Source organism: Castor canadensis, chromosome 1 (assembly GCF_047511655.1).
Source record: "Castor canadensis chromosome 1, mCasCan1.hap1v2, whole genome shotgun sequence".
In the NCBI taxonomy this organism is placed as follows: Eukaryota; Metazoa; Chordata; class Mammalia; order Rodentia; family Castoridae; genus Castor; species Castor canadensis.
Genome location: NC_133386.1, coordinates 1694891 through 1981563, shown reverse-complemented (window position 1 = coordinate 1981563; position 286673 = coordinate 1694891). Strand labels below are relative to the sequence as shown.

Below are 286673 nucleotides of genomic sequence, written 5' to 3'. Positions count from 1 at the left end.
CTGCGTGAAGGGAGGACACTGCTGTCCTAGGGCAGGGCCGGTGTGACCAGAGCCAACCTCTAACCAGCGGACAACGGAAAGCGTTTGCTTCACGACTGATGAATTTTCATCCTTTGCTCTGGAATCGAGGGGCTCCAAACTGCCACAACCACCTCAGCTTTCTGTCTTTTGTTCAAATCACAAATGCACTGTGTTTTGCTTGAATAGCCTGTGGCTAAAAGCCATCCATCCCTGCTGTCCTGTTTCCCAGTGGCCATGACGGTGAGACTCCCTCCACCCAGGTGGGTGAGCAGCTACTCTGGTGCCACCGGAGGACAAGTGCGCCCTCGCTTACCAGCTCACTCTCCTGGAGGTGCTTTGACATAGTCCACAGTCCTGCTGTGACTCTGGATTCCAGGGGAGGCTGCTTAGCCTGTATGACAGGAGAAACTGGAGGTTAGCTTGTTATTTCAGGAGCAAATTACGTAAGAGACTCAGGTTTGCTATTTGGCGTATCAGATGGATCCATCTGGGCTCAGTCGGTGATTTTAGCCCTTGTAGTAACAGGACTTCAGGAAGGACCCGTGCACCCCTCTGTCCAAACTCAGGAAGCACAGAACTGGTCCAAAACACGACAGATACGAGCCACAAACAAGCCAGAGTTCATTCTGGACATGTAATCTGAGCCCCATTGATGGGTCAAGATCTTGGGGCACGAAGATAATGCTGACTGTCTTGCTTCCTCCTTCCTTTTCTCTCTTCCTCCCTCCTATTGAGGATGCTGGGATGGGGGGAAAAGGGAAGCAGGGCCAGGAGGGTCAGTGGGCAGCAGCCAACCTGGGTCCAAGAAATGGGCTTGCTGCTTTGTCCTTAGTTCACCATGCTGGTACTAAAGAGTCTGGAGGATCTGAGTGGAGAACAAGGAGTGGACGGACCTAAGAGTTCTTCCTGCTGACTGAGGAATCCTGGGCTCCCTCTGCCCTCCCTGGCCTCCTACTCCTGCTGTATTGACCAACCTTTGCCTCCCTTCCCTCCCAGACGGTCGACCACCATATTGCCAGCTGACTAAGCGCTATGCTGACCCGGCAGCCCCAAAGCGGACTGTGTATCCACCCTCAGGAGCCTTGCAAAATGCAGGTGCCCAGGTCCCCCCGCTACAGTTCACACTGGCGTGCAGCCAGTTGCGCACAGGGACCCCATGATGGTGCTAACCCTCCAGCCAGGTGCTAAGCTCTCAGTTTTATCTCTTCTGCCCCACAAGTTTTATTGCTAAGTAAAGAATTAAGCTTCCCCTTTAAACAGTGATCAAGAACAAATGCACGATCCAAACTCACGTTAAGAATTAACCAAAGGAGAAAGCTGAGCGCCTGTGGCCGGGCTCTGGGCTGGGCGTCCGCAGTCCCAGGGAAACCTCCCACCCCCAATTATGGCGTTCAGCTAAACACGCCAGCCTGTTTCATCAGGGTTTCAGGGAGAGCGTGAATCACAAAGCTCACGACTTAGAACAGACCTCAGAAATTAAGACGCATCCTGACGCAGGCATGTTGTTAGGACAAATTCTGGGTCAGCAGCGGGCGGGGCTGGGAGAGCATTCGGGCCAGCTCCCAGTGTCCATGGGCAGTGGCCTCACTGGGCTCCACTCGTGGGCACTGCCCGGGGTGCGGGGCGGGAGGGAAGGTGGTGGAACTGGTCCTTCTGCTTCTGCAGACACAAGGGCTGGGAGGACCAGAAGGAACTACACAGGGCTCCACAGCACTTGCATTTCCAACCGCCAAAGTTCCAAGGATGAGCTCCTTGAACTTCTGTGTTCGTGGTTCAAAAAAACACGGAATTTTTAACAAGTTTTTTGCAACTTTGGAGCAAAACTCTGGCAGGTGCTCGGAAGTCTTTTTCCCTTTGAAAAGTGTAATGAAAATACTACAGATGATCACAAGTTTCTGCAGGGAGTTAGCCTATCAAGTGGAGGAGGAGGAGTGTGGCACCTGCCACCCGTTAGCTGTGTGGCTTTGGACCAAGCAACTTAACCTTCCTGTGTTTCGGTATTCCTATAAAATGTGAGCACAGTGGACCCTACCTTAGAGAGTTGCTTGGAAAACTAAATTTGTTAGTGCATGCAATAATCCATCGATACCAACAGAAACCCCAATCATCAACCTAGAGCCATCAAACATTAGTCGGTAATTCTCTTGCTGTATTCTCTCCCTCCATCTCCCTCACTGGGGCCGGGAGGGGGGCTGTATGCGAACACTGTGGACCTCATCAGAGCAGACAGCCGACTTGTGAGGACGAGAACCGGGTTGCATTTGTCCTGCTAGTGTAACGTTCAAAGTACCTCAGAGACAAGAAGAAATGGACTCAGCTGACAGGTGAGCTTTATATGGAAAATGATGGTCAAAAAAGAGCCAAGCCTCAGGACCCTCTGAACCTGGGGCTCCATTGCAGAGCTGTAGGGGCAATGATGGCCCCATGGGTGAAGGGGTCCCTTCCAGACCCTATCTCAGACTATCAGAATTCCGAGTCATTGAGAGTAAAAGGGGACACTGCCAACATGTCCTTCAAAAAGGACAGGAAAAGCCCTGGTTTTGTAGGGCTGCATCCCCAGGCCTTAGGGGCCAAGGAGACAAAGAGCTGACAGGGGCCCCGATGCCTGCTGGCCATTTGTCCCCTGCTTTGAGGTCTCAGGAGAAGCAGCACTGTTGGAATGTTAAGTGGCACTGGACGATCATAAATCTTAGTGTCTGCAGCCTCCGATGAACCCCACAGCCTGCCACTTCTCTCCGCCCGGCCAGGTCTGCCTGGGGCCTCTCCGAGAGGTGCAGCCTGAGCACAAGGCTGCCTGGGTGACCGTCTCTGGGACCGAGAGATCAAGCAAGCTTATCAAACACCGATCAAGCCGAGAGTCCCCACAACTTACCTTCATCGTCACTCTAAGTTGACGGACTCCTTCTCAGACTTGGCCTTGTGCAGAGCTATTGCTCAATGCAGGAGGTCACTGTCCTTACATTGGACGTCAGGGTTGCCATTCCCCCGGGACTAGGATGAGACCTACACTAGCCTGAAGAAGGCCAGAGGGGAAGGGGGGACATTATGGTAAATCCAAAGATTGGCACTTGCTCCTGTATGTCCTTGGGTGCTCCACCTTCTCCTGGGGAAAATTCCAGTCACTAACACAGTCCCTGAATCCCCTAATAGAGAGGTGAGACTCTCAGGGATCCCCTAAGTTATTCATTCATTTGTTCATTCATTCACTCAACAAATACATGTTGAATCAATTGACTCAGGGCCAAGGCTGTGATGAGTAACCCCAGAACCTCCCCTCGGCAGAATATCATTTAGGGGAGACAGGCAGGTTAATTACCAACCATTACGCCAGCTGCCTCCTGTGAAATAGACACGGTAGTAATTGTGCAGACACTGAGCTATGGAGGCTGGGGCTGTGGTTACCATGATTGGCAGCTTCGGGAGGCGCTGGCACTGGCGCTGGGCTTCCAGGATGCTTCACGGAGAGGAGAGAAGCGTGACCAATCACAGCTGTGACTTCATCTCTAGCTTTCTGTTTAGCTAGGCAATGCTTCACACTGCTCAAATAGCAAGATGAAATCAAAACATTTATTCAGCCAGGTGCCGGAGGCTCACGCCTATAATCCTAGCTACTCAGGAGGCAGGGATCAGGAGGATCGTGGTTTGAAGTCAACCTTAGGAAAACACTTTCGGGAAATTCTATCTTGAAAATACCCATCACTAAAAAAGGACTAATGGAGTGGTTCCAGCAGTTGAGTGCCTCCTAGCAAGCATGAGTCTGTGAGTTCAAACCCCAGTACTGCAAAAAAAAAAAAAAAAAAAAGATTTATATAATAAGAAATCTCAGCCAGCATCAGTGGCTCACACCTGTAATCCTAGCTACTTGGGAGATAGCAAAATGGACTGGAGGTGTGGTTCAAGCGGTGGAGTGCCTGCTTTGCAAGTGGGAAACCCTGAGTTCAAATGCTAGTCCCACCAAAAAAAAAAAGTCTCATTTCCACTGAGCTCATCTGAGCAATCCGCTCACTGCCCTTGTAATTAACCATTTGTACGTGGTCTGTGTTTACACTTCTGTTTCTTCACGTAGATGCAGGCAGATGATAACATGCTTTTGTATCCCTCTCTTCACACACAGTTCTGTGTTTACTTTTCCCTTAATGTCATATTCTGAAAATCTTTCTCTCTCTGTATGTAGAGATCTTTCCCATTCTTTCTTTTTTGGTGGGACTGGAATTTGAACTCAGGGCTTCACGCTTGCCATGCAGGCATCACACTTACAGTCTATCTTGCTATGGTTACTTTGGAGATGGGGTCTCTTAAACTATTTATCCAGACTGGCCTTGAACCATGATGCTCCTGATCTCAGCCTCCCAAGTAGCTAGGATTATAGGACTGAACCACCAGTGTGCCCTGCTTCCTTTTCTCTTGTGATAGCTACATTTGCTTCAAGCATCCAGATGAATAATCCAGATGGGTCATTCTTAATATTTTGCTGTTGCAAACTATGAACGGCACTGTGCATTTGTCATTTTGCACGTGCTTTGATGTGTCTATCCGTCAGATCAATAGGAGTGGGGCTGTGGGTTCAGACAGTTCCACGTTCCCTCCCTAGGAGTCACGCCACCTGTCTCTCCGCAGGCGGTGGTGAAAGCACTGTTTCTGTAGCGTCCCCAGCCTCTCTGTCGCACGCCTGTCTTGTAGGTGAGTGGCCACTGTCTCCCTTCGGTTATTTCATGATGACTAACTGCTTGAACTCCCACTCTTAGAAGAAAGATCGTGAGGTCTTTCGTTTGATGCCGCCTAAATGCCCGACATCATCAGCTTTAGGGAGTCTTGTGAGGCCAGGCACTTGGGTTTGGGGCCTTTCCTTTCCGATGAAGCTGAACCTGAATGGATAGGAGGAACCACCATGAGCACAGGGAGGTGACACTTACCATCTCTGAGGTCAAATGTGCCCAGCACATTTTCTCCCAGTGTATAGTTGGTGTCTTCACTTCTTGTACGCTTTTTTAGGATAAGCAGGATTCCTATTTTCTAACACAGTCACAAGGACGCTAAGTACCTATAGCTTTCAGAAGCAACAGGGTGCACAGCCAGGTGGAAGCATATGACTGGGGGGGGTCTCCCAGCCATGGCTGGGGCCCTGGGACCTTTCTCCTCTGCAGACGGGGCTCCTGGGGCACTGGGGAGGCACCAGGAGGCCCATTTACTCAACACTTGTGTAGCTCGAAACCTCGGACCTCTCTGCTCACCAGCCCACCTTCATCCAGCCAGGGTGCAGGAGGGGCCCGAGGCTGAAACTGAGAGTGACATCAGTTGCCCAGAGTTGGAAATTAGTATATGCTTTCAATGGCTCAAAAGGAAGTAGATGGAAACCGGAAGTGGGCATTCAGCCCAGCCACAGAGGCTCCTCTGCTCCTCCTTAGATGCTATTGACTGCAGATTTCTGTTCTCCTGTAGCCATCCATTGCCACGTATTAGCCTCTGAGGTGACCACGTGGATGGGGTGTAAAGAACCAAGGCTGTGGATGTCATCCCTGGGTGAGTTCTGGCTTCATCACATCCGACAACCACAGCCCGCACTTGTAAACCCAGCCCGGTTGTGCGAGCCCACGAGGGGAAAAGGAACTACACGCCTGCAATTTTCAAACCAACCACAAGAGCCAGGGCAGGAGATCACAGGACGTCCTGCCATCTCCACGGCCTCTCTCAGTGACTCTTCTGGATGCTTGTCTGGGGCTAATCCCTCCTCGCCTGGAACATAGGCACGAAACACCCGCAGAATAAAAACCACTCAGATTGAGTGTGGGGGGGTGGGGGGCATGGCCAAACACCCACCTCACAGAGTCACCCAGCTGCAAACAGGAGACAGGTGTGTGAGGGGTGAAGGTTCTCTTGGGATCAAGAGGAGTTTGTGCTCATTGTCCAAGAGGGGAAGAATCACAGCACTTTTGCATTGAGTCAGGAGGACCCAAGGCAGAGGGAACACGAGGATGAGGTGAGGATGTGGAAAGTCCTGCCCGAGGGGGAAGGGCACACGGCGCGAGGGTCTGGCCTTCCACAGGAGTGAGAACTCCCAAATGCGGGGCCCCAGCAGGGTCAAATGACAGGTTCAGAATAGGGACCTCCACAGTGCCGGTGGGCACGCATACGTGGTGTGAGGTGACAAGGTGTGAGCAGACGCCAGTCAGGCCAGGTAGGGAGGGAACAGAACAAGGGCAGCGGACTGGGGGCTGGCAGTGAAGACACTGCAACACGCACGCTGTGTTTCTTGTTTACAGCGCCGACTATTGCTTGCAATTTCGTGATTCGTTCTCATTTTGAAGTGCCACAAAGTCAGGAAAAGCTTCAGTGGTGGTAGCCCATCCCTGTGCTTCAGATGGGCTCACCCCAAGTCCACACAGTGTCATTGACCTCAGAGATCCCAGCAGAGACGCTGTGTGCTCCAGGAGCCTCTCCTGTCCACCCTCTCCTTGCTGCCACCCCTCCACCCCATCTCTACCCCACAACCACCCATCCTGACTACAGCTAGGCTGATCCCTCGGGTTTCAGTGGGTGCCCAGTTTCTCTTCCAGAAGCTTCTATACCCTTGTCAGGAGAGTTCACCAGATCTAGAATTGAGGAAAACAACTGGGGTTGGGTCTAAGGGAAGAGGAGAGTAAAGAGTCACGTTGCAGGCTGGGGATGGAGCTCAGTGGTTGAGTGCTTGCCTAGCATGCACAAGGCCCTGGGTTCGATCCCCAGCACTGAAAAAATAAAGAGAGCCAGGTTGAAATCGCGCACTGCTACCTGTAGCCCCGTTCTGGAAACTTCCATGGCTGTGCTGCTAAACCCACAACCAACTGCCTGGCGAGCATGAGATCACACCATGCTGAACAGAAAGACAGACATTTAGAGGAACGACCTACTCATTCCCTGGAATAAGGAGGCAACAGGGCTAGAATTGCACACTTACGTACCTAGGTGTCTCGTGACTTTTTCCTGGGTGAATGAGTGACAGAGCGCGGAGAAAGCCACGTGAGAAGATGCTGGCCACGCCACCCAGAGACTCGGGATGTGTGCACATGTGAGCCAAAGTCGCCCCCAGAGGGAAAAGCAGCTGGAGTGTTTCTTAAAGACTTCATTCACCCTCCGCCAAGACCACAGCACTCCACAAGGCTTCCTGTCAGCCTTGACGCGCCAAGGTCAAAGGTGAGGAAGTATTTTTGAAGCTATGAAAAATTTTGGCTCCATTGCTGGCTTTTGAAGGCTCTGTCCAGAGCCCATGTGATCTGCACTCTGAATGGGAGCGCACACAAGAGTGGGAGTTTGGCTACTTGGTTGATAACAAGAACAGTGACAATCCTAGACGCACAGTAGACGCTGTTCCCAGCATTCCTGCCTCGTTAGTGTTAACTCCTTTAATCCTCACCACAGCCCTGGCTTTACTCACATGTTCACATCAGACACCGAGGCAGCCCGGCCGTGGAGCTCTCCAGGGCCTCCTCTCATCTCCCTGTTATCCTGTCTCTCTTAAGCCAGAGCACTAGGTTATAGCTAGCCACTTCACATCCCTCCATCCTTCTCTCTCTCCTCTCTCCCTCCCTTCACCCCCTCCATTTACCCACCCCTCTCTTCTTTTCTCCCTCTCTCCCTCCATCCACCCATCCATCCATCCATCTACCCATCCACCCACCCCTTCTTCTCTCCCTCCCCTCAGCCATATTGATCTAATACCAACTAGTCTTATGTATTACTAGTTGGGCAACAGTCCAAACAAGATGGTAGCAAAAGGAAGGAAGAAGACACGCACTGTTGGAGGTGTCTTTGTGTGGATTGGACTATTCGCACAGGGACAACATGAGCCTCAAGGCTGAGATCCAGTCTGCACCCTCCAGCTGCCCAGAAGAGCCCTTCCGAGATGGCTTTGTGTTGGCCTTGTGGCTGCCCCTCTGCTGGCCCCACCCTTACACTCCTGCCTGTCATGTCCACTCCTCCCCACAACCTTGCACGCCCAGGAAAGCCTTCTCATTGCTTCCCCTTTCTCAAATTTTGCCTTAGTTCTGGACAACAGTGCATTTTTTCCAAAGTAAATTTGGTTTACGGAAGGAAAGTAATTGGATTTTCTGTGACACATTATCCAGACCAGAGTAACATAAGGGGTTGATTGTGCTGATTAGGGCAATTATAACCAAACACACCCTGTCTTCCACAAGCTCGACCACACACTTTACAGCAGGTGAAACTCACTCTGGGACAGGCTCTGTAAATACAGTGACAAGCTGGGAGCTCTCTCATTCATGTTTTCATCAGTGTAAAATCAAATGTCAGCACACAAGCCACTGCCAGGAGCCCACTGCCAGGAGACTGTGAATGCCAGGCATAATGGAGCCATTGTGTCCCATCTGGTGCAAAAGAAAGGACAGCAACTTTGATCAATAAATAATATGCGCAGTGGTGGGACTTTCCAACACAGCCATATAAACACCACCACAGGTTCAGCGACACAAGGCGACATCCACCTTGCATTTCTTTCTATTGCTCTCAATCTACCTTAAGCTTCTGTATAGCCGCTACCCACAAGAACTTAGTTGGAGGCCAAAATAGGACTGAAAGAAATAAAACGGCATCTTGGTTTTCCTTCAGATTGAAAAGCAAAGACACTACTTAAGTCCTCCTCCTCCCTTTAGGTCCGTAATGGTTTCCTGGACTCATAGCTAATATTAAAGGCTGTGTTAGCAATTGGTGGTACCCACTGATGCCTGCTCTCTGTGGCTCTTGGAAGATTGGCCTCCCTGCCTCTTGTCAGGGGCGTCCCCCTGTGGCAGCATCTGTGCAGAACATGAATCACCCTGGGGAGACCCTTCCACATTCTCTTGTTCTTCCTCTGGTCACTGACTTTGGCGGTCCTCATACCAGATGAAGACAAAGCAAAGCGGGAACTCAGAGGTGACCCTCAGTGGACGTGTGGAATCAGAAGGAACTAAGTTAGTGAGGTTGACTGCACATCAGACTGCCGATCCCGACAAGAGTGCACACTGTGCGGCAGACCCTTTCCTAAATCTTCATCTGCATGAACTCCTTTAGCTCCAGGACACCTGTTGAGGTTGAGTCCCCCACGTTCCCATTTGACTTCATGCCACTTGCACTCATCAGCTTTCTAGCAATGTGACAAAATACCTGAGGCAGACAACTTCAAAGGAAGAAAGGTTTATTTTGGCTCACTTTTGGAGGTTTCAGCATTGCCTTTGGGCCTGTGGAGCACCGCATGTCATGGTGGGAGCACAAGACAGAGGAAATAGACCATCTCGTAGGAACCAGAAGGGAAAGAAAGAGACAGGAAGAGCGTGACACCCCACTATCCCCCAGTGACCTAATTTCCTTCTACTAGCCCCATACTGAGTGTTCTACCAGTACGACCTACACCAAAAGTGTCACAGGCTGATAACCAAGCTTTGAGAGATACTTGAACTTACAGCAACACTTTGTCATTTTTTTAAGTCAGATTCCACTTTTGTGGCCTTAAATACTGTTTTATGTGCACAATCATATAAAACAAATAACTTTACTATTGCAAATAACTTTGCAACAGCAAATAACTTCTCCAGAGTAGTGGGATAACAAGATTGAAAAAGGCAGAAATCACACTTCCCCACCAATAAATAGGGAGCAGGCAAATCATACTCATTTCCACAGTCAAAAATGGCACAGGAACCGTGTGGGGTCATAGCTGACTGGATTTCATGAGGTCAGTTTCGGCCATCGGTTGCCGAATGTGGAGAGAGTGGCTCTTCCCTGCCATCCCAATCCTGTCAGGTTAGGGTAGCGAGGGTCCCGCCAAGACCCCACAATAAGGAGATAAGGGAAGGCAGGCGCAGAAGCCCAGCCTGCTGGCCAGAGCACCTCTGCTTCCTGGGCTCAGAGACTGGACTTCCAGCTCCAAGCTTATTTGAAGGCACAGCCCATGGCTTTTCAACTGCTGTGAAATCAGCCCACCCTCAGGAGCCGGGAAGAGTGGTTTGGATTCCAGTTTTCCTCTTCTGAGCTGCACGGCCTTGGGGAAGAAGACTAACTTCCTATCACTTTCCTTGTTTTTAAAAGATGAAAGGGTTTTACAGTCGTAAAAGACACCAGAGTCTGTTTTCCTTGTTTTTAAAATGAGCAATCTGAGAACACTGGTGCCACCTGGCAAGGCTGTGAGCGGCTCCAGCCCTCTGTGAAAGGGAAGGGGTGGGTGCGGTAGGTAGGTGCCATGAGTGTCCCCAGTGACTGCCCTTCTGGAAGAGGCCGTGCCTGGACGAAGGAAGCAAACACAAGGCGACTGGAAGCAAACTGGCTGGCTGTAACTTGTAAATTCTGGTCCGTTTCTTCCTCAGCTTCCCACAGATCACTGGAAAAGCAGGTTGCCCGTCTGCTATGATGGGAATCCTGGCAGAACTCCTGCCTGGTGCTTTGCTCGGTCCCAGTGGATTCTGACTCCTATATTAGTTACTTCAAAGGAACTCATGTGCAGCCATCTTCAAAGGATCTTCTGGCCTGGATATTTGAATTAGTCATAAAATCCGTCTCTGAGAGAAGACCACATATTCTGGGTTCTTCCCCCAGCCCCAGGCTTTAAGGCACTGCTCAGCACTCAGGACCAAAGACCACATTTTAAAACGTAGCTTGGCCTCAGTGAAGAAGAATAATTTGTGCACAAAAACTGAGCCGACCTGAATGGAATTTTCTATCAGTTCTCATTAGCACTCCAGCAAGGAATCTGGGTTCTTCAGGGAGAAGCATGAATTTCAACAGTGAAAGCCGGCTTGTTCTGGGTACAGGTGCTCTCTATGTCTGCTTTCCTTCCCTTCTGAGATCAGCAGGCTAAAGCAGGTTCTTTGTCACCGCGAGGACCAGTGCTTGCATCTGACTGCGCTTTCTTCTCATCCAGGGCTGATGGCTGTGTGCTCTGAGCACAGCTCTGAGGTCAACTAGAGCCAGCCGAAGCTGGAGGACAGTCACAGCCTGAGGCAGCTGGGAATCCTTTCCCGTGTGACTCCCGGTGGTGATGGCACCTGCCTCTGCTCACCAAGTGGAGGGTGAGTCCTCATGTCTGGGCCCGTGCAGGTGGCAAGCGCCCTGGGTGCTGGGCACCAGCAGCCTGGGCTGAAATAGACTGACTTCACAGATTTACTCATTTAGCTGTCTTTCTTTTTTTCCTCAGGTTAAATTATGGCTCTCTAATTAGCACATGGATGCATTCAAAACAATGCTGAGGGAAATTTTTGCTGTGCTGTTTCTGTGAGATGGCCATATTTTTTGAGAGATACTCTCTCTTGATACTTACCCCCTCTATGATTCTCTGTGTGGTACACCAAGGTTTTATGTAGTTTTGTACAGGGACCAAGTTTTAGCTGAATAAACAGAATGAATGACTGAACTCAGACTAGAAAAATACAAGATTAGGCTCATTTTTTAACACACATATGGATTGAAACAAGGAAATTTGTCAGGTATGGGGTGCCCACTGTGCTGTGTTCCTAACTGTATTTGAGATTTCTTTTCTCAGTTTCAATGGAACATCTTACCACCCCCGCTATTGTTTTTACCTGACCCCCCCGCCACACACACTCAGGGAGCTTCGGGTCACGCTTCACCAAGACTAATGTGGAGTGCCTGGTGACAACCTGGAAGACAGGAGGGAAAAGAAGGAAGGAAGATGAGGCTTCATTGTGGCTACAGCGGCAGAGGTCAGCCTGAGATGTGATGAAGGTGCCAAGGGCCGTCCTACACGGACAGGCCTGGATCAGCATTTACCAGACACCAGGCAGGACTTCAATAGCAGCTGGTTGAAAAGGAAGAAACCAAAGAGAGGAGGCAGGCCCCGAGGACAGGGGTCACAGGCCCTTCAGTGCTTTGAAACATGGGTTCGACTCCTCTCCTTCCCACTCCCATTCCACCCAGTGGGGAAACGAATAGGAACCCAGCAAAACCTTTGCGAGGACGGCTTGGAGCCACTCCGCGGGGAGCGAGACCAAAGGAGACCCCAGCTGAGGGAGAGGCAGGGGCACCTGCGTCCTGCTCACCAGGAGTGCATGTCATGCGTGCCTCCCCAGGAGACAGGAGCTGTCACCTATCACACTGAGTCAGGACCCCAGAGCTAGAGAGTAACCCCAGGTGGAAACAGAGCTCCTGTGTTGGGAGGACCGAGAGGGTCTGCAGGGTGCTCACGGGTCCACGTGGCAGGACCTGATGAAGGACCTTCCTTTACCTAATGTGCACGTGGGAAGGCTTTCCACACTTGTCCTGCAGACTTGTTATGTTCTTGTGTGGCCAAAGCGTGGCCCCTCATAGAGCCCACCCCTTTGTTTTGTTTTTCTCAGTTTCAGCCTTCGCCTCCAGGTGGTGGAATCACAGCCGTGACTGCAGAGCCACGTGCACTCTGCCTGCCACCGCTCCTCCACTGTTGCTCATGGCACCAGCGGGCCCCTTGTCAGGCCTCTTTTGTCCCCCACTTTCTCTCAACCTAGATTCCTGTTCTGAGGCATTCTGGAGACCACTCCTCCTCCTCTTGACCCTGTCCCCAAGTCTCATTGCATCGTGGCTCTTCCCATCGATTGCCTCCAGCCCAGCTTGGTGTGGCTGTCATGGGACACCTGAGCCACTCAGTGTGGCTGTCACGGAATGCCTGGAGCTGGGCACTTTATTTGAAAGGGATTATTTCGCTCACAGTTCTGGAGCTTCAAGGTCATGGTGCTGGCATTTGTCGGCTCTGGAGGATGGATGGTGGGAGTGCGTGCGAGAGAGGCCCCGTGGAAAGACAGGAAACCAGAGGCAGGAGGGGCCTTGCTCATTCTTTACAACTACTGAGCCGTTCTCAACCGAACCAGTTTATTCTTGCAGGACCCAATTCACTCAGACAGACCTGTATGGATCCATTGCAGATGGTGGAGACCCCATAACCTAATGATCTCCCACAGGCCCACCCCTTCTTAAAGATCCCACCACCTCAACGTCACCATTGGGTTCCAACCTTTGGGCACAGGCGCTTTGGGGGGCACACACTCAAACCATATCCAGGCCATGGCAGCAACCCTTACAGGGGCCCAACCGTCTTTCCAGCACTTCTAATGTGTCACCCATGACCCCAAACCCAAGCCTGAGCTGGTGTCCTAGGCCTTCCCAGCACTGCTCTTCTTATCCACCACCACCACAGAAAGACTCTTGCTGCCCTGTGTGTCCTCTGTGCCCCTCCTTCTCACCACCTTTGCTAGGTGAATCCACCCTCCCAGCCCCCACCCCAACCCAGCAGGGGAAATTTTGCTCTGTCCCTAATTCCTAAACTCCTGACCACCACTGAGCTCACAGTCACCTTCACCTCAAGGCCTCAAACATCTCCTCCTCCTCATAATTCCAGCACCAGTGGTGGCCCTGTTGCAAATCTGACTCAGCCGCACTGGCATGAAGTTTGCCCAGGAAGGTGAAGACAGCCCCATAAATCTTCTCCGGCTGGAAGTCCGGGTCCTGCCAGGTCAGGCACCTGGTGCCATGGCAGGAGTCAAAGCAGATCACAGCACAGTACAGCAAGTCATGCAGAAATCGATGCATCTTTTAAAGTTGCTAGAAACCTTCCATAATTATTACATAGCACACATTTATGCAGATATATATGAATTACAGCACAGGGTATTTACCTAGTCATTCTAATAATTTTTTGGCAGGACTGGTGTTTGAACTTAGGGCCTCAGACTTGCTAGGCAAGCTCCCTACCACTCGCTTTTAGTTTATCTTTCAGATAGGGTCTTGCACTTTTGCCCAGAGCCAGCCTCAAGTGGACATCCTCCTGCTTGTGCTTGCCAACTAGTTGAGATTATGGGGATAGTCTCATCATACCTGGCTTGTTTTTGAGTTAGGGTCTCATTGGCTTTCGCCTGGATCCTTCTGTGTTGTGATCCTTCTACCTCTGCCTCCCGAGTAGTCGAGTTCACAGGTATGAGTCACCGCACCCAGCCCAATCATTCTAATAGCTTTCAGATCAATAGACAGCTAGAGATTTGGGGCATGACTTGCTTGACACTTGCTTGACAGCCATTTCTAGAAGATGTGCTTGAGTCAGCCACAATTTGACCTTGATACTTGTGCCTCACTGCATAGACATTGGGTAGCTTCGGTCTGAACAGGGAATATCTGGTAATTTTATCAATACTATTCGTGGTGCAGGTTGGAGGCATGAAACCTGCCTAGTATGCACAAGGCCGTAAGTTCAAACCCCAGTAATGCCAAAAAAAAAAAGACACTAATCAGAGTGCAGGCTCACACCTGTAATCCTTGCTACTCAAGAGGCAGAGATCAGGAGGTTCGTTCATGAGACCCTCTCTCAAAAAAACCCATCACAGAAAAGGGCTGGTGCAGGCCCTGAGTTCAAACCCCACTACTACAACATATATATATATATATATATATATATATATATATAATTCATGGTGCAGAACACTGTGTGCCCAAGACAACTTTTTAAACCTCACTTTTGATTAAAAAGATCCCAGTCCAGGCCAGTTGGTGTCCCAGGCACCATCTTTATTGTGGTATCATTAACAGACCATAAACTTAGCTTCATAAAGCATACAATTCAGTGGTACTCAGCATATTCATGGAGTTTTGCATCACCCCCGCCTAACATTTTGGTACCCCAAGAGAAACCCCACACTCACTAGCACCGCTTTCCGTCCTCCCAGCTCCGGCCTCTACTCTGCTCTCCGTCCCTATGGCTCTGCCTGTTCGGGTTTGCCCAGGCACCCGAGGTGTGGCCATTTGTGTCTGTTTTCTTGCACCAAGTGTGTTTTCAAGGCTTGCCCAAGTGGTAGCATGTCTGCCTTCAGTCTTTTTCTTAGATAGACTTTAGTATTTGGAGCAGTCTTAGGTTCACTAGGAAACGCTCTAAGATTTCCCACATACTCCCTGCCCCCCCAAATACAGCCACCCCACTACCCCCATCCCCACCAGATCGCTGCTGTTGTCAGAACTGAGGGTGCCACATGGCCACAGCACTGCCACCAGAGCCCGTCGTCCACGTGTGGACTCACATGTGGCATTGGTGCCCCGTGGTTTTGGTAAACGGGTAATGACATGCATCTACACAGTAATGTCACTGTCCTCAAAGTCCTCAGTGCCCTGCCAGCTACAGGTGACATTGTTGCCTAATCGAAGAGCAAGGAGTTGGCTGTGGCCATCTCTGGACTTCGGTCCAGAGCCCTGCCCGTGCTGGTGTTCTGTGGCAGTGAGCAGCCACTCTGTGCTTTGACGGACCTTCCCTGCTCTGCCTCCTCGGGTCCAGGTCTAGAATGTTCTAGAAAGTCTCCGGCAGAACGCTCCGGCTGGGCTACTGCAGTCACCCTTACCTATTAGACCCAAATTCTCCAGCAAACTGTCTTCACGATGCGATGAGGATTGGGGGGGAGAACACGCGGAGCCCCGCGGGCCTGGGCTGCCATGGATCATGGATGTCAGCTGAGGCCAGGGCACCAGGTCCCCGGGAGCCCGTGTGGCCATTCCCCCGCTCTGTCCCATGAGAGGACTCAGGCCACGGGACCCTCCCCGGATCCCTGCCTGCCTGCTTGAGCATCAACCTGGCGATTTTACACCTGAATGTCTGATAAAAATAAAAAGAAAGAAATACTCGTTTCATTCGCTTTTTAAAATAAATGTTTAGTTTCTCTTCTTCCCTCTGACATTTCCACGAGGACGGTTCCCCAGCATCCGCACAGAGGGCCGTGCTGCCCACTCCTTACTGGCCAGTCCTGCGTGGGATGGGTGAGCAAGGTGGTTGTTTCCACGGCTGGGGTGTCCTCAGGCACATGGGATCCAAACCACACGTTCCTTTTCTCACTTAAGGAGTTCCCAAGTTGCCCCCAAATGGAGGCCGGCCAGTTCTGCTTGTGGTGGAGGGGGGAGGCCTGCTGAGAGAGGCCCGCTTCTGCACTGGGAGGTCTCTGCCTAGGATGGGGGCAATGTGTAAGTAGAGGCTGGCTGGGGGCCATGAGAGACGGAGGGTCCCCCAGAAGAAGGCCCTGAGACTAGAGCTGAGGCCTCCACTCGACCAGCACTCACCACCAGGACACCAGCCAGATCCACCGGCTGTACAACTGGCACCAGGACCACCGCGTGCAAGACAGACAGACCCGGGCTGCACAGCGCTGAGCCAGGAGGAGGAAGGATGAGAGCAGCTGCCGCTCCCACAGCAGAGCCCAAGGGCCTGTGGCCACAGTGCTGGGAGCACAGGAGGGGAGGCCAGTGCTGGGGACCTGAAATGCAGTTTACAGTCAAGAATTTCCCAGTTCATAACCCAAAAGAGGTGCAAGCTAATTCTGCCACCTCCTGCTCCTCCTCACTTCGTCGTCTGCGCGTTACTTTTATGTCACAGATCTGGAAGATGTGTGCAGTGAGCAGTATGAGTGCAATCCCAGGGAGGCCAATGTCTAACTCAGTGGCTTTCCCATCTCATAAGCCAGTCCAGCCCCAGCCATGGCCACCGACCTAAATCCTGTGGCCAGGGAAGCTCTTCCCGGCTTTGCTACTTTACATCCAGATCGGCAAAGCCAGGCTTTACAGACCAAAAACGTACCAGGAAACTTGCCTGAACAATCCTTCATCTCAGATGGGCAAGTAACATAAGTGACGCGTGAGGGATGACATTCTTTTGTCCTCTGCTTATTTAGGGTGAGAACCATGCTTATATCGACAGGGCCGTACAGGCTGTGTGACTGTCCCCACTTTTATTAAAAACATGCGAAATTCCTGAGCATCACAGCGCAGCTCTGAATAGGGCCGAGGCTCTTAGGGCACTCAGTCTTTTCAAATGTCCTTTGGCCTCTGACTCCCAGCCCTGTGCAGATGCTAACTCAGGGTCATTATCATTGATGAGGAGACAGCTGGAGTCAACGGCATAGAATCATTTTCTCCTTTGGCAACATTCCATTCCACTCCTCTCTACTGTCCCCGTCCACACTGTGACCTCAGTAAGCCTAGGACCTGGGGGCTGCTCCCCACTCACACTCCTGTGAGTGGCAGCCTGGCCCGACTCTCTTCCTACTTTTCACACCCACCCCACCTGCCCCACCCGTTCCAGTGTCTTCTCCCTCCCTAAGTTGTGTCGGGACTCAGGGCCTTGGCTTAGGAATGGATGAAGGCCAGTAATCACTGACCACACCACATCTCTAGCTCTCAAACCCAATGTTTGAATGCTTGCTAGACAGGTGTTCTACTCTTGAGCCACTCTGCTGGCCCCTTGTTGTGTTGGGTATTTTCCAGAGAGGGGCTCTTGAACTATTTGCCTAGGGCTGGCTTTGAACCGTGATGCTCCCGATCTCTGCCTCCAGAATAGCTGCCACCAGCGCTCAGCTGTAAGATTTAATCGGGTCTCCTCAACAACATTGTAGTCACAGCTCTGCGTCCCCCAAGGAACTTGGAATAACACTGGGGCCTGTAGCCAAGTCCTTCAGAAAGAGCTGTGGCTTGACTCAGCCTCTCTCCAAACCTTGGGCAGGTTGCGGAAGTAAATGTCTGATAGAGTGCAGTGGGACTTGTTTGTTTGTTGGTTGGTTGGTGGAACTGGGGTTTGAAGTGAGGGCTACACATTTGCAAAGCAGACGCTCTATGGTTTGAACCACACCTCCAGTCCAGAGTACAGGGCTTTGATTGGATTCTGTCTTAGTCTGGCCACTGTACAAAATTACTGAGACTGGGTAATTTATAGACAACAGAAGTGGATTTGGAGGCTGGGAGTCCAAGACCAAGTCAGCACTGGTGTCTGCTGGGGCTGCTTTCTGCTTCCAAGATGGCGCCTTGTTGCTGGTTCTCCACAGGGGACAGTGCTGCATCATACAGAGCAAGAGCTGGAAGGAACAGACCCCTAACCTTCTATGAGGTGCCCTCATGACTCAGTCACCCCCCAGCCCCCCTTGATATTATCACATTTGGTGACCAAGTTTCATCATATGAGTTTGGGGGACATGTTTGGACCACAGCAGATGCAAGTGAATGGACAATTTGAAACATAAAACTTGCCACAGTTTTAGTCACAAGAGGTCAGCCTCCTCCCTGTGCTGACCTCAGCTTCAACCCAGAGTGACTCCCTTCCCTGAGAGCCCCACACTGTCCTCCCCTCTGCTGGTGTCACTAACTCTTGCCAGGTCCTTTTGTTAAATCCCACACCCAGCATGCCTGACTTCTGTCTCTGCCACCTTGGCATCTCATCCTCCATTGAGCCCTCACTTCTCCACCTCTCAGCTTGATGTCATTGTCTCCGGGAAGCCCTCCTGGCCTCTGCAGATCTGTGTGGGGCTTTCCTCTGCTCCTCCAAGGCAGCCCATAGCACCTTGTTTTTGTCCCCGCTGGTCTGCGAATGCCTAAGGACGAGGTGTCTGTTTTGCGTGGCTACTACCTAACGTCAGGCCTCGTTCGTGGTGGACCTGGGGCCACGCATGGAGTAGACAGATGAATGGAGGGTTGGCAGAAGAGACCCTCAGCTCTAAGTTATCCCTCCCTGTTTCCTGTGGCTGTGGGACCCGGTGGACCTGAACAGAAATGCGGGGAAGCAAAGCCCTGGACCATGAAATACACGAACTCCACCAGGTCTTCATCAGTGACCTCGGGCATTTATGGCCAAGTAATCACTCACCAACGAGATGGGGCCAGGAAGCCCCTTTCCCACAAGCACAAAGGGAGCCAGCCAGGGGTCAGGACACGGGAAGGCCTGAGTCACCCTTAAAGTCCACCCCTTCCCCCACCTTCCACGTCACTCAGACTTTGCCTCAGCACTCACAGCACAAGCCAACCATCTATGCAACAAGGGGACACTGGGGACCTAGGCCACTCTCCAAGGCCCACTGCTGACCAGGCCACGGGCTGTGCACCTCTGTCACGGTTGTACCATCAGAGTGCTCAAAGCGAGTGTCGGAAGGCAAACACCCTGCTCACCTGTTTTGTGTAAAAATGAGTGGCCCAAATGCTTAGGGAGGTCAAACAAAAGCCCTCTGACGCCCGGGGGTGGGTGAGGGTTTGAAGGTGGAATTTCCTTCTCAACCTGCTCCACGTGTGTTTGGATGCTCACGTACGTCACGGGTCACGTAGTCATGAGTCACGGGTCTTTCCTCTCTCCGCCTGCTGTCTCACAGGTGAGGCAAAGGCCACCGTGGCGGTTTCCAGAGCCCCCCGATTCTGGGGAAGAACATTCAGAAGCGGAAGAGCCAAGTCACCCACAGCCAAAGTCAGCGGCCTGCGAAGCCCACGATTGGGCTATCTCAAGACTTACGCTCACTTATGCAGACAAGTGATAGAACAGATATGCAGATAAAACGCAGGGGGCTCCCCACGGACCCCAGGTAGGCAGTACACGCGCCAGGAGTCTCTTTCAGGATCCCCGAACTCATTCAGGGCCAGCACTCTCTCTGGTTAGAGAGGAGAGGTCCTGGTCACGACTGGAAGAGAGCGAGCAGGAACAGGCACTGTGACATCGTGCTCAGAAATGGGGCCACCAAGTCCTCATCCTGTGCTAGGGAAGCTCCTCAGCCAGACGAGCGCAGCAGACCTGTGGCTCATACCGCAAATAGCTCAGCACCTGCGTGGCGCGGGAACTCATTAGCGAGTAAGTAAATCAGGGAACAGCGGGGCCTTCGGACCCGCCGGCTTGATCAGGCTGCAGACCCCCACGGAAGAAGAGTTTCTCTCGCAACCCACCCCAATATAGAAACCTACAAAAATGGAAGCTTGCAGCTCGGGTCTGTGAGCAGTCCCGGGCCCATACCTTACCTAACTGATTTACTCCTCCCCGGGAGGTGCCGCTCTTCCCGCTCAGGACATGTGACAACAGGTGAGTAACCAGGCTAAGGCCAAAAGACCCCCGAGGGCAGGGCTGAGGGGTCACAGTCTGCCTGCCCACCGGCCGTGCATGGTCGCGTTTCTCGCTCTTAACCTGGGCCAGGCCCGATGGTCTGCCCTGAGCAGTCGCAGAGACGGCACCGATGCTAAGGCAGCAGATCTCCGCTGAGCCGAGCTGTGGCCTCCCGTGCCTTTTCGATCTGTCTTCTGAGGCGTCTGCCGGCCTCGCACCTACGTGAGAATCCATCACTGTTCGTCTTTGTGACTCGGTTGTGTTAGGATGCTCCCAGACGCAGAATCTATGGAAGGTAACAGGACATACAGAGAAAGAGACAGACACAGAGACAGACAGGAGAGAGATTTATTTAGAGGGACTGGCTGGTATGACCGTGGGACTGGCGGGTCTGGAATCCACAGGACAGGTCAGCAACGCAGGATTCAGGTGATAACTGATGTTTTGATCTTGAGTCCTTCTTTCAGGAACCTGAGCTCCGCTGAACATGCCTTCAGCTGATTGGATGAGGTCCACCACAACATCACTGGCCAACTTGACATGAAATTAATGATGGATGGCAATTGCAAACTTTGTGGGTTTTTTTTTTTTTTTTTTGAGGTACTGGGTTTTGAACTCAGGGCCTACACCTTGAGCCACTCTACCAGCCCTTTTTTGTGATGGGTTTTTTGAGATAGGGTCTCATGAACTACTTGCGGCGGGGCTGGGGGCTGGATTCAAACCATAATCCTCCTGATCTCTGCCTCCTGAGTAGCTGGGATTACGGGTGTGAGCCACCAGTGCCCAGCAAAATACGTTCATATATACATGTTCAACTTTTTTTTTTTTTTTTGACAACATTGGGGTTTGAACTCAGGACTTCATACTTGCTAAGCAGGCGCTCTACCACTTGAGCCACTCCAGCCCATGTTTTGTGTTGGTTTTTATTTTTGAGGTTATTTTTGAGGGGCTCACAAACTGCTTGCCCAGGCTGGCTTTGAACCTGATCTCCGCGTAGCTGGGATTACGGAAGTGAGCCACTGATACCCGGCTTAGAAGTGATAATTTCTTTTTTTTTTTTCTTTTAATGAATTGATTTAATTTTACTTTTATGTTTTCATTGTGCTGCGGGTACGGGGAGGCATTTACAAAGCTTCTCACCATATATCAATACATCATAGAAGTGATAATCCCTTAAAGGCTGATTGCAACCTAGACTCTGAAATCTCGTGGATGAGATTAAAATTCACAGCCTGCCTTGCACTCTGGGGTCATTTTGATTCACTGGATTACGCAGAGCTTCCAAACACGGCACGTTTCATGCAATATTAGCGAGTCACGTTTGTTGATGTCTCCACAGATCTCTGGCAGTCTTTAAGCATTGAGAGACTGGAGGCCCTTGGCGGTGAATACACAATTTTCCAAAAGTCTTTCACACGAAATCCCAGGCCAAGAAACACCACCACTCCATTCCTTGAAGCGCAGCGCGGCCTCTCTCCACTCGTTTTCTGGATGACCACGGAGACACCACTAGTTCTGTCCGGTGAGACTGGTGGCCCCGCGCTCGGCAGGGGGACTGATGGCTCACTTCCATGTCGTCCCGCGGAGGCCGGGAGAGGCGTGGAGGCTCCTTGGCGGAAATGCCACGAGCGCAGTGACTTTACCGGCGCCCGTGGAGATCAGAGGCCCCTGTGAGGCGGACAGGCGCACGCGGGCAGCTGGACTGACATTTACCGCGGTCGTGGTTTCAAGTTCAGCTCGTGTTCGAGAGAGCATTTTTAGGCAAATCTTTCTGGTTTTGCAGAAACCAGAAAGTATGCAACCGTGCTCTAAGACGGTGCTGGTGCTACGAAGGTGACACTGAGTACAGCGACGTGCAGATTTTTTAAAAAATCTAATTACTTTTTATCTCAAAGAGTTTCAGTCCACAGCTGAAATGACCTCCTTGAGGATTAGATTTTTAAAAAAAAGGATTATTTCAAAACTCGTGGCCGCCCTTCCTCCAATCCCAAGTCGCCCGAGGCCTGGCTCACCACAGAGACCTTATGTTTTCAAAACGCGTTTGCGTGCGTCCCCCTCTCTGTGCCTGCACTCCACAGCTGTGTCACTGCGGCCACCCAGGCCTGCCCGGGCTCCTCCAGGGACAGGCCACTGCAGCTCCACGTGGAGCGCACACAGCCCACCAGGAAGAACGCAGCTTCACTGGTGACCACGCGGAGGTCAGGTCTGCTTGACCTGTGAGGCATCGGATGTAAATGCTGGCGTAAGGGGCTACTTACGTGACCTTTTGAGGGAGAGAGACACTGTTTTTTAGACACATCAAAGCGAAGGCAGAAACCGTAAGTAGAGCCGGGGGTGGTGTTCGGGGGTAAAGCACTTGCCCAGCAAACGCTGGGGTTTCATCCTCAGCAGTGTGGGGGGAGAAAGAAAACACAAGTAAAACTAACAAATTTTACACCTGAAATTGTGAGGCCTTCCAGATGTTGAAATCTCAGTGAAGAATTGAAAAAAAAAAAAAAAACCACTGCATTTGAAAAACAAAGCATGGCCAGGTACTTGTAGCTCATGCTATAATTCTAGCTACAAGGGAGGCTGAGATCGGGAGGATCCAGGGTGGAGGCCAGGACAGGCAAATAGTTCGAGATCCCATGTCCAAAATAACCAGAGCTAAATGGACTGGAGGTGCAACTCCAGCCACATAGTGCCTGCTTAGCAAGTGCGAAACCCTGAGTTCAAACCCCAAAGCGTAAATATTTCTAACACATCTGATTTACAAAATAGTCACATAGACAATAACTGCCATGATGAAACGGGAAGGAGCATTTATTGAATAAAATTTCCTCATTAGAAATAAAATTTAAGGGCTGGAAAAGTGGCTCAAATGCCTGGCAAGTGTGAGACTCTGAGTTCAAACCCCAGTGCCACCAAAAAAAAAAAAAGAAGAAAGAAAATTTAAAATACATAAAATATACTCAACCTGTCTAGAATTCAAGGAAACACACATCCAAAACGTGGGAAGCCAGTTTCATCAATGGGCAACTGTATTTGTGAATTTATTATTAGTTTAGATAAAGGCCTTTTCCACCGGGGTCTGAAAAATGAGACCCTCTCAGGCACAGGTGGAGGGAATGCAAGTCCACAACCTCCTAGAAGCGGTTTATCAGTATTTGACAAGAAACTTACAGATGTCAAGAGCTACACGCTATTTATTCCACTTCTGTGAGTGTAAGGAAGTCATGGCAAACGTGAGAAATTTTGGATGTGAGGATATCTGTTGTATTATTGGTGACCGTGAGAAACTGGGTCCTGAAGTTTCGGAACAGACAGGAGAGTTACGTCAGGTCGTTTCCTCGTGTCCTCTAACACGATTGTAAACTTGGAAATCTTTTTTGACCTTGGAAAACATTTATGCCATGTTAGGGGTTAAAAATCAGGATACGGACATTGCAAATAATCGTGGTGTCACCGGGAGTGCGCGTCGAGGTCACTGTGTGTCTGGGTTAAGTTTCACTCACTTGATGTTAGTGCATCCAACGAGAGCCACCATGACAGCCTCAACCCAGTGCTACTGCACAGAACAACGGTGAGACGAAAGCCACGGTGTATTAACTGTCTCGCTCTAGAGACTGGAATTGACTGACAATTTTGTTTGGGTTTAAAACATTTCTTTTCCAAATTCTCAATAGTAAACAGTCACTACATTTGCCATTTGAACATGGGATTGTTCTTAACATGTAAAATAAAATCTTGGATCTAGGATGACAAATAGCATCATTTTGCTTAATTTTAGACTTCATTTCTTACACTGAATTTGCCTTAGATTGACTTTTCTAATACCCACGCACAGAAACATTTTGACAGCACACTCAGATCAAACGATTGCTTGTGTTTTTATTGGTGCTTCGTATCATCTTTCATAGATTAAAAAACTCCAACTGAAAATTCTAAGTTAAATTCAATATTCAACGATTTCCTCATTAACACTGTCACTTTTTAACTCAGGAGCCATATCTCTTGCTGAGAAAAACTTTTGAAAGGCAATTCACTACTTCTTCAATTCTTCTCTTGTAGTTGTAATTCAAGATGGTGAGATGAGTTAGTTGTATGGAAAATGTTGACAGAGTCCACTTCAAGAATGCTGAAAATCCAGTATACTTGTTAATGACATAGAGCCATTTTTATCAAAAGGCACTCATCGCTTACCACCAAGCAAATGCAATCAGTTAGAAATAATTCACGTTCTCCTTCTACAAAGTCCAGCTCATCCTTCAGACCCGGATGGAGCGTGGTGCGCCCATGGAAACCTCCCTACCCCACCCGCCGCAGCTCCTTTGCCCTCCTTCCCTCCCTGCCCTCCCTCTGCTCCTCTGCTCTGCTGTCCTCTTGCTTCTCAGCTGAGCCCCTCAACTAGAGGTCCAGGGCGCCCTGTAGCAGATCCCTTTCAAAGCTCAGTGCAGAGTTGGTGCCCAGAAACTCATGGTTCAAATTCCTGGCACTTACTGTATTGTGAACTGGGAAACTTATAAACCCAGGATTTGCCTTGAGGACAGTCTCTTATGGCTTATGTTTAAATGCTGGAAGGACACACAGGGCCATTGTTCTGGATCCACATCAGCCAGCACACTGCCCGCCCCCCCCCCCACCATGGAGCGCGGCGTGCACCCTGGGCAATTCTGAGTTGGATGGATGCACGTTTGTCATTGCTAACGCTTCTGCTGCTGGTTGCTGGTGAGCGCGGGTCCCCTGCGTGTTTTCCGCTCTGCCTCTCTGAGCATGCAGCCTGGCTGCTCCCTCCTCACATCCTCTTCTGTCACAGCATCTCAAGCCCGCTTGCCGGCCCCTCCACGCAGCATTCTCCCTGCTCTCTGTTGGGATCTGCGTGGTACCGTAGTCTTCCTGATGTCAACAACCTCGTGTCTTCAACACACAGCAAAAACAAGACGGAGCTGGAGAACTGGTGCGTGCTTGGCCTTTTCTGCGTGCAGTTAGGATAGTTGTATTTCTCTGCAAGCACAAGCTCTTTCCTGCGTGATCTTCTGCTCCTGGTCCCAGCATCCCTGAAGGGAGGATGTCTCCACTCACCTGTGGCCCCTTCCAGAGTGGCAGGTGCACAGGGGTGGTCCACAGGTATTTGTTGACCGTCTAACGAAGGGGGTCACTCAGGCAGAATTTGACAAAATTCTATTCAATTTTTTTCTTTTTGCATGCAATTTAATTTTACCTTATTAGAACCAGTTTTGCATTTAAGCCCCTAAACAACAAGCTTGGGATGAGAAAATCAGTATTAAAAAATAAGAGGACACCCTGCTAGGACCTTTGTCATCTGCTCTGCCATTAATCCTCCAGTCATCCTGAGGAGGAACCAGGCCCCAGGGAAGGTACTGGGCCAAGGTAACGGGTGGCTGGCTGGCCACAGCAGCATGAGCGACAAAGACCCTCCAGCAGATTTTTTATCTTTTAATTTTTATCTTTAGATGTTTTACCTTTCCTTTTTGATTTTCTACAACTTATAAATTTGAAGAAAACTTGTGTTCTGTACTGGTGGGGTGTGCCTTTGACAAGTGTGAGACGAGGTCTTTGTAGCCCAGGCTGGCTCCTGCCTCAGCCTCCAGGTGCCAGGATTGCAGGCGTGCACCACCACATCTGACTGCAGAAGAGCTTTTGTTCTCCTGCAGGAAATGCACACGCTGAGTCCTGGAGCCCCCAGCCACTGAGGCTCACCCCAGGAGAGAGGTGACCGTCGTCTGGTCCAGCCATGGGGCACCAAAGCAGCTCCCACTTCAGCAGAGCTGACTGTCCTGTGTGTGTCCCCAGGAAGAGACCATTCCCACACGCATTCAGATTTTTACTCTGTGAGAATTCAGCGGCAATGTAGGAGAAGCTGGCCTAATTCTCAGGGAGGTTAAAACAAAAAAAGCCCCAGAACGGCCAGCAGGAGAAAGCACTGGCTCTAGATCAGAAGGCCCAGGTTGGAGTCCGTGCAGTTCTCGGTGCATAGCACAATGTCCTTAACATCGTGTGCAGGTGCGTGGGCTTTGGGGACACGGCTCCGCCCTCTTACACTGCTGTCACAGCTACAAAATGAAAAGGATTCAGCCAAACAACCGCCTCCATTATAACAATGTCTTGATTTAAGAGACCTATTGCTCCAAGTTTTCTATTTGCATCCACAATTAAAGCAAATATATTCAAGCCTCATTAGTTTAGAGTAATGGGAGCACTTCCCATCTAATTCATCAAAAATCTGAATAGCAAAAGCTTGAGAGAAATGCAACCATTGTTAAAATTTAGTAAATAGTATGAGGATGTAAGTGAATAAAAGAAAATGAGGTATAGAAAGACATTCTGTGTAGCTCCTCTGTGCTGTTTGGTTTGCTTTTTTTTTGTAGGGCCTCAGACTTACTGGGCAGGGACTCTACTACTGGAGCCACTCCCCCAGCCTTTCTTTGCGTGGGGCATTTCTGAGATAGGGTCTCAAGAAGTATTTGCCTGGGCTGGCTTTGAACCACGATCCTCCTACTCATCTCTGCTTCTCAAGTTGCTGGGATTACAGGCGTGACCCACAGGCACCCAGCTTGCCATTTGTTTGTTATGTGTTATTCTTATCTGAATAGGAATTATGACTCTGAAGGTAGGGGGTATGCACTGTAGGACTTGTGAGAAAGTTGTTGAAAATTTCAGGGGTAATTTAGAAGGTTTGTGAGAATCAACTAAAGTCAGGATTTTTTTTTTTTCTTTGTCAATGGAGGTAATGTCTATCACGGTGTAGGTGCCAGCTAACCTCCCCAAATTGCTTCCTACTTGTTTGTGAACCGTTGCTTGACCTTGCAAGGTTCTTGAGTCAAACAAAGGGCTGTTTATTACCAGATGTCCTAATCTCACACTGCTTGCTTAAAGATGGATATTGCCCAAAAGAATTTTCTTGTTCTCCCTGCTTCAAGGTTCCCCCTTACCCCACGCGCCCCCTTTTCTGAATAACCAATTGCAAAGATTGTGAACCCAAACCCGTCCATCAGGGTGAGGAACAGAGAGATAAGAACTGAGCTGACTCCACTCTCAGTGTGTGCTGCCCAGCGGACTCTGGCCTGCGGCTGCACCCTTCTGCAGAAGTATAACTTTTCTTTTTGCCTTGCTGAGTGACTCCGCGTGTTTCTGTGGTCACTGTTTGGAAATGGTATTTCTAACAGTTTCTACTCAATAGTTGCTATGGACTGAATTGTGTCCCCTCCCCTGTCACCCTAACCCCGAGTGTGATTTTATTTGGAGACAGGGCCTCTAAGAAGGTAATTGAGGCTGTGAGCTCACAAGCAGGGCCCCAGTTCCGTAGGATTAGTGTCCTCAGAAGAGACACCAGAAAGCTCGGTGTCATCCACGATGCTCAGAGAAGAGGTTCTGTCCTGCCTAGTTTTCTCTTTCTTTTGGCAGTACTGGGGCTTGAACTCAGGGCCTCACACTGCTTGGCAGGCATGCTACCACTTGAATTATTCTACCAGCCCTGTTAGTTTTCTTGTCACTGTGACAAAATTCCTACAGAAGCGACTTAAGGATTAAGGATTTACTTTGCTCAAGTTTTAGAGGTTCCAGCAGAGCAGCTCACTTACGGTGGCCAGGAAGAAGGGAGAGAGAATGCCTGCGTTCTGGGGGGTCTTTGCCATTCTCCACTTTTGTTCCATCCGGGCCCCCAGCCTATGGAGTGGTGTGCCCACATCTGGTGAGGGTGTCCCCACCTTTGGTTGCTCCTCTCTGGAAACCCTTCACAGACACACCTGGGGGGCTTTACTAATCTCCTACGTGCTTCCCAATCCAATCAAGTTGACAATCAAGACTGACCATCAGACCCCTCCATCCCCTCCCCCACTCCCCCCACTGCCCCACCATCTCCCATCTCACCTCTCTCACTCAAGACTCAGGCCCCCACCTTGCTCCAGGCATGTGCCTAAGACTAGTGAACTCATCAACCTATGTGAGAGAACGAAAGACCCCTCCCCAAATCCCACCTGCTCTTCGAGGGCCTCCATCTCTCCTGCAGCACCATCACAGTTAGGGACACATTCCAGTGAACGAATGAGGGGATGAAGGTCTCGGGAACCTCTCACTCCTTTAGAAGGTTGAGACGAATACTGAAGGAGGCCCTTTTCTCAAACACAGACCCTCACTGCCTATGACAACAGCCCCGGAATGGAGGTCACCAACATACAGGACAGTGAGGCCAATGGGCGATTTCTGATACCACGCTAGATTAGATGACAGTGTGCCCCACTCCTCACCAGACCACACGGCAAGATGACCACTGGAGTTCAGGTCTGCTGTCTTACCTGCTGTTTCTGGCACCTTCCCAAAGCGATGGCTGAGGTGAGTTGAAGGGGACAGTCCTGCAGGGAAGGGCCCCAGGGGAGGGACAGTCCTGCAGGGCAGGACACTGGGGTGCTGGGTGTGAATCCTGACTCTCCTGTCCACGTGGGGTCACATGCCTCAGGGTTCACTTGGCAAACTGAATCTTCCCGGTCTTCCCTGAACACATCCTTCCTTTTTCTTCACTTCCAAGCAAGCACAAGGTATTGGCTTTAGTGCATTTTATGACACAGATCAGAAAAATATATAGTTAAAATGTAACTCAAAGGGCATTTGTATAAAGTACAAAAATCAGTCAAAGCCAGGCTCTGCCTCAGAGGCCAGTGTTTCTGAGGCCTGCTTTCTGAGCCCAGAGCCTGGAAACACTTAGCAGGCTTTGTTTGTTGTTGTTGTTGTTTTTTGGTGGTACTTGTGTTTGAACTCAGGACTTTGTGCTTGAAAGACAGGGGCTCTATCACTTGAGCCACACCCCCAGCCCTCTTTGCATTGGTGGTGGTTTGTTTTTTTTAAAAAAAACGGTTCCTTACTTGATGTGTATTTTTTTTTTTTTTTTTTTTTTGCAGTTCTAGGACTTGAACTCAGAGACTACACCTTGAGCCACTCCACCAGCCCTTTTTTGGTGATGGGTTTTTTTGAGGTAGGCTTCCAACCTTGATCATCCTGATCTCTGCCTCCTGAGTAGGTAGAATTATAGCCGTGAGTGACCAGTGCCCAACTGTGTTGGTTATTTTTGAGATAGGGTCTCTCTTTCTTCCCTGGCCTCCTGGACCTCAGTCCTCCCATTTGTGCTTCCTGCATAGCTGGGACGGTAGGAGTGCACCACAGTAGCTATTGGTTGAGCGACGGCGTCTTGGGAACTTCTGCCCCAGCTGGCCTTCAGTGGCAACCCTCCCTACCTCCACCTCCCAGGAACTAGGATTGCAGGCTTGAGCCACTGTGCCCGGGTGTTCTGGTTCTTGATCTGGCTCTGACTGTGAGGGTGGATACAATTTGTAAAAATCCATTGAGCTGAGACTTTAAGGTTGCTTTTCTGTATGTGTGCTATCTTTCCATAAAAAGGGAAAATTAAAAAAAATAATACTAATAACCAAGAAGGCTGGGTTGAAAAAGTAAGAAAACTCTTCTGGTTTTACCTCTGCGGCATTCTTGGGCCCGTGGGCATCACGTCCTCTCTGGCTGCAGGGTGGGCAGGCAGGAAGAGTGCAGTGCTCAGGCTACATTTCACAGACCAGCGACAGGCAAAGGACATTAAGACACAGTTCTACAGTGCCAGGGTGGCAAAGCCGGTGTGTTGCTTGATCCATAGCCTTTTTGGCAGCCCCATATAAGATGGCTCCAAGCCATGCGGGGTGGCAGCCGGCCACTCACATCCTGCTGGGCCCTGGGACCCCCGCATGTCCGCTCAGGTCCTGGGGCAGACCGGCACTGCTTGGGGCAGCTGGCTGTCAGGGCCGGGGCCAGAGCCAATGTGTCACTTCGATGCTTTCCTTTAATCCTTTGGAAATGGGCATTTCAAGGAGTTGTTAAAGGTCACCAAAGTCCCAGCCTGGTTAGTATTTGGGTGATTTCTGCCTCCGATTGAGCTGTTCTTTGGAGGGAGGGGACAAAGTTCATCTGTGACTCCCTAAGGAAGTGTTCTTCATTGTCACGCTGTGCTCCAGGGGCTGGGCACAGGTCTGGTGGGCGCTCAGATAGAGCTCGTGTGGGAGTGAAGAATGACCTTCCTTCTCCTTCTCCTCCTCCTCCTGATGCCCAGGTCGTGAGGACACACAGAGGTGGGACACCAAGCATGAGTCATTCCTCTCTAACCTGTTGGAAACTATCAACACAGACAGACAGAACTTTAAACCAAAAAAAAGGTATCTTAGCAACCAGGCCACAGAGATCGCGCCAAACTCAGGGAATGGAGCTGGAGTGGCACGCGTGAGGAGTATTTGCTCCCCTTTACAGGACTTCGTAACTCTGGGTTGGCACGTGGGGACAAGCTGCAGCAACCGGATGTCAAATGCTGAGGCAGACGTGGGAGGGCTGAGTGGATCCGTGTTTCAGTTCATGGTTTTCTGACTGGCCGGAATATTTTAAAGAAAGGAAATCAGCAAATCAGTTTTTTTAAAATCTCTTACTTATTGCTATGGTTTGAATATGTCACCCCAAAATTCATATGTTGAAAAATTAATCTGCGGGTTCACACGGTGACTGATTTTGGAGGTGGGGCCTTTGGAAGGTAATTGGGGTTACTGAGATCACAGGGCTGGGACCACATGCTGGTGTCAGTGGCTTTGTTGGCAGATGGAGAGACAGAGCTGGCCTGCGCTCATGCCCTCATCCTGTGATGTCCTCTGTACTGTCACACGGCACAAAGACCCTCACCCGACGTCAGCACCTTGACACTGGGCTTCCCCGCTGATGGTACGGAGAGGATTGATGCATTTTCATTGTAAGTTACCCAGTCTACATATGCTGCTGTGTTATGACAACAAAAAGCAGACTAAGACACCAACACAGCTTAAAGCCCAGGACTTTAACACTTCAGGACTTACCTCTTTCACGTGTGATGGACACATCACGTTTTGCACGGGTTGGGGCTAACCTCCTAACAAATGGTTTGTGGTCCAGCCTTGCTAGACTTCCTTTGCTTCTCGTTGTGGAAATATGCCAGGCCTGCTGCCTTGTTGGTGTCACTTGCTTTTGCTCATCCGTGGCCCTGGTTCCCAGAGCTCTGGAATACCGGAGAAAACCGAGGAAACGAACATAGCGGTGACTTTGAACCCCAGCCCGACTATGATTCTAGAACAGGCCATGACTCAGACCTGCCTGTCTACATACCATAATACTGTGCTCCATTGCCTCAGCTGAAGTCACTGTTAATAAGAACATATCCAAATCCTCCTCACGTTCGGTGTCTCAGAAGGGCAGGGGAGCAGTGCTATCGAGGCTGATCCCGGTTCCAGAATACCCAGTGGGTGCTCATCCATCGCCAGCTCCCTGGGTTTTCCCCAGCTCACTTTGCAGAGCCCGGTTCTGAGACCCTGGGGGAACCGCCCAGGTCACCCTGCCCAGAGTAGCTCAGCCACTAAGGTACTTCAAAAACTGATTTTCAAAAACTCCCACATTTATATGTCCATCCAAAATCCCTTCAGACTATTCCAGGTGGTCATTCCCTGTCATCCTTTGTCACTGCATCCTTTTTATTTTCTCCGTGGCACATATTACTACCACATTGTATGAACTACAAAGTAACTGTAGATGATGTTTATATCTATTTTTATATGATTTGTATCTCCATCCTTACACGGACTGTAGTTTGGCCTCTGTCACGCACACCCTGCTGACTCACAGTCACCTGTTAAGCAAACATGACAGCCACACAGGAACCAGCAGAGGAACACCTTCTTCTGTTCAGCCCCTGGAGCACGTCTTCTTGTTCTGCTGAGCCCTGTGTCACCACAACCTCTGCAGGCTCCTAGGAAACTGCAGGTTCCTGTTTGGCTTCCTAGGAAACCTGTCCTGCAGGTGCAAAAGCCCCACAGGGTGACCTGGGAGCCTTCAGATACATGGGGCTGGCCTTCTTTCCTCCCACACTAGGAGACGCTTGCAGGAAGGGTGTTATGTAACAGCTCGGGTGGGCTGAGGGGTGGGAAGGAAATGTGCCATTTCACCTAGATGATGTCCTTCAGGCGGGCCCCTCATACATCTTAAAATTTATTTTTTGGCTGCACGGGGGTTTGAACTCAGGGCCTCACACTTGCTAGGCAGGTGCTCTACCACTTGAGCCACTCCTCCCCCCATACATCTTCAGTATTTTCTACAATGCTTACCGTCTGCTCATATACTCATTCAACTATTTATCGTCCTGCACGGATTCACCAGAATCACAGAGTTAGATAGTTCATTACCAAATACCAGTGTAACAATTTCCAGAGTTGACGTCAAGGTGGATGACAGGAACACAGATAGATGGATAGATGGATGGATGGATAGATACGCATAAATATATCTAGACATGTCTAGTACACATGTCTGTATACCTCACAGACAGTAGATGGTAGATGATACATAAATATAGATAAGATGATATAAATTGATTAAGATAGATAGTAAATGGTAGATAATAGATAAGTATAGCTAGATTATAGAGATCAATAGATAATAGATGATAGGCAGATAGAAGGAGATGGACAGATGGATGGGTGGGTAGATAAACAGATGATAGATAGACAGACAGAGAAAAATCACCTGGACTAAGCAGAGCCCCAGCCCATGAAGGAGCTCCTGTGGTGGTGGTGGGCCGATATATGTTTATGCATAGAAATTTCTGAGGGTGAAGAGGAATGAAGTGGAAAGAGGGAAGGAGAGAAAGGACGGGACACAGAGGCCAGAGCAACCTTCTTATGTCTACTTCCTAAGCAGGCAACTGTGTGGATAGCTGAGCTGAAAACTTCCGTGGCCTCCCCAAGAGGAGAGAAAACACACAGGCTCAGACGGCAGCTGTGGTTTTCTCCTGGAATTATTACACTGAGACTGTTCCTCATCCAGAAGGACACCAGCTGCTGGAGAACTCCTCATGCTGCACCTGGTGGCTGCGCGGTGGGTGCGTCTGTGGCCTTCTCTGGGCTCTGTCTGGTGACTAAATGCCTGCACCGTGCAGTGCTTCTGCAGGTGCTGGCCTGGCCAGGTGGCACGTGCCCAGTGCCTCTTGCTTAGGGGTCTGATGTGCCCCGTCTGCCACGCCTGGTCCATTGCTCTGTGAATCACTCCTTCCAAGCAGAACTGAGCCACTCCGGGTCTGAGCTGGTGCCTGCCTCTCCTCGGAACCCGGCCGAGCACCATCTGGGCACTGGCAGCCATCCCCTGGCTGGCTCTGGCCTCACAGCTGAGCACAATGGGAAGGTGCAACGGATTTCCAGGCACTGATGGTCACCGCAGGGAGCTCCCCGCCATACGTTCTCATTCTCACAATAATTGAGCAATTCCAAGCTGGGCAGGCATGAGCCCAGACAGCAGGGAGGGGACACCCTTTGCCCCACCTCTCAGGACTCCATCTAACTGAGCCCTGCCACGCCTGCTGAATTGAGGCTGCACCATCCAGCTTTCTTCCTGGGCCTCAGTGGCAAAGAGTGGCGATGGCCTCCAGGAGAGTCCTCCTAGATCAGCTGAGGACACTTTTATTAGCATGCATCATTCTGAAATGCAGAGATTATTTTTGTAAAGTCAGGTGGGAGATGACCCACAAAAAGGATGGGACATCCAGTTATGGCGGTGCATGCCTGTAATCCTAGCTACTTGGGAGGCAGAAGAAGGAGGATTTTGGGCCAAGAATGGCCCAGGCAAAGGCAGGAGAACCAATTTAGAAGACAAACTACAAACCAAAAGGCCTGGGCTGTGGTAAAGCGTTGCCTAGCAAGTGCAAGGTCCTGGGTGGGGCAGGTGAACATTCCTTCCTTCCCTTCCCCTCTTAGTTGTCCCCCTCCTCCTCCCTTCCCTCCCCCCCGCCCCGTCTGGTGGTCCTCCCGTCCCCCTTGCAATACTGAGCAGCATGAGGGTGGTAGTGAAACTCATGGGGCAGCCGGAGGCAGCTGCGGCTCCTCTGGCAGGCTTTTACCATGCCATCAGCTCCAATTCTGGAAAACATCTTTGCAGGGTTTGAGAAAATCTTAGGCACTTCGTTAGTTAAGAAATATCAGTTGTGGCCATTGTCAGCACCACCCAGGCAACGGGGAGGGGGGGGGCAAGGGGGGGAAGCTAAGAAGTTGGGGGAAGCAGGGAGGGGCAAAGGTACAGAGCAATTGCTTCTCTCCAGCTCCCTCCATGTCACTCCCCTGAATCCCCACGTACAATGCAGTCACCACCGCTGCCCCAAGGTGAGGAGCTGCAGGGCACGGCATTGGGTTTTGTATCGGGCCCCAGGCACTGTGTCCATTCTGCTTAGGACCCCTCTGATGGCCCGAGGTCACTGGTGGCTCCTCAGTGACACTCCTCAGGAGGGGCGATGCTCCTGATTTGTGACTACTTCGAGAGCTTTCCCGCTGCCCTCATCCAAGGCCTGGGATGCCGTTACCAAGGAAACCAGCAGAGCACAGATGCTTTGGAGACAGGCATTCCAGTCAGCAAGGTGTGAGGCTCAGACTCTGGCCGGAGGTGGGGTGACCGTCCTCGGGTCTGGACACAGTCAGCACCGAGGGCAAACGTTCAGGAGGCAGAGGCCTGGGGTCGCGGGCCGGAGAGTCAGGTTCACACCCAACTCCTCTTGTTACGGGAAAACCCAACCGTGGCCCGAAACAGTCGTGCATGGGAGTGTGACGCTTGTTATGCAATCCAGACTGGAGACTTTGGATTGAGCCATCCTGGAAAATTCTGGAAATTACTGCAGGACACGAACCTTGACTGGAATTCCAGAGATGGCTCTTCACTTCTCCGGTGACCGCAGGGCAGTGGTGACACAAGCGGTGAGGGCGTTTTGGCGTACGCAGTTTGGACCTCCCCGAGAACGTGTCACTCAGGTGGCGCGGGCTATTGCCACCGTCTGAAGAAGTGGCAGTGAAGGACATATCGACCGCCCTGGCAGAGAGCGAGTGAGGGAGTCTGAATTGAACCAGCCGTGAGAGTAAAATGTGAACCCCGCTTCAAAACTGCGTTGGAAAAGAGTGTAGAGTGGCTTGTCAGTAATTTTTGTATTATGTTTGCGTTGGAACGATGAGATTTTGGATACATGGCGTTAAATATAGAATTAAAACTAATTTCACCTTTTTTTTTTTTTTTTTTTTTACTTTTTTAAGGTAGCCAAAAGAAAAGTTGAAATCGCACACGCGATACCGTTTCTGGTCTTGTGGTTTCAGTCAGATTGTTTACTCAGCGTCATGTTAAAACAAAAACTGCCTTTCTGAAGGTAGGTAATAAACGGTTGTGTTTGTGGTCTTTGGTTTGTTTTTTGTTTTTGAGGAAGGGTCTCACTGTATAGCATAGGTTGCCCTATAGCTCAAGGTCCTCCACCGCAGTCTCCCAAGTGCTGGGATTACAGGCACGTACCACCATGCTCAGAAAACGTTAAAATGGAATTAAATTGCTATTGTTCATTTGGCCGCAGAATAGGAGGCTGGGGGCTGGCTTTAATGACTTCTAAGCTGTATTGTTCTGTGACAGTAAACTTGGTGAAAAGATCCTAGAACATTCCTCACCAACAAGTCAAAGGGCATTCAGAGTCTTGTAAAGCAGAGACTAGTTAGCTCTGTGTCCTCATTGTGTCCCAGAGGACCCCAACCTCATGCAAGGCCTGAGTTTTAGAGTCAGTCTGTCCACTGGGCCAGCTGAGAGCTTTGCAGGCTTGGGCTGGTCACTCAAGCTCTCTGTGCATGGATTTTCCATTTGTAAGGTCCTTCACCAACAATATCAAAGGGTGTGACACAGGGTGGAGAGGTAGGAACACAGCTTGTGAAAGGCAAAGTGCTCAGAGCCTGGGCTCTTCCTCCTCTCAACAGAGCGCGACAGGAATGCGGGCTGACTAATACATAAAACCAGATTGTCAATTAATAAAGGCAGAAAGGTTCTGAGGCTAAGTGAAATGTCCATAATTATCTCAAAGTGAACAAGCCGAGGCCGATCTCGTGAGGGCGGCCGTGTCACCTTCTGTGACATGGGGCCGTTCGTTGGTCTGTGTCAAGTCCTGACTTCGGTTGCTGCTGGGGCACAATTATTTACTGTTTGCCTTTCACTTGTCCAAATGGTCAGCAGGCAAACGTGCTAACAAGGGAGTCGCTCGAGTTAATACAGAGGTTATTTTTTCATCTTTGGAATGAGTGACACCAAGTTCTCCCTTCCTGGTGACTCAGTATGGAACAGGTAAAAGGAGGCCAGCTTTCTGGATTCCAGGCCCACGTCCTGCCAGACCGGCCATCTCAGGGCTGAGAGCGAAGTATCTCGCTAAAGGCTGTGAAGGGAGAGAAGCAAAGCAGGCGCCATCCTTGGAAATCTCACCTTCTGGCCCAGGAAATGCCTGCCAGGAAGGCCAGCACAGGGAGTGAAGTCAGAGAGAAGGAAAACAGGACGGGTCACTCTGAGGACACTAGGGAGGGAAGAATTTCTCACCATACCAGCCTCCCCTGGCCCAGACTCTGGGGGTCAGGCGGGCTGGGCTCCACGGTGTCACTTTTTAAGCCTCCCAGCGCGCAGAGGAAAATGAAAAGGTGAAACCACAGAGATGAGTGTATCTGCCTTAAAGCGGAGAAGTCGTGTTCTAACAGGCCGAACGGCAATGGCAGTTCTGTCCCGTCCTGACCTCCTCTTCTCCGACCAGCCCCCACCTCAACACCCATGGCCACTGACCCTCCTCTCCTCTGACTGCACCCCCTTCATTGGCCCTCGGCTCTCACCAAGGCACCTTCAAAGTCTCCAGATGTCTGCTTTCTCCACTCTGCTTGCTTCTTTCTCCTCCCTCCGCCACCACACTTCTGGACAAGTACCCATTTCCTCCTACTTCCCCCCTTGCCCTTTGCCCTTTTAAAGGCTGACTATTGACGTCCCACTCCCCCAGCAGAGAAACAAAATCTACCCAAACTGACTCCAGGGAGAAATGGCCTTGCTGAAGTCACTCAGCCTCCCAGTGGGACAGGGCGGGGAAAGGGAGCCCTGTTCTGTCTCCACCTCTGACTTTCTTCCACGCAGACACAGCAGCCGCCTCAGCCACGCTGGATTTCTGTGTCCTTACTTGTGCTTAAATGCTACCTCCACCCGCGGCCACAGCTGGGAGCCCCATCCTGGTCTCTTCAAATTTGGTCTCCACATCTAACCGTCAAGCAAGTCTGAAGCAATAGGGTGCCCCGAAAGGGTTAAGTGTGGAGCTTCTCTGAGGGGTTATTTACACAGGTGTGGCAGGTCAAGGGATTTCAAAAGAAGGGCAAATGTCATTTGACTCCAGTCCCTTGAAATCTCCAAATCTATAGAGACAGAAATTAGGCTGTGACCCTCCAGGGGCTCAGGCACTGAGGAAATGGAAGTGACTGCTGATGGGTAGGGCTTCTTTTTAGGGTGATGAAAATGTTCTAAAATCGACTGTGGTGGTGGAGGTACAACTCTGCAAATGTGCCAGAAACCATCCACAGCACACTTTGATGGTGAAGTGTGTGACTTATGAATTAAATCTCTGTTATGCAGTATTTTTAAGAGCGCACCCAGAAACTGGTATGAATGGGAAATGGCAAGCTGTTACCATCTGCAGGCCTGAGGGTGCAAGGGGAAGGTCCCCAGAGCCAGAGAGGAGTGAAGCCACTGGCAGACCTTGGAAAGTTAGGGCGCAAGCAGAGAAAAGACGGGGCTCTCTTCTTTTGCCTTCATGCCCAGCCTGGGCTTCCTGATGCTCAAAACCTGGGAACAGAGGCCAGCCTGCTGGGCACATGCCAGTTAGGGAAGGCCAGAGGAGGGCAACCAGGCCTCTCCCTTTTGGAATACTGCCATCTACCACGTGCCTTGTCCCTCTCTCTGCTGTGACCACCTCAGAGGGGCTCCTCCTTAGCTCTTGCTCCCAGCCCCACTAAGCCTTGGATCCAGCCTCTCGACAGCACTGTGTCCCTCCCTGGGTGCTGCAGGGCTGCAGGGGGTCCTGGAGCTGGAGCACAGCGTCTGCAGGGTCAGTTGCCCACCCCCACTGGGTGTTCCTGAGGGGAAATGCTGCTCAGGATAGCCAGAGTTTTTAACGCAAACTGATTAAAAATAGCAACAGAACAAAGGGCAGGCCAAGCCAAGTGTGCCTACAGCTGCTCAGGTGAAGGTGCCAGGTTGAGGACAGGAGCAGGGGGTCATCAGGCTGACGTCCAGTATGGCATAGCTCATCCTCTTGGGATAAGCACCCCAGGGGCAAGTCAGTACCAGGCGAAGGTGAAGAGGACCCCAAACCATGTGACACAGCTTTTGATTGCTGACCTGTGTTTCTGTAGGTTCTAGCAAGAGTGCGGAGAGCTTGGTCCCAAATACTTGACTTTCTCCTTTTTTCTTTTTTTTCCTCAAAGTTGGTGCTAGTCACCTCTTGTTGAACTTTGGGAATGTGTACTTGGGTGGCAGATATGCATCTGGTTTGTCCTTAAGTCTTTCCATATCCCCAGAGGGCTTTGCTATAACCCCAGTGTAAATCTATCCCTCGCTGTTCAAATGTCCCAGCCTGGCTTCCTCAGACCTGAGCCCCCGAGAGGTCTGGCCTGCCTCCTCTGTGCCTCTCCCACACTTGCTGGTCCTCAGCAACTTGCCTACTTCCTGCTTCCTGCTAAAGAGAGAACTAGTCAAGGTGAGGATAGGTGCTTCATGAACACCCTTCGCCAGCGCCTGCTGCACCCAGGTAGAGGTGCGGGGTATAGGACGGGGTGGTGACCAAGCCCCTGCAAGCCCTGAGGTGTCTGCATGGTTTGCAGTGAACCTCTCAAGGTGAAGGCCCTGAGTTCAAAATACTTCAAAAAAGAAAAGGAGGGTCTTCCTTCTTCCAACACTAAAATGAAAACCATGCCAGTGTTTTCAATTCATCATTAGCTTTTTTTGTTTTTCAGGTTCTGGTTGGTACTTGGTACAGTCTGTAACAAACAAACAGGCAGATGAAAGGAAACCCCTTCCCCACAGTTTTCTTTTAGTTGGAACATTGAGATTCTTCCACATGATGACTGAAACTTTCTCTCTTGGCTGGGTCACCTGAGTACCTGGCACCTGTTACAAATCACATGCCTTGAACAGCACAGCATACGTTTGTAAGAAAATAGATGGCACTGAAGTGACCTTCACTCAGTGATCTACCTTACCGTGTTTTCTTATGGCAGCTTACAGGGAAGGGAATGGGAGAGTGGATCCTGAATCAGTAGTGCAAAGAAAGACCAGTAGCCTTTCTCGCCAAGACAGTGGCCAAGCCACACAGCCGTGACGCTGTGTCGGTGGTCGTGTGTCCTTGTCAATACTGAGTTCTGTGTGAAGATCGCCGTCTACTGCAGTCTTCTGCGGTCTTCTCGTCTGTTGTCCTTTTTGGTAAAGGACAGATTCCTCCAGCTCTTGTGCCCTTCCTCTCCTGCTGGGCTTCTGCCAAATGTGAAGGTCATCCACCAACGTGGGACACTGGTCACCCATGGCAAGGCACCCTCCGTGCAAGGGTTCACAGTGCTGACCGATCCTCACCAGGGCTTCTTGTGAGAGTTGCACAGGGGGAGAGAAACAGCTCGTCTTTGTCAGGTCATCTTGTTAGTACTTCTGCTGAAGGAGTGCATCCAAACGGCCGGTTCTGCTGGCTGTTTAGTTTTGTGGAAAATGCCTGCATAAGGCGTTCCTGGGGACTCTTCTCCCGGGAGCTGTGCCCTTGAGAGCGATCTCAGTTTGCTGCGGACCGATGGTCTGTTGTAGTCCGTGACAAATTTCCCAGCCTGTACCACAGTCCCTGTGTCTTTCCCCAGCTCTGATGCTTGTGCGTTGCTGGACAGTCACAGCAGGAGCGGAGGACCTGCTGTTGCAGAAGAACTGGGCTTTAACTTGCTGGTGCTCCTCCTCGCCAGCGGGAGAGGCTTGAGGCTCCACCAGCCCTATGCCCTGTTTTTTGTGAAGAGGTTTTTTGAGACTGGGTCTCACGAGCTATTGTCCAGGCTGGCTTCAAACCACGATCCTCCTGACCTCTGCCCCCTGAGTAGGTAGGATTACAGGCCTGAGCCACCAGCGCCTGGCAGGAAGACAGTTTTGAGGGACCACCATTTACCTAGGAGCCATTCTCAAAGTTGCTCTGGAAGCTGGGTGCAGGGCTCCGAGGCTTTGCCCACTTGCAAGCCCGTGGGTCATCCTGCCGCAGGGCTGTGAGGCTGGACACAGTCTCCCAGCTCAGAGACAAAGAGCTGACTTCCTGCTCCCAACACAGCGCGGCTGAGTTTCATGTTTGCTGCAGTTCCCCTCACTCACCAAGTCCCATGGGGGTGACACACTGTCCTGAGGCTGCTGCACATTTGGTGGTTTGTGTCACAGCTGTGTGCAAGCTCAGAAACCCCAGCCCTTTATGATGGACTGCAAGCAAACCTGACCTTTGCCCCAGAGGGAGGGGTCTGTGTATCCCAAGGCTTGCATCACCAGCCTTGGACAGACAGGCTGTGACAAAAGCTGTCGCTCTCCTGCCCCACGGGAATTCACTCCCAAATGTGGGCAGTTACTCTACTCAGCACAGATCAGTAAACAGTCAGCCCACTCGGGGTCAGAAAGTCTGGTAATCTGAAGAATGAGAATGCAAGTCTAAGTGGGTCTGACCCCACAGCTCATCCCTCGGTACCGTGGCGTGGAGCAGCACCAGACGTGACTAAGCCATCAGGGGATAAGATGCATTATTACCACAACTCGGGAATTTACCCTGCTTGCACCTTGGGGATTTAGAAAATTTCCACGCCAGATCTGTTCTCTTTCACCCTGTGATGGGCTTAATGGTCTGCCTTTTAATCCTGCACTTTCGTGTGCAGAACAGCCACAGGGAAACAAGGCAGAGGGAGATTCAGCGCGTCTGCTCTGGGCATGCTTGGCTCCAAGTACCTGGTCACCATTTTGGAATGCAGGGACCACCACCTGCTCAGACTCGGACACTTGCAATGCGAGGTGTGTGTCACTTGAACACTCAGGGAGGACTTAGTTCTTCTAAAGCCAATGTTACATTCATAAATTTTGATAACTTGGTAATCCAATTTGAAGATAATTTCGGATTCTGAGCAAATTTTTAGGTCACTGGTTTGTGTGCATTTCTGTAGGGATTTCTTAGCAGGAAGCACTTTTCTTTGAAAAAAATTATACTTAAACCTAGAGATTACACTTTATGTCTAGACATGGAAAATAATTTTACACAATTAAAGTGTATGGTTTGATTCTCAATGTTGATTATTTACTTCTAAAATATTTATGCCGTATGTATTCATTAAAAAAAAATAGGAGGGAGCAAAATTGCTAAAACGAAATGGCTAAAAAAAGAATCAGGAAGAAACAGTAACCACATCTTTACGACAACCAACCACCTCAAGAAGCTGGAAACCACCACAGGAAACCACTCTGCCCAAGCCTGCGGCGCTCCCCGGGTTGCCCTCTGGCTGCACGTGGGGCGGAGCTTCTCTGCAGCTTTGTTGGGGTGAAGTTAATGCTTAATAAACAGGGCGTACTTAGACTGGGTGGGGCAGTGGTTCACACTTGTAATCTCAGCACTTGGGAGGCAGAGGCAGGAAGATCAGGGGTTCGAGGCCGGCCTGGGCTGCATAGTGAGACCCTGTTTCGAGCGTGTGTATTTTGAGGGCACACTGTGCTGAGTTTCAGCCTGTGTGTGCACCTGAGAAGACAGGAGATAACTATGATAATCTCTTGGTCCTTGCAGAGCCCCTTCCCCTCCCCTAGAACCATGCTTCGAAAATATTTTCTTACAGGCAGAAGCAGAATCTTGGTAGGCCACAGAAACTCAGACATAAACATTTCCAAATTAAAGCTTTTTAGATTAGCTGGAAAGTTACATTATAAATTCATAAAGAAGAGCAAGATACGCAACACTCTGTTTTTCGTTTGTTTACTTGTTTTTTGAAATAGGGTCTTGTTTCGTAGACCAGGCTGGCCTCAGAGTTTTGGTCCTCCTGCCTCATCCTTCCAACTGCTGGGACTACAGGTATGCACTACCACACCCAGGTTATAATCCATTTTTAACTCAGGTTTTGCAGCGTAATAATTGCACCACACAAAATATCTTATTTTGTAAAGTCTGTTTAATAACTTAGGAACAATTTTCATTGACCAAGCATGGCTTTTCCTGCAACCTGATTTTTTTGCTTTCAGCAAAAGGAACTAAGGTGAGAATGCTTATGTAGGTCAGTACACAGAAAAGGACAGCTAAGTCTAATACCATCTGTACTCTGAAGCAGAATACTTAGTTGGGCTTTGGTCCCGCTGTAGAATGGGCACACTAATTTTATTTTCATTGTAAACAAAGTTGCTCTGTAACATGGATGAGCCTCGGAAACACGCTGAGAAAGAGGCCCTTATAAAAGACCGTCTATTTTTTGATTCCGTTATTTGAAACTTCCAGAATGGGCCTAAAAGTAGAAACAGAAAGTCAATTCCTGGTTTCCTGGCTGGGGCCTTGAGGAAAATGGACAATGACTGCTATGGGCACAAGTCTCCTTTTTGGAGTGAAGAGAATTTTCTGCAATGAGATAGCAGCGATGGGTGCACAATTCTGTGAATATGTTAAAAACCACTCGATTACACACCTTCACAGGTACATTTTACGGTAAATGAAGTATATCTCAGTAAAGCTACTAGGAAAAAAGCAGTTGAACTTCCTGAAATAAATACTAATGAACTCGTATCACTCAGTGGTTTGAGCCTCTTTGTATTCTTAGACACTCACACTTCCATTATTTCACAGCCCCCTTAGAAAACTAATGCTAGTAAATATTGACTTTGTTTTCTTTCTCTCTCTCTCTCTCCTGCTGGGGATTGAGCCCAGGGCCTTACATATGCCAGGCAAGTGATCTACCAATGAGCTACACCCCTAGCCCTTGGTTTTTTTGAGACAGGATCTTGCTACGTTGATCAGACAGGTTTTGAACCAACAATGTAGCCCAGACTGGCCTTGAACTCTCAATCCTCCTGCCTCTGCCTTGCCTCCCAAGTGCTGGCTCTTTGAAAAGACGAATGAATTTGATAAATCTCAAGGTGTGAACAGTCAATATAAGGGTGAAAAGAGACACAATGCGGACCCCACACTGGAAGTTATAGATGACATCATGCCCGAACTAGAAATGAAATTTTATCCAAAATTTCATCATTTTGTCATAGTTGGGCACAGTCTCAGAAAAGTGCAACTTGCCAGTATGGACCCAAGGAGGAAGAGAAATCTGTAGAGTTCTATAGCCAGTCAAGGAATTACTTCTGTACCTAAAGCTCTCCCACCTCACCACACAGAACTATCGAGGCCCGAGTAAATTTCATACGGGTTTACCAGGGCGTGGAGAAGGTCAGAGAACACACAAGGGGACTCCTCCTAACAATATTTATGACACCAGCATAACTTTGACATCACAGTCGAGAAAGAAAAATAACAAGCCACGCTTCCTTGTGCATATGGATGCAAATTTCGTAAGTACTAGTGAATCAAAACTAGCAACGGTCACAGAGTGGGGCTCCTTCCTGGGAGCAGCTCACTAACACTGTAAAAAGAGGAAAAGGTTATAGGCATGTGGTTGATAAAGAGAGAATTTAAATCCACTTTTGATTTTTAAGAAACCTCTTAGCAAGCTGGGAGTGAAGTAGCACTTCATTATCGTGACAAAGTATTTTTAGAAAGGTAGGAACAGAATGACTACCATTATTATGGCATATTTAAAAAATTTAAAACTGAAATGTTGAAGCTTTTCTCTCTGAAATCAGAGAGTAGCAAAAACGCTTTGTTATCACTACATTCGCTCAGTATTAAACGGGCAGTCCCACCCCATGAAGTAAAGACACAGCTTGGCCGAGGCAAGAAAGCTGTCACTATTTGCAGGTAACACGATGGTATCCTTCTGAAACAAAAGTATTAGCATTAAGAAGCGAATATATTTTAACAACATTGCTAGACACAAGGTGACTATTAAAAACTCAATTGTATTTCTATCTACTAGTAAGAGGTAAAAAGTGAAATATTAACACAGACATTGCTTATAAGAGCAGAAAACATCAGCTATTAGGGAACAAATCTAAAAAACATACAAGGATGACCCAGAGAAAACGACGACATCACTGAAGAAATTTTAAGACAACCTCAAGTGGATCTGCCATGCTCACGACTGAAATCTATCTATTGTATAGATGTAGATTCTCCCCAAACTGATCTAGGAACGTGAGGCCATCCCAGTGCAAACCAGAGCAGGTGTCCTGTGTGTAGAATGTGACCTGGAACTGAACACTTTCTTGGGGTTCGTTATCATTGTCCTCCAAGAAACCAGGAGAACTCTGATGTTCTTTTCAGTTTGAACAAAGCAAGTTAATAGTGAAATCGAGTCTTACAAATTGGACACTTCTACTTCTGTAATTTGGTACCTGTTTATTAACTGATATCTTACATTTAGGCTTTAAAATTAAATTAATATTTTTCATGTCTCATTTTAATTTACTTTTTTTAACCATTAAGAAAATCTAGCCAGGTATGGTGGGGCATGCCTGTAATTCCAGTCCCTTGGGAGGCAAGAGGCAGGGGGATTGCAAGCACATAGTCTCATCCAGGCTCAAAAAGAAGTAAAAAGCATTCTTAGTTCATGACACATCCAAAGCTGAGAGGCAGGGCGTAGTTTGTCGACCTCTGGCTTGGAATGCTACGCTACCCGGTGCTCGCCTTTAATCCCCAGTCTGGGTGACATCAGACAAGGTGCTGCTTGGAAGAATGATGTAGAAATTACAAAACCAGAAGTGTTTACAATGGAGCTTTTAAAAGATGGAACTCACTCTGCTTTGTTACTCCTCACAATGTCCTCCTCAACAGAAACCAAATTATTAAACTAAAAATACTAATATTTTGGCAGTAGTTTTGAACAAGCATCTCTTCATGAATTCAGTATATTTAAATGAGCAGTTTTTAGGGCTGGGGTCATGGCACAAGTGATAGAGCACCTGCCTAGCAAGGGCAAAGCCCTGAGTTCAAACCCCAGTACTATCAAAACCAAAAAAAGTTCTAGTTAACAATTCACTTACTAATAACTGAGTATATGGCTGTTGCATATTCTGCCATGTATACTCTTGGCCGTGGCCCTTTTCTAAAATTCTGCCTTTTGGCCTATTGACAGTTTATTTAGACATCGAAACTCAAACTGCAGTCTTGCCTTCTTTATTTGATAACTGTATGAGAAATTCACAGTCAGAAAATATTCTCCAAATAATAAATCTTAATACTGAGTGGAAATTTAATAACCCTTAATATTGAGGGTTATTTTCTGGAGTCCCAATGCAAAGTTAATTCTGGAATCATATAAAATTCTCTTATAACTAGTTGCTGGGATTATTAACGTTTTAAAAGATGCTAATGATAGCTTGCATTTCTCCTAGGAATTACCACCACAAGTTACTGAAATACATAACTCCAAATACCATTAAAATGTATTTCTGACCTCGCTGAGGTTTTACACTAGCCTGGTGAAAAAGCCATTGTCCCCTTGATACATAATTACTTTAAAGAATTTTGAGTCCAAACAAAAATTGGCTTCTTCTAGCCGAATATGAGTCAGTCTACAAAGAACATGTATTTATTCATTCCATCCTTGATATTAACCAAAATCTCTGGGAAACAAACTAAAAGCCTTGACATCAAAACTTTTCATACATTCTTAAATAGCTAGATGTTTGGGGCAAGATAATTGGAGACATATTTAAATAGCTTTTCAATTTTTCATTCTATTATTTTTAGCTTTTCTTATAATTGAGTTAAAATTGATTTTTCTTAGCTACATTCAATTGAAATTTTACTTAAAAAGTTTCAATATGCAATAATTCAATCAAGTGACATAGTTATGTTTTGCCAAGTTAACTGTCTTAAAAATAAACAGGTACCTGTGCTTTACTCCAAGAGATTATACTTTGGTGAAAATATTAGAGCAGAGCTATTTGCTTGTGCAGTCTTATAACTGTCTTCACAAATTACAAGAAAAATGGTTCTCTGAACTCTCACTACATTTCAAACGCATCAGTTTTGAAGAGTTTATTGCAGTGAGTGCTACTTACGTACTGTTGTGGTATTGTCATTTCCCCACAATGATACAGGCATGACATCAACTATTTAGAGAAGAGACCCGAGTTTCAGAAAGGCGCTTGGCTGTGACCACTGGCAGTTTGGCGACGTCAGGTCTGCGTGGCTCTAAGCCCATGTCAGTTCCATCACGCTGGGTGTGCCGGCCACACAGCAAAGAGACAGTGTTCTGGGGCTGCACAGGAGAGGCTCCCCGCGGCCATGGCAGAGAGGACTTGAGCAGTGTCCTAAGGCAATGCAGTGAGTCCAGACAGGCAAAGTTGTCCTGCCAAATTTCAGCGGTTTACCACAGGGGTAATTTCTCCTAACCTGTAAGGTGCAACTCCCACTCGGGCCCACTGACCCTCAGGAAAGCTGCCCTGTGGACCTGGCTGAGCACAGGCTGCTGGAAGCAGTGGCACCTCCACCCCTCCACTGCAGCAAGGAAAGATTTGCAGCAGAAGTGACAAGCTGGTTCTGCACCAGCTCAAGGACCAAAACAAGTCATGTGGCCATGCCTACTTCACAGGGTGGAAGGGTGGAAGGTGAAATTCCCAGGCTCAGCAGAGGAAAACCAAAGTCAGTAGACAAAACTGATGTCCAGCTCGGGTCAGGATTTCATCTGGTGGATAGAAGGGGGCTTCCAGGAGCAGGGAAGAGTAAATGCATAGTTGGGGGAGGGAAAGAAGTAGGGGTACGCCTGTAAGAGGGTGAGAGGAAAACTATAGGGAATGGGATATTATGCTGAAGGCAAAGTGGGCTGCATTGGCTCTGATGCTGGGACTTCCGGAGTGTGAACATGGTGGGGTACGATCAGAGTGGGGCTGGGAAGACTGGAGGGGTCTGTCATGGGGACAGAGAGCACACCTGTGCGCAGGTCCAGGGACAGGAAGAGGAAGTGTGCTGGAATCAGGTGAGCAGAGAGTGGCCAAAAGAGGAAGGATGGTCAGGGAAGACACCAGTGTCAGACAGAAGCCCTAAGTCAAGCATCCAGAGGAGAGCCTGCAGGCGGTGGCTCAGAGGTGGCAGCTTGCAGATACAGCTGAGGAAGGGCGTGACAGCAAGCTTGGGGAACTAGCAGGGTGGGGAGAAGTGGATGGGATGGGTGAGCACCAGCTTCCTCCTGTGTGGAGCATACAGTTTAATAACTAACTGCTTAAGTAAGCACCGAAGTCATTACAGACAACATATTGCAATAAAAGCAATTACAAGGTGTGCAAGCCCCTTCCTCCCCCCAAATGAGACAAAAGCCATCCCATGCCTCGAGGCCCTCAGACTGCAGAAGTCTGCTGTCACATTCTGAGTAAATGAAGTGCTAATGCAGTGCCTTTTCATAATTAAAATTAAAATGCACAGAAGTGAAAACGGAACGTTCTCCACATACCCAAGCGTGAACACTTCTGTACCGTTTTCCTCGTATTGCACTCTGCTTTGCACCCACAATGAGCCCTGCCTTGTAAACGGCAACCCGTGTGGAGGGCGCGCGGCTGTGCTTTCATCGCACTTGACCCCAGGGCTGCTCAGTCAGAGGGCGGTGGAGGAGGTGCGAGGCAGTCGCTCTTTGCTTCTCCACGAGAGCGTTGGGACCCTACAAGTGTCAGAGGTGACACAGACCCTGGGGTCGGGCTTTTCATGTGGTGCTCCCTTCTCTAAGCACACGCAGGGCAGGGGGGGCTATGCCACTCATTGACAGAGTGGAAATGGTCTCACCCAGGACGGAGGGGATGCTGGACACTGGGAAAACCATACAGTCTCGAGGTCAAGTGGGACCTGAAGGCTGCCCTTAGCCAGTGATTCTCAAACCTAAGTCAGCTTCACCTGGGAGATTTAAAATACACAGGTGTTGGCCTCGCCCTGGTATTCTGAGTCTCTGTCTGGAATTGGGTCAAAGGAACACATGCATAGGTTTAAATCTTCTGACTTTTGAGCAATAACTTGATATTTGATGATTTTAAAGCACTGTTCATCTTTAGAGTATGATAACATTAGGAATATATATAATGAAATAAGTGTGTATATAAGCATGTTTATATACACACTTATTTCATTTTATTTTTTGAGACAGGGTCCTGCTATGTAGCCCAGGCTGGCTTCAAACTGGCAATCCTACTGACTCAAATTCCCAAGTGCTGGGATTACAGATGTGGGCCACCAGGCCTGCTTGCCAGTTCTTTATCTTATAATTTCTTATCCCTTTTTGTGGATGTCATTCTTTCATATGTTTCTGGAGATTTCTAAACATTTATTCCAAGGCTCTTTTCAGAATGTTCTATTTTTCCACCTGAAGTGAATTCATCACTAGGTCTGAAGGTTGTTGATTAGGATGGTCTTCTGGCATTTGAAATTCATGTGCACTGGAGGCTCTCTGTCTCTCTGCAGGAGTGTGACCAGACCATGCCCCACTGTCATGGCTGGAGGAATCAGACATGCTAACCAGCTAGCCAGCACAGCTCCTGCTCAGAAGGCTGCACCAGAGTCTTCTCTTCTCTTGGGACCCTGCTTCATGTAAGTTACAGGGCAGGGTGCACTGAGCAGAGGCTTTCTCCTCTCCCCAGGAGCACTTCTAGCCCCCATCACCCAACAGCATCCCAGCTCCCTGCAGGATCTACCTGCTCTGAGTCCCAGAGCCCATCATGGCTCCGCCACCACTGTGTATGTCCTTCCAGACACTGGTCCTCAGCGATGTCCAGGCTGTCTCAGGCACCCTACACTTCCACATTTTCTCTTTATTCTGCAACTACCATTGGCGTGCACTGACAGCAGGTATGTGTGTGGCAAGAGTGCTTCAGAGCACATTGTCTTATCAGAAGGCCTTCAGCCACGCTTTTTCACTTCTCTTGGAATCACTGCAAATGCCACCCACACTCTTAAAATGTTTAAGCTACACTGTGTTTCCCAAAGCAAGCAAAACTCAGTTTGTTGGTATTTTTGATTTCTGGAGGGACTGGTGGATAAGAAGAACTCTATCTTGGATATTCCACTTTTGGGTTTTCATGGACAAGGCAGTTCTCAACACTTAAGTTATTTTTGTTTCTCTTATTTTTGCTGCTGGGAGAGCATTTCAAAATTATACTTTCGTTTGCTATGTGATTTTTACTTTTAAAGTTGGTGTTTGCATTTTAAAATATTAGTCTTCTAGGAAAATTATATATATCCTACAAACTAGCACATATAAATATTAGATGAACATATGTATGTAATTTTCCACTAGGAGAGGGCACAAGACATAGAGAACAATCATTGACATTCTGTGCTCTTGTTCTTAGATGCATTAACTTCCTGATCTTTCCCCTAGATTCTGATCGCGATGGTCTTCTACCATTGGAAATTCACATGCACGGAAGTTGTTGGCACTTTCTGCTCTGCGGGCCTGGGAAGCCTGGGTAGGAATCTGGCTTGTTGCATCAGGGAGCTGGTGTCGTGCCTCCTCTGCGCCCTTTGCCTTTGTTCCACCAGTAACAGGTAGGAGGTAGTCACAAGAAACTTGCATAGTCGATCAAGACCTCTATTTTAGGAATGAAGCAAGCACACGTCTTTCTTTTCTGGCCTACCACTGTTTGGGACTCTATCTTTTATTAAGAGAAAAAGTGGAAGACTGGACGGCAAGGGCCCAAGCTGCTAGTCTCTGCCCTCGTAACGCTCACAGTCCCTGTGGTTGATGCTGACTTGGAGAGCAGCCAGGGCCCCTACAACACGAGCCTTCAGTCTGGTCAGAGTACATTAGACATCAGCCATGCAGTGATCTTGCTCAAGGGTCAAGAATCAAGGTAGGTCCCAACATCAAGGGGCCTAAACTAGTAAGAAAAAAGGCACATGCAACATTTCAAGTCAAGCAGACATGGTGTCTTGCAAGCCCAGCACTTGGGAGGTTGAGGCAGAGGGATTGTGAGTTTGAGGCCAGCCTGACCTACATATAGCGAGATCATGCCTCAAAAAAACCAAGGACTGGAGTATGGCTCAGTGAGCGAGTACTTGCTTGCACAAGGCAAAAACAACAGCACCATAAAAAGAAGAAGACAAAAACAAACACCAAGTCAAAGCCAAATTCAAGGTAGGAGCTAAAATCAAAGTGTAGTTATGAGAGATGGAGCTTTGGGGAGGCGACTTCAAGACAAGACAGTACAGTTTGGCCATTTGCCAGGTGGGACACAGCTGCTGAGGAAACACAGCACAAGAGAGGGAGTGGTGTTAGTAGGGGAAGGAGGCAGGGAGGATGAAGGAGGGCCACTCCTGGAAAGAAGCAACAGGAGGTATGACCAGAAAAGAAGAACAGAGGCTCAATGCCAAAGAGTCACATAAATTCTCACAGTCACTAATGATTTCAGGATATAAGTGACCCATATTTTTACTTAGCCTGCCATGTGACACCAAATGAGGACAACAGAAAGCAACTGTAAGATACTAAAAGACAAGGGACAATGGGTACAAGGTGCAATTCGCCTTCTAACACTGCCCACAAAAGGGCTTATATTCTGCATTCAGTGAAGATAACTCACTCGTGCATTTAAGATTGAACCTTTTACTTTTCCTCAGCACTGTCTTAGGTTACAAAGTGCTAGCCAACTCATTTAAGCACACACATCTTTCTGGGGTGGTAAGATTAATTTTTATTTAAAAAAAGTAGTATTAATTCCTACTTTAAAAGCATTTTAGATCACTACTTTCCTCTATGAAAAGATGCTTTCGGAAATTCTATTAGGCAACTCCAAAATTGACTGCAGAGCAGGACCATGGGACGAGAAAGAGAGTGCTTCTCCACTGCTCAAGTAAAGCAGTGCGGACTTCGGAAACTGAGTCTCCCTCTGATTTTCTTCATTAACTTGGATGTCATAGGCTGCGTGCAAGGTGATCTACCTTACAGAGGCCACTGTTTGTATCTTTAGTATATCCTTTTACCTTACTTTTTGTTCAAAGACCATCTCTGAATTGATGTATCTACTAAAAGGACTTGTAAGATGATGTAATTGTAAAAAATACTCCAAAATTTCATTAAAAACACAGCATTGGTGACTAGAAAAGTAAGTGACTTATTGGTGATGAAATATAATTGTGTGCCACTTGTTTTTCTTAGATGTTGTCACCTTTTTCCTGGTACTTCCTATTTTCTAGAGCCTGTGCAAATTGAGGCAGGAAAAGGCTTAGTACATTTGATTGCTCTTAGAAACTAGTTCCAGAATACTGTATTTCACAAAAACATTGAAAACATCAAAGTTTAACCAGAAAATTTTAAAGTATGGCTACTTAGTTGTTCTGGCATATTTATTCCCACTACCCTAGGGCTGGTTGGAGTTCTTACTTTTTAAATAGTGTAATTAAAACCAATACTTTCTGTTTTTTGGTGGGACTGGGGTTTGAACTTAGGGCTTCCCATTTACAAAACCAGGCATGCAACAACTTTAGCCACACCTCCAGTCTCTAAAAATAATACTTTTAAGTGGGAAACACCAAGAGTTCAGTATAGAGCGGAAACTTAAGTTGTAAAAACTAACTTACAGATTGTAAAGTTACTTCAGCCTCGCTCAGCCCTTTGTTTGGCTTCAATTCAGTCTTATCTTGAATTTCAGATTCTCCCTAGGATGGGGTTAATAAAGCCCACAAGAACTTCTTTTCCTATCTTTATTTCATATCACACAGGCCATATGTTCAGATCATAACAAGAGTTGAGGTGACACATGTCCAACGATGGCATGAACAACTAATTATCATATTTATTTGCTTATTTTTTTGTGGCACTGGGGCTTGAACTCACTCCAACAGTCTTTTTTTGTGATTTTTTTTTTTTTGAGATAGGATCTCATGAACTATTTGCCCAGGCTGGCTTCGAACTGCAATCCTTCTGATCTCTGCCTCCCGAGTAGCCAGATTACAGGTGTGAGCCACCAGCGCTTGGCTTAACTATCACATTTATGAAACAAAAAAGAACCAAAACAAAAAGGGACACGATTTTATTTCTATACAGTATTTCTTAGCATTTAAATATGATTCTTAAATGTGTAAGAATTCAGCACACTGAGAGAATGGATAGAATGTCTTTTTATTCTTTTTCTTTTTTTTTTGAGACAAGGTGTTCCTATGTAGCTCAGGTTGACCTCAAACTCTCAACTTCCTGCTTCAGTGTCTGAGTGCTTAGATTACAGATATGTTCCACCAAACCCAGCTGCATACTTTTATTCTTATATGTGATACCAAAATTAACATATGGCCAAAATGTTATCATCTGGGTGTTCTGAACAATGAATATTAGTGGAAAAAAAGGTCAGCTGGAACATTTTCATGGCTAACTACACACTACTTCTGAAAGTGTTCGTGATGTCACATCACAAAGTATTCTGTGGATTTCACATGTTTTTAAGCCTTTACCCATAAGCTAATGTTGGTTGGAACCTACTATGAGTTGTACTTTGGGTATTGTATACCACTAATACATAATATGAATGGGGAATAGTGAATAAGAAAAACAATAGTAATTAGTACACTGATTTAGACTCTTTCTTTCTTTCTTTCTTTTTGAGATAGGTCTCCTTATGTAGCACAAGCTGCACTGGAACTCTGTATGTAGACCCGGCTGGTCTTGAACTTGTGATCCTCCTGCCTCAGATTCCTGAGTGCTGGGATTACTGGTGTACATCAGCATACCTGCTTGATTTACAGTCTTTCATGATTCCTGCATACTATGGTTGGCAATCTACAAATGCCATATATATATGCACACACACATATGTACATGGATACATATATATATATATATATTTTTGCAGTACTGGGGTTTGAACTCAGGGTCTCATGATTGCTAGCCAGGTGCTCTATTACTTGAGCCACTCCATCAGTCCTTTTTTGTGTTGGGTATTTTTTGAGATAGGGTCTCACTTTTGTTGTTCAGGCTGGTCTTGAACTGTGATTCTCCTGATGTCTGTCTCCCATGTGGCTAGGATTACAGGCATGAGCCACAGGAGCCTGGCTATACTTTTTAATCATAAAAATAACAAGGCAGAAAGCCCACACTTACTTTCTGACTGTACTGAATCTTCTCTTTAGCAATGCAGCACTACGGGCGTCAGCATCTAATTGCTAGCTTTGCAAATTAATTCTTTACTCTAAGTGCCACATCACTGAACTGTTGGTTATCAGGAATAAAGCTCTTCCTGCTGCAATTAGTCTACTGTGGCTGATGGCCCTCATGGCCTGTGGGGAGCCTAGGGAGGGTCCTGAGCAGCACTGACACTGGGCTGCTCACAATAAAAGCTGAGCCCATAAAGAAGCACAAAGGAACAGAGTGCTAGGACACGAAGATGCCATTTAAGCACATATGGTTTCCTGCAAGTCACCACACTAACTGTGAGACGGAACACTAGGGATCTATTGAAGAATTCAGCCCTCCTGGCATGGGTTCAACGCCAGGCTGGCTGCTGAAAAGCATCCTTATGCAGCACTGTGCTAGGGCAGCAGCAGAGAAACTGAAGACAAAGCCAGCTCAGGGGACAGCAGGGGACAGCAGGCTCTTCCTTCCCACAAAAGAAGAAACCCAACTGGTGGAGCGAAAAACATCTCCACAATGGAAAAGGAAAGGCAGTGACAAAAACAAAGAGGGGTGACAAACCCTGCTCACTGCGCTCACCCCTCACTTTTGGCATTTCAGAAGGAATACTTTTTCTTACATCGCCCTGCAGGTAAAGCCGGAAAGCAACTTTACCTGAATGAGAAGCTCACGTTACCTGGATGAACGAGGGGAATTTACCTGTCGGAATTTGTTCTCCAGCTCAAGTCCATGCTACTCTTGGGCGAGAGGGGACAGTTAAAGAGAAGACACTCAATGAAACAAACATTCGTAAAATCAACAAAACTTGCAATCAATTTTAGCTTTCTGGATCCCAGGATGAAAAACCATGCTGTGGCATTTCTGGGTCCTAAAAGGGGCATAGGGAATCTCTGATCCCCGCTCCCCTCTGCTGTTCATTATTTTAACTTTGTAGCCGGTTATCTCTGCTGGGTCGCTACAATTTATCTAGGGAAAATGGGATTTCTGCGGCGAGGCATGCACACAAAGGGAGCTGGCATCCGCCGTCATCTCATGCTCGGGAGATGCGGGCCACGCGCGCGGGGGATGCGCAGGCCGGGCGCGGAGGGCAGCGCTCGGCGCCCAAGGACTTCGTAAACATTTTCCTTGTCACACGCTCAAGCACAACCATCTTTCTTCCTCTGAAGAAGCCGCTCGGGAAGGTCTGCTCCGAGCTGACCCCACCGAAAACGAATCCCTCCGGAACGGATGGCCAGTGGTCAGGGGCGCGCGGTGAGGACGCGGGGATGCGCGCCCCTGAGCCCCACCGCACCCGGCGCCGCGGCCGACAGCACCTGGCGGCGGGCAGCCCGCGGGCTCCCGGACCTTGGCACCGGGTCTTCACCCGCGGCCGCCCACACCCACCTGTCGGAACGCAGCACCGCCCGGCGGATCCAGCACAGCCGGTCGGGACCCGGCGCCGCCCCTGGCCCGGCACCGCCCGTCAGAATCCAGCACCTCCCGTGAGCACCGGGGGTGTCGGTCCAGCCCCCGCGCTCGCCGGAACGCAGCTCCGCGCGCCGGGATCCCGCGCCGCGGGTCGGAACCCCGGGCTGGCGACCCGGCACCGCCCCCGCCCCCGCCCCGCCCCCCGGCGGCGCAGCAGCACCTAGCGGAGCGGCGCGGAGGTGCGAGCGGGGGCGCGCACGGCGGAGGTGCGGCGGCGCGCGGCGGCGGCGCGCACGGCGGGCGCGCACGGCGGCGGGCGGGGCGGCGGCGCTCGGCGCACCGGCCGCGGCTGAGGCGGGCTGAGGCGGCGCGGGCCGGACGCGGGCCGAGCCCAGCGGAGGACGTGCGGCGGCGGCGAGGCGGCGAAGGCGGCCTGCGGTGCTCGGGCCCGGCCGGCGGCCGCGGGGAGGAGCGCGGTCGCCACCATGTCGGCGGGCGGCCGCGACGAGGAGCGGCGGAAGCTGGCCGACATCATCCACCACTGGAACGCCAACCGGCTGGACCTGTTCGAGATCAGCCAGCCGACCGAGGTGAGCGCCGCCGCCGCCGGGGGGCGGGAGGGGGAGGGGAGGCGGCCGGGGTCGGCGCGGGGCGGGGCGGGGCGCGGGGTGCGGGGTCCCGGCGCCGGCCGCCCCTCCCCCCGCCGGGCTCTGCCCCGCAGCCCCGGGCGCGGACCCGCCCTCCCTCGCGGGCCCGGGTCCCTGCTCCCCGCGCCCCGCCCCATGCGCCCTTCGCGGGCAGCCTCCGCCCGCCGCGCCCCCAGCCCGTTTGTCCAGGGCCCCTGTCCTCCTGTCCTTTGCGCCCCGCCCGGCGGGTGGGGTCTCGGGGTGCGGGGGCGTCGGGCCGCCCTGGGGCCTGCGCAGCTAGTGGGTCACCTGTGCTTCGGGGGCGCCCACCTGGCAGCGCTGCTGAACCCTAAGACCCCACCTGTGCCCCGGCAACCCCCTCTGTGTTTCCTGGCCTCACCTGGCTACCCGCCTTACCTGGGGACCCCCCCCACCTGGCCACCCACCTGTGTCCCCAGACCTCACCTGGCCGCCCACCTGTGTCCCCGGACTTCACCTGGCCGCCCACCTGTGTCCCCAGACCTCACGTGGCCGCCCACCTGTGTCCCCGCCCCCGGCCGCCCTCCGCGCCGTGTGGGTCCGCCAGGTGCGGGTCTCGAGGGGCAGCTCGCCGCCGGAGCTCACCGGGTCGACGGGGCCGGACGTTTGGTCCTGACCGCAGCCTGTTTCTCTGATGGCGTTGTCTGATTGTCGGGGACGTGGACCGCGGCCACTCGTTGGCACGTGACCGGCCGGTGCTCGCCGCGGTTGTCTGGGGCGCAGGTTGCCCACTGCGCGCGTGGAGTCCGCACTGGACCGGCGCCCGGGCCCAGCCGGAGGGAGCCGGGCGGAGCGGGGAGGTGGCGGCCGCCTGGGCCTCCGGGAGAGGAGGAAGTCCCTCTTGGTCCTGGCTGGTGCAGTGGCCCTTGTTTATGACAAAGCCGAGAGAGAGTTCTAAAAGGTTTTGCAAAAATGTCTGCGCCCAGGCCCCCAGGGTAGAAGAGATTGTGCAGGAGAAGCAGGAGGTGACCAGCGGGAAGACCCCGCAGTCTTCATGACAGCTCGTGCCTGGAGAGTGGTTCCCTAAGTTTTATCTGTGCAAAGTTCAGTAGCACGACCTGACACTTTACCCCTTAAGGAAATTATTTTAGTAGTATCTAGTTTTGATTTGTTGTAAGAAGCGATTCAAAGTTAACACTATTTGCTAAAATGTCAGCTTTTAGGCTCCAAAACATACTTGGCAGATTTGAACATTCTCATGAAGTTTAATCTTTTTTATTATGAAATTTCAGTTTATATTGTGGAGTGTAGTAGACTTTCACCTGTTTTGGCTTGTTGGTTTTGCCTGTGGTGAGAAGGCTGTCTCCCTTCTGTCTTCACTTACCGTTGACCACACTTCCCAGGGCCGAGCTGTTCCGCTCAATCCTTGCTTCAGCGGTGATAGAAACTTTTTCGGTTCAGGTTGCCCCTTTGAGCACCGATGTTAAGTTGCTCCTTGGTAATGGCTTCGGGAGTTAGCATCTAGTAAGCAAATGTACTGCTGCGTAGTTAGGCTTTCATTCATAGACTTCTAGTAATACGTTGTCTTTCAGAATAATGAGCTCACTTTTCTTCTTACAGCAGGGTAAGAAAATTTGGATGTAAAATGTTATCTTGGTACATGGTCATTTTGGTTTTTTTGGTTGGATGGATGTATTTCTGTTGTTTGAGAGATTTCCCAAATCTGGTTGAGAAAAGGAGTCTTCAGTTTAGTAACAGAGAATTCGACTCATTCCTTGGTCTTTAAAAAAAAAAATCTCAAGTCAGAAACATTATACGTAATTGATTTAATTGAATTCTATAAGCATCCAGGTAAAAGTTTCTCTCTTGTCTTAGAGATATGAATAGTTAATGCAGTAAAATTAGCCTGTCATTTGGAAAGCTACTTTTTTCAGTTATTCTGCAGGTGAAAAGTTGTTTGTATACAAAGCTAAGATCTAAGAACTTTCAAAAAAAATTATACATTTCATTCTAGTTTTTCTTCATCGTACATTTGAACATTTCTGTTTTTTAGCTGTGACTTCAGAATTGCATTTGAAAACCTTTCATAATGAAATGAATCGTTTTTCCAAATGTCCTTATGGTATTTTTTCTTAGCTTTATTACACTTCCTATTTTGTTTTCTGGAGAACCCTTGTATGCTATTAAAAATTTTCTGGTCTTAGAAGTTAAACTTTACATTTAACATATTGTAACTTTTACTGTGTTGCTTGCAAACATCATAATTCTCTAAGCCCCTACTTTAAGGCCTAAGCTTGGTGTGATTTTTTAAAAAAAACCATCTAATTGTTTTTTCTCCTTTTGGCCATTGCAAATTAAACTTCTTAGCTTTACTACAAGAACATAGCATTATATTAGTCCTTATATGATGTTCCTTAAATGCTGAACAAATTTACCACAGACGTTGGTTTTTAAAAGTAAAACTTAAGCCTTGTATGTATTTACTGGTAACCTTTTTTGTGTGAATATGAGAGTATAGTAAGCCTTTTCCTTTGTTTGCCTTTGGTGCAGTGTTTAGTGTCCATTATCAAATTAAAAATCCATTAATCACCTGTTACTGGTGATTTGAGGCTGGTTTGATAACCACTGATAATTTTGTAGTTTCTAGAGTGTTTAAAAATCCTCCTGGTCAAGTTTTCCTTTTCCTTAGTCTTCACATTTATGTGTGAAAGGAGGGCTTCCAAAGAACAAGTGTCAGTGAGGCGTTTCCAACCTTTTCTTCATGTGGATGCTAGATTCTTTTGGAACTAGTTTGTAAAATAAGAGTTGATCTAAACTTAGTGTTGACTTTTTTTTTATCCAGGAGATTGATGTTAAACTGAATTAATACTTTGATTACTATGGAAAACTATATTACATAAAAGGTCTCAAAGCTTTGTAGTACTCTCTTTTTCTTATTTTTAATGTTGACTTTATTTCCTTAGGGATTCCTAATTGTTTAGGATGTCAGAGTGCTGCTAATCTTTCCTTTCCAGTACCTCTTCAGAAGAGGGCTCTGTGGTCACCTACAGTTCTCTCTGTTGATTTTAACTTACCATGACTTGTCATGGTAGCCATTGGTTTGCCTCCCTCCCTTATTACACAAAGGCAAGAATTTAAAGTTTTGCTCCTGAAAAATTATTCTGCCTGTCACATGCTAGGTGCTCAGTAAACATTTTGTAGAAACAAAAGTGAGTGAGACAAACCATGGGATATATGCTTTTTAACGATTTACTCTTAGGATAATAAAGATTTATGTTTTCATGTTTTGTTCTTCGTTTTGCATAAAGGTTATACTTAAGTGCAAAAACTATGCTAGATAACTGACCATTTAGCTCTGTGAGATAGTTTTAAAAGTAGTTTATTTCTTACTGAGTTCATTGCCTCCTTTTTACCCAAATGGAAAAAATAGTGCAGAATTTGTGTGGACACCTACATATGTTTTACTGTGGGTTTCATTTTAATATTTTATTGATCTTGAGATGTAATGTGGTGATTCATATTACTCAGAGATGTGTGTAAAAAATAACCTCTGGTTTGTCAGCAGAGGTGGAACAGGAAGGCATGGGACATCTTCGGTGGAGAGGTAATGATTACAGAACTTATTGTAGCTGAATCTGTATTTTGGATTGACATTTAGCTTGTAAGGATGCTTTATCATGCAGCCTAACTATTTTGAAACTGTTTTTGAAAACAGCAGTTGCATTTTTAAGCATTGGTACTGCTGAAAATCATTTTCTGATGACTAATGTGTAATGAAATAGGTGGTTGCCTTAGATGTGTTTTAGTATTCATAGGCCTCTCTGCTCTCTCTTTTTTCCTCTTGCTATGTAGCAGGCTGGCCTTGAGCCTACCTGTCTGCCTTCACCTCTCCCATGCTGACGTTACAAGCATGCACCTGTAATGTCAGCTAATGTTGTTGAACCTCAGTAGTGGTTCTAACCTTTTAAAATATTTATTTCCTGTAGTAAGTGGATCAAGTTTTATGCTTGTGTGGGTGTGTTCCTGTGAGTGTGCGGTATGGCTCTTGTCTGACATTGTTTAGATATCTCAAGTTGAAACAGCATCTAGATCACTTTGAATTTGTTCTCCTTCTGCCAATGAAGAGTCATTTTATTTTATGCAGTTTGTTGATCTAATGGAATATAAATGTTATAACCATAGATGTGATAGAAATTGGTTGCTTGTGATTAAATAGCTGTAATAGAATATCAGTAGACATGGTCTTTCATGATCTTGAGATGTAATGTGGTGATTCATATTACTCAGAGATGTGTGTAAAAAATAACCTCTGGTTTGTCAGCAGAGGTGGAACAGGAAGGCATGGGACATCTTCGGTGGAGAGGTAATGATTACAGAACTTATTGTCAGGGTATGCCACCAAACTGGTGGGAGTCCTAAGTTTATAGTTATTTCATTAAGGATTTAACTCAACAGCTGTAGTGTATAAAGCATCATTCCTAGGCATTGGTTATTATTTTGGTGGCATGGGTTAATTTGTTTTAAACAGTTTTGCCACACTTGACTTGTATGATGTCAGAAAATACTGATATTAATGAGAACAATTATTTTGATATGAATTTTTCTTTTTTGTGGTAGTGGGGTTTGAACTCAGGGCCTCATGCTTGCTAGGCAGGCGATATACCACTTGAGCCACTGTGCCAGCCCTATTTTATGTTGGATAATTTCGAGATAGGGTCTTGTAAACTGTTGGCCCAGGCTGGCCTCAACTGCAATCCTCCTGATTTCTGCCTCCTGAGTAGTTAGTACCTAGGATAGCATTTTTTGTCCCTTTAAAAAAAAAATACTAAATAAAATGGGTATTTGAGTAGCCCTTGCTGATCATAAAATTAAACTGACTCATTAATTGGTAATTGTTGCCACATTCGGTAGACTCTTGGTTTTTGTTCAGAATTTTCTTTTTTGGTGCTGGGGTAAGTTTGCTATTTGTGTTAGTTTCCTGGCTGGTCTTATGTAGAATCTGCCCATTCATGTTGAAGATGCCTAGGACAGGCGTCTAATACATTTGTTTGACCTGCATCCACATTTTTTTTTTCATTTTTCTTTTATTATTCATATGTGCATACAAGGCTTGGTTCATTTCTCCCCCCTGCCCCCACCCCCTCCCTTACCACCCACTCCACCCCCTCCCGCTCCCCCCCCTCAATACCCAGCAGAAACTATTTTGCCCTTATCTCTAATTTTGTTGTAGAGAGAGTATAAGCAATAATAGGAAGGAATAAGGGGTTTTGCTGGTTGAGATAAGGATAGCTATACAGGGCATTGACTCACATTGATTTCCTGTGCGTGGGTGTTACCTTCTAGGTTAATTCTTTTTGATCTAACCTTTTCTCTAGTTCCTGGTCCCCTTTTCCTATTGGCCTCAGTTGCTTTAAGGTATCTGCTTTAGTTTCTCTGCATTAAGGGCAACAAATGCTAGCTAGTTTTTTAGGTGTCTTACCTATCCTCACCCCTCCCTTGTGTGCTAAAGCTTTTATCATGTGCTCATAGTCCAATCCCCTTGTTGTGTTTGCCCTTGATCTAATGTCCACATATGAGGGAGAACATACGATTTTTGGTCTTTTGAGCCAGGCTAACCTCACTCAGAATGATGTTCCCCAATTCCATCCATTTACCAGCGAATGATAACATTTCGTTCTTCTTCATGGCTGCATAGAATTCCATTGTGTATAGATACCACATTTTCTTAATCCATTCGTCAGTGCTGGGGCATCTTGGCTGTTTCCATAACTTGGCTATTGTGAATAGTGCCACAATAAACATGGATGTGCAGGTGCCTCTGGAGTAACCTGTGTCACAGTCTTTTGGGTATATCCCCAAGAGTGGTATTGCTGGATCAAATGGTAGATCGATGTCCAGCTTTTTAAGTAGCCTCCAAATTTTTTTCCAGAGTGGTTGTACTAGTCTACATTCCCACCAACAGTGTAAGAGGGTTCCTTTTTCCCCGCATCCTCGCCAACACCTGTTGTTGGTGGTGTTGCTGATGATGGCTATTCTAACAGGGGTGAGGTGGAATCTTAGTGTGGTTTTAATCTGCATCCACATTTGTAAGGTAGATTCTAAGCTGCATCCATGAATTCTGTATCTTTGCTAGTTTCAGACCTGTCAGTGCTGATTAGCATTGACATTCTGATAAGGCCTGAAAATCACTGCTGGAGCTTCCAACTCCCCTGTGTGAGTTAATATTGGGTGTGTCATGTTGTCAAAGGGGGACCACCTTTAATCATGAGCAGACTTTTCCTGTGGTCTTTAGTTTAGGCTGAGCACCCTAGTCTGAAAATGGAAAACCCAAAATGCTCCAAAATCCAAAACATCCTGCATGTGGCAGCACATGCACAATTCACACCTGCCCTCGCGTCACAGGTTGTGATCAAAATTCGGCACAGTAAAATAGTGTATAAGATAACCTGTAGGTGTGTATATGAGATATATAAACATAGATGAATTTGATGCTTAAACTAGGTCCATCCCCACGCCACTATTACCTGTGTGTAAATATTACAAAATCTGGGAAAATCCAAACTTCTGAACTACTTCTAGTCCCAAGCATTTAGGAGTTCATAACTGGGTTAAAGCAGGGTAAGAGGTTGTAAGGGGCATGCATTTGCAGATCTCAAGTTGTTCTGGTTAGATTTTATTCTAGAAACAATAGAAACATAAAAATCCATGCACATTTTGACATTGAGTAAATTTAAATCACCTTGTACTTTAGAGAATGAATGAGAGTGAATGTACTTCAGAAGGTGAAAATAAGTACACAAGAGAGTTGTTCATTTATAAAGCAGGAGATAATTTCCTCAATATAAGTTGATTTCAAAAGTTGAAGAATATGAAGTTGCATACATACAAGTTTACACATACGTGTCAGCCACGAAATTATTTAGAGGAGCTGAAATTGAGTAATTTACTATGGCTGGAAAATAGCCAAAATTTCCATGCTTTTATTTGCAAGACATGTAATATTAAAGAAAATTGTATGGCTTACAGAAAATAGGTGAAATTTTGTTGTACTTGATTACAGTTTAGGTTGAATAAGCTCAATATTTGTAAATATCACTGCATTACAGTTAGAGGGAGCATTGGGAACACTGTCAGTGAAGCAGCAGGACAGTAGGCATGGCCTGGATTGCTTCCATTGGCACTCAGTACTTTCAGGATGGTCTTAACTTGAACCATATTTCAGTTTCTGCACTTCCAAACCTCCTGAAGTTAGCTAGCTGACCGTAGGCACACAGGACCAGACCATTTCCAGAGAGTTCAGACATTTCTTACTGTTTTAAAATCCAGCTTCCTTTTTGATCAGGTGGCATCAGACTGCAAGGATGGATTCCAGCTGAGTCTAGCTCTATGGTAAAGCCAGCGCAAAGGGATGTGCCTCACCTCCTAGAACTCTTTCTCAGAGTATCTATCTCTGGTTTTCAGAGTAGATGAGTTTGACCCAGGAGAAAATGCTCACATGTTATTTTTATTTGTAGTGTTTTAGTGGTTAGGAATGGTCCAGTTGGCTTGTTTTGTCAAAATTGCTGCTCATGGTTTCATACATGTTATGTTAAATTGGCCAGTGCTGCCTTTTGCAGTCTTACTGTCACTCCTTCTGGAGAGCAGTCCTGCTCTTTCCATGCTGTTCAGAACACACTGGGACCAATTGCTCTTTCTGTTTCCTGATTTTTTTTCCAGAGCCAACAAAAATTTTGTCTTAACAGTACTGTTTTGTGCTACTGTTACCAGCTTTGTATTGAAACTGGAGACTGCAGGTTTTTTGCCCCTTTTGCTTTGACGCTGGTTCCATATGTTTGCTAGAGAAAATTAAAGGGGAGTAGAATAGGTTCACTGCTGGACAGCTTCACATATCTAGAACCCATCCCATTTTAGAATTCAGTAACCTTATACAAACTTGTTCAGTCTACTGTCTATAAGATGAGGAGGCTGTCATTCAAATAAGTTGATTTTAGGTGGACATTGATAGTATTACCTGAGTACATTTTGAATACTCTAGACTCCTAGAACAATTCTTGTGTAACAGGATTCTGTTATAAAGAATGTTTGTTCTGTATGACATACTGTGATGGTAGATGAGCTTCTATAAGTTTTTAGGTACATTCCTTTACACTTTTACATTAATTATCTTGTTGGCAAAAACTTGGAGTTTTTATTTTTAAGAGTCATTGTTAACCATAATAAAAATCAGTTATAACAAGGGTTCTAGCTTGAACCTACTCTGCTACTAATTCTCCTTTGGAAGAGTTTCTTAAAGACTTTCATATTCTGCTATACTGCAACTATTTGTCTGACTTGTACTTTGAGCAAATGGTTTACTCATGCGTGATCATGTTCTGTCATGCATTGATCATTTGGAGAATGTTGGTTCCCTGAGTGACAGAGATAACCAAATTTTGGCAGTTTTCTCCAATGGTACCAGCCTGTTAACATTGTTAGTAGCCCCACATATCTCAGTAGGAAAATTGTCAAGAATAGGAAAGCTCAACGATGGTGGATATATGTTTTAAAACAAAGCCCAAATTTTGTGGTGAACATTGCTGTCATGGGCAGCAACTGGAGGTACAAGCTTGCTCTGTTTGTTTTTTGAGAAAATGTCTGCTCAGTATCCAGGTATGCGCATCCATGGTTTGTCAGCTATTGTTTTAAGTGAAAATGGTCCTCTGTGAAGAAAAGGGATTAACTCAATTCATAAGTTAGCTACTTGCTCAAGTTCTTTCTCTTGAGCTGTCCTACACTCTTTGGTATGCAACATAAGTGGAATTGGGGTGTGTGTGTGTCTCATTTTGGCTGTAGACTACTGAACAAACATGAACCCAAGTCAAGGGTCAATAAATTCAATCATTTATTTTCTGTTTTACCATGGACATTCTTAAGTGAAAGTAGCCTGGTTTACTTATTTGTGTATTTTTGGATGGTGCTGCCTTGGTTTGTGCTAGACTGCTATCAGTTTCACTCATTGTTATTTTTGATTATCCCACACAATGAGAAGCTGAAAAAGTGTCTTATTACTATGAAAACAGGTTTTTTTTCCTCGCAGATGATCTGGGATCTGGGGACTATAATTTGTAAGCTGATGCCCTAGAATGTTTAGTGCTGGGCTGTAAAAATTTTGGTTTGGGCTGATTTTTCAAAAATATAAATGTCTTTTCATGATATTTTCAAGTAGAGCTATCAACAGATAAACAGATACTTGATATTTAAAATATGGACATTGAGCTTATTATGGAAGAATAGATTTCAACATATATTAACTTTAGGTATTAAATATTTATTTTCTGTATTGTAAAATATTTTAGTTTTTACTTAATGCTAAAGTGCAAGCAGTCACATTTTTGTTATTGAAGAATAGGGGTCACAACGTAATTACAGTGATGACCATCAGATTTTATCATTTTATTTACTCGGGATGTGATCTAAGCCACTTCCACTTGTGGGTTTTCTACTTCTGCTCCTAGATGAGCAGAGACCAGTGATGTCTAATGTATTCCAAGTAAGGTTGCCAAGTTTGTTTAATGTGGTTACATCTGACACTTATCTGTCCTTGTTTCCCTCTTCCAAGTTAGGCCGACCATTGCTGTGTAAAGATGTCTTTATTTTCCTATTGTTTTTAGTTTTATTTTTCCTTAGCTTGTGCCTTGAGAGACAAGCACAGACAGTATTTATATTCTACATCCAGTTATGCACATTTGGAACTTTAATACTGCAAAATAATATGTGAGTTTGTGTTTCATATTAGCCACATTTGAGATTAACATACTTGTATTCACTAGCACCTTGCAAGGTATCTTGGGTTATGAGTTCATGGTGTGGTGTAAGTTCACTTTGATTACTCGGCTGGCCATTTTATTATTATTATGGACAGCAATACTAAACTGTTTTGGTGGTGCATGTTGTTAACTGTTCATGGAACCGTGCTTATTAGTAAACACACTGCCTTACTCTACAAGGGTGATAAATTGCAGACAAAGGATCTTCGTCTGTGAATTTGTAACAGTCCTCTGTAGATCAGCTGTGTCCTCAGACCCAGCAGGGAAGCTGCCGGGAGTACCATGGACAGTGATTCGCTGTGGAAGTTTGAAAACGTGGTTTTAATTCATGCTTGGCATAGGTGGCCTTGTTGAGTTCATGGCACAGTTAATGTGAGCCTTATGCCAAACTTGCTGATTTCGGTTTAAAAGAATAATTTTACCACCTTTATGAAATTGTTTTTGGGACTATCAAGGATGTTAATTTAAGAGTAGTAAACTAGGAAGAACATACCAATATTTATGATACATTTTGTGTGTGATTGTTAAAGTATATTTTTTAAAATGTGGTTGGATGTGGAGGGGTTAGTGCATTTCCTTCATGGTCGTAAGGTTATATATTTCAGAAATACTTGTTTCTCATTTTTCTGTTGTAAAGATGTGCCTGTTTTAGATCATGTGGAAAACACTTCTGCAAACAAAGGTAACAAGTTACCAGCATTCTACCATCCCAAGAAGTTCCTCATTCCCTTTTAGGCTCTTGCATGATTTTATCTTATTTTTTGGGAAAAAAAGGTGTGTGTATTTGTATCTGGATAATTGTTTGCATTTTTAGGCAGCACTGAATCATGCTTCTTTAAAAAAAAATTTCTCCAGTATCAGAAAATGCATGTTGGTTTTTTTTGGCTTAAGATTTTTTATTAGCATATATCAATCGTACAGAGGGGTTCATTGTGATATTTCTGTACATGCTTATATTGCACTTGGATCACATCATCTCTGCTGAATATTTCTTAACCAGCCACGTCTCTGTCAGAACTCCAGTTATGACCGTATCCTCAGTTTATTATGGTAAGAATTGTGCCTTTCGCTTAGTGAGTGCCTGCTGTCTCCTGACGCTGGTGTATGGGTGACTTCTTTCAGCTCTCTAGCAGTCCTGAGGGTGAGTACTTGTGCTGTTCTAGGTTTTGGATGAAGAGTCTGAGGCCCAGAGGGGTTAACCATCTTGTACAGTTAGCCATGCAGCAGATTCGAACCTAGGCAGTGTGACTCTAGAATCTTCTGTTAACTACTGTATTTGTAAAACACAATGAAAGCATTTCAAAGTTTTGTGGAAAGATAATTTTATAAAAACAGTAATTTAGATCTTCATTTTCAGGAAGAACTGTGTGATATAATAAGACATATGTTTATTTACATATATATGTATATGTACGTTTTGTGAATGTATACATGATTGTATTGGTTTTTATCTTGACTTCTAAAGCCCTATTATAATCTTGTCTTTAAGATAGATTATTCTGTGTTTTGCAGTCCTGGTGGTACAAGCTATATTTTATTTTCTAACTACAGACAGACTGTGGTGCTACCCAAAATTTGAGTATGAGTGAAGAGTGTGAGGAAAGTCTTGGTGGCTCCAGTGAAGGCTTTCCTGTGCTGTTAGGAAAGAAAAAGGCTAGACCCTTTTCAGACAGCATTGGCTGGGATGTTGAGTATTGTGAGTTCTGGAGTCTGCCATGGTTTCTCGTTAGTCCTTCCCATTTTTTTCTTGCGGTGTAGGAGGGAGAGTTACGGAGGTTTGAACTTGGAGCCTGGTGCTTGCTAGGCAGGCACTCTCTCATGTAAGCCACATTCCCAGCCCTTTACTATGCTTCCTCTGTGCAGTTGTCCTTCCTGAGGGAAGCCCTAGCCTTGCCTGGTCCAGGCTGAAAATTAAACAACAAACAAAACTTGTTTGTTGGTTAGGCGCTGGTAGCTCATGCCTGTGATCCTAGCTACTCAGGAGGCAGAAACCAGGAGGATCATGGTTTGAAAGCTGCCCAGGGTAAATAATTTGAGAGACCCTATCTTGAAAAACCCATCACAAAAAGGGGCAGGTGGAGTGGCTCAAGGTATAGGCCTTGAGGTTCAAGCCCCCATACCAAAACAAAACAAAACACCTTGTTTGTTCTGTGACTCTTAGCGATCCCAGATCTTCTCTCTACTAAGGCTCATCTAATTTAATTGCAGGAAGTTATAGTTATATATTGAGTAGCAATTTTTGTCCAGGTAACATTTGAGTTTTAGCAGATTCTTTTATATATCATTCCTTGATTATGACTAGCAGGTCCTTAATATGTATTGAACAAGTACACGTGCTATTCCCAAATGAGAAGGGGGACTTTGAAACACACGGACAAGTTTGTGGGGGGACGACTACAGAACCTTCTTAAATCCTGCAGACTCAGTTCTCTGGTGATGAGCCTTTGATTTTTTCTGCATATAAGAAATAGTAAAGCTTGGTGAGTAGCCCTGGAGGAACACTTTTAGGTGGGAATCTAAGATTCCTTGTCTCTCCTTGCCCGTGGAGATCCATTCAAGACTCCCAGTGGATGCCTGAAAGTAGAGGTAGTACTGAAGGTTATGTACACTGTCTTCATCCCTCTGTGTGTACCCACACACCAGCAACAATGCAATGAACAATTGTGCAACACACTGTAATGAATCTTATTATTAACTGAGATAAGGGTTGCTAGAACACAAGCACTGCAATACCATGATAGTCCATCTGATAACTAAGTGATCAAGAGGTGAGCAACATACAGTGTGGATCCACAAGACCTAGGCATGCCTCACATCCTGGGCAGCACTCAGAAGAGAATGCCATTGAAATTTATCAATTGTTTATTTCTGGATTCTTCCATTTGATATTTTTGGACTGCAGTTACTGAAGGTAACTGAAATAGTATCACAGCTGCTCAGGAGATCGTGAGAATGTGGTTCAAGGCCAGCCCAGCAAAAAGTTAGCAAGACCCCCATCAACAAAATGAGCCAGGCAAAGTGGTGCATGCCTGTAATCCCAGCTACACGGAGGCATAAGTAGGAGGATTTCAATCTGAGGAGGCGCTAGGCACAATGTGTGAGACCCTGTTTAAAAAAAAAAATAAGCAAGAGGGCTGGCGGAATGGCTCAAGTGGTAGAGCACTTGCCTAGCAAGGCCTTGAGTTCAAATCATAGTACTGCCAGAGAAAGAATAAATGGCAGAAATTGAAACCACAGTTAAGGGGGGAACTTCTGTATACTTTTCTTCTATGAATCAAGGACTCTGCATATTTAATGTTCAGAATAATATTTTCTCATGCCTAATTTTGTGATGAGAACAAACCAAGTTTGCTCACTTAAACTAGGGTTGTAATAGGATGCTTAAGTGTGTATAACTTTATATCTATGGCTTTAACGTAGCAGTTGTGTCCAGATTCTGTGGCCTGGCCTGTGTTCTTGAGTGAAGTATAATTAACTTTAAAAAGTTATCTTTTCTGTGAAGTGGTATCTGAAGAAGCAGCACTACTTTTTATAAGTTGTGCAGCTTTTGAGCAGTGGTTGCTGGTGCGTCAGGATGTTAGCATTTTATCACGGGCTGAATAGCACAAGAAGGTTGTTTCTGTTGCTTTCTGTGGTTTGTTTCTTTTGCGATAGTTCAGCCTTGCTAAAATTATGAACGTTTGCCTTGACTTGCGGGGATTTATCTTAGGCTAAGGCAGTATTTATTCATTCAGACCAGGCCTCACTGAGAGCCGCTTGGAGGCTGGCTTACAGAAGTGAAAGCATGGCATAGCTAGCCTGTGGTCTCAAGGAAGGAGGTGACAGGTAGACCCACTATGCCTTGAAGGGATGCTAGCTGGCAGGACTGTTCTGGCGCTCCCTCTCAGACATGTGACTGTCTCTGTTCTAGTTACATGTTCACTCATTTGGAGGCCTCCTACAGTGTGTGGGTCACTGTACTAACATTGAGCATGTGATACTTAATTGACATATGATCACGTTTTCAAATACCTTGAATTTTAGTGTGGGAGATAAATTGAAATAAAAATGGCAAAACCGTGAAAAGTGTTTTGGTGGTGGAGACAAGGGATATGTTTACAGACTGGAGTCTTTAGATGAGAAGGGATGGTTCCTGAGGATCAGGTAGAAGGGATTCCTGCTCAAAATGTGCTCGTTTTCTACCTGCTGTATGTGCGCTGTCAGTACCCTATGCAGAGTGAGCTAGAGGACCACTTAAGCAGATTCCAGTGTGATGGGACACAGGCTGACCAACAGTGGGCACTGGGAGGAGCCTGAGGCGACACACCTTTCCTGGATGTGGCAGGTCAGCCAAGTTCAGCTGAGTTTGGTTTAGAAGATGGTGTCTATTCTGAATCTAAAGACTTTGTAGGAAATAGCTGGGTGAAGGGGAAGGGCAAAGAGCAACATGGGTAAAAATACTCAGAGTGACACATGCTTGTGAAGGTGCAGGCACACTTGCTCATATTTTCTCACTCTCCTGCCTCCCTGTCGGAGATGTTCAAGGACTTGTCCTGCCTGCGTCAGGTTTGCCTGACTCTGACAGATGCTGTTTGGGGAGAAGTTTCGCCTTTTGTCTCTGCCACGATTGCCATGTCTCCATCTTGGCTCCAGAGGCCCACAGAGTGAAATGTTGTTGTGAGAAGAAGTACTACTGTATTGCTGTAAGCTGTAAGGTCTTGGGTCATTTGTTTTCACAGTGTAACTTGGTGACTAGAAATTTAGTGTGGGTGTCTGTGTGAGGCCATGCATACTAGTTGATTGGAGCCGAGGAGCCAGGCACCAGCTATGACAGGAGTGTAAACTGGAGCCTTCCAGATGAAAGAACATGAGGAGGTTTGCAGCTAAGCAAACCTGGCAGTAGTCCTTAGAGTAGAGGCAGGAGACCTGGACTCCCGTAGCTGTGTCAGTGAGGCAAGGGCCTGAACAAAGGCAGTGTGGAAGAGAAAATGAAAGTGAAGGGGGTAAATTCAGACTCTGAGAGTGATGGGGAGATTGCTTGGGAGACAGGAAGGTAATCCAGGGAAACCCCAGTTTTCTCCTTTGCTACCTGGAGAGGAGGGGTGGTGGTGCTGTTAACCAGAAGAAAAAGCACAGGTCATCAGTTATGTCTGGGTGGAGGAGAGAGAGTTCTGCCTGAGATAGAGCAAATTTGAGGTGCTTGTACGTTCCCACAAGCCCCATAGTCAGGCAGTCAGGATGAATGGAGTGGGGATTCAGGGCTGTTGTGGCGGGGAGGTAGTCAAGGAACAGGTGAGACTGCAGGAGAGAGGGTGTTGAGACGGGACTAGCACAGAAAGCTCCAGAACACCATATGCTGGGGGGCTCGCCAGGCATCCCAGAGGGAGTGGCCTCAGGAGTTGAGGAGAGGTGTGGAGGTGCCATGCTCCAGCAGTGGAGGCGAGCGTCCCTGTCAGTAAGCTTCCTGTGCCATGCTCCTGCTTCAGAGCTAGTCACATTGCTTTGAAGTTCTACTGTCTTGCTTTCAAGTTTCTTCAGCAGCACCCCCTCCCCCCAAAGTGCCCCTTTCTAGCATCCTTAAATCCTGCTTCTTGATGTCTGTGGCATCTGTTATACATCAATTGTCATGTTTCAGTTTAAGTTACCAGTTTTAACTCTGTTTTATTGTTTCAAGAGCAGTCTCACCAGTCAGTGCCTTTCCTTTTATCATTATGGTGGTACTGGAGTTTGAATTCAGGACTTCTCACTGGCTATAGGCAGATGCTCTAATGCTCAAGCTACATCCCCCAGTCCTTATTTACTATTTTCAAGGACTTAGCTCCGACTGGCTTTGAACCTGTAGTCCTCATGCCTCAGTCCTCCCACTCCAGTGCTGGGATTATAGCTGTGTTCCACCATGTCTGCTTACCCTTTGTTTTTGAGATTTGATTGCTCTGGGCTTTGCTGCCATCCTTCATTCCTTTATCCCCTCCTGCCCTCTTTCCCTTCTACTCCACTCATCTTTCATCTTTTTTCTGTTAAAAGGAATTTGGGGTTTTTGTTTGTTTTTCTTTCTGTCACTGGACCTCTGTATGTCACCACAGTGGCTTCGAACCCATGATCCTAATGTCATGGTCCTGATGTCTCTGCCTCCCAAGTGTTAGGATTGCAGGTGTGTACCACTTCACCTAGATGTTTTGGTTTTTTTGGTTGTAAAAAATTCTTTGCTAAATTTTGTAACTGCTATGGTATTTTGTCTCATTTATTCAATGAATAATTATAGTCTGACCTTTTAAAAGAAGAATGCCTTTTCCATCTGTTGCCAACTCATTTGACTCCTGCCTTTGTTGCTTCCCTGTCTCACCACTCAAATTGAGCAGCTTGAGTTGAGAGCCAGCTTGGCCTTCTCAATTGCCAAAACCAGTTGTCCACTGTGGACATGCTTTCTTCCTACCACCTCCTTTTCTAGAGCATCTCTGTTTAGAGGCTTTTTCCATCTCCACAGTGGACTCTGTTCTCCTGTCTCCTGGTGGTGTGTTGTAATCTGGACTCTTGTCCTTTGCTCATTCTTCTAATAATAATGGCCCATAGTTAACTGTTCAGTTAACATCGTGCTAATATTCTGGGGTCTGTTAGAGGGGCTCGCTGGAGGGTCTGAGTGCTGTTGGTTGCTTTCTGCCATGTCATTGTCCTTCTCTTCCTTCTGACTTCCTCCTGGGTTTCAGAAACTTGACTTCATGTCACTGTGTCCCTGTCTTACTGCCGTCATCACAGAATCTGGACTAAATGTTTTCTGGACCACACAGTCTGAGTGGAAGCTTGCCTGTCCTAAGATCCAAGATGGATTTTGAATCAGCCTGCCGAGAATATTCTCAGAAAGTTCCCCCACACATGCTTTTCTCATCTGCACCATCTACAAATAATGGTTAGAAAAGTAAGATTCAATCCAAACCAGTTTTGATTTGGAGAGAGTTGGGATGTGTAGTAACATAGGAGAGGAAAGGAAAAGACAGGGCAGTCTGGGCATCCTGCTAGGTGTAAAGTGCCTTAGATTAGCCCACGTAAAAGCACCACGGCCACCTCACCATGAACCCAATCTGTTTTTGTGCTCCCAGTCCTGTACTCAGATGTAATGTTGATTTCTCAGGACTGCAGGCTGTATCCTTGTAGCAATTCTTACTTCTTCCTGTAGTTTGGTAAGACAGAGGTGCTGTAAGAGAAATCTACTTAAAATCAAGACTGTGGCAGTTTTATTTATGCAATGGGTACAAAGTACAAGAAAGCTAGCCATTGTTTTCCCTAAGACTGAAGAATCCTAAATACCTTGTCATGCACCTATAGGGGATTGTACTAACTTGAGCTGTGTGGGGACAGGGGCCAGCTGTGTGTTCTTCCGTTATATGTTTCTGGGGCTTCAGAGGAGGACATTCTGCATGCCATAGGTAACTCACAGTGTGTACGTTAGAGATTAGTGGATGTTGACCACACACAAACTAAGTAGGATACATCTGAGGCCTTTACCCTAGTCATCTGGGCTTGTGTAGATTTCCTTAGAAAATTGGGCAGTTTTGTAGAGATGTGTGGCTTGCTGCAAGTAGCATAGTGCATCCTTAGACATGTGAGCTGCTCTGGGCATTTCTAACACACCTGGTTCTGTTAGCCTCTTACTGTGTGGCCAGCTGGAGGCTGTGGAAGAGTGATGCAGGCTTTCTCAGGGGAGTAGTCACTGACTTGTTCTTTTTCTGAAAAGAAGGCTAAAGGCAGGTTTTATGAAAGTGCTATGGGAACCTGCATTTACTGAGATTTATGTAAATTGAAATTAGTCTATGATTTTTGAGTGCAGTCCATAGAGTAAAACTGGAAAGTCTCCTTTTCCTGCCCAGTGCTGGCTGCCCAGAGTCGCCTCTATAAAAATTGTTAGAATCCATCTTTCCCAGGCATAGTCTATATAGTCACAAGTAAACATATATTTGCATCTTATTCTCAAATGGGATCATAGGATATATGCCTTTCTGCAGCATGTTTTATATTATTCCATATGCAATAAAGAAGTGTGTATGTCTGTAATTCTCTTCTTAATACCTGCATAGTATTTCATGTACTAGTCATTTCCTGAACTGTTCACAAACATTTTGACCATTTCTAGGATACACTGTTTCACTAATGTTGCTGTGATATCTTTGCATGCATACCTTTCTGTATTTGTATGAATATTTCCATAAAATACATGCGGTAGAAGTAGGTTTGTGTGTGTGTGTGTGTGTGTGTCAGGAGATGGGGGAGGGTGGTTGGACCCAGGGCCTTGTTCTTGCTAGGCAAGCATTCTACCACTGGAGTCATGCTCCTAGTCCTTTTCTTTTTAGTTTGTTTTCAGATTGTTTGGTTTGGTCTTGAACTGTAAACCTCTTACCTCAGCCTCCTGAGTAGCTAGGATTATAGGCATGTGCCACCATGTCTGACTCCAGAGGTAGATTTTGGGTCAACAGATTGTTCCTATTTATTATAAACAGCTGTTCCACTCTGGACTCCCATTGTGTGGGCATGCCCCTTTTCTCAGCAATAGACATTCTGAATTAAGCTTTTTTAGTTTGGCAAATTAAAAACAACGTATCATTCTTTTTAAAAACTCACAGTTCCTTGATCCTTGTTGAGTTGACCATCATTTCACCACTATTTCTTGCCATCTGCATTGCTTTCTATGTGAACTGCCTGATTTTCTGTCAGATTTATTCTATTTTGTGAACATTTTTTTTATAAAATCTGTGATGTCATGTGTTTATAAATACTTTTTCCTAGTTGCTAATTTTATAGTATGTTTGCCATTAAGTGATTTTTTTTTTCTGCTTCACTCATTTCCTTAAAATGGAACTAAAAAGATGGAACACTTTTCTTTTTTTCTTTGTGGTACAAGAGTTTGAACTCAGGACTTGTGCTTGCTAGGCAGATACTCTACCACTTGGGCCACACTCCAGCCCTTTTTTGCCTTAGTTACTTTTTAGATAGGGTCTTGTGTTTTTGCCTGGGGACCAGTTTCTACCTCTGCCTCCCTGTGGCTGGAATTATAGAAGAACACCAGCACACCCAGCTTATTCTTTGAGATAGATTTTCAGTAACTTTTTGCCTGGGCTGGTCTCCAAATGTGATCTTCCTAGCTCTTCCTTCCAGTAGCTGGGATTCCAGGTGTGGCCACTGCACCCAGGGTGAGCATGCTTTCTTGTGCATGTAGTTATTTTGATCTTCTTTTTGAACTGCCAGTTAATATAGTTTGCCCATGTTTTTGGTGAGCTGTCTTCCTAATTAATTATCTATCTTGAGCACTAATCTTTTGTACTTAGTTATTTTGCAGATGTTTTTATTTGCTTTGTTGTTGCTGCTATTTATTTATTTATTTATTTATTTATTTTGGTGGTACTGGGGTTCGAACTCAGGGCCTCATGCTTTCTCAGCAGGCACTCTACTACTTGAGCCACTCTGCCAGCCCTTTTGCTGCTCTTTAGATGTGAAGGTTTTAAACACCTCTGGACTTTATCAGTGTTTTATATTGTTTTTGCTTTCCCCTCTTGTTTGTTGAATATTCCCTGTTTTGCTCTGAAAGCCTTACAGTTGAGTTCTTTGTGTTTAGTAACAAATCCATCTGGAATCTCTGTGATGTAGTAGGCTGCCCCTCCCCTGCTACTGGAGAGTCACTTTTTCTTCCTTTGCTTCCTTTGCAAGGCTGTGTTTGTTTTTACACACCCAGGTGTGTATTGAACATTTATCTTGCAGTCTCTAGCATGTACTGGAATGATTGCTTAGTGCTCAGTCTGTTAAGTCACAGGATTGGGTGTTACAGCCATACTTTTGCACAGCAGGATAAGAGGCAGTGAGTTTTTATTTCAGAGCTGCCCAAGTGGGAATTCTGGCCCACTGGTATGAACTGTTAAGTTACTTGATCTTTATGTGAAACAGGAACAGGAATTCTGTCTACCTTGTAGGACCGTTGTCAAGATTGAAGTAAGTAACACATAAAAGCCATAACACAACATTTGGTATAAGGTAGGCACCTGACAGATGGTAGGTATTCTGATTATTTGCGATGTATTATCATTAACTCATTTTGTTTTGCTTGGTTTGTCCTAGTAGAACATCTTTCTTGTGTGTCTCAGGATGGCAGTTCACATCTGTGTGTTGGGGAAGGGAATATGTTTAGGTTTGGTGTTATATATTTTAGATTGACTCTGTATTTCATATCTTAAAATGAGAAAAAATCTTGTTTTTTTTTTGTTTTTATTTTCTGTGTATTTATATCACAAATCTCTTCTTCAAAAGTATCCTTAAATGAGATTCCATGGCTAATGGGGTGTTGTGTCCTGGAACATCACGTTGATGTTTCTGTCTTTGAGCTTCTGCCATGTATTTCCCAAGACCTTGTTGTAGTTTCTCCTTTTCTTGACCTGTAGTAGTGCTGATCTGGTATGTCTTTGTGGAGTGGGATAGTTTCAGGAGCAGGAGCAACACTCATTTCAGTGTGGACTGTCTCCATGCACTGAATGCCATCAGTTCTTTGCACAGTGCTTTTTTCAAGTCATGTCAAGAAAACTCCTCACTTGAACCATGAGCTATTTTTATTGGTCTCACTTTGCCCCTAGGTAGAGGCTCTGTGTTCCTTTTGTAAATAACAGCTGTTAAAAATCCTCAGCAACTTGACCTCCTTTCCAGAGTCCCTGTGCTGACTTATGCAATGTACTTTTTGTTTTCCTGTTGCCTTGTTGTACCAAGTGACATTCCAGTCTCCTATAGTCATTGGTAATGCAAAAGGTGAAACTAGAAGGCCAACAGGAAAACTGGAGGTGTTGGGTAGTGCAAGACACCCAGTTGTGCTTGGGGAGCAATCTTGATACTAGGGAGAGAATCAGGTACTTAGGATAAAGCAGCTGGGTTTGCTTGCTTGTGAAATTCCAATAGGAAGTAGTAACATTGGTGTTATGTGCTGTAGTGCACAGTTACTTTGTTTCTCATGACTCTTTATACCTTCTTCCCAACGGGTACCTCATGAGAAAGGCCTTAAGAGAGTACTGAGGCAGCTGCCTGAATTTTAACGTTTGTTTGCTAGTTGCAGAACTTTAACGTGAGGTTTGAAAATGTTTTTAATTTAGATAAGTGGCCTGAAGATTCTTTTCTTTCTTTCTTTTTTTTTTTTGTGGCACTGGGTTTTGAACTCAGAGCTTCATACTTGCAAAGCAGGCCCTCTACTGCTTGAGCCACACTTTGTAGTCGATTTTTTTTTCTTAATCAAAATAGGTTGAGTGTTATGAATTCAATTTTTAGTGTATGAAAAAGGTATAGCTGGGAGAGATTTTGTGATTGTGGGAAATTTCCAAAGTTCAAGCATTTACTTTGCTTTGATATGAAAGTGTCTGTAATCCAGGTCAATGATAGCCTAGTAGTGTTTGTGTATTGCTCTTCTCACTCACATTTAGGAACTTCCTATTAGTATTTCACGTGCATGAGGAGCAGTCTTCGTGCAGGTTATAAAAAGGGGTTTTCTTCTTTTCACTCCTTGGACTTCCTTTTGGATATTACAGTACTGAACCTGAGTTCAGGAACATGATTGTTTTCATGTCTTTCAATAGACAGTCATGTCAGGCTTTTATACGTTAATTTGGGTGAATTCAGTTAACTTATTTAGGCTCTTAGAGACCATATTTCAGTAATAGGATTATAAATGTATGTAGTGCCATTTTATTTTTTTCTACAAAGCTTAGTGTTTCTTTCATTTTCCATATACGTACAGATCTTTAATATAAAGTCATTTTTTGCTTTTGTATTGTGTTAGAGATGGGATTACACCCCTCATACTGATTCTCAAGTGTGACCACTAGAGAATTTGTAGTAAAGAAGTGACATTTATTAAGTGCCTTACTTTGTGGCAGACAGCTTTATGTATTGTAAATCACTCAGTAACCACAAGACCGCATGCAGTGGTTTTTGGGTTATTGGCCTTTTTCTTCAAATTTTAGGAACCCTTTATTAAAGATAGTATATTTCTCTGATGTAAGTTAGAAATGTTTTTTTTTTTAATAGTGAAATGATTTTAATTTCTCCACTGTTCTGCTATTTGCATCAACACTGCTTTCTCCAGGACCATTCAAGTCACCCAGAGACACAGTTAAGGAGTAAGCTGAGCAACCACATCCGTCTGCGTAGAAGCCTTGAAATACAAGCGTAATACGGGGAACACAGAGACATAAATACAAGGAATGTAGAGCAGTAGGGATGGTCTTGACAGAAAAATTGCCTTCTCAGATCACTCCAGATACCAAGGGAAATGTCCATTTATTAAGAAGCTTAGAGCATAGGGACAACAAAGGGTATTCTGGAACACCTTCCTAGGAAAAGAAGGAGGTGCTGAGTGACACAGGATGGCCCACTGGTGACTCAGGCATCCGTATTTTAAATGATAGATGAGTGGGTTCTTTTTACTGGCAAAGAAATCACACAGGAAAAATGGGTGGGGAGACGGAGGCTCTGAAATGTTCATGTTTTATAATATACACAAACGTGTTTATTCCTTTGCATGTATCAAGCATCACACAAAATAAAACAGTTAAAACTAGGAGAAAAAGGCTAGGCATGATGGTGCATGTCTATATTCTCGGCTACTTGGGGACAGAGGCAGGAAGATTATGAGTTTGAGGCCAGGCTAAAAGTTAGTGAGACCCTATCTCAAATGCAAAATACGAACAAAAGAGCTAGGGCGTTGCTCAAGTAGTGGAGTACTCTCGAGCCCCTGGGTTCAATCCCCAGTACCTTAAAAAACAAAAAAAGGAGAAAAAGCAAACAAGAAACCCAAAGCAATTCTAATATGTTCTGGGACTGGACGTGCATGTGGCTCAAGTAGTAGAGTGCCTGCTTTGTAAGCTTGAAGTCCTGAGTTCAAACCCCAGGCCCACCAAAATAAATAAATAAATAAATAAAATAAAAATAATATGGTCAAGATAGCAGACTAGAAGAGTTTGCCGTCTGGCTATGTCTTCTCCTCCCCAGGCAACCCCAGAAGTTCACAGTTCTTCAAGGCAAGACAATGAAGTCCAGGCTTCTCTGGTTCACCATAGGACAAGACCTGTGTCACTCAGCAGAGAGATCTTCAGCACCACTTTCATTCACTCCTGCTCCTTCTATCTTCCTTGAGTTCACTCTGAACTTTTTAGGTCTCCTTCCAATATATCAGTTATCTCCTTGCTCCCCTCCCACACCCTGCTTTGATTTCAACCACAGCCTCCTACACAGTGACATTCATCTTCTTAGAGTATCTTGTTGGCTCAACAGTCTGCTTTTTTTCCCAGTGCATTTCTTTTTTGCTTGTTTATGTGGCATAGAATTTTATGTCTTCAGATTTCTTATGATATTCAGTAATGGCTAGGTACTCTCTCCCTGTTCCCAGTTTTGACGGGGCTCCTCTGTGTTTTCTTGCACAGTCTCTTTTTTTCTTCTTCTTCTTCTTTTTTTTTTTGTCTCTTTACTTTGGACTTTACCTGGAGGCTCAGGGGACTGTGAGAACTCAGTGTCACCTGTGCTAGTTTGTGTCTCAGCATCACTGGTGAAGAAGACTCTTTGACAGTTGGTGTGAGGCACCTCCTAAAGGTCTGTTTCTAGAATCTTTCTTATATGTAAACCTAGGGGTTTTTGTAAAATTACAATATTATATGTTTTTTTCAACATCTGGCCTCTATATTTATAGCACTTCTTTTCCTGGATTGCCCTCAATTTCTTGCCCATTTATTTTCCCCATAGTAAATAAAGCCCTTTAAATTCCAGGAAAAAAAACTTGCACAGTTTATTATTTTAATATTTTCTTAAATTTACAAATTAAATCAAAGCAAAGATTTTGTGAATATCGTAAGAGAATCTTATTCTGAAAAAAGCTTTTTAATGATGTTCAGTGTAATTTGATCTCCTCTGTGCTTCTGTGCCCTTGATAACTGATTTCATGTTGACATTGAGGACAGTTGATGCAGTTTGCTCAAGGTAGCTATTCCTATTTAAGCATTTAAAGTGACATGGAAGTCACAAATTATAAGTTCATGAAAATGAACAAGTATGATACATTGTTTTTCATGTTCTCAATCTGTAGACCATCAGTGATCTAGTTAACTGGACAGATTTCCTGTTGAAGTGAGCCAGGTTGTCTCCTTCCAGGAACACTAAATAATTGATACTGGGAAAGGTTTTATTTTTTAAAATAGTGTAACAAAATATATGATGTCACAGAACTAGGTTATAAGTCTGGTCACTTAAAACCTAGTTATGCTGTCTTCCAGACTCTAGGAGAGTAGGTTATGGTTTTACAGCTATGATCAGTTTCTTTCAGAGCTGTAGTAGCATTTGGAATTCCAGATTCAGTTGTCAAACTACACCAAATAATACTATTAAGATTATTTTATTTAAATCCCTATCTGAGGCCTTCTTGGCTTTTAAGCATTTGTGGAATCTTACAAGCCTGTTTGCTTGGGGTGTTTCTTTACTTTTTTTTTTTTTTTTTGTGGTACTGGGGTTTGAACTCAGGGCCTACACTTTGAGCCACTCCACTGACCCTTTTTGTGAAGGGTTTTTTCAAGTTAGGGTCTCACAAACTATTGCCTTGGCTGGCTTTAAACCGCAATCCCCTGATCTTTTCTTCCTGGGTAGCTAGGATTGTAGGTGTGAGCCACTGGCACCCAGCTGTCTCCTTTTCTGAGAAGTAATAAGTCATAGTAGAAGTGTAACTGAAAGGCTTCGAACTAGGAAAGTTAAATAGTCTTTCATTATTCATGTGCACATCCTCTTAGGTGATATGAAGTTGGTGATTACTTATTACTTGATTTACCTATACTTTAGAAATTGAGTAATCCACCCCATTGCTGTTGTAGAGAGGCCATCTTTGAACAGAGAAGTGAATCCTAATGGAGGATTTCCTGTTTGCTGTGCATCCTGCGTCATTCAATCTTCACAGTGACTAGGATGGGTGTGCTGTCCCATTTTCACAGAAGAGTTACTGAGGCTGAACCCCGACTAGTGCTAACAGAAAAACACATAGCTGATTTGTGAAAAAGGAGTCTTAATGTCTTGCATGTGACATTTAGTCAGTAAAATATGAGGCAAATTTGGATACAAAGAATGTATGAGCTTTTGTGTCTATTTTATACAGTTGTGTATGCATTTATTTTCACTTGATGGCATATATTTATATACTTTTATGTATTGTAAAGTGTGAATTTCCAAGAAGCTGTTTATTTATCATACAGTAAACATTTTGAGAGCAGTGCATAACTTGGTTATCCTAATTGTAAAAAGCTGAGCTTAAGACTATTTTATAGAAATGTTCAGTATAATTATGGTAAGACTAAAGAGTTCTTAGCTTTGAAGGCTGTGATTGGTACCATTAATAGGGACCAACTTGGCTTACTAAATACAGGAATGAGAGAGACAGACAAGTCACTGGCATTTGTTGATTTTTTGACTAAAATTAGTTTTAATAGCTGTCTGCAAAGCGTTGTATTGGATATCAAGGGACGATCTAGAATAGAGAAAAAAAGGAGTTTCCTTGCCTTAGAAAAGCTCTGTTGTACTGTGTGCGACTATAAAGAAAGAAAACTTGTGACTGCTGAGCATTGAACTGTGCTGGGTAGCATGCTAGTTGCTGCATATCTTGTATTTAATCATCTAAACATCTTATTTACGTATTGATTGATTGATGGATTGAGACAGTGTTTCACTGAATAGCTTAGGCTGGCCTCTAACTCACTATATAGCCTAGACTGGCCTCAAACTTGTGATCCTCCTGTCTCAGCTTCCTGAAGCTGGGATTTCAGGTGTGTGCCACCACACCCAGCCATGTTTGTTTTTTTAATAACCAAGGATATTCCAGTTCACATGGTTGTTAAATAACTAGTCAAAGATGCAGGTGATAGGTTGATATTTATCATTTGGGTTTCTTTTGTTCAGCCAACCTCCAGGTGGACAGGCATTGTGGGCCAGCAGTAGATAAGGAATGGAGGGTGAGCCTAGCCTGGGGTTCCACTTAGTATGCATCCCAGTATTTGAATGCCACTTCTGTCTAGGTAGGTGATGGTTGCAGGTTTCTAACCTCTGGACCGAAGATTTCTTTCTCCCATTCATAATACATTTCTTCTCAAATACCTGTTTGTACCTCTTGTAAGGTCAAAGAAGACCACTTAGTGTGGCACCCCATTTAGTGCCTGTCTGTGGAAGCAGAGGTAGCAGTACTGGATGTCTGAGTTCAGGTCCTGGTAGCTTATGCTGGCTGGGGCTTAGCCCTGTTCCAGCAAGACGTGGGCCAGTGTACCTAACCCTCTGGGCCCGCCTTTCTTTTTTCCCCACTTAGTGGTGATGATGATAGTACATAGCTCTTAGTTTGAGGAATTAAATGCAAAACTACTGACATGTAGTAAACCTTTACTCTCTGTTAATATTGCTTGTTTGTTTGGTCACTACAAACCCAATTTTCAGGTTCTGAGACATGATTTTATCAGTCTTCTCAGGTTTGATTACATTCTGTGGACTTATTCTCACCAGCCAAATGTATGATTGGCTACATAATTGAGCAGAATATTAATGTTAATTTTTTGAGTGAATATTCTTGTTATAGATTTATTTAGTTATTCCTTGTATGATGTGAAACTAAATTGCTAACACTTATGTAGTGCTAAATGAAATCAAATCAAAGATAGTTTTTATAGGATTTTGTTTAATCCTATAGGATTAGGACCTGGAGAATATTTGTTACATTGCAAACATCAATAGGAATTTCAGCACTGCTTTTAGGTGGGAATGCTGTAGTGAGGCAACACCTGTACCGTTGGACTTCCTTTATAGCATTTTATGTAAGCTTACCAGCTGAACCACATAAGAGAGATTGATATTTGTAGTTTCTTTTTTGCTATAAGGGTGGTAACCTATATGAATGGATTACCTTGAGGATGGATAAGTGGATTGTCTTTATCTTGTATATGATTCTTTTTAAATGTTAGAGGGCATTCCCTCCCACTCTTACCAGCCACAGGTGATAAATGTCTGGGTCCCTGCCCTTCCCTTCCTTCTTCTCTTTCCTCTCCTCTCTTTCATTCATTAATATCTGGTGCTTTGGGGTTAATTGCTGGCAACTCTCAGAGAAATTGGTGCTCTTATCCTTTGCTGTTCTCAGGCACATATGGCCTGTTTTATTCTTGACATCAGGTCAACGCTCAATGAGCCCAATAAGGCTCTGGGCTACAGATGTGCCTCACAGTCTCACTTTTTGTTTTAATTTCATGTGGTCTATATAATTATTTACTCCATTCTAATGTCTACTATTTTTCTTCAAACAAATACTTCTTAGATTATAAAAATCTGTGAATAAAAGATTGATGGGTTGGGGAAAAGTAGAGAAAGGCTTAAATGTGACAGGCTTTGGGTACTGAGTGAGAATTTGACTTGTAAGAGAAGGGAAACCTACCATAAACCTTAAAGCCAGGGAGAGATGCAGTTTGGCTTAGTTTTAGCAAGGTCTTAGTCTAACTGTGGATGAGTTTTGAGAAGTAGATGAGGAGACCACCTTGAGTCGCTCTTTGGAATCTTGTTGGGAGTAGGGCTTCTTCCTGTGCTCAGTGAAATGATGCCATGGGGCCTGCCATGGTTGCATGAGCTTCAGCCTTCCTTATGCATTGAGCCATGTGGAGCAATCACCTTGGGCTGGAATTCACCTTTGCTTTTCTCTAGAAGTAAGATTTTGAGACATGACTTAACTGCACTCATTGAGGGTGAACAGTTCATATTGAAAATTAGTCAAGTTGCATTCTATAAAAAGTTAAGAGTTTTCATTTATTTACATTTTTGTGGTAGGGTTGGAGCTAACATTTCCCTCTTGTTCTCAAAAAAGGAGTCTGAAGCTCAGAGCCGGGTGGGCTTTGGGCAGTGCAGGCCTGGGCTTTGGAAGCCAGTCATTTAATTCTGAGTCTGCTGTATACCTGCTTGAGCAGGTATGGCTTCATGACTTCATGATTTCAGTGACCAGATATTGAAGTAGGAATGTATTCCCTCCCACTGGCTGGGGGGCTGGAGGTTGAACCCAGGGCCTTGGCACATAAGGCAAGCATTCTCCTGCTGAGTTGTAGCACCAGCCCTGGGTCTTGAAAAGAAGGATTTAGTAATAGTATCTACCGAATTCCACAGTTAGAGACATTAGAAACAGTGCCTGCCATAGTGTGCCTGGCACTTGCTGAGAACTCAGTAAATGTTAGCTGTTGTGAAATCAGGTACCTAACAGTCATTGTTTTATGAGTGAGAGGTGAGGCAAAGAGAAATTGTAAACAACTTGTCCAAAATCACATAATTACGCTTGAAGAGTAAAAACCTATCTCTTAATTTCTGCTTTTCAGATGTTTATCACAAAGAAACATTTTTTTAAAAAGTGAAGAATAGTCTTTTTCATTTACTGTTGTTATAAAAAAGTAAATCTCTTCAGAGTGTGTTTTTCCATAAAGTGTATCATTTTTGTTTTCTTTTAGGATCTGGAGTTCCATGGAGTGATGAGATTTTATTTTCAAGATAAAGCTGCTGGAAACTTTGCAACAAAGTGTATTCGGGTCTCAAGTACTGCAACCACTCAAGACGTGATTGAGACACTGGCAGAGAAGTTCCGGCCTGACATGCGCATGCTGTCCTCTCCCAAGTACTCCCTCTACGAAGTGCATGTCAGCGGAGGTTAGTGCACACACAGGCTGGCGGGTGCGGCCTGACTTGGGGCGCGCAGGCCGTTCAGGGCTGTTGATGAGGGCATAGGTTTGCTGCTCATCACCCTCTTATTCTCTCCTGATGTACAAATGGTTGACAGGCTGCCAGAACTTCTCTCGTCTGGGAAGTGTTCTTGCGAGTTGTTGCACATTACAGTTATCGGAAGTTAGAATGGTATATTCGTCTTGCACATGCTTATGTCTTCAGAATAAGTAGCTGGACATTCCATAATTAAGATTACCCAATAGACCCAGGTTGCATCCATCAGTGGTAAGGTGCACTACCTGCCTTTGGAGCTGTCATCTTAGGAACAGATGATGAAGGTGTGATGAATGACTATGACCTAGTTGAACACTGTGCAGATGGCAGTCATTGACCTTGCTGTCATGTTTCTGCACTCTGAAACAGTACATTTCTATTTTATTGTTGTTTAGGAGCAAGTAGGGCATCTCAAGGCCAGTCTGTTTAGTGATTTCTCATTGTTTTAGCATTGGCAAGTTCAAAAAGCACCTTATATAGTTACATCAAATGATAACTCAAGTTAGACTGATTAGAAATGTAGAAATTTATTCATTTTTTGTAGGTGCTTTGGAAATGTTGACTAAGCTGTGGGCAAAATACAAATTACATTTAGTACAAAAGTAAAGGATTACATATGGCACAACACACCAATTTGAACGCCTCTAAAATTTATGTCGCAAATCTTTTTTTTATTTTTATGGCAGTAGGGGTTGAACTCCGGGCCTCGCAATTGCTAGGCAGGCACTCTCTTAGTAGAGCTATGCTTTCAGCCCTTTTTGCTCTGGTTATTTTGGAGATAGGGTCTTGCTTTTGGCCTAGCCTGGATCGCAGTCCTCCTGTTTTGGGCTTCCCATCCTTGTGGAATGACAGTCATGAACCACTGTGTCCAGCTTTTGGTCGAGATTGAGTCTTGCTAACTTTTTGCCTGGGCTGGCCCAGAACTGCAGTCCTCCTGATCGCAGCCTCCCAATAGCCAGGATTATAGGCAAATGTTAAGTAAATGTTCTTGACTTTAACCATATAGCTTTCTTTGTACATTGGAAACTAAAATGTTTGTAATATATGGAATTTTCAGGTGTTACAAACTCTTTTTTCTCGGGGTATATAAAGCAGACCATGTTTGTTTATTATTTTTTAAGGCTATGAGGATATTTTCTGCATAAATAATGCCCAAGCTAATTTTGACTATATAGGCCATTCTCAATCTTGAGTATTTCTTGACATTGTGTTTTCTTTTACCTCTCACCTCATTGCTTTTTCTCTGTGCCATTCAGGTAGTTGAATGCCAATAAGGAAAGTCTTTGGAGTAATACAATGTAAGGTTGGAATATGATATCTAAAAATTAAGTAATTTTTATTTTTTTAAAGAACTTGTTTCCTTTAAACTTTGTTCACTAGATTTGTTTTTAATTAAAAGGGAACAATTCTTTGTAAAGGGTAGGCAGAATAAAGCTGGTTAAAGAAAAGGAGGTAGAGTCTGTCCTGTGCCCCTTTTGTACAGGACAGTGATGTCTCCACCTGGGGCTCAGGCACAGGGAGGACCAAGCAAGATAGTCGCTCACGTTCTTTGAGGTGGCTTCACCGAGCCTGGGCATCTTAGTTTTTTTAATTATTAATTAGTTAATTAATTACTTTATTGTTTTGCTGGGGATTAGTTAGTAAGTACTTAAGAGCTAACAATTTGGTAGACATTTGAAAAAATAGTACATAAAATGAAAGGATAGCCACGCTTTTCATTTCATTCTTGACCATAATTGCTCTTGTTGGGGGATTATAACTCCCAGACCGGCCCAGCTCCTTGGGCCCAGGGCCTTCTCTTCTAATCTGCATTGGTTTTTTAGATTCATGTTCATGACAGTGACATGTGGTCCTGATAGAGGGGTTGCTGCACAATCTGCTGTGACCTAGCGCCACTTGGATCCAGGCAGGGGTTCCCATGTGTCTGGCAGGTATACCTGTTCCCCTTGAACATTTCAGTGCTCTTCAGAGGCCCATGGTCACTGGGTACCTTGGTGTGTGCCTGCCCATTACGTAGGCTCTACCCTTGCTTCAACCATGAGGGAAACTCCACTTTTATTCTTTTTATATATAGGATTCCTCTTAGGAATTCAAGTGGAATCATAAAAGATTATGCTACTGAAAAAAGAAAAACAAAACAAAAAAACCCCTATGAAGCCACTAAGGCAGAGTCTTATTGGAACTGCAGCAGGCCCAGAAAACCTGGGGTTTTGTGCAGTGGTTGTCATACTGCTCAGGAAGAGCCCCCTTTGTCTTGTTTTACTTTTATGATTTATTCTTTATTAGCTTCCTGAAAGTTGTACTATGGCATCATGAAGGATTTTGATTCTAGTACAAACTTTGTGAGAAAGACAACTTTGTAATTTGGGTTACGGAAGGAATTCAGATTTACTGAGTCTGATTTTTCTTGGTGGTCCTGGGGTTTCTGAACTAGGGCACGCAGTGTGCAGTACCTTCCGGTGTCGATGGGTGTGGCTGATGGTGTGCTGTCTGTTTGGGAGGGCTGGATGCTAGGGAGCTAGGTGGTAGAATAGGGAAATGGTTTTTGTCCATGGTTGGTTCCTCACATCAGCACGTGTTTTCTTTTTTACTTGTGCCTGAGGATGCTGGGCCTTGTGTTATTGATATGCAGGTTTGAGGCACCTCTGTACAGGTGCTTTTGAAGTAGGCATTCCTGAACAATCTCATTCTGCCAAATGTATGCTAGAAGGTACTGACTTTAGAGAAAGGATTTGGACAGGTCACTCAAAGCCTGTTTGAAAGCTGGGCATGATTGTGCCTACCTGTAATTCTAGCACTTTGGAAGCAGAGGCAGTAGGATTGCGAGTTACAGGCCAGTCTGGGCTACATACTGAGACCCTAAAAGACAAACAAATGAAAATCCTCTTGAGTTTGTAATAGTGACTTGAACAAAAGTGAAAAGTAACAGCACAGGGAGTGGATCTCTCCCTAGGATGAGGAGGGTTCCTGGGTATATAGTCTCAGAGATGGAGCTAGCAATAAATGTCCAAATAATTAAAACTGATGTAAAGTTCTGAACTTTATATAGTTAGTGCCTGGCATGGGTACATGGTAGAAAACACACACTAGCAACAGTGCCCAATTAAAGCCAATCTAACATTATGGATAATGCATTCCAGTCTGCCAGCAGATAATTGAGAGGTTAAAGTACTTTATGTCTCCAAAACTAAGTGTATATCAAAGGCTGGTTATTGCACTAATGCTATGAGATAACCACGGCTCACTCTTTTCCCATTTCATGTTTTGAAGAAGAAAGAAGATTGGACATGGACGAGAAGCCTCTGGTTGTGCAGCTGAACTGGAATAAGGATGACCGGGAGGGGAGGTTCGTGCTGAAGAACGAGAACGACGCCATTCCTGCTAAGGTGGGGAGCCCTCACTCAGCTCTGACCCTCGGCCATGTCTGGTGGAAATGAACTGGAGGTGGCACTTGATATTTTGTCACAGTAGCTGTTCGTCCTTTTTGCTTCCATTCCTAGAAAAGAATTTAAAAGTAGCTTGTTTCTCCCTCTTTTATCCTTTTACCTGATAACCTCAGGTGTTAGGTCATCAATTTCAGCTCCTATCAATTATAAGCATTATCAGAATTGTTCCAATAATCAAAAGAGAAAAGGAAACACATAACGTATCTATATATGACCTTTTAGATGCAACTTCGTAAAGGTATTCTTAAAACCTTTTCATAGCTGGGTGCAGTGGCTCACGCCTATAATCCTGGCTATTTGGGAGGCAGAGAGGGGAGAACTGAAGTTTGGCAAAGTTGGTAAGACCCCATCTGAACAAAGAAACTTGGCATACGTGCCTGTAGTCCCAGCTATGTGGTGGGCAATAGGTAGGTCAATCATATCCAGGCTGGCCCCAGGCAAAAACATGAGACCCTATCCAAAAAAGAAAACTAAAAAAGCAAAAAGGGCTATAGGCATGGGTCAAGTGGTAGCAAGCAAGAGGCCCTGAGTTCAAGCTGAGCCAAGCTGAGCACCAGCGCTTCCCCCCACCAAAAGAAAACCTGCAAGCTTCTCATATCATATATGAGGATTGGGAGTCACTCAGTTTTCTTAGAGTCTCTAGATGATGCAACAGAAAGATTCTAAAACTTTCTCGGTGTGGGATGTCAGGAATTCCTGGGAGTTTTGTGTTGAATGTTATGAAGTGTTGGTATAATCTGAAAGTAACTGTAACTCTGTTAAATCAAGTGGCAAATTACGCAAGAATTCAGTGGTAACAAGTGGTAAGTAAATGCAAAGGTTGAGAGCATTTTGAGAGTTTACTGTATTTAATTTTTTCCTCAAAAAAAGATTGTGCAAAGACTTATCCACATACTGTAGCAGAACATTTTCATTTTGTCAGACATCAGTGTTGCACATTGAAGCTGGATGTCTGTACAGATGTGTTTGTGCGTGACCTTCTCACTACTGTGCACTAGTGACTGCCGTATGTGCAGCACACATGCATCAGATAAGAGTGACTTTCTGTTGTCTTGCTGTCCATGTGTTAACTCATTTCTGCACCATGACTTCAGCTGGTGCTGTTCCATTCTACGCACTTGCTGAGGACCACAGCTTCACTGGCACCAACAAACTCTTCTTGGGAGCAGCCATATACCATGAGTGCCTGTGAATGAAAGAGTGGGAGTGTCAGTGTCTTTTCGTCCTTACAAAGTAGAGGGCTGTTTCCTTCCCAATGTAATAACGTCTCTTTAATATATTTTAATCCCTTACCCGTTAGGTTTCTATATAAAAACAGTGTGACTATCATCTGTTAGTAGGCCATGTTTGTAGGTTGAAATATAAATTAAGAATAAGCAACAAATAAGTTCTGGAAGAGAAGTTAGACATTTTTGCAGAACCACAGTAGGCGAGAACTTTGATCCGTAAAAGCTACCTTGTTCTGACGATTCTTCAGCGCCTCCTTTTGAAGTAGCTGGTTCAGACTCCTTGCCCTCATACTTTCATTAGGTTCCTTTTCCTGACATTACTTTATGGTAACTTATTTGGAGCTTTATTTCTCAAAAATCAAGTTTCATAATTCCTACCCCAGTTTTTTTACTGGCTTTGGGATTTTTTGTTGTTGTTGCTGTTCGTTTGTTTTCTTGTTAGTTTTGAATTGAGGCAATATTTTAAATATGATGAAATGTGTAGAACTTGAGTATACAGCTTACTTGGTTTTGGTAAATACATACATTCACTCTAGGTCCAGTCAAGGTGAAGAACCTTCGCACCACCCCAGACACCTCCCTGTTCCCATACCTTTAATTTTGGTTGTGGTTTGTGAGCCACAGGGCAGCCAAACTAAAGGCAGCCTTGTGTGATGCATGGGTAGTGGTCAGCATCGTGATAATGTTACTTTTATCAGAAGGCTCAAAGTAATGGACCTGAAAAGCAGGAAAAAGAAGGCGTTATCCAGAACTTCAAGAGAACTCTCTCGAAGAAAGAAAAGAAGGAGAAAAAGAAGAAAGAAAAAGAGGCTTTGAGACAGGCATCTGATAAGGAGGATAGACCCTCCCAAGGGGATGACAAGTAAGTTAGTTTTAAAAAAGTTCTTATTGCTTTGTACTCCAAGCCACATGTTTTTAATGCAGCAGACTTTTAAAATTGCCAGGTAAATTATGGCAAGGATGGGTATCAGTTGAGAAGTTTATTGAGTAAGTTTGTGGTCCTTCCATGTTGAGGGGAGGGTAAGGGGTCTTACCTTAGCGAGGCCTGTTACTGTGAGTATCTGGCTGTGAACATGGGAAGACTCTGCTATCTTTCCTGCTAATCTTAGGTAAACCCTGGTTAGCATTATAGTTTCCTTACATAGGCTGCTGTGGCTGGTGGTCTCTCCTGTCTTGAGCAGGTCTTCTCATCTCACTTGTATGGTGTATGATGTTGATCCTAGAGGCAGCAGGGGTTGCTTATATACCTCACATTACACCCATTGCCTGGCTAGACTTTGGCAGGGCCAGGGAACAAAGCAGACTTCGCTTCTCAAGTTCAGAGGCACCACATACTTCCCGCTTGCCTTACTCTGTCTCACTAGCCCCATTGTATATGTTCTTTACCTGTCCAGGGTATTTGAGCTTCTCACCTGAAAGCCAAGGGAATAAAGGGACTTCTTGAGTTTTCCTTGCATTAGGAAAGAGACATTAGGTAACCTAACCTTAAACCTTACCATGAGCTTTCCAGTTTCTTTTGTGTCCCTGCAGTTGTCAGTAGTTTAGTTATTAGCTCCTCAGTGGTCACCATACAGTTACGAAGGCATAGAGAAGGCAGCTTGCCATTGCCTTCATCATAGTCTGTATAGTACTTCTCTGTTGGTGAAAGTCAGAACATACAGATTCAACAAAGCTGGTAAAGAATATCCAGTTTTCACATGAACCCAAAGAGAACAGTAATGTAATTGTTTTTATTTGCTGTACTAATGTATTTACTTCCTGTGCTTACATAGAGATTCTAAACAAATACAGTCACAGTCTTTTTAACTGGAAGTTTCCACATGGTACTTTCTAACTAAGATGTACTGCTAGACAGTGGGTCTAGTGCTTTTATGTCCTCTGAACCCATTGGCAGAACACTCCAGCCTGAGAGACCTCTCATTTCCTTAAACTCTTGCAGCTCCAGGGTGTTCAGGACAGCATATCACCTCTAGTGTGTAATATTCTTCATCATCTAGATTACTTTGTATTAATAAAGCACCATCTTTCCTGGGTGTTGACACTATTTACATTCTTCTAGTGCCATGGTCTTCAGGGCTCCCCCTCCATCGTAAAATTGATTTGTGGTTTTCCCTCTTTTATTGAGGATATTGACCACATGTAAGCAGTGTTAACTTTAGAGTGGAATCTGAGCCCATTTGGGTTAGATCTTAACCTAGGCAGTGGTGCCCGTGCAGTTGCTGAGGTGTGGTATTGCGTAGGCTGCATTGAATGTGGTTGTACAAGAGAAAAAAATTGCATGTGTAAGTCGCCCATATATGGAAAGCATCAAGGAAATGAGAGTTTAAAATTAATGGCTTGTGTTTGTTCTTTTGTCAATTTAGCTCATTTAATGATACATTTTTTTGATTTAGACAATGAGCTACTTAAAGTGAATTAAATTGTTCAGCTAGATTGATTTAAGTTTGACCTTAAATTATATTTATGATTAAATTATATGTTTATATTTACTAAAATTTACACAAGTGTTGTTATCAGGTTTTACATCAAACCTTGATGTTGGGGTTTTGCTATTATTCTGTACAGTTGATCCCGTCACAGAAAATTCTGAGCAATTTCCTCTTAAAAGTTTAAGAAAGAGAATGTTGGCGAATCTTCTAGGTGATAAAACATCATGCTATTTCGTTAGTTTAGGTTCTTCGAGGTTTACCATAATTTTTATGAGATTCTTAGGTATTTCTTGTGTTGGAATGTTTGTGGTACAAAGTCACTCATTGGCTCTGTTTTAGGGTAATACTGGTGGAAATTACTGAAATGCATGATCTACATTTTTTAGCTTTATTATTGAGTACACAATAATAAAGTCGTATAAACTCACCATAAAGTTTTAATTACAGATTACTGCTTAGTTGAGTGTAGTTTGTATTAAGAGAAAGGATATTTTTTAATCTCATGGTAAGTTGCACATGGCAAATAGTATATAACAGATTTATTAGGGGTTATAGATACAGCCAAATGACACCTGCTATTTCGATTGTGCGATTTTGTATTTCTAATAGGAAAAAAAGCTTAAAGTATCATTGGTGTTTTTTTCTCCTTACAGCGAGAATTCTCGACTGGCTGCTGAGGTTTACAAAGACATGCCTGAAACCAGCTTTACTCGAACAATTTCTAATCCTGAGGTGGTTATGAAACGACGGAGGCAACAGAAACTGGAGAAGAGAATGCAGGAGTTTCGGAGCTCAGATGGGAGGCCGGATTCAGGTACAGACTGGACTGTTTTGCTCCATTTACAAATGCCGTAAGGAACTTGAATTATTTCTGATACCCGTGCATGATGCCTTTCTTACCTAACGCAGTGTGTGAGACAGTACACAAATGTGTATCTTACAAAGAAGACATCTGTTCACATACAGATAGGCTCAGTTACGTATATTCCACCAGCACAGCTTTTTGTTTTAATCTGGAAAATTTCAAATATGTATTTTATATGTATATATGAAATGAATCCCCATGTACCTATCACAGAGCTATGATAAGTAACAATTCAAGGTTCTTTTCTAATCCAGTAGATATCACCTTTTTGTTCCCTAAATGCTATTTTGGGAATAGCAAAGTTTGCAGTTATAAACTTCTCCTTGTTTCATGTATAAATGTTTTGGTGTGTTTACCTGAAGGGTGAGGAATTTAAAAAAAAAAGGAGCTATACCCCCATTGCCGTTATCACACATAAAAGAATTGACAGTAATTCCTTACACCATCAAGTACTTAGTTATTGTTTAAATTTTTCGGATTATCTCTGATAATTCTCTTATTTGAGTTGGGATTAATTTATGTTTTAAGCCGTTCATTCTAAAACTTCCTTTTCTCTTATTTTACTCTTTGTTTTGTTGGCTGATTTGTTTTAAGAACCTAAGACATTTGTCTCACAAGTTTGGCTTATGAATTTCCTTTGGCTCTATTTGCCATTTTTTTCTTCTGTTTTCTTGATTGGATACAGACACAGATGTTGCTACAGATGTAGATATAGGTATGGGTAGAGATGGAGATGTGTACAGGCCAACAGTGCTTACTTCACTATCCTCTACAGGTGACTGTGATTGTTAACTTTTTAATGAACTCATAGGTGTAAAACGCTCCAGTGTGTACAGTCCACTGGATTCTTTTGTGATTCTTGCAGCACCTGGAGCCCAGGCGTCTTCCAGCTGACTCCTAAATCTTGAGTAATCCCAGTGGTCTTGGGTGGCTTTCCTACGTGGCTGGACATCCTCTCACCTGCATATGTCCTGCCCAGGATGGGAGATCGCCACTTCTATAAGGACTTCTTGTTCCTTTAAACCATTGTGATATTAGAGAATCTGGGTGTCTTTTACAACAACGTTCTTGCTTCCTAACAGTGTTAATGTAATTATTTGCCTTTCTCTGTAATACATAAATACAGTGTCAATAAAAAATAAAACTGTTAGCAATATGATACAGAAAACATCTTTTTTTTTTAATACGGAACACTTCACGAATTTGCATGCCTTCCTTGCGCAGGGGCCATGCTAATCTTCTCTGTATGGTTCCAATTTTAGTATATGTGCTGCTGAAGCGAACACCTGAGAACATGTTAAAGTTTTTGTGAAATTGTGTGTGTGGGTGGGGGGGAGGGGGCTGTATCCTACTAAGTTGAATTGCTGTGTTTCAAATCTCATAATTCCTTTTTATGTGGCTGTATTCCCATATTGATTTACAGTCAAGTTTATTTATTTTGCTCTCAGAAATTTGCTCCTTTAACATTTAGATTTAATAGTTTCAAAGTTACATCTACAAAGTAAGGTAGATTTAGGGAATTCCAGCTTTCGTTCTTAAAAATGGGGGTGTGCTGCATACTTTTCCCACCTTGCTTTTCCACTTTCTGGCACATCCTGGATTTGCTGTGTATATCCGAGTGAAATGATGGAGATTATAAAGAGAGTTGAAAAAGTTGGCTTACTATGGTTCTCACCTGTAATAGCACTCTCGAATAATACTCTCTAGTGTAATAGCACTCGGGAGGCTGAGGTAGTAGGATCATGAGTTTGAGGGCACCTTATTTCAAAACAAAACAAAATGGACAAAAACAAAAGAAAAAACAAAAATTAGGAGAGCAAGGGGTTTCTGGGTTCCATAATTTATTCTGTCCTCTGTCAAGGATTTGAAACTATTTAGAAGTATATGCACAATAAAAAAGAAAAAAGCAAAGTTAAGAGAGGCAGGGAAAGTACAAAGAAAAAGGAAGAAAGGTAGCAAAATTTATAAAGGACAAGAGAAACACTCAAATATGTGTATATGCTAAGCACATGCAAGACCTGAAGGCTGTGTACACCTTAGGGAAGAGTCTGCCACTGTCACCAACATGAGCTTTTGAAGATGAGCCTGGGCTCTCTTGAGGGCCCTAGGGAGAGAACTGAAGGATGTAGAAGAGGTAGAGTGTCAGGACCTGTGGCAGACTGGACTTTACTAAAGACAAAGTTGGGTAAATGTTGAGGGACTGTAGAGCAAGCCAATGTTTGACGGGTTGTGTCATAGGAAGTGCTGACAGGATACGAGTTGTCTTTAGGCTGGTGGCTCAGTGAACAGACCAGAGTCCTGCTCAGTAGTGTTGTGTGGAGGTGGAGGTTGGGAGAGATGTGCATGGCTAGGAGGCCGCATAGTGTCATGTTCATGGATGAGAATCACTGGGTATTTACAGGCAACACACAAAGCTAGGAGAAGACCGTTATTAAGAGGTGTCAGTCAGCGAAGAACACAAAGTGTCAGGAGGAGAAATAACAGACTATCAAAGCAGAGCTCGTTTGTTCCAGTCGTGCTTGAGGACAGAGCATTGTTCTATGTCAGGAAACTCTTGAGGAACTAAATGTTGTTTGCAAAGTAGCTGTTTAACGGTATTACGTTTTTTGTATGTTTGTTTTAATAAATTATTCAGAAAAACGTACCCTGGATACAGCCTCTGAAGCTGTCTACACATAGTTGGCTAAGCTGTTAGGTTGATTCTTTGGGGTAGGCTAGAGACACTTCTCTGTGACTGACACCCACCCACCCAAGTTCTCATGATGTGACTCACATGTCCTCTTCAATTTTGTCTGAGAAGTTGGCCGGGTGCCCTACTCAGAGAGGGCTTGGCTCCTGGACTTAGAAAGCCTTTTTAACTCAACTATATTCAGTCTGTGATGTCTTCAAAGTGTAGCTGACCCAGAGATATCCTGTCTATCTCAATTAATGGATTGGTGGCACAGATATCTTACTGTCATTTTTTTTCTCACTGAGAACTTCATTAACAGACCCGTAAGCACTGTTGAAGAGTCAGTCTTTCCTCTGACATAGTGTTGTAGTGTGCAGAGTCCTAGGAATAGTGGGATTCTGTGGAATGAAGAAGAACATGATGTTGGGAGGTGCTGTTGGAATCTGCTGCGCAAACTGAGCCTTGGGTTGTTCATCTTCAGGATGGGTGGCAGTGAGGCACCTGTCAGTCCATAACAAGGTATTAGAACTGTTAGCTCTGCTTTCTCCCCTTGCCTGTCAACTGGGAGGGTACCATGGCTTACACTTACAAACTAGAAATCTTTTAAATTAGACTGTACCTGCTTAGTGCTTTCTTGTGTCAGAGGCCTTAATACTCACTGCAGTAAAACCAAATCATTGTTTTAGGAAGATGTTGTAAGACATTCCAACAGGTAGTAATTTCATTCATATGTCCTTTAAAATGAGTGCTGTTCAAAATGCACTTATCTGTAGGAACCTGCTGACTTTCTGTAGTGACTCCTATAAACTCTGCCCTTGGTTTGCAGACCAGTCTCTCATGCTCTGTGGTCTGTACTTGGGTCATAAAGATCTTTCTGGGCAGTTAGCAGATGGACAGTTTTTAAATAAAATGAGCTGTCTGGCAGTTTGTGTTTTTGTGCAGACATTTGCTCAGGCTTCTGCTTCTTGATTGTCCAGTGGGAAGCATGCAGATGTTGCCCTGGTGCAGACTTCCATGTGTACATGTACCTGTGTGCAGTGCCTGTGTGCAGTGCCTGTGTGCAGTACCTGTGTGCAGTACCTGTGTGCAGACTTCCATGTGTACATGTACCTGTGTGCAGCTTACCCTGTTGTTCACGTGTCTTTCTTGTGAATGACTTCAACTCTGACTCTGGAAGCAGTGCGGTGTGGGGAGGGTGTGTGCTTGATGTGGTGAGTAGCCTGTTTTACAGCAGCCTCACTCTTGATGTAGCCCCTCATGCAGCCAACGCTGAGTTCCTCTTTGTAAAGTGATGCATTTAGCCCTCCTTCCACACATGCTCACAGACAGGAGGTGCACACATATTTGCACACACTCTCCATGTCTGTCTCTAATTCACATGGAGCTTAAGGCTTTCCAGTGGCTCCCAAGTCAGTGGCCATGGTCCAGGAAGTCCTGTGTGATCTGGCCTCAGCTGGTCTCTGACTGTATTTCCTTCTTTTCTTCTCACTGGCCACACTGACCAGTGGATGAGTCAGTGGTCTTAGACCTGGTGGTCCCCACTCAGAATGCTGTCCAGTTTGGTCATTCAGGTCTTAGCTGCAGTGTTGATTCTTCTGAGGTCTTGGTCAGACACCTGAGTTGCATCATTTTCTTTCTCTCTGTCATCCCTAGCGGTTTTCACAGCATGAATCATTATCTTATGTTGTTTCCTTGTTAGTCCCCCCTGCATCTGCCTCCCAATCAGAACCTGAGCCATTGTAAAGTTAGTTGTTCAGTGTGAGTTTAGCCATGGTAGAGATGTGTCGGAAGCCTCGCTCACTGGCCTGGCCAGCAGGTCCACATCCTCCCACTAGGCTTGGCTAGTGGATTTCTTAAGAGACCAGGATGATTTTACTGTGAACTCAGCTACCAATTGCATTTGTGGCACTTATTAAAAAAAGAGAATATGGTAAATACCCAGTAGCCAGAATAACTGTGTTGGAATGAAAAGAACCAGGGAGCTGTGGAAATTCAGTACTTTCTTCAAGAGAGCACAAATCTTTTGATACAGTTCACAGTCGAGAAAAATGAGAGCTTTGGAAGTCGGAGTGTTGCCTCAGCTTGTGCTGGAGTGGGGGATGCAGTGCTCTAACTTCCTCCCTCAGTGCTCTCCCATGTACAGTTAGGTTGTAGGGCTGCTTGATCTTGGACCATAAGTAGAAAGCAGATTATGACACCCAAAGTGAAGTAATGTGGCATGTGTAGATTGCTACTAAAAAGAAGCATACAGACAATAGAGAAAACCTCAGAAATGTTTCCTCCTCAAAATGTGTCTGCAGCGATACATGACATTCTACTTTGTAGTATGTAGAAGTAAAAGCACAGCCCCAAATCCCTCATAAGAAATCATTAAATTTTTTTATTATCATATTGTTGTATTGGGGTACATTATGGTATTTACAAGTACTTCCGGTATATCTTAGTTAACTTCACCCCTCCATCAAAAAAAAAAAATCTTTATAATTAAGCATCTGAGGTCTCCTGGTTCCTAGTTTACTTATAAAAAATGGGTTTGTTAGTGGGACTGATACTGAAGTTTATCTGGGTTTCGATTTGCTTCACATGAAGTTTGGGAGCCAGAAGTGTGCTGTACAGGTGTGGAAGTGGGTGCAGTAGAAGAGTTCTGCACCACAAAGACGCTCTGAGCCCTCTTTCCCCTTTCTGGTGGAAGTCATCCCATCACTGTAACAACTTCTTTGCATGAAGAGAGGACAGACCCAGTCTGTAACACAGGATTGCTCCCTGTAACAGGTTGTCACTAGGTTTCAAATATATGTCATCTCACAAGAAATGAGATGGAGTGGTGATACAGCTGGCACTCAAAGTACCCTTCTCTTAGTCATTGTAAATGTTTGCTGTCTCTGTCATTGGCTTAAAATAAAGTTGTGCTCAAAGATGTGAAAATGTTTTTTCAGGTGGGACTTTGAGAATTTATGCAGACAGTTTAAAGCCAAATATTCCCTACAAGACAATCCTGCTGTCTACTACAGATCCCGCAGACTTTGCTGTGGCTGAAGCTTTAGAGAAATATGGTCTGGAAAAAGAAAATCCCAAGGACTTCTGCATTGCCCGGGTACGTAACTTTCAAGTCAGGAGTTTTCATCAGTCACTCATGCTAGGATTTTGCATTTGAAAGGAAAGACGATTTTTAAATCATTTAAACCTTGGCTGATTTTCTCCCCATGCTTAACATTGAGAATCTGATGAATTGAAGCCATGTGTTAAATACATGTGTAAAACCAGTAATCTCTTCCATTACAAAATAATAATGTATGTCCCTATTATAAAATTAAAATGCATTAGTAAGCAAATTGAAGAAGGTAGACAACCCAAAGTTCTACCAAAGTGTAACCAGACCATTAGTGTTTTGATAGATGTCCTTCTGATTCTTATTTTGCACACATAGTATGATTAGTCAGGGTTCAAGAAACAGAACCAATGGCGTGTATATAATTATAAAAAGGGATTTATTAATTTGGCTTCCATGATCGGAGGTTGTATGCATGCTGGAATGCCAGACAATCCAATGACTGCTCAGTCCAAGAAGCTGGAAGTCTCAGAACAAGCGGGGAGGGGTGGCGTTAGTGTCAGTGATGCAGCCTGAGTCCATGGCTGAAGGCCTTGGTACTTCCTGAGTCCCTGTGTGAGTCCACATTGAAAGGCTGAAGAAGGTGGAGTCTTGATGGCTAGGATGGCATCAGTAGTAAGCATAGTTGCTCAGGAAGAATGGAGTTTGCATACTCCAACTGGTTTCCCCTTCTATATAGGCCTCCAGCCTATTAGACAGTGCCATCCATATTCAGGGCTCCTCTTTCCCACTCAGTTACTGTGGCAGTCGACTCTAGAAACACCTTCATAGACACACCTAGAGATGTCCTTACTAATGTCCAAGGTATCTTGTAATGCAGTGACAATCAGTTAACCACCAGACATAGGTAACTTAGTTTTATTCATACTAAAATCTGCCTTAATAATCACCCATATTTCTTACTCAAGAGATAGTGACATTTTATGTCTCAAAATAGATTTGATAACATCAAGTAGAGTCAGCAAGTTTTCTATTGAGTAATAACCCATTTGGAAAATTCTCAGCTTATAAATTAGTCATGATTATATTATAACTTATTTATTGCAATATGTCTGTCAGAATTACAACTGACAGTAGATTATAAATAAAGTTATCCTGTCTCTTATCTTAGCAAGTGATTGTTTAATAATAAGATAGGATGACTATTCGTTTTAAATTTGCCCCACAAAATTACTGATGAATAAAGTACAGTAAACTACAGGAGCATTGACATCTCAACATTATGCTTGCTTCCTCCACCCTCAGAGTTTTCTCATGCCTCTTTGTGATCCATCCCCCACTCTCTCTGCCACTTTGGCTTAGTTGCATTTTCTAGATTTTTACATGAATAGCACCATACAGTAAGTACTCATTTTTTCTTGGTTACTTTACTCAGCATGATGTCTTTGAGACTCATGTAGGTGGTTGTCTTTATCAAGAGTTCCCGATAGTATTTCAGTGTGGAAACATCACAGTTGTGAATCACGCGTACTTGTTGGTAGATTTTAGGCTGTTTCCACTTCTTAGGTTTTGATTCTGTAGCTAAAAGTGCTGTGAGTATGTGTGTGTACAAATCTTCCTATAGACATAAGTTTTCTTGGGTAGTTACCCAGGACTGTAAAGATAGACTAACATGCTGGGGGTGTGTCTGACTTCTTACGAAACTGGAAAACGGATTTCCAAAGCGGATACCATGGTGCACCCCTACTAGAGGTACATGAGAGTTCCAGTTACTCCTCTTTCTCACCCATATATTGATTTTAAAAAACAAAACAAAAAACATTGGCCATTCTAATAAGTGTCTAGCAGTGTTTCATTATGATTTACATTTTCATTCTGGAGTCCTGTGTGCAGTAATATGTTGTGAACTTGTTCCCAGGCTGGATTGCCTTTTCATTTTTTCAGTGATGTCTTTCAAAAGTAAAAGTTCTTAAACTTCCTCTGTTGTAGTCTTTGCCTTTTGTATTTGAGAATTCGCCTCCTCCAAAATTGCACGTTTTCCTTTATGTCTACTCCCTGTTTTTCTCCTATTTTAACTTTTAGGTTTAGCTTTTACATTTAGGTTAGTAGACTCATTTCAAGTTAATGTTTGTGCTTGGAGTGAGATAAGGATTGGTGTTCATTTTATTCTGCATAAATACCCAGTTGATCCTTGACCACTTGTTGAAAAGATTCTTTTCTCCATTGAATGCTCTGGCACCTTTGTCCAAAGTCATTTGCCTCATGTGTGGCCCGACTTCTGGACTGTGTTCTCTTCCATTGGTCTCTTGTAATGTCTTCTTGCCTTTAAGTTGTCTTAGTTACTGTAGATTTATAATAAGTCATAAAATCAGGTGAGTACCAATTTTGCTGTTTTGTTTTTTTTTAACGTTTTCTTCTAGATTATTTGTGATTCTGCATAAATTTTAAAATCACCTTGTCAGTTTCTACACAAAACCTTCTTAGGGCTGTGATTGGGTTTGTGGTGCATCTGTGAGTGAACTTGGAGACTACCCACCTGTTGGCAGAGAGCAGCCCTTCAGTTCTGTAGTTCTTGACTTCTCTCAGCAGTATTCTTTGCTATTCATGTAGAGGTCCTTGTACTTCTTCTGTTAGCTAGAGGTGGAATTAACTGCGAAAGCTTGCTTGAGCTTTTTGGCTTTGATATTCTTGCTAAAAGCAATGAAGTTATATTCAGTTGGAAAAACTAGTAGATTGTGATATTATTACAGCTCAGTTTTTAGCTGAAAAAGACAGGAAACGTGTTTTCCTCATGTTAAAATGATCAAAGATTAAAAAGTGTTTAAATTAACAAGAACAAAGAAAATGAAAGACATGATGAGAGAGAGTTCTCAGTGGTATAACGGAGGTGTGATGAATGACCACTGACTGACTAGACCAGAGAAAGCCTGCAATGAGGACATCAGGATGAAGCAGATACATACTTGTGACACTGCCTCAGGAGACCCTAGAGTTAGAGGCTTTGTACTTGCTAAGGCATTATGGGAAGTTGGAATGAAAAGAAAAATTGTGTGGTAAGTTTTTATGAGGCAGTTGAACCCCCTTTCCATTCTAACTATGTTATCATTGACCAGCTAGAGAAAAACTAATCAGAGCAGGTGTTAACTGAGGATCTTTGGATTTGGCAGCAACAGGTAGCAGAATGTGTTTTCTCTTTGAAGGGAAAATAGTTGTGATAGAGGACCACCTGGTGCACTTTCTTCCTGACAGGTAAATACACTGGGTTTTAATACATGATTGTTAGGAGAAGTATGAGCAGGCAAATAGGCTTGTATGCTGAGAAACCTAATTATCTATGAGATCGTTAAATCCGTGGACATGGTGGACGGCATGACATATTCCTTATTCTTCAAAGTGGCTAGGAAATGCTGTAAGATTTTTCTAAGTCAGTAGTATCAGAGAATAGTTGTGTAGACAGGGTCTTCATGGCTGAACAGGGGCTGGATCCTCTTCGAGCTGTGTACCTTACTGAGCTATGAACACGGAGGGTGTGTTGTTTAAGAATGGCTAGTGTCATGCCTGAAACCTGGAATTGCTCAAGTGATTGCCAAGGGAATGTTTTTGTATAAATCTGAGTGATGATAAGTTCTATAAAATTGCATATGAGGTGGTACATGATAATGAACTTTCCAACATTTTTAACTTCTCAGTAGTTTATGACTCATTTTCACAGATGAAACTCAGAGTAAAGGAATACCCTGATCAGGGATACAGGGTTGTAAAAGCCTACTTTTAGACTTTATTGACATTCCTTTTGTGGTAACTTGATGATGTCATTTTCTTTTTCTTTCTTGTGATACTGGAGATTGAACCTAGGGCCTCACACTTGCTAGGCTGGCACTCTTTTGCTTGAGCTATGCTGCCATCCCTTTGTTTTAATTTTGGTTTTGAGATAGGGTCTTGCTAACTTGCCCCAGCTGGTCTCCACCTTCCAAGTAGTTAGGGGTTGCAGGTGTGATCGACCAGGCCCAACTGATGTTGGGTCTCCAGTTAGTTTAGGGTTGCAGATAAGGGTCTCTTCTAGTTTTGGTTTTCTGACCTCTTTCTTTTACATGCTGTAAGGTAGAAATGAAGAGATGATTATTATTTTACCCTGAACTAGAAATTCTTTTATTTTTCTCAGCTTGCCGTCTCATAAATTATAGCTATATCATATTCCTCATTCGCTGATCATTTTGTTATTCAATTATTCATAATTATTCAATTTAAGATCTTCCTGTTTGTTAGATATCGGGCGGGGGTACAAAAAATAAAAGCTTCCTCTAAAAGAGCTTATAATGAAGGGAGACAGGCCAGGAAGCAGAACACAACGACGGGCTTCCAAGCTGGAGGGAGGCCAGGAAAGCATGAAATATGTTGGTTTGTGAACTCTGCGTACTTCCCTGTGGTTTGGTGCTAAAGATGCATGACAAAGGTTAAGGTGAAAGATGAGAGTGAAGATCACGTCCTGAAGCAGTAGTGCTGTAAGCCAGAATATTGAGTTCAATGCAAAATGCTAATGGAGAAAGGTGAAGTTAGCCTAAGGTGTGTTATAACGATGTGCCTTTTTAAGGGAATTTGAAGCATTACCAAGAAGACTAGGTTTTGTAAAAGAGTCTAATCCTTTTGGTCTGTGAGCATGACTACATGTTTGGGTAGTAAGGTTTATGAAGATAGCACTCAGGCTGTCACGGGTTGGAAACAATGATGTTTCTCATGTTTTGTGTAACTGGCACCGGTTCATGCTAGCACTGAACCAAGAGGAGATGCAAGCTGCAGTGCATGTGTAAGGCCATTGCAATGTATGAGTTGTTCACCACGTTCCTTTCCAACACAGGCTTTCTTGGATGAATAAGAAAATCACTTAGCTAGCATAAAAATATATAATGAACAGTCACGTAGCATTATTAAGAGTACAGTGAACACACTGTCATCAAACATTTGCTTAAAAGCATTTGTTGAATGAATGGTTGTGTGATATCTCTAAATGGTCTACTTAAAATTCAGTCCAAAGACAGATCATCTACAAGGAGAAAAGCTTCTGGTTTCCGTGAAGTGATAGGTTTACTAAGCTCTCGTGTTTTATGAAGCTTCTCTGTAAACGTTTGTTTGAATGTGAAAAGATGGACTTGGGGCTAAAGATGGTGAAATTCACAGTATTTTAACTCTTCCCTAAGAAATTACTCAAGAATACATAGACTAGGGGCCAGACCAGCTGGCTAAGTTTTTGTTTGAAACCATGTCCTTCACTTTTGTTGTTGTTGTTTTTTTTTTTTTTTGTGATTAGTGAAAATGTTTATAGTGCTTGATCAGTTTAATTTCACAGTAGCTTTTTAAAAAATTTGTGATACTCAGGTATCACAAATAACTTGGGCTTTATGCTTGCTAAGCAGGTGTCCGACCATTCAAGCTTCAACCCTTCCCCGTTAGTCTCGTGTGTGAGTGACAGGGCCTCTAGTCGTGTGCCTGGGCTGGCGTGTACCATGGTCTTCTATCTGTGCCTTCTTGTAGCTGGGATAACAGGCATGAGCCACTGTGCCCAGCCCTGTAGTTACTTTTTAATTCATTTTAAAGTAAAACTTAAAAGCCAGGTACTGTGGCACATGCCTGTGATCTCAGCACTATGGAGGTGAGACAGAAGACCCTGAATGTGAGGCCAGCCTTGGCTGCCCAGTAAGACCCTGTCTCAAAAACAAATAGTGCTTTCTTCACTCTTGTTAGTTTACTTTATAGATATATTCGCTACTAATTATGTTTCTGTTAGGTCATGCTTCCCCCTGGAGCCCAGCACTCTGACGAAAGAGGTGCTAAAGAAGTTATTCTTGATGATGATGAGTGTCCTTTACAGATCTTCAGGGAATGGCCAAGTGACAAAGGTAAGGAGTGGACTTAACCAGATCCATTTCTTCATGATGTGCCTGTTGTTTCTCAGGTGATGTGGAAATGTGCACAAGCATGTTTTTGATGGGCTTTTGCTGCAGTTTCCACCTTCCTTCATTCACTTGCTGGATGGTTCCTCCTCTGAGCCCTTGCCTACCGGCCATGCTCATCTCCTGTGAGTCTGCTGTACAGACAAACGCAACACTGCAGGTGTCACCATTTTCAGGAAGAAGCAGACTGTTAGCAGTGGAAGAACATTGTTATCTATCAGCAATGAAACACTTTCCAGACTGACCAGAGGAAGGAACTCTGGTATTTGGACAAATGTGTTATGATAGGGAAAGTAACCTACAGCCCTAAAGATTTTCCAGTAATGTACTCACTGTAGCTCAGGCTGGCTGTTCTTAGTCAAAGTGCTTAGGACCAGAAGTATTTGAGATTTTGGATTTTTTCAGATTTTGGAGTATCTATACATACATAGTGAGATATCTTAGAGAAGACATCCAAATCCAAATACAGAATTTGTTTATAGTTAATGCACATCGTCCTCACATAGTCTGCAGGCGTCTTGCCTGCGCCTATAACACAAGGTCAGTTTTCTGTTTGTGTCATGTTGGTACTGAAAAGTCTTGGGATTCATAACATTTTGCTTTGGGTTTCAGATTTTAGATTGGAATGCGCATCTTGTGATACATTCCTACTTGGCACTGTGCTTTGATGAAGTACAGTTTTCTAACTGAGATTCACAGCGTAAGCTAGCTGGGGTTTAGTAGAGTGCCTTTGCACTAATGAAGACATAGAACTAATGGCCAGATCTGTTAGTATTGAAGGTAGAGCTGGAAGTGTGTCTCAGGTGGAAGGCTCTGAGTTCAAACCCCAGCACTGTCGGAAAAAAATGTAAAAGACAGATTGAGTTTTTAAAATACCAAAAAAGCCCCGAGTAAGCAAATTTGTACCTTCGTGAAGATACTTGTATTAGCACTTTTTTCTACACAGTCTAAAGGCCAACTTTATTGAAAAATTGGTTTAAATTCTGAGTTAATTCAGTTGAATTAAATAAAAATCAGATCAACTAAGATATATTGGTATATGTATTTGTGTGGGAGTGTGATGTATGTATGTGCATATGTTCATTAATCATAAGGTCATCTGCCAATATAAGCATTCATTTATTCTTAAACTGATGTGTTGCTTTGACACATTTGATGTCCTTGGGTAGCTGGCTGTTAATTAAAAATAATCTTTGCAAATTGTTTGCTGGAGTTTTACAGAGCACATCAAGAGATGAGTACTTCCTTCACTGAGTAAAAGTAGAAATTGGGCGAGCCTTTGCGCAGTCATTCTTGAACAGATGTCATGAAACTGTGTCTTCTTAGAAATGTTTGGGCAGTTGTCTGTCATGTCATTTGACCATCCACACCAGCCTGTGGTTGATGATCACCGCTGTTACCATTTTAGGGGTTTTAGTCTTTCAATTGAAGAGGAGGCCACCAGACTACATTCCAAAGAAAAGCAAGAAAGCCGTGGAAGGGAAGCTGCTGAAGGGGAAGGAGAAGGCTGACGGGGCTGGCTATGGCTCTGCCCTTCCTCCAGAGAAGCTGCCCTACTTGGTGGAGTTAAGCCCAGGTGAGAAAACTGCACACACCAGGAAGCACTGTAAATGGATGTGTTTAGATTTAAATGTTTCTACTTTTTAATGCATCTTTAAGTGTCCATTTATTTAAAAATAGGTAATCTTCATAAGATAGAAGACATTTAAACAAAGTTAAGGGTTACATACATGTATTCATGCATAAAAGCAAAGTTCACATGGACAAAAATGAGTATTACACAAGATTTAAAATGACTATAGAGTTTTAAATGCTCAATTTCCTTTTAAGCAGAATTTTCCAAAATTACTTTAGTGAAATAGTTAATCTACTGAAAACAGCAAACTGAAATTTTCTCTTCCCAGGGAAGAGAAAATTGTGTGTATGTATAGGGTTGGTGGGAGGGAGAAAGGAACATTCTCTTGTATATAATGTGTGAATAATGTCTACAAGGAGTATCCTTAAATTTAAGAGTACGTCTAAGAAATGTAACATAGTTAATGGAAGGATCTTTGATTTTTAAATAACAAACTATTTTTACATTAGCCTTGTACATGTATTACTCATAGAACTCTTACAAGCTAAAGGTGGTATCGTAAGTTAGTCATCAGGTAGAGAGACACAGTGGTATTCTTACAAATGTGTTGTGTATGGCATATTTGTCATTTAGCCAAAATTACATCATTGCTCAGTTAAAATGGTATTATGTGACCTGTATTACTAAATATCGTGAAGAAAGTATTCCACCTTCTTCACCCCAAACTGCATTTAAGTAAAGCCCAATTAGTAATTAAAGAAAAAAATTAACATAAAAACGAACCAGTTGTAAATAATACTTGTTTCCTTGGGCTGCAGTTGTTTTTCTCTTCTTTAATTTTCAGTGTTTATTTTTATCTCCAAGGTTGGTTTCGTTTCTCACAGCTGATTATTATAATTAACTGAGGGTTAGATCCGGTGTTGGTGGTCCAGTAGTCTTAGGAGACAGCAGGGCTACATTGTTGTCCCCCTGTAGTTTGGGGACATGCCCCAGTCCCATTGTGTCTGGTAGTGTGAAGAGCATTGGTGTTGGTTTATCTGAGAGAAGGAGCAGCAACAGTGAGATAGCCGTTGGTTTTTGAACTTCAGTGTTCTATGGATCTTTTTTGAACATTGGGTCTATCCTTTAAATTTTTTCATTGAGCACTGAAAACTTAAAATTGTTTTCTTACATATACAGATTTTTGAAGATTGAAGAGTATTAGCCCACAGAGAAATTAATGAATAGCAACTGACAGAGTAAATTTCAAATGAATAACAAGAAGTTGATTTTTGTAGATAGCAGAGACAGGCTGAGCATTCACACATTCGTTTATTTGACAGATATTTCTTAAATACTTACTGTGTGTCAGACACCATTCTGGACCTTAGAGGTGGAGCGCTGAGAAAAATGCATTAACCTTCCGATCTCAGACTTTAGTGATTTCCATCTTGGCTGCTTATTTTATACTTGTCACCTCTCTGGTAATCACATACACAGAAATGTTTTGTAGGTGTGGGGCAGTGACAGTCCATAGATAATAGTAGCTCTGTATTTCTTCTCGTCAAATACTGGCAGCAGCATCTATTATATGCTCACTATTGGCACTTTGCTACCTTTAGTCAACATTTATTGAGCTCCTGTAGGCAGAGCAGTGGATGCAGAGGTGAATAAGACTGCCCTTGCTTCCAGGTACTGCACACACTAAGAGATCGTCACAGCTTGGTGACAGTGACTGTCTCTAGTCCACACTCCCTCTTAAGGTCTGGGCTGCCTGGGGAGAGTTGTCCTCAATGTTCCATGGGTGCCTGATGTGCCAGATCTCTTACTTCTGTCTTAAGTGAGGGGTAGGGGTTGGTGGCAGTCCTGAGTGCTAGGCCAAAGTCTTTCTTGCCCCCAAACCATGCTCTGTTTACTTGATCTTGATGTGTTGTTAGCTCTTCATTATTTGTAATTCCTCATAGTCAGCATGCTGAATGAGATGGTAGGACTGTATTTCCACTGGGCACATTGTCATCCAGGCAGCCTCCTCAGTGTAGAGATCCTAAGTGTGGGGAAGAGGCTTTTAAGATATGGAGGGCTTGCACTGTCTTCTGAAGGAATGGGAACCAGGGTGCTGGTTTGTCCTTTACACAGAAGATGTCAGCCAGGTGGGGTGGTGACTTTCTGTATGGCTAACTCATGGTTGCTGTCCTGCTGCTTGGTGACTCACTATTGTTCCTGCTGTTTTCCTTAACGGTCTACACTGGTTTCTAAAACACTGACTGGGGCACTGCTGTAGTCTTGTCTGTACAGCTCTGAAAGCTGACGGGTAAAATGTACCTTTTCTCCCTTTGAAACGTGTCTCACTGAAGCTCACCCTCTGCATCTCTTCTCCTCCTTCCCTCTCCCATGTGTTCTGCATGATCTCTGTCCTGCTGATGCTGCCTTCACCTGGGTCCTGGCATGTGTCTTAACCCCAGGGAGAAGGAATCACTTTGCCTACTACAGCTATCATACTTATGAAGGTAATGCTATGCTTAATACTACTTTTGTAACTGGGGCACTAATGGAACCTCATGGGCACAGTAGCATTGACTGACCAGGTACTGTATGTGTAAGAATTTAAAGCACTGCTTACTGGAAGCTGGTGTGGTTTCTCTTGTCTTCCCAGGTTTGCCCGGAAGGCAGCTGCATGTAGAGGACTGGCTACAGAATTGTCTTAGACTGAGGATATGAGGGCTTTTCATAATGGTCTCTGTCCCCTTCAGACATAGGGCTTGTCCCTCATCTGAAGATGGGACACTTGTAGTTAGTGCTGGCATGACCTCAGAAGTGGAAAATCCCACACCTGATGCCATGTTATGGGTCACAGTCAGACTCGGGCTCACTGGATGTGTTATGTGGCGCTCTCCGCAGGCAGTGTGAGTGAGGAGTATGTGAGGCACTAATGAAGTGTGTGTTCAGTCTTGGGTCTTATGTGTATATACAAACATACCCACATCCACAGAAAGCTGGACTCTGAAAACACTTGTGGGCCCAAGCGTTTCAGTTTGGGCTTGCTGGAGTCAAGGCAGTGCTCAGGTAGAAGAGCTATGTCTGCCAGGAGGCTGTTGAGAGCGGTCTCTTCGGGTGAACACACCCCAGGCTGTCCCGATTCTCTACTGAAGACAGGCGCTCAGGTGCTGTGGGCAGAAGGTGACTCTAGAGTGCTTGTTGGGTTGGGAGGACATATGGAGTGAGTATAGAGAGTAAACTTTTAAGGCTCCTGCCTGTGAGGCAGTGAGTTGCTTCTAGTCAGGAGCTGGAACTTGGCTGCCACAGTGATGGACTGAAGGTAACAACCCTGTCACCCCTCCACTATGGGACCAGACGTTGGGTCACTGCCGATCCTGTGGCCCACCCTTGGGTTTTCTGCAGGCTACATAGGCTTTATCTCTGGTTTTTCCATCATAGCAAGTGGTAAGAAAGGAGAGACGGAGAGAGCAGCTTCGTTCTCCTCCTCTGTGTAACATCTCTTTAGTAGCTCACAGAAGACCTTCAGCACTCGGGTTTCAGGAAAATATTAATGTGAATTTTACTCCCACCCCTAAGCAGACTTGTCTTTCATGTTTTGTTTTTCACTTTGCATCAAAACAGCTGTTCTTGTCTCACTCACATGGCTGCTTATTTGCTCCTTTTGCTTACTTTATAATTTCTTTGGGTAGTTTATGATGGCTTATTTTGCATTATTCAGTTTTCTTCATTTTGGGTTTAATCATTTGTTATTAGTGGGCAAATAAGTCTTTATTGAGTACCTGTCGTGGACCATGCTCCAAGTGCAGAGCACTTGTAGCCACCAAGTAGCTTGCCAGTGGCAATCTCCATAAAATACGCTTTATGGTACTCTGGAGGACAGAAGAGTGGAATGTTCTTTTACCTGCCCATGGTGGTTGAAACAGACATAATCATGAACATTCCAGACCCTAGACATGGGTCTGCCCATGTCTGGGAATAGCCTCAGATGGTTTTGTTTTGGTTTTTTTGAGAAAGAGTCTCACTCTGTGGGTTAGGCTGGCCTTGAACCCAAGATCCTCCTTCTTCAGCCTCCCAAAGGATTATACGCATGTGCCACCACACTTGGCTTCTCAGGTGGGTTTTGATGTCTCATTTGAATCAGGAATTTGTAAGAACACTTAGAGATGAAAATAAATACTCCAATGTGAATGGGAACTGTATAGACAGTGAATCAACTTTTAGTGCCTATTAGGCATTGGTCTCTCTGAAACACTCTTGTCTCATCTTACCATACCCAGGATACACTCAATATTCCTATTCTGAAATAGGAAATTTTATCATTAGAATGTAACTTTTTGTATACTCCAAAACCAACATCACTTATAACAGAATTTGCATATTCATAGTGTCTTCTGTCTATAAGAGTGTAGACCACACCACAGCTCAGAGAATTGCAGTCTAAAACTGTGTAATGCCCATGCCCTCCAAAATGTTTAACTTCTGAAGCTCTCATAGCTTACATTCCTGATTGCAGAGACTTGACATTTTAATAAGTGACTCTGAAAGTTACTTAGGCGGTTGTGGAGTAGGTCAGGGAGATCTCACTTGCCTTTTAAGGAAACCTTTCTTGCTATGTGTATTTGCAACACTAGACTGAATATTGTGGTTGTGGTACAGATGTGCAAGTCTGCAATTGAATCATAATTCTTGGGTTCTGTGAGGCACGCTTTCTCTTTTATAAACTCTGAAATCAGGAATCTTTAGTGGACACTCTTTTGCACAAGCCATGATACAGTTGATGAGAAGTGAGTGGGCTTGTCCAATGTGAGTGAGGCCCGTGGCCAGCAGTGCTGCATCTTCTCCTCCTCCTCCCACCCCTTGCCTGTCATAGAAAGTCATGCTCAGCTTAGAAAGGTATAAAATGACAAAAACCCAGTCTTCCTAGTCTTCCTTTCTGCCCTTCACCCCGGTTCTTCTGGAGGGATCAACTACTTTTTTAGCATTGTTCATCAGCGATGGACATCGGAGTCACATGGGGTGGTGGTTCAGAAGACACATAGCTGATCTCACCCTTAGGACTGTGGTCCAGGAGGAGTGGGCAAATTGTGAGAACTGTACACTCAAAAACTTGCATGGGGGTGGGGAGGTTGTGTAGCATGCTCGCCCTGTGAAGGCTCTGGGCTGGGTAAAGGCCCACGTCTTTGTCTACATTTGTGTTACCAGTCTGACTGCTTCTCAGTCACTAAAAAAAATTCAGGGCAGTGTAGTAGGAAAATTTCATCTTCTGTAATAAGAAAATGTTGGAATTAATGAGTCCTAGCACTGTATAGTAAACAGAAGCTGCTGTGCTCGCTTCTTTGAAGTGTCTCCGTCCACCTTGTTAAATTGTTTGATGGAAGTTGGAGACATCCTTGAAAGAAATCCTGAGAAGTGAGAACTGTAGTACCTGAGTTAACTTTGTTTCAAATAACCTGACAAGAACATTCCACTTTACAAACAGAGTTCTCTTCTTCCCTTCTCACAGATGGTTCTGACTCCAGAGACAAGCCAAAACTTTACCGCCTTCAGTTAAGTGTGACTGAAGTTGGGACAGAAAAGTTCGATGACAACTCCATCCAGGTGTGCGGCCATGCAGTAGCCTAAGTCCCCTGCCATAGTTCCCACCCATCAGTGGGTAACAAGCACACATAGGGAGCCTGCCACATGGAGCAAACAACAGTGCCAGATCACACTGAGCTAGAAGGCGCCTTGGTGTGGAAAGAGCAGGGTGCCAACATTGTGTTCAGACTCCACTACAGAAATGTGGACTGATGGTGACATTCCACCAGGAGTGGAGGTAACAGCTTACAGGATGAAAGAGAGCATGCGGAAGTTCCTACCACTGGGTCCTACCACATAGCAACCTCCAGTCAGCATTAGCTGAACTTTGTTCTCAAATCCTTAAAACGGAACCTAAGGTCTGTGAGCCAGTGAGGTCAGGACTTGTCACTTTGAACTTAGCCAAATCACCCTTGCTCTTCCTGTTTATCAGTTGTAAAACAGTAGGGTTTTCAATTCTACCATTTACTCATTTTTCTAGCATGGCAGTAAAGTAGATAAGTGGGGATTTTTGATTGTAGTCATTTATCCATCCAGTCAATGAAATGTTTAAGATAATCACACTGGTTGATTGTGGGATTTTTTTTTTTCTTTGGTGGCGCTGTGGTTGGAACTAGGGCCTCGCACATTATAGGCAAGCAACATACCACTGAGCTACAACCCCAGTCCTAATCATATATACCCTTTAACACAATTATAATTTGCCTTAATTCAAGTTACTGGTTGCTAAAATGTGTATTTTGACAGTATTTTATACTGTTAGGAAATCCATTTAGGAAAGTACCAAAAATCTGGAGCTTATTAGATGATGTTTAGCACATATCACCTGCAATTTTTAACTTATGTTTTTAAAATACTGTGCACTTCACAATGGGGTGTCTTCTGTTTTCAGTTGTTTGGCCCGGGAATTCAGCCCCATCACTGTGACCTCACTAACATGGACGGAGTGGTCACTGTGACTCCGAGAAGTATGGACGCGGAGACGTGTGTGGATGGCCAGCGCATCTCTGAGACCACCATGCTGCAGAGCGGCATGAAGGTACAGTTCGGATCGTCACACGTGTTTAAGTTCGTGGACCCCAGCCAGGACCATGCCCTCGCCAAAAGATCTGTGGACGGAGGCCTGATGGTCAAGGGCCAAAGACACAAGTCTGGGTGAGTGTGATACATCAGCCTAAGAATTTCAGAGCATTTTGACTATACTTAAAACAATCTGAAGTACTTGTCAGTGACTCAGCCTTTTATTTTTAGTTTTTAAAAAATTGAAGCGAGGTTTGTGACTTTGTATTTTATTCTTGTTAATTTGGATAGGTTTTGGAACAAAAACAGGTCCTGACTTCATCTTGAAATTGGAAGTTCTGACCAGGTTCTCAATTGTTTACATTGAAGAATTTGTTTTAACTGGTACACCAAAACCATACCTTTATCTTGTGAAAACTCATGATAATTTCAGCTGTGCCATGGTTGCTTGTACCCGTAATCCTAACTACTTAGGGGATGGAGATTGGGAGGAGTGTGGTTCGTAGCCAAACCACACAGAAAGTTCATGAGACACCATCTCAACAGGAAAAGTGGGGTGTGGTGGCAATGCTCCTGTCATCCCAGCTATTTGGGAGGATCCTAGTCTAGGCCAGCTGAGGCAGAAATGTGACACCCTAATCAGAAAAATGCCTAAAGCAAAAAGGGCTGGGGGTGTGGCTCAAGTGATAGAGCGCCTGCCTGACAAGCAGGAAGCCATGACTTCAAACCCCAGTACTGCCCCCCCCAAAAAGAAAAAAAAAAGATATTCTTTGTAATTATCCTATGTAACTAATAAGACTTCTAAATTTTTTATTGAAATTCCTCCCGCCCCAACCAAAACCACACAGAGCTGCTTTCAGAATTCAGAGTATTTTGGCGCCACCTAGTGCTTTTCTGAGGTCTTGCGATGTGTCCTATTACTAGGAAACTTTTTTGGTACCGAGTATGGCTCCCCTTTTGGTAATGACAATCTTTTAAGTTGTCGTCTGTTTAGCCATTTCATCATCTGTTCTGTAAGTTGATAAGAGTGCTGCCCATCAATACAGAGCTACAGGAGCTTTTCTCTTAGGCTGTTTAAAACAGCCTTAAACATCCTCAGAGGCATGAACTTCTGCCCAGAGAGCACAAATGTCAAGCTGCATGTTGTGGGTTCTCTGTTCTGCCTTTCCCGTTATTTCTTCACCCATGCAGAGCATCACTTTGGGCCAGGCGTCACTGTGCAGAGTCACTGTCAGATATGTTCATCAGTCATCAGTCAGAGGGATATTTACAAGTCCATGGGCTGTGTAGGATCTGTTTCTGGTTTCTCATCTTGAGCTGCAGCTTTCAGCAAATGGCCGAATCTTTTACTTCCCCCCAAAATACTCCTGTCTACTTCCTGCGAAAGCCATGTCTTTCCAACTCTTTCATCTTTAAACTGAATGTGTCTAGGTAAAAAACCATGTGCTCCTAAAGGGAGATTTCTTGAGTCTTGCTGGTGGTTTACCAGCAGGTAGCAAAGTTTGAGAGATTGATGGTCAGTTTGGGGATTGTAGGGACTTGTGGTGCTGCAGCAACTCATCATCTGTGCATCTAGAATACATCCATCTAGCACACGTCCTGCGTCACTGTGTTCTGAGTGCTGAGATGAGAGACATAGGCTCCTACAGCTGGGGCCAAGGTTTGAGAGTATAAAAGTCATGCATGAAGTCACTTTGGGCTTGTTCACATATCCAAAATGTATAAATGGGTGTGTGTTAAAACGTAAAAAAGAAGTAATTTGGGGGAAAATATTGAGCTTTGCGTGGCATTGTAAACTTATTACACAGTGTTAATTATAAAAAGAATCAGGGAGGCTTTGGTTGGTTTCACGTGTGGTGCCTAAGAGGAAGTTAGGGATGGTGACGTGTATCTGTAGGTATGATAGGTGGCCAAGGAGGTGAGCAGTCCCATTCTTTATGTCCACTTTTAGAGAGCCCGTAGCTGAACTGAATCTCATTTAAGCTGATAGGAGCCAGCAGAGCACTTCCCATGCTTTTGTGAATATCTGGGTAATGCATGTTAAGTATTTAATTTAAAAAACTTGGTGATGTATTGCAGAAAGTTGAGTGCAGCAAGTTGATTATTTAGCCTTTAGTAAAAGCTGTATTACTAATTTTCTTTCAAACATTACTATTCAAGCATAGTATTACTTTGCATTACAAAATATTGTCTTCTTAATGATGAGATAGAGAAATTTATACCTCCTTTTCTAGTTTGAAAAAAATGCTTGAACTTCTACCATGGTGGGTAAAATTAGACCATGTATTTTTCAAATATTAGAACAAAGGAAGTTTCATTCTTTTTGATTACCTTGGATAGCAATCTAGGCATTTAACCTTTGCTTTATCCTTGTTGGTTTTCAGGTGGTTTTAGGCTTTTTCACCTCTTTGATTGGGACAGGAGAGTTAGAGTTACCTTTCATTTTTGCCAAAGAATGTAGCTTGCTTCAGCACTTCCACTCTTCAAAATGAGATTTTCTTTGTATCCTGAGTTAATTTTTCAAATTGTTGTGCTTAGAAGTTTTGCTGTTTTGAGATAACTAAAAAATTCTTTAAACTAGGATAGCTCTTAATTTGATTACTAGTATTAAAAGTTTCCCTTTTCTTTATTATAGCTTAAATAGTTATGACCGTGTACTTAGAGAAATGTCAGGTGACTCTCAAATAGAAGGGTGGTTCCTCATCGTGTATGTCTGCCTTTGTGTATCCGTAGGTAGGTCATGGGCGTTTTGGTTTTCTAGACTTTGTTTATATGCCATTTGCAGCCTGAATAGTCTTATATAAAGAAATACGCTGCTTGTTTCTTAACATTCATTCAGTTTCTCATTATTAAAGTATTTTTATGATCCTTAACGTCAGTTGCTGTGGCTCACAGCTGGAATCTCAACTGCACAGGAAGTGGTAGAAGATAGGGGTATTGCAGCTTTAGGCAAAAAAAAAAAAAAAAAAAGCGTGAGACCCCACCTGAAAAATAACTAAAGCAAAAAGGGCTGGGGATGTATCTCAAGTGGTAGAGTGCTTGCCTAGCAAGAGTTCAAATCCTGGTGTTTCCAAAAAAAAAAAATGGTGCAATTATGTGTGTGTGCATCCTGAGAGTGTTCATTATATACCAATAAGGAAAGCTCATAAATTATAGTTTCTTTGTTTTATTAAGTCCATGTGCTGAAAATTAAACTATTTATTCATGATCTTTGAACATTGGATATTTGGCCAACTATTCCTGCTGTATATCAAAAGGACACTCTCCCCTGTAGTTGAAAGTTAATTCTATGTGTTTCTTTTTCATCCCAACAGAACTGTTCAGGAGACGACCTTTGATTTGGGAGGTGATATTCACAGTGGGACAGCACTGCCGTCCAGCAGGGTAGGTGGCTGTGTTTCTATGACCTGATCAGACTGTGTTTGACGTTAGGGGCACCCTGGAAGGATACACTGTGAAATGCTCTTGAGGCCCTTTGTGAAGACACTTTACAGCTGCCTTTCACTGTGGGGTATGCTGCTTTGCTAGGGACACATGAGCGTAAGGTAGCAGGTGGCTTCTGTTGCACGAAGCCAGGGTGCTTTCTCTTCCATGTGGAGTGAGTGTTTCCTGCTATGTCTGTGTATGATCAGGCCTTCTGTGGTCAGATTGTCCGGAAGGTAACGCAGCCCTGCTTTTGTCAGCCACTTGGCTGAGTACTAGATTCCACCTGTCACTTGCTCTCTCAGATACTGCCCTTCCACAGACACCCTGTAGTTCCTGCTCTGTAGTTCTTGTGTAATCAGGTAATATCTCTCATCATTTTGGTGACCTATTCCTGGATAAGGAACCACTCCAAAACTTGGTGATCTAAAACAACAGTCACTTACATGATAGTAGTAGTGCGATCTAGCATGAGCTCACTGGAGCACTTGGCTTGCTGGTCCTACTGGTGGCCATTTGTGTGGCTGCATTCAGCTAGCAGGTGGGTTGGTGGCCAGGCTCTCTACCTGTGTATCATTTCAGGCTCTCTTCAAGGCCTCAGCCCAAGAGTCTGAGTTACGTGGCTCCTCACCAGAACCATGAGCTCTCAGTTCTTCTTAAGGGTAAGGCCCAGGACTGGCATAGTTTTAGTTCCCCTGCCTTCCATTGCTGAGAGCTCAGGCTCTCCACATCTAAGGGGAAGAGGGCCTTACAAAATGTGGCTTGTTGTAGGTCCCAATGCGGTGATGTTCTTGATCAGGCTCATCAGCATCAGAACCTGTTATGGGATTTCCTGGTTTTCAGAACCCTTACTGTATCCTCCAGCTCTGACCCCACTTTGTTGCTCCTACATATAGTACAGTTTCTTGAAAAAAATCATGTGAGGTGTCTGTCTCTGCTTCTTAACTCCATATCCTTTCATTGGCTCTCTCCCTTCTTAGGCATTGAGCCTGTCTCCTGAGTTGCATATCTCTGTCCTTGTCATAGCAGTGTGGAGTGCTCTTCTGATTCTTCTCCCGCTGCATGGTTGGCCCTCCTCGGACTGATTGTTGGTACCTCTTCCTTATATGCTTGACTCGTCTGACATTCATTATCCCCTGCTCTGTGCCTTTGGCTCTGGTCCTTCTAGACTTAAATCCCCAGGCACTTGCTCTAGGTTTTCTTTCTCAAATTTGCCTCTTTCCTTGGTCCTTCTCCGTCTTAGGAAATGATATCACCAGCCACAGCATTGCCCCAACAGAAACCTGTCCCAAGTTGCTCTGCCTTCCTTTCCTTCTCTTACCCTCACATGAGGACCTAAGTCTATTTCTCTGCCTCTGAAGCATCCACATGTGTCTTCTTGCTGGCTTAGCTGTAGTCTTCATGGAGGGGTAAAGTGCAGCCTCCTGCTCAGCACTCCCTTGGGCTCTCCCACCAGTGCCCACCCATCATCACTTAAGCATGGATGGCTCTGTTAGTACTTTGCTTTTAAAGCCCCTCATAGGCTCCCGACCCAGACATGGCAGTCTCACCCCAGCTGTTCCTCTGGCCTGACCAGCCTTGTGTGGGGATGTCTCAAGCAGCTCACAGCTTTGCGTCATTGCATGCACTCATCTCTCCCATCTGAAGGTGCTCTTGCCCTGATGTACTTGCTCTTGCCCTTTGTTTTCACATGACTGTCCCGTTTCTCCTGAAGAAGCCCCCCCCCCCCCTTCTCCTGCAGCATCCAATCACTCACCCACTCCAAGTGAGGTCTTGGTGTAGCCAGTGTCACCACCTGGAGCCTGTCCTGCCTGCTGATTGACTGGAATGTGAACTGTAGACACAGGGATGGTGCTTCACAGCCTTTTGCTGTGCCTCTGCTGTCTCAGAAAGCACCCACACATAGCGTCTTGGCAAATATCTTCATGCACAGTGAATAAGTACTCCAAGAGCAAAGTTGAACTGCCTCTCACAAAAATGTACAGTCAACGTAGAAGGCTTGGCAGATGGAAAAACGTAAAATGGAAGTGATTGGCACATGGTTTATAGTTGACCTTTTTGACATCTGGACCCTTCCTGTGCATGGTGGGGAAGGCTCTCTACTAGAGTTTGCCATAGTTGGGTAGATCTCACTCTGTCCATACACCTTTCTGCACTGCTTCCTTCAGCTGTTGTTTTAAGAGCTTTTTCTTATGTTGATCAAAGTCATTTAAAAGCAAACTATTTTGGAACATACAAGCACACAGACATTCCTTACTCTGTGTACTCCTTGCTTTATTACTAGCCATTTCTAACAGGTTTAACTTGCAGTCTGCTGTCCATTGACCAAGCAGCTCTATTTCTAGGAATGTGTCTTCTGGCAGCATTTGGTTTGTATGAATATATATATTTACAAGCGGAACTGTCACAGCGCTTTGTACTCACGGACGTTGTAAACCTTGGCTTAATGTGCTGTCATGAATGGACAACGTGTGCGTTCATTGCCCTTCTGTAATGTAAAAGTAGGTAGTGTAAGATGTTTACCACACGTGGAAGAGTATTTTAGTTTGTTAATTTGTTTTCTGAGATAGCATCTCACTATGTAGCCCAGGCTGGCCTCAAACTTGCTGTCCTCCTGCTGCCTCAGTGTCCTGAGTGCTAGGATTACAGGTATGTATGATCCCACCTGACTTGAAAAACACTATTTTTACAAAGTGGATTGTATAATTCCATTATGGAAAAACTGAAAATTATGTTCCGCTTGCTCAAGTGTTAGTCTCTAGGTGGTAAGATAAGGGTTTTACTTAGTTCTTTCTAAGTTCTCCTGTAGGCTCAGTTCCTACAGGAGACATGTCTTACGTGAAATTTTTGCTGCAAAGAACTTTGTTGCATATAAATGTTTCTTAACATTTTTATTAGCATATATTAGTTGTACAGGGGGCTTTCGTTGTGACATTTACATGTGTGCTTACAGTGTATCTTAATTAGATTTACCCCTCCATTTTTCTCTCTCATACCCTCCCTTTTTAGAGCAATTGCAACAGGTTTCATTGTTCTGTTTTCATACATGAATAAAAAGTATGTCATCCATATTCACCCTTCTTCGTTTTCTTGATTTACTTTACCCCCTCCCACTAATACCCACCCCTGGACAGGACCTGTTTTACTTTCCTGTCCTTCAGTTTTTAAAGTGGATGTTGACTGTTAAATGGGGTTTTGCCTTGATACTCACATGTCCGTATGCTGTCCTTGAAATAAGGGGCCCCTCACCCTCTACCGCTCCTCCTCCATGTCTCTGCTCCCTGTCATTCAATAGCTTTAAGTGTGTTGCTTTGTAATGTCTTCATGCCTAGATATCGTTCATGTCCAGTATTAAACCTTCTCTTCATTCTTTTCCTCTTCTGCCTCCCCCTGGTCTCCTGACAGACCCACTACCACAGTCATGTTCCTCTTTCTATGCATGTGTGTATGTCAGGTGATGCGCATTTATGTATACATTTGTCTTTGAGGTGTAGCTTCCACGTGAGAGGGAGAACATGCGACCTTTGTCTTCCTGAGCCTGGCTTACTTTGCTTAACATGATGACCTCCAGTTCCATCCATTTGCATGCAAATCACATCATTTCACCACGTTATACATAATTTTTTCATGGCTGAATGTATATACTCCATTGTATATAAATACCATATTATCTTAATCCATTCACCAGTGTGGGGCATCTGGGCTGTGTCCAAATCTTGGCTATTATGAACAGCACTGCAAATAAACATGGATGTGTAAGTGGCTCTGTCATATCCTGGCTCACATTTCTTCAGATACATGCCTAGGAGTAGTATTGCTGGATTGAATGGGAGTTCTAGTTTTAGTTTTTTGAGGAATCTCCATACTGCTTTAGTTACTGGTTGTGCTAATTTACATTCCCACCCACAATGGATAAGGGTTCCTTTTTCTGAACATCCTTGCCAGCGTTTAGTGGTGTTTGTGTCATTGACAATCGCCATTTTGACCAGAGGGAAGTAAAATCTCAGTGTCATTTGATTTGCATTTCCATTATGGCCAGGGATCTTCAGCATTTCTTTATGTATTGATTGGCCATTTTGAGAACCCTCTTTTCGGTTTATTTGCCCCTTTATTCATTGAGTTGTTGATTCTTAGCGGGGTTAGTTTTTTGAGCTCCCTGTATATTCAGGTTATTAATCCCTTGTCAGATGTATAGCTGGCAAAGATTTTTCCCATTCTGTGGGCTGTCTCTGCAGTCTAATGACTGTCTCCTTTGTGGTACAGAAGCTGTTTAGTTTGACGCAGTCCCATTTGTCATCCTGTTCTCTTAATAGCTGATCTGTTGGAGTTCTGTTCAGGAAGCTATTACCTATGTTTCTGTGTCCCATTGTTTCCCGTTCTTTCCCAGAGCAGTTTCACAGTTGCAGATCTTGCATTGAGGTCTTTGATTCACCGCATAGAATTTTCAAATGCTTTGGTTTTCTTAATGTAAATGACACGTCCTTATTGACTTTACAGATGGTTGGGAGGATGTATTGTTTAGAAGTACTTAAAATACTATATTGGGCAACTAGATACGTGTTTTTTCTTTATGCAGTAAATGAATTTCTGTACCATATTCATTAGATACTGAGCTATAATGAGTAAAACTTCTAAATCTATTCTGAAGACTGATAAAAAGACCCTAACTGTTCATACTGTACAGTTATCCTCCTGTCAGCTCTTATCCTGACTTTAAGAGAACTTTATTCTATTTGAAAAATCATTGTGTGTATACCACTTTTGCTGGTAACTCCAATTTCTAGCTCTTGGAACGTCAAAGTGGCTGCATATTTCATATTCTTTCAGTGCCATGTGCTTTTGGGCCCACCACTGTGGACCTTGCATTTCTGCATTGCTCTCTGATCTGTGCCCTTGCCTTCCCTGCATGGCAGCCCTGCATCAGGTGTCTGCCTGTAGTGTCAGGTATAAAGCTTGAATGGTCTGTGTGGCGTTCTAACGCATATGCTTCCTCTGGCACAGAGTACCACTAGACTGGACAGCGACAGGGTGTCCTCTGCCTCCAGCACGGCTGAGCGAGGGATGGTAAAGCCAATGATCCGTGTGGATCAGCAGCAGGACTACCGCAGACAAGAAAGCAGGTAGGAGTGCTGTGCTTGAATGGTGGGAGGAGGACGGAGGCGTTCCTCGAGAGGCCTGAGACCATGTCACCAAGCATTGTAGAGCGCTCACGGTATTGCTTAGAGTACTTCCGTCCCATACTGTGGAGTTGAAGAAGCAGTTGGCTGCTCTGTAACAACATATGGAGAAAGGGAGTTTTTATAAGATTTTAATATTGATCATTTCTATAATTAGAGAAAACTAGTCATTTCACCTATTTCTAGAAGAAATTAAAATACATGAACAACTTTGAAGCAGAGTTGTAAAGCATATTGGAGGGTCACGCCTCATTCTGGTGTGCTCCTCCCTGTAGAGGAGTTATTATGTGCCACCTTAAAAAATCAGAATTTGTTGTCCTGTGACATCTAAAATTACTTCAGTGTTGAGACGTAATGTCGGCACCTTTAGTGTGTCGTCTTTCAGTAACAGGTGATGAGGTCCAGCTGCTGACTGGTGACTCTGCAGCACCACCTACTGCTGAGTACCTGTGCTGTGGAGCCCCAGAACTTAGAAACGGAAGGAAATGGGGAACTGGGAGCATTCACCTGTCAGCACTCTTTAGCCATGGGCCTGTAATCCTAGCTACTTGGGAGGCTGAGGTCAGGAGAATAGTGGTTCCAGGCCAGCCCAGGAAAATATTTTGTGAGAACTCAGAGTTTTGAAGAAGCTATTCTGTTAGAGGTGCAGTAAGTGAGGCTGTTGGACAGGTGACTTGTCTGGGGCTGTCAGTTCCCTCACAGGACATGAAAAGACAGCCATTAATTCCTGTCTTCCAGGAGAGGGCACTGTGTAGTGTGAGACTTTAACAGTCTCCACAGTAATGAAGTATGTGGTTCATGGGGAATGCTGGGTTTTTATTTTTACTGTGGATTTTTTGGCTGTTCTGAAAGGTTTTGTTGGCTTTGTGGTTCAAGTGGTAGGGCACCTGCCTGTCAAGCATGAGGGACTGGGTTCAAATCCTTGTATCACACACGCACACACACACAAATCTGTAAGAACATGTTTTAATTAAATTGTTTTCAAGGTAAGGTTCTTTGTGAACTGTTAAACATGTTACTTTTGTAAACATGTTTGTTTAAGACAAAATGAGACCTGCTAAACCTTTCTTCCCATTCCTACCTCATTTTCACATATACAAGGTTGGATTCAGCAGTACTTAATTTAATTGATGTAGTCATAAAATCCGAGTTACATTAATAAATGTATTTGAAATGTTAATTTTAGTCAAAAGAAAAGTCCTTTTGAATGATAGGAGTGACTTTCAATTGTCATTGACATTTTTCTTTTTTCTGATCACAGTTTAATCTCCTTCCTTCATGTTAAAACAATGTCAGTTCTTTATCCAGCTTCATTTTATGGGATATTACACCGAAAATAGCTACTGTGTGCAATTTTAGGTGTTTGTAAATAGCAGTATAACATATTGAAATAATTAAGCATTGAAATTATGTTCTGTTTGTAAGATCATATTTGTTTTGTACATTACTGAGTTAAATAGCATCAGTAATCACAGACTGGAACATAACTAGAGAACACAGTTCGATGAAAAGAGACTTGGGTTACTGATGCAGCTGTTTGTGCTCACTCACATTGCACTGCTTTCTTCACACTCATCTTTCAGTATTTGAGAGGATCAGGATGAGGATGGAGAACGCAGGTGCTGTTAGAAAAGAATTATTTTATTCAGCTAGTAGAAATGGACCTTGAGAATCATGTTCTCACTTCTTAAGAAAGTCTTGCATTTCTCATGTTCACTTGCTCGCCGAGAGGACTGGCTGCTTGGGGCAGCCTATTACCTCCTACCGTGGTTCCTTGTGAAGGGTCCTGCTGACAGCGAGCAGCGCTGCCTCAGGTCCAGCTGTGCTGTGCTCTCTTACACAATCAGATGTGTAAGAGATACTTGACAGTATCGCAGTTTGAATTCAAAACCTCACACTTGCTAGGCAGGCACTCTACCACTTTAGCCATACCCTGCCCTTTTCGCTTTGGTTATTTTTGAGATAGGGTCTCTGGTTTTGACCTGGACTGCAGTCCTTCTACTTAGCTTCCTGCTTAGGTAGGATCACAGGTGCACTGCTGTACCCAGCTTTTTGGTGGTGGTTGTTGAGGTGAGGTCTTCCTAACTTTTTTCCCCTGGGCTGGCCTTAAACGGTGATCCTCCTGATCTCTGCCTCTCAATTAGCTGGGACTGTAGACACGAGCCACTGTGCTTCGCCACTAAAATGTTTTTTGACCATGGTCACAATGCAAGATCATTTTTAACCTGGTGGACACATGTGTGCACACGTGTACTTCGTAAGTGGGAAAGGAGTTTCACAAAACATTGCTCACCCTACAGTTTGGGTGCTGAGCCACTGTTTGGAAAGTTCGGTCATAGAAATAGAAATGTCCCTAACCTTTGAATTAATTTGATCCCCAGACCTAAAAATATAAAAACATTAGCACAATGCTAGTTCTTAAAATGTTTCAATTTATAGTTTCTATTTAGATTTTTGACAGTTCCTTATTTGTGTAGTGTCAGGCTAAGCAATGAAGAGTATTTGGAATTGATGTGAGTGACCTTAAGAAAAACTGAGTGTGTCAATGTTTGTTTTACAGGCATGCATCGCTGTAAACATTGGAAAAGGACAATACTGAGTGACTAAAAGGCACTAACTAAAGGGTTATCTTGTGTAGCCCTGTGTCAGTAGAGAAGGAAGAATGGGCCCAGCTCCTAGGAATGCTTTCTTACTTGTGTAAAGACTTGGGTTCTCGTTTACAGTGTTTAGCTTCTCTGGTGTCTCTCAGCAGTGTCTTTGTCACTGTTACCGGAGCCGTAGCTTCGCAGGTGCAGGACAGCCTTATCCCAGTCATAGGCACGAAGTGCTCATTAATAATCCAGAATCTTGTTAGATCTGCTCTCATGATGGAAGTCTAGACTTCCAGGACCAACCTTTTGCGAGGAGCTGCGATAAGATGGCGCCCCATCCACCCCGTCTAAATGTTCAGATGAGGCAAGGGGTTGTGCTCTTTATTATTTTACATTAGAAAGCCATGTGCAGACAAAAAATAGTTGCAGAGATCTTCAGAGGACGTCAGCGATCCTCTTAACCTGCTTCACTTTGTTCTAAATGCTGTCACCTTCCTTCCTTTAGAACCCAGGAGACTGCTGGGCCTGAGCTGATCCTGCCTGCAAGCATTGAATTCAGGGAAAGTTGTGAGTCATTTCAGATTGCAGTGTTAGTGAATTATTTCTTGTTGCATTTTTCACCATATGATGTTCATGTTTTTCTGTTCTTTCTTCTTCTGAAATCTTTTTACAGCTGAAGACTCATTTTTATCTGCCATCATAAATTATACCAATAGCTCCACAGTGCATTTTAAGCTGTCCCCTACCTATGCGCTGTACATGGCGTGTCGGTACGTATTGTCTAGCCAGCACAGACCCGACATCAGCCCCACGGAGCGCACGCACAAGGTCATTGCTGTGGTCAACAAGATGGTGAGCATGATGGAAGGGGTCATCCAGGTAAGCTCCAGCCCGACAGCCTCTGGCTAAACTTTCACTCCCTCCTGACATGGATTTCAAAAACAGAAGTCACACGAGGAGCATAGGAAAATGTACAGCTATGGAAAGCTGAAAGGAAATAAAAACTTTTATTTCCTATTTCTTTCCTGTAAACTGGAGAATAAACAAAGATAAACTGTGTGTTAGCTTAATAACAGTGAGGCAGGCCCTTAAAATTGCAGTAGAAGACATGAAAGTATAGAAAATTGCTTAGCATTTTCCTTAAATCTATTGGAACAAAACTGACATGGTGTGAACAATTCTGTAGCACTCAGTGCATCACAAGTTTGTGTAGCCTCCACCTCCAAGACCTCTCCATTGCTCCAGAGTACGACCCCTCCCACCTCGTCCCTCGCCTCCACTCTACTAGACGCTTTATGTTACAGATGGCCTGCCCTTCCCGAGTGCACGCCATAGGGTCTGGTTGGAATTGTCTGATTTTTTGACAGCATGTATATGTAGGAGTGACGGGCATCATCATACATTTCTCACTTAAGACACAGTTCTTTCATAGACCTTACTTGAAAATCTCAGGAAGTAAGGTTATTGTGTTGGTAGAATAGTTTGGTTCCTTTCAGGACTCTGCTGACCTACCACTGATAAAATTGGTATAGCTATTTCATATGTACCGATAATTTGACAGTTCAGTCTTTAAAGTCCTTGAAAGTAAAATTAAAAGGCATCTTCCCAACTGAGTTATAGCTGCTGTTCCTCAGCCATGAACCCTAGCAGTGCAGTGTGAAGAGCCACAGTTCTCTGTTTGGTTGGGTTGTCTCCTCACAGGACGATTTGAGGGAACTCAGGTGTTGTTTGCATTCCCTCCGAGTTTTTGTTGTTTTGTTTGTTTATTGGTTTATGATTTTTTGAGGCAGAATCTCACTAAATAGCCCAGGCCAGTCCTGAAGCTGTTCTGTAGTCCAGGCTGGCCTTTAACTCAAGACCCTAGTACATCAGCCTCCTCAGCGCTGGGATTACAGGTGGCACCACCATGCCTGGCTCCTCAGAATTGTTTTAAACAGCCCAAATCTCCCCCAAAAATGTTTCTTTCATACTTGACTGATTTGCACAGTATGAGCTTGGTGGAGCTATGATTTGTTTACTTACCGTAAGAAATAGGTAAAAAGGAAGGTCACCTCGTTTGGATAGCTTGCTACTCTAGTGTCATCACTATAAACAAGCATGAGTTTCCTTTTCAGTTGTCATTTAGAGCCATTGTCTGTCTCCATCATCTGTGGATCTGTAAAGCCCATCTTAGACTGTCACGCTCCTGCCATAGGCTGTCTTGAGAGCTTGTCCTTGCTGATGTCTGCCAGTCAGGGCAGTCACCACTCCCAAGACAAGTCTTCTAAAGACAGGTCAGATAGGGGTCAATATGCAAGTAGAGGAATTTTAAAGTAGCGGAAAAGAATTATGGAAATGAATAATTTAATTTTACTTTCAAAAAACAAATATTTTCTTTAGTAGAGGCATAATTAAGTTCTTTATGCATTTTACTTTGTTTCTACTGGTCTTTCCTGTCTCTTTTATTCTTATAATTAATTCAAGGGGATGGACTCTCATGTACCTTTTAAGTAGTGAGCACAAAGTATGATTTTAAAAAAGTTTAAATGTCCTTCCTTTGCAAATCTTTTAAAGAAATCAGTGTGTGTTTGTGTTTTACTGTGACATCATTTTTATAGATAAGCTATAGATCACTTATTGTGCCCAGTATTAAGAACACAAGAGTAGTCTTTTATGCCATGTAGTTGCGAGATGCTTCAGAGCCATGAATGAAAATGTCACTTGGGAGTAACATAACTAAATGTTGTACCTTCATGTTGTGCATTCATATTAGTGTTTTGATTTTTGTAATCTATCACGATTGTTTACGAGTCTCTTTCTCTCGTTCTGCTTGATTTCCCCTCGTCTGTTTTTCTCCAGGAAGTAGACCAGGTTGATCAGGTAGGACATACTGCTGGGAGCTAATCCTAGCTGTGTTGGCTTAGCTGAGTTTCTCATGCTGCTTCCGTGTCCAGTATGGTCCTACAGCAACTGGACCGACCAATTCATAACACTCATCCAGCAACTGAAACATGCAGTACTAAACCCTTGACTGTGCAACTTGTATCAGCATTTCATAATTTCTGCTTAATGCACTTCAGTGTGGATATGAAATGACAAAAATTCTGTTTCTTCTCTTTATTTATCCTTGGTTCCTATTCTTTGGATCTCATCTGAGGTTGCCTGGCCTGCACATGTGGTCGGGAGAGGATGTGATGGATCAGTACTTGATACTGAGTTGCATGGCGTTCAAGCCAGTGACGACACGTATCAGGGTGGCTGTGGGTGACCATGGATACATGTGTGTATACTGCACAGATTACCAGATAATGCACAACCTACAATTTGGTGTTGCTATGTAGGATGTCTCCATTTCCCCACTAATTCTATAAACTGTAGCTAATTACGCCTTTCTATCTATGCCCCAAAATTCTAAGAAGTAGTTGCAGTGGTTGTTTGTTTCCCACTGCTTAAAAGGCACCCAAATTCCCTGCAAGTATCTGGTATCTGTGGTGAGTACCTGGGTGAAGATGGGAAGGTACTGGTCTGTCTTTGCAGCTTTTCAGGAGCATTCCTGTCTATCGTTAACTATGTCTGCTTGTCCTGAGTTGCTTATGGAAATGTGTTCTGTCCACAGAAACAAAAGAACATTGCAGGGGCTCTTGCCTTCTGGATGGCAAATGCATCTGAGCTTCTCAACTTCATCAAGCAGGACCGAGACCTTAGTCGGATCACGCTGGATGCTCAGGATATTTTAGCACACTTGGTGCAGATGGCATTTAAGTAAGGAGAGTGGTTGAGAGTGGCATTGTTCCGTGAAGAGCTAAGTTGTGTTTTCCTAATTGAAGTTGCGTATCAAGAAGCATAACCAAAAGGGGTGGACCTGAGAATAGTGCATTCTTTGAGCTATGTTCAAGAATCCTGGGATACAATTTTTATTTTTTTAATGGGAAATATTTCTGAGGGGTCTTTGTTCCCATTTCCTCCATGGGGAACAGGATATGTTTCTCTTATCTGTACTTTATCCTGTATGCTAAAATAAATCCTTGCTAAAAACTTCAAAAAAAGAATCAGAAAATGTTTTTAAGAATATATTGTTTCACGTGGTAACATGTCTGACCATCCAGTGCATCATGCTAAGATTAAAATTGTTTGCGTATCTTCAGATACTTGGTTCACTGTCTTCAATCAGAACTTAATAACTGCATGCCAGCCTTCCTGGATGACCCTGAAGAGAACAGTCTGCAAAGACCAAAAATAGGTGAGGATATTCTTTGTATCTTCTCTTTGTTGACATTTAACCTCGTCTTAAGGATATAGCATATATATAAGGGGTTGTGTTTTTTAAATGTATGAAATGTCTTGTTGATCTCGGCAGTTGTTAAAATAACTTTTAAGTACCGTTGGTTATGTTTACTTCTCATTTTGGATATGTTGTGCTGGTCATACTTCCTAAAAATTTGTGGTACTGGGGTTTGAGTCCGGGGCTTTACGCTCGCTAAGCAGACGCTCCACCACTTGAGCCACTTGCCAGCCCCCTAAAAAGTTTTTTGGGTGGATTTATATTGGGAGCATGTTGATTAATAATTTTATGTAGTTGAAGGCCACATTGCTATTTCACATTTTAAAAAGATTGGTGTTTTGAAGTGATCCAGCAGCAGCTGTTACACCATAACGCCCGTTATCTAAACCTGGTCTCTCCCTGGCAGATGATGTGCTGCACACGCTCACGGGGGCTATGTCCTTGTTACGGCGCTGCAGAGTCAACGCGGCGCTGACCATCCAGCTTTTCTCTCAGCTCTTCCACTTCATCAACATGTGGCTGTTCAACAGACTGGTGACTGACCCCGACTCCGGGCTGTGCTCCCACTACTGGGGGGCCATTGTCCGCCAGCAGCTGGGACATATTGAAGCTTGGGCAGAGAAGCAGGGGCTAGAACTGGCAGCCGATTGTCACCTGAGCAGGATTGTGCAGGTGTGTACACAATTCCTACCTCACTTTGAACTTTTTGGTGAACGTAGCATTTTATGATGAGTGAGGACTTAGATGCAGTAAAACCTCAGCACTCCCTTTTTGGGCTTTTTCCCCCAAGGACAGATAATGAAATGATGCCATGTTAGTGTCTAGGCTGCCGTAGCAAAACACTGCAAGCCAAATGGCTTAGCAGAAGTTCATTGTCGAGTTCATTGTAGAGGCCAGAAGTGGAAGTCAAGGTGTTGGCAAGGCTGGTTCCTTTGAAGGCCTCCCTCCAGCTTCTGGTGGTTTACAGCAGACTTTGGAGCTCCTCAGCCTGTGGAAAGACCTGGATCTGCCCGTCTTCTCCTGGCCTCCCCTGTGTGCTTGTGCAAACTGTCTAGGTGTCCACTTGTATGGAGACAGTCATTCCGGACCTACTGACTTCATTTTAACTAGATTACCTCTGTAAAGACCACATCTAATAATGTCACTTTCTGAGATACTGGGAGTTAGGTCTCCAACATTAGAACTTTGAGGACACAGTTCACCCCATAACAGGAAGGTAACCAGTAGAATATAAATACCCTTGCCTCAGTTCCTTGGAGCTTTCTCACAAGGCCAGATGTCAACTCACACAGGCACGATCCCACTGCTGGCTCCGACAGGGTACTTTATGTTCTGATCAGCAAGGTGTATTTTAGAGAGCCCTGTACTGAAAGACACATACTAATTTAAAATGGACAGTAATTAACTTTGTGTGTGTGTGTGTGTGTGTGAGAGTGTGAGAGTGGGGTTTGAACTTAGAGCTTCATGCTTGCAAAGCAGGCCCTCTACTGCTTGTGCCACACCTCTAGTCCATTTTGCTGTGATTATTTTGGAGTGGGGTCTTGTGAACTATTTGCCCTGGCTGTCCTAGAACCTCAGTCCTCCTGATGTCAGCCTCCCAAGGCAGCTAGGATTATAGGCATAAGTCCTTGGCACCCAGTGATGATAATTAACTGTTAAGAATAAAAGCCAAGTCCTGTCCTAATGTCTCAGCACTGAGAGGACTGTAAATATCAGACTAGGAGCTAGTGTTTGAAGACAAGGAAGTGGGTTATCTGTAGCTTCAAGACCTTGAACAAGTTTTTAAATTAATACAATGAATTTTTTATTCTTATCTTATTATTTTATTATTATTATATTATTGTTTTAATATAATACAATGAATAACTTGGTTCCCAATTTTTTTTTATCTATTTATTTCTTTAGTATGGAGAGGCTGGTCAGCTAGTCATGACTAGCTAGTTATGACTGTATAAATAGTGAACTTACCAAATTCTTTAATCTGAATTGTTATATAAATGTTTAATCTTTCAAAGAGAATTTTTTTAATTACTATAGTTATTTGAATCTAATTATATATATATATTTTAGTAAAATCAAGAGGGCATCTAAAAGTCTTTATAAGACAGTGCTTTTGTTTAATGTACACAGTTAAATGTTAAGAGAACTGTGTTTCTTTATAAACATCCTGTATTTCAAAATTAAATTAGTAAGTTATTATCTCTTTTTTTGTTTGTTTGTTTATGGGACTGGGTTTAAACTCAGGGCTTCATGCTTGCAAAGCAGGTGCTGTACCTCTTGAGCCACACTTCCAGCCATACCACCAGTGCCCAGCTAAGTTATTAGTTTTATAAATGTTGCATAAAGGATTTGGGATCTCTTTTTAGTGCTGGGAATTTGAACCTAGGGCCTCGTATATGCTCTGCTGCTGAGCTACATACCCTTAAAGTATTTTTAAAACACTTCTAAATTATGATATTTCATGTCATTTATTCTTTTAAATAGGCAACTACTTTGCTTACCATGGACAAGTATGCACCTGACGACATTCCAAATATAAACAGCACCTGCTTCAAGTTAAATTCACTGCAACTTCAAGCCTTACTGCAAAATTATCACTGTGCACCTGATGAGCCTTTTATCCCAACAGTAAGTGAATATTACATCAAGATGGGGGCATGTTTACTTGGGAAATTTGGATGAAAAAAAAAGAAAAAACAAAAACTTAGTAACTTCTTTGTTCATAAGTTAGCTGGTTTAAGTTTATCTCATGAAGTGATTTTCCTGGTTATGTCTGAGAGAGTTCAGTACAAGAAGAAACCACATAAGCACTTCAAATAGGAAGGGATTTAATTCATGGAATTGTTTCTTGGGAATTCCTCGGAAGGACCAAAGGGGAGAGGAAGCTGGTAGGTTACCCCTGGACTGTTGAGCTCAATATGCACCACCGGACCACACCAGCAGAGGGCTGGAGCGGTCTGAAGCCGCACGATCCCTCACAGTGCCATGTGTGCACTCTGGCCCGCAGCAGTAGCAGCATGTGAGCCTTTTCTGCACAACTGCCTCCCAAACTTGGTGCAGTGGTGTGTGGTTGGTACAGCTCAAAGTCTTATCCAGAAGACAGCCTGGAGTTTGGGCATTCCTGCCATACCCTGTACTAAGGAGTGGAGGGTGCAAAACCCAGTCCATAATGTCTGCCATCACTGAGTGGTAGGCTGTGGAATATCTACTGTGTACAAACACCTGAGAGAAACATTTTGAAGGAGGAAGGATTTCTTTTGGTTTGAGAGCTTTCAGTCCATGGCCACTTGGCTCCAGGTTTCTGGCCATGGTAGAGCAGAACTGCTCATCTTGGTGGCCTGGAAGTAGAGAGAGATAAGAAGCGGCCAGGGTAAGATCTACTCTTCAAAGACACACCCCCAGTGACCTACTTCCTCTAATTAGGCCCCACCTTCCATAGCTCACCACTTCCTAGCGGTCTTTTCAGATGTTGAAGCCATTGGTGGATGAATCCGTTGATGAAGGCAGAGCCCCGTGATGCAGTACTTCCCAAAAGCTCCCCTCTGAACACTGCTTGCATCAGAGAATAAGCTTTCAGTACCTTCGGGGGTACTTCATCTCCAGACTATATTACCATCAGAGCCAGCTGAGGTGTGCTCTGAGGATTATGTAAGTTAACTAGTATTGAGTTTATGCCGATGAAAGACAGGCACAACATAGCCCAAGACAAGCAATTACGCAGTTGGTAGTAGAGTGTATCAATAAAGCATGCCATAGATATGTAAATAAATGCTGCATGCAATGAGAAAGGGTGAATTATAGTTACCCACAACTTAGATGAATTACGTGGTGTTTACACAGAGGTCATATGCAGAGTCCATCTGTTTGAATTTTCAGAACTAGTCTGTGAAGTTAGCAGCAGGATATGAACACCATTTGCTTTGGGGGAAAAGGAGAGGATGGCAGTGGTGAATAGGACAGCTGCTCAGGGGGCCATTATTCTTTTCCAGAAGTGGAAGTGGTGGCCAAGCTGGGGGGGGTGGTCCTCGTTTTACTGAGCTGTACTTGTGAACTTTCCTGTGTGTGTGTATCAGTAACATATTTTTAAACACAAATGACTCATAAGGCCATAATTCAGAAATACCCTTTATTGATCTGTTTCCAAAGTTGGGAACATACCACGTAGGTGTTGTATTCTGATATTTTATATTTAACATTATATAGGATCTTCACTATGTCATTTAAACACTGTACAGAAATGATGATTAGTAAAAACTGAATAACAAGGAAGTTAAAGAATTATGCAGAAGTGGCTACTTTGGAAAAGGGAAAAACGTTTTCTTGCTATTCAGTAGTTTGTTTTTCTGTGAAGTTATAAGTAGTTTGGAATTATTTAAATATGTGCATCTTGTGTATGTGTTGTTGCTTTTTAAAAATCTGGTTTTGAGTATACCCTCCTCCCGCATCCATGGGTCTGTGTAAGTATGTGTGAGATGGCACACTGCAGTGATCAAACAGCTTTTGAGTAGCACAGACCTCATGCTCCCAGCAGTGAGCACCTTGTGATTCAGCATTTGTCTTCCAATAGGAGCTCATAGAAAATGTGGTGGCTGTGGCTGAGAACACGGCTGATGAGCTTGCCCGCAGTGATGGCCGGGATGTGCAGCTGGAGGAGGACCCTGACCTGCAGTTGCCTTTTCTTCTGCCAGAAGATGGCTATTCCTGTGATGTCGTCAGAAACATTCCAAATGGTTTACAAGAATTTTTAGACCCTCTGTGCCAGAGAGGTAAACACCGCTTATCATGCCTGAGCCTGAGCTGTGGCCAGGCTGAAGTAAGCCATGCATTGGCTGTCAGGGGGCGGGGGGAGGACCCACCTCCTGGAGAGCTGTGTTCCCATGACTTGAAAAGCATTTCATGGTGACGTAGGGTTGAACTTGTCTAGACACAAGCCTGTGTGGGTGTGTTGTGGCCCTCCAGTGAGCACCTGCTCTTGCCTACCTGGTCTCATGGTAACAAGGGACCTTTGACTATTTCTCCTGGCATTTCATGAGCTTAGTACGTCGAGTCATCCCTGTAGGACCAAGCTGGGACCTTTGTGTTGATGTTGACTCAGCAGAGCAGTGGAGAGGAGCACCATGCTATCTGCTGTGTGCCAGCTGTGCTGCTGCAGACAGGTTATCCCTTGCCTTAGTTTCTCACCTATAAAATGGGACAAGATGTTGCTTTGAGGATTGGACAGTGGTGAGGACTCTTAAGTGCCCAGTGTCCTGTAGCTGTTGCTAGGGGACACAACACCAGGTCGGCATGCACACTGCTGTTGTGTATGGAAGGGCTTGTAGCACTGCAGACTTAATCCACCTCAGACATCTCCCTGTTCATATGACTTTTGCTACATTGCATTACCTGGTGTATCTTGATTGTAAACACCATAGGACTAGTGCTTAGGAGTCTGGTTTATAGTAAGAGTGCGAGGCTCAGTCTTTGCAGTCAAGGTCTCAATGTCCCTGCTTCACGGTGAGCGTGTGAGCTCTCTGTCTTCATACTGGGGAGTGTGAGTGCTCTGTCTTCACAATGGTTTCTGAGTGCTGAATCTTTACAGTGTGGCTGAGTTTTGGAGTTTCAGCTTGTCCCACCTGTTGGTGTGTTCCTGATGTGTGCTGAGCACTCAGTAACTCTTCAGTTAATATCTTGTAAAGAAATAAGCATGAGAGACTGATTTGCTGGTGCTTTGCAGATGTGTATAAATCACATTGTGAAAGAAAGCTAGTTTGTTTTATTTGCCAACATAGGAACAGTGGTGTGTTAACTTCTGTGGGCTCCCTGTAAATTTAGGACCTACATGGTGTTTCCTCGTGGTTGTGGGCTCACTCATTGCTTTATCTGTGTTAGATGATCATAGTTCACTAGCCTAGTGAATAGATGCCTTCAAAAGACTTACAAAGAGTTGAATGTTATTACCTCAGTGTCTTAAATTCTTCCCACTCTAGTCCTTGTTAGCTGATTAAAGAACTGCTGTGTGCTCTTGGCTCCTTTTGTTTTGTCATACAATGCAGTTGTGTGAGTGCAGACTATAAAACAAGCCTGGACTAAGCCTGGGCTGTCCTTAAGCTATAACAAAGTTTCCAGCAGTAGGGTCCAGAACTAGTTAGGGAATACTGACAGTTGAAAAAAAACTACCATGATTTATAATTGTTGAAATTTCAAAAGTCTTGATAAATTTGTGGTTTCCTAAAACATGGGAAGGCAGAGCAAGGTATTGTTACATTTTAATGAGACTGTTGAAATAATGGGTTTTTTTTTTCAAAACAAAGAATAAAAGTAAAATTTCTCATATTTTTAACTAAATATGTTTTTTTGTATTTCCTCTTCTTTCTCCCACAAATAGCCTGTCATAAGCGTCCAAAAATAGCAGTCCAAATTACCCAATGGTGGGCAAGACCCTGGCTGGCCCAGCTGTGGCCCAGTGTCCACACAGTGCGGTCTTGGTCACATAGGTGGTCAACAGCAAGAAGAAGACAGCCTTAGAGCAAAGTTCAGAATTGTGAAGGCCTGTGTAATACGACTCTGTCAGAAAATTACTGAGAAACACAAAATAAGATTTGACTAAATGAAGGTTGACGTGTTTTAAATCAGAAGACTTTCTTTTATAAATTGCCATTGCCCTTGATGAGAATATCAGGAATACTTTTTTCCCCCGGTAGTGCTGGGAATCAAACCCAGATCTTGCACATGCTAAGAAAGCACTCTGTCACTGAATTAGAACCCCAGTCCCAGAAATATTTTTTAAAACATAAAATGATTCTAATTTGTATTTGTAAGAAATTTAAATGAATCTGAATTTACAAGAAAATTTGGAGAAAGTGTAAGAGAAGGTACCCGCCTGACCCCAGAATTATTGTACAAATCAAATAACATCTTTAAGAGAAGTCAGTTAACTGTGGCGGGTGGACATCCATGCGTTGTTCTCTGGCTCCCTCATCTCTCCTTTGTTGAACAGATATGCTGAATATCATTGTGGGTTTCCTAGTCCAGTGCAGTAAACAGTTCTTCAAGGAAGTAACTCCAGGGCAATTCAGTAGTATCTCACAGAAGAAAGAAAATGTTCTTTGGAACACAGAACGAGAAACACAATTTCACTATTCTTTTTCATGTTGAAACCTTACCTGGATCAAGAAGACTATGTAATTTTAAATGTCTTATAATCAAGTTTTCAGAGGGGGTAAATGCATAGAGTGAGAAAGATAAATTTTATCACTAAGGTGCTAAGCCAGCATAGTTGGCTATGTATGGTAGCACGTCTGTAATCCCAGCACTTAGGAGCATGAGACAGAAAGACGTTTTGCGAGGCCAGCCTGGGATTCATAGTGAAACCCAATCTCAAGAGAAAAAAGAACACTGTTAAATAATCCTTCATTTGTCTCGCTTCCTTTGTGGAGAAGCGCGTGTGTGCTTTGGATGCTTTCTCCATGGTGTAACGTGTTTGCTCCTCAGGTTTTTGCAGGTTGATTCCTCACGCACGCTCTCCAGGCACTTGGACGATACATTTCGAAGGGGCAGATAATGAAAGCCACCTTGTGCGCGAGAACACAGAACTGGCAAGTATCTTGAGGATGTTAAATGGGCTAGAGTAGGAAGTGCGTTCCTAGTGACTGCAAGACTTGCTGCAAATCTGCTCTTCGCTTACACTGAACATTGCTGTGGTAGGACGATCTTAAAGTCACTAAAATTGTAAGCTCAATTTGACTTAGACTGCTCTTTATATAGATAGCATATGGATTTCCCCTGAGCCGGATTGGTATAGTTTTAGGTGTAAAGTAACACGTGATGCTCACAATTACGACAATCTTAATGTTAGTATTTTTCTAAAAACATGTTAGTATGGTAGCTTTACCATACTTCCTACAGAAATGTTTTTATTGGCCTCAACGAATGAATAAATCAAAAGAAATTTCAAAAACAAAATTTAAATTTTCAGATGTGCACTCACGTAAGTCATTTGGTCCCACGTTGTCATTGGTTATATTTAAGTAATTGTATGCTGTGCTAAGGATTTCCCTGCCCTTAATTTTGTAAAACCGTGCCTCCCAAAACAAATGGTAGCCCAAAAGCAAGGTAAAAGTGAATGTGCTTACTTTATGTGCTTAAGTGAAATTTTGAGGTTTTTTGAAGGGCACCAGTCTTTACTGGATGTTGGGTGGTGGTATGGGCAAAGTGAACCAAGCATCTGTGGTACAGCCTTGGCTGTGGCTTTTCCACAGGTGTGCTGTGGACACCAAGGGTCAACTTCACTTCAGATCTTTTGAAACAGTAGTAAGGAATTTCATACATCTTAAGCATCTTCAAATAGAGTTTTAGACAAAAGAGGGTGTTTTGTTTGTTTGTTTGTTTGTTTTATTGGTGATTTGAACTTACATCACTTGAGCCAGGATCCAGTTAATGATGCTTTTTTGCATATTAAGTTCATTGTCATTAATTTATGTTGGTCCTTAGCATATTTTAGGTTTGAGCATATATCAGAGCCATCTCTAAAACTTGGATTGATAATTGTTCTCTTATACCACCTGTGTGTGCACATGTGACTGATGATAAAGTGACCATGCTACTAATACTTTTTATTAACCTTAATCGCTATTTTTGCTTAAATTCAAAGTTAACAGCAGCAAGGTCTAATTACAATTTTATAGGGAAACAAGTATTGTTTTAGAATCACTGAGTATGTTCTAGTTTATTCTCAGATTTCTAAGGAGGTAGATTTCAGGTCTTGACTTCAAACAATATTGTGATGTCACATAATTTTATTTACTTTCCTCAGAATATTTTCACAAGCTTTGATTATTTGCCAACTAAATTAAAAAGCCATGTTTATAATTACCACTTTTTTTTAAACTTAAAGGGATTTGTGATTTCCTATGTATATTTAGTTTGCAAATACTGGAAATGTATTAAGAGACAATTTCTGTCACTTCAAAAACTGCCTGAGGTAAATTCTGATGAAGGATTTAGGTCAGGTTATGTGAAGCTCCACATTTCAGACCTTGGCTTCTCTGTGGTGGGTAGCTTCCTTTCCACACATAGCACCAGCAAGAAAGTCTCTCTTTCATGTGCTGTCTTCAGCAGTGCCCTTTGATGCTTACATATTTTACTCAGAACGTTCTACCTTAGTGCGTATGCACTATTGGTTTTGTTTGCCCTCTGGTGTGAGGCGTGACACATGTACCCCTGTAACTTTGACAGGTGATCTCTCTTCTTTTTGGCCTGCTTCTGTGGGCTGTGTTCCCTTTGGTTGATTACCCACCCCAGGGGCTTCTCTTGCCCATGTTGTGAATGTGTGTGAATCCTGAGCTACTTTATTTTTGCCATTTAAAATAAAATGACTCTTGCATATTCCCAAGAGACAAAGATGTTAATTCATTTTTGTTATAGCCATGTTTCTTTATTCTCCCCAGACACGGTGTAAAGTAAGTTTAAATTTCTTCTTTGGAAACAAAGCAAAAGAAATCCTGGCAATTGATTTTGAAAGAGTGCTAGGTAAAAATTGAATTTTGTCTTTATGATTGTGTTTTCTAACCTCATAGTAACAGCAGTTTAATCCTGTTTTATCAGTTAAGTTCTAAAATAACGTTGGAACAGCATTATGACTTGGTGGCTCAGGCTACTCTTTCCCTTCTCCATTTATAATGTCCTCGTGGAAGCACTTCCATTTCAGTCATAACGTAAACTTCTGTGCTCTTGCTTTAGGCCCAGCCTTTGAGGAAGGAACCTGAAGTAATCACTGTGACCCTAAAAAAGCAGAATGGAATGGGCCTCAGCATCGTCGCAGCAAAGGTAGGAGCCCAGGAGAGCCATCCCTCCCCTCCTGACCATGGGTCTGCGTGGTCAGGTCTGGTGGGCCAGGTGTTCTGCTGCCTGCATGGACAGTGCCTGTTCAGCTCTGCTTCTGGGGAGGGGAGTGTGCTGTGTGTACGAAGCCATTGTGACACTGGCCGTTCACTGAGGGATAAGCTCCTGCTCTGAGAGTGTGGCTGGGCTGAGTGGTACATTGAGACCACACAGGTAGTCTCAGAGGAAGCAGGTTAAAAGCATGAGCAAGGCTCGAGTGGCACAGCAGGGAAAGCAAGAATGGCATAGGAGAAGAGGACTTTACTCTGTCACCTTGTCACCAGGTGTCAGACCTTCAGCCTTGAATGACTGTGATAAGCAGGCTTCTGGTTCTGCTCTCTAGATTGGAGCCAAGGAGACAGCTGTGAGTCCTTCCCAAGGGTACTGACTGCTCCACCACCTCCTAGAAACCTCAGGATTTGAGCCCCTTCACCCACTAGTGTGTAACAAGACAAAAAAACCCCACAGATCTTTTCTGTCAGTTAAAGGAAGTTAAGTCTGTTTCATCAAGTGGGGACTGAAGTATTTGCTTACACTGAACTTCAGTTTGGAATCACAGTTATTTTCAATGGAAAAAACAGAATTTTTTTAAGCTAACAGTCAATAACTAATAGTTTAGTCAGATATGTTAATATTTTGCTTAAAATAACACTTTAGCAACTAAAATTGTTATCTGTGTCCCTGTCTCTAGAGAATATTTGATCAGCTTGCAAACACATACAGCAGTATGAAAGAAGACTCTCTGAATGGCTTACTGTTAGTGTACTCTGAGAAACAGTTTTAGATCATTAAGTCAGTTATCCATACCAGACTTATATTTTCTGGATATTAATGGGACATAAAGAGACTAACATTTGAAACCCTGCCATTGCCATTACTTAGGGACTCGTGCTAAGTAAGCCCCTTGCCCTCACCCTGTGACTTGCAAACTGTCCATTTGGCTTGAGGTCAGCTCTGCACCAAATGCCTGCAGAAAAATGAGGAACATGCCAAGTCATGGCTTACCTGGAAGCAGATAGTGAGCTGGCAGGCACAGTAAACACAGGAGCCTTCCTGGTGGGAGACATTGAATGTTTTGTTCCCATTCTTAGAATCATTGTCCCTGCTGTTATTTTTCACAGTAAGGCTCAGGCTGGGAGTGGTGGTCTATGTAATCCCAGCACTCAGGAGACAGACGGGGTTTACCAGTTCAAGACCAGCCTGGACTACACAGCAGATCCTTTAAAAAAAAACCAAAAACAAAAAAAGCAAGCTAATATGTTCTATTTTGTCAGGATTTTCCTGGCAGCTCACCCTTCCTGCCCCTGTCCCCTGAGTCAGGGCAGGTCCCTTTCTGCTTTCCTTTCAAGCACTTTACACAATTGGAATTCTGTCATTAGGATTTGGATCTCTTTGTCCCTGCCAGCTGCCTGTAGCATTTCTCTGTAGTGTCTCCACCCCGCAACACAGTCCCTTTCATATGGTAGACAAAAATATTTGTTGGAAAAAAAATGAATAGATAACTTTTTTTTTTTAATTTTAAAAAATGGATGTTTGATTTTCTGTTATACATCTTTGCTTCTGGAGGTTAATTTATTTACTGTAATGAATTATTGACCGTATCAGAAAACACTAAGGTAGCTATGAGGAAGGTTTGTTACCATCATCTTACTCGAAGCAAGACCCAGGATGAATACCATGACACTGCATTGAGTATTTAGAGCCTTAGGGTAAGGAGGGTGATGATGGTTAAAGCAAGTCATGGGGTGGCATGGAGGAATTGAGATTTTAGCTCATGTTTGGAGGATAGGTAACTGGAAAAAACGGCCTGAGGCAGTATGTTGTGGGTGGGAGTGATGATGCAAGCAGGGAGGAACAGACACGGGTTGTGTGTGTGCCCTGCATAGCCTGCAAATGCGAGGCGAGGCAGGACAAGGCAAGGTGGGATGGGAGTGCTCAACCAGTGTTGGAGCTCTGGGTTGACAGGTAGAGGAGTCTGTACTTTGTCTTGTCTGCATCACAGAGAAATGAAAGATTTGGAATGGAGGCGGTGATGATGACAGTAACATTTGAGGAAGCTTTATCTGGGCATGGCAGGAAGAACTGATGAGAAGGGCCTGGGACTATGTGTGGACAAGTCCTTGACAGGAGGAGCCCTGAGTCTTGTGGGGTCACTATAGATCCAGAGACTCTCATCCCACCTCACAGTCCAGAACTCCTCTTTCTTCCTGCACTAGTGCTCATGTACCATACTTCAAGGCCCTTGGAACTTGCTTGTTCCCCAACTTAGAAAATTTGCAGGTGTGAAAGGGGAAGTATCAGGTATGGAATTATTTTTCCTCTTTGCTCACCATCTGAATCAGTTTCTGTTTTCGGGGTGGGGGGGAATACTAGGATCAAAAATTAGTTCACCTTCTTCAGGTGAGCAGGGAAGACTTAATTTCTGGGCTGGGAAAGTACCTCAGTGGTAGAACGAGCACCTAGCATGTGGTGAGGCTGTGGATTCAAGCTCCAGCACCACAAAAGGAAAGCAAGGCAAAAAAGTCTTTAGCTTCTGTACTTCCTGTGTAATCTTTTTTCCAAACATCTATCTTGCTAGAGATTGGAGGGGCCTGGGGTGGGCTACCGTTATCAGAGTATCTGTCTTAAATCTCTGAATCCAAAATGACTTGCTTTGTGTAGATTCAAGTCTGGTTTCTGGTCTCTGGTATGGTGTCCTGACACAAAGGAGCCAGCATTTCCTTACAGGAGGGAGGAGGAAAGGGGCCTAGGTGCCACCTGCACTCCTCACCCTCTCCTTTATCCTTTGGCTGTTTGAATGTTAACCTGTGTCCTTGTCAGTCTGCCAGGTGTCAGGTGGACAGTTAGGACAGAGCCAGGCTGAAAGTCACAGTCCATCCTTTGTTCAGTTATGCAGTGGTATAGGCAGGAGGCCAAAGGGCACCCTCCCATGTTATGTTTTCCCCAGGAAATTTCAGGCTGAGAGTCAGATAATAAGCAGGTGGCAGTTGGTGAAACCTGTCACTGTGGGGAGTCCTGGAAGAAGACTGTGTCTGGTTGGTGGCCTGGGAGAGGAATGAAGGAGGTGGCAGGATCAGATGCCTGGCTTGAGCTCATATCTGGCACCTGGCCTCTGCCCACATTATCTCTGCTATTTGCACACTTGCTCCTGTGCTGTGTTGGAGGAGTTGACTACCTGCTCCACCCCTGTGCAGCTCTCACTCTTCTCTGTGGGGCTGTGTGCTGTCTTGGGATCTGTTCACAAACAAGCAAGGGAGCCTCTGAGAAAAACAGCTCCTCTATGTTGCTGGCAGAAAGAGGCTTTGTCACCCAGGTGGCATGACTAGAGTCCTTGCCACTACAAAATGTTTGTCTCTTATGATAGGAGGATGTTGTAGGTATCAGTCTGGCACAGGTACTGATCTCCATGAGCCTAACGTGACTGAGGAGGCCGCAGGGGCAGCATCAGGGTACACAGTAGTGTTTAAGACCAGGTTCTTTACTACCTTTCCTGGTACTGGAGTAAATTTCAGAAGAAAGCAGTGGCTGATTGAACATTTCCTGCTACGTGAAAAGTCCTGTCACTCTTCGCTTTTTAAGAGCTAAATCTTAGCTTGGTGGTTTTTCTTGTTTTCTATGCTAAGGAAGATATTTTAAAAGATTGTAGAAAAAAACAATAGTGCTAATGGCATCCTAACTGTGATGCAGGATCAATACTGGACTTTGTGAAGCTTGGTGACAGCCCAGTGTTAGACAGGAACAAATCCAGAGAGGGACTTTTCTACCAACTGAATTTGGTGTGTGCACATCTTCCCTGGACCCACTGTACCCCAACTCCTGAGCTTAACACTCACCTTCCCAGCCATCCCTCATTCAGTAGTCCATGCATCACAGGTCCCCCCTGCCTGGGAAGAGGGGCACAAGGACAGCTACCTCTTTAGAACAGGGCATTCCAAGAATCATAGAGCCTGAAGGGGCTTAGCACCTGCCAGTGCTCATCTCTTGAGAGTTTTTTCCGCAAGCTTTCTCAGGAGCTCTTGTTCTACCTAACCTAACTGGGAGTGACTGGAGATGCAGAAACAACAAACAATAGAAGACAAAGCTGGGGCCAGGTGTGCTGGGCACTCAGATGGAGACACACAACAGCCTTGTTATTCTTTTCTCTAATAACTCTTCTTTTACTCTGCTTCTTTTCTTCTCTATTCTTTAAGGCCTTACTTCTTTACTATTCTTTAAAACCTTGCTTCTTTTCTATTCTTTAAAGTCTCTTTCCTTAGACTTACACTGTCCCATGTTTTCTTTAATCTCTCTTAAAGCCTTGGCCTCAGACTCGCAAACACAGAACAGCCAGCAGCAGCAGCAACAGCGTCATTCTTGCAAGCAGCCCACCAATCAAAAAACAGAATCCCCCATCAATCCATCAAAAAACCAATCCCATCAAAACCTCCATCCTTCTTCAGTGAGTCTTTTATATCCAGTGGTAAACAAGGAGATGGACCAATAGTTCTCAGGGAGGGGCGTGACACTGTAACAAGAGAAGCCTGCTCTCTACTTTTCTGAAGGTAAACAACTTAGGAAAAGCAGCTTTGCTGCATTTTGCCTTCACCCTCTTCTGTGGCTGGGGCTGTGCCAAACTCAGCCTATAGATCACTGAGCACAACTGTGCTTATGTCAAGTTCTCATAGGCCTCTCATAATCAGCTCCTCACACTCACCTGCCTTATGAAGTTCAAGTAGGGGGCAGGGAAGGGGCAGCAGGAGGGTGAAGTCTAGGCCCTGCCCCTTCCTCTCCTAAAGTTTGGAGGTAGCTACATCCAACATGGAGGTAGTTTTCACTTTGTTCTTTTTGGTCTTTTCAAATACTTTCCACAGTGAATAGTGTGCATAAATTTAAAACTAGAATAGTAAAAAGAGTTTCTGATAGAGTCCAGAGTTAGTCTGAAGGTTGTGAACTCATTAGCTTACAAAGTAGATCTAATGAGGCTAAATACAGATTTGACACTTACAAAGTCACTTTTTACCTACTCAAATCGTCATCTTTTGCCAAGAATATCTGTGATCCTAGGTGTCTGCTTCATCAGTACACATCCATTGGTCACTTGAGGAATGAGCCCAAAAAAAAAAAAAAAACACCTAAGGAACAGCATCACAGTTCATTATCTACATAAGGTGCTTGCTGAATGTCTAAACTCTGACATGTAGTGGTCACTGGTGGTAAAGCTGATGTAATGGCTTTAGAGCTGAGACCTGAAGGGTAAGGTAGGGTTGCCAGGTTAAAGATGGCAGGCTCCAAGCCCAGCATGGTAGAAGTGCAGGAAGCAGTGAGAGAAATCTGAGAGGTCAAGAGGCAGGGCCAGATCAGGTAGCAGTTGGCCTGTGTTTTCTGCCGGAGCCAGATTGTAAGTCTCCTGCACTTTGAAGGCACATGGACTCTGTGGAACTGAGTTGCATGGTCCTGTTAACGGTGCAGGCAGCCAGTGGATAGTTGGTGAAGGACTGAGTAGGACTGTTTTCCAGTAACTTCATTCACAAGAACAAGTGCTGGGTTACTGGCTGGCCCTGAGGCAGAGTCTTGTGGAGCTGGGTCTCCACAGAGCTGCACATTTTATAATAGGTGCAGAAGGAGCCTTTGAAGAGATTTAGTGAAGGCATAACATACTCAGACTACTCCTCTCTGTAGCACATGGATCTCAGGCTCACAGCATCTGCTTCCCAAGTGAGAGGTCCTAGCAGCTGAGATGGCAGACAGTGGCCAACAGCAGGAGTGCTGAGTCCGCTGAGGCCTGAGTCATTCCAGGACAGACCTCTGCGAGGGCAGTGTTTCTTCTTGTACCTTGGTGCAGGATGGACAGTTTCTGGGTCTGGTCAGTGCTGATATGTACTTGTTGGACAATAGCGTTCAGATGGGTTAACGAATTGAGGATAGTGGGTGAAAGAGGGAAATTTGAAACGAACCCTGGTTCTTCTGTCTTGAGCAGCCAGGCAAATGGAGGTATCACTGACTGAAGGCAGGGCCGCTAAAGACAAGGAACCTGCAGAGGGGCAGGGTTGGTGGTGGGGTTTGAATGTGTTACACTTGAGATTTGGAGAGCCTGGTCAGATAAGTGGACATGTTTCATAGCAGAGTTGGGTAGTGGAGGTCAGAAGGTTAGAGCCAGCCACAAAGTTTTGTATTGGCATATGAGTACTCCGAAGGAAATAACAAGGGAAAAGAGCCAGTCTATTAACTAGACAATGTGTCATTTTCAGATATGAAAATACTGTATTAATCTTGTTCTTGAAATAAGACAGATGAATAGTAGTTCTCTGTTTTGCCCGATAACTTAACACAGCCCATTTTCCTCCAGCGTATTTGTCACGTCTGTGGTACTGAAGGAAGGCCCAGCAAAAGAAAGCAAGATTTACCTCACGTGTGCACCCTGCAGGACAGCACGGTGCAGGTGAGAGGGGTATGGGTCTTCACAGGTTATAGCAATGCAGTCGACTGGTCTTCAGGATTTTGGTGTGCATTTTAAATGTGGGTTTGGTCAGTGTTGGAACCCCAGCATGAGTGAGGACTGTGGGCCCTGCCTCCTGCCTAGCCACTCAGGGTGCTCTTGGTGCCGGGGCTCTGCGGTCATGCTGCACCTCTCAGATCCTGCTTCTGCCTCACTCCTGAAGCAGGTCAGCCCATTGTGGAGGCCTCTTCCTGCCTTGAAGGCCGGGCTGGTACATCACTCCAGAGGGCCTGGGTCACGCACGACAGCAGCAGCTGTGTGTGCCCTTGTGTACCTCACTTCCCTTCAGCCCTGTTTTTTTCCTGTCAGCCTGTACACCTTCCCATGCTCGTGTGCTTCTGCTGTGTGCTCCAACTCTGGGTCTGCGTTCCATCTGGCCTTTTCCTTTTACACTGGTGTGTGGGTCAGCTGCTGTAACCCTGACCTGTGTTTGAATGTCCAGTTCTCTCCTCGCCTTCCCCACGGTGGCTAAGCCTGAGGAAACCCAGATGATTTGGACACAGTGTGGCTGTGTGGTTTGCTGTCTGAGGCTTTGCTTTTGGGAGCTCAACGTGCTGCTTCTTACTCATCTGTGGGATGACATGATGCTTCCTGTTTAATTCAGACTTTTAATATACAAACAGCTCCTTTTCATTTTCTAGCTCTTTTTAAAGCTTAATAAAGTACAAAGTGAATGAAAGTCGAGTGGACTGGTTGCGTAAGAGTCTGAAAGTTGCATTGGTTCTAGCTCATGTTGCTAAATGCTGTACAGTGTCACAGCATCCAGCTCAGACTGTGGTGAACCTGGCCTTGAAAAGCCAGCTGTGTTGGCTGCTGTTGAGATCGGAACTCTGCTGTTTTCATCTCCAGACGCTGTTGTAGTCCTAGGGATGGAAATGTGGTTCTCTGTGGTTGGAAGGACAGCATCGGTGGTGAGTTTCTTCGGGTGCTGTCCTCCCCGTACTTGGCAAACTGATCTTTGAAGAATGTTTCTCCTTCCACTGTAACTTGTTTAAACCTGTTAATGATTAACTTGTTCACGAAGAACCATTTAATGTAGCGTGTAATTACACACCCAGATAGTTGTTGCCTACTGTTTATGTGGTAAATTCTTAAGGTTTGTGAAAATGTAAAGCCCTTATATACTTTTTGTTCAAGAAAAAGCTGTCGTGTTTAATCCTGCCTGTTACAGTATAGTGAAACTTCCTTTAAATGATGATCACCGTTGTATAATTTGCCAAGGACATATTTTCAGATATCCATGATGGAATTTCCATTTGACTGTTTTGGGTAGTTTTACTGTGGGTTTTCTCTAACCTGTTTGGTTGTGGGGTTTTTTGGTGTTTTTTTTTTTAAACAAACAAAATGAAAGTCCTAAAAGTAGTTAGGGTATTTTACTGTTTTATCTAAGAAATGGGTGGTTAATTAATGTCTTAAAGATGTTGTAGTTTAGGCTTTTAGACTACTGGTTTTCAGGCTTTAAATCTTAGCAAGAGTCCTATGCTTTTAAAATGAGAGTATAGACTTTTAATATAACTTCTTCTCACTGTTTAAAGAGCAAGTTCCTTACATAAACTGTAATTTAGTCCTTTGAAGGACTAGAGACTTTACCTCTTGCGTTCTTTAATGGCTTTATTACAGCATGTGGGAAAGACCTCTTCAAAGAAAGCAAGTCAGGACGCTCTGGGTTCCTTTGAAAAATCAATGTCAAAGAAGCCACTGTGAGCTGGGAACCTGTGGCTCACACCTGTAATCCTAGCTACTTGAGAGTCTTAAGATCAGGAAGATCACAATTTGAGGCCAGCCTGGGCAAATAGTTCTTGAGACCCCATCTCCAAAATAACCAGAGCAAAATGGACTGGAGGTGTACCTCAAGTGGTGGAGTGCCTGCTTTGCAAGGCATGAAGCCCTGAGTTCAAACCCCAGTCCCACCAAAAAAAAAAAAAAGATCCCACTGTGACTGGAAAGTGTCTTCCTTGGAGATGTCAGAAATGGCTTCCTGTTAAGTTAGTTGAAGTGGCACAATGCCTCTTGGGGCTTTCACTTATGAAGTTGGCACAGCATTTTATATTTTTGTGCCACAGATAAAATAGTACTCATAGTCTTGAATTGAGTGGCATACTGAATGCCATTACGATATTAAAGTAACATAAGAACAGGAATTATTAGTCCTCTAAAAGCATATCTTCTCACAGTGTGCTGCAATAGAACCCCATCTGCCTGCATGCAGGCTCAGGGCTCCAGACACAGGCCCTGGGGCAGGCAGGGCCTTCGCCTTCTCTCACACCTCTGAGGATGGTCAGCGAAGCTCTGCATTTCCTCCGGGTATTGCTCAGTTTTCAGGGGTTCACAAACCTCCTGCAGCCTGTCTGGGGGACCTCATTTCAAAATCTCCCATCAGTTCATTTTACCACGGAGAGGAAGAAGATGGATAATTTGGTGGGTCTAGTTTGGCTTGGTGTGTATTGCATGTAATACAAAGGCCAAACAAGCAGAGCCGGGATTGGAGGTTGGCTCTTGGAAATGAAGCTTAGCTACTTCGTTTACAACTCCATGTCTAGTAGGATAATTTATTTACTTTTCAAAGTTGCCCAGGGTAGAATTTACATTAAAAAGGAATTTTAGAACTGAGTACCTAAAAAATAAGGTAATTTTAACCCTCAAATCATTAGAATATTTTTTAAACCTCTTGTTTGGCTGGAAGTATAGCAACTGAAAGTCCTCAGAGAAGTGCCCTGCACGTGCTGGGAGTTTGAGCCACTCCTAACCCTCAGGTCGCCTGGCCCACAGTCATTCCCTTGTTGGCAACTCCTGCTTGAAAGTCCTGGCTGGGCTTCTGCCTGAGAACAATGGAACAGCCGTGAGCTTGGCATGCACATTTTCCTCCTGCTCCTTTTTTTTTTTTTTTTTTTCTTTTGGCTTGCATTTAATGATGTTTTTTGCGCTGTTACTCATACTGACACCCACACATTCAAGCATTTGCAGCCAGGATGTGTGGAGGACAGGCTCCTTCTCATTGTGCCTCCTGGCCCATGAGAGAGGCAGAAGACCTGTCCCTTCACAGGCTTCTGAAAAGGTGGTGAGGAAGGTCAGAGCAAGACAAGGGAGCAGCCTTTTCCTCCTTCCCAAGGCCAGCAATAGGTGCGTGTCTCTCCCAAGTCTAAGGGAGTGCAGCTTACAGCTGCAGAATCACCTCTCTTTTCTGTCATTTTTTTTGTTTTGCCATGCTCCTTCCTAATTTTCTACTCGTAAAAGTCAGACGGCTTCCTCCACTGTCCTGTCCTCCCACATCTCCTCTCCCTTTTCAAGGGAAGAGAAGCCTTTGCAAGGTGTGTTTTAAGATGAGAGTGTTAGTGCCACGAGGGCTGCATCCATATCCTGCTTGTGCTGTGCAAGCCTGCCAAAAAGTGTTCCAAACTCACGGTGAGGGGCAAAGGCACAGAGGCCGAGGGCTGCCGCTGGGGTACTGGACCGCGAGGGAGGTTGTTCTCAAGTGCTCCTATAAGGGAAAATGTGCTTTTGGTTAAAAAATTTATTTCTGGTATTTTAAGTTGGTTTAAGTAAATTCTAAAATTATATTTTAGTGAAATTTGAAGTTCCCAATACCTACTTTACAAAATGCTCCCCCCACATACCACCTTTTAAGAGGAAGCTGACTTGTTAGATGAGAAATGGGCAGTCCTGACTGATTATGATTATTCCTTTAATTTTGCAAATGATCAGTGCAAATGCAATGATATGTTTTCAAATACTGTTTTAGGTACCTTTAGGTAAGTAAGTCTTAAAATTCTGTGCCTTTATGTATTTATTGTGTCACATTTAATGGCCCTTGTTGGTTTCCCCAAGGTTGGAAATCGGGTGTGTAATGTTAGCGTATGTATCGTAACCTCTTGTTGTGGTAGTTACGTACGTAAGGACAAGTGTGTTCCTAGCACTGTGGCTGCTAATAAGCCTCAAGATTCTACAGAAATCCTTCAGTAGAAGTATAATGTGAGCCACACATGTACTTTAAGATTTCCTTGCTACACACACACACACACACACACACACACACACACACGAAGAAAGAAACAAAGTTAACTTTTAATGTTTATTTTATTTTATCTAATGCACTCCGGATGTTACTTCAACGTGAACTCAGTATAAAAATCATTAATAAAATGTTTCACCTTCTTTTTCCATAGTATATCTTTGAAGTCTGGGTATGTTTTACAGCCAGATACTTCATTTCACTTCCAACTAGCCGTATTTCAAGGACTCTTTGGCCAAGTGACTCCTGTGTTGGACAACCTGATACCATTTTACCAGCACTCAAGACTCTTGCTTTGTATTCCTGTGGTTGGCTTTTGGTTACATTTACAAAGCCTATACATGGAGCCTTTAGTGGCTGATGTCTGTGCACTGACATACAGTGGTAAAGAACATGGAACTTCTGGGCTCCCTTTCCTTTCTTATCTAGGAGAGGAATAGAATTACCATAAAATGAGTTTTAATTGGGTGTGTGTGTTCACAAGAGCACACAAAATAGGAGCTAATAGATTATATTGATAAATTTTGAGTTCAGTCTTACTAGGCTATGTTACCTTATGTATCATCATTCATGAATAAGTCATAAAGCAAGTGGCTTAATAATCTGAAGTTAATAAATTTTATTTTTGTAATTTTTAACTTAGGCTAACATCGTTTATATTCAGATGAAGTAGGCAAGTGGTGAGAGAACTCCAAAATGCTGAGGACTTCTTATAGCTCCACATCCTTCTGAGGCACATGTCCAGATGGCCATTCCCAGGGTGGCTGTCACTCAGAGATGAAGCAGACATTCTTCACTCTGCTATCCACCTGGTGGGGCCAGGACTGCCATGGCCAGGTTGACACAGTGGGTGCCTGGCAGGTGCACAAAGATTGTGGTGTTTCAGAGTGAAAGCAACTACCCATGTTTATCTGATAGCTATGGTTAGAAATTCTTTAGGGCTTTTCATCTCTAGATGCTCACGTTAATTTTGCTTTTCTAAAATTGCCAGTAGAGCTGTAATCTCTCCATACAGCAGTTGTTGTCATGACTTTTCATGGCCAGGCTCTGGCAGTGAGCTGCACGTGCGGTGTAGGAGAGATGGAGCGGGAGAAAGGCTCTCTGGTACAGCCGGGTGTCTCACAACGGTGGGGGGGGGGTGTGTGTGTGTGGCAAGGTGGGAGTGATGGCAGCCTGCCTCTGGAGCACAGGTGGCAGAGAACAGACGCTGGGTAAATGAGATGAGATTTGAGTGCATTTAGAAGATCTAAAGGCCAGTGAGAACGTGGATGCCTCTTAAACTATTCTGGAACCAGATTCTTTACTTGCACATTTGGTATATTCTTGTCTTTCCCTTTACTTAAGAGTATTTTTAGAAGTCATGTATTTCATAATGCCCTTCATGACTTAAGCAAAATCTATTTTTATGACTTATCATAGACTCCAAAGGGTCTTTTGAATCGAAAGTCTAACAATCACGAATTCTCATTTCATCAAATCAAAACCTCTTTTTGTGACAAGCAGGTATACATGTAAATTCAGATGCCTGCAGGTAAGAAAATAATTTAGTCTTGTGTCTTCCTCATTGTCCATTATTGACATTGACAGATTGAAGGGTCCTTTCCTAAAATACACTTTTGGTCCGGTAGTCTCAGATACTCATGGTCTCTAACTTTCTAAACTAGTAATTTCACAAAGTTAGATTGCTCACTCATATGTGATGGACATGTATCAGTTGTTTCTTCACTTACTAAAGTATTCATTGAGTAGAATTAAAGACTTACTCTTAGTGTTTTTGTTCTTGTTTTTCTTGCTAAATTTTTTTGGACATAGTCTCACTGTGTTAGCCCAGGTTGATCTCAAACTTGGAATCTTCCTGTCTTGGCCTCCCTAGTGCTGGGATTATAGGCCTGTGCCACCATGCCTGGCTTCTTATCTTAAATTTTAAAGTTAAGAATTGATCAGATTGTAGCTGACCACAAGGCAGCCTAATTGGAAGCTACGCTAGAGGAGAGAGTTGCCAGTGTTTCAGGCAACTCGATGAACATCTGCCTTCTCCAGGGGAAGAAAGGAAATTCCATGCAAATGCAAATGAGAAAGAGCTGGCATCTTCCTTTCCAGAAGATGGGGTGGGCAGGTGGTGGCAGGTGAGTCTGGGCAGAGAGGATTCTGGCAGATCTCATGGTGTGATTGAGCATGGTGTGTTAGGAGGGGGTTGTACCTGGCAGTGGGTGTGGCAGCCTTGGTGGTTGTGAATTTTACAACATCTGGGCGGGGAGTTTCGCTCGACCTGGGCTTTAAGAGAAGCAGTGTTCTGAGACAGTCGAGCAGGGGGAGGTTTGCGGGTGAGCCAGACACATCCTCAGTTTGCCAGTTTTCCTGAAATTTATCATACATGCTTCTGCCTATGTGAAGATAGGTAAGAAAGGTGCCATTCTGTGATCAGGAGCGGTGAGAGAGAGATGACTCGCTGTTACCTTGTAAGGACTCTGTAAACTGAGTCCCAGGTGATGAGAGACTACCTGGTGCATGTGTGAAAACGTCATAGTGAAACCCATTGCTCTCTACAGTTAACACATACCACACACCCAATAAAAGCTTTCTCCTGCTTTCAAAACGAGGTGTGTCCACAAAACATGACGTCCACATACCGCCCCCCCCAACAACAGGAGTCAGACCTCAGCAGTGACATCTATAAACTAGAAAAGTTAACTAATGGGGGAGCATGTGAATAGTTTGTAGGTGAAAATTAAGTCGTTTCAGGGCATTGTAAAACATTTATTTTAATTAAGTCCTTTGTTGAAATCATTGTCTCTGTCTCCTTCTAGAGTACCCTCTGCTGTTTTTCTTTATTATGACACAATACTTCACAATTGCTAATTGGATATGGATTTACTTCTATTTGTTGTGGCCTAAAAATTTATACACTCAGTTGTCAAATACTGTCAGCAGTACCCAGTAAGATTTCATGCATGTGATTGCTTGTTTTGATTGTTCCAATAAATTATCCAAAGTGTTGATGTGTTTGTGTTACAGTTGTGATGTCTAAGTAGAATATTGATTGTTCTGTAATTATCTCTGATACCCAATTCTGTGTCACAGAAGCCATCACTCTTTCACAGCACAGCAATTCTATGTGGGCTGTGTTTTGTTGTTTTGGTACTTACTTAGTTGCAGTGTATGAATCACAGTAGTATTTTCTGCATGATTTTCTCTTACTACCTATACCCCTCTTACTGTTTGTCACAAGAGGTTCTTTTTGTCTTAAATTCTAAATTATATGTATGAAAAGAGCAAGGTTATGAGGCTAAAAATACCACAGTAAGTTGCTTTTTGTACTAAAGTGGTTAATGGTATGTATCAAGCATAGTTTTAATTTACTTACACTTCTGACTGTTGAAGCTGTTCTTAAGTCTACTGGAGTCTTTTCATCAACTGATCTGTGAGTAATTTGATTTTTCAGGAGTTTTTCTTCTGAATTTGGAACCATGAAATAGAAACACATCCTGTTCATTTCTTTAGTTTTACTAAGTAGTGTGTTGATTCTGTTAGTAACCACTTTTATTCCAGTCTTCCTGTGAAGATGAAACCTGGGGCATTGCCACAGTTACGTGTGCACATGTGGATTGGTTGTGTTTTGCCGCCCTTTCCTGCACAGCTTTCAGTGTGCTATTTTTGCCTGTTTTGCATAGGGTGCCGGCCAGGACAAACTGGGGATCTACGTCAAGTCTGTCGTGAAAGGAGGGGCTGCAGATGTGGTTAGTATTGACTTTAGAGAAGCTCACTCGCAGTTGTTGTGTGTTTGACAAGTGACATGGAGGGTCGTGTGGTGCTGGCTGGAGGAATGCATGTGTACTTAACTGCCTTTCTTCTCCCTGTTATGTCTCACGCCTTGCCGATGGGCTTAGGATGGACGATTGGCTGCAGGTGATCAGCTTCTCAGTGTGGATGGACGAAGTCTGGTTGGACTCTCTCAGGAAAGGTATGATTGGTTGATTCGTTTAAAACTTAGTTTTAACACAGTTCGGTGATACTTTGCATTCAAATTTGAAATTGGGAAACAATACTACAAAAGCCCTGGGCTCTTACCATTGTTCACCTTGCTAAGCACAAAACTCTATTAGTGTATGTGATGTTTCACTTGTTATTGAGTCTACGACAGTTTATTTTAAGCTACAGTGAGTATGTATATCCATTTATACATGCATTTTATATAAACGTACAGTCTTTAGCACTTCCTGAAATTTTTTATTATAATCTTACTGTTCTTAATGTTATACCAGGGTGTATGTTTACATTTTTTGTAGATGATTTCCAAAGGAAGGGCATGGGCAAAAGATAATCTGCCTGCAAGTCAGGACTGTTGCCCAGAATAGCACATGAACTGGAGACAGGAGCACATTTTGTTCTGCCTATGGCTGCCACATGGCAGTGAACACCGTTTCTTACATTCTCTTCCTAGGGCAGCAGAACTCATGACAAGAACGAGTTCCGTGGTTACACTCGAAGTGGCAAAGCAAGGTGCCATCTACCACGGCCTGGCCACCCTCCTCAACCAGCCATCCCCCATGATGCAGAGAAGTAAGAACTGGTGATCCACTCACCCCCCACCAGGGGCAGCTGGCTTTTACTGATTCTCTTCTGTGAGGTGTATTTTATAGTCATGGCCTATTTACTGAAACAGGCTCACTAAAAGGACATACTGACAAAAACCACATCTCTGGTTAAATGCCTTGACTTGGCCTGTTTTTCACTTTTTACATAACATAAAACTTAACTAGAACATGGGTTAGGAACCAAAGAGGGAAGGACATAGTCAACCAGAGTCAGCAAGTGAGCAGGTAGGGAAATAGTTGGCAGTCACACGAAGGATGGCTGCTCTACTCACAAGGAGGTGACCCGTGGACGAAAGTGTTAATGTAAGAACTAAGAAAAGTATATTTGGCTTTTTAAAAAAGTTACTTTAAAAATGGTTACTTTATTACTTAAGAAAGGTAAGTTTCAATTGGTGAGAAAAGAAAACTTTAAGAGTGCATTTTTCCCATAGATCTGTTTAATGAAATGTCTTCTGTATTGTCAGGACATTTATTTGACAGCTCCATAGAGATTCTAAGCTGGGCACCGGTGGCTCACACCTGTAATCCTGACTACCTGACTACTTGGGTGGCTGAGGTCAGGAGGATCCCTATTTGAGGACAGCAGGGGCAAATTGTTCTCAACACCCAATCTCAGTGGAGAAAAGAGCTGGGCGAGATGTTACACACCTGTCATCTCAGCTGTGGTGGGAATGCTAAAATAGGTTGGCCTGGGCAAAAAGCCAGAACCTATGTCCCATTAACCAGACCAAAAAGGGCTGGCGGAGTGGCTCGGGGTAGAACGCCTGCCTAGCAAGAGCAAAGATCTGAGTTCAAACCCCAGTACAGCTTCCCCTTTCACCCCCCAAAAAAAAGATTGTATACAAAGATTGTACACACTTATCTGAGAGATCTCCTATTTCTTAGGTGGAGTGCTTCTTGGGAAGTTTGGGTGTTGGTACATTTATTTTTATTTTAAAGCTGATCAGAGTGTTTAAAATAAAATCTTAGAACCAATGAAATAAAGATTGAACATGCTTTGATTTCAGTTTCAGATCGTCGTGGCTCAGGTAAACCCCGACCAAAGAGTGAAGGCTTTGAGCTCTATAGTAATTCAGCTCAAAATGGCTCCCCAGATAGTCCTCAGCTGCCTTGGGCAGAGTACAGTGAACCAAAGAAACTGCCTGGTGATGACAGACTGACAAGAAACAGAGCCGATCACCGCTCCAGCCCCAATGTGGCAAGTAAGTGGTGTTGCTCTATTTATGTACCTGTGTGGTCATAGTTAGTAGCAAGAGGACACATTGTGTTTTGCTTGTTACTAAGTGAAAACTGAACCTTCATCTACTGGCTAACTAGGATAGAGTTTTCACAGGGATATCATAACACTCTTGTAACAGAAATAAAACCTAGATGGAACACCTTTGAGTCAGTTGATGCTATAGGCAGAAATACTTTGTTAATGTCTCTTGCAGAGGTTTCAGATTACCAACAGAAGCGAAATGGTTTTTATACTTTTAAAGGTTTGGTAACAAAAAAGGAGAAATTATAGAAGGATATACAAAAGAGACACAGACTCAAGAAGCCTTAAGAATTTACTGTCTGTCCCTTTCCCAAAAATGTTGGCTAGTCTCTGGTCTTAGAAAAAGCTCTGATGCCGGCTCTGGGCTCTGATGGCACAAGACACCGTGTGGGGTGGGAGGACCTGGCTTCTCACGAGTCTTGTTTTTGCCTCTGTGCTAGACAGCTCATTAGCACCGTGATGATGCTGGTCACTGCCTTTAAGGAAATATCATTACATTTAATACCAGACTTTTTTTTCTTGCCTGTTTCTAACAGATCAGCCTCCTAGTCCTGTGGGAAAGAGCACATATGCCTCTGGAACAGCAGCTAAGATAACGTCTGTCTCCACTGGAAACCTCTGCACTGAGGTCTGAGAGATGCGCCGAGACCCTTTTCGTGTGTAGTACTTACGGTTCACTTAGAGCCTGAGTTCTAATACACACTCAGCAAATTAGTGTTGAAAAGTTAGCAAATTCCTAAATTTGCGACATTTCATCTTTTGATTGTTTGTGATACTGAAATTTGAACTCAGGGCTTCACACTTGCTAGGCAGGCACTATACCACTTGAGCCATTCCACCAGTCCCAATCCTTTTTAAATATTAGTTAGGTATATTAGTTTTAAATTAATAAATTTAGGCCAAATAAAATGTTTTTTCTCATTCACAGTACATTACCAAACTTAATTTTATTAATGTAGTATTTAACATGCTGTTTTTGCTTTGATTTCTAAACTAGAGGACTAGAAAGTAAATTAGTCTGTTGTCCAGTTGTAAGCACCTCACTGTTTTTGTTCTTCCCTCTTCACAGGAGCAGACCCCTCCACCCAGACCTGAAGCCTACCCTATCCCCACTCAAACATACACCCGAGAGTATTTCACCTTCCCAGCCTCCAAGTCCCAGGACCGGATGGCTCCTCCTCAGAACCAGTGGCCAAATTATGAGGACAAGCCACACATACCAACCGACAGCCATTCCAGTATTGCAATTCAGGTTAGAAATAAGGGCTTCCTCAAACTTTCCTCAGCCCCCAAAGGAGTAAGGCAGACCAGTTTGATCAATAAGGAAACGAGTGACTTCTAGATGCGATATTTTCTGTACAATAGCAAGGTGTCTTCTTATTTTTTCCTTTCACAGTTTTGTGGTTAAAGGGGAATGGAGTAGAATACAGAATACGGTAGGAGAAGGGATTTCATGTTCTAATGCTTGATAAGTAAAATGTTAGTAATCTAAAGTGTAATTACAGCTTTTACAGAGGGGTTTCTGATTCCAGCAGTGAAAAATGAGACCTCAGTGACATCACTTGCACTTTTTTCTCTCCCGCCAGTGGAACCTGTGGTAGGGATATGTTAGGCTATCGCTCTTTTAAAGTGGTATGTTGTCTGCTTTGTTGGTTGTTTATTTTCCAGATTTATATCTTCAGTTTCTGCTCGTTATCAAGGCAGGGAAAAGATATGACTCAGACATCACAGTGATCATTTCTATCAGGGTGAACTTTCAGACATGCTACTTTGCAGACTTTGTACCAGCCCTTTGAAAAAAAGTTTCTCTGTCTCTCATGCACTCAACAAGACTTTGTCCATTGGAGTTAAACTACTGCCTTTTTTACATTTCTAAGATTGAAGCAAAAACATCTTGGATGAATGAGACTTGTCCTGGGCTGAGTGGCCCTATCAAAGAGCTCCTAAAGCTACTCCTGAGCTTAGAACTCATTCAGAAATGGATCCATGGATGGATGGTTATGGTGTGGTAATTGGTAGTAATTGGACTTGGTTGCAGAGGAGTATTTTGTCGCCCGTGGTGCAGTTAGACCACACAGAAGTCAGTGCTAGGGCTGGTCCCACCTGGAGGCTGTGCAGATGCTCTCATGCTCTGCTGAGGAGTTCGGGGGGAAGGCACCAGCAGTGACACACCTGGGTGTTCGTGTGGTTTGTGTTTTCCATTGGTGCAGAGAGGAGAGGAACTGCATCTTTTCCTTTGTTTTGCATATAAATTCACAACAGTTTATTTGGCCAGTGAGTTATAGAGCAGTCTCAGCTTCTAGTCTGTGTGCTTTGTTCCACACTTTCTGTAGTCTTTCTTCTCCATGAACATGAAATTATCTGTGAAGTTTTGATCATTTCTTCTGGTGAATGGCTGGGGTATAATGGTTTCTCTTTTTCTTTTCCCAGCGTGTCACCCGTTCCCAAGAAGAGCTTCGGGACGAGAATGCTTATCAGTTTGAGCGGCATCGAGCAGAGGCCACTATGGATCGGAAGTCCGATAGTGATATGTGGATAAATCAGAGCTCTTCGGTAGAATCTAGTACGTCTAGCCAAGAGCACCTGAACCATTCTTCCAAGTCAGTCACCCCTGCTTCCACACTGACCAAAAGCGGCCCTGGCCGTTGGAAAACCCCAGCAGCGGTGCCACCCACACCAGTGGCCGTCTCTCAGCCCATTCGAACAGACCTGCCTCCACCACCCCCTCCACCCCCTGTGCACTACCCCAGCGATTTTGACGGGATTTCTATGGACTTGCCTCTCCCGCCCCCTCCCACCAGCCAGGTGGGACCACAGTCTGCTCAGGTGGCTGCTGCAGAACGGAAGAAGCGAGAAGAGCACCAGCGGTGGTATGAGAAGGAGAAGGCCCGCCTGGAGGAGGAGCGCGAGCGGAAGCGCAGGGAGCAGGAGAGGAAGCTGGGGCAGATGCGCACCCAGTCCCTGAACCCTCCTCCTTTCTCCCCCCTGGCCACACAACAGCTGAAGCCAGAAAAGCCTTCCACACTCCAGAGGCCTCAGGAAACAGTGATTCGGGAGCTGCAGCCCCAGCAGCAGCCCCGCACGATCGAGCGCAGAGACTTGCAGTATATCACAATCAGCAAAGAGGAGCTGTCCTCAGGGGACAGCCTGTCCCCTGACCCATGGAAGCGAGATGCCAGGGAGAAGCTGGAGAAGCAGCAGCAGAGGCACATTGTGGACATGCTGAGTAGGGAGATCCATGAGCTCCAGAGCAAGGCAGACCGCAGCGCGGAGGAGAGCGACCGTCTGCGGAAGCTCATGCTGGAGTGGCAGTTCCAGAAGAGGCTCCAGGAGGCTACGCAGAAGGATGAGGACGATGAGGAAGAGGAAGACGACGACGTGGACACCATGCTGATCATGCAGCGCCTGGAGGCTGAGCGAAGAGCCAGGGTAAAGGGGGAAATGCCTCTGCCTCTGACCTGTGTGTGTTTGTTATGGAGACAGCTCAGCCAGCAGTCGTGAGGAAGGGCCCACCATGTTTACTATAGGTGTTACTGTTGGCTGACGTCCTGCAGATGTGAGCCAGGGTTCCAGGGCTGGAAAATTTTGAGACGTACTTTGACAAGAAGTAAATGCAGTTCAGATGGAACTGTCTTGTTCTAATTAGTAACCTCGTAATTACCCTTCTAATACTTCCATTGAGAAAACAGGAATTTGCTAATGACCACTCATAATCTTGATTAGGGATTGGCAAAATTTTTCTTAAAGGGCCAAGAGAGTAAATACCTGAGGCTTGATCAGCCCGTGTCTATGGGGTCAGAGGATCACTTGGCTCTGCTGCAGATATCACACAAACAGTGGGTGTGGCTGAGTGCCAAAGAAGCCCAACAGAAATGGCCTCAATTATGAGTCAAGGAAACTGTTCAGGACATGAGCTTACGTTCAGCATCATTAGCAGAAGTAGAAGCAAGCATTCATTATAGTCATAGTTGTAGTGTAAAAGTGCTGAGAGCTTTTGATCTGATTTGTATCTCTCCGTACTATAAAATGGTTTTTGTGTCAAATAAAACTTTAAAAGTAAAGCTTAAAATGCCAAATTTTAGGTGGAAGCCAGATTTTTGTTACCCTGTCAAGAGAACTGTTAAGAGAGAGGCATTTTGATATGAATTTGTGGAGAGTGCTATTGACTATGTCATGCTAATGAGTTCTAGTGATACTTATCTACACAGTGCAGTATTAAGAGAAAAGGTGGCCAAGAGCTTGGTTGGTTTTTTTTGTTGTTTTTTTGTTTTTTGTCTTTTGGGTTTTGTTTCTAATTTCAACTCTTCTTTAATGCTGGAGCATTTACCTCACGAGGAAATTCAGTCCACACAGAGCTCTGTGGTGTGATCCCTTTTTACTTGCTCTGTGAATTTTTCCTGAAAAGTCTCTCTCTCACACCTACTTCTTGATAGATATATGCCCAAAATTCAGCTGGAACCCCTATAGACACTTAAGTTTCTTAAATAAGACCAAAATGTGATCTGTGATTTTAAATGATTGCATCGCTTTTTATTAGTATGTAATCACTAGTACACTTCCTTAAATCCTTAAGAATGACTTCACCATAGAACAATTTTATTTGAGAGAGCAGCTATTCAGTTAATGAAAAAGATTTTTACCATCAGAGTACTCTGAGTAGCTTTCATTTGCTTCACAGCCAGTTGTACGTCGCTGTGGCCTCACCAGCACCAGAGCTGGTGTGTGCTCTGCTCGGCTGGTCACTGAGCACACTCGTGGCCTCATCTTGCCCATGGGCCCATGTCCCAAGATAGGAGGAAAGGATGACTCTGCCTTTCCTGCAGTCATACTTTGAATGTCCAGCTGTATATTTTATGGCTAATGAGTACACAATATCAGCACTTCTCAGTGTTATAAATGTATCCTAACAGTAGTGAAAAATTAGTAGCTGCATTGTAGCATTGTGTAGTCACTCTTCTGTGAAGATGAAGTTTTTATTGACGATTTGTCATAGTTTTCCAAATGTTCATACACTGAATGCTTCAAATCCTTTTAGTATCTATTACATTTGGAAAGGTTTTTATGCTAATTTAGTAAAAATTTTTTTTTTGATTTATTATATTTGGGTTAACAATATAGTCTCCAAATAAGAGAGCTAAGGGAAATTTTGCTTTTTTTGTTTTTTATGCCTGTTGATGATGAAAGTCAAGTATTTAATAGCATGTAGACATTTTTCTGTTTCCAGTGCTAGAAGTTAGTTGTGGTTTTGTAGATTTCTCATCGGGTTGTTCAAAAACAGGCGAAGCATGACAGCAACAAAGAATGCCGGTGGCGGAATGCAGGTCTAAACCTAACTTTTGTTTCACACTTCATCTTTCTTTTTTTCCCTTCTCTACTACCTGCAGCAGACTGCTATGCCAGCAATCTCTGTTCTAGATTTGGTATGTTCTTGTTTCTTTCCCTGTCTTGATTTTCTCCTCTCTTGGTGGTGGCTGTTTTATGTCTCAGTGGATCAGCTCTCCCTCGGTCTCCTCAGTGGAGGCAGCCCTGTGACATTTAGAAGCATGCCTTGAATGTTACTAGACTTAGATACTCTTTGCTTTTCTCATTAATTTTAAATGTTACTGTTTGTTTATGGTTTTGACCTTTTATTAGTTTGAGTCATAATTTGATTCTGTGTATTCCTAACCTAGTCACAAGTACATGAGCAAAATAAATTTTGCACTGAGCAATCCATTTCACTCTTTATTACATTAGAAATAGATTTTAAATATCAACAGTATTTAACAATTTTAGGTTCTGTTGTAAACTCAGTTGAAATGGTATTGACACTGCTCCTAGTTTAGATTGAACTGAGGTACCACTGTGTTGGCAGAGCGAGAGATTTCCAGTGAATATGTATTCTGTGTTTTCTTTGATAAGATCACATGAATTTTAGTTGAGTTGATGAGCCATACCAATTTATATTTTGCCCACAAATACTTGCAGTAGCATTCTGCTGTGATTCATTGTGTTGACTGTTAGTGCTGGAGAAATTTGGTTGATCATTGAGTGCTCTTTGTGCTTAAATACTGTATCTGTGTCACCTGCATAACAGTTATATTCTGACTGGCATATTAACTCTTTAAGTGAGTGTCTATTCTGGGTCAGCTTCTAAGTGATGTGGAGCCACTACCCCACAGTACTTGAAAAAATCCTTGAATCCCCAGGAGTGATGGCACCACCTGTAATCAGCAGTGAGGAAGCAGAGACAGGAGGATTGAGACCAGTCTGGGCTACATAGTAAGTTCAAGGCTCTCCTGATTTACATAGTGAGACCCTGTCTCAAAAAAAAAAATCCTTTAATCAAGGTTTTACTTTAATGGCCTTTTCACCAAGTAATACTCCCCTCTTTTCACTTTAGCATGGGAACAGTCACCCAGAGAGAAACCTTTCTTAAAAACAACTCCCCTCCCTGGTTATCAGAAGGCATATTTTCTGAGCTCTGATATTTGTTTATTTTACATCAATCAAAATAATAAAATACCCCCCCAAACTTTGTGTCAGAGGTATTTGTACTGGAAGATGTTGATCAATTAATCTTTTTTAGGATCTCACTCTGTAGTCCAGGCTGACCTCAAACTCCCAGTGCTCCAGCCTCAGCCTCCAAGTGCTCAGATTACAAGCAAGTGCAACCATGCCTGGCACAGAATTATTCTTGGTGTGAGATGCTCATTTAACAAGTGTTTATCAGCATCCATTTTATGGCAGTGCTCCCTGTATAGCCCATGCTGGCCTCCAGCTCTTGATCCTCTGCCTCAGCCTCCTGAGTGCTGGGATTACAGATATGCCCCACTTGCCTGGGCCAGAGAGGGTTTTTTGTGCTATGAAGACATCTGTGATGAACAATAATACTTAATCTAAGATTTCTATTTCAAAGAAGCTATTTTGAGTTGTCCTCATTTTGAGAGGATAAGTATTCTGAGTTTTAGTGTTGCTCTTAACCACCACGTTTCTGAGCACTTCTCGGCCCAGTTCCCCGTGAGTATTAATACCATTACTGACAGTGCTATTTTCTGTAGAATTAATTCTTGTGTGTCAGAGTTGGCAGGTTATCCTGGGCACCTCCTCTGGGGGAGATGGGTAGGTGATGATTTCCATGATCCTGTGAATAGCAGTGCTGCCCTATGGTCTTATGACATGCTCTTAGCACATCACAGGATTCGGGGTGACTCATGGGATAATGAGGCAATTCTTGCCATGTTGGGAGCAGCCAAGTTCCATGAGACTGGAGGGTTGCCTAGACAGGTCCTGTTCTTCTTTCTGGTCTCTCAGGGGCTGCTATCCCTTTCAGTCCAGGGCCTGCCTCCTCCTCCCTCTCCCTGCTCATCCCAGATGCATGGCTTTGAGGACCCATTCACATTTCTAGTTCAGCCCCTCCCACACTAACGACCTGGTTGCCCACCTGCCTGTTAGCGTCTCCTTCTAGAGATAGCTACAGCTTTGCAAGTTCAGCATGTTCATCAGTAAATCCCTTTTTGCAGCGCACCCCACTCTACCTCTACCTCTTCCTCCCTGTACACTTGTAGTTGCCCAGTCAAGAATACGTAGTCCACCATGATCCCTTTTCTTTTCTCTGTTCAGAAACTACTGCTTCTCTCTCTCAGAACCTGACTGCACCTAGGTACTCCACTCCTCCCATCCCCAGTGTGAGCTGCTGTCATTTCCTGCTGGTCACTGAGGAGAGTGTGGCTGGACTTGTCAGTTCTGCTCCTGGTACCTTCGTGGGGCAGTTCTCATCAAAGCAGCTCTAGCAATCCCAGGAGGAAGTCCCCGTCACCCTGCTGAGTGCTGCTTCTTCACCTAGACAGACAGGTGGGGTCTTCCCAGGGTCTGTTGAGGCTGTCGGTCTCTACCATCCTCCATCCTTTGGCCTGCCTGCCCACCCAGTGAGGGGCTTCTCAGCGTGCCAGGCCAGCTTCTCCCCAGGTGTCATTGCCCTTCGCTAGGGGTGCCCTTGCTGACTCCCTCAGTGAGATGTGCCTGCCCGGGTTGCTTGATGCTGATGTGCATCTGTCCTTACTCAGCTCCTGGCTGTGCTTCCCTGCACTCTGCTTGTTTGCTGAGCACTTGCCGTCCTCTTGCTCACACCCCCTCCTCCCACTTGAGGCTCCTCATCATATATGGGTATTTGCTGCTTTGGGGTAGCAATACTGACCTTTTGTCTGCCCAAGTTCCTGGAAGAGTTCTGGCATATGGTTGGTGGTCAGTCATGCTGAATATGGTCTGGGGCCCAGATCCTCAAGCTCCTGATGGTGTGTGTCCTTCATACCACCTGACAATAAAGTCACTGTTAGGTTCTCTCTGAGTTTAACTGCTAAGATGCTACATGAAGCCACAGCTGTCCAAACCAAAATATGTTTTGTTGGGACTCCAGCTCCCCTCCCCACTTCCCTGAGGCCAAAGAATAGTGAAGCACTCTGTCTATAGGGCCTTTCCCTTAACTCCCATGGCAAATCCATTTCCAGGAGTCCTGGAGTGTGTTGGGACACTTACATCCTGTGGTCATAGTACTCTGTCCTATCTGGAGCCTCTTTAACTGTTGCAGCCCATTCAGTTAAGGCCTGGGATGAGTGGATATTGACCTGGCTGAGGTCTAGAGGATACCTCTTGCACTTAGTGACAGCTTGTGTAACTTGTGCCCTTATTGCTTCTGTTACTTACATTTCTTCATAACAAACCTGTACTGTAGCCGGTACTGTGGGTGAGTAGAAGGCCAAACCCAGTGTACTACAGCCTCATCCCTATCACGCAGATCAGGTGCAAGTCAGCATTGTGAGCAGCATTTCCCAAGTCATGTTAACTACTCTTACTGCTGGCACAGAAGCACCTCTTTTTCCCAAAGTGGCATTACCAGGACCATCTTTGAGCTAGACATCCACTGGGCCATGGCTTATGTCACCTTTGTCCTGTCACCAGAGGTTAACAAGTCCTGTACTGACTAGGACAATCTGAGAGCTCACAAGAACGAGCCTTCATCCTGAGTGATAACAGTGACCAGATGTCTTCAGAAATTTCTGCAGCTCTTCTGTTCTCCAGTGAAAACCCCTGCTGGGCCCCTTCCTGTGCTGCACTTCTGCCTGGCTTTGTTGGGGGCAGTAGCCACACAAAGGGAGCCCCCAGGTAGAAGAGATCGAGTCAGAAGCCTTACAGACATTTCAGACCCAACTGAGGAATTGGTCTCAGAGCAACCACTGGTAGGAAGTGCTCTCCACATGGCCCTTTCAGTTTGGAGCACCCTTGAATGATGGGCCTGCCCAGAGTGGACAGTGCCTCTCCAAGGAAGGCAGTGCTGCGTAAGAACTCGGGAGTATACATTATGGAGCAGAGCAGAAAACCGCCGTGATGGCATGAGATGGAAGTTGCCAGGCAGGGGTGCAGCTGTGGGTCCTGGCCCTCTGAGCCTTATGCTCTACTTGGGGGCTACTTGCTTATGTCTCTGCTACTGGGATCTTTCAGCAGCTGAGCTTTAAATTTTAAAACTTTTGAGAAAATGGTCATTTTTCTTAAATTAAAAAAAGCAAGTGTGTGGACCACGTGGGCCGTACTAAGTAAGAGAAGGGTTTGTGGCCCTGGTCTCATTCAGTGTGTACCGTCACTGAAAGGGAGGCCTTTGTTTCCTGGTAGCAAATCTGACGCTAGACACAGTTGTAGAACTGGACTCTGAACCCAGGTATTACGGTACCAGAGGGCAGTAGAAATGAGTGATCTGATCAAGGGTCTTCTTTTTCCCCTTAAACTTTGAGCATTTTTATTGGAAGAGAGCATAAACAGAATAAATATTGAAGAAAAGAATTTTTAAGAACTTTAGTAGACTTTGAATTGTGTTCAGTGAAAATGTCAAAAAATAAAGGCTATCATGACCTTATTTTATATTCACATATTTAAACACCGTTGTCTGTTTTACTGAGATTTCTATAATCAAGATACAAAGTAACATGTGCTGTGAAATTATAGACTCATGGATTTTGACCTGCATTATTTTTTAATCTGAAAAGACTTTTTTAGGAGTGTGGACTGCTCGTCTCTCAGGACCTTGGTCCAAGTTGACACGCTGGTTTTGAACTTCCAGCAGCAGTCCTGGTTTTAGAATAGCTTTAGTTCAGACCACTGTGGTTTGTACCTCAGTGTCCAGCATGGCTGTCCTACCCAAGTGCAGTGTCACCTCCCCAGGCGGTGTGTTGCTGGGCTTAATGTGTCTGTGTAGCTGTCGCTGTTTGAGTAGTTCTTGGAGTAAATTTAGAGCTTCTTTAATTCTTAATGCTTATGGAAGGGGAAGGAATGTGAAGCAGTGCTTTCTGGAAGAACACAAAAATTGTGGGGGAAATGAGAACACATGAATTAGTAATAACTAATGAGCTGAACACAAGGAGAAGGCTCCTTGCTTACACCTGCCATCTAGACATAGAAAAGTAAAGCTTTATTAGAAAGTGCTGTGCCTATTTATAGATTTACAAGGCAGAGTTTGTACTTGTAATTAGAGAATTGTACTTGTTCTGGCTTCCTAAAGTTCCTGTTCGGTTTAAAAGAGCAAACCGATTCTATCATCGTACAATATGTTCGTGCCCAGAACTGCTCTTTTAGGTCTAGCAAGTACAGCGTAATGAAATTAGCTTGCACGTTGTTGGAGAGGGGAGCCCTCAGTGCATCAGTTCATTCTGCTGCTTTTCTGTAGGATATTTCCTGTCCTCTGTGCTGGTGTATTTTGTGTTTTCAGGTGGTGCTATTTTGCATCATCTCTGTTGAAGACTGGAGCTCTGGTCTTTGTTTTTGGCAGTGAGTTCCTGACCCCACCCCATCCCCATGCAGGGCCTCAGGCACCTGCTGTTAAACCACACCCAGTTATCCCAGCCTCCCTCTCAGGCTTGTTCCTAGGTTATAGTAAAGAAAAAATTAAATTCATTTGCCTTTTTGAGAAGACAATTTTAATTTTTTCTAAGATGTTTCCTTATTTAGTGACATGAAAAAAAACAGTAATGCAGGTCAATGTATTCTTCCCCACCAGATGCAGTATTTTGTTTCACAGAAATCAAGGGAGAGAGAAGTTGTTAGATTTTTTGTTTCTAAAAAAGTATATAAACACAATTCAAATGTGTTTCTGCTATTAACAATTTGTAGAAAGTCTGGTAATTGGTAGAAATGTAGAGGGACCTCACCTTGCAGGAATTTTAGGAACGAGATTGTGAATCAGCTGCTCTTGATGACATATCTAGTGCCACTGTGGGAGTTCCAGTAGCCCAGGCCTGTGCCAACTGAGAAGGAAGTGGAGAGTGACACTGCCCCAGCTAGAACCACAGACAGCTGTGTGTCGAGATGAACAAAAGGGAGCCTGTCCTGTTTAGTAGCCCAGGCTGCCTTTTTAGAAGAGGTTTTCAACCTGTAATGCAGAGAGCAGAGAAGAATATGACCCTCGGGAGCATAAAGGACCCAAAGCCGTATAGAAAGCACACATAGGGCATTTGAAAATACCTGTAAGTGTTGGAATGCTGTGACAGAAAGGTGTTGTATCTTTTGTGTTATTTTAAAAAGGCAGAACTCAAATGACCAAAACTAGAAGAAAAACGAGGTAATGAATTCTGGGCCAACTTAAGAACTTTTGAACTAACTAGCACCTACAGCTGAGTGTGCTGAGTGGGCTTGCAGTAGTCCCCAGGTGCTTGAAGTATTCAGACACAATTGAGTTCCTTCCACACCTCAAGTTCAGACTGACTCAGAGCCTGGGGTTATCCAGAGTGCAGAAGGAATCCTTGGAAGTCCAGGATGGGATCCAAAGGGCCAGGGAGGAAGAGCACAAGGTCCTCACTGACCGAGAACAAGTGGGTTGGGGGCAATGGGGGCAAGCAGCATTGTGCTGCCGTGGGGCCCCACATTCCACAGGAGAGGCACTTTCTTCTTGCATTCAGGAGGTGGGGGTGTTCTGAAGTCCCATCTAGTGGGAGCTGTCTGCTGTTGAGGGTGTTAAGGTACAGGGGCAGCTAACAGGCTTACTCTAATACAAGAATCATGCTTGTGTAATGCATGAATATCTGAGATAACTTGTTTCTTTGAGCCATGATTAATGGAAGAACAACTCTGGGACTGTGGAGACAAAGTACTTAGGTAACTCATTTTGAAATTACAGGGTTATAAAATGTGTAAGCTTTATCATCTTCCAACAGTGACATAACCTGGTATTTTCTATTTAACTTTCTGTATGTATGTGTCTGGGTGTGCCTTTGTGTGTCTGCCTGTCTCCACGTGTGCTTTTATGTTTGTGCTGGTGGCGTTGACTGGGTGAAACTTAAAAGCAGTTTGTTGTTAGTTGCAGGATGAGGAACGCAGGCGCCAGCAGCAATTGGAAGAGATACGTAAGCGAGAAGCAGAAGATCGATCAAGACAAGAGGAAGAGCGTCGTCGCCAAGAAGAGGAGCGAGTAAAACGAGATGCTGAAGAAAAGGTCATGGTCCTCTAAGGGCAGCTAGAGTTTTACCAAATTAGCCTGAACAGAATTGATTGGCTGGGCAGAGGGGCTAGAAATCGTGTGTGTCTGGGACACCCAAGACAGATGGGACTGGGTCTTCCAGCTTCTGTTTTTGGACCAAAAACTCTAGCCCCATCTGGCTGCCTGCCTCTCTTCTGGACTGTCTCCAGGCTCCCTTGCCTTCTGAGCTGCTCTCCCTCAAACTCCTGAGCACCCAGGGCTGCACAGCAGTGCACCCCTCGGTAAAGAGTCTGATTGTGTATTCCTCTGGACAGGGCCCAGCTTGCTTTTGTCAAGGTGATTGATGCTTGTTCAGCACTGTTTGAATTGAGTGTGAACCAGGGGAGGCACTAGGACATGCAAGACAGTCTGTTAACTTTAACTTTTCAAATAGACTATTTACTCAAACAGTACTAATTTTGGTTGATGACAAAGAGAGTAGATGGCTCATTAAAAACATTGTACAAGGAAAATTTAGTATGCAATCTGATAAATATTCTGGTTATTTACTTCTACATGTGTTTTTTATTCAAGTGATTATTTAGTTGAATTTTAAAATGAAGCTGACTTTGACATTCTGAGAAACAGGAACTTGGAAATGTAGTCCTCAGATCTTTCTGCATCTGTGTGTTTGCAGCTAAGGTTTTCTGGGGTGGTGAGGAGGTTGCCACCTTGAGACCAGGTGGGCTCTGCCCTGTCCCCGGGGGATGGTGTGTTGCAGTGCAGCTTGAGTACTTCTTGTTACTTCCCTTCCATGAAGGTAGAAGCTTTGAGTGTCACAACTTCTCATGGGGAAAAGTTTAGTTTTTATTAACAATTCTTTCCTTGATAGTGCAGTGAACTATATTAATAAAACTTCCTTTCCCGCTTCCCCGCCCCCCAAAAATATTTTAGGAAGTTAGTAGTGGAGTGATTGATTGGTCTACAAGTCAATCTAAGAATAAGATTGACAGACATGCTGTGACTCACTTAAATGAAAGAGTGGATGGTGTGAGGGCACACACTGCCTGGAAATGCAGTGATTTGGGTGTGTGTTACAGATCTTTGCCTCCCATAAAATGTGTAGTGCTCATACCTGTTGTACTGAGCAGTTTTGAAAGAATCAAAACTTGAGCTGACCCATGAGTCTGTCACCTGTGGAATGTCAGTCAGAAGGGATAATATTCCCAGGAAACCAGGTTTCCAGAACTTGAGCTGTGTGGTTTCTGGGTTTATGGTGGTGGTAGTGTTGCTCTGCTGTTCTCTGAAGTCCCCTTGGGCTATTGGGCGGATGCCTTTCTCAGGTCAGTGCCTGCCTGGCTGCCCAACCCTGCCTGGTGCTCATGGTTGTAGTTAAGGCCTGTCCTGGCCTTGCCAGAGCCATAGCAGAGCAGCCTGGCCCCCCCTCAGAGCTGTGTGCAAGGAGAGAAGAAGCAGGTTATGTTTTCTGTGCTGAGAAACTCTTGGGTTAGTTTTTCCAACACCTGTTCTCACAACTCATGATTATGTCAAATACCACTCATGTTTTAGTAACTACTTCTCTAATTGAGTGGTCACTGTAAAAAGTAGCTGAAAAACCTATTTTTATTACAGAATATCCAAAATTGATAGGTTTGCTTTGTTGCAGAAAGTGTGCATTCATTTTCTTGGTAAAGTTGCCTTGCTCATGTAATTGTGTCAGCTCCTGGTGTAATTGAAAGGGGTTGGTTTCTCCCTCCAGTGTTGTCAAGCCCCTGTTTCTTACGTAGTCCAAGACTTGACAATGCTCTCTAAAGTCACAGGGGTCATTCTAGCTTAGTTGCCCGGCAGAAGGGAATACTGACTTTGGGCAGACAAGAAGACAAAATTGCTTCTTTAGGACTTCCCAACATAGAATCAGAAATTGGGTCTGGGATAGTGATTGGGGCTGGCATTTACACTTAGCGTTTTCTCCTCAGAAGGTGAAGTGAGGACCATCATGTGTTCCCTGTGTGTGGCTCTCGAGAAGATAGGGAGAGAATGCAGCATAAAAGTGAAAATAGGGGCTAAAACTTACCATGGTGCCAACAAGGTCCCTGAAGTTCTCTTGGGTTGAATGACTTAAAATCCACTGTACTCCCTTGTAGTATTATGCACTTCCTCCAGTTTAGGCAGACTATTCTGTTTGCTCTTTCATCCCCTTCTTTTTTTTTTTTTTTTTTTTTTTTTCTTGTGCTCTGAAGCTCTTGTCAATCTTTAATAGAACTGTGCTGTTACCTTTTTAAATGTTAAAAGAATTTTAACACTGTCAACTGTAGTTTGTGCAGATGTATGTCAGAGAAAATGTATAGTATGTGTCAAAATATATTCTTGTTGCTGTTGCTACTAATGCTTGGCTCTCTAATTTTCTGTTCATCAGGGAGTTTACTAAGATTTAAAATATAAGTTAAGAACTGTGGAAAACATATGTTAGATTGTTGCTTTGGGATAATGAGTGATGTTTCTTAACAATTTATGGTTTCCTGTTAAAACACAGCAGTAACAGGTAAGTTAATATCCTACCAAAACAGAAGAGGAGAGAGAGAGAGAGATGGAGAGAAAGAGAAGGAGGAAAGGAAAGGATGGAGAGGATTCAGAGTCTAGCTTGTGTAATTACACTCAATTCAGCCTACAGGTGATTCATCCATGCTTCTGAGCAGTTTATATCAAATAGTCCAGAATAGTGAGAGTGTACTCTTAAGTCTTGGAACAAGACTGTCTCTGGGTTGATCTCCCTCTTCTGTTGCAGTAATTGTTACAGTGACATGTGATGTCCTATGGACCGGTTGTCAGTGTGGTGATGGGGAGTGATGGTCAGTGTACATGTCATTCACTGTGAAGGTCCAGAGGGTCCTCTGATCTCTTCCTGACTTCTGACCTTGCACTCTTGTCTATTCCCGCCTGCAGAGGCGACAGGAAGAAGGGTATTACAGCCGCCTGGAAGCTGAGAGGCGCAGACAGCACGAGGAGGCGGCGCGCAGGTTGCTGGAGCCCGAGGAGCCCGGGCTGTGCCGACCTCCACTTCCACGGGACTACGAGCCCCCGTCCCCGTCCCCTGCGCCCAGCGCCCCTCCTCCCCCACCTCAGCGAAACACCTCCTACCTCAAAACGCAGGTCCTCTCCCCAGATTCGCTGTTCACTGCCAAGTTTGTTGCATACAATGAGGAGGAGGAGGAGGAGGAGGAGGACTGCGGCCCAGCAGGTCAGGATAAGTACTCCAGCATGAGGAAGTCTCATGGGGACCTTCCTCCTGCCACTCTCAGGCCACAGCAGATCCCCTGCCAACCACGCCCAGCCTCCGATGGCATCTTTCTCTCCAACTCATTCCAGCCACCCTCGGCCACAGCCAACAGTACTGCTCCCATCCACAGGGCAGGCCAGCCCCCCTCCCCTCCAAACAAACCACGCTTCTGCCCTCGCGGCCACTATAAAGGTAGAGGTCAAACGGAACGGCAAGTCAAGCTCTCCTTTCATGACAATTGGAGCCGGATCTCTGCATACTGGCCACTTGGCGCAGTCTGTGGAGATCGGGCCTGCCTTGGCATTTGGGTTTCACTTGATCACTCTCAGCATGGTGATCTCCCTCTGCCTCCCCTTGTGATGTCTGTGCTAATGCTCTAATGATGAGTGTCCGAGTGCTCCGATTGATTTCCTTATACTTGAAGAAATTCCGTGTCTTTGATTTGCTGACAACAATCAGTCCTCCTCTGTCATCCCTGAGTCACTTGAAGTACTGTTGGTCTTGGCTTTCATTCTCTGCCTTTTCACGTAATTCCAACCTTTGGTCAAAACAAGGGCCTTTTCGCACATCAGTGCCTTTAAGTTTCCATTGTTTAATGTGAGTAGAACTTTGGGTTCTGCATCCAGTGACCTCTGTGGTGAATCATGTCCTTCATGGTGGCATGGTTGGGTGGTGGAGCGTCTGCTGAGCTGGTTAGCAGCAAGGCTTTGTGGGCTATGCAGGCTGCCAGGTGCCAGAGGCCAGAGGCCCTGGTGATCCGAACTTCCTCTGCTCCCCCTGCCCTTACTCGCTCCATTCCTGTTTCTACCTCGCTGTCTTGAAGCTCCACCAGCCCGCTTTGGTAGGCTTGCAGCTGCTATGAGCTCCCAGCTTATTGCTGAGCACAAGGCCCTCCTGTTGCCTTCAGGGCACAGAGGCTGAACATAGCCCACGGGATTCAGTAGGCAGGCTGTGGGTGCACTGGATGTTGTGTTTAAGATGTGGCTAAATTATACTCAGTTAACATCACTGGCACCAAACATCCTCAGATACAGTAGTGAGGTTTTAATCAGTGCATGTGTCTTCTAGATTCTCTGATTCTGCTTAAACATGAGACCTGGCAGCTGTGACAGCAGTGAATTTTCTAGGACTCTAGAAGTCAGGGTAGCCTGACTCTTCTGTTCATACAACAAATGAGTTTGTCAGAATCTTTTTTCCCACCTGAATCAGAGCTATAATCCACTTTGAAGGCTTGATGTATTAACATTATTTACATTGAGTCACTCTGAAAGCCAAAATTAAATCTTTTTACAAAATTTTTATGGTGTGTTGAGAATTTGCTGCCTTGAATGGTAATAAATTTTGAAGCAAGGTGCTATAATTTTGCATCAGATTTTATAAGCTGAGCTGTGCATATTTTATAAGTGTCATGACACATTTGTAACAGACTACTGCAGTTATGGATCACTTCTAACCATCGTGGCTCAGTCACACCACTGACCTTTGCTTTGTCTCAAACCTGAAGTACCACTCAGGAGCAGGTTTTAGTCTGTGTGATGGAGCCCTCGTGAAGCACACAGCTGTCTGCGCCATGTACAGCTCATGTTGCCCTTGTCCTTGCTTCATTTCACTCATATGCCACACTCTGTGTGCAGCCTTCCTCTTCTGAGCTCTCTGGCAAAGCATGCGTGTGCAGACGGATTTGACCTCTTCCACAGGCAGTGTGAGGAACAGGATTCCCATGGAGATCAGAACAAGCCACACTGGATTTCAACATAGAGATCTATAGTTTCACAATGCGTTTGTGTTGCCAGTGCTCTTTGGAAATAATTTGTAATTAGCAATGTGTATGTGTATATATATGTGTGTATGTATATATATACACATATATATATATGAAGTCAGGTGGAAGTTCCTGGTGTTCTAACAAACTAAGAGCTCTGGAAAGTTTGAAGAGTATGTTTGCCAGTGGAAGAGGGCAGTATCTTTCTCAGCAGATCTCAAAAGATACAACAGTGTTTTAGAAACAGACAAAGGGAAGAAAAAGTGTGGAATTCAGATTGGAAAAAAGAAAAACACAGGCAAATAGTGTAAGGCCTTGTGGATTGCCGCAAGGTGGAGACGTGTCTCTGTTGCATCTTTCGAGTCTTTGCTGTGGGACACCCATACTCTGAGACTCGGGGCCCGAGCTTGCGATGTGAGGTGCGGTGTGGAGGCCTCTGTGCTCTGCCCAGATATGTCCAAGGAAGTCTGCACCATAGGCTCTTCATATGGAAGAAAACTTGTCCTCATGCAACTGGTCGAAAGACGAGAGTCTTAATGTAATAATACGGAAATAATTTTGTGGCCTATTTAATCCAGTGTTCAAGGCTGTCAGTGTTTGCTGAATATTTCCAGCATTAGTACTCTAGCCTATATTATAAAAAGAAGGTCCTCAAGTGTGAATTTGTCTTTATTTTTAATGCTACAATTAATAGAAATACATGCACACTGCTGTCATGCAGTGTGATTTTAGTGACGTTATTAGTGCTGTCATTGTCATGTACTTGGATGCATTTAGAACCTTTTGTCTGCATCATCTTTTTACATCTTCAACAACCCCATCCCCACTCACCCCACAAAAATGTTTCTGGGCAAATGCTACTGTCCTCTGGTTGATACTGTGCTCAGCATCTGGTGCAGGCGAGGGCCCAAGCAGATTCTCCTTCAAACCTTGCTGCTTGCAGCCTTACTTTATTTTGCCAGGGATTTCACATCTGCAGCATTAGTGTGGAACACTAAAGTTTTTTTTGGTTGTTTGTATAAAAAGCTTTATTTTGGTTTTAGTAAGTATAGCCACTTACCTTGAAAAAGAAATTTTCGTAGTTATTCTGAAGAGAGGAACTTCAGTCGTGTGCTTACTTCTTAGTCTTTGGGGTTGTGTTTGTCCCAGTTTGTAATGAATTTTCAGTGTCAGGAGTATGATGAGAAGAATGGCTGATCCTTCATTTTAACTAGTCTTCTGAATTCGTGGTAATTGTGCATCTTGGCTTACGTGAGCCTTTTCATACATATCCACTCTAGTAGTTGGGAGCACAGGTCAGTTACTTAACACCTGTTGAGTGTAGGGATTGGATTACTCTGGCCACCAAGATGAAATTTCAAATTGGGGAATCTTTAATATGAAGAGCCTTTTGTTTTCTTGCTTACTCAGTAATTAAAGGTGTCTTTTTTTTCTCGTGGGCACGTGTGTCATGATCATGAGTAAAGTTTTAGAAATAATCAATTACTTTAACTTGGACTTTTTGTTTTATGGAAAAGGACCGCACTCTTACCTGGGGTCTGCTGGGACAGTCACAGGAGCCCACGATGTTCCTCGGGACCCGAGAGAGAAGCGCACAAGAAGGTACTTAGACGGTCGTGCTGGCAGCTCTCACTGCACTATGGCATTTTTAAACTGTGAAATCTGAAAGACTTCATGATCAGCTCAGATGTTTCCCATTGTACAAAATCTTGTGAGCGTGTAGGCTTTTTAAAGTTTGTGTTACTAAGATAGTTCTAATTTAGACAGTGGTGCAGGACTGCACTTCCTGCCAGACTGCAGCATCTGCAGCCATGCTTGTTGTGCTCTATCACAGAGCCTTGCTCAGCCCCCAAGGCCAGCCAACCCAGTGGTACACAGAAGACAAGTGGGCTTTGTGTCACCACCATCTGGCCTCACCTGGGGCTTCATTAGAAGCATTGAAGTTAAATTAACCAGTACCATTCCAGCACTTAATATTAAGTTAGATCTACTTGTAGACGCCTCTGGATACACATACGGGTCATCCACATGCTCTGTGTTTTAAAACTGGACCTTCAGTGAAACTCGTTTACCCATGCAGATACCTGCTTGCTGGTGTTCTGCTTAATAGTTTGTCTGAGACTCAGCTATGACCTGAAAAATTACCACTTTAGGAAGGAGAGCAATTTGCCCATTTTTCTACATGGATTTATTTATTTCGGTTGTTTTTTTTTTTTTTTTTTTTTTTTTTGAGAAAGGATCTGACTAGGTAGTCCAGGCTGGCCTCAAGCTTGTGATCCTTCTGCCTCACCCTCCCAAGTGCTGGGATTGTAGGTGTGTACCACCACACCTGGCTCCTACATGGATTTAAATGCAGCCTCCATGAGTTTAATTTTAGAAATTGTGAGCATATAGGCTTTTTTAAAGTTTGTGTTGCTGACATAGTTCTGTTTCAGACAGCCCCGGTCAGTATAATTATATCAGCATTCAACAACGAATGGGTTTCACTGAAATTAATTGACCATTATGCAGATTTACCAAGTTATGGGCATGTGACCTGCATTTTGATGGGTAATCTTTTATATTTTCCTCTTGCCCAGCCAAGATGCAGATGTACCTGGAAGTACCGGAGCCCCTGAAAACCTGACATTCAAAGAGCGCCAGCGCCTCTTTTCACAAGGTCAAGATGTGTCTGACAAAGTAAAAGCTTCCCGTAAATTAACAGAACTTGAGAATGAACTGAACACCAAGTGAGAGGAGGAGAGACTCGTATTCACCCGAGTCTGCCCAGCCATGGGCTTGCAGTGTGAGCCTGAAGAGAAAGGAGGAGGTTCTGTTTGGAAATGATTACTGATTTCTGCTTCTAAAATGGTTGCGATTTAGAGATGTTTTGATTCTAAGAGAAATGTTATCTTACTTTACCAAGAAATGATCATTTGTACAACCTAAGCCCTATCTGATTCTTAGTCATCTGACTTGAGTGTGTGTCTTTTTAGTTTCTTCGTGGAGTCTTGGGCTCAAGGGGCAGAATGAAGGGCAGTAAAGACACTGGTGTGTTTCTTCCCGTCTTCTCCCGTAATCATTCCCAGGAACACAGACCAAGAAATTCTATTTCTGTTCTTTCTAAAAACTTCATTTTGACTACCAGACAATAGCTGAACTGCCCAGACCTCTGTGAGCACTCTAGGGCCATCGCCTGCTTGCAGGAGAGAGACCTGAAGTCTGCTCCTCCTGCCCCTGTGGCCTTCTGCCCCAGGATACCTTCCTGTTTGTGCCCAAGCCACCAGGACAGCAGCCTCCTGGACACAGGATGCCCAGTTCTTAGTTCCTGACAAGTGTGAGCCCTCCTGATCAATTCTGAATGTTTGATTGAATTAAATATTGATTAATATTTGATTTTAAGTTTTCTCAAGGAAAAAATGTTGAGGATTTACTCTTAGGAGATTTTGTTTTTACAAATACCAGATTGTTGTTAATGACTCACTGGTGAAAATTGAAGATGACAGTTAGTTAGAAAGTTAATACTTCAAAATTCAGAGGTAAGAGAGCTCTCTTGCTGAACAGTTCATGTGACAGGGATTTAAAAAAAAAAAAAAAATCTGAGCAACATGGGACATTCATACCTGACACTCAGAGCGTAACTGTCACTCAGAAATTTTCAGTTTGAAAAAGAAAGATTTATATTGATACACTGTCTATCAGAAAAAGAAGGAATTCAAGTACTACACCACCTGCAGCTTAAATATTGCCAGGATGACGCATATGGAAGTTGAAACTATGTTTCTTTTACAGTATAATAGAGTTATTTAATTTTAATTTGTGAATTGTGAGTTGCCACTGTCGGTCCTCCAGCTGTAGGTGTGTGGCTGACATTGGTGGGGAGACGGACCTCAGTTTGTTTATATGTGTGATGTTAAAAAGGTGAATTACTTTGTGATTTCAAGCACATGTCCTATTTGACAAAGCCCTAAGTGGGTCCAGTGATCTTTCTGTACCGTACTGTTCTCTTATATGTCTGGAAAATATGCACACTTTCAAATGGAAGAACAGAGACATCCGCCACCCAAAAACCACTTTTAAAAAGAGTTGTATGATAAGTCATTGAAAGTGTAAGTGTAAATATTTTTTATGTCTATCAGGGTTCTTATTTGAAAGTGTGCCTTTCCCTTTTCCTCTAAGTAAGAGAGTTGAATGGTCCTGAGAGTGACAAAGGATTTGCACCTGCCTGGGGAAGAGCGAGTTCCTCTGGTGTTCTGAGAACACTGTGGCCTGGAGGAGACGCTGATCATTGGGACTCTTCCCACATGGGAACCACACGCGCGCGTGTGCGAACATCGGTAGACCTGGGGAAGTTATCTGTGTGGTTAAACAACCCATGGCCAGGTGGACCCGGCCATCCCTGGACCTCGAGGTCAAGAGTGAGTGTGTGTAAGAGCGCGTTTCATAATGCACATCCATCACCATGGAAAAACATCCAGAACTGCTGTAGTTTTCCGTTTCTACTGTATTTCAGTTGCAACCTATTTTTAATAAACTTTGTATGTATTTAAGACTATTTGCTATTATTTTCAAAGTGCTGACAAAGTTTATATTTGTAATGGCAGCCTTCCTCTGCCCCATGTCCACCTGCCGCTTGTTCATTAAACAGTGCCAAGTGTCAGTCCCGTGTCAGGCAGTGTTTTCTGTCTGGGGGGAGGTGACTCTTCCAGCTGGTCAGGAGCAAATGCTGTGGCCAGACCAGGCCTGTGCACACTGGACCTGAAGGGCCAGACCCACCCTCACTTCAGTGCCTGTCTCTAGTTGGCCCGTGCTTCATAGCCTGGGAGCAGCAGGATGGGGCACTGTTTTAGAATTTAGAGATTTCAGGGGAGGGAGGGAACGAGGAGCTGCTGGTCAGGATGGAAGAGCTCCGGGTGGACGGGAGGGCCTGCTGCTCAGCAGAACTGGAAAGGGGACTTGTATGAAGGGAGAACCCGAGGAGAATGAGTGCACTCAGTCCTCCCATACAGCTGTGCCTGGAAAGGTACTTTGGATGGAAAGGAAGGAGAATTGGAGCTCGCTTCTCTGCTGTTACGGAAATGATCCTGAGCTGCAGTGGTTCTCTGCTGACCGACTCTGGCTCGCGGTGTGCTCTGCCGCATGGAAGGGTGATGACAAAAGGCGAGGCTTCACACTCAGGATCGGCACATTGAGCAGAACTTGAGTGACTGGCAGATGGACAGGTGTTTTTATTCCAGTGTTTGGCCGCTTATTCGGAGAACTTGCATGACCTGGGAGGGCACGTGTTTGGCTTCAGATTGGGGCTCGCAGGTCAGAGTGACGAGGCTGTGACCAGGTAGATGGGAGCGCGTGCGCTCTCTTCTCGTAGGTGTGTGGTTGGTCACGCAGCTGTCTGACGAGGAGACCAGGGCGCCATGACGGTAAAGAGAAGGAAAGGCCGGGGCCAGGGGCGCCATGGCCGCTGTCGTCCACTTGCCCCCATCACCCACGAGTTGCCCTGCTGGCCGCGCCCCCTGTGGCCACGCCCCTCGTCCGCTCTCAGCTCTGCTCGCCACGCCCCCTGTGGCCACGCCCCTCGTCCACTCTCAGCTCTGCTCGCCACGCCCCCTGTGGCCACGCCCCTCACTGCACTCGAGTCCCTGCTCCCCGCGTCCCCGCACTTGCGGCCCTGGCCACGTCCTCCCGTCGCTAGGGACCGAGATGAGGCAAGGAGCCTGGGGCGATGCCAGGGGACTGGCCCTACGGGGCTTCTGGGAGCAGCGGGCACGGCAGCTACAGCATCACGTGCGGGTGAGTACGAGGGGCTCGAGACCTGCCCCGCCCCGGGCCTTGGGGCTTGGGGATTACACTGAACTACGAATGGCACCTCAAGCCCGCTTGGGAACAAGGGCCAACTTGGCTCCCCCTCCTCTTATCTGGACTTCCAAAATCCAAGGGGTGGTAGACCGGAAGAGGCCCTCCAACTCCTACCTGAGGTCCTCCTGCCTTCCCACCGGGGATGCCTACAGTGTCAAGTTCTGGGAGTGCCATGGATGATGAACAGCAGTGGGATCCCAGGCAGTTGGACAAGGAAGCACAAAACGTCAGTGTCAAACGTTTGTGACAAAGGCTGCAGCCACTGAGAAACCAGGAGTACACATTGGACTGTTCCAGTGGACAAGAAGCCACTGTACAGCAGTGGAGGCCAAGGGCTTTGGCGAGACCCCCTCCCTGGGAGACGGTCACATGGGGGGATCAGGGCTTGTGGCACACAGGAAGCCACATAGATGCCAAAAAGATGGCCGGGGCTTGGGATGCACAAGGTCAAGCAGGACACTTCAGGACTGTTATCTCCAGGTGGAGGAAATGCTCCTGGAGTGCTCTTAGGAAGGGAGGGAGAACGCGACCCGATCCGTATTTTGAAAGTAACACTGTGGAGAGAGTGATTCAAGGGCAGGAGGAACCTGAAGGCTGCAGAGCAGACCCTTGTGGGAGAGAACCTCCAGGTGGAGGCCAAGGAACTCGACCTACAGAAGCCAAAGGACACAGTCGTTCAAACCTCGAGCTTGCCTTAGAGCGTTCACAAAATGAACACTCAAGAAAAAGTACTGAGGGGCCCTAACAGCAAGGGTGTCCTGATGTCTCCCACCCCAGGTGGACAGAAGCTCCATCCTGGGGTGGACTCAGGAGCCTAGGGCCCCTTTCTCAGTACCCAACTCAGGGATACCTTACGGAACCAGGACGGGCAGGCCTCACCCCATCTCACCTTCCAAAATGGAACAGGTGAAAGTGGAGACTCCTTTCCTTCACCCAACCAACTGAGATAGCAGGCCAAGAACATTAGGGTGCAGTTGCTCTTCCCTAGCTCAACTAGGCCCAGGCTCATGACAAGAGAGGCCAGCTAAAAGGCCAAAGACACCAGCCCTGCTTGGAGCCCAGCCCTGATCTGGACATCCTAAGAGATGAGGTGGTCCACAAGGGAAGACAGGCCGAACAGTCCTAGAGGAATGGGCTGGCTTTGCAGCCTGAGGGCTCAAAAGCTGGTGTTCTTAAAAGCAATGAATCTGTATGCTATGTCTTCTGGGGCAAAGCACCACAGAGAGCCAGCTCGAACAGCAAGGGCATTTCTCACGGCTTGGGGGGGCTACAAGTCTGTCTGGGATCAAGGCATTGATGGGTTTGGCCTCTGAAGTCTCTGTAGCTTTTCACTGTGTCTTCATGTGATCAGCCATCTGAATGTGCACCCCTGGTGTGTCTTTATGTGTCCAAACTTTCTCTTATAAAACCACCAGTCAGATGACAGAAGGACCCACCCTTATGGCCTCCTTTGAACTTAGTCACTTCTGTTAAAGGCCCTGTCTTCAAATGCAGTCACATTTTAAGGCCCTGGGAGTCAGGACTTCAACGTAGCAATGGAGAGAGGGCAGACTGCAGCCTATAGCAAGCCATGCGCTGCACCCTAGTCAGCTCAGGCACTGGAGGGAACCAGGAAGAGAGCTGAGAAGAGCCACCTGGGGTATGAGAAAGCTGCAGAAGACACTTCGAAAACTGTCCCTGCCCCAGGACAGTGGGACCAGACTTCGGGGAAACAGGCTCCAGGTCATTGTCAAAAACAATAGTTCAGTCAATAATCGGGGTCTGATACCACATGAACTCAAGAGAGGACTCAGAAAATGAGGCAGGCAGCAAGCCCTGCTACAGCCCCTCAACGCAGGATAGCTGTGTGCACAGCTGTCCTCCCAGGGGCTGCACCGATGGCTTCATACTGCAGGGAAAACAGCCTTCACTGATGTCCTCCAGCCATGTCTGCAACAGAGCAGGCAGGATGGCAACAGTAAGGACAAGCTGGGGAGCAGAGGTGGTGTCTGGAGTTACCTATTGCAGCTTTCAACAAAAATTTATAAGACGTGATAATACAGGAAAAAGACAACGAACAGCCCATGAGAGGCCCCAGGTGTTGTCAAAGACTTCTGAGCAGCCACTGTAAATATGTCCAAAGAATTAAAGGAGGCTGTGCTTACAGAAGTAAGTGAAACTACAGCCCCACCTCGTCCAATAGAACATGTCAATAAAGCGTGCCGTGGTTTAGTATGGCTCAGTGTATCCCCCACCGTTCATGCTCAGAAGCTTGGTCCCCAGTTTGGTGATATGAAGAGTGGTGGGACCCTTAAGAGGTGGAGCCTAGTCAGGGGTCATCGGAGGCACTGCCCTTGGGAGAGAACTTGAAGATACTTCATTAAAAATTAAACTTTATTAAAAATTATGCAATCTTAAAAACATAAATTAAGTTGAAGCAAAGTGAGCAGAACCTCGGGAGAGGTGAATCGAGGTGCACAGCATATGTGCAATGGAAGAACAAGGAAGGAGAAAGATTAAGGAGCAGCACTGGAGCAGAGCGAGGTCCAGCTTCGTGCTGCCTACAGCAGCCACACTACAGATCCAAGGTAAAAGAATGGAAAGAGAAGCCTCAGCCTCAAGAAAGCCAAGGGACTACAGTAATCTCAAACAAAACAGGCTTTGTACCCAAAGCTGTTATTAGAGATAGTAAGCCACATTGTCTTATGGCTATCTTGTAAATATGGTTGTACTTTACAGTGGGACCCTAAAATTAGTGAAGCAAAAACTGACAGAATCAAAGGGAAAAATGGTCACTTAGCAATGGTTGCAGACTCCAGTACTCCACTTTCAGTAAGGAGAGACCAGCTGGATAGAAGATGAGCGAGTGTGACAATGACAGAAACACACAACCTCACTGACACCTCTGCCCAACAGCAGGACACACGTTTGCTCAAGTGCGCACTGTGTGCCAGGATACAAAGTGTGCCAACCCTAAAACAAGTAAATTTAAAAGGGCAGAAGGCACACAGAGTATGTTCTCTGATCACAGTGGAGAGAAATTAATAACAAAAAGAACTTTGAGGAACACACAAATACATGGAAACTGAACAAGACAGTCCTAAATAACCAAAGAAAAATCACAAAGGAAATATTAGCGATGAATGAAAACGTTCAAACCTTAGCGTGTTCAGCTCAAGCAGTGGAAAATAATAGCTGTAAAAGCCTGCACTGAAAAGAAGATAGGTCTCAATCAACAATCTAACTTTCCGCCTTAAACAATGAGGCTAGCAGAGCAAATGACCCAAAGTAGAAGGAAAGAAACAGTAAACATCACGGCAGAGAGAAACATCACAGAGCATAATCAACAAACCCAAAAACTGGCTCTTTGGGAAGATCAATAGAATTGGAAATTAGCCCTTAGCTTGGCTGATTAAAGCAAGACTTGAAACAGTAAAATCAAGGGTATAAGAGGTCACTAGCACCATCCTCACAGAAAAATTAAGGATTTTAAGAACATGCTATAAACATCACCAACAATATAGATGACTTGGACGAAATGGCCAAATTTCTATGAAGAAACAGAAAATGTGAAAAGAAATGAAATGAATTTAAGAGATTTAGTCAATCAAAAAACTCCCACAAAGAAAAGTTCAGGACCAGATGGCATCACTGAATTCAGCAGCCATTCAAGGAAGAATTAACTCCAGTCCTTCACAACCCCACCCAGAGGACAGAAGAGGGACTTCTCTCCGTGCTGTGACATCACTATTACCTTGTCCCAAAGCCACACAAAGACATCTCTTATGAACTTAGATGCACCACAGCGAACCAGCAATATAGGGAAAGGGCCATCCACTACAGGTGAGGGCACGCTAGGCTGGTTTAGTGTTCAGGTCACGAATACATGCATAGAAGGCAAAACCTGTGATCATCCTAGTAGGTCCAGAAATAGCATTTGCAAACTTCAGTCCCCTTTCCTTTAAAAGCACTCCACCAACTCAGAATAGAAAGAACTCCCTCAGCTGACAGAGGGCATCTGTGAGAACCCACAGCTCGCATCACACTCCACAGGACAGGCCAAATGTGTCTCCTCTAAGAAATGGAGCATCGTAAACAGTGCCACCCAAGACGTAGAACAAGTGCTTGCTCAGGGCACTTAGGCAAGGCAATTAAAAGGAAAGGGTGTCTTCGTCACAAAGGATCAAGTTAGGTAATCTCTGCAGATGGTGGCGCGATTCTGTAGGTGTCATCCTAAGATAGAAAATCCCCAGGAATCTACTAAAACAAACCTTTGCACACACACACGTGCACACACACAGAATTCTGCAAGACCACATGCAAAAATAAACTTCCATGCTGCAGCAATGAGTGAACCAAAAATAAAATAAAATAATTCTATGTACAGAACCATCAAAAAATCGAAATGTGTTGGAATAAACTTAACCAGACCTAACTGCAGTCATGACTGCAGGTTCTGTCACAGTTGACCCGAGACTCTGAAGTCTTGTAATTAAAATGGCTGAGTGGAAAAACTCCAGAGAAATTAATAAAGAGCAAAACTGAATGAATGTGGCAACAGACCCCGTAAGTAATTCCCAGATATCAGGCTTACGTATCCAGTGAGAGAGTTTGTAAGTACAAGCAAGAAGTCCTTGGGTGAGCACAGATGCTTTGCGAGCTGCCTGCCTATCAGCAGGCTCTGGGAGGAGGAAATGACGGCAGCAGGTATGAATCCCCAGGAGGGGGAGTGAATCTTCAGAGGAAGGACATCATCTGAACCAGTCCCAGGAAACCTTGTTTTCCAGTGTCTGGCTCTACCTGGCATTTGCCCTCCAGTGTCCTCCTTGGGGTGGGGGGGGCGGAGTTTAAACACATGCTTCCATCATTTCTCTGGCTTGCAAACACTCACCACCCCCGCTACTCCAGAGTCCAGCCCCTGGAACTCCTCTGTCTGTTCAGCTTACAAGATCACCTCCCCTTCTCTGTCTGGGACGTTTCTATGACCCCTCTCAACCCCAGCCAGCCTCTCTGAGCGCCCCTTCACCACAGGGTGGAGGGTCCTGTGTTTCTAACCCTCTGGGGCTGCTGCTGCTGGTCTTGGGCCGCCCTTGGGCAAGGATAGGTCAGAGACATGGGGGTGGTGGGGACAGGACCAGGCCTGCCTGAGTCCTTGCACCCCACAGCCGGCGTTCCTGTAGTTCTTGGCTGAGCCTGTGTTCTCAGCCTTTTGTGTGCTCTGTCAATCCCACCATTTCAGTACGGAAGGGAGTGCCGTGTTGGTTGTTTGCCTTTTTGGATCCTTGGTTGTAGGTCAAAGAAGAAAAAATAGTTGAGCTGATAACAGAAAATGCTATTCGTCATCTGAAATTGGCAGAGATAATTATTTTAGAATGTCTTGCAGATTTGTCTGATTCTACCCGGCGGGAGTGACGCGGTGTGGAGTTGATCGCCAGGTCTGGAGGCTGGGAGTCCAGAGGGAGGCACTGCCGGGTGGCGTCTGTTGAGGGCTCGATCGTCACCTAGCAGGAGAGAAGAGCGGAGATCCCGGTGGCCTCTCCAGCCCTGTCTTTGTGAGACCCTGACCCACGGGCAAGGTGCAGCCCTCGTGCCTTTACCTCCCTCGGTGGACGCTACCTCTCAGCACCGTCCAGAATGTTTCTGGAACCTTCCTCATGCACGTTGGCCTCCAGTCCCCTTTCCTCCCCCCAGTTCCAGGGAGCTATTTTTCTGAGAAGTTGGTCGGTGTTGCCAAGCCTGGCATTTCTATTTTAAGTTCCTGGCAGTCTTTTTGATAATGAGAAGACAAAAAAAGTCTTCATCTTTCTGGCCTGTACCTCCAGTCGCCTCGCACTTTCTCACCACTCCCTCGTTGCTTCCCGGCTGGACCGCTGTCCTGCCCCTGGGAGTTGTGACAGAAACGGACTGCGTTTTGCCTGTGACAGCCAGGGCCCTGCAGGGAGCTGTCTTCCCCGGGCCTCCAGTTGTTACCTCCCTGGACAGGAGGTGCAGTTGTTGCTGCGGCCTCTCCGAGACCGATCTGCCCATGCCGAGCTGTCCTCTGTTCTCAGTGTCTCCCTCCCCTGGCACAACTCACAAGTCCAGCGCCCTTTGTCCGACTGACAGCTTGTCTCTACGCCGCCTGTGCTCTTCCCTCCCCGCCAGCACCGCAGTCTGACTGTTACTGTAACCTGCGGGTGTCTCGGAACTCAGGTCCTTGAGTCTCGTGAATGAGGAATGGGACAGACATACAGACTGCAGCAAAGTTTTATTGGAAGGGAACGTGCACACCGCCATCACCCCTCAGCATGGATGGACACACCGCCAGGGCGTGGTGGCTCTGGCCAGATGGCTCAAAGCTGCTCTGTGTTCAATGGGCAAACGAGGGAAAAATCTGGGCGGTCTTTGCAGGGGGGGCTAGGGTGATTGACAGGTGTGATTGACAAGGTCTTCGCATACAACAGGGCGTTCTGTGCGTGTACTCGTGCTGATTCCCAGGTCTTTAACTGTAGGGACGAGATGTGACCAACAGTCTGCAGATCTTAGGTAGAGGGCTTCACCTGGCAGGCCAGATTGAAGACAGAGTCCCCTTTCCTGGGCACGTGCCATTTTCCATGCTGAACCAGCCAAGAGATTCTCTCATCTTTTGGGGGAAGTCACAACTGCAGAGGAATTTACAACTGCAATCCTGATCATAAGATGACCACAAGAGGGGATGTCCAAGGATGGTACTGGGCGGGGACAAGGTAGAGTCCAGCAAGAAGTGACACCTTGTTGGGTCTCAAGGCCTTTTTGTTTTTCCCTGTTACAGTGGTGGAGGGTTCTTTTGCTCAGTTCAGACAGAAATCCAACAAAGTGGGGCTCCCTTGGTGTTAGTAGCTGAGCTCCTAGTGCCAGCAGCTCTCCCGGCAGCCCTCCTAGCGGCTCAGCTCTCTGCAGCTGTTTCTCCGCTGAACAGCCTTCGAGAACTGTTAGGTCCCATTTGTGTGGCAGGGCACGGGGTGTGAAAGATTCCACAAAGGCCAGAGTTAAAGCAGAGAAAAGCTGTCTTTACTTTCCAAAGGAAGAAAGGAGCAGAAGCCAGAGAGCATCCCCGCTGTGGGTGATGGGTGTGAGTTTTTAAGGGCTTTTGTGAGGTGGGATTGTAGGAAGATGGATGGGGAGTAGAGGGCGGTGTTGGTCCCTTTGACAGGATGGTCGGGAGTGTCCTAATTAGACCGGCACTTGACCAGGGTGAGTTTGGCCTGGAGATGTGTCTTCTAAGTGTCTGGGTACTGTGGTTCCTCAGAATAGAATAGAGAAATTACCAGCTGGGTCTGGTCTGAAGGTGATAAGCGGTTAGGTGGAAACCTCACAAAATGGAGTCCAGATGCAAAATGGAGTCCAGGTACAAAATGGAGTCACTCAGGCATATTTGTTGGCTTTACTTTTAATGTTACCCACCCAGCCTGCTCCACTCCAGACAGAAATCATGACAAAATGAAACCATCCAAAGGAGGCTTTATCAGGGCTCACCACCGCTGGAGGGGAACAGTGCAGGGACTGCCCTGCCATCTGTGTAGACAGAAAGTGGAGGCAGGGCTCAGGCAGCTCAGTGGCCCGCCTGCTAACGCTCTTTCTGCAGTCATGGCAGCCGGCCTGCGTCAGGCATGCTGAGCCCATCTGTGCTGGCTGTCATGGGAGGAGGCTCCCCCAGGACCAGAGTGTGGACATCTGTAGGGTCAGCAGAAGAGGCTGTGGAGGGCGTGGGGTCATCTGGAGAGGACTTGAAAGGCGTTTGGGGCAGCCAGGGCTGTCTCATGTAAAGAAGGAAAATCCAGCCCCTCTTGGACCTGTCCCTCCAACATCCCCTGGTCCTCAGTCTCCCTGGGACGGCTCCCTGGGACGGCTCCCTGCCTGGGCTGCACAGGGTTTCTTGCTGCTGCCTGGGAGGCAGCACAGTGTGAGCTGTCCTTTTGCTCTGTTTCTCCGAATCGTAGTTTCGCTGGTCTTCATATTCTTAGGTAAGAATATACTTGTTAATTCTTACAGCCATCTTATCGCCTCCCCCGCCCTAGGGGTCTGAGTCTTGTGGTTTAGGGACCTTGTCTCTCCTTTAGTCAAAGGAGGAGTAGGAGTGGTCCATCTCTTAAGGCTCCTTTGAGCTGGAATTTGTCAGTGAGGCCACAATTACACCATCTGGGGCACCTAGGACCTTGCCTGCCGCTGGATGCCATGGAGGCCTAAGTGGCTCCCCAGTCTTGCTTCTGTTTTCTACGGGGCTTCTTCACACTTGAGAATCATTTGCGTTCTACCCTAACCAGCCACCCTTCCCCACAGCCCTCTGTACCATGCTCACCTGGAGTTTGCCGGCACTCTTTGGCTCCACAGGTCCCCTTCTCTGGCCCGCTCTTTCTGAGAGAGCCTGTCCACTCTCAAAGGCCAAGTGTAGCCAGTGCCAGTCACTGGAAGCCTGTGTTGGGCGTCATCCTCCCTCAGAAGCCCAGGGCTCTGCACCTTGGCACTGGGGCACCTGGTACTCGCCAACGAGGTGAGCAGGAAAGTGTGGTGGGCACTGTGTTGCTTTCGCCTGGGGCTCACTGTACAGGATGCGTGCGGCTGCCCTCCCAAGGGTGGGTTTGCCAGTAGTCACTGCTTGTGAAAGAGCTGGGGCCTCACCCCATGAGAACCATGGGAACCAAACGGGGCAGAGTCCACACTAGTCTCCTTGTCACTTTACGGTACCTCCACGGAAGGCCGCACAGGCAGAAACCAGAAGTCGCTGGGCCCAATCTGCACCCACTCCTCTGCCAAGCTATCTGCCGATATTGCTAGACCTGTACTATCTCCGCCTGTTCTAGGTCTTAACCGGTCTCCCCTGTGCTCCGTGCTTCTTTCCCCCGCTCTCCGCAAAAATCCTGAGAGATCTTTTGAAGTCATGTCTATTTGTCAAATTCTGCTGCTGAAGAAGCTTCCAGGCTCAGCATTGTCCTTAAGTAAACACCTAGCAAGCAGTTGGTCCTCATTTCCTGAGCCTCTCCCTGTAGCAGTGCCAGCTCCTCTGTCCTTTGCCTTCTGGGATCTGCCACTCATCCTCAACTGTGGCTTTGCCCCCAGGTGGCCCCTCTTCCTTGGGCCCTTGCCTGTCCTCCTCCCCACCTGGCCAGTGCCTCAGGCTCAGCCTGTGCAGCCGGTCCCCTCCCTCCCTGTGGACAGCACCCACCCTCCTGGAATTTCGCACCTTCTCTTCTGTGTAGTGTGTACTGTGGGCCATCAGTAACCATTGTCTCCTTAGAGAAAAGTCTAGAGACTTCAAACTGTCTTCTATTTCTGTCTGCACAACAGTACCAAGAAAGGAGTGGAAGGAGCAGGCGCCAGGCTGAGTGCTGCTCCTCGGGGCCCAGAGAGGAGCCTCTTAGATGTCCGAGTGCACACCAGGCCCTCCTTCGGCTCTGCCACCTGACACAGGTAAGGCAGCACTGTCACCCCCGAGTGAGTGCTCAGTGCTGCAGCGTTTGCTACAGGGCTTTCTTCCTGGTGAAACTGCGCGTTCTGTCTGACAGATGAACACCCCAGGAAATAAGGGGAGCCCGGGTTTAAGGAAGCTGGAAGGTCTCCATGGCAACGCTGCTCTGGTCCTCTTTAGGAGCATGTGAGAGCGTGTCTGTTTTACAGTAGGTGACACCCTCTGGGGTCTGCTTCCCAGTGCTAAGTAAAAGAAAAGCTCAGAAGCACAAACGATCTTGAACAAAACTGGGAGTGAGAAACACACTTTGGCCATGAGACAGATGGTTTGAGAGAGCTGCGGTAGGCAGGACAGCTTAATTTTATAAGCCAGTGTTAGATGGCAGAAGATGAGTCTGTACACGTCAGATTCAGTGCACGCAGAGCAACGTGGGTCAGATGTGAGCAGCGCCTTTGATTTCCAGAAAGAGAAGCGAGAAGAGTCACTGTTACCTTTAGTGTGCTTGGCACTTCTCCAAGGTGAGAATGTGGTGGGATCTTTTTGTTCCTTTGATTAAGAACATTGTTTTAGCGGTTGTTGTGAACAATGTGACCAGGGTAAAAGCTAGAAGGAAAGAATTGATTACAACAACGCCAACACCGTCTGCAAACAGAATCAGTCTGCTCTCTTTCCTGGTCCAGTTCAGAGACTTTCCACTTCCATTTGGAGCGTATTTATATAGAATCCACTTTTAATTCTCTTCTACCTGAGTAAAATTAGTCCATCTTTGTTTGAATAAGGTGTATAACTTTATCTGGGTTCTATATAATAAAAGACCTCATTTAATTCAAGTTCGTTTTGATATTGTTTCTCAAATATAGAAGAATTGTATTTTTTATACAAAAAATTTTATCTAAAGAAACAAAGACCATGTATTGAAGCTCAGCTGAACTATCATGACCTGAGTTTCCTCTGGTAAATATTCACCCAACCCACGTCAGTCCTTCCAATCTGTGGACTGCATATCCCCACGCCGAAAATCTCGAATGATTTCAGAGGGAACTAATGCGTCAGGCACAGGATCCCAGCTGCATTGTCCCTGGAATTCTGTTGCGCACTTGGGAAACGGTAAATGCTTTTCACCGGGCATGAACTCATGATGATGGGGCTTCCAGAAGGAGAGTCTGGAGAGCCCATTAGGGCTTTGTTCCTGTTTGACACAGAGCCACAGAGACCAGAGCCCTGTAAACAATAGGGACAGAAGAATGTCCCACACACACAGTGGGAAACTGGTGACATGCTTGGCTTCGTATTTTCTAAATCACGAAATGAGGTGAGCTGCTTTCAAAGCACCAGCTCCAGAACTATCCATACAGAGTTCAGGAGTGAAGCTGGGCTCAAGTACCGAGAACGCACCCATGGTGATGTCACCATGCGCACCACGTATGACAAAGAACTGCTACTTCAGGCGGATTTAGTTCAGAAGCAGCTGTGAGATTGTGCTAGTCATGGAGCCACCTTCCTCTGTGTCGGGAGCGCGTAACTATTGTGACACAGTTACAGCACAGTGCTTGGTAGAGAAGTCCTCAGTTCTGCTAACCTCGTGTGTTCTCACTTCTTAGAAACTCAAACGGGATGTCGAGGAGCTTTGAGCTTCTTCTCTGGTGGTTTTGAGTGACTGCCAGGGCCAGTGCCAGGACGGCCTTTCTGACATAGTGGCTGCCGTGCAGAGGGCACAGCTTGGTGGCGAGGCTCTGCGAGGTGAGACGCCATGCAGACCTCCGCAAGTGGCCCCCTTTCTAGTGCCACTCAGTAATGTGACAAAGTGCTTGCCCACTTCCCTTGGTGCGCACCTCTCTATGGGGCGTCTTCTTTCTCTTGCTCACCTGAAGAGCACACTCTTGACCTTGACGTCGTGGCTGACGTTGGTCCTCGCTGCACTTTCTGTGTCGTTTTCCTGAAGCAAGGGGTCAGGCATTCTGTCCCATGGACTTAATTCTTTTTCACTTCTGAGGGTTCCAGCAGTTGGTGTAATTCTTAACAATGGTTCATCACCTTGGGCCCCACTGTCTCCTTCGTCTGTGTTGCTCCTGGTCGACACCCTAATCATGGAGCATGGGAAACTGGTCACCTGTTAGTCCCAAATAGGTGTGTTGAGTTTGTAGACTTGCCTGCTTTTGGGTTAGACTAACATGTACTTTGTTTAGGCAACAAGTCACCTAGAATTTTGCTGGGTGTTTTTAGCACACTTAGTTCATTAACTTCCTGGAGGAAGTCAGTGCAACTGCTGTGTTTGTAGGTGTGTGCACGTGTGTGCATATGAGAACATGCATGTACGTGTGCTATGTCCCAAGCGTGCACATGCAGTGTGGATAGGTGTGGCATGTGTGTAGTGTGTATGCACCTGCAGTGTGTTGTGTGCTGAACGTGTTGTATGACTGTGCCTGGCAGTTTTGTGTGGTGTGTGTAGTGCATATGTGTGCAGTGTGTGTATGTGTGGTGTGTGCACCAGCATGCGCTGTGTGTCATGTGCACACGTGCGGTATGTGGTGTGTGTGCGTGTGCCGTGTGCTCTCATAAGCCCCATGCTGCAAGAGCAGAGGCAGTTTCCCATCAAGGACGTGTGCTGCACCTTAGCTTTGAGGAGCTGTGACATTTTTACCACAATCTCGATGGGCTAATGGAAGGCAGAGCAGCATGGCTTTTCCTTAAGAAAGCCCTGACATGGTGACAACTTCACAGGCCATGAGTCACCACCCGGGAAGACATCCCCAGGTGTTTTTTCTTGATGACATGTCCCACTCAGGGGTCTCAGGTGGCCCTGGCTGGGCAGCTTCCCCTTTCAGTTGGAGTCCTTGCAGAGATAGGTCTTAGGTGCCATCTGATGCTTGTGCAGCTGGTTCTGGCAGCTATGACAGGAAGGATGGTAGCGACAGCCCATGTCGCGAGCCAGGGAGGGCCAGGGGTCAGCTGGTGACTGATCTGGAGGGGTTTTGTCCAGAGGCCATGCTCAGAGTTGGGGATCCTAGGTCAGTACCAAGGGTTCTGTCAGGAGTGTGAGCTCTGGCTTGCATCCTGATGCTGTCGTAGGTCTTTGTATCACGTCGATGCTGACCAGGCCTCACCTACTGGACCCCCGGCCAGGCTGTATCCACAGCCCAGGACACACGGTGCAGCACCGTGAAGTGCTCACCTGTTGATCTCACAGCTGCTCCAGTTTCTTCCCAGATCTTGCCCTTGCCTGGATGCTTCAGCCAGGCTGCTGGGCACCTGGGTGTCCAGGCTTGGCTGTGGCTGTGGCCACATGTCAATCCCATGCTTAGTGCACACCTCCATTCATCCTCACATCATGGCAAGATGGGACTGTCCTGCTAGACAGGAAAGAAAGTGGAGGCCCCCAGGTGCCACTCACGTGGACAGAGCCAGAAATCAGATCCCATTTGTCTTTCCATGCTGGGCTCTTTCCACACAAAGGGAAACTGTGGATACTGGGGTTCCTTCAACACCACAGGGCAGTCTGTAGAACCAGGACTCATGTCCTGTGGGTCACTGGTCACCGTGGGCACAGGGCACCAATGCCTCCAAAGGTGGAGAGCCCATGTGCCCACAGCTTACCCTGCTGAGCCCCCAGGTAGGTATAGGTGCTCTGAGTGCAGGGCAGCTCTTTGATCTGGTGGGGCTTACTTGATGTGGTGGGCCCCATGTTCTCCTCCCCTGCAGAGCGCACTGTAACCTGCGGTGCACTTCCCTTGCAGCTTGTCGTGCCAAGGCCGTCCGTCTGGAGCAGTCCTTGCAAGAACTGAGGCCCGGTTCCGCTTGGAGCAGCAGAGGAGGAGGGTCCTGCACAACAGCCTGGTGGTGAGCGCCCTGCACACCAGAGCATGGCCCTGCTCTCTGGCAGCTCGGAGAAAGGGGTCAGGACAGACCCAAGGGTGCCATGAGGCTACACCTGAGTAAGATTTGACTGAATGTCAAAACCCTTAGAGGAATGAGTGGGGGGTGACCGGAGCAGGGCTGGTAGAGGTCAGAGCTGATCTGGAAACCATCAGCTGGGATGGAGTGTCTTTCTTCAGTGAAGGAATGAGGCCCCACGATCTCTCCTTCCCTTTCCTAAAAGGCTTGGGGTTCCAGCCTCCACAGACCAGCAAGAGGGCCACGGCTAACGGTTTATTTATCAAACCTGTCTCTGCTTCTGTGAGACGTCTCTCTGAAACCCCGTTGGGATGCCCCAAGGCATGCGTTCCTGAGGGGCCTGTTCCCTGCCTCCACAGTGATGCTAAGTTCTGTGGGTGTTATGCACCCCGAGAACGATCTGCTTTTAATGCAGCTGCTACTCCTGTGTTTCAGCACTCCAAACACTGACTCAGAGGACATCAATTGTGTGCTTACTGCATACCAGGCACTTTTTAAAGCACTTTGGTACATCTTCTTTTTGAATCCTCACGATAGCTAGGGATGTAGCTCAGTGACTGAATGTTTGCTTAGCATGTGTGAGGCTCTGGGTTCAGTCCCCAGCACCGCAAATCAATAGACAGATAAAAAATAAATAAATCCTCACAATAGTCCTGCCTCTCTGGATTGCTTTAAAGACTGAGATTTTTAGTGATGACAGATATAAGGTAGATAAAGGTTGTCGATAAATGGTAGCTTTCTTTTTCTGGAGTCTGAGAGGGGCAACAGTTTTCCAGTATGGGAAACTTGGTTGTGAAGGTTCCGAGTTGTAAACTGAGTGTGAGTCTTTGGGGCTGGCAGACTCCCCACCCCACCATGGAGCCCATGCAGAGGCTGGCTGAGCTCTGCTTCGTGGCAGTCAGAGACCAGAGGACACCCCGAGAGGCCACGAATGAACAGGCGCCAGCCACTTGCCCAGTTTTCAAAAAGTAGCCAGAGCTGCACTGCACGCGCGTCATAAGGCAGACAAGCTCGTAGAACGGACTCCTCCATGTTTCTGAGCACCTCACCGAAGAAGGCACCACTCCCTGGAAACCAGCAGCAGCTAATAAGCACAAAAGCATGCTTGTCTCCTCTTCAGGTATTAAGTGAGGAAGTGTGTGTGACGTCGTGTCTGATCTCCAGCCAGGCACTCGAGGAGTGCCTGGTATTATGGACAAATCTTCTGAAGAAGAGCAGCTCCCGGCTCTGTGAGGGCATCACCCTCATTTCTGCACGTGCGGCTGTCCAGAGGGAGCAGGAGGAGCGGCACAGAGCCCTCCCTGCAGGGGCCCCGCCAGGCACCGGGGTTTCCTGATGTCCTCTGACTGCTGTGGTTCTCTTTGGATCCTAATTTTTATGACTTACTTAGAGATACAAAAGGCGTGTTTGGCACACCTGAGGGTGATACAATTTTGAGAGAGACCAAGAACAAAGAGTATGGCTGAGCTCTCCTGGGGTACAAAAGCCAGACACAGAGGGGTGGACAGGAAAGAGGCTGAAGCACAGGGTTCCCAAGAGCCACACCCTCTGAGCCCAATCACACCGAGTTGTCCCCACTGTGGTTACTAGCTGACCTCTTGCCAACTTCCAGAGAGGCGAGAGCTACTGTCTCTGCCTCAGTCTGGGTTGTGGGGCTGAGGCCTGAGGTATTGGTCTCTCCTACTCTCCCCACCTTCTCTCTTCTGATCCCACCCTCCCCATTTAGGGAAGACGCCCATCTGGCAGTACTCCAGGGCCTTGGAGGAGCCCTTCCCACAGGACTCTGGGTCTGCCTCTGTGTACATTAAGGCACCTGAAGATTTGCATATATGCTAATGGTCCTCAGGCCTTACCAAATGGTTTGTGTGGTCTGGGGGATGGGAGGACCCCAGGTTCCCTTAGGGTTGTGTCCAGAAGTCCCGGTTCCAATGACTTTGGCTTTGGCTGAGTGTCTCAAGCTCAGTAAGAGATGTTCGTGTTCGATCTGGCAAGTGGGTAGGGCTCTGCTGGGCTGTGCCAACAGCAGGCCGATGGTCAGGGCAGGTGGATTTTAGTATTTCAGGAGTCTGGTAGGGCTCAGCGGTGAGCACTGAGGACTGACAGAGGCGGGAGGGATCTGGTGGATGTCATAGCCAGCTGAACTTGAGGCTCTGACAAGCTCCGTGTAGAAGAGGCACAGGCTCCTTTGGTGTGGTCCCACAGGGCACTGGTGAGAGATGTCACATGGCAAGTGCCAGAAAGAACTTGCAACATTGGGTGTCACCGTCCTCATTGTTAGAAGAATCTGAGCACAGTGTGCACAAACGGAGCCCTTGGCTCTCTATTCTGTATTCCTGAGCTAATATAAATCTTGGGGTCTCTACTTTCTGTCTACTCGGTGGGGCGTAGCTTTGCCTTCCTGCTCTGTAACACAGCTGACCCACATTCTTTAGCCTTGTGTCTGCAAGATGTCATAATGACGTTAGAGAGGAGCACTTTGGAAGGTCAGAACAGCTAGCAAAAGGGCCAAATTTCTGAAATTCCTCCTAAAATGCCCAAAAAACTCAGTCCAATACTTATTGCCAAGTGATGCTATTTTGCCAAGGGAACGCATTTGCTAAGTCTGAATCAGGAAAGCATGGAGGTCCCTGAGCGCTCCTGCTCTTCTGAGGCTCTCAGAAGCTGAGTTGGAGCTGCAGCCCCACACAGAGGCATGGCAGGTGGGTCTGCCTCCACTGCCGAGCCTCGATCCCCTCTCAACAGTTAAAGCTCTCTCTCCCCACAGGACCTGAAAGGAAGCATTCGAGTTCACTGCCGGATTCGCCCCTGGTTGCCCTTGGACAGCGAGCCGCAGGATGCAGCTGCACAGAATTGGTAACTGGCTTTGCACTCCGTGTCTGTGGACGGCTGTGCAGGGGTGTTTTAAGGACAAAGGTGGAATTTCCTTGTCCCTGCTTTCCTAGCCCGGACCCCCAAAGAGCCTGGTGTCTGGGTCGGTGCTTTCAGAATATCTGGGCCAGCACCAAGTGGGACCAAGCGTCTGCTTCAGGGGATTAATGTCCGTCCTGTCCGGGGTCAGGGCTGTGTCCTGCACAACGCTCCTTTAGATCACACTGAAAGGGGGGTCCCTAAGTCCTTCTGGCTCCCTCCAGAGACTCTTTGGGGTACAGGAGGGCCATCAGTGCAGACTCAACTGGTGTTTCCCACCTGGAGGAAGCTTTGGTTCGTGAATCACACAAAGCTCTTAAGAAACTTGCTCATGGGGCTAGTCACATGAAAAACAAACTTAGCAGGACACCTGCTTCTCCTGCTGCTCCTTCTCCATGGTTGGTCTTCTGCTGCCCTCTGACCTCAGGGTCCATGCCCCCTTACTCTGTCCAAATTTTACTCCTCTTTGAGGCTGGCTCACATCGCTTGTGTTCACGCTGGACAACTTAGCATTTGGCCTTAGAAGCTCTCGAGGAGCCTGTGGTCCATGCCATCGGCTGAATCAACCTCTATCTTTCTAATGGTGGTTGGATTTTTCTTCTGTTCAAAGCTTTAAGACTTTCACTTTGCTAGAAGTGGTATATAATATACTTTTCTTGACTGGTAGGCATTTGTCATTTGTCAAAGGACTGAAAATAGGGAACCACAGTATAATATAGCAGTTAGCCATCCTAAAATATCCTTTCTAGAACTTGCCTTTCTAACGGTACTTGCAGGTTGCTTTTGTTGCCTTGTTAACCTGTTCCCGAGCTGCCCAAGATGGCAGCCCAGTGGCTCATAAGCTGAGGTGAACGCAGACTGAATGGATGAGAAATTCTAGATGTGCTGCCAGGCAGTTGAGACGTGGACGTGTTCAGCATTGCTGGGTGTTTACTGGATGGTTCTGGACTGTGTTGCATTTTTCCTGGTTCATGATTGTTCGCAGGCACTTAGGTTTCTGTCGGCACAGGCCTGGGCATAACTTCTAGTTTACAGAACACAGCTGACACTCCCACAGAACACAGCAGGAGGTGCAGATATGGAATAAAGAACAGAGGGCATAGAGAAAAAAATTCAAGCAAGACCCAAAGGGAAGGGGTTAGGATGGCAAATAACCGAAGGTAGAGAAGAGAGAAGAAAGACAAAGCCAGAAAGGACAATGAATGGGCTTAAGGAAGACAGATACACTGATGCTGGGAGAGGTCCAAGAACAGATGACCCGAGGAGCAGTGAACCCAAAGTCTAGGGAAACAGGAAGGGGAAACAAAATGACAGTGGGTAGAAGAACTAAGAGTGCTTCAGAGCTGGGTGTTAGGAGTGTGGGAAGTTCCACTGATGTGTATTTCAAACACCGTTTTATCCCCGCAGCGCCATCTCTGCAGAAGTGATCCACGCGGTTGATGACTTGAGTAGCTCCTCACAGGTTACCCTAGAGCGTCCCATGGCTTGGTTCCCAGGGTCCCCAGAGACACCTGCCCCGAAAGCAGCTCAGAGATGAAGCAGCTACACGATGACTTCCTTCTTGGTGCTGTGCTCACTCCGTGAACAAAGGCACTTTTTGCTTCTCCCCTTCTGTGGGGACAGAGATGATTCTGTGCTGTGGCTGGCTGGTGGGCGCAGCCCACCTGCAGCTCTGAGGGAGGAGGGGTACTTCCCAGCATTCCTTTCCAGCCCAAAGGGTCAAATCAAGTGAGTTCTAAAAGTTAGAGCACCAAAATGGAGAAAAACTGGGCCTGGTGGTGTGTGCCTGTCACACCAGCTGTGGCAGGAAGCCTAAAGAAGGGTCAGCATGAGCAAAAAGTGGGACCTTACTTCACAATGACCCAGAGCAAAAAGGGTTGGAGGCACAAGGGGGAGAGCACCTGCCTAACAAGTGCAAAGCTGTGAGTCCAAACCCAGACTTCAAAAAGAAGTACATTTTCCTATGGTCTATCTATTAACATTTTAGATATATAATATTTTATGACATTTAGAATCATTACAATTATACTGTCTAATTTAAAATATCAGGTGAAAATCAGCCATCGTATTTACATTTGTAAAGAGCCATGGGAATGGTCTCTCCTCTCTTGTGCAGTTCCATTTCAGTTCTATAAAGTTCTTTCACTGATATATAGAGTTCATTTTAGAAAAACAACAAAACGTGTCTCAAGCTGAGTTCAAAATTTCAAACAGCGTTTTCTTATTTTAAAAAACTGTGATGTCTGTGCTTTCATCGTCAAAAGTGTGGTAAGTGTCCTCACGGTCCCATCTTCATTCTGGACTGAACCTACCACGGTGCTTGATGAAGAAAGAATCCTGAAAGAGTAAAAATAAAACAGCACAAGAACGGGGCGATGTCTACAGACACGAGAGCTGTCTATACAGTGCGGACTTCTTGGATTTGAAAGAGGCCTGGTGACGTTCCGCCTTAGCGCCCTCAAGACCCCCAGTTTTGTCCACAAGAAGGCCCAGTGTTGCCGTAAGGCCCCAGCACCCCACTGTGGCCAGAGAGTGAGCGTCGCTGAGGAAGGACGGGAGGCCCTGGGTGTCTCCAGCTGGGGATGGGGAGTGAACGGGGTGAGCCAGGGCCCCGGGTCCCCATAGTAAGGGATGTTCCAAAACCAGGGCTATGCGAGGCCCTCCCTCTGACACAGGTCAGAAGCATGAGCTCAAGAAGTGACGAAAGCAGACTGAGGTACAGCGTCACCTTAAGATCTTTGAGTTTGTGATTTCAGAGGCACCACTTCGTCACCGTGAGTGTGAAGGGAAAGAGCTGACCATCCACGATGCCTTCCTTGGGAATCATAGTTCAGGACACATGGTTTCTCTCTATAGAAGATTGCAGCTGGTCTGTCCAGAACAAATGACGAAACTGGAAAGTGACCATTTGTCCCCCCGGGGAGCAGTGGCGCCAGTGACAGTCATCGTGGGAGCTGTGGCCCTCGGGGTTGGCGGGTCTGAACAGAGGAAGGTTCGGGAGCCACTCTCTCCTCTGAGTACTGGAGCTCCACTGGGCAGGAGCCGCGCTGATGTCACGTCCTCTGTGGCCGTGGATGGAGGACCGTCACTACAAATCAGACTGCGTCTGTCTAGCCGGGGCTCCAGCCTGGCGTGTAAGGAGGAAGTCGTGTTCAGAATGTAGGTGCTTCACGGCACAAAGCATCCCGTTCCTCTAACAGACCCACAGCCCAAAGGAGAAAGGGGGAGCCAGGGCAGAACACCACTCCAGACTCGGTTTGTCACCAAGTCTCACCACACGGCCTTGTTGGGAGCCCGACAGGCACAAGCCAACCATGAAAGACGTTTTACCCGCCATTGCAGTGGCACACAGCAAATGACTGTAGAAAGTCACACAGATTTATTTGCTATGACGCTTACGTGACACAGGATCCTTACATGCCCTTGTAAGGAAATGAAGTGACAAACCCAAAACACTTTGTTATACGAAGGGCCGGCTTGGCCCCTGAGTCCCTCTTGCTTTCTGCCTTGCCGTGTGACCTTTCTCTCCCTCTTACGCATGCTCTCACCACGATGCGTCCCCATGTTCTGATGTGGCCAGGGGGCCTCAAAGAGGTCGAATCAGTGAGGCCACCCAGTCTTGTGCTTTTGGCCTCCGACACAGTGAGTCAAACAAGCCTCTTTTCGTTATGCATCACCCAGCTTCAGAGATTTTGTTACAGCGATGGGAGGTGGAGCAACACGGCCACCTTCAGGGGGCAATGATTTTACAAGGTGTGATTAACAGCACGTTGAGGCTGTTTAGAAAGTCCTCATGTTGACAGCGCATTCTGTCGTACACAGATGAAATGACCTGGCGTTCGGTTTTGAATTCAGAATATGCCGAGAAAAGGGAGGTGGGTTCGTTCAAGAATAGCTATGAAACGAGACTGGCCCCGTGTTAGATGTTTTTGAGGCAGGGTAATTGGGTATGAGGATTCATCATTCAATCTCCTTCATTTTTGTTTATGCTAGAAAGTCTCCAAAAGGAAAAATTTTAAAAATACATTGGGCTTGTACTTCAGCAGTTGTGACAATGACAAAAGGAATTCAGGAGCTGCTGAATAATTAGTACTGGCAATTCTGAATCTAACCTGAAAACGGGAGGCCCCGTGGATTAGGACGGCCATTCTGAAGGCTTTCTATGTGGTGGTGATGTCTACAAGTCTCACCAGGCCTGTCTCAGCTGGCTCAGTCTTGTGGTATACATCTTGAACGTTAGCAACTCTTCGTTTTTTTGGCAGTACTGGGGTTTGAACTCAGGGCTCACGCTTGCTAGGCAGGTGCTCTACCACTTGAGCCCCTCTGCCAGCCCTCCTTTGTGATGGGTTTTCTTGAGATAGGGTCTCATGAACTATTTGCCTGGGCTGCCTTCAAACCTCGATCCTCCTGCTCTCTGCCTCCTGAGTAGCTAGGATTACAGGTGTGCGCCATTGGCTCCTGACTTTAGCAACTCTTTTATAATTTTCAATGAACTGATGGCCTTATTTTTCACAAAAAGCCCAAGGAAACTGTTTAGCAAAATTTAAAAATTGCTTTGACAGTGTCTCTGGAAATAAACACTTCTAAAAAGTTCCTTTTAAAAAGTATTTTTCTTCCATTGAAACGAGTCCAGCTGACTCGTTTTGTTTCGCCTTTAAGCAACATTGCTGAGTCAAGGAAAAGAAGAAAATTAAATCTTTATTAGGAATTAGGGTAAAAGATCCCCTGTCCTCGTCTTGTGGCTCCCCTCCCTCCACAAGAGAACCCACTGAACTGAGCATGGCTGGTTTCACCTCCGCACAGTCCGTGGCCTCCTGGTCGACCCCCAGGAATTTGTCAGAGAGAAAATGCGTCCTGCGCCAGAGGCCAGGCAGGACACGTGGGGAAGTCTCGTTAGTGTGAGTCGTTTCTTTGCTGTATTCATCAGCTTAGCAGACCTCTCCAGGCCCTGTCAGAATTCCACCAAATCTTCAGATTCAGAGTTCTGAATCTTTATCTTGCCCAACAAAACAAGATAACATTTCTTTCATTTGGGACATTCCAGATTATGTTTAAGAGAAATCAGCAGAGTCTGAGTTGTTTGGTGGGCTGTGGAGCCCGCTGAAGGAGCAAAGAATCAGTTTCGTGATCTGGTGACTCCTGGCTCCCACGTTCGGTTTTTCTTTCTGAATCTGGGAGCGTTTGAGTTTGTGTTGAAGGGAGAACTCAGCCTTTCACTTCTGGATTTGCCCGGTCAGTAAGGTTGATCTCTAACTGAGAGTCTGGCTTCTGTCCTGCCTGGTGACTGTCTGGAGGGTTGTTTGCATTTTTTATTTAGTTTACATCTGCTTGTTTGATAAACAACACGGAGGGTAGATTCCTGGCTTTGTAGCAATCCTTCCTTCCCATGGTTGATTTTGATGGCCTCTGACTTGGAATCCCAAATGGAGCTGGTGGAGCCTGTGGGTTGAGTGGCTCTTCTGAATATCTGCACTCCACTAAAGCACTTTTTTTTGGTGGTACTGGGGTTTGAACTCTTCACTCTTGGTAGGCAGGTGCCCTTCCACTTGAGCAAATCTAACCAGTCCTTTCTTGCATTGAGTATTTTCAAGATAAGGCTTGAGAACTATTTGCCGGGACTGGCTTCAAATCATCTTCCTCCGGATCTCTGCCTCCCGAGTAGCTGGGATTACAGGCGTGGGCCACTGAAGCCCAGCTCACGTAAGGGTATTTTTATAGACGTACCTGACAAGATTGGTGGATCTGGCACACCTGAGGTAGTCTTTAATGAGCTGAGATCATGGGTCACTTGCTCATCCCTACCTTAGGTCTCCTGGCCTTGGACTTACAGGGTCAGGACTGTGAGTGCCCTGAGGGCCTTAGCTTGTGCAAAAGCACACGGCGTAGACAGGCCATGTTAGGTAGAGATCACCCAGCTGGTGCTGGAGGAGTGGCCGTCCTGTGGTCTGGAGGTAGAGCAGCCTGGGTCCCTGGTCCAGGCCCCTCAGTCTCTGACATGCATCCTACCCCTACTGGGCCTCTGGATGTGGAAAAATCCAGCACTGAACCGTCAATTTTCTCTTTGGATCGATTCCTCTAGTTTCCTCAACTCCATAAACAGTCTCCATTTGCTGATTTTCTAATGCCAGAGGTGTGGGGTCACCCCGACTGTGCTGGATCTCACCTTCCACCAGGCCCTGCTGATCCGCAAGGAAATCCTTCATGAGTGATCCACTCCATTTCTGCCACCCGTCTGTCCCAGCCACTCCCTTCCTACTGACAGTTGATGACCTCCTACCTGGCATGTTCCCCATAGCCACAGGCGCGATCCTCTCAGGGCGGTATGGGCAGAGCACCAGCTGAACCTCCTCAGAGTGTCCACGTGGAGCTAAGGAAAGTATCCGACATCCCCTGGATGGGCCTCTACGTGCTTCTCCATGCTGGCCCAGACCCCTTCCTGCCTCTGGGACTTTGCACCGCTCTCCACCGTTCCAGGCTGCTCCTCTGTGCCTGGCTTCTCCTTACCCTTCACTTTCCAGTGTGAACAGCCTCTCAGAGCAGCCTTCCTTGGTGTCCCAAGCTGCCCTAGACCACCCTGCTCTGCAGCCTCCCTGCCTGACCTTTCTTCAAGGTTCTCAGTGGCATTGGATGTATTTTTCTGCCAGCTTACCCGCTAATTTGTCTTCATCACTGGATGGTAAGCCTCCCCAGGACAGGCTGTGTCTGCTCGCCACACAGATCCTGGACAGGGCTCACTGTGGATCTGCTTCCCATCTTGAGTGCTTCCTACCCGTGTGGCCCCAGGCAGGACAGGACAGAATCTTGAGACCAGCTTATAGTTGTGTGCCTCAGCAGTCCCAGACCTCGGGGACATCTGTCCCCAGGCTCACTGAGGATAGCTTCTTTCCAGCTGTGAAATTCTGGCTCTCAAAGAGGCTTTTCAGGATTTAGTTTCTTAAATATGAATGAATCGTGAAGTATTGAATGAAGGTTGTTTTAGTGCCAAATGTGACTTTGCCATATTTATGGTTAGAGAAAGACTTGGGTTTTCTTGTTTGGGCAGTTGAAGGGTTAAGGAAGAAATCACCCTTCAGTTCCCATCTGCTACCTCACACCGACTCTCTGCACTTGGATTTTATTCTACCAGTCAGGCATCTCATGCCTTGAGACTTGTCCCCAACTGGACACCTCCACAGTGCAGCAAATGACCTGCCGCTCTTCATGAGACTCTTTCGCTGTGGCAAGCATCCTGTGAGGGTGCCGCACACACACAGCTGTTTCAGAAAATGACCCATTTCTGTATCATGCCTCTGGAGTACATTTCTTTTATAGTAAAAGTACTCATTTCATGGGTACTTAGTCTAAATCACAGAACTGCACACTTGATTATACCAGGGTCTTGTGATGGCTTCCTTAGCACCCAAAAAACAATAGCAAAGGCTCTCACAGGAGCTCTGCTGGGGGCCACACCTGTCCTGTGAGTCATCGGATGCACATGGGTTTTTTGTTCTGCTCTCTGCTTGCTCTGTTCATTTCCTATTGTGAAGGTTTAGGGGGATTCCCAATCTAGGCCTGAATATTTATTTTAGTCATACAACAAACCTGCATACACTCATCACCCGGTGGACACTAGAACCCTGTTGACAACCAGCTCTACCTAAGCACCCACCCCATCCACACTGCTCCCCCATCTAAAGACATCAATTTTTTTTTATCTTTTATTGATGCATCTTGCACTGAATGTAGACACAGATATTAATAATACTAACAAATTACAGATACTTACATGAATATGGCTTTCCTGTCTATAAATGTCCTAAAAAGTCAATGTTAAATTTTAGCTGCTGTTTTTGCAAGATTCTCCCATGCTGATATAAGTAGCTACTCCGAGGTCACTGTTGACCAGCTGACCACACCACCACCACGTCCCATCCTCATTCAGGCTGCTGGCTCTTTGGCCCTGGTCTTCAAGTATCTCCTCTTGGAGAGGGACATTGTTCCATATTTGCAAACCTTGTACCATCCAGCAGGTCTGTCAGAGGAGGGGTATTGACGTAACACTCCCCAAACACATACCTTGGGGTTGCCCTTGCTTGGGGAGGCACTCTGGTGTTCTCTGTGCCGTTACAGGACAGGTTTGCTGTCTCACTTGAGTGTGCAGACTCTGTTCTGTTCCAGGAGATGACCAGGTAGCCTCTGGTCCACACATGCTGGTCCTGGGCCCAAGCAGGACTGAGGGTGGTGGCCGAGGCGGTGGATCATGTGCGCAAGACATTCAGGCTGAATGGAGCTCACATACCTCAGATTTCTTTCTGTAAAATGAGAGATTTAATATTTTATATTTGGATTCAAATATACTTTTAGCTCTCAAGTTTGATGGCCATCCTCTACTCTACATTCTTTGAAAGCTGTCCTAGGAAATTGGATACAAATAAGAAAACAGACATAAAGAACTGGAGGTGTGCCTCGGGTGTGTAGGGTCCTTTCCTAGCAGGCAGGAGGCCTTGGGTTCAATTCCCAGCACCACAAAAAATGCCTTAAGAAAATAAATGCCAGAACAGCTAAATGCAAGGAGGACAACTTTATTGAGTATGGACTCTGAGCCTGGCACCTTTCAGTATCATTTCATTGAATTTTGGAGACCCAGGGGCAGGCGTGATGATGTATGGGCTACAGGTGAGCCCTGCCAGTTTTTTCAGGAAAGGGCTCCATACCGGGAGGGTCCCACTCTGGTCCTTATGGTGCTGGAGAGCTCCAGAGCTTGAAATTTTAGATAAAGGGAATTGTTTTACAAGCCAAAGGAAGTGACTCCTATCTGTGAGAATGAGGGATATTTAGTTTGGGTGGAGGGGCATTTGGGGACAGACAGGGAAGAGCATTTAAGCTGTGTTTGGAAAAGTTAAGCATTGCTGGCAGACTCATTGCAGATGTTTAGAACCCACTGATTACACTGTGGGATAGCTCTGAATAGCCCTGGGCCTTCTGGACTCTGGCTTGTTTTTGTGGCTTTTTGTGCTCCTTATATGGTGTCCCTTGAGCTTTGGGCTCAGACATTGTAAACCGTAGCATTTTTCACTTGTTTTCTTTATGGTTGAAGCTCAGGCATCTGAAGACAGCAGACTGTGTGTCCTGCAGCCCTGGGGTGGCTTCCACTCTCACAGTCAAGGAAGGCTACTGTAATGGGGTGCTGGGAAGCAGAGCCTCCCAGGCGCACAGGCTCGTGTGCTGGTCTGGGAGCTGGAGATTGGGAGGTCTGGTCTAGAGGTCCTAGTTCTTGTCTGAGCTTCTTCTCCTGCCTCACGTTGCAGAGTTTGGGGAGGGAGTGAAGAGACTAAAGGAGCTCTGTCATGGGGACATGGCATGGTTGTGCAGGTATGGTAAGCACTTAGTGGGGAAAGGATGCCCAGTGGGTGACAACTCCCAGAAGACTCCTGCCCCTCAATAGTGGTGCTGACAGTTGGGTGCTTGAGTCTGCACATTGTCCCATAAGACACCATGGCACTCACAGCCCTGCAGCAGGACAGAGCTGCTGTCCCCACCTTGCTTCTTCTTCACTGTCCACATGGCTGTGGACACACAGGGCAGCCCCATCCACCCTCCTGAGACTCTTCGTCATGGTCACAATTCCAGCCCAGAGCTGGAAGGAAAGACTTAAGTATCGCCCTGCAGCCTGGATCTGCCTGCCCCTCCCTCTCTTGGGCCTCTCACTTAGGCTTAGTGGTTTTGCCTGCTCCATCTGTAATTGGTAACTTGGGAGGTTTCTGTGGCACTGCTGTGGAGGACAGGCAGGGGGAGGGGAGAATAGCCAGGCCACAGACCCTGGACTGGGAAAACCAAGGCTTCATCCACAGTCTGGTGGGCTGGGGCCAATGTTTAATCATACCTCATCACCTGCCGTGCCCAGAACCAGCCTGGTTGCCACGCAGAACCTTTGTGTGGACACTGATGGTCGTAAGTGCCATGTCAGCATCAGGCCTCAGGGAGCCCTCACCAGTCCAGACGCTTAGCACTGTGCACCAGCTGTGACCTGTGACCTAGCTTTTAGCAGTAGTAATGACAATGACCACCTCAGGGAAATAGGCTGCTGGGTCTCACCCAAAACAGACCACGCTTCTGGCATGTATTTATTTTTGTGTGTATGCAGCTATCCATAAGCTTTTTACCCTCTATGGGTGGCATCCCCCTCTCCAGAATGCTATAGAAAGTCCAGTGTGCACGGCTCTTTCACCAGTGCGACTGTTGACTTCACTTTTCCTGTGCCCCTGTTTTCTCACAAATCCACGTTTTGTGTTAGAACTGGAACCCATCGCGTTCACTTTTTCTTTGCTGAAGTACGAGGCTAATGATACAGTTCTTGCTGAAAATGTCTTTGCTTCTCTTACTCAGAATATAACTGAAGAAAATAGCTCAGCAAGATCCAAAGTTGACATGGTTTCAAAACAGACGTGTAGCTCCAGTTACATTTAATCATCATTGTTTAATCAGAAGCAAAATAATTCTGCTTGTGTTTGTGACTCCTCTGCCTCATCTGAAAATACCCTGAGCCCTCAGCACTGCTCTGGCTGTGGCTCCCGTGGTCTGCAGTGCATACTCAATAGATGGCTCTCCTTTGTGCCAGAGGTCAGCAAACTCTTTCTCTCAAGGGCCAGGTATTAAATGTCATGGGTTCCAAGGCCCATCTGCTCTCTGTCTCGGTTACACGGTACTGTCCATGAGCAGCAGTGCCCAATCTGTCAGCAAAGGGTTTGTGCGTTCCAGTACAACTCTGCTGACAAAAACAGGCAGCAGCTGGAGCTGGCCCAGAGCCGTCTGTTGTCAGCCTTATTCTGTGTTTAATTAATGAAGCCCTGCCGAATGCAGGCTGCTCTGTTTTGTCTGTTCTGTTAGGAAACAGTCCTGGTGAAATGTCATCGACCTGGCCACCCTTCGATTGAAAAAACATACAATTTTGAAAGGTAAGCATTTTTCAAGATGAAGTATAGAGGCCAGACGTTAAACACACCAGCTTTGCATGGGGCTGGTTAACAAATTGCACCATTTATCCTACCATTCTGCTCAGCATGAGTAGAAACAACCCAAATGCCAGTCTTTCAGGTTGATCCACACTCTCATGTATCCAGTTTGCTAACAGGGATTTCATTATGATGACAGCGCCTAATAATAGGGCTTCATCAGAGGCCTTCTTTGGCACCTGGTTTTAGCTGTGTCCTGAGTGACAGGTGGTGGTGGGGTGAGGAGGGTTGGAAATTGCGGAAGAGCTGGAAGTGGGGCTGGGAACCTGCGTGGTCCCCTCCACCTTGGAGGCATAGTGCACAGGCTCTGCAGCTGTGCCCCAGCCACAGTGCCTGAGGACTGTCTCCACGTCCCTGCTGTGGCCTCTGTGGCTTTGTGGGGCTAAGCTAGAGATGCACAAGACTCCTCTGCCCCTCAGCTCAGTACTGGCCAGTGAGTGAGTAAGGAGCAGGGGAGCCACAGAACCACACAGGCCTTGGAGCCCTCAAGGTCCAGGAGGTCAGGGCACGTGTGCGTGTGCACGTGTGTGGGGGAGCATCACATCTCAGATCAGGCTGTGGCTGACTGGCAGAACTGAAGTGCGCAGCCCAAAAGGACCTGCTGCTCCCAAGCATCTGCCTGTGCCCCAGTGCTCACCACGGTGACAGCAGGGGAAGGTGTCTCTGCACTCTTCCTTAGCCTCTGCTAGCTTGGAAGGTCGTGGAAATTAATCTCAGGTTGATGAAGGCACAGGAATCCTGATGGGTGTTGGGGGTTAGTACGGGAAGCATGTGGAATGCTGTTTGTTTTCCCCTGGTTTCTGCATTTGGACACTGAACAGCTCTCTCCCCTCCTCCTCTTTGTCTCCTCACGTTGTCCCTCAGAGTTTATGGCCCAGCAGAGTCTCAGACGGCAGTATTTAGAGACGTGTGCCCCCTACTCATGTCCCTCCTAGATGGGTGAGTTCACGTGTTTTCAAGGTCAGGTACCAGTCACACTGAAACATGAGCGCATGTCATTTGTGCTGTGGAGCAGGTGTAGTGGCTGAGGCCCCATGCTTATGTGACAGTACAGCAAACTTGGCATTGACTCGGTGTCCTCCAATGGAGGCTGTTTCTGTCCCCTGCAGAAGGAGCAGAATAGTTTGCAGATGAGCGTGTAGCTCCTGGGGTCCCCTGCATTCTGGTGACATTATGTGTTGACATTGGCTTGTCTAGCAGGTGCCTTTCTTCTCCCCAGGATTCTTTGAGAAGCTTTTGGATACTTTCAAACTGAAAGTCTGTGGAGAATATTGGCACAGGACTGGGCAACTTTTCCCTCTGGGAATCAGCCTTCTGTTCTTGGAAAACACAGGCACTAATTTCAAAGGAGGGCTGTAATGGAGGGCAGGGAGTCTTTCTGTAGCAGTAGGTTGGACTAGGCTGTATACTAAACCGAGCCACCGGAAGTCAAGACTTTTGACTTCAGGATATTTGGAGGCATTTCCTGAGGAGACTCGTGTTTGCCCAGCAGAGGTTTCTGCACTGTCACCACCGTGCTGTGTTGAGGGCCAGCTGTGACCAGGGCTGTACTTGGAGAGTAAGGTCAGTGCAGAAGGCCTGTGCCCTGCTCTCTACCTGCATGGACAAAGCCGGTCCTCCCTCTGCTCACTGTGCACTTTCTGCTTTGGTTTTTACACCCATCTGAAATGACGGGTTCCTCTGCTGCAAATGACAGGGGTTCATGGTCAGCAGGTGTCCTTCAACTGGTCAGACTCCAGAAATGGGTCGGGCACCATGGTTAGCCTAAGCCAGATGTGCCTGACCTGTAACGCATGGCATCAATTTAAACACAGCACATCCTTCTGCTCCACACGCTTAACGGGTTAAAAACCCTCAAGAGCAGTGAACCTCAGAGCCCAGGGCGCCTGACTCACCTGCTCTGTTCTCTCTGTTGGTCACTCAGAACACTTTCTCAAAGTCACTCGTCAGGTAAATAGTGCTTACTTGTCTGACTTGCAGGGTTAAGCACCTAAGATCAAGTCAAGGCTGATCAAATTAGACTGTTTTAGGTGAGGAGTGTCCCCAGGTGCGTCTAGGGCCATCAGACAGATGTTCTGCAGTGGGCTTTGGGGCAAGAGGACCAGGCTGGCTGGACCTGTCAGGCTAAGAAAACCTCGTGGCTGAGAATATAATTTTATATCATCAACTTATCTCAAATGTTCCAATCATCTCATCAATGCCGTGGGTCAAATACAATGACAGAGAGAAAGTGTAGGGATCCACCAACAATCCCCACCTTCTGTGAAATTCACTGTTGTCAGTAATGCCAGGCCGTGGGGTTGAGGGGGTGTGTGGCCAGCGCCAAGAGGGCTCAGCACACACAGGTTCACTGCAAATGCAAAACCCCACAGTCACTGGATAACAAATTCTAGAAACACATGTCACCATCCTAGGGGTGACTGTGCCAGCAGTGCTAGGAATCAGATGTGCGTACAATGAAGAAAAGAAATTTAGAGCATCAGAAGAAATCCACAAACGTTTATAGTGAACATTTTATGTAGTAGTCTGATTTTATAAAGATGAATTCATGTCAGGTGACTGTAACGCTACTTTGAAAGTTATAAAGGAGACCTGGTGTGGTGAAAGCAAAAGACTGGCGCATGGCTCAAATTGTAGAGTTTAGCGAGCTTGAGGCTCTGAGTTTAATCCATAGTACTGAGAGAGACAGAGAAAGAGCGAGAGACAGAGCGAGAGGAGAAAGAGAAGCTGTGGGACTTAGGGGGGCCCACCCCTCCAAGGTAAGACCCTCCAGGAAGCCCCCAGTCCCTGGCGAAGGACATGAGAACACCCAGAGGTCCAGATGAGGTGTGTTCATGTTGTGTGCAAGTGCAATTTAATCCAAGTTGTCTAGTGGAAAGGGTCTAAAACGGATGGATGATGTAAACAATGGTTGTAGTTGAGTGAAAACCTAATTTACAAGGGACAGAGTCACAGGGGAGCACAGTCAAATGCACTGACATTTTGCATCCAAGGAAAACCTTCCAGAGTGGATGGTGGCCCTGGCCCCTGTTTGCACTTTGCTGCTGTGAGTGGGTTTGAATTTCAGGTTTGACGTGTGCATCATGGCGTACAGGCAGACGGGAAGCGGGAAGAGCTACACCATGCTGGGACCACCTTCTGGAGACCCGCCCAGGCTGCCGTCAGACGCTCACAGTGGCTCAGGGATCGTTCCCAGGGCAGCCGAGGAACTCTTCAGGTACCTCTGCGGGTGATGATGCCCAGCAACCACAGACAGGCACTGAGCAGGGGCGTGGGGCGCTGGGGCACGAGCTGCATAGCACGGTGTGCTGGAAGGAGTTGAGCAGACCGATTCTCTTGTCAAATGCCCTTAAACACTAGCAAGCATTATGGCCACAAATGCAGCCACAGCTTACCTCAAAACGTGGGAAATCCATCGTTGGGGCAAAACTTCTGGAAAGGATGCCAAGTTAAACAGTCCCCCATGAGGGAAAGGTGAGGCTTTGTTCTAGCGAGGGAGGAAATGTCTGCTGCCTTTTCCTGCTGTCCCATTGGCCGCTGTTGGGGTTGAGGGGTCCCCGAGGGGACCTGCTGCCACTGCCATGGCTTTATCAACAGAAGAGGTCCTGAGCAGCCATCTTAGCAAAGCAGCCTGGAGTGCTGCCACCTTTGACCCATCTCTGTGCCTCGGTCACAGCCTCCATCTTTTGGTGGCCACCTTCCTGTTTGCCCTCTGCTCTATACGCACTGCTCAGTCTGTACTGGACCCCCTGCACCCCAGCCACACCTGCAGCCCTGGAGGTCGCCCCCTGCATGCTGCAGCCGCACAGTGCAGCCAGGCTGCCTCTTGGGTTCCCACCCCCGAGGTTCAGTGTCTGTCTCTGTATTTCCTTGCATGGCTCCTTTGCATCCTCAAACTAGGGCCAGACCATGATGGAAGGGCTCCGAACACAGCCCACTGTTTTGGTGCCTCTTCAAATCACTGCTCCTTAAATGTTTGCACATATAAACAGATGTGTTTATCAACTTGCGTGCGCTAACTACTTCTGTAGACTGTTGCAAAATCCTCCCTGTTTCCTCTTGTTCTTGGCTATCATCTCCTGGGGACATGCCAGGCTGGTGAGGTCGGGCTTCAGTGACAAATGTCTTGACAATCTCAATGGCGTGTGTCTTTTGGGTGACAGGGGCCATTCAGGCATGTCTGTGTGCCTGTGGGGATGGGGTTCCACTCTCTAGCCCTTAGCAATCCCTCCTGGCAACACACATCCACCCTGTCCACATTTCCTTGGAAATGGCCAGTGTGGGGCCACCTCTAAGTGGAGCAGGGCACATGCGACCCATGGAGAAGGTGGCCATCTTTGCCCAGGAGCTGTGACTGTTGGGTTAGGAGATGCAGAACCCGGGCAGCAGGTGGCTCCCTCGGCATCTCTTGGAAAGATGGACGTGGGTGCATGGGGGCCGAGGAGATGCTGCAAAGGGGCGATCCGTGTCGTGAGGCCGGCCGTATCTTGTAGTGATTACACAGCCCTCAGATCCTTCCTCCTGCACCTGCCTGCACGCGGTGTCCAGCATCTCTCAGCCCTGCTCGGTGCCGGCTCCTGCTGAGCGTCTGTGCTCAGGTCTCACAACCGTCCGAATCAATAGAGAAAAGCAGACATTTCTCTAAAGACAACATACAAATGGGCTGCAGGTGGATGAAAAAGTGTTCAATATCACTTATCATCAAGGAAACGAGAACCAAAACCACAGTGAGATATCACCTCACCCAGGAACAAGGGCGTTATCAAAAAGACAAGACAGCAGGTGCTGACAAGGGTGTGAAGAAAAGGGACCCTCAACAGTGCTGGCGGAAGTGTGAATTAGCATAGCCATCAGAAAAAACAGAACACCATTCCAGAGGAAATATCCAAAAGAAATGGAGTCAATATGGTGAAGAGACGTCTCCACTCCCATGTTCACTGTAGCACTACTCACCACAGCCAACAACTAAGCGTCCGTCGACTGACGAAGGCATAAAAGAGTACAATGGAAAACTATGTGTCCATAAAAAAGAATGGAATCCTGTTATTTGTGACCGTGTGGATGGAACTGGAGATCATATATTAAGTTAAATAAGCCAGGCACAGAAAGACAAACTTTGCATGATATCACTTGTGTGGAATCTAACAAAGTCGACCGCGTAGAAGTTAGAGTAGAATGGTGACCAGAGGCTAGGGGGAGGGACGGAGGAGTTTGGTCCCTGAGTACTAAGTTACAGTTAGGTTGGAGCCAGAATTTCTGGGGAGTGTTCACAGAGGGTGACTGTGGCTAACGGTAATGAGCCATATGTGTCAAAAAGCTAGAAGGGATTTTGAATGTTTTGAGGCGAGGTAGTCAACATGATTTAAACACTGCACAGTGCAATGTGTGCACTGAAACATCACAGAACCCCGGAAATATATTCAACTTTTATGTCTACCTATCAGTTAATGCTTGATTTACTTATTTAAAAGGAATTGGCTACATTTTTTTTTTCTCTGAGTTGAGCAAGACTTTTAAGGCTCAGAAACAGAATTCGGGTGACAGAGAGGCAGAAGCTGTAAGGAATCGCGGGAGATCCCCAATTCTCCCTTCGTGCTGCTGTTACATTCAGCTCTTCATACAGTGAAGACCCTTGTGGATAAAAAGGACGTGAATTTCCTCCTCAGCTTAATGTATTCCTGCAAACATGCAGGGATGCTGAGGGGACAGCACCCTGGCAGCGTGGACTCAGGTGTAGAACAGCTGTGTTAGAAAGCAGAGTGAAAGAATGCGAAGTTCCTGCATTAACGCGCTGTAAGTACTTTCCCTTTGCCATTAATAAGAAATTCACTTGCTTGAAAACAATCAAATTCTGGCATTGTCCAAAAAGTTGAACAGGCTTAGTATAATTATCGCAGAGGCGATCTGTGGAAAGTGTCACGGAAGGACTTGGACTTGCGCCAAGGCTCACTCACATTCACATCAGAGACTCACAGAATGCCGGAGAAGAAACCATTTCCCGGCCCCCGGCTTTTCGTTTTTCACGTGACATCACCTGCTCTGGCTGGGCTGGGAGGAGCCCACCTACCATTCAGACCTGGGAATCTCAGAGGTTCCCGCACGTACTGTGAGCCTTTCCCACCGCGGAGCTCGCACCCCACGTTCGACTGCATGCTTTAGCATCGGCTGGCACGGATGGCACACAGGTTGGCGTCTTCACAAAGACCCACCAGGGAGGCCTCGTTGCAAAGCCTCAGAAGGTGCCCTCTGGGACCACAGGTCTGGGACAACGGCCCTAGCAATTTCTCCCACCAGCTGCTGGAGGAGGAGTTTGCAAATGAGCTGAGTGGACTCCTGATAGCTTCTGTTCCCTGCAGGACCACAGGGCCGGGTCATAACGGTGAGGTTTCTTTACTCTCCATCTCCAGTGGAAGGCACCCCCTTTTGAGGGGACAGGTGTTGCGGACAAGTACTTCCTCCCCGATTTCCCACTGGTGAATTTGCAGGAGGACTGCTTGACGCACCTGTCTGGAGACCTCCTGTTTCATCCTTCTCCTGTGGCTGAGTTGGGCAAGTTGGAGGTGGTGTTGCTGTGGCTTGACAAGGACCTGGTCTCAAGCTGATTCCAGTGGCTGAACTGGGTTCCTCTGGGTTGTGAGGCTGAGGCCGCTGTCCTGTCTGTGTCTGTGTCTGGGGATGCTCTCACACTCAGGGCCTGGCCCTGGGGCCCCTGTCTACACAGCCAGTAGAGGGGTAGCTCCCTGGGGGTCATCTCCTCACTGGGGAGCCTCTGTCCTGTGCTGGCTTCTTCGTTTCTGGCAGAAGGATCCGGAAATGTCAAGCAAAGCTTTGATTGGGGGGCGGGGCGGGGTGTAGTCTCTGATCAGAAGATATCTAGACTCTTCATGTCCCATGTGGAAAAACCCAGGCAGGACATGTGGATCTGGTGAGGGAGATAATGAAATTTATTATAAGTAGGGGAGGGAATCTCAACCCAAGGTGTGATCTCTGCCAGGCACGGAAAGCAGCGAGTAGGGGACAAGAGGACAGTCTCTCTGTTTCAAGGCATTTTAAACCACCAGTAGCCTGAGGGAAAGATTTGGGCAGGCCCTGATCGCCAGTAACCAGCGGGCGGAAAGGATCTGGTGGTTCCTGGCTAGGCTGGCATACAATTATGGTAATTCTCAGGTATCCCAGCTCAGCATCTAGCAGAGGATTTGCAATTGAAAGAGAGGCCCAGTGGGATGAGAGTGTCTAATCTGCAGTGCCCTAGGCTAAATTATATACCTCCGGCCTGAGTCCCCATACCTTTCCCTATTTCTGACCTGCCTCTGGGGAGAGGTGAGTTCGTAACCTTTGTTCTCCTGTGAGACGTGCATTTGCATAAAAGGCTGGTTCTGAGCTAAACTGGCTTTATAGAGGAACTGTAAGAGGCACTCAAACTGCTTTTGCTGAAAAAGCACTGACTCCTTACTTGGGCTAAAATTGAAAACAGGAGAAGCTTGACATCCCTGCCTCCATTTTGTATCTGTCTCAGCCATTCTCTTCACAGTCACTTTACAATCACCTTGGATCCCAGAAAGGACAGAACTGATAACATCTCTATGACATGGGACTAAAACTTCCCATAAGGAACAGTGGAACATGCAGGACGGACGCCCCTCCAAATGAGGACAATGACCTGTAATGATGAGGCTGCACCCTGGAGCAGGAGCAGTCATCTCATGGGAACTGATGGCTCCCCTCAAGTGATGACAGGGATGACATCTTCCCTGAAACCTCTCTGGGAGACCTTGGACTGAGATAATGGTCAACCAGACCACACCTATGACTGGACTGTTTATGCACACCTTTGTCCCCTGCCCCCAGTTCTTTGTCTACTTTAACCTATAGTTCATGTCTGTACCCCGAAGATGGCTGAGGATGAGCTGAGCGCTTACTCCACCTCTTTCCACAGCGTGTCCCGAGCCGGGTAATAAATCTTTCTCTGCCTTCACCAGGCCTCTTTATTTGGCATTTAGGGGCGGGTGGCGGACCTGGCGAATGGAATCTCAGGAGTTGGGCCTTGGGTCCAAAACTTCGGTTTCAGTACAATGCACAGTGAACCAAGGCAGGCTACGAGCATGAGTGGGTCAGGCCCCTACTTGGTTCTGGAGTTCACACTGGAGCTTAGAGTCAGGACTGCAAGTAGGGGCGAAAGTGGCCCAGAAGCCAGGGACTTAGGGAGCCCTGGAAACACCAGGACGTTTACAAATTATGTCAAGAGTCAGGAAGGGCTTTGGGCTGGTAGTGTTGACAGCACTGGTGCAGTCTCTGATCAGAAGACTTCCAAATTCTTTGTGTCCTGTGGAAGAACTCATGGCAGGACACGTGGGTGTAATGGGGTTTATTAAATTAGGGAGGGAATTACAAAAGGGACATGGTGGGACCAGGTGGAAGCTGGAGGCAGAGAGGTCTTCCTCTTTCCGGGTGCTTTTAGAAAGAAAGGTTTTAGGAAGAACCTGGTGATTCCTAACCACCAATAATCGTTGAGTGGGAGGGGCATGGGTGTCCCTGGGCTGAGGTGGGGTGGTTGGAGTTGTCCCCGCACCAGGGTGTGAATAACCTATACACATTTGCAGCTGGAAAGGCTCAGAGAAGGAGAGGACTGTTCAACCTGAAATACAGTGTCAGGTCATACCTGTTCTCAGAGTCCCGAATGGTCCGGGGTCTTGCTGCCTCAGTAGGACTGTCTGGAACCAGAATCTTCAGCTTCACCCGGTAGCAAATCCCACGCCATCCAGGGTCAAACCAGCCTCACTTCCAGATGGGTTTAAGCATTTGTCGTCTTCTGTTGGAGCCGTGATCCAGAGTATTGGCGTCCTCCAGATAGATCTTTGAGTTTGTCTTCGTCCAGTCGTAAGGCCACAATTTGTCATTTGCAAGATTGGGACTAATAGCTCAAGCAAGGAAAGTTTTCTGCCTCATTTCCTAATACACAAGCTCTGGAAAGGAGCACATTCAGCCGACCCATGGGTGAGTTTGGGTGTGCCCAAGTTAAAATGTGAAGCCGGATCCTCAGGCATAGTGATTGGAGCATGTTTGTACAAACCCTTAAAAGCAGATCACTCTCCCTGCCATTGTAAATAAAACACAACACTGCCCTCGGGATTGTTCCTGCTTTACCCCTTCCTCCCTACCTCTAACCCTGGCTGCTGGCATTGAGCTCTTCTAGATGAATCTCCTGTTACCCGAATCAAACACACCATGAGATGTTTCTCTACATGCTGGGCCCAAGGAACACAAAATGCATGTGACTAGTCATTAGGACCCCGTGGGGTCCATCAGGAGCTGCTGGGCATGGCAGTGGCAGAGGGGAGGCAGGAGGGAGGGTCATCGGGCACCATCTGCTGCCTCCTGTGCAATCCTTGGGGCCTCACAAGAGTCCAAGGTGTGTTTATCAAATCTTACACCGTGTGACACCGACATTGTGCATTTACAAGCCATCCCCTTTGCTTGTTTCAACACTGCTTTTAGCCGCTGGCCAACGACTCAGTGTATTGGTGGGAAATCTTTTTAATTAAATCCTGGGTATTAGGTAGATAAGAAACTTCTAATTTGGGTTTTGAGACGCTCAGAGATACAACCTGAGGAAGGAATGGGACAGTGCTGAGGCCATGTCCACTGCTTGCCTCACTCCACAGAGGGAAGGGAACTTAGCTGAGTTCCATCCTCACCTTCAGCTCTTCCCTGAGCTTGGCAAGTGCCCTCCAGTGCCAAGAACAACTCAGATCTACACTTTGCCAGTTCTTATTTTGACCTGAGAATTTGACTTCCTTTTTCTTTCATGTTAGTCTAAAATCTTTATTTGTTTAATTGCTTATCATTTTAGTCATAGCTTTCTCTAGATCTGGATTAAAAAAACTCAGTCTGGCAGATCTAGAATAGGAAACATCCCAAATGGGATTTTCTTGAAGTACAAATGTCTAACCCTAGACTTGTAGCCCCATTCTCAGACTCTCCTTATGAGCAAGAAACCATGAGAGATAAGGTCGGTTGACTTTGCTGTGCAATGTTAGGGCAGTCATCACCTGGTCTTTGTTCCTGACACAGATCGGGTGGGGGTTTTGTGAAAGGGTCAGGGGGTGGGGAGGAGGAAAGGCCAGCATTGGCGGTGGATTTTCCCTGGTGGGATTCTGGTGGTTTTCCTCTAAGTGCCTAGTATCTCTGTTTTTTAATCTTCCCACAGTCTGTACATGGTGGTTTAGAAAATGAAAGTGGGAAGAGAGGTTTTTTCAGGAGTTCTCTGGAGGGCTGTGAAGGCGTGAGTGGAGTTGGCATAACCAACTCAGGACGCAGTCTTCCCTGAGCAAGCAGAGCAAGTCTTAAGTCTTTTTCAATTATTGTACTGGGGGTACATTGTGACATTTATATATCATAGTTGAGTTCACCCCCTCCATCACTCTCCTTTACCTCCCTTCCCCTCATTCCTGGAACAGTTCCAACAGGTGCAGAGCAGGTCTTAAGTACGCAGGAAAGTGCTGGCGCCCTGCTGCCTGCGGCTTGCCTGGGCCTCTGAATGGTGACCGAGCTTGGCATGGTGGCCGCTAAGCCAGGCTGGCCCTCTTGGTGTATCCACCCCCAGGGGTGCCGAGTCCTAGGGTGCCACAGCTCGCCCTGCTGCTCTAACACAGCCCCACTGGAATACCTTTATTCCCCAAACAGTTTTCAGCCTGTAGTTCAGTGGGATTGCCTTCTCCCCCAGGGAACTTGACGCTAGGAAGACCTGCCCTGTGCCCACCAGTCACACGTCACACGAGCCCTTCCTGAAGGCTTCTTCGAGGTGTCACTGAATTCCTCAGTGCTGTAAATCTCCTGTTTCCTCCAGGCTTATTTCAGAAAATCCATCAAGAAGCCCAAAGGCGGACGTATCCATAGTGGAAATTTATAATAATGACATTTTTGACCTTCTGGCCAAAGACAATTCTACAGTTGCATCAGGGGTCAAGCATGAGGTGATGACAACCCAGGAGGGACGGACAGAGGTTCCCCTGCTGACCTGCGAGTGAGTCCTGTGTGTGGCCTGTGATGCTTGAGTCACCAGTGGCCCAGTCCCAGAGAACTGGGCACACCCAGGGAACCAGTGCTGTGTGTCCATGAAAAAGTTCCTCGTGGGGTTTATTGCTTAGTGTGTGTTGCACAACTTCTGATGTGCTTTAAGAATTACTGGGAACCGCATAGAGGTGACATGTCATAATTTCACAATGTATATGTCTATCAAAATGACAAGGTACCTTAAACATATACAATTTTTTGTATGTCAATGATATCTTCATAAAGCTGTTAAAAAAAAAAAAACTGGGTGTGTAGCTCACTGGCAGAGCATTTACCTGCTGTGTGCTGGCCCCAGGCTCCACAAAAAGAAAGGAGGGAGGGAGGAGGAATGAAGGAAGGGAAGGGAGGGAAGGAAGGAAGGAAGGAAGGAGAAAATAGGGAAAGATTTCAAATTAGAACGTAAATAAGTAAATGTATCATTAAGAAATCTCCATCCGAGTCTATGCGACAGGTGACCCCACCTTGGAGAAGTGAATTCCCTGCCCTTACCACTATGTTAAAAACAGGGGTACTTACTTACTTACACTGAAATAGCAATGCTTTAAGGAGGCAAAGGTGAATCCTCTTGCAAAAGTGAGGCTCCCCGCACTGGTTAACATTACCCAGTTTTAAAGCCAGCATGTGACAACTTGCTTACCTTGACAGGCCCCAATCAACAGCCCAGGGAGAGGACTAGGGATCTGTAGAGATGTGTGAGGTGAGGCGGGGTGAGGGTGGGTTGCCCACCTGCACGCTGCTTTTAATATTTCAGAAATCCCATGGGAGAGCCCAGTGAGCTGTGATAGACTTGCAGCAAGTAGCCCAAGCCAACCCTTCTTGAAGCTCTTCACTGGTGGCTCTGTTCCTCGCCAGCAGCCTCTCATGCCCTGGAATGGGATGATACTCATAACTTTGATTTGATAGACAAAATATCCTAAAAATGTGGACCCAGGAGGGAGTAACAAACACAGGCAGTGGTAACGCTAGAAGGTTGGCAACCTTGGTTCGGTTCCTAAACCATCAACGAATTCAGGTGAGCTGGCAGAGGTGTCCCAGGTCAATGAGGCCCCAGAAAGCCAAACGCATGCTCACAGGTTTGCCTCTGCCTATCGCTACCTCTTCTACTTTCCTGAGATCAGCACACTTGCCTCACACGAGAGACGTCTGTGAACTTCTGTGAGCTCCTCTAACACGTGTCGTCCTTTGCCAGGGCTGTCACGAGCGCAGTGGAGTTTGTGGGGCTGGTCCACCGAGGTCTGCAGCTCAGGGTGAGGCACCCCATGCAGACTCGTCCAGATCTCATCTGGTTGTGACGGCAACGCTGACCACGGCTCCCATCTCGGGCAGCACAGGTGAGTCACCATTTGTGTGGGGCCAAAGCAAGATATATGAACTGTTCAAAAAAGAAAACCAGCCTGGCAGCAGGGTCTGAGACATCTCTCAGGACAGGAGAGTGGGAACTGTGGCCACATCTGCCTATCTGGGACCCAAAGCCAGGAGGCCCTGGATCCATGCTGGGGAGAGGCAGGGACATGGAGGGAGAACAAAACTTTTGCTGGACAAAACATTTACACTTTGGGATACGATGTGTTTATCATGACTAGAACTATCAGTGCAATTTCAGATTAAGATGAAAGTTACAAGCTTTAAAAATGAAAGTAAATGAAATGATTCCAGTACGTAAGAAAAATGGAGCTCTATTGCAAACCCCCAGGGCAGTGAGTGAGTCTTAGACTTTAGTGACCTGGGTCACTGGGAGTCCTGTGCACACTTGGACCTCAGGACACTATCACCCCAGCCGTCAGATACAGCAGGGCGTAGACGCCCAGGAGCCTGTGTTTCTGGAAGCTCAGCCCTGGAGAGTCACTGCTCTGGGCCTCGAATTCCTGGTGCAGTAACGCACAGGCCCTGGGCATCGAGGGGGACGCCACCACTATTTGCCCCTTGTGCTGATGGCCAGTGTGGACAGACGTTCTCCATCTTGCCAGTGATGCGTGATGCTTGGGCCGCTAAGTTTGCCCAGGCAAGGACAGGGACAGGTGAGGGCTGTCTAGGGCTGTCTGGTTGCTATTAGAGCCACCCAGCCACCCAGAAGTAGCCACAGCCAGTCACAGGACTCAGCCCCATGTGGACCCTGTGATATTTAGGGAGCCTCAGCTGTCTCTAAGAGCGTTCCTGAGATGCTCAGATGCAAAGGGCAGCATGAGAGCGGATTTTGTGTTCTTTTTCTAAAAAAAAATGGTACGTATTTTCTGTTTTGCACAGAGAGCATATCTTATTTAGGTCTAAAAATATTTTAAGAAATTTGTTTAGAAATTATACACAGAAATTAAAAGACCCATCCAAGCAGAGTACTTCTGCAGGATTTCTGTGAGAGCTTATCAAGCAGGGATGGAAGGGTTTATTTCTAGGAGGGCTGATGGGTTTTTTTTTGAGGGGGGGAGTCTGGGATTTTAGTTAATATCATCACTAAAACTTTCTTTTTCTTTTTTTACGGTGCTGGGGCTTGAACTCAGGGCCTTTACCTTGAGTCACTCCACAAGCCCTCTTTTTGTGATGGATTTTTTTCAAGATAGGGTCTTGCTAGCTATTTTCCCAGGCTGGCTTTGAACCTCAATCCTCCTGATCTCTGCCTTCTGAGTAGCTGGGATTGCAGGTGTGAGCACCAGCTCCAGGATTCATCACTTAAACTTTCTAGCAAACAGTGTTCAATTTTCTTGGGACAGATTAGTTCCACTTTCCATGGTGAGACATGCTCCCCTTCTCCTCCTGTCATGTTTTCCTCCAAAGCCACGGCTGCCAGCCTTCCCTCTCCTGTCTGTATTTAAGGCAGCTTCTCACAGATGAGAAGTGAAGTCTTAAGGATGGAGGTTCATCTTTCAGCACTGAGGTAAGGGTGAGCAAACCTTCCTGACTTTCCCCCCATTTTTCACTTCTAGAGTATGGGTGCAGTCCAGCCCTCCTCCAGGAGCCCTCTGGGGTAGGTAAGAGGCAGGGTGCCCTTCGCCGGGCTTCACCTCCTCGGCTTGTTCCCCGGAATGCCACAGGCTGCAGCAGACAGGTGCAGGTCAAGCTGCAGCTGGTGGACTTGGCCGGCAGTGAGTGCGCAGGTGAGCAGGAGTGAGGACCTGTGGGTGGACCTGGGCGTTGGCAGAGCCCCGGTCTGGGGACACCAGTGGAGGTAGCCAGTGAGCAGGCTCCACAGAAGCTCTGCGTGAGGCACTTCCCATGGTGAATCCCTGTTACCTCCTGGTGGGTTGGTGGTCTTCCCATGCAGTCCTGAAGCCGTGCTTCTCCTGTTGACACTGCACAGAGAGCAGCTCAGTTTCCTGGAAGAGCTCGGCTCTGGTCGTGGGGGAGCTGCATCCACGAGCTTGTTTTAATCACTCCCAGGCCATGGGTGCCTCCCCCAGGACTTGTGGTCTCCCAGGGACCAGCTCCACTGTCCTGGCTTGTGTTGTGAGGCAGGTGGCCATAGGTGGCTGCTCTCTATACTTTCCAGGTGCCTCTGGGGTGACAGGCTCGGCACTGAGGGAGACCTCGTCTATCAACCGGAGTCTCTCGGCCCTGGCGGACGTCCTGGGGGCCTTGTCGGAACATCGCAGCCACGTCCCATATCGGAACAGCAAGCTCACCCACCTGCTCCAGGATTCCATCGGTTCGTTCCCCCAGAGGTCCCCAGAATAGAGGAGGGTGCGAGTCGGTCCCCTGCTCTGTTGTCCTTGAGACAAGCTGTACACCTCTAGCAAAGCTGTGGGTCTGCCCGGCCCTGGAATGTCCATCTCTCAGTGACTCTAGCACTGTAGCAGTGACAGCTCACGTTCTCGTATGCTGTCTCACCTGGGCTGGGAGCTGTGAGGTGTCCCCTCACCTCTCCAGAGAGCCTGTGAGGTTCCCAGGGGCCACTGTCACACTTCTCTGCATCTTGGGCTCAGTGGGTGGCCCGGAAATACTTGTCCCTTGTGTCTCTAAGCTATGGGACTGTGACTGTGCTGAGGGATGGGTGAATGGCACTTGGTGGCCTGCAGTCCTGAGGGCCTGTGCTGCCATGCATCCACTGGGACACAGGCCCCAGGGAGAACATGGGAGGACTTTCTCTCTGCGGGTGGCTGGCTCCTTCAAGCAGCTGCTTGCTGTTCAGTGTTTTGACACCAGAGATGGTATTTTTCGTGGAATTCTTTCCAGCTTGCACTTTTTTTTTTTTAAAGGAGGTGACACAAAGTTACTGATGATTCTGTGTGTGTCCCCTGGGCAGAAGAACATGGCAGAGACGCTGCAGGGCCTGGGGTTTGGGACTCGAGCCCGGCAGGCTGAGCGGGACAGGCAGGGAAGAGCCCTCCCTACTCCAGGATGAAGAAGTCGTGGACAGGCTCAATGCATTAAGGAGTTTTCTTCCTTTGAAATGCGCTTCTTGTCACAGCTTTGTGCTGTGTGTGGTTAAGGATTAAATGTGTTCTGTTTGGACTAAATGAACCTGGTTTTCATGGTAAGTTGAACAGAGACCCAGCATAGCTCATGCACAGCCCACCCAGCACAGGAGGGCTATGGGGGCAAGCGAGTGGTCAGAGGAGCCTCTTTCTGGACACAATGGCTCCTCTGTGGTCTTCTGGACTTTTGCACAGGCAGGCAGGGAGGAGCTGTGAGGCTCAGCCCTGTGCCTGCTTCCCTGTTAGACCCATCCAGGTGAAGGTCCCAGGGTCTGAGCCCAACCTGCAGGGGCCCTGTGGGCACTCATCATGGATGGGGAGGTGGAGGCAGCAGTGGCTTACAGAACACACCCTCCCTGCCCTGCCCTGCCAGCCTGCGGGGGTGCACCTCCCCTGCACCCAGTGAGCAGGGTTGAGCCACAGGAGGACTGTGTGTGCAGGGGACAGAGATCTGCAAGCACAAACCAAGAATCACACTCCATTTCTCATTGGCAATCAGTTTTGGCTCTGAAAACACGGCTCAGATCAGGTTTCCGTGACAAGTCTCAGCTGATGGGTTTTGTGCACTCATGGTCTGGATGCCAGAAGAACATTTCTGACTTCATCCTGCCTGACTCAAGAGTGAGGGACCATGTTTTCTGGGACTTTGGAAACCTGTGTCCATGTGCTGGTGGGGAGATGTGAGCTGTGGTGCCCTGACCACTCCCCTTTCTGGTCCCCGAAGTGGCCGGGGGCTGGGGGCGAATGCACAAGTGGAAGTCCAGAGCTGTTTCAAGCTGGCATCCCTTGTTCGGGGCTGAACCTCCTGCCCTTACTGGGGAAGGGACCAGGCCTGGGGTCTGGCCCAGCTTTCAGTGGTGTGGCCAGGAAGCTGGGCACACCCTGGACACTGGGCAGAGATATTATGTCCTGAAGGTGAAGGAGCTGGGCTTCTCCCTGTCAGGAAGGATGGCAAATAGAGCAGTGTGCTGGGACCAGGCATCCACCTGGACTCGTGGTTCTGACACACATAATTAGCTAGGGGAATGACAGGTGATAGATGGAGCCAAGGAGTGATGAATGAGTAGACAGGTGATCACTGAGGGGCTGGATGATGGGAAGGTGATACGTCAGTCAGTTAATAGGTAGGTGATAGACAGACCAATGAGTGGATAGATAACAGACCGATCAGTATGTGGATCTGACTCAGCCCCACATATCAACAGTGATCACTTCAACAGGCAATCAATATAAAATATTAGTAAGGCATTCCCTATTCTTTGTTTACACTGTCTCCCCGATTGGCATGGCTCTGACATTCACAGCTGTCTCCATTCACACAGCAAGTGCTTGACAGCCATGCTTGGCCAGCGGGCACCAGGACGTGCAGGGCTAGGCTGCTCGGATTTTGACAAACAAACCCCTCCCTTTTATAGCAGTGCTTTACGGGGAGCCCTCCACGGCCCTCAAATGGAATCACAGATCATACAACGTGCTGGAGCACACTTTTCAAAAGAGAATCGTGGAACGATTTATATCAGAGGTACCAAAGGAACGGGGCCAGAATATGGAACCTGAGATGAGCAGAATCCTGGTGTCCTTGACTCTCCTCAAGGGTCACTAGTGTCCCCAAACTTGTGAAAACCCAGAGGTTCCAAAATGCTCCCCAGAGGCTCAAAATAAAATCAAATTTACCTTCAAGGTGGCTCTGAAGCACAAGCTGTGACTCCCCTGGGGAAGTTCTGTTGATAGCACAAAGTCTTTTGATGCACAAACAAAAGACCTAAGAGACAGGGCACTGTGGAGACCAGGGCCGCTGATGTCCTTGTGTAGGAAACTTGCTGCGCAGCATTGCTTGCGGGCGACTGCCGTCAGTGTCCCCTGTCCGTTCCGACACGGAGGGGCTGACAGACCCGAGGCTCCTGCAGATGTGGGCAGCAGAGGGTGCACAGTCCTGATGCTGCTGTCCCCAGGGCACGTCGTGGGACGGCCGTGGCGCACACCAATGCCTCTTTTCATGTTCCTTCATAAGCGAGGCCAGTGTTATGGAAACAGAGTTGCTCTGTAGAGAAAGACCAGTGTCTGTTTCTTACAGCAGATGGTTGAAAATGGCTTTAAACCAGTGGCCCTGCATGGCTGGTCTGTGATGGCGTGCCTCGTGGATGGGGAAGAGGGTGACCAACTGGTGCAGCCGCCATGCTACCATCTAGGGAAGTGTGTGTCGGGCTGCCATCCTCAGCCTCTGTGCTGGGAGCGGGGTGGCGCGTCACTCGGGAGCGGGGTGGCGCGTCACTCCAGAGCGGTGCGAGCGAGAGAAACCAGCCCACAGCACCCCAAAGCCACAGGCAGGCGTCTGCAGGATGCTGGGGCTCACGTGTTTGGTGGTCTTGCAGTGGGCAGGGCCAGCAGGAGGGGCCGCCTTGATCGTGAGCAGCACCTCCCTTTCTGCCCCTTGGCCTGGGGGGCTGCGGGATGTGAGATGGGGCAGACTAGTCGGAGCGTCACAGAGGCTCCCCAGACAACAACTCAGGTGGGTAAACGCGATGTGTCTTCAGGGCACTTGGACGACCTGGAGCTCAAACCCCACTCACTCTTCTTCAAATTTGTAGGAGGACAGAGGTCACTGGTTTTAAAGATATTTTATAATGATTTATTGGAAGAACAATATTTGGCAGTAGTTAAAAACACATCAAGGAAGAGTTGTGGGTTCAAAATCAAACGAGGAAGAAGGAGAGAACATTACCATCCATGTGACAAGGACAGGCAGTGTCAGAAACAGAGAACAGCCCAGCCACTCAGGTTCTGGAGGGCTCCTTGAGCAGTGTCCAAAGGGTGGGCAATGACAATAGGAAGATGTAACAGGGCTGGGTGTGAGGGTGCTGTGTTGGTCTCTGCATGGTCACCCCACCCTAAGAGGGACACTCTGAGGCCCATGAGCTCAGAGCTCCTGCCTTGGCTGTGTCTAGGGGGCACAGGCGGTGACCAGCTCTGGAGGAGGGCTTTCCTCCACACCTACGCAGCAGGGGTACTTGCACCTTTTTGTCCTCTGACGGTCGCGTCCGTCTGGTAGAGGGGACTCCTGGGAGAGGTGTGAGCACAGCCACAGAGCTTCCTGCAGCTGCTGGAGCACAGCTCTGAACTTACACTTAACCTCATGGTCGGAGCAGCACAGTCTTGCACTGTCTCCCAGGTGGCAAGGGTAATCAGGAGAAGTTCAGCCAGGGTCACATAGAGGGATGGTTGTGTGACCAGAGGGAAACCACCATCCGGAAGAGTCAGGCAGAGCTCTGTCAACACATGGTTGAGGCGAGGAGTCAGCTGCTTTCAGAGTGGCCCTGGCCTAGGCCTCAGACTACGTACCCTGGGGCTGATGGAGACAACACAAAATCAAGGCTCAGACTCTGCTTTGTTAGCAGAAGAGAAAGCTCATCATTGATGGAAGAAGCACATGGAATCTCGAGCGAGCTGTGAGCTGTTTCACTACCCTTCCGGTGTAGGGTCTTACACTTCCCTGGGGCGTCTCTTCTTCATGGTGCCTGTCAGAATCCAGGATGTGAGGCCGCTGTCTGCAGTTCCAGGCAGTGAGTGAGGACTCCGGTGTCAGGAAGCTTCTGGTCCCCAGCAGGGGCTTGGTCTGCCATCTGGCCTCAGCTCTGGTGGGTTACCCAGCATATTCAGGGTGAGGCAGTGCCATCACTGATGCCTGCTGAGCCCCCCACTCTGAACCTTCCTCTCATTTGTTCATTCACTCTTCAAACAGCTCTGTTAAGATGTCTACTGTGTGCCAGGCCTGCCTAGGGCACCGGGCATGCCACAGTCAATGCACAAGGCTCCTGTCCAGGCAGAGTCAAAGCTAAAATGAGAGAGAGGTGTGCCCCACGTTTGCCTGCCATGGAAGTCAATAGCAGTGGGTTATACCCTATGTTGTGGACTGCATGTCTCCCACAATTCACATAGGGACATCCCAACCCCAAGGTGAGCGGAATTAAAGGATGGGGTCTTTGGGAGGCGACTGCATCAGGAGAATGGAGCCCATGATGGGATTAGCAAAGACCTCCTTGCTCCTTCCACTGCCTGAGGTCACAGCAAGTCAGGAAGAGGGTCCGGACAGGAACTGGTCAGCCAGCACCTTCGCCTTGGGCGTTCAGCTGCCAGACTGTGAGGAATGATGTTTGTTTGCTGTCGGTTCACAAGCTGCCCCGGTGGTGGTGATTTTCTGCGGAAGACAACTGAGATGCCACACAGTGGACACACCAGGCGCTGGCAGGACACCAGAGCATCGTGGTGGTCATCACACATGACAGCCAAGTGCAAGGATGGGCTGACCTCAGGGCCTGGCTCCATGATGGGCCAGCCAGCCTGCAGGCCTGAAACTCCCATCCCGGGCTGAGTGTTCTTACCCCTGGACACCGTCCTCCTGCCCAGCCACCTCGCCCTACTCCACAAAGTCCTCGCTGTTCCCGAGACTCAAATACATTCCAGTCTCACTGCCCGCGTGACACCATTCCAAGTCCTTTTGCAGGTGGCTGAGGTTTGCTCTGGAGGGCATCCACCCCCACATCTCACCTTGTTCCAGCAGCCCCAGGCCCCACATCTGCCCAGCACTGGGCAAACCAGGGCCCCTTGGGCGATTGTGTTAACTGAAGGTGCTGCCAGCTGATCCTGGCCACATTGCGACAGTGACTTCCAGTTTCTGCTGTGTAGCCTGACTCCTCGGCCTGTCATACTCCATGTGCCTGTTGGTGACAACAGCAAAAGGGCCACTGGGGAGCAGTCATTGTTAGCAGGAGGTCTATCAGGCTCACGAGGTGCAGATGCCATGGCAGCATGAGGTGGAACTCGGACCCCAGGCCACAGCATCTGGGAAGCTGGAGAATCAACAGCAGTGGGGACCTCAGGGAAAGTGGCAGGAGAGGAGATGCCAGCCCAAAGCCTGCTCCTGGCCCCCACCTGGGGGGCCTTGAGCAGAGTGAGGGGCACAGGACACTTGGACACACATCCCTGAAAGCCAGCCACTCGGTGTGCCATCGAAGACTCTGGGATCCAAATCCCTACCTTAAGCTTTATTTGAAGCCTGAAACGGACATAGGCTGGCATGCCACATGGAATCCTCTTTAGGAAGAAAGAATTTAAATCACGAATTTTAAAGTAGGCATGAAGATAAATGGAGAAATGTTAAAAAAAATCATCAAATCTCAACTTTGAAAAAGCTGAAGAATAACACAAATAATTGCAAATGTCAGGGACAATGTCTTCAGTAATTAGTTATCCACGACTAATATGCGCTGAGTTGATGTTCAGCATTTTCACCGCATTTTCCCAGGCCCTTCTGTACCTGTAAAATACCACCCAGGTGCCTCCCACTGCGGTGGGTGGGTTTTGCGTCCTGTGATGGTTACAGGGGACTCAGAAGCTCTAGTAGTGGGATTGAGAGGCACCTTCTCCTGTGTCTATGGCTCCGTGTGCCAGCTTTGTGTTTCTTCCGTCCCCATATGCTCTGGCTCCAGGGAGACGTCTGTGTCATGATGTGACTTCTGTCCCCGCTGCTGTCTGTTCCAGGGTAGGATGCGCTAGAGTCTAGGAACCCGGGAAGCCTGCCACTCTACAGCAAGCTGTAATGGGCTGGGCTCCTTCTCCCATGGACCTGAGTTAAAAGTTTCCCCAAGTGCAAGCCCCAGGCTGGCATGCCACAGGCTTCCCAGCATTGCCTGCATTGTACCAGGTGATGGCACTGAGTGGAAAGGGACAGGGTGCCAGCCACGCATCTCTAAAACATGCATGCGCGTTTCACAGAACCGTTCAACCATGAGAACCCATCACAGTTGCCCCAAATCTTAGTCTTCCTTGGAGTGCTGGGACATTTGCTCCGCCTGTCCCCTGCCTCACAACGGGGAACAGCTGTCACTGTGAGAGCCCAGGCCAGGCTGCTGGGTCCCTGGCTTTTCAGGAAAGGTCAGGCTCTATCTGGAATTTTCTGTCCTCCAAGAGGTGATTGTGACCCCAGGGTGAAATCAGGTAGAAACACAAGCTCTGTTTCCAAAGAAGAGGCGTTCACAAGGCAATAAAGCCCCCGGTAGGCACGCAGCCTCCAGCCCCAGCGAGACCTGCAGAAACACTTCCTGGTGGGCAGCTGCAGCTGGCAGAGCACTTCTGGAGGGCTGTCCTGAATCTGGATTCCCGGCTTGACCTCTGATCTGGCCCAGCCACAGACGAGCCACCACAGGAGGTCATTCAGGGTGAGGGCACTCTGAGGCGCAGGTTATCCAAGCATGGCCTTTGCAGAGCCACTGCCCTGAGCCTCTGCTCAGGGGCACAGGGAATGTGAGTGTCCAATTCCATGGACAACGGTACAAGAGAGACCTCTGGGGCCTTTGCCTCGGCCTCTCCCCACATCCCAACCCAGCTCATTGTACCCTCTTAGGCAGAGGTTCAGAGGGCGCCTGACCCCATAACTCCCAAACACCACAGTCTGCAATGCAGTGCTACCCGGCAGTTAGGGAACTTGGCACAATTCTCCCTGTCTACCCACAGGCCCAGAGGAAGGACAGAAATAGGAATTGCCATGGGGCCCTAGTGGTTTCTTGGGGTCAGCCAGCAGTTCCTGCTGCCTCTGTCTGTGAGCACACAGACTGGTCCCAGTCTCCACGTAGCCCTAATGCTGCAATCCACATGCTAGGGATGGTTGACCTGGCCTCTGCTGCTTCTGGGATAAGGCCACAGTGACTGACAGGGAATGTCTGGACAAGAGACTCCCAGCTGGAGCCTCTCCCTGCCCCAGTCCCCAGACACTACAAGAGGTAACCCAGCTGCTCCTGCATCCCAGGTTGCCCAGAGGAGGACATGCCACTTGAAGGTGCTGGCCCAGTCACTGTCCTCATATACAGGACCCGCAGGGCACAGGTCCTTCATCCATGACCACTTTTTGCCTGCAGCTAGGCAAGTCACAGAGGAACGGACTGACCTCAAGGGGACCCCAGAGCCCAAAACGGCCTCACCTCAGCTTGAGTGAAGCATGGCGATCCTGGTGAAAGAGGGACCTCCCTTGGCCCTACTCTCCAGAGGCAAGGGGATATTTGGGGGTGGGGGTGGGCTAGGAGCTCTCCTGATGTCATGTGATATCTTGGTGTCAGAGGGGCCTCACTGTGTCTGTCTGCCCTCGTGCACGTGGAGGGGCTCATGTGTGCGTAAGAATGCCTGAGTGTGGACACAAGTCCTGACGCTGGCTCTGCTCCCTGCCTGGTGAACCCAGTTGGCACAGGCCTCCCCTGACAGCTGGCCCATGGGAGTGGGCTGGACTCTGGGTCCCCGCAGGCTCTCTAAAGGACAAGGACAGGCTGACCTCAGTCAGGGCAGCCAACCCATTTCGTACCTATGCAGAACCGGTCTTTGGGAGAGCAGCCCTGGGTGACCGTCTCCATCCCTGGTGGTCCCCAGTTGCACGCAGAACTGTGGGTGGGTCATTCCCTCCACATCACGCTGCCCAAGAAAAGAAGCCTTCAGCTTCTCCCATGAGTTCCCAGGAGACTTCATCAGCTGACCTGGCCGCTGCCCCTGCAGGTTGATCCAAGCCCATACTCCCGGCGTGTTGTTTTGTTCTTTATTGCATGTGCCCATGGCGCACGTGAGATTGCCTTTCACAGAAAGAGGAGGCCCCGGCACAAGGAGGCACTGCCCCACACAGGGCTCGAGCCCGCTCCACGTCTCCAGTGGGAGTGGGGGTGGACGTGGACCAGGGGTTCTCACAGAAAAGATGACATTGTTGGGCACTGGGCTAGGCAGTTGTGGCTCACAGTGACCGCTGAGGGCTTGAGACCAGCAATGGGCACAGGTCCACTGGTCTTTATAAAGAAGGCACCTGGGCTTCTGAGACCCTGGGCGGCAGCGGGGGGGGGGGGTGCGGGGGGATCCCTGAGAAGTCCACAAGTGAATTAACCCATCGTGCCCTGGGGCCCTTCCAGAGCCAAAGGCACCAAGATCTAATTACTCATTGAGTTCCACCTGCTCCGTGGCGCCTTGGAACTCCTAGGAGGAATGCGGGGCCACCTGGTTGGGAGGTAGATGAGACCTAGGAAGAGGTCTGCTCTCCTGCCTGCCAAAGCCACCTCTCCTGCAGACAGCGGAGTGGCAGCATCCCCAGCCAGGTGGAGGTAGCTTTGTGGAAGGAGACCCTATGGCCTGAGCCTCAGTCCTGGAGCAGGAGGTCTTCTGATGGGAGAGTCATTCATCAATTTCTAGTGTGTCCTGTATGAGCAGGTGGCAGGTGTCTCCAAGGGAGGGGGCTTGAGTGACAGAGCTGGGCCCTCACTGCAAGAGGAACCTGTGTCCGGTGAGCCCAGTCCTCTGATCAGGGTTTGGACCCAGGAATCGCAAAGAACGAGGTCTAGAAGAGGCCTGGGTCAGTGACGGTGGTGAACAGGGCTCTGGCTCACTGGGCTCCTCCAGGACCTGGGCCCAGCTGTGACATCTTCTTTCCCAGCTTAGATGGGAGCCATGCTGCTCCAGAGGTCAATGCCACTGGTAGCCTCAACTTCTGCCTCCTGGGGACCCTGGAAGAAGCTTGAGGGCCATAGACAGGTAGGAAAAGCAGGACCGGCCCGCCACTTCTAGGCTGAACTTGGAGCAGATTCCACACCTCTTACAGGTGGAGACACAGACAGCTGGCTGGGAAGAGGGGGCAGAAGGGATGGGGTAGACACCACTTTGCCAGTGCCTGACAGGGCAGCGGTGCTGGAGCGGTACAGGCTGGCAGATGCAGACAGGGCTGCCACCGTGTGGGCACCACCTACACCACAAACTCTTGAGGTAGCGTTTCCTTCCTGAGCAGGTCCAGGGAGAGGCAGTTCATAGACCTCTCGCCATGGAGGTTGGCCCTGGCCTCTTGGTGTGTCACCAGCCCCTCCAGGACACAGTGGGAGATGTAGCTGTGTGAGGCTGGTGTGGGGTGTGGCACCTGCTGCTGCAGACACATGTCATCCAGGCTGTGGCCGTGCTGGTCCCCCCTGCCTCTGATTTCTGTCCCTTGAATCTGTAGTGAGAGACCATGGTTCAGCAGCCTGCTCCCCACTCTGACCCCTGGTGCCACCACAGTGGCTGCAGTCCAGGACTGCATGCCCTGATGAGTCCACTGTAACCCTGGCGGACCTACTTGCCCTCCACATGGCTCCCTGCAGATGCTCGACTCAGCCTGGCCTGCCTCCCCACTGGGTGCTCTGCCCCAGCGCCCACGAGCGCTTCCTTGCAGGCTGCCTCATCCCAAGGCCTCTTTTGACCTCCCAGCCTGCAACAGCTCTGCACCACACCCTGCCTCAGTTTCCCTAATTACACTGGATCCTTCACATCCATCCCTTGCGCCAGTCGTGAACTCTGTGAGAACAGGGGCTTAGTGTGGTTCTGGTGCATTTCAGGGGGCTTAGAGGACCTCAACCACCCCACAGAGCTTCCTTTATGGGACCTGGGGCCCTGACTCCTGGGATGCTGGTCAGCCAGGGCTCTCGCTGTTAATTCTCTGGACCCGGTTACCAGGTCACCAAGTACGGTGTCTCTCAGGAATGGCTCTGAGTGTGGCCACCATAAGCAAGCCCTGGGCCTCTGAGACAACCAACATTTCATGCAAGGACATTGGGTTTAGAGGTGACCACTGAGGTCCTGTCCTGCTGAGAGCACCCTCCACATGAAGTGACACTCAAACCCACGATTCTTGGACCCCTGAGAACCACAGTGCATTGTGGGGCAGGCGAGGCAGAGGGCAGAGCGCACGGGGTCTGCCATCCCCTTGTTTTCAGTCAGTACATCACAGAGTCGTCTCCGGTCAACAGCCCCAGTCTTCAGGGAGACACCGTCTTTTCTGCCAAATGGGTGACCTTGCTGTAAGCCTCACCCCCAGCTATGACAGCCTCCAGGAGAGTTGTAGCCCATTTCTCTTCCTCCTACCAGTGTCAAGGTCCATTCTCTCTCTGAGTCCAGTGTCACACTGGCTAACCACATCTGGCTTTCTCTTTCTCTCAACCTGGATTCTTGAGAGGACTAACCAGAGGGGAGGCAGGGGCTCTGCATGTCAGCTCAGAACCAGGGTGGAGCCCACCCTGTCCTCTTCATAGACACTGGCTGTGGGCTCTGCTCCTAGGGCAGGTGGAGGCCCAAGGCTCTGGGGTGACAGGGGGACAGAGAGCAACCCCAGAGAGCCTCCCCACGTGTGGTGAAGGTGGACGAAGGAAAGGTGAGCATGTGTGGCACCCACGGACCCCACACAGGCCACACTGCCCCAGAACTGGGAAGGTGCACCTTGAAAAAGCCATGCTTAGCTGGGTGCTGAAGCAGAGGCCGAGAACCAGCCTTAAACCTGTGTGTCACCCAAGGGCCTGGCCACACCTCCATGGGTCTCTGTCAAGGAATCTTCCAGTCCCAAGGAAGGTCCCGAGGGCCCTATTAGGGGGACTGAGGAGAATGAGGTGAAGGAGCAGAGTCTGGAGTGGAAGGGCCCACATGGCGACCAACCTGGTGCAGGGCCTCAGTGCTCCAGCCTCTCATCCTGCCCAAGGTGGTCTGCGCCCCCAAGATGGGCTCCCGGCGAGAAGCTGTGACGAGAAGGAGGGGTGAGCAGAGGCAGAGGGCATAGGTCTTCAGGCATCAACTGCCACCTGTCTCCCGGGACTCTCTTCGGGCACTGTAATTCTGAGGTGGGACTGAGCTCCCCTCCTTTCAGGGCTGCAGAGGTGGGGCTGGCTACACTGTCCCAGACTCAGCATTCAGTTAAAATGTCCTCGTGAGCTCACACAGGGTCACGTGAATCCTAGACCAGCCAAGGTGTCTGGGTTTCGGCTGACACATGGTCTAACATGTGACTTTGTCTCCTCCCAGAGGTGGCTCCTGTCAGGACAGGCAGAAGGAACCACTCCTGGAAGAGCAGAGATGGGGGTTGCCTCCCGCCCAGCATCCATCTGTCTTGGGGTGGGAAAGAGAGGCCAGGTCTGGAGCCTGGCAGCCACTTCTCCCAGTCGCACTGCTCTGCAACTGATCTGAGGATGGGAAGAGTGGGCTCTTCCCCGAAATGTCCTGTTGCTTCTTCTGGACTGCAGGCCACAGAACATGCCCAAGCTCCCCAGGTGGAGGTCAGCTGCTTTTTCCCTTGAACCAGACACTCAGAATATAGCAGTGGATATTGTGCATTAGTGACAGATTTGCCTGACCCTGGGTGGCCTTGGGTGACACCAGGTGACCCTGGTGGTCCATCCTGGCATACCCCTGGTGAATCACAACGACATAGCCTGGCTTTCAGGGCCAGGCAGTAGGGGAAGGCCAGGCTTTTCACTGCCTTCTCCCCTACCCACCTTTGCTGCTGTTGCTTGTATCCTCGATGCTGCGGCTGCCACCAGAGCAGCTGGACATCTTCCCATGGAATCTCACGGCCCCCACGGGCTCATCCACAGACAGCTCCCCGGATTCTGCATGCTGAGAGTCAGCTTCGATGCCTGACGTGTGGGAGCTGTTGTGGCTGTTGGCAGAGTAGAGCGAGAAGTGGTGGGGAGGACTCCGGCTACTGTCCCTGCTGTCCTGGCTGCCCGGGGAGTCCCTGCTGGCCGGCTCTAGGTCCAGCTCCAGTGGGTCGCTGATGTAGGACTCCCGGTGGCACTTCTTCTCTGTACGGGGGGGCAGGGAGCAATGTAAGAGCTGGCACTGGAAGTGGATGAAATGCTACCCTTATTCCTGGAACCAACGATATTCAGGGTCCCAGGAGGTACAGGCAGAGCCAGATGTAGGGGACATAATCCTCAGAGACTAGGGCTTTGCATAACCCTGCAACAGCCAGGCCACCACGGGTGGAACAGTTCACCAGCAGCCAACAGCTCCTAGAATGACTTCATGATTGTTCTCTGGGGATTTGGTACTCCTGTCTCTTAGCCATCATCTGAGAACTCCCAGTGTCCCAACCACCCAGGATGGGGCTGGGGTGGAAGGGAACAGACCCTATTGGCCGGTCTTAGGATGCACCAAGGCAGCTTGCACACCTAGCGTACCTCACAGGACGCCCTCATTACATAGGCTGAATGCTCACACCCATGAATCGCAAACACATTCACGCATAGACACATGTGTGCACACACACACAGACCTGCACGCTCACTCCCATGTGTACTCTGAGCTCCAGTGTGCACACATGGCCATCTCCTGGGTGCTCCCTGTGAACACAGTAAGAGTGGCCCAGGAGACAGATGCAAGGCCCCTGTCAGTGAAGACTGTGAAATAGAACGAGACGGAAGACCGACCAGTGGGCCCAGCACTAAGGCTCCATCTCTTGCTCTCTGTGAGAGTAGAGCTGGGGGGATGGGTCTCCATACCCCCTTCACCCTGGGCGTCTGGGGGATAGGCTCTGATGGTCACAGCAATTAGAGGAGAAACAGAAGGTGTGACCTGTCTGCTGAACCCAGAACGGGCGGCCAGGATCCTGGTGGGTCGCAAGGATGAACCCGTTACACTCTCACACCCCAGAGGGTGCACATGGCCATCTGTGAGGTGCATGACCCCAGGCGGGGCGAGGGCCCACCTTCTGCCTCTTCCAGCTGCTGCAGTCGCCTCAGTGCGGGCTGCAGGCTGAGGTGGAGCTGGTGGCTGGTGCGGAGCAGCCTCAGCAGGTGGCGGGAGCTCCAGGTGCTGCTGGTGTAGAATACCAGCTTCCGGGTCACAGGCTGCCCATCTGGCTGGATCTCCAGTTTCCTCCTCTGTATAGACAGGAGGGAGGATGTGACTTTACATGTCTGAAAAACCATTCCTGCGAGAAGAGACATATTTCAAATGTCAGTCATAAACCCAGCTGGGCCATGGCCGAGGTTCCCGTTTTACACATTTAGTTTCTGTGTGAAAGTAGGTCTCTGGTCACTATGACACTGTCACAAGAAGGCAGCTGGACATCTGAGGCCGGCGTCCTATGTAGAACTTTCCCACCTGTGGCAGTGTGCAACACCCAGAGTAGGACATGAAACTCTGGTCTCCTTATCCAGGACCAGCCTGAAGTACAGCGGCCCTTACTGTCATGGCCACTGGGGCCCAGGGTGACAGCCTGGGGCTGGGTGGGTCAGAAGCAGCACCGTGTGTCTTTAGGGCCTTGGGTACCCTTGTTCTTTCCCACTCTTTCTCCACTCAGAGTCCCATGGCGCTAGAAATGGCACAGGGCCTGGAGCAGCAGCTAAGGGCCTGATGCTGACAGGACTGGCGGGCAGGTGCTGCCACGAGCAGGCCCAGAGGTGCCCGAGGGGTGCAGAGCTGGTAGGAAAGGTCCTGCACTGGCCCTGAGGACGAAGATGCATCTGCCTGGGCTCTCCAGGGCTCCCAAGTATTGAGGAACCCACTCCCCACATGCAGACACCCACCAGAAAGGTCAGTTTCGCGACTCGAGGCCAGGGAAAGTCATAGAGCAGCTGCGGAGTGTGGTCTACCTCCTGCAAGAAAGCAGAGGTGTCACATCCAGGAGAACATGGGGCCAGGGCATTAGGGAACTGGGGGAAGGGTCCCTCTCACCTGATAGACGAGCACCCCTTGGAGGGCAAGCCCTAGGAGGACAGTAGGGCGAGCTTCCTTCTTATCCTAAAGGGACACAGGTCGGAGGTCAAGGCCCTGGGCCTGGGGTGGGCTGGGCTTCATGCAAGTGGGCTGAGATCAGTCTGACCTGGAGCCGGAGGTCTGAGTGACAACTGAGCTCTGTCCTGTCCTGCCACCATCTCAGTTCTGACCCCCACTACACGAATCTTAGGACTCCCCCGCACCCTAAGAATAAACCATAAGCTGACTGAGGGCCTTGAGGGGTAAGTGGAAAGTTAGAGCCAACGAGCTATCCACAGCAGGGTGTGGGTCCCGGGCCAGTCCATCTGAGTGTGGCTGAACTCAAACACGGGAAAAGCCCAGCGTGGCGCCTCCAGGACAGCTACCATGTCACGGCCCTTCTGAATCTCACACACCAGCCACGTCCACTTGGTAGTCATGTGGGTCCTTCTGTCCACCTGTCCTGGGGTCCTGATCACACTGTCAGCCATGAGTCCTAGTCATGCTGTCAGTCATGGGATCCCTCTGCCTACCCTCTCCTGGGGTCCTGGTCACACTACCAGCCCTGGGGTCCTTCTGCCCACCCTGCCCTGGGTCCCTGTGACACCGTGGGTTCAACCTTGTACAGTCTGAAGAAGTGGACGGGAACATCCTCCAGGCGGCAGGCCTCCCTGATGAAGCGCCGCACGGCCTCCTTGGGGCTGAGGCCCCGCAGCTCACGGTGCATGGCGGGAGTGTGCCTGAGGGTGTAGTCGATGCCCCTCTTGGTGATGATCTGAGGATGGAGCCACCAGCTAGCTCAGACCCCGCCCTGCCTTCTTTGTGCCGCTTCTACCTACGGAAGCTTTCTGGCCTCTTGCAGTTGGAGCCTGTGTCTAACTGGGGGGCCAGGCCTACTGCTTGAGCCTGGGACCCAGAGATGGGGGGGTGATGCCCCTAAATCGGTGGGTCCTGCCTCTCTCCCTGGGTTTCCCAGACGCCCCGCACAGACCACAGGAATGAGCCTTCCTTGGAGGTTTGTGGGTGCTGATTTATACAGGGGAAACCCCTCTAGTGAGGATGCCAGGGCTGAGATCTGAGGGACATGACTCCAAGGAGAGGCAGAACCTGACCAGGGGTGAAAGAAAGTGTCTCAGATTGAGAGCTTGAAAAAGGCTGGCTGGGCCCTGCCCTGGCCTGGTGACAAGCGGGCAGACCCAAGGGGAAGGGCAGACAAAGATTGAGGAAATACAGACAAGGAGAGAAAACTGACCCTACTCAGGACAGGGGCTCTAGGTCCTTGGGACAATGACCCAGCATGATGTCAATCCACACACAGGGTCCAGGACTTTACATCCTAAGTAGCATCATCTCTCCTAGCTACCCTCCTCCCAGGGTACAGGAGAGGAAACTGAGGCACAAAGAGGCTAAGTGCTCCAGAATAACATATCCCCTAAAGGGTCCTTGGCTATTCAGAAAGATAAGGGAAGAGTGACAGCCCAGGCCAGATCAGCTCCAGGTCACACAGCGGACCAACCAGGCATGGTCAGGGCAGAAAGGCATGGATCCCTCTCTGGCCACTGTTCCTTCCACACCACATGACCAGCATTTGGGGCTATGTGCCTTTGGGCTTGTTTTCTTTGTGTCCGTACCCTGACCTTCCTGCTGCTCACTGGACCCCAGGGAGAGTCTCCTCTTGAAGGGTGGGCATCACCCACTGACCTGGTCACCATGTGGGCCTTACCCATTGCGGGAAGTAGGCATGCGGTTCGAAGTACCTCCCCACATGGACCAGCTCCCGGTGGCTGCCCAGATCAGCCTGCAGGGCGCAGGCGGCCAGCAGGAAGTAGACCTCCTCTCTGTGGGTGCACTGGGACCTCAGCACCCGTTCCTTCAGGTGGCAGTAGTACAGCCGCCGGGTCACCTTGTCACTACAGGGCAGTAGGGCATAGGGTCAGGAAAAATGGCTCCTTCCATCAGAGCCCGTGCCCCCACACCCCCGCCCTTCCCAGGCCCGGCTCCCCGGGCCTGGTGTTCATGTGGTCGTCGGGTCAGAAACATGGTCTTCCTCTGCAATACACAGATGAACTTGCTCGTGAAGAGGGAGCTTTAGCCAACGACGAGGCCCGTCCCTAGTGGGGGGTCTTCAGCAGCCCAGGACCCAGTGGGGGGTGGACACTGCTCTAGAGAGTTCTCTGAGTGAGGGCACTTAGAAACAGTGTCACAGGGCAGATGACCTGTCCAAGGCTGTCGCTAACACACATGTAAGGGACAAGACACACCACCAAAGGGGGCTTTCATCAGCCGCCACCTTCAGGTTCTCCAGGTCCAGACTGCTCTAGAGCCACACAGCCACGCAGCCTCTGCAGAGCCGTCCACACACACCTCCCTCTGCCTAACCTTCCCATAGCCACACAGCTTCCCTTTCCAGAACCTTCCACACAGCCATGCACTTTCACTCTCCAGAATCTTCCACATGGGAAGTGTCAATGACTCTTGTAGGAACAAGACCCTGCCTGACCAATCCCAAGACCGTGAGCTGCCAGACCACTTGACAATACTGATGGCCACCAGCACACAGTGCTGGTGTGATTGGGTATATTTAACTCCAACCCTAGTTTTTCTTCCGATTTGAACCTAAAGCAAATGGCTATTTGTGGAAGATGGGTTGAAATGCTGCTACCTTTCCTCTTCCCGGGATTGTCCATGCCACGTAAATTCCTTTCTCTGTCCTTCACCATTGCTCTTTTATTTGGTGTATTGGGCAAGTGGCTGGACTTGGCCTACGAAAACCACTTTCACTGTCCAGAACCTTCCACATCTCCACACACCCTCACCCTCCAGAACCTTCCACGTGGCCACACATCCTCCTCTCAGAACCTCCCACATGGCTACACACCCTCACTCTCCAGAACCTTCCACATCTCCACACACCCTGACCCTCCAGAACCTTCCACATGGCTACACATCCTCCTCTCAGAACCTCCCACATGGCTACACACCCTCACTCTCCAGAACCTTCCACATCTCCACACACCCTGACCCTCCAGAACCTTCCACATGGCTACACATCCTCCTCTCAGAACCTCCCACATGGCTACACACCCTCACTCTCCAGAACCTTCCACATCTCCACACACCCTGACCCTCCAGAACCTTCCACATGGCCACACATCCTCCTCTCAGAACCTCCCACATGGCTACACACCCTCACTCTCCAGAACCTTCCACATCTCCACACACCCTCACCCTCCAGAACCTTCCACATGGCTACACACCCTCACTCTCCAGAACCTTCCATATGGTTACAACCCTGCTCTCAGAATCTCCCACATGAGCACACACCTTCACTTTCCAGAACCTTCCACATGGCCACACAGCCTCACTCTCCAGAACTTTCCACATGGCCACACAGCCTCACTCTCCAGAACTTTCCACACTGTCACTCACCCCTTGTGGCCTGCTCGCTCAGGGACTTCCCAAGGAAACCCAGGCCCTACTCTTGTGTCCCCTTGCAATGCTTGGAGAACGTCAGGTTTTCTGATGGTCCCGTGGGAGCTCGCCATTCTCTGATAGCTCTAAGGCGGCCTGTGGGCCTGAGGGTCGCAGCCCTGCCACATGAAGGTGACCCCAGGTCTACGCCCATCCTCCCTGTTCCGGGACCCTCCCCTCTCAGGCAACACCTGCACAGGAAGAGCAAGAACCCCACCCCGCAGCCGTTGGTGAAGGTGGCCGCTCGGAGGGCACACGAACCTGCGTTTGAAGAAATCCCGTCCTCACAACTGGCCCTGGTGACTTCCATTTAGAACGCGTGACGTGCCCCCACGCTGACAGCTAACATGCTGTGCTCTTTTTCTGGAATAAGTCCAATGTGTTCAATTTTTTTGTGACTTGAATTTCACTCTTCCCGGCAGGGTCCTGTGAAATGTCGTTACCTTATGACCCTCCCGTTTCCCACGTAGAACTGCACTCTGAGGAAGGCCACAAAGGGTGCCCCGGGTCTCTCACTTCCCTGTTGGGTAGAGAGTGAAGGGAAGGACAGGGCCTGAGTTGAGCCCCAGGGAAATGTGGCTCTTTCTCAGGTCACCTCCCCAGGGCCACTGCAGGCATCTCACACCCGGCTCCCAGCTTGCGCTCAGGTCTTCACTGCTGTGACGATTCGTCATTTACTCTAGTTTCTTAAGGAGAAATGACCCGTGTGGAGTGTTGTCCACAGCATCCAGTACCATTACCTAGAGGACTTGGGCCCAGTGACCTGCGCCACCGGCCCTCTGGACAGGTGTGTAGGAGATCCCTGGGACAGCGTGTATCTGCCAGATGACAAACCCTGAGAAGCAGGTGACCAAGGAAGTGACAAGGAAAGTACTTATCCCACAACTTGCCTGTTCCAGACCCAAGGGAGACCTGTCTAGGGGATCACCGGCTCTCCATGATGGCCTCAGCCCTGTCCCCCACTAGACTTACTTTACACGTTTCTCTCTTCCAGTCCTTCGAGAAGTATTTGCTGAGCTTCTGCTCCAAATCCATGAACACGTACTCATTGTCTAGAAAGGAAAAGACCTTGTCAGAGGAGATCCCAGGACTCAGTTACTAAGCATGGGGCCAGCCTGCAGGGAGCCCGTGCGTCACTTCCCCTGACCAAGCACGACTGCCTCAGGCTGGTGATCAGGAAAAGCTGCTTCAGACACTGCCAGGTACCGGGTGACGCTCCCGGTGCAGGACTGGGTACGACGTGATATTCCCAGCTCAGCATTGCCACGGCTGATCCTTTTTTCACTGTCACACGCGTAGGAATCCTCGGGCGATCACCGTGGCAGACAGAATACACGCACAGCCCCGACTGCAGACTGGACTCACGGACCTTAGCCCCAGAGTGAGCTGCCTAAAACAGGGGTGCCTGTAACTTGGCACCAAGCTGACCCACTTCAGCCATCCCAGCAGTAATTTTGTATATTTGGTCAAAATGCTGTATATTTTTAACAGTGTTGGGGACCCCAGGGCCTCAGCACATGTGGGCGAGTGCTCTTCTACTGAGCCAGGTTCCCAGCGTCGGGGAGATGCTCCATGTCAGCTTTTAGGTGTTTCTCGAATATTACCACTATGCTTCTCCCGTACAAACCAGTAAAAGTTAAACAATTACCCTAGAAAGCAACAGAATTGTAGAGGGACTGTGTCCATCACTGTGGCAGGCCTGGTGGCCCAGAAGGAGGCAGCAGTCCCTCGAGTGAACTCAGGAGGGAATGACCACCTGGGAAGGGCCGAGTCAGGGCCTCCAGCCTGCATCGTAACTCAACAGCTAGGTTTGACCGGTGCAAGCCATAAGCACAAGGACAGCATTGCAGTTTATCCCCGGAAGTTTTCCCTGCTCTGTGGTCACCAACCATGCCCCAGACTGCTGCCACCTCACAGACCCCTGGCTGGAGGCGGTGGAGCCTGGGACCAGCAGGGCAACCTGAGGCCTCATTTCGGCTCCTGAGCGATATCCAGCTGTGCAGGCAGGGAGTGCCTGGACATGTCCAGGAAGCTTTTACAGGGCCAGCACTGAGGGGCAGAGCCCATGCTGGAGGGTCCCTTCCAGGGCACTCAGTCAACAGGCTCTCCCTGTCTGCTGTGCTCCCACCCAGGACCTCACAGATCTGATGGACAGGGGTACCAGGGTGCTCACCAAGTTCCAGATTAGCATCGTTTCTGTTATGGGCCGAGCTGTGTACCCCAAGTTTATAGACCGGCACCCTGACTCAGTGCTTTAGTGACTGTATGCAGACCCCTCATTGTGGGTCAAGACACAGTGAGGTCATCAGGGTGTGATCCAATCCCATAACACAGCCACCTTTCAAAAACAGGGACTTAGACCTAAGCAAAGGGACAGTGATGGACAGAAACGGGAAGGCAGCTGTTCACAGGCCAGAGGGAGGCCCTGAATGCCTGGCCTGCTGGCACAGCCACCTCAGACCTCCAGCACCAGGACCGAGGGAAGTAAGTGTCTGCAGAGGACAGTCATCTCCTGCTCACTCGCCTCTTGGAATCTGGTAGGGTTGGACTCCGCAGCCCACAGGCCTGTGAGGTCAGGGCTGATAGGAACATGTCTTTCCAAGAAGTCTTGGGTTCCGCGTTCTCTGTTTACAATCTGGATCTGAGGCCTGGCGTGCAGTGACTCCCCAGCATCCTCGGAGCCAGGCCAGACCCAGCTCCTGGCTCCTCACCTCCCTACCTGGGCCTGGACAGCCTGGGGCCTCACCAGCTCATCTCCTGGGTCACACCTTACCTTCCTGCTTTAGAAGGCAAAGCTCCTCGATGTAAGATGCCCTTCAGCAGTAAGTGGAACGTGTAGGGAGTGGAGATGACCACTGTGGAAAAGAAAGGAGGTCTCCAGCCATGAAATGACATGGAAGGATCTTACATGTGTGCCACTAAGAGAAGAGGCCAGGCTGAAAGCTGCAACTCCACTACCTTGTGGCAAAGGAGAATCTAGGGTGGCAGTAAGAGGATTAGGGTTCCCAGGGCTTGGGGAAGAGGAGGATGGACAGACAGGGCACAGAAGACTCCTAGCCAGAACACTGTCTTACTACACCATGATGGTGAGTGTGTGACACTGTGTCTTTGTCCAAGCCCACTGGGTGTCTGCTGTAGGCTCTGGGGACACTGATGGATCCTGTTGTTTCAGGGATGAGTGTGACAAATATTCCATCTATTGGGGGATGTGGATGGGGGAGGGGGACATGGGACCTTTCAGTACCTTCCACTCAGTTTTGCTGTGAACCTGAACTTGCTCTAAAAAAATAAAGTCTTAAAATTCTAAGGTCACATCCTAGTGTGAGACTGGGGGCCTCCAGGGGAAGCCTTCCTACAATTTTATTTATTTGTTTATTTGGGAGGGCAGTACTGGGGTTTGAACTCAGGGCTTTGCTCGTGCTAGGCAGGCACTCTACCATTTGAGCCACTCAACCAGCCTTCCAGGTGGAGATCTGGTTTGCTCCACCTGACTTCAGCATGGTAAGGATCGTGATCCCCAGAAGGACTGGTGCTCCTGAAGCCTGGTGGATGACTTACGTGGAAGGAAGGATTGATTCTTTCCTATTCACTCCTCCCATCCTGGCAGCTGGAGGAGGCCTAGGGCTTTCCTGGATGTCCGGGCAGACAGGGTGGGCACCATGGGGACCATGAGGCATCCGTAAGCTCTGCTGGGAGTGTCCAATGCCCAGGGCCCTGTCCCAGGAGAGGACTGGCCTTGTCCCAGGAGACCTGGACATGGCAGGCTGGGCCTCTGTGTGCAGGTCCCTCCCCTCTCTGCGGCCACCCCAGGAATGCAGCTACATTCCATAGTTAATGAAATTCCTAGTTGGGTGCCAGCTGTCTGGAGCCTGGGGGAACAGAGCAGCCCTAAGTGGAGGGGACAGAGCTGGTCTCCACAGGACCGGAGCCCAGAGCTTCTCCCTGGAGGAGGGGGTGCCTCCATAACGAGGACTGACGCCACCCCTCAGCACAGATGGAACCAAGACAGGGCAGCACAGTCAGATGGCTGCTTCCCTGGGTGAGGCCCTTGTGGACCCCCAGGAGGCTGTTTGAACTTCTTTCCACACTTGTGTTCAAAGTGAGTAGACTGGGAACTTTTCACAGAATGGACAGATCCAGGAAGCAATAGATCCAGAGAGCTAAGGAAGAGGGGAGGAAGAGGAGAAGGACAAACAGGAGTGGATGTCAGGGACGACAGACACAGGCCCTGCCAGGCAGGTGCTTCTGTTCTGGATGGAGCTGCCTGGTCTAAAGACCCCAGAGCAACCTCAAGTTCCATGCGAAAAGCCCCACAGTGGTGCTGACAGGGACCAAGGCCCTAGGAGTCCCAGAATCAGCTCCACAGAAAGAAGGGCTGAGGCATCACACCCTGCAGACGGATGTGTCCACATGGCTGGGCTGCAGTGCCCCCCTGCTTGGTCAGCACTGGCCTAGATTCTGTCCTGAGACTGGCGTTTGAGTTGGTAGATGCCCCTCCATGCTGTGGCTGGGCCCATCCAGACATCCAGGGTCTTAGAGAAGAGGTGAGCCTTGGAAGGACGTGTGCCTCCAAGGCCTCCAGGCTCCTGCTGCAGTGTGGGTTCCTGCCTGGTCTCTGTTGGGAGATTACAGACTCCTGGTCCCACCAAGGCATAGACTCCCTCCCTCTCCCCTCCGTGTGTGTGTGTGTGTGTGTGTGTGTGTGTGTGTGTGACAGATGTCTCCTGCTGGCTTTGTCTCTGCAGACACCGTCTTAGTTTTAGGAGGGCAGAAGAAAGGACCACCACATTACCTGGCCTGTACTACAGCTCTCCACACCAAGCAAGGTGGAACCCACACCCACTGCAGAAGACTCCCCAACAAAAGTTGTCTTTTCCTCTCTGAGTAGACAAACGAGGGTATAGCGGAGCCCCACAAATGCCTGTTGACTGAATAAAAGACCTAAACCTCCTCCACTGCACTTGTAACCTTTACACCTAGGGTAGCAAGACAGCCCAAGGCCACTGTGGGGTGGAGTGAGGGGCTGGACATGAGGGTGACCTCATCAGGTTACAGGGGTGGGCCCCATGCTTCCTGACCAGTGCCAGGTAGGGTGATGCTAGGTGTCTGCCTCTTGTGCTTGTCTTGCCTCAATATCCAAGCTCCACTGGCAGCCCAAGTCCCATCCCTTGCTTTTCACTACATGCATCAGTCTCAAAAGTGTGCATCAAGTCTGGGCATGGTGGCTGGCCCCTGTAATCCCAGCTACTCAGAGGCAGGTACTGAGAGGATTGTGGTTTGAGCCAACCTAGGCAAAAAAGTTAACAAGACCCTAACTCAAACAATGAGCTGTGTGTACTGGGAAGTCCCTGTGCCAAAAGCAAGACCCTATCTGAAAATAACCTAAAGTCAAAAGGGCTGGGACTGTGGCTCAAATGGCAGAGCACCTGCCTAGCAAGTGTGAGGCCCTGAGTTCAAATCCCAGTGCCGCACACACACACATTACAACGAACAAAATAACTAAAGCAAGGAACCCAAGCTCTTCCTATTTAAAAAGTCCAGGCCTTCACAGCAAGGACTCTGGCTTCATATCAGGAGGTGGTCCAGTGGTCTGGGCTGAGCTCAGAGGATGCACACACTCTGCTAGACCAGTAGCCTTGGCTCTGTGGGTCCCTAGGCGAGCTCTGAATCTGCCCTTCCTTGTATAGAAGAAAAGTCATGGGTTCACCTGGAGCGGGGATATCCCGAATTCCTTCCTTGAACTTGCTGTGCCCACTTGTTCCCTAGGCTGGCAAGGCACATCAGGCCATCTCAGATGTCCATCCAAGGTGACAGACGATAGGGCTGGCAAGGGTTGAAAACGCCCCTGCCCAGGAGCGTCCTCTGCTTGGTGAATGTACTTTCTTAGAAAATGTCCACTGCCACACCCCCAACAGTCCCCTCTGGGTCTCCCCTGGCCTCCCCACAGTGGAGCTGTGCCCAGCCTGCTGGATCCAAGCCCAGAAAGCTCTGCTATGGCCCCTCTTCTGCCCACAGCCACCCATAGGCCCCTTGCCCTGGCCGACTTGGGCCTCGCTCCACCCTGCTGCCCCCAAGTCCATTTCACAGTCCATAGTGCACATGTGCCAAAGGTCTGCAAGCTTGTCCTTAAGGTGTGGGCAGAATGGACATTGAGCTTCAACCAGGGGACAAAGGTCACAGAGCCTGCTGGGCACGGTCACCCATGGGCTCTGGCCTCACACAAGGAGCAGCCCACAGCTCCTGGCACGTTGTCATCACAGGATCGAGTCAGCAGGAGCTGAGCGGCTCTGAATTCATGGCTGTCGGCGAGAAGAACTCTGTCCTATGCATGCAGCTTGTCCCCTGCTGACTGTGACACAACTGCCTCCCAGCAGCTGGACACTTCCTTCTGTGTGAGGGTCCACTCAGGCCCTCCCCAGACCCTGCTTTCAGGACCCTCCCCACTTTCCTGCTGTGCTAGGCTTTGGCCAGAGAGAACTGCAGATAAGATGCTGAGTTCTGTCCCCTTACACCTGCTGGCCCCTCCAGAACAGCGATGTAAGAGCCCTTCCCTGACCACAGGGCCTCCTCAAGGCCACAGCCATGGCATCCCAGGCAGAATGGGCGCTCAATGTGGAGACCTGGAGCACAGAAGACAGACGCCATCTCACAGACCCGCCAGGCCATCCAGGGCAGCCTGGCTCTTCCCCAGCCCTCCTTGTTGGGTGGACGCTATGGGCTTCTCCCCCATACCCTCTTCCTCCTGAAAATCAGGGGGATGACACCCCTGAAGAGTGTGTGAGCACGCAAGTGTGTGGCACGTGTGGACAAGGCTGTGTCAGTGTGGGGGTCCCAAATGTATACGAGTGTGAGTGTGGAACGATGTGTCACACACCATGTGTACATCTGTGGTTTGCAAGTATACAAGTGTGTTGGTCTGTGCAGTGTGCATGTGTGTGATGTGCGAGGGTGTGCGAGATGTGTGTGGTGTACACACGTGTGTATGTGTGAGTGTGTACAAGGGTGTGGTGTGTGTGCTAGGGTGTCATGTGAGCATGTGTGGTATGCACACGTGTTGGGTGTAACTGTGCTCTGTACGCACAGTTGCAAGTGTGTGTGGTGGGTCTGTGTCCATGCTTGGCTGCAAGCAGACACCGCACTGGGCTGCAGAGTAGCCCAGCTCGGCTGAGTTGTACCAAACACACATGGGGCAGCTGCTATGGCCAAGGCCTGTGGCTGGGCAGACGCAGCGGGAATTCCGAGGACCCTGGCCTCTGTCCCCGGGCAGCCTGCAGGGGGGCAGGTGATGCTTACCTCTGACCACACTGAGGCCAAAGAAGTGGGCTTCTCGGATGCTCAGAACAGTGCATTACCTGCTGGAAGAGCTCTTGGCCTGTGGCCTTCACCTGAAACAAAGGAGGGAGCTCAAGCCACACGAACAACTACCCCCTGAGGCCACTGGGCCAGCACGGGGTCACCACCAGGGGACACAGAGTCAGGAAGTGAGCAGGGCCTCTGGCTCAGTGCTCAGAGATCAGGGATGAGGACTAGGGGCCACCTGCCTGCTCCCACAACAGAAGTCTGAATATCGCCCCAACCCAGCAAAGTAGCCTGGAAGGTGTGCCCTCCTCTCCTGCAGCCACTACGGGCATTTCCCAGGAGCCCGACCATGATGCCTGACGCATGTAACCCCGGGGTTGCCCTGCTGGACTCTCTCCTCATCCCACATAAGCAATGCCTGGGTACCCTTAAAATAGGGGTCCCCATGTGGGTGGGGGGATACCTGGCTTTTGAGGGAGCGGGTTCCTGACCTGGAGGGGTTAACAGCACTTTAGAGATCACTGGCCAGCAGACTTGCAGGCCCAAGTACTAGGTACTGCCCACATTGTAAGCCTCAAGAATCTGCTTCACCTGGGAAGGACAAACTGATGACGTGAGCTGATGTCTCCGGGTCAGTAATGGCCATTAGGAATTCCCCCGCAGTGTTTAGGACGGGGATGAAGTGAATCCTGGCGATGCGCACACCCTGAGATGTTCCAGGCCCCCGCCTCACAGCTCCAGGGCTCTGCATGACCTGACGCTCCCTGCTCCAGCTCCTACTCAGCACTGGGCAGTGTGGCCAGCAGCCACCAGCTCTGGCCTCAGTTTCCCCATTTGAAAAACAGTTGCTCGTGAACTCCCTGGCCGAGTGTGGAGAAGATGGAAGGAGCCAGCGTGTAAAATGCCCAGGGGAGCACTCAACATGCCATGGCCACTGGTCTCACGAAGAGACAGGCTGTGTCAAGAACCCACCTGCCAACATGGACCTCGTCTGCTGCTTGGAGACTCCCAGAAGAGGGCAATGGATAACTGCCCAGGTCAGCCAAGCATTCAGAGAATTTTGAGGTGCCTCAAGGTTCTTTCAAAAATCAATGAGTTTCCATCCATATGGCACACACATTGAGAGGAACCAGCCATGAAAATGGCCAATGGCAGAGACGCTGGACTTGTACCTGCGCTGGGATTAGTTCAGAAGAAACAGAAGGGACCGCTCTGCCACCAACCAGATGACAATAAGCTCTTCTCTGCAAGTGACTTGTCCTCTTCACAAGTTACCTGGAGTAGCCTCGTGTCATGGAGCAAGCATCCAAGCCCCGCTCCTGCCTGGATAGAAGAGCCCCAGCTGTAGGAGGTGTCTGTGCAACTGGGCTGAGTCCAGCTCTGTTTCTGGAGTGGCCAGTGGACACAGTGGACACACACAGTCCCCACATCACGAGAGTGAGCTGGAAATATAGGGAGGTGCGTGTTCCCTGGCTGCATACTCACTCCTTCAGCCCTCTCCTCAGGGTCCTGCTGTGACCACACATATCCTGCTCCCTTCTCATCACTGGCCAACTCTGGTGACAAGCTGAAGTCTGAGTCACACGCCTTCTTTGCCAGGAAATGGACATGAAGAAGACCTGAGTCTGCGGGAGGCATTGAGCTGCCTGCTGTCCCACTGGCCGTGGAGTCCTGAGAACATGCCTGGCCATCGTTCTATCCTGGGTGACAGTAGCACAGCTCCATGGAGCACCTGTCTTGACAGAAGGGGACTTAGGGCCTGGGGACAGCTGTAAGGTCATCTGTGATAAGGTGGACAGGGACCGTTCCTCAGTTCTCCACCTCAGATCGTGTGATGTAAGTTTGAGAACAGCTACTCAGTCCACAAAGATAGCATTCCTGCACCTTTGCCTGGGTGTCATCCTTTGAAGAGGTGTCACAATTTTACTTTAGAGCTGCATTTACAAAGATAGCCCGTGGAGGCTGTGGTTGAGGGTCGCTGGGCTCCTGCTAGCTAATGTCCATCTTGAGAATAGTGTCCTGGGGCCTCCTTGGGATCACTGGGTACCCCTCAGTGAGAGTTCGGTGATTCCCTTACCAGGTCACAGGGAGTCCCATTGACTCTAGGGACTTTTGGCACAGCAGGGGAACTTTTCAGCCACATCCGGTGGCTGTCCTCAGATGAGAGGTTAGGGGCTCTCCTCCCCAGGGTTGCTCTGAGAGTGACATGTTGCTGCATCTACCATGCACAGAGGCCACACAGGAACAGGAGGGTGGGAGGGGAAGGGAAGGGTCAGACAGAGGCTGTGGGGGGGTGGAGAGGCTGGGGGTTTCTGGCGAAGAGTTTGCCCCATGTCAGTTACAGCAGAGTAAAAACTCAAGACGTTGACAGCCCAGGGTGGTGGATACTGCAGGAGCGAGGGGAAAAAGGATGTCGGCGAGACTGTGGCAGGTTCAGGTGAGATGTGCCGTTTGCTTTCCCACTTTTGATGGGGTCGTGTCTCTCCACGTGCCTGTGGAGCTCCGTTGGCCTTTCCAGTCTGTCCCCACAGCCTTCTTGGGAAGAGAGACTCTGGGGGCCCTGTGGTCACTGGAATTGATGTGGGGCAGCCAGACCCAAGTTACCCTGCCAGGATCATGGCAGCCCAAGGGACACTTCTTAGAGACCTGACCTGTTCCTTGGACCCAGAGGGGCTCTGGATATTTTGTGGGAGCTGGCAGCCCGAGACCCTGGACACCATGGGGGCACAGGGCAACCCAGGTTGTTGAACACTTGGAGCATCTGGTAGCCCAGGACACTGGACACTGGGGCACCAGGTGGAGTCTGCCCCAGCCTGCAACTCTGTTCCACTTCATAGTGAAATGGTCATTCCTTATCTCCCCCTGTGCCAGACACCCCCAACATAGAGCCCCACTGTCTCTACCATCACTGTCTGGACACATGGGCCCCCATCCTCTGGCCATCTCCTGGACGTACAGCCCCTGTCCCCCTGCTTACCCCCACCACCAGCCGCAGCTGCTCCTGGGTGGGTAGCAGCACAAGGACGTCCCTGGGCTCTGAGGTCATCGCAGTATCCCTGGGACCGGCTCTGGCAGGGCTGCACACAGGGCTCTCTCAGGACCAGGCTCTCTATTCTGTGTATCTGCAGGAGACAGAGAATCAAGTCTTTTCCAGGTGGGACCAAGTGGTCAGACAGCCCTGAGTGTCCCTCTCGGGAGGCTTCACCACACCACCATCCTGAATGTCCTCCCTAGCCATCAGCCACAGGTGGGGCTGGCACCTCCCGTCTCCTCCAGCTGTGCCTGCCCTCTAGGCTGGCCTTCTCTGAGTGCTTGCTGGGAAAACAGGAACTAGGTGGGCCGTGCAAGGACAAGGGTCAGGTCCATGGTGCTGGGCGTGTAGAGGCCTCTTGGCATATAAATAAGCAATTGTGCCACAGGCCTTGCTGCTCCTGGCAGGGCAGGCAGCTTCATGCCCAGGAAGAAAGGCCAGGGCCATTGTGTGGCCCAGGCAAGAGGGACTGAGATCCTGGCACCACTCAAGATGACCTGGCAGCTCCTGAGGACAAAGGGCACACACAGACCCCACAGATGTAGACACCAGAACAGTGGCTGAGGTCACCAGATGGAAAAGTGGGAGGGCGAGGAGGAGGAGAGGCAGCTTGAGTGGGACAGCCCACCAGGACACCTACTGCTCACGTCTGCCATGGAGAATGCTGGCTGTGAGACCCTCGTGGCTGGAAACTGAGGATAACTGTCCTTTGGGAAGGCCAGAAAGAAGAGCCATATGGTGCCCAGTGGACACAGACATGGACAGGCACTCAGGAGCTGTGGTAGGGTTCCAAAGTGCCATCTGCCATCAGCTGGGGAGGAGCAGACCCCTGGGACCTCTCCAGACTTGGCAGTGAGCAGGGGAAAGGCACTTGGAAGCCATCTTTGCCCGGGTCAACCAACCCTCCAGGCCTTTCAGGTCCAAGATTTCAGCTTCCAGAAGTCTGGCCTCTGTACTTCCATCTTCAGTCAGTGAACTCCTTCCTGTTCCCAAGTCCCCAGACTTCCTTGGAAAAGTTCCTCTTTTAAAGTCTGAGAAGCCATTGCTTAGTAAATGTAGGAGGCTCTGACCTACAGCTGGTCAGTCTCAGGAAATTCACCTCCAGCTGCCTCGAGGACAGCCCGTAGGTTTAGGAAGATTTAGGCACAGTTAGGAGGCCGTGACTCAGACCCCATTCCCAGGTTTCTTGCTCTGCCACTGTCCCACTCCCTTGGCTCAGGCCGAGGCTCCCTCCTTGCTGCTCCAGGTCACACAGGCATCTGGGGTGCTTTGGCCATCTTGCTTCCTGTCCAGGGAAAATGTTTGTCACTCAGATGTTCCCATCCTTTCAGCCAAAAGTGTAACAAGTGCTTTTAAAAAATGGCAAAGTCGTCCCAGGAAATGGACGCCATCACTGCACAGTCGACCCCCAGAGGGATGGTCACCAGCTCCAGTGTTATAGTAAAGGACAGCCACAACTGCTCTTTCCACAGTGTCCATGACCAGGAGGGGCACAGGATGGAGGTGGCAGCACCTGGGGACCTGGATGGTGTGAAAGCAGAAAGTGATCCTGGGAGAAAGAGCCAGTTGCTGGGTGGTGTGGTGGTAGCAGCCCCCATGCGTGTGGGGGGTGCCCACCTGTTACAGGTGACATTGGGCAAACTAGCTTCAAGTACCTCCAGGCAGAAGAAAATGAAAGAAACCCTGCGTCCTTACTGATAAATGTGACAATTTCTTGTGAAAATAGGATGTCTCTGGCCTCAGAGCCCCAAGACTCACAGGCTACCACTGGGGTTTAGTACCTTGGTGAGGACCATGGACGGGGAAGCTGGACATGGGAAGTGACCACATTGTATTCCTGGAGTGTATCAGTCTCTGAAAATGCCTGATGGCGCCAAGTCAAGCAGTGGTGACTCTGTGTGGCTGCCGTCCCCTCAACCCGCCCCTCTGTACACCAGCATGTCCTTGAGTTCATCAAGAAGATAACAACTTTTTGTCCCTGGAGAAAGCAGAGACTTGTGGCAAGGCCTCCTCAAGCAAACAGCCTGGTGTCCCTGGGGGTTGGTTTCAGGATCCCCCCAGGACACCCAGATCTGCTGGTGCTCAAATGGCTCGGTGTTTGCATGTGACCTGCTCCCTCCTTCTGCAGGCCTAAGTCATCTCTGGTGCTGCTGTACTGACTGTGACGTGCCTGCGAAGGAAAGTCATGACCTGTACTGTTAGGGTGATGACCAGGAAGGTCCCCCACACTCCCCAGCACACACACACACCCTCTTTTCCCAAACATTTTCAGTCAGTGTTTGGGTGGACCCTCAGATGTACAGCCCACAGTGCAGAGGGCAGCTGCACACGCCGTGTTCAGGACTGCCATTCAGGGTGCAGTCAGTGATCTGCCTGAGGATGTGACTTCAGGTGGGGGCGTGGGACAGGAGACACAGCGAAGAAGAAGTGAGGCAACCCGCCAAAGGTCTTCACGTGAGGCCCTGGCTCTCCTCTGTGGATGGTTCCCATCTTCTATCACCACGTGGGCCGGTTGAGAATGTTCCAGAACTAAAGCTTCCAGACACAGATCCAGCTGTGATGACAAAGGAAGTGATGAACACGGACCCTGTGTGAGGAGGGAGACGTCAGGCCAGGCATTCGCTGATTCCACAAGAGAAGACATTCTCAGAGCTGGGCAGGTGTGACTGCCTGGGCTGGGGACACGGCAGGTGTGGCAGGTTAAGTTTTGGGGATGGAAACACTGCGTGGTTAAATGGCACAACTCTTCAATTAGCTGAAATTTATTGAACTGTTCACTTACCAGGGATGCATTTTATAGCGTGTAAGTCATGCCTCAGGAAAGATAGCAAGATACAGAACAAGTTATTCGCAGTAGAATAACACACATATTCAGCCACTGGCCCCGTCCACGGGTGTGTGTGAGTGCATGTCTGTGTGTCTGATCAGGTGAGTGTCTTTAGTATGTGCACACGCTCGTGTGTGAGCCAGTGTGGGGTGAGCACGGTCCTCTTAAGCCCCCTTCACCCCTTGCTTGGCCCACAGGGTGAAGAGCAGACAGTTACAAATGTCCTGACTTGCTGCCATTGGCATCCCTTACAAGGGGACAAGTCCCATGCGGAAGCGAGGGTGGAGGGCAAGGTGTGGCCCTGGCCCACGAGAACCCAGGAGACATGGTGTTTGGGGAGGAGGAGGACTTTGGAACTCAGACCCCGGCTGTTTCTACTTTGGGTGCTCCTGCCACACCCCCAAGCAAACCTGCTGGAGGACCCTAGCCCCCTCTCCATGGGGTTGTGCCATCTGTCCAAGAGCTGGCTCTGTAAGATGTGGACAGACAGATGTGGGAGCATGACGGGAAGGGGCTGGGCTGCTGACCCATGCCTCCCCTTGGCAGAGGGGCAGAATGGCACCTACTCAAGCAAGGAGTGGGGGAGACAGTGGAGGTGGTGTCACAAGACTGTGGCCACGGGTAGCATATGGGGCCCATGGATAGTGTGGGGGACCTGTGGATGACATGTGGGGCCTGGGGATAGTGTGGGGAGCTCATGGACATCTCCCAGCTGGCTCTCAGATCACTCTCTCTGAGGCCATGCTCCTGGGCCTTGTCACCTATGGATGACAGCAGGACCCTTCTTTGTTCCACCCTCTGACTTGCTTAAAGGGTCTTGTGGATGTGAAGCCCTGCCCTGCCCCCTCTGGCTCTCACCATGGTCCCACTCTGAAGCCCAGTGCAGGGCACACAAGGCATGGCAGAGGGATGTCCACATGGTCAGAATCCTTGTGTGGCTCCACAGACTCCCTCCCATTGATGTCCAGGGACTCCTGGCAGCTCCCACCCCATCTTAAGCTGGCAGGCGAGGAGAGATACCTTCCATTTTAAGGATGGGACGCCTAGGCTCAGAGGAGGGGTGTGGGCAGAGCAGGGTCTGCTCTGTGGCTGGGCTTGCTCCAGATGGTGTCATGGGGTGGGGACCATGTGAACTCCCAAACCTGCAGCCATCACCTCCCATCACATCACCAGCTCTCCTAATTTGGATGCAGAGGACTCTGGGTCACATGGGTGTCAGTTCCTCTTATGGCTCTCAGGGTGTCTGGATTCTTTACTACTTGGAAGGGAGCTGGGGAAGGGCTGGGAGGAAGGAAAATCAAATGCTGGAGGATTGCAGATGGGAGGGTCCAGTGCCTGCCTCCCTGAGCCCATTACTGCTTGTCTCAGCCCTGGGACTTTCCCCTGTTCATCCAGCTGGCAGATTCTTAGAATTCTCTGATGCCCCCAGCACAAACACTGGCCTTGCTGAACCTGGCTGCTGCGCCCTTGACTCAGGGTTTCAAGAGCTCCCCGCCCAGAAAGAAGAATGTGCTGTGAACTGGTTGCCCAGCAGAGGGCAGAGGCGCAGGAGGCTAGCGGACTGACTGATGGATCCCCTGAGTTCCAGGCTCCCCACCTCGGACACACCTCCTGTAGAGCACATACCTTCCACTGGCCTAACAGGAGGTTTCACTTTCAACTGCATACGTTACCTAAGCACACATCCACCTGCTCCCTGGTTGCTATGTCCACCCCTGGAGGTCCTGTCTGCGGTTCCCTCTCCTCTCACTCACAGAACTCAGGTCATAGCTTAGGAGAAAGAAAAATGAATTTGGCTGAAGCCTGGCTCCAGGATGGGGGGCTGTGTCCAGCTTGTGAGCAGGTGCTGGGCTCAGAGTTGATGTGGTTGTGCTGCCCAGTATGGGTGGCAAAGACCCTGGCTCCATCTGGACCCTCGGCTATAACTGAGGTCCTCTGGCTGCCTCATGGACTCTGTGGCTCAGTGTGCATCACAGTCCTTGGATGTGGTCACTGTGAGCCCTGCTGTTGTTTTTAGAGAAACTCTTTCTGTGTGGTAAGGCCAGGTCCTCCTATAAGAGGCACTCAAACTGCTTTTGCTGAAAAGCACTGATTTCTTCTTGGACCCACGAATTAACTAAAGACAAGAGAAACTTAGCATCACTATCTCCATTTTGTATCTGTCTTTGCTCTCAGTCATCCTCTTTTTTTTTTTTTTTTCCAAAGCACTGATACTATTTTATTATCAGACTAGAAAACTAGACACTTCTACAGCCCACGGAAGGGTGGACTTAATCCTTAATCCTCCTCCTCATCATCACCGGCTCCAGCCCCGCCCTGGCCCTTCTTGGCATTCTTCCTCTTCACACGGCCTGGGCGGCCACCCCCATATGGAGATCGCAGGGAGAAGTCAATGTGCTTCTGGGAGTCCAGGCGGACAATGAAGGACGGGATGTTCACTACCTGCTTTCGGACCCTGATATGACGCTGACGGATGAGCACCCGGGCATGGTGGATGGACTTAGCTAGGCCCAACTTGAAGACCTGGGTCTGGAGGCGCCTCTCCAAGAAATCCTCTATCTTCAGGCCCAAGATGTAATCCAGCTTCATTTTGCCTTCATCCAGCACCCCGATGCGAACAAGTCGCCGCAGCAGGGCATTGCCTTCGAAGAGACGCCGCGGGTCCTTCTCGTCCAGCGTCAGCAGCTCCCGAGCGGCCTTGCGGATCTTGGCCAGAGTGAACTTGACCCTCCAGATCTCACGTTTGTTCCGGAGCCCATACTCGCCAATCAACTTCAGTTCTTGATCAAGGCGAGATTTTTCGAAGGGTCTCCGCGGGGTTACATAGGTCTTGCGACAAACCCAGCTCCGGGCCACCGGCATGTTGGCTCCGTTTGCGTGTCTGCGCCAATGCGCCGGCCCTAACAAAAAGGCTCAGTCATCCTCTTTATAGTCACTTTGCAATCACTTTGGATTCCAGAAAGGACAGAACTGATAACATCTCTATGACATGGGACTAAAACTTCCCATAAGGAACAGTGGAACATGCAGGACGGACGCCCCTCCAAATGAGGACAATGACCTGTAATGATGAGGCTGCACCCTGGAGCAGGAGCAGTCATCTCATGGGACCTGATGGCTCCCCTCAAGTGATGACAGGGATGACATCTTCCCTGAAACCTCTCTGGGAGACCTTGGACTGAGATAATGGTCAACCAGACCACACCTATGACTGGACTGTTTATGCACACCTTTGTCCCCTGCCCCCAGTTCTTTGTCTACTTTAACCTATAGTTCATGTCTGTACCCCGAAGATGGCTGACGATGAGCTGAGCGCTTACTCCACCTCTTTCCACAGTGTGTCCCGAGCCGGGTAATAAATCTTTCTCTGCCTTCACCAGGCCTCTTTATTTGGCGTTTAGGGGCGGGTGGCGGACCTGGCGAATGGAATCTTAGGAGTTTGGGCCTTGTGTCCAAAAACTCCTGTTTCACTTCTTGGTGGCTTTCATATCTGGAGGGACCAGCCCAGGCTGAGGTGGCCTCTCCTGGAGGCCGAGGTGGAGAGGGCACAGAGTGTTTGTCATGGTGTCATTTAAGGCCGTGTTGGTTGGTGGTAAGATCAGGCTGGCCACTGGTGTGGTTCGTTGTTGCCTTTGGCCAGTTTAGTAGTGGGTCCCTGAATTTCTGGGACAAGAAGACCCCTGCCCTTGGGTCCCCCAGAGGTCCCCAATGCTCTTCAAGGGGATAGGACCCACAAGTGGTCATCTTAAGCCTGCACCATGGCCCTGGGCTCCCAGTGTCCCCTCTTCTCTTCTCGTTCCTCCCTTCCCAAATTCTTGACACTGTGGTCCCCATGACCTTGCTAAGACATGGGTAGTTCACCCATCTCCAGCTCAAATCCACAAATGGTAACACCTCCCTCATGGGAGAAGCCTGAGCATGGCGATGGCCTCCAGTCCCTCTGGCTGCCTCACCTTCCTGCCCCTGGGCCTTTGCTCTTCTGTGTGGAGCCTCTTTCCCACTGTATCTGCCTGGCTCGCTCCTCACAGCCCTGACACCCCATCTCCCCGAAGGCCTGTGCTACAGCATGTGTGGAAATTTGATGTCATATGTTTAGCTGCTCATTGTCTGTCCCCTGCTCTTACTGATCACATCTCATGCACACGGTCTGCTCACCACTAACTGCTGTCCCTCGGTCCACCGTGTGGTCCCAGCTGGTGTTGGCTGGGCTCAGAGCTAGTCAGTGACCATCACAGCCACTGTCAATGTGATCACTGAGTATCTACCAGTTTGAGTTTTGGTGGTCTCTGCTGGGCTGCTCTCCTTATTGATTTGCAAATCCAGCTCACAAGGCTGACTGCCTTCAGGCCTTCTGGTCTCCACAGAGGCTTCTCTCTGAGTTTTAAGCCCCTTGTTGGAGGCCTGGGCCCCTCGGGAACCCTCACTGCCTGCCAAGGCTGACCCCGGAGGAGGACTGCTGGTCCCCAGACCTTCACTGTCTTGTACGTAACAGGGTGCTCTATTGCCAACACACATTGCTAACTTCTCCAGGTTTCAGTGCAAAAGCAAAAGGATGTCCCACGCTGTCTTCCTGGTTCTTGACAATGTCTTGGAAACTAAAATGCCTCCAGTGTGGCACCTTCTGTTGGGGCCTACAAGGTCACAAGGACAGCAAAGCATCAAAGGGCAGCAGGGATGGACAGCCCTTGGTCTGGGGCCTCCCCACCGAGCCAAGCCACACCAGGAACATTTCTTTGAACCCTCTGGCAAGACTGGGAACTATTGGAGCTCTAGTTTCACCGTGTCCTCTACCCTTATGGACACCAACCCAAGCTCAGCTCCTCCACAGGCCTCTCACTCTGCTCTGCTTGGGGATGCTTGATAGACACTAAGGTAGGCCCAGGTGGTCCCTCCTCTGTGCCCCTTTCCCTGGGGACACTGCTCTGAGGGCGAGTGTATCATCATCACCAGGTGGTCATATTGCACTGCACTCTGGGAGCCTCTGAGGTCTCTGGAAAGGGCCCAAGAACTACACCTAGCAGGGGCTGGAGCAGCTGATGCTGCTGACCCAGGAGGCCACACTGAGCACCCACCCCAAGGGTCCCCATGATTCCTGAGTCTTCATGCTCCTCATGGGGAAAGGGATGTCCTCTAACGGTGATCTTCCTATCTCTGCCTCCTGAGTAGCTAGGATGAGCCACCAGGGCCAGGCATTGGCTTCTACTCAACTTAAACAGTTGGAGGTCCACAGTGGAACTTGGAGGTCGGCCAGAGGTTTCCCTCACATCCCTGCCTCACAATGCACAGTCTCGCCCATTGTCATTACCCCCATTGTCATCACCCCCACACACCAAGTGGTGCACTGACCACAACTGGTGGATCTACACAGTGTTGACCCACACATCACTATCACTGGGAGCCCAGGGTCTACATGCAGCCCATGGTTAGTGTTGGGTGTCCTGAGGGTTTAGACATATTCATGACATATGCCACCACTATAGGATCACAGAGTGGTTCCATTGCCTGGAATTCTTGACCAAGCTTAGCTCTGCAGAGCCTGGCTAAGTCCTTGTATTGTAGGGTGCTTTAAATGTGTCCATGAGAACAAAAGGTTCACATTACTTCTGTTTCTCCTCCACATTTGGAGGAGATTGCTGTGCAAATGGATTAAAAGCATAGTGTAAGAACTTGACCAATCAATGAAATTGGAGCCAAAATCACAACCAGTTGCTTCACCAATGCCACAGTCCCTGCCTGTGAAGCCTAAATTTTCAGGGGCCTCAGTTCTGAGGCAGAGGACATGTGGGAGCTAGACTGAGGGCTCAGGAAGCAGAGACTTGCAAACCTGAAACAAGATGTGGAGGGTTCCTGCAGGTAGAGAGGACCAAGGGAAGAGAAGCGACTTTTTTCTGTACCTAATATCAGGAATTCACAAAGCAGGCTTTGGAAAACTATAGAAAAGGCAATTGAGTGGCCAGAACAAGGTGGCACTTTGGGACTGTGAGACAAAGTTCTGAGGTTGCTAGCACAAGAACATGGGACAGAGTGCAGGCACAGTGCAGCCTGCACAGGTGCTGTCTTGCTTGCTGACACCCAAGAAGGACATCTTCTGGACAACTCGGCTGACCACAGAAGAGTTCCCCAGTCAGTGGGTCTGTGTCATTGGCCAGCTAGCTGCTCTCAGATATCAGTGGATACAAATAAGCCGGGCTTTCCAGAGGAAGGAGCGCTCAGGACTGGAAGGGTACTACACAGGCCACAACTGCCTCGAGGTCAGCCCCATCCAAGTGTGGAGCTGCTACGCCTGTCCCCTGGGTGATCAGCCCCCTGGACAGAATCACCTCAGCTCAGTGCTACCTCTTGAGGGGACCAGCCATGGACTGGCCACTCACAGCCCTTGAGGTCTCCAGGACTGTCCTTCCTCAGTGAGCAGAGGGCCTGAATCCCTTTCCATCCAGGGTCTTAGACAACCTGAACCATGTCTGGGGAAGTAGGGCTACACCCAGCGATGTGGGGTTCAAGCACTTAGTTACAAACCTCCCACGCTGGGCACCTGGACTGCTTCAGCAAACCCGGGAGAACAGGTCTTCAGGCTTTCCACATCTCCAAACGAGAGGGGGCTTTGGACAAAGCTCCTCTGGATGGAGCCTCTGGACACTCTAAAAGGGAAGTTGAGTCTCAATGTTTGCAAGACCTCTGAGTACCTGTGTGCGGAGGGGCTGAGAGGGGCTGGGGGCCACATGGGAGACATAAGAAGCACATACACCAGAGGATGCCTGAGAGGGCTTTGACTTGCTGTGGGCCGGTGCGGCAGGAGGATCTGGTAGAGGGGAAGGGGTTTCCTGGCTTCATCTCAGCTCTGGAGGATGGAGGAGGTCGGGGCAGTCACCTCTCCACACTCCCCACTGGACACACTCCCAGGGTGCAGGAAGAATGTGTATGGATAAGAACAGAGCAGCCTAGAATCCAGGTGTGTTGGTCAGGGCTCTCCAGAGAAACAACCAGGCTGTGGATAAAGAACTGGCTGATGGGCACCGGAGCCAGCAAGTCCTAACACCGCAGGGCAGACCAGCAGGCTGGGGAACCAAGGAAGAGCAGCATTTCTGAGGGCAGGGTCTCAGGTACTCAAAGAACCTCAGGCTTTTTGTCTCTTAGGTCCTTCAACTGACTGGCTAAGGGCCACCCACAGTGTGGGGCGTGATTTGCATTACATAGTCTACTGACTTAAATGCTAATCTCACCTAAATCTAGACTGGTGCTTAACCAAAAATTGGGCTCCATGGTCCAGCCACAGTGGACACATCAATTGACTATTCTAGAGGTCTGTGTAAGGATAAAGCTGTGTTTGGTTCTTAGGCTGAGAACAGTTCTGTTATCCCCTGGGGATGCTTCAGTGAATGGGTCTGGGACCTGGAAGTTGCTGTCTACTGTTTTTGACCACGACTCCCTAATAAATTTACCCCATGATCCAGCTCACACATGTAGAGCTGAAGCAGTGATCCACAGTGAAGTCACAGCAACCCATCAAGGAACCAGCATCTAGAGGCTGCAGCTGAGTCTCAGGAGCCCAAGTGACGCTATAGCCTGTCCCCAGGCCTGGCATTGGCTGATTCAGGGCCGTGTATCCCTCTGCACATCCATGCCCTGGTCAGCTCTGGCTGCCAAGGTTTAGGCCCTAAACCAAGTCTGTGAGGATTTCCTGCAGGACAAGTGCAGTGGCCTCATTCCCTGCTGTGGGTCACACATAGTGGGCTCCACCTGGGTCACCATGCAAGCTCTGCTCTGCTTAACGGTGGTAGTCAAACCCATCAGAACAGCTGGTAGGGTGCAGACCAAGACTCTAGGCTCTGCAGGCAGCTGGGGTACAGTCTCTGCTTGCCAATGTGGTAGGTGCTGGGCAGTTTGCCAAAGCCCCCTATAGCCATGCAGGGCTGCAGTAGGAATTAAAGACCATAGCTGTACAGTTCCTCTTCATGGGGAGAGTCATGACACAGGAACTGAGACTCCTGGGTGGGCTTACTGTTTGGAAGTCCCTTCCAGAGGGCCCCCATGGCATTGAAGACTGTCACAGGCACTGACTGTGTACAGTGACTTTTCCTCCTGCTGCTGCCTGTGAGCCCCAGGGCCTGACACATGTGTGTTGCAGATGGACTGTACCTTGGTCACACTTGGGGCAGAAGGTATAGGTTTGCAAAGCACACTTGGGGCAGAGAGTGGACATGCAGTGCATACTCCCTGAGTCTTCCCCTGTCACACTCCAGAGTCCTCTGCTAACATAGTCACTGGCTTGGTCTCTGAGGCTCTCCCAAGGAAGGGCAGTAGGTGAAGGACTGGCTGTGAGGCGTCCAAAGGCCAACAAGCTCCTGAAGATGTCTAAGAGATCAGAAAGCAACAGGGAGACCTCTTCCCCTCCTGGAAGTCGGAGCTCTCGGCCCCTCCCAGGGTGTCCCCTCCCTGTCACACCCTGTGGAATGGCCTGCAGAGTGGTTTGCAATGACAGTGTGGCACCTTAAGGCAGACAGGCAGCAGTGTTTTCTCTTCCCACAGGACCTGCCAGAGGATTGGCTGTTAGTCTAGTAAACCAGTCCTGCTGTGAGGTCCCAGAGGAGTCTTGCCTGAGGGTTTCCCGAGCAGAAGTGTGTGGTCAGGAGCAGGCCTTGCCACCTGTGTGCAGCCAGGGAGCTGCCCCTCGCCTATCCTGCCTTATTCAGGTTTACAGGAACTGCAAAAGTCATCTGGAGATGATGGTGTCCCCTTTATTCAGATGCACCTGTTGAAGTTACTCTCTCTTAGAGCTATTCCTTCAGGTTCTAGAAAGAGAGGATTTGGGAACGCATATTTCTCCATGTGGGAGCCTGAGATGGGGCTCTGGGGCAGGACCAGAGCTCATGGTTTTGTGCACCACCTGGATGTAAGGACCCTAGGAAATGATCTGTGGGAGAGCAGACCGCACTTGTCAACTTCAGATGACACGAAGATGCACCAGCTCACACCTGTCGCTCACCATCTCTCGAGTGGTTCTAAATTCTGTAGATGGTGGCATGTAGGACTTTAAAATTCAACCTGAAGGCTGTGATTAAAAGTTTACACATTTTGAACTCTCATGATGCTTTGCCACTAACAACAGAACATCTAGGCCTGCCTGGCATTCTGCCCTTTTCCCAGGGTGGCTGCTGCTCCCTGGCCAGGTACCATGGCCTCAGCCTATGCTGCACTGCTGGCTCCTTCCAGAGCCAACCTCGCTCAGTCATGGAGACCTTCCAGCCTTATCACCACCTCCAAACTGTCACCAGCCTGTGCACTGTGTTTCCCTAGCACTCCAAGTTCAGCAGGCCCCAGAACACGATAGCCCAGGAGGGCTGCTATGTGTGGCTGTTCCCAGCCAGGCCAGCTTACAGCAGTGGCTCTGTGGAGAACCCCTTATCTGTGACATCAGAGGAAGGTCCATCTGTCCCCACATCTCAGCTCTGTGAGCACATGGGGCAGGGCTCGTTTCCACTCACCGCACATTGTTGCATCCTGGCTCTTCGCCCAGCCACGGCTCTTGATAAATATTTGTGAAACACAGAATTGGCTTTCAAGCTTCAGTTGTGCCTAACACTGTCCCCACTGAGACCAAGCTTGCTCCCCCTCCCCAGGGCAGGTAGGAGTGACAGTTGAGACCAGGGGCTGCACACAGGAGGGCAAAACAGATGACTGAGCCCCATCCTCACGTGTGCTGACATTCCTCCCTCAGGGTGAGGGGCCAGCGGTGCCTCTCCTGGAGGTTGCTGCCCTGACCATAGGAAAGGATCAGGCACCTCTGGGTCCCCTTGAGCACCCTCCTTCACTACCCTGTGTGCTGAGTAACCCCTCAGTAATCACAACTGTCACTATCACCGTCCTTCATACCCAGGCTAGGTAAGTGGGTGACACCACATAGCACAGAGCTTGAGATGTGTGTGCTAAACTCATGGTGTTCCCAGCTCAGTGCTAACCAAAAGTGTTCACCACTGTTTATGGGGTCTGAGCACCATCCCACAGGGGCCTCAGCCATTGTCACCTGGCATCCTCCACATGCTCTGGAAAGTCCTCACTGCCCCAGCAGTGGCTGCAGCAGGAGCTACTGCAGACACTGAGCCCACCTACTGTCCACCTTGGCCCAGATACCTCAGTCCCAAGCTCAAGCAGACAAAACAGAGCCAGGACAGGTGGCCTTGACACTTTGCCAGTAACAACCACATTAGGAAAGCAGGTGATGCCTGTGACTGTCCAGGCAAAGCTGTAGGCCCAGCCAGGAAGAGCCCAAGCTGCCACCCCAAGTCTGGTCTTTTTGAGAACTGTGTGTGAGCCTTGCTCTGTAGCTCTGATGACTCTGAGGAGCTCATGGAGGACACAATTCTGGGTGGGGAATCTTGTAGTCTGAGAAACCACTGAGATTTCAAAACAAAGGGAGACCTTGCAGGAGTGAAAAAAAGCCCAAAAAACTGTATGCCCAAGACAAAGAAAATATTTGTAAAATGGCAGACAAAATCTTTGTAAAAGGATCTTTATCCCTCCCACTGGGTCCCAGAGCCCTGTTTGCCCAATCACTGGGTATCCTTCCATTTGTAAAGCCCTGGTGACAATGACAGGACCTCCTGCGGACTGGGCTTCTGCTGCTGGAATGGCTGGCCAAGGGCCTCTTAGCCACAGGAAATGAACTTAGCCTACAGAAGAGCAGGCACCTGGCTCAGCAGAGGGTGCTGATTAAATGACTCAGAAGTTACAGTCACTACTCTGTCCCGTGTCGAAGATTCCTCCTTTCCAGAAGAAATGAAATCATCTCCTCTCCAGGTCCTTGTTTGGAAGAGTCAGGACCAACAAGAGAGACAATATGGGTCAGGCCAGGTCCCTGGGACAGGGTGACAGCCATCCTGCTGAGAAACACCTCAACATCTTGGGCTCCTGCCTGCCCTGGGTCTTTGCCAGGTCTGGGGCTTCCTAATTCCATGTTTCTTGCTCACTGAGGGGGTTTGGCAAGGGACAGGTCAGAATCCTGGAGAATGGACTCTCTGTGACAATTTTGCTGTCTACAGAAAGTTTTCCATGGGGCCCGGACACGCTTTTCTGAGGGTCCCAGACCTGGACCATTCTGGCTGTGCCCAGTGGCCAGGAAGGAGCCCTACAAAAATGCTCACCACAGCCCCAATGGGCCTCCACTTCACGTGACCACACCCAGGCTAGTCTGCAGGTAGCCAGTGAGTCTCTGAGCTGCTGCCCATGAGTCTCTAGCTCTAAAGTGGTCAGTCCCCAGCACCAGAAAATTCCTATCCAACCATGGAAGGACAGGAAGCAGCCTACAGGCCCCCTTTAGCCAGGGGCCACTGGGCCTGCACCCCCCACCCCCAACCTGCCTGAAGGTGTGACCCAGGAGGGCCTGCAGTAACCTTGGGACTGGCATGGCCTGCAGTAACCTTGGGACTGGCATGGACAGCTCCTCCGCGGTTTCCCCAGGTGAGTGGGACTGGACCTCCCACTCCAGGGGAGTTGGGGGAGGGGAGCAGGTCTACAGAAAAGGGCCCAACTCAATTCCTCCAGACTCTTCCTAAGGTCCCAGGCACCTCCACCTACTTTCTGCCCCACCTTGTTGTGGGAGGGACGAGAGGAGGCAGCCTTAAGGAACAAAGGAAACCTTGTCCCGTTCAGGATTAACCCCTCGCGTGTCCGTGCTTTCTCATCTCATGGCAGGACCTGTCCCCACCACCGCCACAGACAGACCCTTGAGCATTCAGTCCCTGCACACAGCCTCCCTCACCTTAGGTGGTCACCTCTTCAGCGCCTGTCCCCTGATGTCTGCCCGGCCCGGGGAGAGCCCTGGCCTCCCTTCTCCAGGCCTCTCAGTCAACCTTTAGAGTCTGAAGCTTAGGAGAAGAATTCCAGACCACAGCGGATCAGGGCAGGGGAGGGACTGGAAGAGGCAGCTGGCTGCCCTGGGCGGCACCGCTTCAGGAGGGGGTACCACCGAACATGGGAAGGGGAAGAAAAAGGGAGCTCAGGACAAGTGCGGAGGGGACAGCTGGTCCGCGCTCACCTCTCCCGGGACGCGCTCACCTGCGATCCGGGGTCGGCAGGGCTCCGGGTCGGGTCCTAGGGGAGCCTTGCGCCCTGGGGAGAAACCTTGCGGGGAGGCAGCGATCCCAAGGCCACGCACCTGGGTTCCGGATTGGCGGGCGCCGCCCACCCGGACCCGAGGCTGGGGGACCCGTGGTCACTCTGTCCTGGGGCCGCCCTGTCTGGGAGTGGCAGCGTCCCAGCACCGCGATCCACGGTATCCTCTGGACTTGGAAAGGTGAGCGCTTGTCACAAGCGCCTACGCAGCTGACCCCGCTGGCCGGACCTGGGGTTTCTCTCCCGGACCTCAGGGACCCCACGACCAGCTTGGAGCGTTCTGCTGCCCTGGACCCGACCCACTTATGTATGTATCCAGAGAGGGCCGCTCTCTGCCTTGGGTAGGCACAGGAGAGTCACTGAGGGGAGCAGGCCTCACCTGTGGGGAATGTGGGGGCAGGGGGGCGGTCCTGGAAATTTACCTGGGATGATGGGACCAGCTCAAGTTCCAGGGACACTGAGGATTACTCAGTGCTGGGCTCAAAGGAAGGACGGAATGTTCTCAACATGACCGGAAGCTTTGAAAGGAGCCAATGGAGCCAAGCTCCATTGTTCTGGGGTGATTGGACCCCTCTAGGGGTGAGCAGATTGCTTTCTGGTCTTCTGATGCTTGAGCAGAAAACTTGAGGGGAGAGGGAGGGAAGGAGAGAGGGAGGGGAAGAGAGAGAGAGAGAGAGAGACCTGGTGGATACTTGGGGGAGGGGATAGAAGGGAGGTCCCAGGCCAAGCTCTTCCCAATGTAAGGTGGGGATGGCAGCAGCAGGCCTCCCTCTAGCCCCGAGGGCTGGCCAGGGCATCCCAGCTGGCTGTGGTCTGATGCTGGGGCCACCGCTTAGGCTTCCAACATTTCTCCTCAGTGGTCCTACTTTTCTATTTATTCCTGTCTTCTCCCTGCTCCCCCCCTCCAAGTATTAAGGGGAAATGACCATGCGTGGCTTTGGGCTTGGTCCTAAAAGGCACTGTGACTGTGATTTCCTCCTTGCACCCCCTCTTGGATCAGGTGGCTTGGGCTGTCTGCACCTGCTAAAGCAGCTTGGGCACCACAACCTGAGCTCCTTTTACTTTAGTTTGTTTTCAGATGGGGTCTTGCGCTTTTTCCTGGGGCCAGGCTTGGACTTCAATCCTCCTCCCTCCACCTCCTGATTAGTTGGAATTGTAGGCATGAGCACCACTACTGGCCCTTTTTAAATGTCCTCTTCCTCTTATTCCCGCTTGCCCCTGGCCTATCTGTCTCCAGCTTTGCTTTCCTCCAGAGCACTTGCCACCTCCCAGAATTATATTATTTAAATCTGACTGACTTCCCCAGTTAGAAACTGAGTGCCTCCGGGTAGATATTTCTGTCTTTTTTGTTTATAGCTAAACCCTCAAAGGTGAATTTATTAAGTGAATAAACCAGGGCCAAACTTAAACGCACTGGCTCGGTTAGTCCCATCTCTGGACGATCCCAACATGCACTCCAGCCCACAATTATACTGAAGACTCGTCTGAGTGTAATTAATTGCCTGTCTCTTTCCCTCACCCAACTAGGAGGGCTTTGTAGCTGTGTTGTCATAACACCACCCCCGGTCTACAGAATACAGCATTCAATTTTGTATCGAAATCTGCGTGGGAGGAGCTGATGTTCTGTTTTACAGAGGTAGACCGCGGGGGCCAAGGGGACTGGTGTCCTGGAAAGGCTAACCCAGTGGAAGGCACATTTTCAACCTGACCCAAAGCCTGGGCAACTTCCACTGCAGCCTGCTGTTTTGCACTCACTTTTCACTGTTGGGTACTGAACACTTCCTCCATGAGCCTCAATCAGAGTAGGCAGGGAAAAGAGCTCTTGAAGAAATGAGTTCATCCATAAGTCATCATAAATTTTACTATCAGGTTTAGTATACATTTATACATCTCAACATAGTCCCATCCGGTATCTTCTGTGATCAGTCAAAAGTAAAAACTAACAACTAACAAAAAAAACAACAATCTTAGCACTTGGAGGCCGAGCTAGCATGGTTTTGAATTTGAGACCAGCCTGAGCTATAGGGTGAGACCCCACCCTACGGATCCCCCAGAAATGAACACAGGAAGCAGAATGCAGTAGTTAAGAACATGGACTCTGATACTTGACTTTGGGTTCCTATCCTGGACCTGTCACTTCTCCCTGTGTGATCTTGGATGGGTTACTTATGCTCTCTCTGCCTCAGTTTCTCTGTCTGTAAGATGGGGATACTACTTGTACACACTTAAGGGATATCTGAAGATTGATATAATATTCATAGAGCATTTAGACGTTGTCTGGCACAGAGGGCTGTTATGATGAGTTTCTGTGCAACAATGCAGACTGACAGTGTGAAAACGTGTGCAAGCACCGCCACTTGGCCTTCTGTGACGAAGCTCCTTTTTGGATTTTGGTTTGCTTTTCCCTTCCTTTTCCTCGAGCTGCAGCAGTAACAGAGCAAGGAGCCATTTACCTGAAGATGGTCCATGTCATCCACGAGCAGCCAAGCTGCGCCATTCACAGATTGACACAGTAAAGGCAGGATGTGTGGCAAAGGCTTGATGGTGGGGTGTAGAATCAGAAACCAGCGTGATCCAGAAACTTCAAGAAGGACCCTGGGTGTCCTGGATGCTGCCAAGGTCATATCCCTGCAAATAGGCATCAGAAAGGGAGGGGTGCAGAAGAGAGAGTTTTGAAGATTCAAAGGAAGTTTTGAAAAGTGATGGGGTACCGAGCATGTTGAGGGTGTTACCTGGGAGTCCTGGGCTGTGGGCAGGTTCCAGCCAGGCAGCGGAAGCCTTCAGAGCGGGCAGTGCTCTTGCTCCTCGGATGAAGGAAGGACGGATGGACAGCACCATGGAGGACCAGGGCAGCTGCCCTTCCTTGGCAGAACCCAGAGGGCTGGGGAGGGCGGGGGTTGAAGAGGGTGAGGGTGGGGATGGACTCAGGGCTGGGAATCCTGCAAGGAAATTACCGCCTTTCGTTTTCCAAAGCTGATGTGAAAACAGGATTTCCAGACGCGGTTCCTGGTGCCAAGCACTGGAGGGCATGCTTCAGAAAATGCGTTATTCCTGTGGGAGTTCCGAACACAGGGACCGTGGCGCTGGGGCCCATACAGCCCGGCCAGCGGGCAACTGTTCAAAACGGAAATGATTCCTGACAGTTGGAATTTGCGCACAGTTTCATACAACTCATTATGCCGTGCTACGAATTCAGTCGTAAGTATGTGTAGGATGGTTTGAAAAGGCCTCGGAGAGTTAGTATTTCCTAAACAGCTTGCAGATGTCCAAGTCATCCCTTTGCTGATAGAGTTGGTTTTTTTTTTCCTTTTCGTTTGCAGGACATTTTCCATGAGGGGCGGAGAGGCAAGTAGCACAATACTATCTTGTGGATTGTCCTTGAGTTATTGTGCACAGTTTAAAGGAAAATGCAGTTGGGAGAGGGGGAGTCAAGTCTCTGAGGGGCTTGGCGGGGTGGACCATGAATTTCCAAGATGGCCCACTCCCATCGCTGTTAGCAGGGGTGCTCCATTCTGCACGAGAGGCCCAGGAAGCCTGAGTCTTCACAACATGGCAATTGGCTGCTCCCAGAGAGAGCAAGGAGGAAGTCACAGTCACAGTGCTTTTTATGACCTAGGCCCCCAAAGTCACACATGGTCATTTCCCTTAATTCTGTTTATCAGATGCAAGTGGGTAAGTCCAGCCCACACTCAACGGGAAGGAGAAACAGCAAGGAACCTATAGAAGGATCTGCAATCAGCACTCTCAGCTCCTCCCACTTGAACACCTCTAAGTGACATTGTCCACGATGATAGCCACTGGACACATCGTCACACGCTTTCCCTGTGTGATCAGTCCAAATCGAGATGCACCACAAATATGAGCTAGATGAGCTGTTGAAGAGTTGGTGTGAAACAGAATGCAAACTACCTCATAACAGTTTTGAAATGTTGGCTGCATGTTGTGTAGACTATTGGACCCAATAAGAAGAGACATGACTCAGATACACAGGGAGGACAGTGATGTGACAAAAGACAGACTGGAGTGACGATGCACCTGCAAACCAAGGAGCACCAAGGACTGCCCCAGCCACCAGAAGCCATGAAGAAGCAAGGAAGGATTCCTCCAGAAACCAGACTACTTGTTAATCTCACTCAAAATGTTAAATGTTTAAAACAATTTTATTTACATGGCATATATTTCTATAGCTTACAGTACATTCAGACTTATGCAGCCATTGCCATAATCCCTTTGGGACAATTTCAACAGCTACCTCCTCCCCAAACCCTAAATACATCTTAGATGTTATAATTATTTAATTGCCTCTTTCTTCAAGCTAGCTTTTTATATTTTTTATTAGCATATTATTACTATACTGTGGATACACTGTGACACTAACAAAAGTTGAACTCACCCCTTTCATTATTCTCTTTATCCTCCCTCCCCCCATTCCTGGAACAGGTCTCATTTTTCCATTTTCATTCATAAGTACATAATATTCCACCACATTCACCTCCTCCACCCTTTCATTATAACCTCCCCTCCCACTGGTACCAACCCCAGACAGGAGCTGTTTTACCTTCCTGTTCTGTTTTTGAAAAAGACATTTTGTTTGTTTGAGATAGTTAAATAGGTAGTTTTCTTGTGACATTTCCGTGTATGTATATATGTATTATAACCTGAATTGGTTCACTCCCTCTGTTTTTCTCCTTTGTGCCGTAGCCCCCTTCTTATGGTGATTTCAACAGGTTTAAAAATTCTATGTTCATTCTTGTATAGAGACTACATCAACCATATTCACCTTATTTCCTTCTTTTACCCTCCCTCTCCTGTTAGTGGCTTCCCCTTAGCGTCACCTGTTTTTCATAATTCTGCTTGCGTCTGTATTGGGTCTATATTCCACATATGAGAGAAACCATGCAGCCTTTGCTTTCGGAGCCTGACTAAGTTCACTGAAGGTGATGTTCTTCAGCTCCATCCATTTGCCGCCACAAGACAAAATTTCATTCTTCTTTATGGCTGAATAAAGTTCCATAGTGTGCAATCCAGTCCATTTTCTTAATCCAATCGTCAGTTGTGGGGCAGCTTGTCTGTTTCATAGCTTAGCTAGTGTGAATAGTGTCAAGCTAGCTTTTTAATGAAGCAAGATTTCACTGACTCTTCATTTTGATTAGTAAAATAAACTTATTTTCAGTGACTAGAGCAACTAGCCTTTGCAAATACTGCACTAAAAGTGAGGGTGAGACAGAGTGAGAGAACAGCAACAGGTGCCCTGGGGACGCCCAGGGCCAGTCTGTCTGTGTAAGTGGGTCAGGCTCAGTGATGGCACTTTTTTTGTGACCATGACCTTCAGATGCCCAGCCCACCCTGGACAGGTACAATGGGGGCTGTGGCTATCTTGGGTCTAAGACCCCCAGAGGGGAATGCTTACATGGAGGTGGACACCTTGGCCAGCCCTGCTGGACAGTTAGGTGGTTGCTTAAATTGGGAAGGGAGAGATTACAGTTTCATTCCAGTAGCTGCATAAAAATGTCCCATTCCTCAGATTACTGTCCCAGAAGAAGACAGGACCTGTGTTGAAGACATTGGCCTTTTATCTCACAGATACAAACTAGCCAGCTGCACATAGCATTTGTTTCTGTGGCTGCTGTGACTAAGTACTACCAATAGGGTGGCTTAAAATAACGGAAATTCATTGTCTCAGTTATGGAGGGCATATGTCTGAAACCAGAGTGTGGCAGGACTGTGCTCCCTCCCAAGGCCTCTGGGAGGACCCCTCCTTTCCTCCCCAGGTCCCAGTGTGGATGACAACCATTAGCCTTCTTTGGCTGGTAGACATACCTCTCCTGTCTCTGATTCCTTCACAGTCAGGCTTCTGTCCCTATCTCTTTTCCTCCCTAACAAGAACACTGTCCTAGTGGCTGAAGGATCCACCTTAAATAATCACATATTAAATAATTAAATAATCACATAGGCCAAACAATCTTGTTTCCAAGTGAGGGCCCATTCTGATGTCCTAGGGGTTAGAATATCCACACATCCTTCTGAGGGACACAATTCTATCCATAACATACACCCAAAGGCAATTCAGTTCTTTGTTTCTCGTGATTAAGGGATGCTCTTACATTAAAAGTGAAGGAGGAAGAGTAGATAAGAGAAAAAAAAAAAAAAAAGCCATGATCCAGGCTTATTTGATTGGTTCTCGGCATTTTCCGGCTCAAAGCAGATGTGTACAAGTCCCGCATGAATTGGGTGCCCTGATTTCTCCTGGGCCTAATTGACTTTTTGGCAGCATTTTCTAGACTGGGCTTGGCTTCTGTCCAGCTGAGCCAAGAGATCAGCTGTAAGAAGATTGATGATTGCACTGCAGCCTGCAAGGAGCCGGGCTGGCGGCTGCCTCTGCACATGGTAAAGTGATGTCCACTCTTACCTTTCCACCCGCCCTGCCAGCAGCATAGGGTGACACTTCCATCTAGAAGCAGAGTGATGTGATCAGTGCCATCAAATACCAGTGGAGTGCCTGCATACAAGTGGGAAGAGCTCAAAGTGAAATTTAAGAATTGCAGTAGGGAGAGGAGGCCAGGCTTTCAACGTGTCCAGCATGTCAGGAAACTCAGCAACACGGAGAGTCTGCCTTGTTGTCTTTGCTCAAACAAAAGCGAACAGTGAGATGGAACCAGTGTCTGAGGTTTCATCAACTCAGAAACAAACCAGACAGAGCTCAGCTTCACACTCCAGGCTGGAGTCACCGGTCACAGCAGGGCATCCCGGGGAAGGGTGAATGACTAACGACAGACAGAGTCCCTAAGACTCAGAGTCTTAGCACCTTGTTCCAGGAGACAGACTTCTCTGTGGAACACAGGTCCACCCTTCTCCCTGTGTGGAGTGTATTAACTCTGGGCGAACTTTTCTGATTAACCACGCTACTTTTCAAAACACTTGCTAGGGTGCCTTCAGAGATGAGTAAGTTGTCTGGCTCTGAATGTACCTGCCATCATGGCTCCAGGTTCACTTTCTTTTTTAAAAAAATCCTTTCATCTTTTAAGCTTTCCTTCTTCACTGTTAGGCTGGCAGCTATCTCTGCTGGCTCTGTAATTTCATCTCCTCGTCTGCTGTGGTCTGGAAACTGTTAGACTGACAAAGCACAGAGAGAGAGATGAGGTGACAGCTCAGCGTCAGCACAGGCTTTATTCAGGAGAAGGAAACTGCAGAGGGGATCTCCAGCAGATGCTGGAGTTACAGGGGTAGTTATAGGAGGTTAGTGAGAAAGTGCCAGGGAAAAAGTTTGTGATTGGTGTGTTGCTAGGAATAGCTAAGGGAGATAAGTGGTGATCAGGTCAGTCAGTTCCTCAACCGACTCTGCTCCCCTCACCAATGACAGTAGATAAGGTAGGTTCTTATCGTTCTTCGGGGCCAGGTGTGATTTTTTCCAGTGAATGGTGGGGCGTTTCCAGTAAGCTGCCCACAAGACACAGGGGTATAGACCTAACATGGCAGTCCTTATGCTTACCCTGGCAGAAACCGAACCAAGAAGTGCTGATAGTGTGAGTGTGGCTCTGAATGACGGGGGTTTGTTTCTGTGCAAATGACCAGTCATTCTTAGCTGCGTGAAGTTAATGACCTTGTATTAAAAACATCATTCAAAGGAGGTCTTTTTAGCATAATTTTTTCTTTTGTAGGAGACGAACTGATGACTGTTGTTATTGGCAAATTGTAGGAAAATTTGTAGGAAGTTATAGGGAAGTTTGTAAGAAAGCAATGGGCAGAACCTATTTGTTTGTTCTAGAAAACAGATTTTACCTGGTCTGTAAATGGGTTCAAGAGCCTTGTTAATCAATGCAGGGGTCCTTCTTGTTGGAGAACTTCTGTCCCTGGGGCCAGATTCCTTCCCACCGGCCTCTTGCAGACATAAATCCAACCTTATGTGCTAGTCAGCTTTCATAGCTATAACAAGCACTTGAGAAAATCAGCTTACAAAGGGAAAAGGCTTTTTCTGGTCACAGTGTGGAGGTTCCAGGTTCCAGGCCATGATCGACTGGCATGGTGGGAGCTTTGGCAGAGCAAGGCTGCTGGTCTCGTGACTAGGGAGAGAAACAGCAGAACAGGAAAGGACTGGGGTCCCACAGTGACCTTCGAGGAAATAGAAACAACCCCTCAGACATGGGGACAGCCATAGAGCCAGGCAGAACAGTAAAGGATCTCCCGCCGCACCTCCTGGGCTCCTCTCCTCCCCCAGAGCTCAGGCCTCACTGGTTTACAATCCTCCATTATGTCACCCCCTAAGCATGCCACATGCCTCACAATGGGAGAGGCTGGGTCCTCCTAGGGACGCTGCATTCCTGGCCTACTGCTCGGGAACCTGTCCAGGAGGGGCCATGGGAATGCTTGCTGACTGCAGAAGACAGAAATGAACCACTTCCCGGAAAACACAGAAGAAGAAGAAAACATGTCATATAGCCTCCTTTCAAAAACCTACATTTTACTTTCTGACTGAATTCACTTTGGGATGAAGAGGTGCTGAAGTGGCCAGCCTTGAAAATCCCAGCCATAGAGTTTTCTGTTCTCAGCACAGCAGCCTGACAGCCAGGCAGAGGGAGGAGGCAGAGGGAGGAGGCAGAGTGGGGAGGCCAAGGGAGGCCCACCCACTCCTCAGATGCTCATTGCCCCCCAGTCTCCTTTTAGGATATCCTGGGGTCAGTACTGCCCACCCTGCTTTGGCTCCACTCACCAGCCATGGCGTTCAGGGAGCCTGAGAGGTGGTATTGCATAAAGGTACTGTTAGGAAAAACACTCACAAAGAAAGCTCACGAGAAAAGTCTCACGGCCAAGGGCAAAGTTTAATGGCAGGCCCAAACTGCCAGGCTGGCCAGGGGGAAAGATGGCGCAGCACAGACTCTGGGCCAGGCGTGGCTTTTATAGAAGAGGGAGGAAGGAAGTTAGCGCATGCATGGGCGTCTCTGTTAGAGGCGGAGCTTATCTTAGAGCGGGAATTTCTGTTTAAGGGTGGGGCTGTCCTTGGGAGTTTCTCAAGTGAGGTCTGAGGATAAAATGGCCACTGATTTACAAGATGGTGACATTATTGTTCTATCATTCCCCCATTTTTTCTTTAATAATGATAAGGGTAGGGGCTTCCTGCTGGCAGGGGGCATTGTATGGGGTGAGATCCTCAGACTCCTGTGTCCTGGTGGGGGCCTTCATAGCAGTCCTCTGGACGGTTTTGGAGAGGTTGATACCCCTGGAGGTACAACTGGATAAACTTTTGATTAGCAATAGCCGACATGTGGTCTAAAAGAAATGTTTGTACTGTTTTTATGATACAAGGCAGGAAGCTTAAGAATAGGAGAGCAAGAAACACAGGCAGTAGGATGGGCATTGGCCAGGAGAACCACTGGGAAATGTTATTCAAAGGATTCCAAGAGTCTTCCAACTCCCCTCTCCATTTTTCTAACTGTTCCTTGAGAGGTGCCGCCACAGAGGGATCCCATTGAGCTTGACAGCAGTGGGTATCGTGAGAATGACCAGATGAGGGCTGGTCCACCAAAGTCCCAATGGAGAGGGTCGAAGATCCTTTAGGAGAACAAGATCCCCTGGTTTAACAGAAATTGTTATAGGGTGGGGCAGGATCTGGTCTGCATGCTCTCTGAGGAGTTCCCTGAGACGGTTAAGATAAGGCAGATAGTCAGCCAGAGGAGCTTAGTCTGTTGGAGGCAAGTTTATTATAAGGAGCATAAAAGGTGTCTGCTAAGGGACTGAATATCTAGGGATCTAAATTCTGCAAAATCCTGTAACTCCCAAGAAAGCCCTAAGCTGCTTTATGGTATGGGGGAGAGTGAAATGGAAGATTGGGTTGATTCACTCATGACTCAGGGAAAAGTCTGTCCCTTTAAGGCCTAGTTAGGTGACCTGTGGGAGGCAGGGGCTGTCAGGATTTAAATGTAACGCTCTTGGATAGAAGAGAGCTCTATCTCATTTTTTATATAACTTTGTAAATGTTTGTACCATATTTAATAAAGTATAGACACAACATTGTTGCAAGGTGGTCATTTAAGACACGAGCAAAAATGTACATGAACTCTGATTTAGTATACTTAAAGCTTGACGAGATCAGCAGGGAACACAAATAATTTTTTTGATAAAATCTTTCTCTGTAACGGTTTTTTGTAGATGTTACTCAAAGCAGAACAATATTAAGATAACCTTGTTATTTTATAGACATAGAGAATTTGATTTTAGTTTGACATGACCCTAAAAATCTTTTAGGCAACTCTTAGATTATACTTAACTTTAACTTAATTACACACTGAAGCTTTTTATTATACATTTTTAAAACTTAACTTGTATTTTAAAATTAACTTTTATAAGAATTTTAAATTTATTATAGGGGCTGGAGTAATTAATTAGTAGCCCTTGTTGTTTTAAGGAATTTATGATAGGCATAAGGCCTCATCATTTTTGGGTGTGGAAACTGTGAGGGATTTTTGAGTTTTATTTGAATAGAGAGGGCCATCCAGGCTTGCCCTACACTCATCTCATCAGTCCACACTGTGGAATTTCTTTGTTATTGAAAGAGGGGGCAGCAGAGATAGCTGCCTGGAGGGAGGAGAATTTGAGCTTTTAGTTGAGATAGTAAATCCTGTCCCAGCAGGGGCACTGGAGTTTCGGGAACTATGAGGAAAGAATGACAGAAGCGGAGGTCTCCCAAACAGCAGGCCAGAGGCCAGGTAAACTAGCACTCTAGGAGCTGACCAGATTTGCCCCGAACAATAACCTTGCCATTGGACTGGGGACCGGGAGAGAAAGATAAAACAGAGGAACAGGCTCTACTGTCTAGAGGAAAATGATCTTTGCTTCTCCACCATTATGGCTACCCTGAGGCTCCTCAACATGGATGACAAGAAGTGGAGCGTGGACAGGGGGCCGGGACCATCAATCCATAGGGGGTGGCATCTTGCCTTCCATCTGGAGATGGGGGGGCACTTAGACCTCCAGTGGTTACCCTTGCAGAGGGCAGGGTCCTGGGGGAGCGGGGCTGTCTCCCGGGCTGTCCCCCTTAAGCATTCTCTGCAGAAGTGCCCCTCCTGTCCACCATGGTAGCAAGTTCAAGATGCAGGCCCCAGTCAGGTAGGGGCAGCAATGAGGTCATGTGTCTCTTATCTCTCTGTCAGTAATGTCCCGGTTGTAGTTTACAGACATGGCTAGTTGTTTTAGTTGATCCAATGACTTTTCTCCTTCAGCCACAGACTGAGTTTTTTACAAATATCCAGGGCTGACTGTTAGAAATTTATCTTTGAGGAGAACCTCTCTCACCTGTGACTGGGTCCACTGTGGTATGCTTTCTGATAGCATCCTTAAGATGCTGCACAAAGGTAAGGGGATATTCTTCAGGGCATTGTGGTAAAGTAAAGTTGTTATTTCACACTGACACCTGACACTCTGGAGAGCAGGTCTCTGAACCGTTCTGGGCCTCAGTTTCCTCACTTGAAGAATGAGCGATCTGGTCTAGGTTAAATTACTTTCTTCCACTTTGAGATGGCTAAAGTGACATTTACACAACTTATCTTTCTTACCATTTTTTTTTTATTTAGCAGTGCTGGGGAATTGAACCCAGGGCCTTGCACATGCTGGGCAGACACTCTCCCACTGAACTACTTCCTTACCCCCAAATATTTTTTTCTCTTTCCTTTGGCTATACTGGGGCTTGAACTCAGATCTTTATGCCTGCAAAGCAGCACTCTACTGCTTGAGCCATGTCATCAGCCCCTTTGGTGTGGATCTGTCAAGGGGACTGCCTGTGCCCCTGCAGGTAGGGACACTTATCCCCACAATTGTAGGTGCCACTAGTATTGGGGCTCATTGTAAGTGGTAATCATTTCCAACCTGAGTGGTCTGGGCCAGAACCCATTGCTTTTCTGATGAGGAAAGAGTCTGGTCTAATAGAAGCATAATACCCTTCCATGTCAATTGAAAGGTTCGGATCACAGAGATAAAGGCTTGAATATATTTGTCTGGGCATCAGTATAGCTGTCCAGACGTTTTTTAATTTAATTTTTAATTAAGAAGACATAAGACTTGCCCTCTTCCTACCATTGCCTGTTGAAGGGGGAAGCACCCACTAGGAGGTTCTGAATATTGGGGTGGCTTAGAAGGTAGGGCACAGGGTGGAGCAGTAGGGGTGGGGGGCCTTGTCACTGATAAGGGGCTTTTCTGGTCCTCCTTTCCATGTTTATCCTGTGGCTTACAAAGAATGGCCAGTGTTTGAGTATCTGAATAGCAATTATTGAGCCAATCTGAGTGGTCTCAGAGATGAAAGAAAATTTGCATACGGGACCTCAGTTCACTTTTTTCTCCCTTTTACAGAAAAGGTCTAATTGGAGTATGGTATTGTAATTTAAGGAACCCTGTGAAGGCCACTTCTCTTGGTCACCCAAGGCATATTGAGGCCAGGCCTCAGTACAAAGCTTCTAACATCTACCAGCCAGAAGACTGGAAGGTGCAGGTCCCATCTAGAGAGAGCAAAATGCTAGGATCCTATCTTTTAGTTAACAGCAGGCAGCCTCTTTAGTAAAGGCTACTTTTTAACAAAGGAATAAATCATGTGTAAAGTTAGAGAAGGGCATTCAGAGGGCGTCCAGGGGCAGTAACAGCACCACACGGGACAACTAGTGCTAACATTCAGAGGGAAAAATTTATGCTGAGGCCAAAAGTATAGACAATTTTAAATGAGAAGTTTAGAGACCACAGTAATGTCCATTTGGCTATTTCTGGGACTATAACCTTGAGCTAACAATTGGCTTACAAGGTCTGGGTCTGGTGCCAGGTGTGAGGTAGGGCTAGGAGCAGGGCTTTGTGCAAGGCACCACCCCCTCCACACACACCCGGGACAAGCGAGCCTGACTGCCTAGGCCTGATCCTGGGGCCTGTCACCCCTCACCCCTTCCTGTGTACTCTGCGCGTGTTTATTCTAGGGGAAGTGGCGGCAGGCCACAGCCACCGCCATGTGCGGCTGGTGGCCTAGGTTGTGTGTTGGGTTGGCCTATGGATTCTCTTAGCTATGGCAGGCGTTTCCACTGTGCACGAGTGCGCCTGTTTGCTTTCCCTCCTCCCCTTGTGGGGGTGGAGTTAGGGTGTGAGCCTGGCAGCTGCAGTTTTTTAAGCACTTTTGCCTAGCAGCTGATTTACAGTTACTTTAGACTGAGAGGCCCGGCAAACTATTTGGAATAACTTAAGTCATAAGTACCATGCTACAGGTTTTTCATGGGAGGCAGGGTTCCAGTAAGCCCAGGGAGGGGAAGGCAGACAGAGACAAAGGACATGTGGTGAGACCATGGAGGAAGCAGAAAAGGTGTCCTGACATCTTAGGTAAGGGAGGGGAAGGCAGAGCCTGGAGGATGACACACGCCTGAGGGATTAGCGATCATTGGGTTGCTCCCATTGACTGGTAACTGGAACACTTTCAGCAAAACGAAACCTCCACTCTCTGGTCACTGTCTCAGGAAAAACAGGCGTTAGACAGAGGGGAAAAGAGAAGCAGTCATCGGATGCCATAATCAGTCAGGACTCCCCCAACGTAACATGAGGCGTACCTGAATAAACCCCGGGCTTGGTCTCAGCCCACAGGGAGGGAGCATGAGCTCCCCAGAGCCAGAATTGCCATGAGGCCAGAGTTTGCAAGGAGTGGCTGGAGTGGCACCATGACGGGAAAATCCCTCAGAAGAGGGAAGAGACAGACATGGTAAGCAGCGCAAGAAGTCTTCTTACATGGGGAAGGAGGAGGTTCAGGAGAGGATTTGGCTGATTTAGAAGCTGGTTTAGAGGCTAATAGTGCCTGCACAGGGGAACAGGAAGTACAGAAGGAGGGTTTGGTGTGGAGATAGGGAAAGATTGGATGCAGGGTATTTCCTTCCATTTACCAGCACGCCCACAGAGATTGTGTAGATCCCTTACACTATTGGGATTGAAAGAGCCATTAAGTGGTCATTTGGAGGCATTGCCTAATGGATATTGGGGCCAGGCCTGATTACAGAGAAAAATGAGTTTTTGTGGCTTAAGATCAGGCGTTAGGTGGAGGGGCCCAAGGTTGGCCAGGAGACCTCCCAATGGGGAGTGTGAGGGAGTTTGGGACGGTCCAATCTCCACAGTGAGGCCTGACCTGAGAGGACACGATGGGCATCCCTGAAATATCAGTTCCTCAGGAGAGAGATAGTAGATGTGGAACACCCGGGAGGAACGTCTTCATCGCGGGGGCCCACAGTCCTAGGGAACCTAGTTCCCAGGGATGGGAGTGAGCCGAGACCTAGAACTAGGATTTTGAGGAAATGAGAGAGCTCACGGCTCTGCGTGCGAGGAGGACTCACTGAGAGAGGACCTTGAGGGAGGATTGGCCGGTGGTGGGATGGCAATTGGAGGCACACTGGGGCGGAGGAAATTCCCTGTGAGCAATGAGGGCATCTTCTAGGATCGGGGGTCCCGGCAAAGCAGCTCAGACCCCAGAGGAAGGGAATGGGAGAGAGAGAGAGAGAGAGAGAGGATGGGGGAGGCTGGGAGAGCAAGGTCAGCACCGGAAGTGCACTCGATCCAAGTCATAGCACCAAATGTTAGGAAAAACGCCGCTCACAAAGAAAGCTCACGAGAAAATTCTCATGTCCAAGGGCAAAGGTTAATGGCAGGACCAAACTGCCAGGCTGGCTGGGGGAAAGATGGCGCAGCACAGACTCTGGGCCAGGCATGGCTTTTATACAAGGGGGAGGTTTAGGAAGTTAGTGCGTGCATGGGCGTCTCTGGTAGAGGCGGAGCTTGTCTTAGAACATGGGAATTTCTGTTAAGGGCGGGGCTGTCCTTGGGAGTTTCTCAAGTGAGGTCTGAGGATAAAATGGCCGCCAATTTACAAATGACAACATTGTTGTCCTATCAGGTACCCCCCTCATGGCCCCAGCAGAGGCAGGGACAAAGCATCAGCACATGCTAAAACATCACTGCTCCCTGTGGCTCCTGAATCACCCAGGCAATGCACACGGATTCTGCACCTGGTCTTTCAGCCCATCACAGCCTTTGCAGGAGTTTTCCAGATGGGGTTCCTGGCCCTGGAATCTGGCTTTTGCTGAGGTTCCCACCTCAGACCCATCTCAGTCAGGCAGAATGGATGTGGGAAGCTGGTGTGGATTTTGTGAGTGTGACACCGTTGTTCTCTGGAGTGTGCTCCAGGCTTGGCTGGGGACACCTGGCGATGCTGTGCAGACAACCTTCTCTGCTAGGTATTCAGAACCTCAGGAGGATACAAGTCAGCTCTGGAGCCCCTGATCTTCCTGGGGGTTGAGTCAGGGGCTCTGCTGGACACAGTTTCAGTGTGGAGGTGATTGATCCAGGGGAAGAAAATGCCCCAGTGGTGGGTCTGCTGAGCCAGGCACCACAAGGACTGAGACAAGACACTTTTTCATTTAAGTTCAACTCTTTTGCTGCCTACTGCTTGTTAGTAGAGTTTCACAAAAGTGTCTCTTTTCAAACCTTCGTATTCATACCGATATGCTAGAAATAGAAAAGAAGCCTAAAGTCAAGACAGCTGAGGAACTCATTCAAATATCTGAAAAACATTTTGATATAATTATCCATAGGCCATAACAAAGGAACAACCTCCCAAACTCCTCATAATGTACCCAACGCTAATGACCACTAATGTCCTGTAAGTCCTTCCAGATCTTTCTACGGTCATATGAACAAGTAGAAATAGACACGTGTACATTGCAGTTCTGTCTTATAATCGGACCATGCCAGCGTACAACTTTCTTTTCTGTTTAGAATACTTTGTAATCTCTTGTATTAATAAACATAGAGTGATGATGACATCAGAAGGAGGAAAAGTAGCCTGCTTTTGACATCGTCTGCCCGTCACCTGGCTCTCCACCCTTAGACGTTGAGGCACTGTCTCAGATTCTCTCTCCAGCACAGCTCTGTGGTGCACATCCCTGCATTTCAGTCTTTGTGCAGTGTGCTGTTGTTTCTTGGCCTTTGGTCCTTGCATGGGTCAAGGCTGTACCTGTCTTTGGAGCTTAAATACATGTTTCTCGACCTGCTTCCCCAAACACACCGGTCTGCACACATTCTCCCAGCTCCTGGGCCTCGTTGGGCAATGTAATTCCAAAACACTAACGCAGTCTAATGGGTAGAGAGTGGGTCTTGTTTCATTTGCTTCTGTGTTACCGGAAGATGCAACATTTAAAACGTGATTATTGGCAACTACTTCTCTTATGGACTTTGTCCACTCGTGCTTTCCTTCTTCTTTCCTGGTGTGAGCAACGATGGAGCATGGCATCCTAAGCCCCGGCTGGGAGGTCCTGGGGTGCAAAGTTCAGGTGCTGTGCACTTGTCGAACTTAATATGTGTAGGAAGTCTGGGGCGGGAGTCCTCTGAGGGCTGCTGCCTGTCCTCACAGAGGCCTGCTCCCGGCTGTCCCGAGAGGAGGATTTACTGTAAAGTGAACCACGTTCACACATGAAGTGGGCCTTCCTAAGGCTCTGCGAAGGGCCCCAGACTGAGCTCACACACTTCCATAAAAGTTACAAAGTCAAACATTTAATAAAAACCTAAGAGCCGGTGCCAGTGGCATATGTCTGTAATCCTAGCTACTTGGGAAGCAGAGATCAGGAAGATAGTAGTTCGAAGCCAGCCTGAACAAATAGTTTTCAAGACCCTATCTTGATAACACTCACCACAAAAAAGGGCTGATGGAGTGGCTCAAGTAGAAGGGAATGCCTAGCAAGGGGGCCCTGTATCCAAACTCCAGTATCACCAAAAAATTAAAAACAGCAACAAAAGAACCAGCTCTTTTTTTTTTTAAACTCCAGCTTGTGCACACAGGCCTGAGTCTCCCACACAAGAGGTCCCGGGCCCAAGTACTGACAGCGAAGGACGTAGCGTGATGTGGACCCCTCTGTTTGATGACTCAGCTAGTGGTGGCCCCTCTCCCAGCTCCACAGAGACTCGGAAGCCATCCCCAGGCACACATGGAGACCTGCGAGTTCACAATGAAGGTTTGCAGTCTGGGTTAGGGGCTGTCTCAGGGGACTTTTGACTTCACCAGAGTAGAAAGCAGGTCCTACAACACCTATCACCCCAGCGAGTCCCACCCCTTCAGCTCCCAGGCCCTGTGATGGAAACACCCTAGGAGTAAGTGCATTTCCTGTTCTCACTTCCCCTGCACAGGGTGGGGCTCAGGATCGTGAGGGTTGAAGTCAGTAGTGGACGTCGTGGTGTGGGGCCCTTCTACACCTGCCCAGAGAGAGTTGAGAACTTCCTGTTCGGTGGTGACCAAACGGCAGGTCCCGAGGATGTAGCTGCAGAACACATCCGTCCTAGAGACAGCTACTGTACCGATGTCCCCTTCATGGCTCAGAAGTCACAGGTGGATCTAGTCCTTAACCCTGGGCTGGGTGCCCTGGCTGGTGGCAGCTTGGCCCACAGAAGATAGAAGAAGCAAGGTGGGTCCCTCCATGCTGTCCCTCTCTGGCTTGGGTGCATGGATGTCCATCTCTCAAAATCCAGACCTTGAGGAGTGCCAAGGCTCCTCGCGTGCAGGAGGCAGGAGCTCTGTGCTGCAGCTACGGGAGACGGGAGAAGCCTCAGGGGAGACCTCCTGGTGAGCCCGGGCAGCCTGCAGGACTGCAGATGGAGGGAGGAATCTTTGTCCCTGGCCACAGGTTTCAGGTGCGTGGTTTGTGGTGACAGGTAGAACAGGGATGGAAGCAGGTAATCTTACAAACTCCCATGAAGCTCGGTGCTAACAACAGAGGGATGTTCAAAATGTGCTTGGTCCTTTCCTGGATTCGGGTGGTTGGTTCTGAGGCAGGCTAGTAAATAGGGAAGGAAGCCCCGGGACTTCCAGGCACCATGAGGATTTTTCTCAGTGAATTTCAGACTCCATTCCTTGGCTCAGCCCAATGCCATCCTTTCCAGTTGTAAATTTCTTGTCAGTTGTAAAATTGTCAATCCTTTGCAGTTGTAGGTTTCTTGATTACCTCTCACATAAAAGCCCTCTGCTTAAAATAAGAATATTGATCACTCTGCATGCATGTAATTAAAATGACTGAGAGCTGGCACAGGTGCTTGTGCAGAGTGCCCCATGTTGAATGACAAGACCTTGTCAATCACCCGAGCCAATTCTGCAAAGATCGTCCAGAATTTTCTCACTTTTTACCCTTTTGGCTTATAAGGCCCTTTAAAGCTAAGACCTTGTTCTGCCCACCTGGCTGGAACCCACCGTCACTTTCTCTTGCGGTGCCTTCCCCTCATGTTCAATAAACTTTACTACATTTTGATGTCTTGCCTGCATTCTTATTCTTGCGTGACACAAGTGCCTAGGAATCTTCTGACCAGAGTCTCCTTAGCCCCTCTCCCCAGTCCAGTAGTGGAGTTTCACAGACGATCAAACCGAGTTCAGGGATGTTCAGCCGCCAGCTTGAGCTCACAGCACTGGGAATGGACCACTAATGGACCTGCCCAGCCCAGCACACTGGCTCCACAGGGAGAACTGAGAGGTCGAATTGGAGAGACAGAACACCTTCACTCTGGGAGCAACAGACGGTAGGGGCCGAGGCCTGATCGGCAACTAAATTATAGGTCAAAGTTCAGAAGGGGAGAGCAGGGCACACAGGTGCAGTGATGGTAGATGGGCAGAGGCCGTGAGTCAGAAGTGGGCTGCATAAATCAGTCCTCTGGAAGCGTGCATCTGTGCAGTGTATTCTTCTAACCCACACAGTGCTTTCTGCTGTCTGTCTGGAATACAGCACCACACTTTCCCAAATTTGCTGTGTTTCCTTCCCCAGCGTCCCACATCTCTGCCTGGCTGTTGTCACCGACTCAGAGGCACCACTGTGGGCCGAGGGCTCGTCTGCCCTGCTTAGCCAGCACATCCCAACAGTGCTGCCTCACCTCCTGTTCTCCAACGGGACAGGTGACGACAGAAGCCAAGGCCAGACCACCTTCCTGATGCACACTTTGGGTCAAGGCCAGAAGCCACCACCATGAGGAGGGAACATGGAGTGACACCATTATTACCATCCCAACATCAGCAAGCACCCAGGCAGGGTTTAGGAGCCAGATTCCACTAATGGGACAGAAAACATGAGACAGGACTTACAGGGCAGAGCGGGATCTGAAACTGATTTTCTTGCTGACCTTGACAGGGTGACCTGTACATTGAAATGAAGACATACTGAGAATCTGAGAGACAGTGATTAAAAACAACATACCTTTTCTTTGCTGTACTGGCGCTTCAGCATAACTGCATGAAAGGTCACAAATTAACAAGGTAAGGCACATTTTGAGCTAGGGTTACAAATGTGCGTTTCATAAACTGACACGGCTTCATAGAGCCCTGGGATTTCAGTACAAGGTTGTATCAGCCAGCTGTGAACACCATTTGCAAAGACCCTGCTACATAACTTACTTCAGTAGCTCTTCTGTTACGGGAACCACCATGCTGGGTGAGTCCAGCGCCCTCTGGTGGCAGCGCGTGGAGCTACTCCGTGTGCTTTTCAGCTCTTTTCTTTGTTGATGTCACATGCTAGAAGCCCCCTTTTTCCTTTTCTCTGCAACTCCTAACTGACTCGTTTTCTTCTGGGAAATAGCATTCTCTTGGTTGTCACCCCATTTCTTCTGAGCAGAGTATCTGAGCCAAGATAAAGGAAAGGTTTTCTGAGAAGAAATAGCTACAAAGAAACAATTGAAGAGTCTTCAGACCCTTGAGATGTGGTCTCCGATCCTCTGAGTGCACTGGCTCCCTTCCCTGCCTACAGAGGAAATAACTGTTTTGCTTTGTATATTTTCCCTCGTTTCAATATTGACATCAGTTTCCACTTTTAATTGCATTGCACAGCAAATGGGCACCTATGAATTAGCTTAGGACCGTGCTGTTGGTCTGAGTGTCTGTGTTGTGTCCTCGCAAAATTTGTATGTAGAAATCTTCACCCCCAAGGTGATGGTATTGTGAGCTGGAGGTGATGAGGTCAGGAGGGCAGAGCCCTCATAAATGAGAATAGAGCCCTTAAGCAGGACCCCCCCAAAGTCCCCTTGCACCATGTGAGGACAGAGGCTGACTATGAACTAGGAATTGTCTCTGCCAGACATGAAATCTTCTGGTACCTTAATCTTGGACGTCCAGCCTCCAGAACTGTGAGAAACTGAGGTCTGTGGTTTAATCCGCCCAGTCAGTGGGACTTCTCAGTAGCAGTCTGAGTGGACTAAGGCTGAGTGCCACCACACTCACATCAGCTTTACAGGAACATGAATCACAGGCCACTTCCAACTTTCTTATCCTATCGGCTGCAGTGTTCTGATCACAGTGTCTGCCTCTGGACACCCTGCCCTCCTCCAACCGAAACCACCTGGTCACAGTGGAGCAACTGGCTTCTCGAGTCCAAATGGACTTCAAACACACAGCCAGCCACTGCCGCGAGGGATGGCATAGCCATTGTGGGATGCAGGACTCAGGCAGGGCGGCTCTGCCTGGGGGTGTCTGTGTGCGATTCCTGCTCCATGTTTCCTTTGAGGACATAATCTCTTCCCTTTGGGGGTTGCAGACCCTTAAGCCAGAAGGGTCCGGGCGCTGTGCTAACTCTGCCCTTAGTCTTTAGGACAGGCAAAAAGGAAAGCAATAAGTGTTGGTGGGGTGAAGGGAAATTGGAGTCCCATACCGCTGGTGGGCGTGTGAAATGGAGCTGCAGTGTGGAACACCGTGATGGGTAGAACTAGAGTTCCCACGAAAGTCAGCAACTCCAACACACCAAAAATGGCACACACACAACGCACTGAAAACTGCAGACACCCAACACAATGAAAACGGTGCACATCCAACACAACTTAGAACAGTGCATACCAACGAAATGAAAACACATGAACATAACAAAACAGGGGCCCGAATTCATGCAGCAGGCACAGCAGCTGGAGGTGGAGCAGCTGGGTGACCATGGTGCTTGGGTCATGAGCCAGGGGAGAGGAGTCTTGGGCAGCTCTCACAGGTGTCACCTGTGTTGTAGATGGACGCTGTTGGGAACAGTAGTCTGTGGCGAGAGCTCCCAGGGCCGTGCCCACCAAGGCCTGCTGGGACAGAGGAACATCCCATCAGAAGGTCAGCAGCTCACTTCTTCTGACCTGGTCCAGTAAGTTGCACCTAGCCCCACACTGTGCTCTGTGGTTTGTTGGCTGTAGACAGTCTCTAAGGTCTGTCCAGGTGGGCATGCGTGGCCGCCCGTCTCACCTCTCACCAGGAAGCACCTTCCAAATCCACCACAGGAAAGTGAGCAATCTTTGACCCTGTTACCCACTGCTGCAAGCAACAGTGATAAAAAGCATAGGGCTTTCAACAACCCTTGTTTTCCCTTCCAGTGCCTCTGTGGTTCAGACCAGCTGGGCAGTTTTCACATGTGGTCATTCCTGCCATTGCTATCCATGGCAGTTGGGCTGGGCTCATCTGAGGCTTGGCCAGGCTGGAGGTTGGAGGGATGCCTCTCTGGGTTCACAGCACCTGGCTGGGCAGACTCTGTCTGCATGGCCTCCACCCAACTGGCTTGGCCTTCCTCGCAATAGCACAGTGGTCCCAGCTCATGTGGACTTTATCTAAAGCCAGGATTTCAAAAGGCCCAGGACAAAAGCTACAACACCTCTCACTTACGTCCTAATCTCAGAGGGCGTTTTCCACATTCTATTTGTGGACACTGGGTAGAGGGGCGCCCCTGAAGACCAGGTACACAAAATACACGTTCTCATTAACCACTCCACTTATAAATTATTTGAGATTCAGTCATAGATGGACACAGAAGCTGGACAGCAGATGCCCTGCAAACCTGAGAGCTGCCCTGTGACAAGCTAGAGCCATCTCTGATGTCCTGATGCCTCTGAGGATGGTCATGTGTGGGAAAGAAAACAGAGCTGCACTGGATCCAAGGAGAGCTTTGGATCATGGACATCACATGACAGAGCAACTTAGGTAAAAGAACTCTCAGATGACCCATCAAGAGGACTTGAAGATTCAGTCGAGCAAAGCCAGCCTCAGAATGCCAGGGGTTGGGTTGGGTTGTCCACCCCTTGGCTCTAGGTGAGGACTCCTGGGGGTTCCTCTCTGACTCATGTCTCCCTGTCTCCCCCGTACCCCACAGGTGTGCTCGAAGTGGGAGGATGGGAGGAAATGAGGCTGGAGTCAGGGTGAACCACAAAGCTACATAGCTCCTACAAGGCTGTCAGGATGTGTGGTTACAAGTGGTCGAGGGCTCCACCTGGCTCTAGAGTCCTGCACTGCTCTGGGCCTGGGCATGTCCTCACTTACCAGTTGGGGCAAGGTAACGCTGGTGTTTCAGGCCTGTTTCTGCTGGTGGGACCTGTCCTTAAGCCAACTTTTAGGTCTCCTGATGCATTTTGTGTTTGCAGAAGAACTCCAGGGAAAGCCATGCAGACCCCCGTGCCAGCGCTGAGGTCTGCTGGGTCCAAGGAAGACATATGGTCAGAGGGGCTCTATGTGTGTGTGTGTGTGTGTGTGTGTGTGTGTGTGTGTGGACACTCATCAGGGAGGTCCTGCGTGCATGATTGGGACAAACACTTCCTGAGGGATCACTTCGAGTTCACAAATGGTGTCCTTCATAAAATTTTTAGTTGAGAAAAAAGAAGCAACGTATTGCTATTTTTTAAATTTTTTGATAGAACAAGGTAAACCTCCCACAGATTGAAAGCTGAAAATTTGGTGTGGTGAATTTTGGAGCTAGAGAATTCTGCCATTGCCTAATCTAACCTAGGACCAGACTGGTGGAACAATTTTGGCTTCCAGGCTCTGGCACAAGTTGATGAGCTCAAGAAGGGACATCAGCCTCTTTCATCAACCCCACTGCTGGGAAGAGATCAAACGCAGGGATTATGGCTTGAGAAAGACAGTGAAGTCACTGCTGTAGAGCAGTGCTACCTTTTCTCAATGAGGACTCTGGAGCGGGGATGTACTGGGCTAGGTTGAAGCGCTGCCCTCAGACTTCTCGCATCCCTCAGCTTGCTGGCGTGTACTATGGTGAGTTGGGATTGAGCCAAGTGTGTCAGGCTTGACCGGAACACGCTCTTTGTGATGTTGGGAAGTACCACTCCAGGTCTGACTGCTCGTTAACTCAGTGCCAGGATGGGCACTTGGCTTGCCATGTCACACTTTCCTCCAAACTAACCTTACTAAACCCATAGAAAAGCCAGCTCTTATTGGCTAGCAGACTGGCTCCTGTTAGCCAAAAGACAGCCCTCTCCCACCTGAGTGGGCTGCTTGCTGATAAAGACCCATCCAAGGGTTCCTTTTAAATTGAAGACCATAAAAAGCATTGATTCTCCTGAGTTCTGTGATTTTTCTTGTGAATGCCATGATCCTTCTGTCTGGTTGTGATCCTTTTTTTTGTTGTTTGTTTCTATGCCTGGGAATCTCAGAGCCAGACCTTGCAAATGTATGGGATCTTGACCTCATCATTGTATCCTTGCCCCAGATTCTAAATGCTGATCATAAGCCTTTTATTTATTTAAAAATGCTTGGTCTTTTTTTTTTTTTTGGTACTGTTTAAATTCACTCTAAGTTTCCTTTGGAAAGTAACACAATGGAACATCATAAATAAAACAAATTAATGGATAACTTGATGAAGGTCTTGTGGCTTCTTAGGGACAAAGAAAAGAGAGAGGTGCTAAAGAATGTGGCTGAAGTTGAAGGTAGACCAGATATCCCTTGTCCTGAGAGAAACACACACAGATTTTTGATGTGGCCCATCAGCAGTAAGTTTAGTTGCATCCTGCCAGGACAGGAATTCAGCAGCACTGCAGGGAGTGTGCGGTCTTCCCTACCAGAGCACCTTCTCCCCCCACCTGTTGATATGTGAGTGGCTGAGTCCCTTCTAGTAACTAAGCCAATGTAGATGACCTAGCCTCAGAAACTGGGCAAATACTTCTGTGTCTGTCCCACCCTTGGTACGTCACCCAAGGGGTCAGGCTTTGTGCCACAAGTAGGAAAGAGGTGAGCTAGAATTTGGACAGATGTCCAGCTGCACCAGTCGGTCTGTGCCTATGGTGTGCAAGGGCGGGAAACGCAATTTCTGTGAAGTTACTACAGATAAAATCTTGCGACAGTGAAAGTCAGATTCTGACTTAGGTGGCTGGAGCTTCCTGCTGTTTTGAAAGGCACAGAGTTGGTGAGGCTGGTTTGTGGTGGTGGCAGAGCTCTGGGAAGCTGACCGTCCTCCTTTTTGGTCATCTCTCGCCCCAGGCCTTTTCTCCACTCCTCAGACACACAAGTGCATTCTCACCAAACCCCGTCTCTCATGTCACAGAGAACAGATCCCCAAGGAAGGAAGTTCCTGAAGGTGTGGCACACCCATCTCTCCTCCTCGCTCCTGTCTTGGCGGGAAGTGAGAGAACTGTGGTCCTGAGTGCTCCTCTTCTCCCACCGTGTGGCCTCTTTTGTCACCGTGAGAACTTGACCATACTTCTTTCGAGTCATTGAAAAACAGAAGTAAACTTCTCTTGGTCTCACCTCACCCCCTGTACATGTGTTTTTCCTGCATGCCTTATGTGATGGTGAAAATCACAAGACAAGAGAGCACAACTCACATGCTGACAGTGAAGATTTTGTGACGTTATATGGCGATGATAATCGTGAATCTGGTCTCACCAGGTCTCACTGTCCACATCCCCCTCATTTTCTTTCAGGCAGAAACAGGGTCTCTCCTCGCTTTGAAGGTGTCACAGTAGCTCTGGAGCCGAGGCAGATCAGGGAGGTCATGCTTCTGTCTGGGGTGGAGGCTTTGCACAGTGTGCTCTGACTGAGTCCACGGAGCCTAACCTAAGGCCCATCTCTGACCTGGCAGTTCACTGTGTGGCCAACAGAAGATGGATGAGAACCTAAACTGCTGTAATCCATTTCTTCAGAATCCCAGTATGGCCTTGAAGTGTTTTCAGGATTTTTTTTTTTAGTGCAAAAACTATCAACCCTGTGAAGGACTTTTGGCTTATGCTCCAAGCACAACTGAGAGCTCATTCTGTGAAAATGAGAAAAGGGCCTCTTTACCAAGCCATGGCCTTCAGAAGGCTGAGTCCTCACAGCCACATGTACTAGTATAGGTCCCCCCGCCCAGCAGGCCTCTGTGCCACCAGAGCCCCTGTACTTAATCAATGCCTTGGTTTAACAGGCAGTGACACAGGGGGCCTGGAGCCATCTAACCAGACTGCGACTTCCCTGAAGCCTCCCCTGAAGACACTGCAGGAAGCTGACCACCTCCTTCTCACCTGGAATGGAAGGATACAGGGTGTGATATCTACCCAGAGCTGTGAGGCAGCTTTGCAGCATCTTCTTAGGGTGTTGTCATGCATCCATCTCCCTGTGGCAGGGGTGATGGAAAGTTTCAGGAGCCCAAGAGTAGTGGGATATCAGGAAATTGGACTCCTGTAGATACTGGTGTGCTGGCGGCCAAGGGAAACATTGCCCACTCAGGCCAGGTGGATGGGACAGAAGCCTCTAACCACTAAATAGGAAGCCGTTGCCCGTTTTCCTCTTGTGCACA

At 47.4% G+C, this 286673-nt stretch overlaps 3 protein-coding genes, 1 long non-coding RNA gene and 1 other non-coding gene across 24 annotated transcripts; 2 read left to right on the top strand and 3 right to left on the bottom strand.

The window, feature by feature from the left end:
• Positions 1 to 54759: 54759 nt before the first annotated feature.
• Positions 54760 to 174916, top strand: Afdn (afadin, adherens junction formation factor). 19 transcript variants are annotated; one of them, XM_074070180.1, is made up of 36 exons: positions 54760 to 54923; positions 83227 to 83422; positions 86765 to 86877; positions 88868 to 89028; positions 91249 to 91409; positions 97068 to 97225; positions 102963 to 103074; positions 104537 to 104704; positions 107146 to 107190; positions 110184 to 110278; positions 111150 to 111412; positions 114592 to 114661; positions 119702 to 119820; positions 122974 to 123035; positions 123142 to 123347; positions 125307 to 125327; positions 126064 to 126209; positions 126593 to 126687; positions 127136 to 127401; positions 129214 to 129357; positions 131297 to 131495; positions 134203 to 134306; positions 136450 to 136536; positions 142916 to 143008; positions 150746 to 150811; positions 150962 to 151035; positions 151516 to 151634; positions 152677 to 152871; positions 153467 to 153558; positions 154000 to 154182; positions 155361 to 156359; positions 158315 to 158350; positions 165250 to 165384; positions 168292 to 168817; positions 171905 to 171989; positions 172967 to 174916. In XM_074070180.1, the coding sequence occupies exons 1-36, from the start codon at positions 54819 to 54821 to the stop codon at positions 173118 to 173120; spliced, it is 5853 nt and encodes a 1950-aa protein (XP_073926281.1). In that variant the 5' UTR covers positions 54760 to 54818; the 3' UTR covers positions 173121 to 174916. The 19 variants fall into 19 exon arrangements, with proteins under 19 accessions (XP_073926281.1, XP_073926265.1, XP_073926259.1 ...); XM_074070164.1 differs by having other exon boundaries at positions 88865 to 89028; XM_074070158.1 differs by having other exon boundaries at positions 54761 to 54923; positions 86762 to 86877.
• LOC141416079 (U6 spliceosomal RNA) lies at positions 92640 to 92746 on the bottom strand. Its single transcript, XR_012440991.1, has one exon. It is a non-coding gene; the product is annotated as a U6 spliceosomal RNA (small nuclear RNA).
• Positions 174917 to 219841: 44925 nt separating the features above from the next.
• Positions 219842 to 248002, bottom strand: Frmd1 (FERM domain containing 1). Its single transcript, XM_074052782.1, is given in 14 exon segments — positions 219842 to 227897; positions 229367 to 229446; positions 230200 to 230508; positions 231414 to 231588; positions 232237 to 232305; positions 232385 to 232450; positions 233025 to 233180; positions 234129 to 234315; positions 236320 to 236396; positions 236849 to 236928; positions 243170 to 243224; positions 243226 to 243261; positions 246153 to 246266; positions 247988 to 248002. Coding segments are annotated over 14 exon segments (1662 nt in total). The 3' UTR covers positions 219842 to 227654.
• Positions 248003 to 251235: 3233 nt separating this feature from the next.
• LOC141422513 (small ribosomal subunit protein uS4-like) lies at positions 251236 to 251958 on the bottom strand. Its single transcript, XM_074070291.1, has one exon. It carries the CDS (start codon positions 251893 to 251895, stop codon positions 251311 to 251313), a length of 585 nt encoding a protein of 194 aa, XP_073926392.1. The 5' UTR covers positions 251896 to 251958; the 3' UTR covers positions 251236 to 251310.
• An 8711-nt stretch (positions 251959 to 260669) lies between these two features.
• LOC141422515 (uncharacterized) lies at positions 260670 to 279428 on the top strand. Of its 2 annotated transcripts, none has more exons than XR_012447124.1 (3): positions 260670 to 261448; positions 277959 to 278144; positions 278317 to 279428. It is a non-coding gene; the product is annotated as an uncharacterized lncRNA (long non-coding RNA). The 2 variants fall into 2 exon arrangements; XR_012447126.1 differs by lacking the exon at positions 260670 to 261448 and adding an exon at positions 274342 to 274852.
• Positions 279429 to 286673: the final 7245 nt, after the last annotated feature.

Excerpts from the sequence above, each read along its gene's own strand:
- Afdn (XM_074070150.1), top strand. The coding sequence starts at position 54,819 with ATGTCGGCGGGCGGCCGCGACGAGGAGCGGCGGAAGCTGGCCGACATC. Across the intron at positions 110,279-111,149 it reads TCGATGACAACTCCATCCAG|TTGTTTGGCCCGGGAATTCA; the intron begins GTGTGCGGCCAT and ends TTCTGTTTTCAG. Across the intron at positions 136,537-142,915 it reads TCAGCATCGTCGCAGCAAAG|CGTATTTGTCACGTCTGTGG; the intron begins GTAGGAGCCCAG and ends ATTTTCCTCCAG.
- LOC141422513 (XM_074070291.1), bottom strand. The coding sequence starts at position 251,895 with ATGCCGGTGGCCCGGAGCTGGGTTTGTCGCAAGACCTATGTAACCCCG.